At 39.3% G+C, this 229,686-nt stretch overlaps 8 protein-coding genes and 1 long non-coding RNA gene across 16 annotated transcripts; 4 read left to right on the top strand and 5 right to left on the bottom strand.

The window, feature by feature from the left end:
* Positions 1-3,424: 3,424 nt before the first annotated feature.
* On the bottom strand, positions 3,425-25,234 carry tmtopsb (teleost multiple tissue opsin b). Of its 2 annotated transcripts, XR_009240129.1 has the most exons (5): positions 24,666-25,234; positions 17,430-17,758; positions 14,109-14,336; positions 7,828-9,114; positions 3,425-4,735 (listed from the first exon to the last, which is right to left on the bottom strand). XR_009240129.1 is itself a non-coding variant. In XM_058628041.1 (4 exons), exons 1-4 carry the CDS (start codon positions 25,063-25,065, stop codon positions 8,824-8,826), a joined length of 1,248 nt encoding a protein of 415 aa, XP_058484024.1. In that variant the 5' UTR covers positions 25,066-25,234; the 3' UTR covers positions 6,725-8,823. The 2 variants fall into 2 exon arrangements, 1 of the variants encoding a protein (XP_058484024.1); XM_058628041.1 differs by lacking the exon at positions 3,425-4,735 and having other exon boundaries at positions 6,725-9,114.
* A 9,788-nt stretch (positions 25,235-35,022) lies between these two features.
* tnk2a (tyrosine kinase, non-receptor, 2a) lies at positions 35,023-64,333 on the bottom strand. Of its 5 annotated transcripts, XM_058639164.1 has the most exons (25): positions 64,273-64,333; positions 62,947-63,045; positions 60,433-60,532; positions 59,526-59,823; positions 58,324-58,486; positions 58,152-58,222; positions 57,808-58,026; positions 56,224-56,373; positions 56,052-56,147; positions 55,189-55,370; positions 54,983-55,109; positions 53,091-53,237; positions 52,361-52,455; positions 50,994-51,188; positions 50,011-50,102; positions 49,150-49,194; positions 48,822-49,066; positions 47,964-48,167; positions 46,419-47,044; positions 45,206-45,353; positions 44,819-44,914; positions 44,410-44,537; positions 40,169-40,286; positions 38,794-38,878; positions 37,227-38,230 (listed from the first exon to the last, which is right to left on the bottom strand). In XM_058639164.1, exons 4-23 carry the CDS (start codon positions 59,646-59,648, stop codon positions 40,223-40,225), a joined length of 3,216 nt encoding a protein of 1,071 aa, XP_058495147.1. In that variant the 5' UTR covers positions 59,649-59,823; positions 60,433-60,532; positions 62,947-63,045; positions 64,273-64,333; the 3' UTR covers positions 37,227-38,230; positions 38,794-38,878; positions 40,169-40,222. The 5 variants fall into 5 exon arrangements, with proteins under 5 accessions (XP_058495155.1, XP_058495147.1, XP_058495164.1 ...); XM_058639172.1 differs by lacking the exons at positions 37,227-38,230; positions 38,794-38,878 and adding an exon at positions 35,023-36,540; XM_058639181.1 differs by lacking the exon at positions 60,433-60,532.
* Positions 64,334-66,695: 2,362 nt separating this feature from the next.
* tfr1b (transferrin receptor 1b) lies at positions 66,696-79,923 on the bottom strand. Its single transcript, XM_058625653.1, has 19 exons — positions 79,873-79,923; positions 78,811-78,870; positions 75,205-75,427; positions 74,403-74,610; positions 73,291-73,428; positions 72,982-73,066; positions 71,676-71,798; positions 71,493-71,588; positions 70,876-71,015; positions 70,597-70,766; positions 70,382-70,501; positions 69,901-69,986; positions 69,569-69,632; positions 69,329-69,396; positions 69,133-69,200; positions 68,775-68,865; positions 68,302-68,529; positions 68,073-68,222; positions 66,696-67,993 (listed from the first exon to the last, which is right to left on the bottom strand). Exons 1-19 carry the CDS (start codon positions 79,921-79,923, stop codon positions 67,781-67,783), a joined length of 2,382 nt encoding a protein of 793 aa, XP_058481636.1. The 3' UTR covers positions 66,696-67,780.
* Positions 79,924-80,791: 868 nt separating this feature from the next.
* Positions 80,792-116,581, top strand: sh3kbp1 (SH3-domain kinase binding protein 1). 2 transcript variants are annotated; one of them, XM_058631984.1, is made up of 19 exons: positions 80,794-81,043; positions 88,212-88,369; positions 96,061-96,178; positions 97,018-97,124; positions 98,196-98,340; positions 98,765-98,847; positions 99,022-99,111; positions 106,532-106,601; positions 107,759-107,853; positions 108,018-108,113; positions 108,233-108,284; positions 108,377-108,448; positions 110,554-110,692; positions 110,795-110,865; positions 110,989-111,095; positions 113,060-113,197; positions 113,620-113,831; positions 113,919-113,982; positions 114,377-116,581. In XM_058631984.1, exons 1-19 carry the CDS (start codon positions 81,040-81,042, stop codon positions 114,413-114,415), a joined length of 1,860 nt encoding a protein of 619 aa, XP_058487967.1. In that variant the 5' UTR covers positions 80,794-81,039; the 3' UTR covers positions 114,416-116,581. The 2 variants fall into 2 exon arrangements, with proteins under 2 accessions (XP_058487975.1, XP_058487967.1); XM_058631992.1 differs by lacking the exon at positions 108,377-108,448 and having other exon boundaries at positions 80,792-81,043.
* Positions 116,582-117,733: 1,152 nt separating this feature from the next.
* Positions 117,734-139,956, top strand: map3k15 (mitogen-activated protein kinase kinase kinase 15). 2 transcript variants are annotated; one of them, XM_058642683.1, is made up of 30 exons: positions 117,734-118,601; positions 119,766-119,905; positions 120,645-120,668; positions 121,522-121,599; positions 123,057-123,250; positions 123,591-123,759; positions 123,842-123,948; positions 124,190-124,360; positions 124,530-124,642; positions 124,735-124,894; positions 125,564-125,714; positions 125,811-125,918; positions 126,551-126,600; positions 126,855-126,950; positions 127,084-127,171; positions 127,412-127,545; positions 127,648-127,775; positions 127,969-128,099; positions 128,465-128,570; positions 130,063-130,220; positions 131,210-131,393; positions 131,477-131,654; positions 133,356-133,530; positions 134,080-134,265; positions 134,665-134,770; positions 135,230-135,476; positions 136,562-136,674; positions 136,754-136,860; positions 137,767-137,843; positions 138,724-139,956. In XM_058642683.1, exons 1-30 carry the CDS (start codon positions 118,289-118,291, stop codon positions 138,815-138,817), a joined length of 4,086 nt encoding a protein of 1,361 aa, XP_058498666.1. In that variant the 5' UTR covers positions 117,734-118,288; the 3' UTR covers positions 138,818-139,956. The 2 variants fall into 2 exon arrangements, with proteins under 2 accessions (XP_058498666.1, XP_058498677.1); XM_058642694.1 differs by lacking the exon at positions 121,522-121,599.
* Positions 139,957-143,203: 3,247 nt separating this feature from the next.
* LOC131459879 (uncharacterized) lies at positions 143,204-146,001 on the bottom strand. The gene is made up of 3 exons (XR_009240295.1): positions 145,731-146,001; positions 145,508-145,585; positions 143,204-143,328 (listed from the first exon to the last, which is right to left on the bottom strand). It is a non-coding gene; the product is annotated as an uncharacterized LOC131459879 (long non-coding RNA).
* Positions 146,002-151,460: 5,459 nt separating this feature from the next.
* ccl20b (chemokine (C-C motif) ligand 20b) lies at positions 151,461-153,889 on the top strand. Its single transcript, XM_058630009.1, has 4 exons — positions 151,461-151,626; positions 152,324-152,426; positions 153,393-153,467; positions 153,589-153,889. Exons 1-4 carry the CDS (start codon positions 151,530-151,532, stop codon positions 153,638-153,640), a joined length of 327 nt encoding a protein of 108 aa, XP_058485992.1. The 5' UTR covers positions 151,461-151,529; the 3' UTR covers positions 153,641-153,889.
* A 343-nt stretch (positions 153,890-154,232) lies between these two features.
* LOC131456936 (uncharacterized) lies at positions 154,233-165,678 on the bottom strand. Its single transcript, XM_058625636.1, has 6 exons — positions 163,145-165,678; positions 162,152-162,269; positions 160,536-160,763; positions 155,509-158,039; positions 154,715-154,832; positions 154,233-154,638 (listed from the first exon to the last, which is right to left on the bottom strand). The coding sequence occupies exons 1-6, from the start codon at positions 165,669-165,671 to the stop codon at positions 154,395-154,397; spliced, it is 5,766 nt and encodes a 1,921-aa protein (XP_058481619.1). The 5' UTR covers positions 165,672-165,678; the 3' UTR covers positions 154,233-154,394.
* Positions 165,679-171,380: 5,702 nt separating this feature from the next.
* On the top strand, positions 171,381-229,679 carry cnksr2a (connector enhancer of kinase suppressor of Ras 2a). Its single transcript, XM_058629998.1, has 24 exons — positions 171,381-171,882; positions 185,904-186,067; positions 188,055-188,257; positions 195,100-195,187; positions 197,039-197,080; positions 200,198-200,317; positions 201,251-201,310; positions 201,615-201,683; positions 202,917-203,063; positions 205,181-205,293; positions 205,447-205,601; positions 207,938-208,027; positions 208,818-209,032; positions 212,366-212,417; positions 214,972-215,147; positions 216,643-216,716; positions 216,801-216,872; positions 217,539-217,606; positions 217,767-217,864; positions 219,015-219,233; positions 219,985-220,126; positions 220,404-220,628; positions 221,410-221,597; positions 225,542-229,679. Exons 1-24 carry the CDS (start codon positions 171,819-171,821, stop codon positions 225,740-225,742), a joined length of 3,045 nt encoding a protein of 1,014 aa, XP_058485981.1. The 5' UTR covers positions 171,381-171,818; the 3' UTR covers positions 225,743-229,679.
* The last annotated feature ends 7 nt before the right edge of the window (positions 229,680-229,686 follow it).

Genomic DNA, 229,686 nt, shown 5'->3' with positions numbered 1-229,686 from the left:
AAATCACTCAAAACAATCAAACTATATAGTATGTCATCCAAAGTCACCCAAAAAAGTTTTACTATAGTATGTCGTCCAAAATCACCCTAAAAAGTTTTACTATAGTATGTTGTCCAAAATCAGTTAAAAAAGTCATACTATAGTACGTCGTCCAAAATCACCCAAAAAAGTTTTACTATAGTATGTCGTCCAAAATCACCCTAAAAAGTTTTACTATAGTATGTTGTCCAAAATTAGCTAAAAAAGTCATACTATAGTACGTAGTCCAAAATCACCCAAAAAAGTTTTACTATAGTATGTCGTCCAAAATCACCCTAAAAAGTTTTACTATAGTATGTTGTCCAAAAGCAGTTAAAAAAGTCATACTATAGTATGTCGTCCAATATAACGTAAAAAAGTCATACTATAGTATGTCGTCCAATATAACGTAAAAAAGTCATACTATAGTATGTCGTCCAAATAACGGAAACATGTCGTACTATATTATGTCGTCCAAAATCGGTCAAAAGAGTCATACTATAGTATGTCGTCCTAAATCAATCAAAAAAGTCATACTATAGTATGTCGTCCTAAATCAATCAAAAAAGTCATACTATAGTATGTCTTCCAAAATCACTCAAAAAATTCAAACTATAGTATGTCGTCCTAAATCAATCAAAAAAGTCATACTATAGTATGTCGTCCAAAATCAGTCAAAAAAGTCATACTATAGTATGTCATCCTAAATCAATCAAAAAAGTCATACTATAGTATGTCGTCCAAAATCAATCAAAATAATCATACTATAGTATGTTGTCCAAAATCAATCAAAAAAGTCATACTATAGTATGTCGTCCAAAATCAATCAAAACAATCATACTATAGTATGTCGTCCAAAAGTCATTGTATAGAAAGGCTGCACTCCATGATGAGGTCTTGGTATCCCTAGTATACCTCCGCAGACATGTTGTGTAGTGTCTCACTTCAATATCAGGAGGCGGTACAAGTATGGACGCAGGGAAGAGGACACATTACTACCAGAGAAGAAGAGAACACTGCTTCAGCTACCTCAACACGTCTGGTTTGAGCGGCTCACAGCTGAGAGTCTGGGGTGTCAGCCGGTTCGAGGGTCGCCAGGTTGACTATCCTTGGCGACTACTTCTTCGCCAAGGATAGTCATCCGAGGAGCACGGTTAAATAAAACACCTCACATTTCATTTTCCACATTTACAACTCAGTTATGAAGCATTCCATAAATTACGCGTGAAGGGCTGTGGAGAGAGGAGCAGCTGTTTTTGCTGCATATGTGACAAGTCCACTCTAATGAAAAATGTTTCGGGGTTTGCTCTGAAGGACATGAGCGTCCCTCTGAAACATGTCGGTGTTTGTCTCCTCCTGTGAGCGATGCCACACTTTGACTTGTTTGGCCATGAAGTTGTGTCACCTGTGTCTGTGTGTGTGTGTGGGCAGCAGCAGCTTTTTAAAACAGCAACAGATGGTTCCTCCTCCTCTTCCTCTCTGCTGTGTCCCTTTACATTTAGCTGAGGAAAAAAACAAGAGAGAGAGAAGATAAATGGACTGAGACTGTGCTCGTCCTTGTGAGGGTCAATAAAACATCAGGATCTGTTTGATACACTGATTTGAACTAGGTAACGACACAATATTCTGAGATAACTTTGGTTTCTTTAAGTATGAAAGAGGATTAAGGTCACACAAAAAAATGAAAAGCCAAAAGAGTCAGAATTCTTAGTCTTTTTCTTTCAGAATTCTGAGTAAAAGACTCAGACTCAGGATTCTAACTTAATTCACAATTCAGGGGGAAATAATTTTGAATTCTAAATTAAGTTTAAATCCTGAGTCTTTCTCAGAATTGTTAGATGCAAGTCTCAGAATTAAGGGGAAAATAATTTTGAATTCTAATTTAAATCTAAGAATTTAGGGGAAAATCATTTTTAATTCTAACTTAAATGTATTTAACGTGACCTCAGACAGACGGACATTTTTGATTATCAGGTGAGATGACCTATGATGGAACCACTGGAGTCAGTGATGAGTTAAGCTGAAAGAATTTATTGTAGACAGCTCAGATCCTGACATCTGAACACACTTCCGGTGTCATCATGTATTAGCTGTTGTGTTGGAGGACGAGAAGACAGATTCATCCTCGTCTTGTACAAGTGATGGCTCTAAACAAAAGTATGTAAACATCGGAAGACACCCATGACTGTTGAAAGAGCCAGATCAGAACCAAAATCTGCCCAATTGCCCTCTGATTTTGGGAGAATTGACTCATTTCTAATGCATTGTAATCATTTTCGGCCCTCTCACATTATGTCACTGTAGTGTCCTCATGTGTGCGTCTCTCTGCCAACACATGGACACATACATATTCATGCACACACTCATTTACCTTTTTGTCTCCTCTGGATCTCTGCGTCCAGCTCCCACAGGAAATGTCAAAGGCCACGTTTAGTGATTCAAATATTAATCACATCAAACATGTGTACACAGACGTGATGGTTGTTTACTCTTCTGCCGTCCATCCGTCCATCATGTGACACCTTTGTCCCCTACACACTCAGGATCCTTGGCCTCTCAGAGTCTTCCCTTTCTCTTTGTCCTTGTCCTCTCAGTCCCCTTCTTGCTCATTAACCGGCGCGGCTTGGATTCACAGAAATATAACGCGGTAACAAAGGACTCGACACACGCCGCTTCCAGGAAAGAGAAAAGAAAAACACACACATACATACAGACAACATTCTACTATAAATATTTATTGACCCCTGTGGTTGTGTAATTCATGCATTTTCTATGAGCTGCACATGTTCTTTCTTCTTCTTCCACGCTCTTTCAGTTAACGTGTACATTTGTCTCACTGACGTCACCACTGTCCCACTACGGTGGCCTGCAATTCCAAACTGGAATTCTAATTGTAGTTCCAAAATCTACTTATAATTCTAAATTCTACTCAAAATCGACTTCTAATTCCAAATTCTGCTCAAACTCTACTTATTGTTTCAAAATCTACTTATATTTCCAAAATCTACTTCTAATTCCAAAATCTATTTATTATTCCAAAATCTACTTCTAATTCCAAAATCTATTTATAATTCAAACATTTACTTCTAATTTCAAAATGTACTTATAGTTCCAAAATCTATTTATAATTCAAACATTTACTTATAATTCCAAAATCTACTCTAAATCGACTTATAGTTCCAAAATCTATTTATAATTCCAAAATCTACATAATTCCAAAATCTATTTATAATTGAAACACTTACTTATAATTCCAAAATCTACTTATAGTCCCAAAATCTACTCAAAATCAACTTATAGTTTCAAAATAATTCCAAAATCTATTTATAATTCCAAAATTTTCTTATAGTTCCAAAATCTACTCAAAATCGACTTATAGTTTCAAAATCTACTTATTGTTCCAAATGCCACTGATTGGTCAGAGGGTGTCACACCGACGTCACCACTGTCCCACTACGGTGGCCTGGAAGTGCAAACCAGTATTAAAACATGTGAAAACACTTTGACAAATCTTGAGACACATTTACAAAAGATGAGATTCGACTCAGAATCTCATCTCAGATTGAGAGTCATTTCCCCTGGAGCACAGGAATCTTACTCACGTGCAGACCACAACAAAACACTTGAAGCTGAGTGTCTCACTGAGTACTTGACAAACACTTCTCACATATTCTGGCGGACGTCTTCTTTGTTTTGTTCTCATGCTTCAGGCCGTTCCTTGCGTTGAAAAGTCCCCATCTGCTGTTCAGCAGAATAATCCCTGGGATTACAGCGCGGCTGTCAGACAGGAAGTGTGGCACCTCGTGAACTTCTTTTGAAAAACGACGATGAGTTGCTCTCACGTTTGTGAAAGTAGGAGCTTAACCAGTAGAGATGAGATCTCCTCCACACATGCAAGAAAACAATATGATAGATATGACAGTTTTTAAATGAGGAAAAGTCCTTCACACTGACAGTGAATAAATAAAACCGCAGTAATCTGGCAACCGCAGGCTTTGTCCTGAGAGAAATGGAGAGCAAATGAGAGCAACTGGAACTGTTACTGAAAGTTAAAAAGTAAAAGAAAAAAGTCAGGCAAACAATTCTGAGGGTAATCTAACAAACAAAATAAAGAAAAGTGACGATAATTCAGTGATGTTTAAAAAAGTAATAGTGTGGATGTATAGTAGCCTCGTTTTCTGAATAAAACTCTTTTTCTCCGAATTCTGAGATTGAAGGTAGAATTTACAATTATTTTGCCCTGATTTATGAGATTTAAGTCAGAATCCCGAGTCTTTCTCAGAATTCATCGGACACAAGTATCAAAGTAAATAAAAACAAATAATGCTGTAGATCAGTTAAAAAGACTTAAAAAACCCTGAAAACATGCGTTAATCTCCAAAATTCTCCAAATCTTTTTAAATCCACTGATTCTAATGATTCAGTTACAGGCAAAACAACTGTTTTACAGGTCACTAGCTGCATTAGAATCCTTGGTCTTTTTCTCAGAATTCTTAACATGGTCGATGGGCGTAAAGTTAAATAAAGCACACGCAGACAAACATCATAGATTGTCAGTTTCTTTGTTCCTTTGTGCTTTAAAGGTTTTGTTCCACCATCCACAAACACTTGAAGGTCCTCATCGTTGAGAGGGAAACACTCGAACACACGTGTGTTTCATCACAGTCATCGTGCTCGGTGTCCGTCCTTGCGTCGTGTGAAGGACATGTAAGTGGCTCTGCCATTGGAAAAGGAAACAAAGCTTAGTAAAAATTAGAGTTGTTTTAATTTAGTTTCACTGTATTAGTTTCGCTATTACAAACACTCAGTGTTAAAAATGACACTTTCTTTTTCCCATAGGAAAAAAAATCATAATTTTTAGCTCACAGCAAGCACATGAGCTGCTGGTCGACTGCTGCTTCGTTTGGCACATTTGTATCACTTAGTTTCCTCCAAACGAAGGATTTTGAACGCCAAAGTCACATGAGTTATAAACAGGTTATCTTGTTTTGAAAAGCCATAAAAAAAGCTAATTTGGAGCAGCGTTTTTTTATTTTAATTTAAAGTGTAGATGTACTGTTCTGACACTGTTTTCAACACAAGCGTACTTATTTATTGTGCATTATTCTATAGTGTACTGTAGCTATTGTAAAGGTATACTGTGTATCGCCATTTTACTTTTATTTAGACGCAGGTTTCATATGTCTGATGATTGTAAGTGACAAACCTAATCAAAATAGCTTTTTAGACTTAAATCTTTAAGCACAAGTCTCAGACACAGTTTATGTATAATCATCTAAATAAACAAAATAAATTCTCTTTATTTCTATTATTAGGAGTATTATTGTATTTCTTATACATGAAATGTTTTTAATGAAGAAATGACTCTGAAGTATTTTAAATTTAAAATCTTAAGATGGACGGTGGATTTTAAAAGGAACACAGGAATGAAAACTACTCTTTTTTAAACCTTTTATATGATATTCTTCTCAGCTTTTCTTCACATAATTAAATCTGCTTTAATCTCCTCTGATCCCCAAATCTTTTTTTTTATCATTTATTTATTTGTATTTTTAAAACATCAAAAACCCCAAAAGCAAACCTCCTCAACTTGTTAACAAAACAAAAGTTTGGCCCACATCAGTGATCTGTGTGGAAACAAATCGATATTTTCTTTTCTTTTGTTTTGTTCTTGTTTTTTTTAACTTATAATAAGGAAGATCATCACCGATGATGCCAATTCACACTGTGGACAAACGTTCCTGGCTCAATGAAGACTAACGTGGTATAAAGACATTCTCCTCAGATGCAGAGCAACATTTAAAATTCACTCAAATATTCGGAGAATCCGCCCTATGCCACTCAATATCAATGGATATTATTCAAGGTGAAGTTTGTCTGTGCACAAAGTTTCGAAAAACCCTTGAGCGTTTGTGAACGGTGTTTGAGAAGAGAGAAAATGCTGCATAATTTAAATGTTTGAAGAGTTAAAATGGACTAAAGAAACAGGTGAATTATGCACAAAAGGCCTTTAGAATAACTCACAGCTGAAGCCTCGAAGATAATGTTTCAAATACATCACACTTGAAAAACCTTAAGAGTTCTCAAATGAGCCAAACGTTAATTAAAAACCCACTGTGAATTATTCATGAGTTCATCCACACTTGTGACTTTAACTAAAGGGGGGGGAAAGAGAAAGAGTGAGTGAACTCCAGTTTCTGAACAAAGACACACGAGAACGAGTTTAGAATTCTGCGAAAGTTTTGTATCGTATCCGACGAAGGCAGCGAGGAGACAAAAAGTGGTCAAAAGCGTGGCATCACTACAAACTACACAACCTACAGTGTGTTCATTGTAAACTAGAAAATTCTCTATTTAGACAAAGTGGTATTTTTGTGGCATCAACCATGGACAGAGGGTGACTCACAAGCCCCTCCCCCTCCCAACACCTGCTTCTAACTGTCCAAAACCGGTGAGAAACAGAAAAAACATGTTTTAAAGTTGTCATATTTCAATATTTCATGACACAGATTCAATTTTGGTTTGTGAGCGTCAGGAGGCTTTCAGGAGCTCCAACATTTAAAATTTGTGAAAAACGCGTGGGAATTGACGGAGAAATTACATTAGGGTCATTTTGGGGAGGGGTGTTTACAGAAAGCTTTTTAAGAATGAAAAGAAAAAAACATCAAACAAGAAAAGTCATTTGAAAGATTCTGAGACATCCAGATTTACTTGTGACATGATTTAATTGATGTTACATAAGCAATAAACAAAATGACACCAGGAGACGACAAAACACGACGACTAAAAGGCAGAAGAAACACTGAGACAATTCAAAAACAGTCTACACTTCTCCCTCATGACGCGGTGAAATATCCCTTTAATGGCTCTCCTAACAGAGGGTGTAGTTAATAAGAACTCTAAATCATATTACCATAAACAGAACTTTAATACGCAACATGTGAAAGCCTCCAATATCAGGCATGAAAACAGACAAAAGTGTTGACCCACTTTTTCAACGGAGTTAACACTAAAAAGTAATAATCCTGCCGACAAAACAAAACTACACACAAAACACACTCACTGACCTGTTTCCACGGAAAAATAAACACACAAGAGCCCAGAAAACACTTTCTCTTCAATCCAATTGAATCACATTTTTGTAATTGAATTCCTGGGGCAGAGCTAATTCTAATTTCACATCTCCTTCTCCATGCAGCTTTTTGTCTAATAAAGTGCAATCGTGCTTATTCTCTGCATTCTGTAGCTAAACGTGCTAATGCTAACGCTTGCAGTCGTCCCCGAACACTGACAAATCCAAAATGGAGGAAAATGTCTCTTCTCTACCGGGGGGGGGGGGGGGTTGATACCGAAAGTGTTTCTGAAAAGTGACGTTCACCAGTGTCCCCACTATAGCATGTGTCTCTGTATTTTGCTGAATTGGACAGGATTTTTGTTATAAAACTCTCAAACACTTTGGCATCGGAATTTTTTTTTCCTATTATGTTTGTTGAATGAGTTACGTTTTCAGCCTCGTTTTCGAGTCATTAATGGTGGACACACCAAAAACAAAGTGGACAATTGCAACACCGAAGCGTCTGAAGTGGTGTGTACACAATTTAGTATTTCTGTTATTTACCGTGAGCACTGTTCGGACAGGATTAGTTTCACATGGGTAGGTGGAGTAATGCCATTTTAGTGTCATCGCTGTCACCTCCTGTCGTCATGTGTGTACAACATGAACAATCGTACAAATATTAACTGACGAGCCATACAGCTGAGGGCTACGACACAGCGAGGTGCTTACAGTTTGTAACTACAGGCACTTACCTAAATCAATCACAAGTCACACGTCTCTGAGAAGCTGCTTCCGACCGGCTTTTGGTTTCAGAATCGCGTTCGTCACACTGCATGACCGAAAACACCTGAGGTTTGCCAAAGACTCTTCACACGCCTCCGTGCTTGAAAATCTGCGGAAAACTACTTGTAAAACAGGATACGATGGAATATTTACACACGTATGTATGACGGAGTATTAGGGCCAAACTGAAGAGAAAAACAATGTAAGAATATTACAACTTTGTTCACATAAGATTACAACTTTATTCTTGCAAGATTACGACTTTATTCTCATAATATTACGTTATTTTAGAAAGATTACGGCTTTATTCTCGTAATATTACGACTTCACTCCTAAAAGAAAGTAAAAAATGTCTTTAGTTTGGCTCTAATACTCAGTAGTATGCATGGGATTAGGATTATCTTGGGTCATTGTTCTGGACCTTTTTACCCGAGGTAAAAGTCGCTGTAATCTTTGCTGACAGCGTCCGGTGATGAGTCCTCACATGGCACATTCGGACATAACTAAAATCACAGAGAAGATGTGGCGATAATTACTTTACCCACCCCTCCATGTATAACTAATCCTGTCCAAATAGGGCTATAGATGTTAAAGTAATAAAAAAATCTGAGGACCCTGATGTTAGATGAGTTACGCGAGACTATCTAATTGAGAATGTAGCTTTCAACCCTGCTGTTCTTCAGTCTGAATAATACAAGCACATTCTAATGGCAGAAGCCTGTAATGTGAACAGTACAGCATGTTTTTGGCATGTTTCATCTTCATGTTCTCCCTCAGCTGTGTCTCAAGGACGTCACTTAAATAGGATTAAACCAGCGTCTTCTGTGCGTCCCTCTTTGCCGGCCATGTTCCCGGGACAAAACCCCCCACGTCTTGTATTCCAAGACTCCCACTGAGCTCCACTTTCAGCTCGTCGTCTCCTCCTCTAAACGTTCAGCTCCCGTTTGTTGTCGACTCTCCTGCTCTCATTCCCTGTAGTGAGCCACCAGGATCAGTTTAGGTCTGGAGCAGTGAGCGGCGGGGGAGTTGGAGGTGGCGGCGGCGGCGGCGCAGTCTCGGTACGCCGGAGTTGTGCGATCTGCGCTGTGGGCAGAGTTTGGCAGAGACAGGGCAGAGGACTGAGCCTGGGCCGACGCGTGGTTTCCCTTTTCCCAGCGGACAGTGCGGAGCGTCCTGGTCGCCCGGGAGAACGTTTTAACACTGGAGCCTCGTTCAGGGACGGAGCAGCTGAGGAACGCTCGGAAACACCTGTAGAACTACACACACACACACACACAGTGATGGTTGTCATAGAGAATTTGGAACTATAAGTCGATTTTGGAATTATACGTAGAATTTGGAACCATAATTGGGATTTTTAAGTCTTTTTAACAGATCTAAAGTTCAGCATTGCCACATTTCAGTATCAGCTCAGTTCAATTGGAACCTCTCCAGAGCAAATACTAAAAAAAAGACCTGTTCAGTGAAAAAGCTCCAGTTCATAAATCTCCTCACACACACACACACACACACACAGAGACATGGAAAAAACATCAGATAACGTTCATTTCGGAGTGCGGCGAGCAGCGAGCAGCCCTGGATAAACGTAGTGTACTTAGTATACTCTCCACTTCCACACGTATACTTTAAGTCTACTACATTTCCCCAGGGCGCTGCAGATCAAACACACGGACACCCTTCACGGCGCCCGACGACTCCGCGGGAAGGACTCATTACATCATCACAGCGCAGAGTAGCTCTCTCCTCAAAGCTTTGTCTCCATCGGTTAAACCGAGAAGGAAAAAGTGACGTGATTTGACAAATGAGTGCGAGACACGTTTGCTCAGCTGCCTCGCAATTTATCATAAATGAGCCAATTAATTTGTTACCCCCGAGGAAATTTCAGCAGCCTTTTTTTTTTTTTTTAAATGAGCCCACCCCCTTTTCACATGTTAATCCCAGTGTAATAATCTACTGTAGGACTGTGTTTGCAGCAAGCAGCTGAAAACCCACAGAGGGAACGAGAAAAGGTGGAAAGTGTGAAGGACAAACGGGAGACATCTGAGGGGACAGAGGGTGGAAAATAAACACAAGTCATGAGGGATTAGATTCAAATCAGACACAGATTGCATGTTAAGACTGAGGAGAGACACAATCCTCACCTGCCACTTCATCGCTCTGTGTGTCTGTACAGCAAACATGAATATGACAGCGATGTGATGCTTTGTACAATAATACGAGCATATATAATGCATTTTCTAAAACAAATGTTGGGAGGGTGAAATAAAAGCTTTCAGGTTAAGTTAGGTACCGTGTAGATGAAGATTTAATTTCACGTCTCACATCCGACGAGAAGCTCAAACAATAAATAATAAAAAAGGAGCAGAGGTATCAGGGGTGACGTGGTTCAGGCCCGCGTTCGAGACCAGAATGAATAACTTGTTATAATTACAGCAGCTGGTGAATAAAATACAGACAAATATAAAAGAAAAATATTCAAAGAGATAAATAAAATGATTCATGCTGCTTTTTTTTTTTTTTTTTTACTTTCTTTCAAAAAATCTCAGTACATGTGGCACTAATACTCTTCCATAGAGAACAACAATAATAGTTACCACTTTTCCAACATGTTTTTGACAGAAACACACGGTGGAAAATGACATGTTTTTGACAGAAACACACGGTGGAAAATGAGAAAAAAGCCAAAAATCCTCTGCTGCTAAAATTAATGAACGGATTAATCGATTATGAACATAACCGATGAGTGTCAGAAACTCCTTGGAACGCACCAAGCGCGACATCAATGTGCTGCCACTGTGATTACACGTCACAATCAAAGCTAAAGTCAGTTTTTCTCATTTGATTTCGGCTGAAATGCTTGATGTCCACATTAACACTCACACCACAACGTCTTCTGTCGTTTCCCATTAGCAGAACTGGGGGTTTGAAACCCATTGAACTTTGCGGTAGGAGGAGGCAAAAAAAAAAAAAAGAAAAGCACAGACACCTGTTGTTGAATCTGTGCAGCGCTTGAAGTCTTCAACTCGCCTCAACACGCTGGTGCCATAGTTATGGGCTGGGAGGAACTGAAGACTGAAAGCGCCACACAGTGTGGGTGGGGCTCTGCAGAGTTTCTGTCCACGGCCCTGGGAAAAAAAAAAACTAATTTGGCAGTTTTATCATCAGTCGCACAGTTGCTCTACGGGAGCAGAGACACTAACACACAGATAAATATACAGAACGAAAAGGAGATAAAAGACGGAGTAAACGTGTGAGAAAAAAGAAAGGTCAGAGCCACTGTGTGTTCGATACCTGTTTGCGACGTCATATGCTAATCACAATCAAAGCTACGTTAACCTTTTAAAAAGATTAAAAAGGGAACTCCTGCTTCCTCCTGCTTCCTCCTGGTGCCCTTCTCGCTTTCATCTTTGTGTCCTTTAGTGTTTACTTCCCTGACTCTTCTGTAACTTCCTCCCCTGCTTCACTTCTCCTCGTAAAAAACTAAGAGGCTGTTTTTATTTGTGTAATGGCATGGACACATTAAAGAAGCTAAAAAAGTCATAATAAAATAGAATAGTGTGATTTTTGTATTGATTCTTTGAAACACTTGTGGACAACCTATGGGAAATATCCTTGGGTGTACTTTTTGACTCTTTCCTCGTTCCTCTCCTCTTACTAATAATAGTTTTTATTGTTCATTTATGTATTATTGCTATTTTTTACTTTATGGGTCAATTGCCCTGGTCCCATGACAACCATTAAATTATCTGCAGTAATAATTGTTCAAAATAGACCCATACCTAGGAAAAAATTATCTAATTTTTGAGTTGCATAGACTTTCCTTCCAAATTGTCCTTGAAATAGTTGTCAAGAACACCCTAGACTTCTTCTTTAATCTCAGAAGTCTGATTTATTTATTTTTTTATCAGAATTCATGCCATGAATGACTTTTTGTTTACATCTACACCCCCACGCCAACACGAGAATGGTTTGGCCACTGACACAATGTTTGAGTTCTTTTAGTGTGCTCGAGTGAACTGTCAAAATGTCCGGTCTGCACACTTCCAAAGCGCAGAGGATACGAGAGAAGAGAAGAGGTGAAGATGATGGTGGACCAAGTGCAGCGGGGGGATGAAGCGCCGCGCAGTAACGCCAATCTACAGCGAGGTAAAAAACAACGCAGAGAAAAAGATGGATGGGGTAAAAAAAAATTGATAGGGACTGGATAATATATAGCAGCTTATTATATAGCATGATTTTCTCCTATGAAGTAATGAAAAAGTGCAGTAAATTCCACAGATGGGGTGAAAAAATTATGAGGCGAAAGAAGGAAATGTTCAACTTCAATACATTTTACACACTGTACCTTTAACTCCAACCTCTCCATTTGGCTTTAAAGGTCCAGTGACTTCAGTTGTTTTAACACCAGGTGCCTCCGTTTGGAAAGTTTAGAGCCAATTAAGTGAAAAGGAGCGGTGTTCACACACAGCGACGACGTCCTTGTCAAACTGAAGATGCTCGACTCAAAGCTCTCGTTTACGTTTATCTCATTTAACAGTTGCACATAAGATAAATCTAATTAACGTCTCCGTATTTCAAAAATAACGAGACATCGCTCGCGCGTTCGTCCTCGTCCAATTGTGCAGCTGCCACAACATGAGTGTGTGCACATTCTTTTAAGATTGAAATCGACTGAAGTTCTGCATTATAAGACTAATCTACTGAGCGACTTATCTATGTTTAAAAGTGCGTGGAAGTTCGTGTCCCTGAATGACAGTGACGTTCATTAGACGTTCACGGGAGGTGGAGGCTGTCACACAGTTAAGGCTCCGACACTGCGATAATAATAACGTTGCGTGTATGTGTGTGTGTGTGTGTTTGATGTCTGAAGGTGTTAATGAGGAAGCAGCAGATAAAGACAGGCAATCTCCTACCGAGTGAAGTTTACATAACTATAGTCAAAAAGGGCCTGGGTGTGTGATTATGAATTTTAATAAGGCAGCACATAGGATTTGTTGTTGTTCGATATGATCATAAATTATGCAGGAAAACACATGTAAAATCAAAAAACTTTACAGGACTAAAGACCAGTTAAACCAGCAGGCATTGTATATTTTATATTGTTCTATTATTGCCTTACAAACACTGACATTTATTGAGATGGCAAATATGAGCTCAAAAGGTTGTTTTTGTATTACTCGTATAAGGAGTAAATATGTGTCTGTAAAAACGGTCAAACTATGGAACAATCTGGACGACAAAGTGAAGACGTGTGACGACATTTACAGTTTCAAGAGAAAAATGTGTGAGTGATTGATGACGAAAGTTGTTGAAAATGGAGAAAAAAGGGCGGGGAAAGTTAAATTAATGTCATATAGATGAAATAAATCTATTTGTTTCTTATCAAAAAAAGTGAATGCAGCATGTTGTAGAAAACCATAAAAGCATTTTTTAACATCCCATGCTTACTTATGAATAAATAGGGCTGCAACAATGAATCTATACTAAATTCATTAATCATCAACTATTTTGATAAGCAATTAATCAGTTTGAGTATAAAAAAAGCTTCTTAAATGTGAATATTTTCTGGTTTCGTTGCTCCATAAAACAAAGAAATCTTTAAAACAGAATCATTTTTGGTTTGTGGATAAAATAAGTTAATTTAAAGATTACAAGTAACCTTCTCTGAGATTTTAGGACAAAACAACAATTTTACTCGATAATAAAAAAAAGAATTGCTAGTTGCAGCCCTACTTATAAATATAATATAGAGTGTATATTAGGACTGTGTATTGACAAGAATATAATGTAAAGTAAAAGACAGCAATAATACAGAAATTAACAATAAAAAATATTATTAGTGAGAGGGGAAAGAGTCAAAAAGTACACTCAAGAATATTTCCCCAAGTGTTTCAAAGAATCAATAGATCACACACCATTATATTATATTATATTATATCCTGAGTGTCCCCCATGACCCTCATGTGGAGGATAAAGTGGTAGAAGACAAATATTATATTAAAGAAATTATATTGCAATAAGATTTTTAAAAAAGAAAAAAAGGGCTGTGGCCGCATGTCTCATAATAATGAGCACTTGACATGAGGAATATGGAAGACACTTGGTTAAATTTATTTTTAAAACACACAGCTGCTGCTTTGCCCGAACGTGTTAGAGTGAGAAAAAGAAAAGCGGTAGGCGACACATGAACGCTCGCTCAGAAAGGCAGAGAATCTGCGACAGAGGACGTGCGAAGAGCCGATCATCTCACCTGTTTGTTCATGAATATGTAAATAAACGGGTTGATGACGGTGGAGAATTTGGCCAGCAGCGACGGCGTGATGCTCGCCTCGGGGGTCAAGAGGTGATGGGAGCCGAAGGTGGAGAGCAGCGCGGCGATGCCGTACGGCAGCCAGCAGAGCAGGTAGCACACCACCATGGTGACGACCATCACCAGCACCCGTTGCTCCCGGTGACGTGCCACCATAGAACTCCGCACCTGAGACAGAGAAACATGAGTGGACACACGGCCCTGATTTATTCATCTATAACAGTCAAATTACTTCACACACATCTGTTTAAGTGCATCAGCTGCACTCCCCTCTCTGTATATCTCATTGTAGCAGCATTTAGATGTTGAGTGACCTGGTGGTACCCCCCCTGCTGCACACAGGAAATGATTTGCTTTATGTCAAGAGGGCAAAAGTTCGGCTAGTAAGTGAGACGGCTGAAAACAGATTGAGATTATGACTGAAAACACAAATAAGTGTCCAAGTAAAGACAGCCCCTCTTCTTGTCCCCTAATGCCCCTGTATACATACAAACACTCCCTCAGTCAGGTCTGATAGTTTTGCTTGACAGAGCCCGTTATCAGGTAAAGGACACAGCACACAAATGACGTTAACGTCGTTTCTGTTTCCAAAGACCAAACAGGAACAATTTTATTTATAAAGCACTTGTGTAAACCACACTGTGGACCAAAGTGCAACAATAAGAGGCTTAAAGAAACACATAAAAGCCAATAAAAGAAGCATTTATAAACAATAATACATAAGAAAAATAAGCTAAAACACATATAAGAAACAACCCACTCTGGGTTAAAAGCCAACGAAAACAGAGAAAGCTCGGTCTCCTCTAAGCTCCAGCTTTGATTTTGGGACAAGTAAGAGGAGCTAATCTGCAGATTTTAGGGACCGTGACCGAGGCTGGAGCAGATCACAAAGACAGGGAGGGGTGAGATTATGAAGGCATTTAAAAGGTAAATAAAAGAATTTTGAAAAAAATCAATTTGATATGATACAGGAATCCAGCACAGGGAAGACAACAGCAGAATAACAACAAAATAAATCACAAAAAAGTTACACACTGTAGCTTTAACCGACACATAAGAGAAATAACGTACACCCGAGAACCACTGGTGGATATTTCCAGGGTTAGAGCTGCTGTTTATGGGTTTGTATGTTGTTCATATACGGTCAACAACACAACGTGGTTTATTTGCAGTGTAAAACAAAAGGGAGATATAAGCCTAAATATCTGTGAGAAACTGGAGAACCATGCAAGTGGATACAGTAACTAATGCACATTAAACTGTAGATTAATTACAACCAAAATAAAAAACAAATAACACTGCCTTTGCACACGCTGTGTGTCTGTATAGATCACAGCACAGCGTGTGCAAAGATTTAATCACAAAAACTGTGGGATTCTATGTGTGCAGATATGTGTGCATGTGTGTGTGTATGAGGAAGAATGCATGCCTGATAAACAAGGGATTATCCTCCCCTCAGGTAACTTTACACCTGTGCTGCTGAGAGACAACAGTACACACAAAGCCTGCAGAGAGAAGCGAAAAAGAAAATTTTACTCTCTACCCGATTTAAATGTCAACCCTTAAGAGTTCCTTTAAAAAAACTGAATAATTTGTTCCTTGCGGCAGAAAATGTCCCCTTCCCAAAAACTGCTGTAAAAATATTGCTGGTCAGTGTAAACATACTGGCCTTAATGGGTTAAAAAATATATATAAAATATAATTACTATTTGATATGTATATTTCAGGCTGAAGTAGTTTTAAAAGATTGCTAGGAACAAATGAGTAAGTTAGTGTGTAGCTTAGCCATTTTAGGCTAATCTAAGGAAGTGAGGCGAAAATTTAAATCCTCTGGCAAATTTGAGCTATATATATTCAGCAACAATAAAAAACGGAATGGCAAGAAATGGCCCGGGGAACTCATAAAGGTTCATCACATTTCCTTGTCTTTGGTGGAATTTGCAATTAAGTACAATTTTATCCTGACAAACATATTCACTCACTGTTAGATTATCTCAGCAAAAGCCGATGAAAACTACAGGAGGAGTTGCCAGTTCATTTACCGAGTTGATTATCTACAATTCTTGCAAAAGTCGCTTGCTCTAATGAGCTGAATTTTACATTTATTAGTTTTGATAATTAGGACGATAACAGCCTGAACTGAATCACCACCAGTCATGGATTGTGTGAGTTGCTAGACTGCAGTGTAAACAGCCTCCAGTAAAAACATGAAGTACTTGCCAACGCAAAACAAATACATGCAAAATAAGGCAAGGCAAGTTTATTTGTATAGCGCCATTCTTACACAAGGCAATTCATAGTGCTTTACAGAAGGAAGTAAATAAATTGGAAATTAAAAAAAAGAAAAAATATTTAAAACATTAAAAACCTTTTTTTAAATCAAAAAAAATTTAATCTGTTCTGTGTTTGCCATTCTGTTTCCACAAGAAGTTAAGTATCATACAACTCCATGTGTCCTCACACAAAGATCTAATATCGAGTCTATCAAAATATTTTTTATTTCAGTACTGTCATACTTACTGTACCGGCATTAGATTCAAATTCTGCCTCCTAAATTCCACACATAGGACCTTTAAGCTCATCACATGCCAGACGTGGCTTCAGACACTTAAAAGGAATAATCCCACTGTGAGCAGTCAGCGGCCATATAAAGAGGACGCAAGACAGGTGACAAAAATTGAAGTTGGCAGCTGTAACGGGCTGCGGCGTTGTGATTTCAAACCTGATTGCAGACTGCTGAGATCAGCTGACGCATTTCACAGCTTCCAAACTCAACCGTGTGAAACGGCACCAACTGATATTCCTCCCTTCAGATTGAACATTCACAATGGCCAAAGGCATTCCAGACAACTCTGATCACAGATTAGGGTGCTTTGTTGCTGGAGTCAATCACAATCAGTCACTCAGGAACACGTTTTCCTTCTGGTGTCACATCTCAAATCTACCTTGACAGACTAAAACTGGCTTATAAATACACATATACACATACATATATATAATATATTCGGGCAATGAAGGAGTGGCTCCATAAGAAAGAAACGTACCTGTCTATACATATACACCATATATACATATACATATATACATATACATATATATATATATATATATATATATATATATATATATATATATATATATATATATATATACGTATACGTATATGTATATATATGTATACACACACACACACATATACATATATACATATATGTATGTATGTATGTATGTATGTATATGTATACATTTGCAGAAACGTACCTGTCTGATGGCAAGCAGAAGTTTGCCATAGGAGTAGAGGATGACGCAGAATGGCAGGACCAGGCAGAAGACGAACAGACAGATGATGTAGGAGATGTTGTTGGGGGTCTGGGTCCTCCAGTCGACCGAGCAGGTGGTGCCGGGGCCCTCTGGTCCGTATTTGCTCCAGCCCAGCAGAGGGGGCATAGTCCAGAACACAGAGTAAAGCCAGGAGAAGCAGATGCCTCTCAGCACGGGACGGTAGTCCCTGCCGTCGGCCATGACGGGGGACATCATGGTGCTGTAGCGCTCGTAGGAGAGAACAGCCAGGGATATCAGCGAGACGATGCCTGAGGAAGACCGAGAACAAAACAGGTAGTCAGTGGTTTAACAAGGTAAAATAAAAGTCGATGTGAAGGGGTCTCAACACCGGGAAAACCAAATTCAAAAAACAGTGCCTCTAAATATGCCTTTGGTTTAAAAAACCAAAACACTATTCATCACATTTTGCCAGAAAAGCTGCAGTTTGTTATCAGCTAATGAGTTTGCAGAAGTTTCTGAAGACATTTTATTATGCACAAGTTTTCTTTTTTAATTAAGTTTTGTTGATGGACCTTGTTTTGCTTATGTATCAACCTCATTTAAACCTTAAATTAATGGTGTCCTTGTTTATTATTACACTTTCTTCATTTTTGTAAACATCTCAAGTGCCTTAATTAATCATCTGGTTGTTTTCATTAATTTTGGTTAGGTTACACAGAGTGAGCACGGTTCCCTTGAGCTGATGGTGACGTCAAAAAAAGAAAATTAAACGATCAATACAATTAATTTCTATTGATTAATAATATGATTTAAGCGACAAATCAACGCAGTCTTGCACGTGACGACTTACTGCGTGCTAATTATTATAGCTGATGACATAACCAAACTGTGATGCAACCTGAGCACTGAGATAATCACGGTGTCACAAGTGGTCACGCAGCTCGTCGTCAAAAACCAAACACACACACTGCTGCAGCTGCACAATCTCCTTGTCTGGTTAAATGCTAATTGATGAACACGTGCTACTCGAGTACTTTTTTCATAGTCTTTTGTCAAACATCAGAGCTAATCAGCACACACGTGCTTGAATGTTGGTCTAGAGCCACTTTGCCATCACCGCACAGAGTCAAATGAGATAATCAGGCTTTGATAATTACGGCACTTGGATCAACAATTACAGGCACCTGTGCTGTGTTTACTGTGGACAGCTCGCAGGGGTCATGACCTGTGAGCTCAGCCAAGAGTTTTGAGAATAATGTAAATACTTGCTCATGTTAAATAAGCACAAGATATGATTAGCACTTGGTACTGAAATAAGTGAGGTTCTCAAATGGCTGGAACTTGGAACGTGAGCTTGGAGCAGCGTCACGATGCATTCAAGAAACCTCGTAAATGTCATCACTTCCGCAAACAGACATGTAGTCCACTAACTAGTTTGTGTATTTCGGTCACATTTCGTATTCACAAATAAATGCAGGTACATCTGTGTACTTGACTCATTTCAAATCACACGTTCTTATAAATTAAATAGCAGCATTCTGCACAAAATAAATAGACTGAAAAGGTGTAGCTTATTTTGCCAACCCTTTGAAGTAATGTTACCTGTCAGTGTGGGATTTATAAAACAAAACCCTATACCTAATACTCCATCTTTATATGTATGTATGTATGTATGTATCTATCAATAGTCAGGATTTTAAATGTTTTTTTGAGTTCAAATAGTGATGTAGATCATTTTAATTCCTCCGTGCCACCAAATGCTTGATGCCACTGCCACCTTGTAATAAAAGATACGTAGAGAAGAGGAGACACTTCCAGTGATACTTTCGCATGACGAGCCGATGCTCCTGTAGTTGGTACCACTCCGGAAAATCCTAGCCTGGTCGCAATACGAGGTACCAAGTCGTCAAATTAGCTGCGAGACACTCGCGAAAATCTGTGACAGTGTCTGCTCTGAACCTGGTGAAGAATCAGGAAGCGAAGCAGTTTTTTTCCCCACCAGAAGATTGATTCTTCTCTCCGTAGGGATGTGGAAAAGCTTTAAGGTGAAATAAATGACCCAGTCTCTCAGGCCTGATTCAGCACAGGGGTTAATCATCCATCCACTTTTCCTCATTTATTTTCCTTGTCTCCATCACGCTCACTCTTCATTACCCCTTGTTAGCGCCGACACTTCTTCGCCTCCTTCTCGTGTCAAAATGTCTGTTTGCAAAAAAATTGCTCTAAAAACCTGCTCTAAATCAGACCACTTCCGTCACACAAGCAGATGAGTTTTTATGCGTGTAATCCTGTTACAAACAGCTCTCCAGAGTAACCTGATTTCTTCCAAGACACATCAATAAAAAAGAAAAAAAATCTGATTTGTGTAATGAGATAAGGGGATTAGCCAAACCAGATTTTCTGCAGTGGGATTTCAGCTGGTAAAAGATCATATCTTGATCTGTGCGTCTATGCATAAACCCGGTTTGAAACTGTTTTAGTTTTGTTTATTTTAATCAATTATAATTAGAAGTGATCTGGTAAAACAAAATGTCCCTGCAGGTATTTATTATATTCATTATCTGCTAATTATCTCCGTTAAGAAGGTTGTTATTTTTGACCACGAATGTCTGCCTGTAAATGAGCAGCATAACTCTTAAAGTAAAGAAAAAGGCTTTGGATTCAATTTCTTGTGACCCACTTTTTAGGACAGGAAACTGTCGTAACCCAAAGAGCATTATTTGTGCATAATCTAGGAACTAATTTACAGCGTCATCTGTAAAAACAAACAGAATTTTGAATAAACAACTCATTTCCAAAATGGGGTTTTTTTTATGTATGTTGTTTAAATCATATACACATAAATCTTAAGAAGGTTTGGTAAAACGTCTGCTAATTTGTTTGGGGGACCCAAAAAATGTGTGGTCTCTGGGTCCCAATCCAGTCTTTGGAAATCACTGATGTAGATTATGATCCAAGGAAGAAATTACTCAATATTAGTGGTGCTCCCAATATGTACAGTATTAAAGAGGAACTAAACCCCTGTTCTGAAGCTGAGCTCGCAAGGACTCTTTCTGTGATAGTACAATGTGGCGTCAACACGGAATCTTTTATTCTGAAAAGTAAACCGGATGTTTGATTTTCCTACTTCCTCTCCCGCTCGTGCTGAATTCCGCTGAATTTATGCAGCTCTGCTGCGATATCCGCCAGAAATACGAGTGCTGCGTATCCACTCCGAGGACCCCCCCCCCCCCCCACTGCTGTGTCTCTGGGGTGTGGCTAGAGGACAGTTAGTGACGACAACATGGGAAAGTGACGACAACATGGGAAGAGCCAGCTAATACGAAAATGTATTCATTTTTAACACAAAATACATAATTCAAATACTTTACACAAAATTACCAAGAGTTGGACCTGGATCAGTGAATAATATTACTATATAACCATATACACTAGTTTTAACCTGAAAAAAGTGGTTAAGGGGTTTAGTTACTCTATAAAGGAGTGAATTAACTCTTTGTGCTTCCCCTTGTTACTCCATGATTACTCAATTGAATGATTGTCACAAAAAAATGCATTTTTGCTTTACTGAAAACAAGGGAGTAGGACAAGAGCAGAGAGACAAACACAGAGAGTGAAACACAAAAAAAGGAAAGACCAAAGGACGGGGTAAACAGGTGTAAGTGTTATTTCAGCCGGAGTTAACTTGTGGTTTGATTACAAGCTTCCTGAGTGCCGCTGACTGCGCTGTGCCTCCGCTCTGATGTTGTCTTGGTAATCGCAGCGGGGCGGATGATGTCTTGTTAGTGCATTATCACACAGAGCTGGTTTCACCTGCGCTTAGTCTCAGCTCTGTTTCAGGGACTTGTTGTATGTGTGTGTATTTCTGCTTCTGATACTTTTAATCGGCATATTTTAGACACAGTTTTACACAGATAATGTGGATCGAAGTGGTTCGAGGCCATTAGAATCCCAGACTGTCTGACATTCATTCTGATACTTGAATTCTGCACTTCAATTCGGCTACTGAGCCAATACCAAAAATAACTTATGCCAGGTGTATGGTAGATGGAAGGGACTGCAGGAATGAGTCCCCCCCCCCATCTGGGACTAAGGAGATGAGAGGAGCTTTGAGAGAGAGGAAGAATCCAGAGGGATTAAGGAACAAGGATGAAGATGAAGGAGAGCTACGAACTGTGATAAAGAGAGTAGAGGGCGCCTGGGTGGAGAACTTTGAAATGCGTCTGGGAGCTTTGGGAGACTGCGATGAAGACGGGCTGAGACTGCCATCATCTAGGGCTGCAACTAACAATTGTTCTCATAGTCGATAAACCTGTCAATTATTTTCTGGATTAATTGAGTACTTGTTTGGTCAGGAAATGTCGATTGGTGTTTCCCAAACCTCAAAACGCTTATGTTCTTAAATGTCTTATCAGTTTAATCATTTCTTTTGTTATATGGAGCAAAAGACAACAGAGAATAATCACATTTAAGAAGCTGAAAACATTATTACCGACTAATTGATTATCAAAATAGTTGACGACAAGAATTATTATAAGAAGCAAAGTACATCAACAGTATAAAATAGTGTAAAACAGCAGTGCAGGAGTAAAGAATTATGATTCCTCTAAAATAAGCCACAGTTTACGTGACTAAAATTATTTTGTGTTGCATATATCACTATTTTAAGAGACGTTCCAAACGAATTATGCCAAATTCCTGATATTTTGCAAATTCTAGCTCAATTTGTACTGAATATTACTCTACAAACAGTAAACATGCCAGTGGCTGAAAACCACAGCTGCCGCTTTGGAGCTGCAGAGAAGAGTTCAATTCAAGCTCAGGCTTTATTTATACTATTTGAGTTCAAACGCATCCTTGTATGCATCAAAGCCTACAACAATAAAACCATCATCCACAAAGCTGACACTTTCTTCCATTCCTTTCCTTTCCTCACTTCACAACTTGTGAAGAAACATTTCTGCTGCCACGTATATAAGCTTTCCATCACATCACATCACATCACAATGCAGTGTGAAATAACTTGAACCTAAAGGTTATTTATAGCCATTGTCAAATGTGTCCATGTTCTTTCTCCCACTATGTGATCAATTCTGGCCAAAGTGCCATCAGTCACTTGTGACCCACATCAATCTCTGATGCTTAAGTGTTCACCTCTCCGCTCTGTTGGGTTTCACAGAGCCAATGACGGTGCCCAGTTTTCTGCACTTAAGTTTCTCTATTGTGTCACATACAATCTCGCAATTATCTGTTATCACTTTGCTCCTTCTAAAAGGTGATTCTGAGCTACACAAAAGTTTTATGTTCTATGGCGAGGGATAAAGTTCAGATTAGAAATATAATGTGCACGTTTTATTACACAGAGAAATGTGAGGTGGGGTTATGGAGCATTTGGGTGTGAATCCCTCAGGGTCCAGATGGAAAGTGAGATTTTAGGAACATCAATGTCTGACTTTACTGCACTGAAAATCCACTGATTTCTGTCTCTGTGGAGCAGATATTGAAGGAACACCAGCGTATATGTGAAGTACGTTCACATAAAACTAAATTTAAAAAAGGCAGCTCCATGTTTTGCTCTTTTGTGGCCAAAACAGAAGTTGTCCTGCATTAACCAACAGATGCGCGAGTTTTCTTGTTCACCGTTTGTCTCGTCTTCTCCCTTCAGTAATTCTTGATGCAGCACCGTTTCAGGCAGGGAGGGGAATAAGAGTCCCCAATCGTACCGATTGTAGCGGAATATTGGGTGTGAAAACAAGTGAAATGTCTATCTTTTGTTGCTTTATCAAAGATAAGATGGGGAACATTTAATAAAGAGATGTATAGCGAGTAAATATAAGTGATAATAAATACAAAACTGCTTAGTAATTGACCCTGTGTTTCTGTTGAAACGTACAAGTTACGACAGCACAGTCATAAATACTGTGTCAACAAAGAGGGTCAAATACACTGTTATCAGTGGTTACAGCTCAACGAGATGTAATTAAGAAGAAGTGTCTGTCTTTATATTTTATTATACTCATGAGTGCTGGTGATAACACTTGTGTGTTCATGGCTAGTGTTTGCTTTCCCCTGGAATACAACGTTAACTTTTGTGGTTTGTCATAACCATAAACAAAGGCTAACAGTCAGAAAAAACTTTACTTGGGTTGGGTTCGGTATAATCCCTCGAGTTTGAAATAGGGCTGAACGATTTTGAATAAATATGACATGCAATATCAATGTAATTTCATGGTTTCTGAGCAGAGAGATGAAACTAAATTAAGCCCACAGTGAACGGAGTGACTGACCTGACACGGAAAGATCAGAGGTCTGAACCCTGTACTGAACTTAAGTTTTAAAAACCTCTCTGAATCAACAGTCACAATCTTTTGCCCAAAATGTTGCATCTGGGACTAAATCTAATTCTGACACATCACGTTCCATCCTTGAAGGAAACTCAGTTTGATTGATCAGCACTTCACCAATTTGAAACTTAATAGGATTTTAGTTGAAATTAACCACAAGAATTAATTGAGTTAATACGTTTTTAATCCTGTTAGGGCTCGAGTGTGTTTTGCTGCAGACGAGCGGTGAATGCAAAATATTGCCTCCCGGATAAAAACTGCTGCAGAAGGATAATAAATAATAATAATTGTACATTTTCACACTGACCCTACTAACACACAATGGTCAAAGAACGTTCCCCTTGGGTTCTCCTGAGGTTAGTTACAACCAGAGAACATTGAGGGAACTAAAAACTGAAACGTTCTCCTGTGGTTGCAGCATGGTTTCCACACAACGTTCCCGTTTAGTTGTATACTTTTGTTTTTACAACTAAAAGAGAACGTTCTCAGAACGTTGTCTAGAGGATTGTATGTTTGTATTTCAACCAGCTTCATTAAATTTTAGATACCATTATAAAAAAGGTTTGCAGTTGCTAGATTCATCTTTATGTTCAAATTTAAGGTTACAACCACAGACGAATATATGGTGAAATAAAGGTTGTGACAAACTAACGTTCAGGAACGTTCTGTTCTGGGAACCAAATGTGCAACTGAAAAATAAACATTCCACTTCAACCACAGGACACCCGAGATGGGAACCGTCAATATGATGGAAACAACAGATCTTTTTCCTCTTGTCAAAAGGTGGAAAAGTCACAACAAACCAAAGATAGGAACTGAAAGATTTAAATTTAGATTAAATGAGAAAAACAAGAAAGAAACACGTGCTTACCCAGTAATGCGTTAACAAATCCGTACCAAACACACCCGGCGCGTCCAATCAGCCACCGACCCTGCGTACTGGCTGCGAAGCTGAACGGGGTTCCGAGCACGCTGACCAGCAGGTCACTCGCGGAGATACTGACCAGCAGCAGGTTTATGGGCGTGCGCAGCGCCCGGTACCGGCAGAACAGCGCGAGAACCAAGAAGTTACTGAGGCACCCGACGGTGCCGATGAAGCCGAGGCACACCGCGACGACCAGGTGCCCCGTCGGGCTCAAGGACGCAGGAGGAGGGAAAGTGCCACCGTGACCGGACACCTTGTCGTACGCGTCCGTCGCCGCCGCCACCCCCACCGCTCCATCCCCGGGACATACTTCACAGCTAATAAGGCTCGCGTTGGAAACGATCATTCCGGGCTGTGTCGCGAGGTTTGGACCAGCCCGAACCTTTCACCGCGGGACGGAACCATCCGGTCTCCAGAGGTTTTTCCCTCTTTTACGCGCTCTCGTGGAGAAACGAGAGCGCACGGTGGTGTGGGGGGAACTCCTCTGCAGCTCCGTGTGTGCGTCTCTCTGTGTGACCGTGCCAACTTTGACTGAGCAGGACAGAAGGAATTTGTAGACGCGACCAAGAGATAGATAGTTGGGAGAGGGAGTGAGATCACATGTGGGTCCGCCCCTTTCCGCCGCACGCTCCTTGTACGAGAAGGTGCGATTTTTGTTGTCGATTGTGCAACAAAAACGCACCAGAGCAACTGTCTGTCTCTGTGTGTGTGTGTGTGTGTGTGCTACCTCTTTAGGACCTTTTCTGGAATAAACACTGACCTTGTCAGCACCAGTAGTCCTCGTGGAGACCAAAACCTGGTCCTAATGAGGTAGAGAAGCTAATTTTTAAACGGTTGATGACGAAGACTTGAAGTGAGGTTAGGTTAAGCATTTGCTTTTTAAAAAAAAATAAAGTAAAAAAAAATGACAGCATGAAAACTGAGAATTGAGAAATCCAAGCGAAAGTCAGAAATCTGAGGTTTAAAAATTTGAATTCAAGACGTTTTATTGATTTTAGTCAATGTAGTGTCCTAAGAGTAGCTGCTCACACCTGTGTCAATTAAAATTACACATTGTGAGGGCATTTTTGGCAAGTCCTCACAACGTTTTAAAGGTTTTACATAGGGATAGGTTTAAGTTAAGGAAAGAAAACATTATTCCGGATGTTTAGGTAAAGTGGCAGGAGTCATGTGGAGGATAAAGCGGTGGAAAATGGATGGATGTGAACTGTGGTCATGGTTGAAGACAGGGTTTGGCTACAGTAGCGTGAGGATGACACCCTGTCAAAAAGACTGCCAATTAATTCCATGCACCAACTGATAACATGATGTTCAGCAAGGAACTGAACAGAAGGAACTGATTTTAGCCACTTAATTAAAAGGCTCACCTGAGCAAATCTACACATGTCTGAGATATCTTAAGGATAATGTTTGTCACTTTATTTCACCATTTGACGTCCCCTTTTTCAGACTGGGTGTGAGAGTCCAGGCTAGTTCACGGGAAAAACTGGCAGGGTTGGGGGCATGTCCATCGAAATCAGTGCCGATAATGTCCCTTAAACTGGTTCTAGGTAATGAGGATTACGGCGTACAGCTGTCCAAATTAATGGAAGTCAATGCAGTGTCCTTAATAGAATAGCAAACCTACCAGCGCGTAAGCACACTAGAGGGTATAATAGGGCTGTAATGATTAATGGATTAACCTATCAATTAGTTTGAGTGATTTTTCAGCTTCTTAAATGTGAGTAAAAGAAGAAATCAATGTGGACAAAAATATGGCATAATTACTTCATAATTTTGGAAAAAACTGATTGATGAAGAAAACAACTGACAGGCGCACTGGTTAATCGTGTTGTTAGGAGATGTCTCACAGGTGCTCGTCCAGAGCAAAAATCTTCATGATGGATGCAGCGGCTACTACTACGACAACTGACCACACATTTAATTAAAGGACATACCTGACTGACTGCTCGTGTCGGCAGTGGAGGAGAGAGAATCCATAACCTGCCGCAACACCAGATCAGGAGTTGACAGCTTGAAGGACAAAGACTTATTTCTCCTGAGCTCACTCTCTTTGTCAATTGTCATTTCAAAACAAATAGATATAGATATGTAGGCCCGCAGCATTCCCCCAGTTCCAGGGTGAGTCATTGGGATATTGGGTCACAGGTTGATGTCAGGGGTGATTAATTGCCAAAAGGACAGGTATCAATATTGTTTGCCAGGTTCCAGTTTGTTCTTTTTCCCTTTCCCCCCCGTGCGAGTCCCTGTGTCCCTCGCTGCAGCTGCTTTTTCTTTTTACCTGGGGTACACATTTACCTCTCCACCACTGACAAATACCACTTTAACCATTTAGAAGAGAACGGGAAAGTCAATACTCTCCTATAATCACAGTTCCATAACGATGCATTTAAACCCTCTTATGACCATCATGATATTCAGGCCGCCTGGATTTAGTCAGATTTTTTGGCTGTAGAATTGACTCTACTACGACGAAGGAAAACACGTTTGACATGTTAAGTTAGACCTCAAGGGGAACACACACCAAAAAAAGAAAATTACTGTTATTTCTTTTCATCTGCTGCCTAAATAAATAGTGGATGCAGTCCCTAAATAAGGATTCTCTCAACTCCACTATTTTTTATGGCATCTATAAGTCTAAGAGAAAGTGTCCGCTGGTTGTCGCTTGATTTAAAACATCAATAAATATTTTTTAAGATCTCAGCTGTTAGTTTCATGTCTTCTTCAATACAGCACGACGTCCATTTTTCAAAATTGTGGTCTCATTCAGAGTCAAATAGGCTATGGTTCCATTACCAGGGTGAAATGACTTGTATCTAATTTTTTTTTCCATTAATGTGACTCAGGGTTGTTTTCACACTAATCTGTCAGTCAATCCCGATTTTCAAAACAGACTAGTGTGAATTCAGCGTGTGAATCACCAATTAAGAAATCATTAAGATGTGTGTTTAAAACAAAGGACTAATTTCTGGTGGGAGCAGTCGTATTCAAACTATAGACCATTACATACTTGCTATGCATGCGACGCATGTCTGCATTTAATTCACTCTTCCTTTGATTCCAAACTTAACCACGCCAACACATGTGCTCGCACACCTCCAGTGAGAGATGAATTATTAATCGACCAAAATGAGTTGCTTTAATGAAATTTCGCTTCATAAAACATTTAGACGTGTTCATGAAAACGTCTCACCTGCACTTTTGTTGCCCAGGGAATTAATACTGTCGTTGTGCACCCAAGTGGGTTAGGTATTTAAAGCACACTAGTAATCAAAGCTTTTCGTTTGTTGTGGCGTCACTTAAATACGACAGAAAGATGGAGTTTGATCCAAAAAATAAAAGGCTTAAGAGCTTCCAGATTTTTACTCCTAAAACTTATTATAATTGACCGGAACACAGTGTGACTTTGACATCGACTTTTTGTGAGTTTTATTTCTCTTTCAATCCCAACTTCCTCTGCTGTTGTGGGAATGAGCCATGTATCTCAGATCCTGTAAAAAAAAAAAAATGGGTGAAGAGGCCACTTTTAACTCACCCATGGATTTGGACGGGTGACTGAATTAATAATTTGTCATACTATAAAACAGTGTATGACCGTTAAATTACATTTTTATTCTCCTCACTATATATATATATATATACATACACACACACACACAAAGGTTTGGGCACCCCACTAAGATTGTATGATAATTTGCCCTAACTTTATAAGAGAAGATCACAGCAACAAGATTTAATTTTCTAAAGAGATGTAGACATTTGAGTGTTTTCCAGACCAAAATTCTTAGAGTAGCATTACATAGTTTTATTATGATAAATGTATCATTCATCATCAATCATCATCAATCATGAAAAAGGCTGTTTAACAGAGGTAATTGCTGGCTGTGCGTGTCCTAGGTTCTTTTTTAGAGTGTGGCACATTGGGGGCATCTAAACAACTCTCCACTGACCTAAAAACTAAGATAATTCAGTATCATGAATTAGGAGAAGGGTACAAGAAATTATCAAGAAGGTTTGGACTGTCTGTCTCCACAGTTAGAAATGTAGTGCAGAAATGGAAGGCCACAAGGAAAACCAGGAAAAGCTAATTGGAAGGGTGATGAGCAAAAAGCCTTTACTTTGCATTTGTCACAAGAAGAGTCGCATGAGGTATGCAAAAGCAAATATGGACAAGCCAGAAGCATTTTGGAAAAAAATACTGCTGTCAGATGAGACTAGAGTTATTTGGTCAGAACATGAGGAGCTATGCATAGTGAAAAAACCACACTGAATTCCATGTGAAATTTGGTGGAGGGTCTAGCACATGAATTCCTCTGAGTATCAGCAGATTCTTGACAAGAATGTTCAGGAATCAGTCCCAAACTTGAAGCTACGCTGGGGTTGGATTTTTCAGCAGGACAATGATCCTAAGCACTGTTCAAAATCCACCAAGGAATTCATGCAGAAGCACAAGTACAATCTTCTGGAATGGCCATCCCAGTCCCCAGACCTTAACATCATTGAAAATGTATGGATTGATTTGAAGCATGCTGTCTACGCACAGAAGCCAAGAAACCTGACTGAACTGGAGGCGTTTTGTATGGAAGAATGGGCCAAAAATACCACCTGCCAGACTTCAGGGACTTGTCTGTGGCTATAGGAGGCGTCTACAGGCTGTTCTTGCAGCAAAAGGAGGCTCTATTAAATATTAATGGAATGATTTCTTTGGGATGCCCAAATTTATGCAAATGCCTATTTTTGTTTAAATGCACATAAAAATGTTTCTGTAGGACCAATAAAAATTATTTCACGACTGAGATGTTTCTGTTTCCATTAGGGATAACATATGTTGAATATGATATGAAGTTGCTGCTTCAAAAGCACAGCAACTGATAAACTGATGCAGTGATTTTTCTAAGGGGTGCCCAAATTTTGCATACCACTGTAAATATACGTATACGTATACGTATGTGTATATATATATATATATATATATATATATATATATATATATATATATATATATATATATATATATATATATACACACACACACACACACACACACACACACTCACATACAAACATACTGTTATGTATACATATCACATCAATTTCTCTCCTGGAAATTTTAGTGGGCCGAAGCAAAAACAAACAAATAAAAATCTACTCACTTTTTTATTGCTTACAGATGATTGTACATGATTTGCGCACGCGAGATAAATAAATTCAGGCAGATGGAAATAAGACGTGCCGACAGCCAGATCTCAGGAGACTCACTCCTGGCATTTCTAGGTCAAGAGCGGGTATGAAAAGGTGAGGAAGGATTCATTAGACCCGATCTCCTGCATCGAACATTACCTGAACACGGAGGAGATAACACATCAAAAGGACTTCGGCTGCCTGAAGGTCATGATGTGAATTCAAAAACATCCCAATAAAAATGGGCTATTTTTTTGCTCAGATTACAGCACATGTATTTTTGAACTAAATGAACGGTATTGGTTCACTGTCCATTCAATAACTGTCAGATTTTTTTAATTAAGAATAAGTATTAAGTATATTGACTGGAGTGTAAACACGCGAGAGGTCAACAAGTGGGACAAAAAAAAGGGGTTATCCGACTGGACTGACCGTATCGGGTACTAGAGCGGTCAATTAAATCAATTAAAATTAAGTCATGATCTCAGCCACCTAAACAAAGGGGGCATCGATGATTTAAGCCAGAGTCACGTTGCAGCTAATCAAGACACCGACATCCGCAGATAAAAAATAACACAACACAACTCCGAAAGTACCTATGTGCATATATGTTGCATTCCTGGCAAGAAACAAGAAAGCTGTTTATAAGCCGTGTTATGTACCTTAAAAAACAGTTTAACGTCAAAGCGTCAGAAACCACAACGTTACTCGGAGGCGGTATTAAGGATTTAAGTATTCTAATTAATGCATTATCACAGCCTGCAGCCTGCTGACAGTAAGAAGTAACTTTAAATGAAGTTAAAGAGATGGGACGAGGACGTAGTAACTAGACTGAGATGGGGGAGTGGGGGGGGGGGGGGGGGGGGGGCTTTTGTAGATCGGCTGTCGGGGGAAAACACCCAGATAGTGTTTTTGTTTTTCACCTCACAATTAAATCAGTTTGGCCATTCTTTAAGGTTTAATGCAACTGGTCTATGTGCAAGAATATTGAGTAACGGAAACTTTTCTTTTCATATGGATGGAAGCGTTATACCTTTCTGTGTACATCCTGGTGAAAATTTGTACTATTATTATTTGAAGACCTAAAACGATGTTACAAAGTGCCACAAAGGTGCTGCTCTGTGTAGAAAATGAACCGACACAACAAATCTCAGAGGATAAAAAAACGAAATAGTTAACTGTGTGTGGTATAAATTAAGATGTAATTTCTGCTTTTTATCAGAAATCCAGCATCTGGTATTTGCAGTTAAACACAATAGCCACTAGATGTCAGTCATTTTCTGTGACTTGTCTTACTTTTAGTTTTAATATTCCCTTGTGACTGAAAGTTAATGTTAATGTTGAAATTGTAGCAATCGTGGCATAACACTTACGGTCACAGACTGTGTAGTCTAACAATGGCAGAGCTGTCTGTGTTTGGTAAACTCTGCAAGACATGGTTAGATGTAGCTCATAACGGATATTTACAGATAGCTAGGACCAACGACTGTAGGTTCCGAGGAAAAGTCGGAATAATAACTAAAATACAGCAACAACAGACCACAAACCATGAGTTTAACTGAACATTTACGGTTGTCATACACAGATAACAAATAACAATAACACAATAAAACTATTTTTTTTTTAATTTTTGTAAGATCTTCCTGGAGTGCCTGGATTATATTCTGAGATTTTACGGTGTATAGTTGGGCCTTTTTAGGGTTCAGTGTTTGGTTGTCTTTAATTCATTTACATTAACCAGCAATCCCACTACAGCAACACAACCCTCCCTTTATTTCACCAATTTGGCATACAGTGTACCTCAATACAAACTGGAAATACACAGATCAATGTGTCTCACTAGCTGTGAGTAATCAGTCCAATTGTGATTTATTTTACTGCTTTTTGCAGTAAAAATAAAGAACATTTTGTCCTACCACAGTCAAGATGCATCAATCTCTGGTCCTTGTCTTAGATGTGTAGCTTCTGAGTGGCTCGCCATCTTCGTTGATGATCAACTATTGACTCACTGAAACCTTGCCTGTTGTAAAATACAAACCAGTGTTTTCAAAGGTCAAATATATAAACAGTAGATGAAACAAGGATTACATCGTGAATATCAAGCATTTTGTTTTAAGAAACTTTATAAATCTCCCATGTCACGAAAACCTATATCCAGACACTTATTTTTTTGCTCTACCCATTTTATGGAGTTGATAATTAGCATATTCATAATTTTTCTTCACAATTAAAAACGTGTATTGCTGTGAATACACATAATGTGGATGAGAGACGCAAACCATACTTGCTGTTAAATAAATGTTTAAGTTAAGCACTTTTATTACTGTACGGATACATTTGATCAGATGGAGAGGAACAAAGTCTTGGCCAAAAATAAATCCCCTCAGCATTACATGTCTGTTGGCTGCACTGATGTTTAGATACATTGGTTGACCTCTATTTATTATACTGACTTAATACAACAATTAATAGAACAATAACAGAATTTGGGAAAGGTGAAACTTCTTCATCAGTGTGTACACACCTTTGCCTCTATATGAGCCATAGTTTGTAGAGATAAACACTTTTTATTGAACTATTATTGATTGTGCTCCATTAACTTTTGCCCTGCTGGTGGTTAATTGAGGTTATATTTCGGCATAATTTACGTAATAAATGAATTGTGCAAAGTAAACAAAACTCTACTGTGGTTTGCCTGTGCGGCTAATCGAGATAGGACACAGGCTAACACCGGCTAGCACCATACATCTGTTAAGTGCGACCTTTTAACACGCCGGTTTCATAAATACCCTCAGCGTCATACCACATAAATAATTAACAGCCAATCGCTGGTCAATTTACGGCGTTCAAAACAAAAACTCTAGTGTGGTTTGACAAATCGGTGTCTTGTAAGTAACTGAACAAGATGGCGGACCGGCTAACGTCCGTTAGCAACAGCTACCACAACATGCCAGAAGTGACTTCAGGTTCTCCCCCGACACTCACCCGATGCTTGTTTGGAGTAAACATGGATAAAATCCAGAAAGGAACACACGAGGCATCCAAAATAGTCCAAAACTTCCGAAAATAAAAACGCATAAACTCCTCAAATTCCCCCATTATGTCCATGTTCAATTAACTTCGTTGTCTAGCAGCCGCACACCTGCAGCTGCTTCTTAAAGGAGCCATACAGTAAAACAAAAACAATGCTAATAAAACTAGTGTTATATGAAAGTTTTCCATACTGATATTTCATTTGTTGACATACCTACGGTTAAAAAACGAATGTGTTAGTTTTAACCACTGATGACCATGAGCGTGTCACATGATCAGGGACATGCTACCAGCCAGAATAGTTGGAGCAAGTGGAGAATCCAGAGAACAGCAGCGACTTTGTTAACATCTGTGGGGCGTTCTTTATTCAGTTGCTTACAGTGTATGGTTTCTTTGACCTCTGGGGGTATCAAAAACACAGTCTTAGTGTCTTTAAAGTCCTTTTGGGAATGAAACAAGTCTTAAAATGTACAATAGGCAGGATTGTTTTCACCTTCACTATTCATAAATTCAAAATACATTTCCAGCACAATGGAAATCAAGTGATCTGAGGGAGCACGAGACATTTTTGCACCTCCTCTGGGCGCTCTGTCCCGCTGCATAGGATGACCAATCACAGGGAAGTCGCTTAGATATAGATAGATAGATAGATAGATAGATAGATAGATAGATAGATATGCAGTTTAATGGGGACATATGCATCACAAAAAAACTAAAAAAATTGATCCGTCAAAAGGTGTCAACAGGAAGTTGCAGTCTACCTTGTAAAACTGTATTCAAAAGCAAGATATTAATGGTGTTTTGCGTGTGTGTTTGCTCCATAAAAGTTTGAATCCCGATCTTGTCTGTCTGAGCACATTTGCTAATTGGGCTGAACAGTAACAGCAGGAACTTCTGTCTATTTAAAGCAGTTTGTGACGCGTCAGTATCTACAGCTGAGGTGTCCATTCATGAGGTGAACGCTGCTTCTTTTATTTTATTTTTGTCCCCTGAAAATTACGAGAAAATGTTCATTAAAATGAGACAAATGGATAATATGCAGCGTTTTACCTCATAATTAATACACAAGTAAGAATGATGATAAGGTCAGAAGGCGCATGTGGACTTATTCATCTATATTTCTTTAATGTATGCGACGTGTATGGTTAAGGGAATTAACGGCTGACAGCAGGAGCAACGAATATATCTAACACGCAACAAGACAACACGCAATTAAAATCAGTGTTCAGTGCTGTGCTGCAGATGCTGTCATTTCAACCATCTGCTACGCCGGAGTCTTCACGTCTGCGAAATCACCTCAAGGCAAAATGTCAGCTGCGGCCAAAAGACGGGATTAACAAACCTCCTGCCTCCAGGAGACAAGGTTGCTTTGATCCATCAAAGGACAAGGATGGAGAATGCACTTTTCCCCCTCCGTTTGCATATAATTTCCATTTCTGTAGACTTTAAGAATCGCCCGCCTCACAGTTATGGCAATAAGTCATTCATAAGGTTGTTGGAATTCCGGGAAAATCTACTTTCATCACAGAGACTCAACATTTTAAAATGTAATCATAAATATTTACTGACCAATGCCTTAAATTGGATAATTGCACTTGAAGATCTCAGTAAACACATACACCACACCTCTTGACTGACGTTAAACCACAAAAGTGCATGTTTTTTTACAGCTTTCGAGAATTAAGTCAAGAAAAAAGTCATGATATTACAATTTAATGGCAAAAATTGGCTGCTTAATGCGGTTTTATTTATTTTTTTCTTTCTTTCAAATTACACTACATATGGCCCTAATACTCCGTACATCTAGGACGTACGTATTTCCTTCACTAATAGAAACATTAAAATGTTTGCAGGGTCTCCTCATCCTTGCAGCATGACTTTTAATTAAAGTACAAATAAAAGAAAAAGAAAAAAAAGACCAAAGACATTTTTCATTACAGAGATCAAAAAAAGAAAAGCTTCAGGTTCCATCTGGATGATCTTCTTGCCGTCAGACCAATGAAGTCATGATTGAACAGGAGAGCAAAGAAAGGACGCCACATTAATATCCTTCCATGAAAGTTTATTTTTATTTTTGATGAACTCTCAGATGAAACAGGCGACACATGAATGAACGAGATGGAAGGACATGAAAGAGAAAGTCTTGTTTATTCTCTCTCTCTGTCCGTTGGTCCTTCCTTCCGTTCTGTCGAGAGACTCACTGCAGGGCCACGGGGTGACTGGCTGAGTTTGAAAAGCATCAAATATCCATTTATCCACATCATTACACACATCTGCCATCACACACACACACACACTGCAGCCTGGTATATGTGAAAGATAAGCAGAAACATTTTATGCATTTCTTTATTTTGCAATATCAGATTTCATGAAATACTCATGTTAACACAAAACGAAGCTTTACAATTTTTTATTTTTAAACCAACATCAGTCCTCATCATACATATCAAATATTATCAAATTTTAAATTTTTAAGACTTTGTCACGGAACATCAAAAAGAGTGTTTTGAATGGGTTTCAATGAGGACATTTTTGGGTGTAAGGTGTGTTAGTGTGAGTATTTTAGTTAACGTTGTTTACGATTGCCTAAATAATTAAAGCATTTTTTTTTTAACAATATGCGTGAAAAAAGGATAAAAACATATTCTAGAAATTAAAACACAAAAACACAAAAAATGGTGTCTCCGTGACGTGTTTAAGAGTTAAAAGATGAGTAATTTACGTTTTTGGTGACTTCATTTTGGTCCCCCTAAGTCCCCATGATGTGACTGTAAACAGATTTAGGTCCCCACAACATAAGGACTACCAGGCACACACACACACACACAGGTTTGTGCAGCTATTCTTGTTAGGACACCGATGTTGACTTTCATTCATTTCGCTAACAATCAATCCCACTTCCCCAGAGGTGGGGTTCTGCCTCATTAGGACCAGGTTTTGGTTCTTCATGAGGACGACAAACTGGTCAGTGTTTACACCAGAAGAAAAAGAAAACACACACTGTTCTGTCTCCACTCTCCAGTGTCCAGCATGACCTCATGACCTCTGGCGGATGGCATGATGCAGCGTTGGCATGTGATCACAGAAGAGTGTGACTCTGTTGCTCAGGGGGAAAAGTGCTGTCACTTTCAATAAAGACGAGCGCTTATTAATAATAAAGCCAGGTATTTAGGGTGTAACCTTGAAACGTCTTTAATGAATCCAAGATATGTGGACTTTTAGTTACTTACTAACGCAAATCCTTCTCCTTTCATCAGCCTGACCATATGGATCATAAATGATTGAAAATAATGGCAATATTCATGGAAAATATATATATTTTTTTATCTGATTTAAAGTTTCTTCTGCCCAAAGTTGTAGAAATAAAATATATGTATAAATAAATAAAAAAGAATCTTACTTGAATCTGAGACTGAGATACACGTCATCCTGGATTTAATTGGTGAATATCGTTGGCACATTTTTCTTTCCTTGTCCGTTCTCCAAACCTTCACTCTTTGTCTTGTCAAGTGACAAATCACCGTGGCTATGCATTTGTTTGTTGTACGAGTTCAGGGGGGGGGGCTCCGATGCCAAAACATTAGTTCCACCTGCCACATGTTCTGACCTGGAAAAAAACACCCAGGAGCGAGCGATGAGAAATGAATGAGGTGAAGGATATTCAGCTGCAACATGAAAGCACCAGTAAATGTTGCAAAATGATCACAAATTTTACCTTTAAATATTTAAATATTTATTTAAACTACAGTCAAATTACTTCACACAGTGTCTGCGTTTCTCAGTGTGGCCGTGTTTAGATCTTGTGTCGCCCGGTGACATTGATTTTTGTGGAATCAACCTTTAAAGGTGACATTGAATGCTTGTATCGCACATATATGTTAGTTATTGAGGTCTACTTACATAAATGTACTTGTTTTATGGTTAAAAACCTCCTAATCGGTGCAAACGAGCCGATCAAAATATCTCCTCACTGACGCTCTCGTCAGCCGCGCTGTTTCAGAACCAAAATCACACCCCCAGAACAAGAGCTTTCCCACTGTCCTGTGATTGGCCAGGTACCTGGAAGTGACGTAATTGTTGGGCCAGCTCTCAGATACACAGCTCCCCCTCTGGCACAGTGGATGCTCTGCATCTCAGCAGCTACAACAAGAGTAGTTCTTCTTCTTCTGCGGTTGAATGTACGCAACCGGATGTGCCCGGACTAGTGCCCGCACCAGGAGGCGCTACGGTGGTGAGAGGAGTGGTGAGGATTTCTGATGACAACATCAACCTACAGAAGTGCCGATCCGCTTCGCAGAGCCCAGGAAAACAATAAAACCCTATTTTCTCAGCAGTGGCTGAACTGTTTGTTCTGAAACGTTAGGGTTTCATAAACGAGGTGATGACGCAGATACACACACAAACGCAGCGTTAATTGGAGCTTCCGGTCTTTGAGGCCTTTAAGAAAAACTGCTAGTCATATGAAAGTGAAAACAACACACAGGGTTAGACGACAACCATAACAATGTTTTTATGAAAGAAAATTGTCTGTGTAGGTTGGAAATTGTGGGCAGGAGAAGAGTTCGTGTAGAGATTTGTGATTATTTTCATGCCACTCTAGCGGCGCAATACACTCAAAAAAAAGTACAAAACTTAAACTGCGATTGTTTAAAAACTAGGTATTAAAACTTTGATTTAGTTGAGAAAAGTATCAAGTCTTGTGACCCGTTTAAAGTTTCCACCACGTCTCTATGTTAAAGTATGACGACACTGTGAGGCTCCAAAGTGAGCTGGGTTGTGATCTTTTTTCTGACCGTTTCCCATTCATGTGTATGTGGAAATTCTTTGCAGTTTTTTGCAATTTTTGTCGCCATGGTTACTGGAAACGCTTATGAAAGTCAAAGCACACCATTCTCGATCAAACCGCACGTTTTGATATGGTATGTGTGGGGTTTTTAGGCACCAAAGAGTTATGTACTGCAGCTTTAACACACACACAGTGAAGGCTCATGGGAAGAACTGGGGCTTAAAATCATGACGAGCAGAGACTTAAGAGAGATTTCCCACTTGCCCTGACTTCATTTTACTACAGCAGGTTCATGGAGGTCAGCGTCTCGTCCCTGTTGACCTGTCAGTGCAGTGATTGAGCTGAGGGTGAATTATTCTGTCAGTCATAGCCACTCATGAGGATCTTTGTGTGAATAAGTAACGAGACAGGAGTGTCAGAGAAATCCTTAACGGGAGGGGGGATTAAGGAAAAAGTAGGAGTCCTCCCCGAGGACACAGAACAGGGACATGGTTTCACTCTCATCTTCTACCTGAAGGAAAAGAAACAGGCAGATGTTTCACTCTGGTGCGCACAAGAAAGTATCTCGTGCGCACCAGAAACGTTTAATTTTTTTTTTTTTTCGATGTCCCTTTAGGGACATAGTAATAATGGCACACTAGATGAGAAAAAAATTTCAAAGTGGCACTCCATGTCACAAAGGTTGCCAACCCCTGCTCTATACTATAGACTATACTACTCTATATTATACTGTACTATACTATTCTACACTACTCTATACTATACTACTCTATACTGCACTACAGACTATACTACACTATACTATAGACTATACTACTCTATATTATACTGTACTATACTATTCTACACTACTCTATACTATACTACACTATACTATAGACTATACTACTCTATATTATACTGTACTATACTATTCTACACTACTCTATACTATACTACTCTATACTATACTATACTATACTGCACTACAGACTATACTATACTATAGACTATACTACTCTATCGCCGTATGTCAGCGGAGACCCTCCTGTAGAGGATAAAGTGGTAGAAGATGGATGGATAGATTATACGTACTACAGCTTTAAAGCAGCAGTGAGTCAGTGAAGCGTGTGTTTGTCTCACAGTGATGTGACTCCGAGTCCTCCAGGTTCTCGTGGGACTGCGAGTTTGAAAGGTGACAGAAACACCAGGTGAGTGACTTTTGGATGAGGAGGTGTTTTTTTTTTTCTTCACCCTGAAGAGAAACGTTGATGTGTTTGTGTTTGTGTGAACGAGTGCATTCATGAGAAGCCTTTTACTTCTCACACCTTTTCTTTTTTTCCTCCATTTATCTCTCCACAGGGGGAAACACATTTTCCTCTCACTTTGACCCAATCGATTATGACCCAGGCCAAGGATGAGTCACTCAAAACTCTCTCACTCTCCTTTTCTCCGTCTCTCCTTTGGCTTAAAACATTGGCATCATGATCATCCGTCCATTCTCAGATGAATCCAGACAGGTCAAGTTGTTTTAAATCTCCATCGGCGTGAAGAAGAATAATAAGAATAATCAATAATCCAAATTAAAGTAAGAAGGGTGTAGCTGCTTCTGAGCATCTCATACGATGTGTGAACACGTTTGCACAAACTTATTTCTACTACAAAAGTCAAACATCTGCACCTGCTGAAGTCGACAGAATCTTAAGAATACATTTGTCTCCTTTCTCCTGCTGTTCTGCCTAGAAACTGACGATTGTGCCACTCGATGTCGCCCCCCCACACCAAACCCCATAGAGAAAATCATTGGTTTTAACGTCACAGGAGCTGTTGATCCATCGTTTGCTGTTTGTGATGACTTCAAATGTGTGACTTTGTGATTTCGGCGTATGAAATCTTTAACTCTGCATTAACCTCAGTGACGCAAACCTGACCACACGAGGCAGCAGTGAACCAGCAGCTCCTGTGACGCCATGACTTAAAAACACTCATTTTCTCTATGGGGTTTGGTGTGGGAGAGTGAGCAAGTGGACAAACTGCATTATCCGCCGCCGGAAACCACGAGACAAAGGGATAAACGTGCTCTTTAAATAACTTAAGCTACACATATAACCGGAGAAAAGCTGGTTTAAATCCACTTTAAATCAGCTAATTTAATAAGGATGATTTGTGTGAAGACACCTGTCGTAAATCATTTCATAGAAAGTGGCCGACAGAGAGAAACTCAAATCTAATGATGGCATTTTCTGGATCATTTGACTCCGCGTTCGTCTCTTTGTCCAAATAAAAGTGATATCATTCATTTTCTTAATGGACTAATGAGATTACACACGTGTGATCGTGTATGTTTTGCATCTAACTCACTTAATTTCACTCAAAAATGTCAGTTTTTACACTAATTCGTCGGACATTGTTGCCAGACTGTTTGGCAGCAACAACAACAACAATAAACACACAAAACAAACATAATTACATGGTTCCAGGTTAAGCGTCAGTGAAGCTCGTCATTTCAGTTTCTCTCGCTGACTCACTGGACTGAACCAAAGAGCAGGTTACCCTCAACAGAAGGACATGGACGTCCGCTCAGACGTCTTCATGTGGGGACAGACACAAAAGAGACATGTGACACTACTAATCCTTGACCTCAGACGTCACTTTCACTCTCTATCTCTACATTTGTCTCACGAGCTGAACACATTTTCTCACTAGTCACTTATTTTCATCAAATAGTGGCACTACTCTCAACCCGAAGAGTCACTACAAGTGACTCACTAGGGGCACCAAAATCCTAACTAGTAAGGATTTTGACAGACTAGTGGTCTTCTAGTCCAAATTAGTAAAGGTTTAACATCTTCCTAGTTGACAAGCAAGCTATGAAATCTTTAGTTAACCTGTTAACCGACAGCTAGTGCAAACCAAGAAACAGATATGTGAATTTTGTACCGCTTTTCTGACATAAAAACTGGTCCTAATGAGGCAGAACATTAATTTCTGAGGAACTGGTTAAGTTTAGGCCCTTAACTTTAGGGCTATGACTTAAATTTTGTTTAGGGTTACGAATCAGTTTTTTGGGGGGTTTTTTAGGCTGTCCAAATGAACGGAAGTCAATGCAATGTTCTCAGAAAAATAGCCACACAAACCTGTTTGTGTGTGTGTGTGTGCGTGTCAGTGAAGGTGTCAGAGTGCTTAGTGCTGTAACAGTGAAGTGCAGCGTGAGCATCCAGGAGGAAACATGTCTGCTGAATCACTTAACACCGTGTGTGTGTGTGTGTGTGTGTACTTAAATCTTTGTGAGGACATAAAAAAATATATAAAAAATCTCATTGTCCACAGGAAGAGAGGACATTTTTGCCTCATCTACACATCCTGTGACATCTTAAAATGTCTATTTATGGGTTAAGACCTGGTTTTAAGAGTTAATTTTAGGTTTTAATGTTAGTGATGGCTAAGGTAAGAATAAGGGGTTTAGGGCAGGATTAGAAAATTACAAACTCAGTTGGGTCTAAACTAATATTTATTCTCTTATATGTCAACAACAAAATGTTGAGTATGAAGAAGAACAACAATGCCTCTGTTTTGTAATTATTATTTTTTAAATTTTGACTTTATTTGACTGTTTTATCTTCAAACACTCCGCTTCCAACAAGTTGCATTTCTCTTGGAATGTTGAAAACAAACAAACATAAACATCACAATCTGTTATTCTGTGCAAATGATCAATTTTGCATAAGAGATGATTTTAACATTTGTTCAAAAAACATTTATGACATAAATAAACAGAGACTCAAATATCTTTATATATAAAAAAAACAGATTTTAAAACAGGACACGTTTAGAAGCTATCCAGAAGATTATTAGTGCCACATGTGAAAAGATTCTCTAAAAGAAAACAGCATGAATTCTGAGATTAAAGAATTCTAAGATTAAAGAAAAAGTCAGAATTCTGAGATTAAAGTAAAATACAGAATTCTGAGATTAACATAAAAGTCAAAACTCTAAGATCAAAGTAACAATCTAAATTCTGAGAATAGAGTCAAAGTTAGAATTCTGAGATTAAAGTAAAAGTCATAATTCTGAGATTAAATTAAAGGTCAGTATTTTGAGAGTCAAAATTATCAAATAAAAAAATTCTGAGATGAAAGTAAAAGTCAGAATTCTGAGATGAAAGTAAAAGTAAAAATTCTGAGATTAAAGAATCTTCTTTACATGTGGCACTAATAATCTTCCATAAAAAGCTGCTCTAACTATACAATATAATTAAATTAATGTCGCGTAAAAGAGAAGAAAAAGAGATCTGCGGCTTCATAAAAGCCAAAATAGCTGCAACACATGGACATTTTCTTTTCTTCTTTCTTTTAGCTGCTGATTATTTTCCAGAGTCTTTAGATGAAGTTGCTGATTTTTGAAAACGGCAGCGAGAAGCTCACAAACATAGCAGGAGTCAACTTATCTGAGCTAACGACGCTTCGCGCGTGACTATATGATTAACGGCAGCAATTTACATGGCGGGAGATGATTTAACAGCAGTCACATACTGTAATATCTAATAAATACCCTGTATTTATGAGGAGACGCTCAATGTCTTATTTATGACAAGATCTTTTTTTGTGACGAGGATCACAACGTCCATTAAAAGACACAAATGATAACCTTAAAAATACTATTTGGATTCATCGCTAGAGCTGACTATTGGACTTCAATGCTTTTGTGACCGTCAGGGTTTCCACACCTTGGTTGACACCATATTCAAGGATTTTCAAGAACTATCCAGGACCAGTTCCCTCAAATTCAAGGACTGAATGTGCTTACACAGATTAAGATGAGGAGGGCAAGTTGTAAGAGCTTGTCTTCATCCATGGCGTCCACTTTTATTGATTACGCTCTGCATGTGGACAACTTCTCATCCTTGGGATCTTGGTTAAAGTCAGTATTTGTAATTTTCTTTGGTTCCAGGAATTTTCTAATTTGGAAACTTTCCAACGCAGTTAACAGATATTTAGGAGAAATTAAAATTTAACTTTGGGAACTTAAATGTAGTTATGGACTATCTCAGACCGATTACCTCAAATTCAAGGACTTTCCAGGACCAATTCCATAAAATATATTCATATAAGATATGAACAGAATCGTGGACAAAGGGCAGCCCTGGCAGAGTCCAACCCTTACCGGGAACAGGTCTGGGTTGGGAACTGCTGGCCATGCGAACCAGACTCCAGGAACCAGTACCCCCCATTTAGTAAATTTGGTATCAGGGAAACGTATCGTTAAGGAATCTGTATTGAAAGTCAAGATATCGATAACGTATCGTTATCGTTATCGTATCGTGTCTTAATCAATACCCAGCACTAGCTTTACAATTAGCTAAATCCTCTTCTGACCAGCAGTTTGCAAATGTATCCGCGTGTCGACTCACTCGGTAAAGTGCGATATACAATACAGCGTCTTATCTGTACATTTTCATTGTTCGCTGTCCCTGATTTTATGTTTCGTCATTGCTAGCGCAAAAGGCATGGACATTTACAGTGTTTTTTTACGTAAACATAAATTAGCATTATCTGCTAAGATTTAGCAGTAAGCAGTTAGCCATTAGCAGACAAAAAAACACCCCCAAAATCCTCACAACATATGTCAGATAATTGTTACGAAAAACATAAATAGCGACATTTCAAGTAAATATTTGGACTTGTTCAACAAGCTGCACTGTTAGCATGCATGTGTATGTGTATGTGTGTGTGGCGCAGGTAGTAGCAGGTTATTCACAGTACGATGTTTTTTTTTTTGTGAGGCACAATTTCTCCGTTTAGGGGGAAAAAAAGCATCACTATTATGCGATTTGTCTTTGAAGTGATGAGTTGTTCCAGTAGTTTAGCTTTAAGTGCGTTGATTTGTTCGTCAATTTGCTCTTCAGTGTGTGTCCATGAGGGAGACATCATTTCCTGAGATACAGAGACAAATGCAATGTATGGTTATTAGCAAATCTGTGATAAAACCGCTATATAATAGCTAATAGTGAAAAAGGGAAATTTGGAATCTTAATTACACAAACAAAATAATAAATATAAATAAAATAATTACTTATATAAAATAAAACGGAGCGGTCCTTAACTCGAACCCTGAGGCACACCACATTTAATTTGGTGACATAAGACAAACACAATGTATGGTTATTAGCAAATCTGGGATATACTAAATGCTAAATAGGTGAAATTACGATTTTTTTTTATCCAGAATTTCAGCTAATAGTGAAAGTGAAAGAGGAAAAGTTTTGAATATCGTACAACTGCTACTCAATTGCACAAATGTCTAAAGAAGAAATAAACTACAGAGAAACTTAAAAACATTAACATCAAAACAACAAGAATTATATTAGAACAGCAGTGATAAATGAAGCCATGTCTACCACTAACGTAACCCTAAGGTGCGTTAAAAAACAAGGTAAGAGTGGTCCTAAACTGGAACCCTGAGACACAACGTGATTAATTTGGTTAATACATCATTATCATTGTCATAATAATTCATAATAATGTGAAATTATGTATTTTGGTGGTGATAAGGATTCAGATTTTGGTTGGGGGAGTATATATTGACACTCAGCCATGACAGTGGTTTCACCAGTGTTTCCCAAATTCTCCCAAAACTTTATTCTATTTTCCACTTGTTCCATTGCCCATCCTCGGTCATGCAGTGAATAATCTTTATGAATCTTTTCTGCACCTGTTCTGATGGGGTCCGTATGTATCCAGCATGACGGTGCTGGACTGTTCCAGGTTCCAGTGGCAGCGCTGCAGCAGCTCCTCACACTCGATTCTGGACCTCAGCCCCAAACGGAACAACTGCTCCACCTACAGTCCACATGCAGAAAGTCAGGTGTCAGGTCTGTGTTTTTACTCTTCTATAAAACACTGTAAACACACACACACAGTGTTTAAATTTTTTGATGTAATTACCACAAAATTCAATTCTTGTCAGCTTGTGTGTCAAATAATTTCAATGAAAGCTCATTTTAATTGGAATTTCCATTGAATGGATAAAAATGAATGAAATGAATAATGAACAAAAATAAAAATGATGATAAATAAGAGGATAAACATCTTGATGTGGACAGAATATTAGATTAATGTACCTTCAAATGGTTTATGGCCTGAGGAATCTTCCAGGTGTGAGTCTGCAGAGCATGTTTACACTCCTCTAGTGTGACGCCATGTACTGCTCCTTGTACCTGTATTTAGAAAATTGACAACAATTCAAACAAGTAGAAAATAAACAAACTAAAAGCACATTTATAAAAGGAAAAACAGCTCCAGATAAGCTCAATAAAAGCCCTTTTTGGTAAACAGTGATCATCAAACAGCTGAAAATATATCCAAGTTTTCTCCTTCTTTAAGTTTCACTTAATTGAATATAAAAAAGACCCAAAATAACGTAAAAGTTTAGCTTGGACTCTCATGTACACACTGTGATAACATTAGTTAATTATTTATTTATCTAAATGTAAGTCGGTCAGTGTTACCTGTGTGATGCTGTGCTCCTGTTGCATGCTGGGAACTGTTGCAGTTCGCCCGTTGTTGTTGTTGTAAGAGGAATTTGGTTTGGCGCCCCCTGGCTGCTGCTGCTGCTGCATTATGGGTTTGACCGCTGCCATGTTGGCCGCTCCGTATCTGATCAGAGAAAAGTCACAGATACAAAATAAATATAAAACTTACTGTCAAGTTATAATATATTTAAATGTGAGTAAATGTTTAAAAACATTAATTTTACAACTGTTATTGGCCAGTGGCATCTTGGTTAAAATCAACTCAATCATTATGATAAAGCTAAGCTAGCATGAGAATATTTTTGTGTAGTTCGATCCCAGATGGCCAATCAATCATACCAGATATAAAAAAAAAAAGTCAGTTGCTGCTTAAATACATGAATGAATGTAAAAAATGTAAAAAAGGAATCAAAACCTACCTTTTTAGAAAAGCTAATTTTTTTTTAAGTTATAAATCTTAAAAGTTTAAAATGGTTTCACAAACAACTGTGATTGGTTAGTGGTTAGTGGCCAATCTTCATGATAAAACCAAGCTAGCATGAGATTAGATCTTTTTGTGTAGCATGCAGCATTTTAAAAACTGGCCAAATAATTTAAAAAGTCACTTTTGCTGCTTAATTACATAAATGAATGAATGAATGAATGAATGAATGAATGAACGAACAAGAAATCAAGAGAAAGAGATAATGACAGTTAAGGTGTCAAAACAAAAGTGGTCCTGGAGTTGAACCTTGAGTTACACCATATTTAATTTTGTGAAATATACAGTTTAAAAACATAATTAATCTATGAACTACTGTTTATAGTGACATGACAGGATGATAATACTAAATAAATAAATATTTCACATATTATCAACACATCAGCATTGTATGTTGTAAGATTTTGTTTTATTGAAGTGCTAAGTTTGTTCGCAAAAGATAAAAAAAGAGCCACATTTAACTATATAACTAAGATATTATATACAAATCTAAACATCTTAAATGGGTTAGAGTTAAATTTAGGACAATATTCGCATTAAAATCTTTAAAAACAATGTTTCCAATTATTTATTATTCCATTATGTTAACATGTATTTTATGAGCTAATCCATAAACAATATTAATATTTCATTATTAAAGACAGAAATCATAAAAAAAATGGGATTGTCTGTGAAATAGTGTGGAAAATGTGAGGAATAGTAACTTACCGCTCCAGAAACGCTGGTCTCTCCGGCAGAGGGGCGGGGGGAGAGCTCTGGGAGCTGTCAATTAACGTCGTCATGCCACGCCCCTCACGAAAGGAGAGCGGCTCGAGTAAGGAGCCGGAGCAGTAGGAGGAGCCTGGCGGTGCAAGGCGTGAAGGCGGAGAAGAAGAGGTCAGGAGGGGGCCCAGCAGTCCTGATGCCCGGCGTGGTGAGACAGAGAGGGGAGGGGGTGGGAGGACCACAGGTGAGGAGGAGGGGGGTGGTACCACCAGTGGGAGGGGAGAGGAAGAGCGGGAGCCCGGCTGAGAGAAGGCGTGGTCCCTCGGTGGAATCTGAGGGGGCGTGTTCTCCTCGTCGCCCAGGGAGATGGAGCTGGAGCGAGCGTGCGGCTGGCTGGCACGGGCGGAGAGGTTGTGTTTGGAGGGGCGCAGCGGGGGGGCGGGGCTACGAGGGGGCAGCACCGGCCGCTCCTGGAAGAAGGAGTTAGATGTGGAGGTGGACGACGGGGAGGGGGAGGGGGGAGGTAGGTAGATCTGTCTGTGGGGGCTCACAGGGGCCAGAGCTATAGGCAGCGGGGAGGAGGGCAGCGAGCGGCCGGTCGCCATGGGAACCTGCAGTTTCACCATCACCTACATCATCGCACAGAGAGAGATAGAGACGGGGACTTTAACTCGGAGTGAAAACTGACACTAAAATCACTCGAAAACAACTTTTAATTTTAAATGTCTACATAGATAACACTAACCGGCCACTTCATTAGGTACACCTGTTCAAACGATTTCAAATGTTCAAATCAGTCACAGAGCGACATTTAGGCAACTAGACGTGATCAAGACGACCTGGTGATTATTCCATAGTGTATTTTATAATAAAATAAACACATATCTTTCACTTTTTTAAAGTACGAGATATAAAGGATTATATTAAACCAGTATGCAAATACAAAAACCTTCCATTTTTAAGCTGTGACTGTTGCAGAGTAACATGATGTTTCAAGGTGATTTGTGGCCTTTTTTGCTCATTATTTGGAATAAAATAGAAAGAATAGGAGAGAGAAAAAAGTGTTGTTACAAAAGCCTGACATTTTTCTTTTAGGAGAAGTACATGCACTGCAATAACAGGATTACTGTTTGTAAAACATCAGGCATTTTATTAGGCACACCTCTTCAACTGGACATTAATGCAAGTATCTCATCAGCCAATCACATGACGGCAACTCCAACACATATAGGCAAAAAGACGTAGTTGAGAAGACCCGTTGAAGTTCAAAAGGTTATTTAAGTGACTTTTGCCCTGATATATGGCAAAATATCTAGTAAGCAGCAAATATGCTGCAAATATGCTGCAAAATGTGTGTGTATGTGTAAAAATGCCTTGTTGATGCCAGAAATTGAAGGAGACTGACCAGACTGGTTCGAAGTGATAGAAAGTCAACGGTAACTTCAAACGGTGAAAAATATGGGCTACAGCAGTGGACGATGACATCAGGTGTGTGTCTGGTGTACCTAATAAAGTGGCTGTTGAGTGTACGTGTCTCTCTCTCTCTACCTCTCTCTGCAGTTCTTGGAAGAGGTCGGCCGACTGCGACTCGTTCCTGCCCGTGAGAGGAACCCCCGGCGCGGCTGCAGTCTCCTCGCTCAGCCCCCTGTTGATGGACTTCACCTCCTGGTCCTCTGACTGGTCGTCGAGCTCCACGGCAACCTCGTCGTAAGCCGGCTGAGGGAGGGGCCAGTCCAAGATGGAGGGCGTGTCCTGAGGAGTAGACAGTAGGTATGACAAAAGAGACGAGAGAGATTTACCACGTTTCAAGTGTCTATAACTGGGAGTAACTAAGTACAGATGTGAGGGAGCTGTCCTTCACTTGAGTTTAGGGCTGTTTTTATGATTAAAACAAGCTTTTTTGATTTTTGTTTAGCTTCTTAAATATGAATATATGTTCTTAACTAGTTTCTTTGCTCCGGATAACAAAGAATATAAGAGAATCATTTTGGTTTGTGGACAAAACAGAACATTTCGAGGTTTTTGGGAAACACTGATCGCCATTTTCTTACATTTTTTGGAAATGACTCATCGAATATTCAAAATAAAAAATCAAGATTAAAAGATTTTTCTCTGTAACACCTGAAAAGTCAGTGTTCTCATTCAGGTTTGTTCACAAAATCCAAGAAAAAGATGCCAATTGTGATATGTTTGTAAATGGAGGGGGAACTAGGGTGGCCTCACATCCCAGAAAAGGATGTTGGTCAGTTTTTGTGTTATTTTGTCGTTCTAAAACACAAAATGGACGTTCTAGACAAGGCCCTTGTCTTCAGTACATATAAAATGCTTATTCTAAAGTTACAATAAACCCTTAAATATTACGCACAGAACCTTTAAAAGACCTGAAATGTGAGTAAACATATGCACCTTCAGTGTGTCCTCATCCGGCTGCTGCGTCTCGGTTAGTGGCGACGGCGTGGTCGAGCTGAAGCTGTCGTCGGTGAAGTCGATGAGCGACACCTCACTCCTGGCTGAGCGCACGCCGGGCCCCTCCCACGGGCGGAGCTTAAGACCTAGGGACACTCCCAGCCTCTTCAGGCCCGAGGAGGAGGAGGCGGCGGTGGCGTCCTCGACGTCGTCGTAATCGTCCATCACAGAGTCGTAGAACGGTTCTGTGGAGTCGGAAAAATCACATCACTGTGTGTTTACGCGACAGATTCTCTGTGTTCTGTGAGAAATGGTGTAAAGAACTCACTCTTCAGCAGCACGGCAGGCTGAGGTGGACGAGGTGGAGGTTGCTCTGATGGAGAAAGTTGTTCATGTTACTAACATTTTCAATTCATATAATTTTTTTTACATTTTTATAACCCCAGGCAAGCGTACTTTGCAATGGTTTCTGAAAAGCTGAAAAGTTGCACGTCAAAAACAACGTGTGGGTATTATGGTAATTTCACTCGCGTCTTTGTCACCAGAGAAGAGAGAGTTGCCTGTACATACAGTGGTTTCAATTTTTTGGGCAGTTTTTGGACATTGAGACAAAAACTCAAACAAAAGTTCTTTTGAATATGTTTTACACTGTCTATATTTCAAATTTAACCCACAAAAATCTAGCGTTGGTGTACAACTACAGTGTTTTTTCTGGGAGTTGGGACAAACTCACAAACAAAGTATCTACCGTTGTTTCTAGTCGTTTTAGACCGTTTACGAACGTCTGAAGCTGTTAACACATTTGCGCTCATGAGTCGTTTCAAAGACATAATTCTCCAATTGTGTTCTCCCAAAAAGAAGAAAAAAACAGCCCAAACATGACTCAGCTAAAATGCTTTTGCTGACGATTTACAATTTACATTTTTACAATCTGTGCAGAGTGAAGCATGCAATATATAGTATGAGTTTTGGGGTGTATCGGATTTTACATTTTTATCTGTCCGATCGGACTGATACCGATTCCCCTAGTTTTTTCTCAATAAAAAGTTTTGTTTTTCTTCCATTTTATTTTAACATGCATTGAAAGTTATTCTGGAAAAAATACTTTTATGGTTAAAATAAGCAAAATAAAAAAGTTAGGTGTTAAAAGGTTAAATAAAATTTGTATTAAATGTGTAGATGAGCTTACTCTTGGCACGGTTGGGGAGTTTGGTCGGTCTCGCGTTGCCGGCCTCCATCCCGAGGACGTCGGGTGGATCCATGGGGTTCCCCAAATACAGACTAAAGAGGAGAGGAACAGTTAATCTCAGTGAAAAAAGGGCTGCAATCAACCATTAGTCAATTACTAAATCAACTGCCAACTATTTTGACAATCGATTAATCGTTTTGAGTACATTTACATTCAAGTTCTTCCTCAAGTGTGAATATTTTCTAGTTTCTTTGCTCCATAAAAGAAAGAAAACATCTTTTTAAATTTTTTTTTCTAATTTCCAGATAAAGTTGGGAGTTTGGGAAACACTGATGAACATCTTCTGACATAAACTAGCTCAATAATCAAGAAAATAATCAACAGATTATCCAATTATGAAAATAATCATTAGTTGCAGCCTTATATTCAGTTACATTATTAATTTAAATTTAACTACTGTAACAGACACTTGTGAAATTCTCACTCAGGCTCATTGTCACTGAGCTCAGGTTCAGAGGGAAAGGAGCACTACTGCCACCAAGTGGAGAGTAACAATACAACCGTCTTTAGCAACACACTTTTTGAGAAAAATAAAGAAACTCTAAATGTGATCATTTCTTCCTACATCCTCAGAAAATGATATCCACATCCGTCTTTCACTTTTTGAGTTAAGCTGCACACAAAAAAGGGCAACAGGATTTAGTAAAAAACAAACAGTTGTTTTGTTGCCTTGTTATGTTAAAAAGATCAGAATATCAGATAATGCTGACCTGCCCTGTAGCAAATTATCACTTATTGTATTTTCTCTAACACAAGAGAATTAAAAATACTAACACATCATAAATCTGAGTTTGCTTAGGGGCAAAAAGCTGTTTTGGCCCCTGGCATTCGTGGCTCAGGCCCTAATTAACCCTTGAATAAAAAGTTAATCTGTTAATCATATCATGTTAAATGAATGTACGTGTTGTGGACTCTGTATTAACCTGTCTATGCGATCTGCAAACCCCCAGCTCCGGTGAGGATCCGTGTCCCCGTGTCCCGTGTGGATGAAGGAGTGTTTAAGCGGTCGGCTGATGTCCTGGGCGGACAGGCCGGCGACCGCCGTCACCACGTGACGGGGAAACTGACCGACACGCAGCGTCCGCCTGTTCTGACCTCGCCACCAGTAATGCTCGGCCCTGAAAAAACACAAACACACACAAACTTCATATTCTCTCATACTTTTCTAACAATAAATGTATTTTTCCTGAGTGAAACTAACGGTCACATGAGTAACCGACTACGAGGAAATCATGTGACGGATCATTTACCCACGATATTTCTTTCACGAGGCGGTAATTACAGGAATTTTTCCACAATGTGAATAATCCAGTGTCCACAACGGATGCTTTTGTTGTCCAATAAGAGCGACTTTAACGATTTAACTCATTCATCTTTTTTTCTGGAGAAAGTAAAAAGTCGACCAATGTGTGTGTGTGTGTGGTGTTTTCTGTCTTTAGAAATGCACAAAATTGCTTACATTTGTTTAAATGCTTTTAGTTGTTGCGTGTAAATGGAATCTGTGACAGTTGAGGTTGTTTTTTTATGTATTTTATACAATTTACCTGTATGAAGTGCTATATACACATTAAGATTGACTGATTGATTGATAAACCTTTTTTGTTTGGTTTTGTTTCTGTGAAGCTCTTATTCATTCATTCATTCATTCATTCAAAAATGTTGTATAAACTGTGGTGGGCCAAGCCTTTATGGGGCCCTAACACTTTAAATTCCATCAATTATAGTTGTGTCACTCTTTTTTTTAACCTAAGAGATTCAAAAGTGGCCTTTTAATAATTTGTACTTTCATCTTTTAAAGTGTGGTGATAGTGAACATCATTGAAATGAAAAACAACAAGTCAACCGGTTAAATGAGTCAAAAAGTTTTAGATGTTTTTAAGATTCTAAGAAAACCAAAAATGTGTTAACACATCACATAAATGAATCAGTTTAGTTAGGATTTGCTCTTGGGCTCCCCTTACAGTTGGTAACTTGTATTGTTTATGTTATGCAGTATGTCGCGGTGATGCGTGCGATTTGTCGATGTGCTCACGTCGCAGCATTTCAAACAATAAAATTCAAACAAAATAACATTGAACATGTTTTTCATCTGTGTTGTAAAAGCAGAATTTTGTAAATTTTGGAAACCCTGACTTTCATTGCGCCAAGGCAGGCGATGGCAGAGCTGCTCTGGCATTGACAAGGCTGTCGTTCACGCCGTTGTATGACCATGAAAATGATGAAATTCTTTGTCATTTCCTAATCCTACTGTACAGCTTGTATGCTTTAGTTGTAGTTGTCTCACACCGACCTTCCCTCGATGATGGTGATGACGTCGTTCATCTTAATGGGCAGCTTGTCGTCCTCCTCAAAGTCCTGCAGCGCTCTCATGTCCGTGGGCACCGTCTGCAGAGAAAGAAATGAGCACAGAGTGAGCAGCGGAGCCACGTGGTTGCCACGGGTTACGCTACTACGTGTGCATGTGGTTCGTTAAAGCTGTGATTGTAGGTTTTGGTGTAGGTATTTAGGGGCTGCGTTTTTTTCGACCATGAGTGAGATTGTTGTATTGTTGAGTAAATAATTTCAGTTTGTAACAGCAGAAAAATGTGGTTGGCTGTCAAATCAATGCCAACAGCAGATATTATGGGCTATTTCTTACAATTTGAAGCATGGTATAATGTGTTTCAGGGTGGCCGGGTGTTAAATTTCTTTTAATTTATTCAATATTTCTAATATTTCGGGTGCATCACTTCATTTACTTAATTTATTTTCCTTTTTATGTAATAATTAATAAATGATGGTGTTCAATTTGTCGTTTAAAGGCTCTTCAAGGGGTTGGATATCTGAAATTCTAATATTGACATTTGTCCGCGGTTCTGTAACAAATGTAAGACAAAAAAGACAAACATTTTCTGTCAAACTACTATTTTTAAAGTCACAGTTCACTGCAGTGTTCCCATGGACGTATTCTCTGGGAGTTTCACGACTCGCACGTCTTTATCTAGCTTTAGTTTAGGCTATAACTCGTGTTGTTGTTGTACCTCGAGGAGGAAGTCTCTGAGGGCGATGAAGGTCGGCCTGTCGTCGGGTTTGGGGCTCCAGCACTGCAGCATGACGTTGTAGACGTCCTGAGGACAGTCCTCTGGTTTGCACAACCTCTCAGCCTCCACGTCAACCTTGTGGAGGATCTGGAAGGAGGAAACGAAAAACATAATGTAGTAGCCAGTTGTCGCAAAAACAACAACGTGTGTATCTGTCACTTTACTCATTTGTTTTTATAATGTATAATACATAACAGTCAGTCAGTCAGTCATCATCTACCGCTTTATCCTCCACCAGAGGGTCGCGGGGGGTGCTGTGCCAATCTCAGCTACATCGGGCGATAGGCGGGGTACAACCTGGACAGTTCGCCAGTCCATCGCAGGGCCACACACAGATAGAGACAAACAACCATTCACTCTCACACTCACTCCTATGGTCAATTTAGAGTGTTCAATTTACCTATCCCCACATTGCATGTTTTTGGACTGTGGGAGGAAGCCGGAGAACCCGGAGAGAACCCACGCACACACGGGGAGAACATGCAAACTCCATGCATAATACATAACATAATTTACAAAAATGAGACTGAGAAAAAGCACTTTGAACTTGGTTTAGTTATTTGATTACATTAAGGATTTATTCCAGTCTTTTTAAATTTCTCTCCAAAAGTCGTGTTTCTCTCTGATGTTTCCAAAACTGCTGGAAAACAGAGAAACCCCTTAAAGTTGTATTTCAAGAATGGTTGATGATACCGATGAAATGTTTGCAAGCGTCAGGAGGCTTTCAGGAGCTCCCACATTTAAATTTGTGGAATTGACCGAGAAATTACAGTTTTAAAATCACCCTCATCTTCATTTTTAAAAAGAGTTTTAACATGGGAGTGAATGGGAGGTTTGACCAGAACTCTCTGCAATTTTAGGTGATTTTAAGAAAAACTGCAAGTCATGTGAACATGAAAACAACACACAGGGTTAGAGAACAACCATAGCAATGTTTTTATGTAAAAATTGTCTGTGTAGGTTGGAAATTGTTGGTGGGAAAAGAGACCTGTACCACTCTAACGCCGCGATACACACAAAAAGTACAACACTGAAACTGCGATTGTGTAAAAACAGTAATAGGTATGTTACGTGCGGCTGCGTGCAGCTCCTCTCTTTCCTCTCCCTCTCTACCTCTCCCTCCCCTCTCTTTCCTCTCCACTCACCTGTGTTTCATTTCAGTGATCACGATCCCTGCGCTTTGAGTGGAGAGGGAGAAAGCGTCATCATGGGGAGGGAAGTTGAAAAGGAGGAGGAAAGAGGAAGGAGAGAGAGAAAGAGGCAGAATGCGCAGCCAACAGCTGGGGAACCTTCCCTTTTCCATCCTCCCCCTATAGATGATTGAGATCAGCTGTAACCTAAGTTTTATTTCGTTGGAGGTTACCGGCAGTCCTGTTTTCGGGCTTTCGATTTCAAAATATCTGTTTTCTTTTAGGGATGCGCTGGGTCCTACGGCCCATTGCTGGGTTGGCCCCGTCGCTACCTGCTTTTTATTATTTTTGCCGGGACCTCCTTCGTTCCTATTTTTGTCTCAAATGACAACATTTGTTCAAATAAAGCCAACATTATTTGGTGAGATACTGTTGTGGCGTCCCTTATGTTCGGTCTCCTGCGAGCCATGCTTCTTCCTTAAAAGGAGGCCGTAACAAGGTATCAAAACTTAAATTAAGGTGAGAAAAGTCTCACGTCTTGTGAACTGTTTAAAGTTTCAATCAAGTCTCTACGTTAAAGTATGACGACACTGTAAGGCTCCAAAGTGGGATGTGTGTGTGTGGGGGGGGGTGGGGTTCTCAAAACTGTGGGACAAACAAAAATTTGCTGTAAGAAAAAAAAGGAATTCATCGGCAGATTACCTGGCTGCCGTTGAGGCCCAGCCACGGCTCCTGTCCATGTGTGAACATCTCCCACAGTGTGACCCCGAACATCCAGGTATCAGACGCGTGGGAGAATGTGCGGGACTTCAGAGACTCTGGAGCGCACCTGAGACGGAGGAGGGAGGCAGGGTTTTCAAAGAATAACAATACAATCTGTGGAGACAGTTATGCTCTCTAACACTCACCAAGGGAAGGGGATTTTGTGACCCTCCTCCATGATGTACAGGTCAGTGTGCACCGGCAGCGCCCTCATCAGGCCAAAGTCTCCGATCTTGACCGTGTCGTTGGTGGAGAGCAGGACGTTGCGAGCGGCCAAGTCTCTGTGGAGGAACCGCTTCTGCTCCAGGTAAGCCATGCCACACGCCACCTACAAGATTATTAAATAATGATTTAATATAATTATTAATTATAATTATTATAATTATTATTATTGTTCCGTTTGGTTTTCTTTTCATCATTTTTAACTATTTAACGCACTTATTTTGATTCACTTGTAATTGGAGAATATCAATCATTTTGTGACAATGAATTAACAGAACAAAAGAAAATAAAAGTTTATGTCTTAAATGATCATAATAGTGATAAAATATATGAACATTTACATTAAAACAACTCATTACTTTCCTTTTTCCGATTGATCATTTAGTTTATACATAATTAGTTAAAGTTTAAGAAAATGACGTCTTAAAATGAAATAAAACGCATAGATAAAGATCATGAATGAAGGAAATTATCATAATTCCAAAAGAATGAGATTCTTTGACTTTCTCTTACGTAAAAGCAGGATTTTCAGAATAAACGCACATTGTTGTGGCTCTCGTTGTGCGTCTTTTTCACTTACTTATACAGAATATTGTATCATTTTTCATGACACACAAGGGAAAAACAAAGTCAAAGTGAATGAAATCATCACAGCTGTTGCTCAAACGGGGGGCACGGAACCAAAGATGTGATGAAATTAGAGAAAAGAGGAACTTTGGGGGGAGTTTCACTTCAACTTTCCTCCTTTTTTTAACTCTTTTTTTCTTCTCATGTGGCGTTCACTGACCTGTACGGCGTAGTTACAGAGAGACGAGATGAGGATGTGGCCCTGGCGCTTTCTGAGACGATCCAACAGCGAGCCCAGAGGAGCCAACTCTGCTACCTAAACACACACAGACGTCAGTGTGTGTTCATCTGTACACGTTTAAAGAGAAGAACTTCTAAGAAGGTAATTTTACCATCTTCATCGGCTGCGTGAGGACGACGCCGTACAGCCGGATGAGGTTCTGGTGATTCAGCGAGTGCATGGCATTCACCTCTCGGATGAAATCATCCAGACCCTCCGAGTCCAACACGCCTGCTTTTAGACACTTCACTGCCACCGACAACTAGAGACACGAAGAAGAGGCAGAGTTAGATTAAAAACCAACAGAATAAAGTGTTGTTAATTCACTTGTGTTTAAGGTCCTGTGTGTAAGAATCGATGACACCTAGTGGTGAGACTGCAGAGTGTAATAGAGGAGAAAAAACATCTTTGTTTCTCACGGACAGTGCCGGCCCTGAGTAATTCGGTGCCCTAGGCAAGATTTTAGCTAGCGCCCCCTTGCATCGCAACTTTAACAAACATAAACTGTGACACATAAAACCAAAGGCTTACAACCACCCTATTACAAAGGGGATGGACAACTAAAAGCATTTTAACTGACATACAAGCAGGAAAGACACCTGTAAATTAACACCTGAACAGGCCTAATGTTAAGTTTCCAAACGTCCCTGATGAATTTAAGGTGGAGTAACATTAACACACGTCAGCTATTTATTGATTATTAAACAATGTTGCTATCGTCCAAAGTAAGCTAGCAAGCTAACACTCTGCTCCAACAACGGTAACTACGATGCATTAAACTATTAATTTCATGAACTTCCTCACATTGACATTACTGTACCTCTATCTTTTTAGTTTTTTGGACATAATTCCAATACAGTGTCATTAATCTTTTTCTTCGTCTCTGGGTCACTGTCCGGTCAGATTCAGGCAGCTGGCCTCTTGACCCCGCCCCCCTCACAGAGGGCAGGTACAGAGCAACGGCTCGTTGCACCAAGAAAAAAGGCTTCTGCATTATTTAATAGTCTTTGCTATGACTTTATGATGCTGTGGGCTTATATTATATTTCGATATAATAGTAATAATGGCACAAAAAAAAGTAGTATTTATAATAAAAAATAAAAAAATAAAAATTTTTCCTCCGTTTTCGGCGCCCCCTGTGGACGACGGAGCCCCTAGCATTTGCCTATACTGCCTATGCCCAGGGCCGGCTCTGCTCACGGAGCCGCACAAACGCAAATCATACCGATATCACAGTTTCAGTCAAAAATAATCACAAATATTTATGCACAATCGTAAAGGTAGCTAATAGACAGGCCACGCCCACTAACAGCCCAACAATAAAAAGTAGTAAATTCAACTGAGTGAGTGAAGTGGTGACCCCTATATAATCATTATACTTGTAAATATACCAAAGTGTTTTTTTGCATGAACGGATGTAAGAAAGCATTGATACACTAAAATATTACGAAAGCTCTTAACTAGTTCAAACTGGTGCATTTTTTTATGTCGCTTGGACGAGTTCACTCTTACTTAGGGTGCAAATTGTCCGTCCAGGAACTATGCCAATATTGCATTAATCTGCTCAGAAATGACAGCAAAGCCACAGATATCATAATAATCTGAAGGACAACAATAGGCTCCTCGCTCAAATTTGTGCCAGGAACCGTTTCGGGCCCCCTGCCATTCATGGCTCGGGCCCTAATTATGGTCTCACCACTCTGCCGTTAGGACCGGTCCACTCTCCTCTCCGCACCACTCCGAACGTTCCGTCCCCAAGCCGCTCAAACAGCTGCAGCTCCGCCTCTCTGATCAGGCAAGTGAGGGACGCTGCCGATTCGCTGCTGGCCGCCGCCTGGCCAGATGATGCCGCCACCGCTGCCGTCTGTGGGAGGGACTGCTGTGGGTCAGCGTCGGAGCGTTTCACCGGAAACACCTGCGGGATGTAGGGAAACTTATGGGAATCCCAAATTGTTCTACTTCCTGTCGAAAAAACAGGCTACTTCCAGGATTTTAATGAGCATATTTTCAATCTGTGTATTTTCAATTAGTGTTTTTCACCTTGCTCATCCAGGACTTGCGTTTATAGAGTGCTCTCCTCTTCTTGACCGCCTCCCACAGTCTCCTCTGGCCTGAAACAAACACAAAACTCTTGTTTGTCGCTCACATTCTCAGCCTCTGATTTATTTTTCTGTATACATTTGCATTTTTCTGGGGGGACACAGACACAGACCTGGTCGCCCCATGCCGATTTTCTCCAAGTCCTCATTCTTGACATAGTCGAAGTGAGAGAGTCTTGTGACGTTGAGCTCGTCGCGGATTCTCAGGAAGTACTGCTGCAGCTGAACGTCCGTCAGCAGCTCCAGCAGCCACTCTGTCCCCTCCTCACACTGCATCTACACACACAAGTGTCCAGTACGGGACATTAATGGACACTGTTAATGGACATGCTCTCACTGTATGTGCAGGGGAAGAGTGTCAAACGGAAGAGCGACTGTCTGCTACAACCAAAGAGAGATAAACATCAGGACAATAGTAAAATCTCTATAAAAAGCAACTTCACTCATTAAATAAACAATTTTTAAATGATGAATAAGTCACATTTTTTATTAATTAACGACTATTATAACTCAAAAATGTCAGTAAATGTTGAAAAAATATTGAGTTTTAATGATTTCTTTGTTTTATGGAGCAAAGAAAACTTTTAAGTAGCTGAAAAATCACGTATTAATCACTTGACCCAGCAACTGTTTCAGCCCAAATCGTTTTATTGATAAATTGGTCAATCTCACGTCTATAATCTGATGTTTGCATGATAGAATGTTTTATTATTCCAACACAAACAGTTCTATGATCTTCTCTGCCTGACAAGATGACACAAATATTAGAAACAATTCAAGAATTTTAGTATAGAAATGAATAGTTTTGATTTGCATGTCATGTGGTAACGGTCCATGTATTGTTTAATCACACAGTAAATATTGGACTGAAGTGAAAGTTCAATCAAAATTGAAGCAAATCGCAAATTTGTCACTAAAATAGCAATTAGATATTTTACCCAAATCTTATATAATCAGCCCAAAATTTCACAATTTAATGTCTACTATGTATGCAATTGTTTTTCTAAAAAACATTGTTATATCGTGCAAACTAAAGAAATAATAAATTAAATTGGAGGCATATCAATATTGCAGCAGTCTGCAGCCTTTAAATAAACCACATCAGTATTATTGTAATGAATTATTTTTACTGTTGAAAACTATTGGATCATTTTTCAGAAATGATTATATTTTTTCTAAAAAAGGTAGAAATTTTAGGTTTGTTTAAAGAATAACGTGATTTAAAAAATGAGGCGTGAACCACTGGACTAAAAGAAATAATAATAATTTAAATTGAATCACTCATACAACACTGCATCACACACTCACACGTTACCATTTGCCTCCCGACACTGTCCCTGATACTCCTGTCTCTCTCGTCTTCGTCTTGCTCCTCCTCCTCCGCCTCCTCCTCTCCTCTGCCAAAGGGGAGTCGCTGGTACATGTAGCTCTCACCCATTCTCTTCTCTCTCTCTCTCTCTCTCTTCCTCTGTCTCTGTCACCCCTTTTTCTTTCCGGCTTCCTTTCTTTTTTCCTCCTCCGTTAGCTGTGAATGCTGTGTTTAACACCTCCAGGTCCTCATCCAGGTCCAGGTCCAGGTCCAGGTCCAGATCTCATCTCCTCTACGTCTCCAGCTGAATCAGTGCACACAAACACAGTCACACACCAGGAGAATCTCTCTCTCTCTCTTCTTCTCCTCTCTCTATTAAAAGCATCTATGAACTCTCTCCGTCCTCCCTCCCACTGCCTCTTCTCCTCTTCCCTGCTGACTCATCGGATTTCTCCACACCTCCCCCTCTCCTTCTCCTCCTCCATCCTTTATCTCCTCTCCTCTCTCTTGTTCTCTTCGTTCTGCGGCTCCCTCCTGCCTCAGTGGCCCGAGCGCACCGCTGTCGTCGTCGTCTGACTGACTGACGCTAAATAATTCAGCAGCAGAGGACGAGGCATAAGAGCAGAGAGGAGGAGGAGGAGGAGAGAGGGGGAGAGAGAGAAATACATGGACAGATGGATGAAATGATGGATGGATGGTCTGTTTGAAATAACGGATATAAAAAGGGGAGTGATTTCCCAGCATGCACTTGATTCATGCAGATGTTAGTGGAGCTTGGTATCAACATAAACATTTGGGATGGATGGATGATGGATGGTATATAGTAATCATTCCATCACTTTAAAGTCCAGAGTCTAAGAATTAGTGACATTCAGTGGTGAGACTGCAGAATGCACCAAAAAAGAAGGACCACCTTCCTCTCATTCCTCCCTTTCCCCAAGTGTTTTGGGCAACTACGGTGGCCTTTGCAGGCCAAAAAGGACGTCGTTCTTCTTCGTCAGCGTAGTAATTGCCTGTTTAAAAATACAAAACAACCGCTCTGTGACATAAAATATGTGTAAAATACTTCTAAGGCTATAGAAACTTAACAACTTTTAATTTTACAACAAAATTATGGGCAGTATAATTAATGTCCTCCAATATATGTGACATAGTAGGCCTTTAAACTGTTTATAAAGCAAGTAAAATGAAACATTGACAGGCTCCTACGTCTCAAATATGATTTTCAAGAAAATTCAATATTTTTATGTTTTGGGGCTACTTTACAGCCAAAATATACAATTTATGTTGTGTTTATTTTCAAATACGTGACATAGTGGGCATGTAAACTGTTTATAAAGCAAGTATAATGAAACATTGACTGGTTCCTGCTTCTCTCAGATCAAGAAAACAGATGGCACAAGATGCTGGCCTCTCTAAATCAAGACCCTTGACTAAAATACGCATAAAATACTTCTTCCAAGGCCACGGAAACATATAAGTTTTTTTGGTTCCTGCATCTCAAATATGATGTGCTGCTTCTCTCAGATCTCTCAGTTTTGGGGCTACTTGTATACGTGTAAAATCAAAAATATCATATCTCTATTTATCGCTTCTGAACGGTATTTAGTATGTGTTTGTGCGATCAGACACCACGAGACTACGTTTCATCCAGATCTCATCAAGATTACTGATTTGGTGGCAACTGAAGTTGTAAAACATGCACAGAAAAACACCTTGGCTAGTTTTGAATCTGTAATTTGTCCAAATGTTAAAAATGTTCCATGTAGTGCAATTTCAGTCGCAAATTTTCTTAAGTCATGTGAACATTCAGCCTGTCCTCTGACCTCAGCAAAGACTAAAGACTAACTGGTGCATGAATTTCAACGCCTACATGTGAACTATAACATACATGTAGAGATTTTGTACGCGTGTGTATGTGTGTACATGTGTGGCACACATGAGATAAAATAAAATCCAAAACAAATCAGAGCTTTCATCTCTGCATTGAGCTGCATCGAGGCCGACGTTCTAAAAATAGAGTAAAAGTAAATTTAGCTCACACTCATTTACTGGCATGAGACGTGAAGTGGTGAGAGGGTGAGAGAGAGACAGAGAGAGAGAGCTGCTTCATTCTTCTCTCATCTCGGCATCAAATACCAGTGAGACTCACTCACTCACTGATGTTCTCGTGTGTGATGCGATCCAGTATCTAATCTGCTTTGGGTTTTTTTTTATTTAACGACAGCTGCTTTAACCACTGGATAATTACAGACGTTCTTCAGTGAACGTCTGTAATCGTGTCATTTTGAGCCAATGCAGAACAGAAAATGGAGCTTTTACATGCAAGAGGCTGGAATGAAACATGTTTAAAATTCAAATGTACACTTTATTTAACTGGATCAATGAGAAACGTTTTTTCAGAGTTTTTTCCTGTGGAAAGTGTTAAGTGTGAATTTACGGTAGTCAGTCATCTACCTGTTACTAGGTAGCGCACAGTTATGACGTAATGTTTTATGTGCCGAGTGTGGGAAGCGTGTGTGGCTTGTTGTCATCTGAAGCTGTGGAGAGCTATAATAACAGTTGACTGAACAAACTGAAAGAGAACAATTGTCGGTGATTTACAGAAAGGTGGGATTATTTGCCTAAAGATCTAAGGGGGGGTCATCCTGCTCTGGATTAGATGGTTCCAGACTGAGTTAACGCGTGCTAAACCACTTGTGTTTTGTTTGCATTGAATTGTTTTAATGTTGTGGGTTTTTTTTATTATAATTTTTTCTCCAAAATTAGTTTGTATTCTTTCATATTTGTACACATTTGTAAGTACACATACTTTGCTATCCAAAAATGTTGATTGACCCTTTTCGAAAGCAGGAACCGGACAAAGTTTATTCATTTATTCAAAGATGAGCTAATTATTAAGCTTTTTTTAGGTCACTTAAACGTCTAATCGTTGACCATTACAGCCCCTAAGTTACAATATTATCACAGAAATGATGCGCCAAAAACTCATTTTGAAAGTTATCTGTTTGGTCCAATTAACTCATTAGAAATTGATAAGTCATTTAAGTTATTTTAAAACTATTTTGTTTAAACATTCTGTTGGAAAATGTTTATTTTTTTGGTTTTGTTTAAAGTTCTCAGCCTCTTATGTTAAATTGTCTGGTTCCTTTGCTCCTGTTTGACAGTAAAGTGAATATCTTTGGTTTGTGGACACTAAATGACTAATCAGTTAATCAAGAAAAGACTCGGCAGATAATTAAAATCAGGAAAATCATCTTTGGTCACAGCCTTAACTGAGTGATGATAGTTTGCTTTCTCTAAAAAGTGGTTGTAAATATACATAGTTTGCACTCCACTACTGAACAGATTAGTGTAAGACTCTTGTACTACTGACAGGACGGTATTTAGTTTATATGACGGCTTTTATGTGTTTGAGCGCTCTCACCGTGTTTTCAGGTGGGGCAGCGATTAAAGCTGCAGTCAGGAGTGACTGAGGTCACCTGGAGGTCACCTACAGAAGGCCATGGATGGACCGACACCTTGTCTAAACACAAACACACACAGAGAGATGTCAGTGACAAACATACAACAAAATTCAAGAATCAAAAACAACAACACAGACTCAGCTGAGCCAAAGAAAAGTGACCAACACAGTCAAACATGGCAACCCAGAGAAACCACAACCCATAGTATGTCCTTAATCAGATTAAAAAAAAAACCACACATCCTATACCAAAGCGGTTTGATAGGGAATGTTGTGCTTAGGTGTTTGGAAGGGGGAGGAGATTGTGCTAAGTTTTAAAGGTTGATTCCCTAAAAATACTACTTTTTCTCAATACTTAAAGTTTTAAACTTTCAATCCACTCAAATCGGAAGCAGAATGTTCTAGTTAAGGGCTGCACTGGTTATTAGATTAACCAATAACTCATCAATTAACGATTGAATTGCCAACTGAATTAATCTGTTTGAGTTCTCTGATTTTTCAGCTTCTTAAATGGTGATATTTTTGTATGCTCCACTTAACATTAAGACATTTGAAGACTTCAACATTTCAAGGTTTGGGAAAACACTGTTTGACATTTATTTCACATGTTATGGACTAAACTACTCATTGACTAATTGACAAAATAATTAGTAGATTGATTTCTACGAAAAATAGTGTTTTTTTAACATCTTTCTAAACAATAGAATAGTAAGAATGATCTTGGCACGAAACAACGTCATCCTTTCAAGGTTTGGGATTGATAATTTTTCAACATTTTATGACAACTAATCGATCAACAAAGAAAATAATCAACAGATTAATTGATTATGGAAATATAACAAGGTGCACCAGTATTTGTAATTAACTGATCAATAACATGAATACATTACTTGTGAAACATGTGGAACAAGTAAAAGCTTGTATATAAATACATATTTACTTTTTACTGTTAATATGTGGTATATTAATGGGCAATTACATTCAAAATGAGGACAAACAGATGGACAGAGACAAAGCAGAGGGACACAAATGGACGCAGGGAAAAGACAGAACATCAACTAAAAGTCTTAATGAATTGAAGAGATTGATGAAGCAGCTGCTTCACACTGTTAATCTGATTAGCTTCAGTCACCTGTGCTTCCGTCTGTGAACGGCTTTCATTTTTTTTTTAAATGAGAGACTTTATTTCATTTAGTTTTACATATTAATTAATTTAATTTGGGTTATTTTAGTAAAGAACATGCAAACGCGGAGGCTCCAGACAGAAAAAAAGCCCAGTGTACAGACCTGTGAAGACGGGCTGAGTGTAGCGGTGAACGTGTCTCCTCCTCCTCCTCCTCTCCTCCTCCTCCTCTGCTCAGTCCTCGGTGTCAGCGGCAACGGAGCAGCTATCCTTCCGCTGTAATTGCCAAAATTCACCGTAAACGTTGTCCTCGTCTCGTTTTCTTCTTGAAAAATCTTTCTTCCGTTGACTCAAGATAAGCTCCTTCCTAAGTTCAGTCAGTGAGACCGCCGAAGGATGTAGCAGCAGCGTCACTGTCCGACGTAAAAACCGTACGTAGGCAGGAAACCCCGAGAGTTAACAAAATAAAAGCACTTCCTTTTCGGGGAGTTGCACTTCAAAATCAAAGCATACATTTACACTCATGTTCGACTAACATTGTAAAAAGAAATTGCTTGTGCGCACGCACACACGCACGCACGCGCGCACACATGTATATATTTGTGCCACTGTGTAGCACAAAAAAGATAAAATCAGAAGAGGATCTGAAAAGCAAACTAAGATAAAAAGAAAATGGTACTTAAAACAGATATTAGATCAGACAATACATAAATAATAACATGTAACATAATTTGAAAATATGGAAGATATTCTCAAGAAAACTGGCTGAGAAAAAGAGATTTGTGAACATTTTAGAAGACTCAAACGCTTGTTTTAAAGCAGTTTGTTCACTAAAACAAAAAAATAAATAAAAAGGACTGAGACACATACATGCTGGATGCTAAATCAGATGCTTTATTCAAAAACACAAATACTACAGTGTCATGTTCTGGTTTTTTTTTAAACACAGTGAAATCCACTCCCTCATATTCTTAATTTTCACCTCAGAATTCATATTTGCTCTTTTTTTATTTAAATGCATGAAAGTAAGTAAAACAGGAACAAACAGTTTGAAACATTAGAATACAGATGGCTGGACATAAGTGACATATAATATAAAGCAGATTTTAAATGTAGTTTTTGAAGCAAATCCTATTTTATTTTGCAATAAATGTCATATTTGACCTTTTTAACATCCGTTTGTTAGTATATTTGATATCGTTATTTTTGCTTCCGAGGCCTGACAATAAATCTGTGAGCAAATGTTTATGAGAAGAAAAATAGTGAAATACAGCAGCTGGATATAAAATAATTTATAACATTGGGGAAACTCTAAATTAACAGGTTTGAAACTAGTGTAACAAGTCAGTAAAGAAATACAATGTCAGTTAGGTTGTACGGAAGAGTTTTTCTTTCAAAAAAACATTTACTAATACTCGTCTGTTCGGTGGAATATTTGTGGTAATTCTTGAGTCACGAACACGAGGAAACACAAACAAGGTTTGAGAAATCGACTAAACAGCTTTGTCTCTAAAATATATAATATAATCAGTAATATGTCAGTCAGTCATCATCTACCGCTTTATCCTCCACCAGAGGGTCGCAGGGGGTGCTGTGCCAATCTCAGCTACATCGGGCGATAGGCGGGGTACACCATGGACAGTTCGCCAGTCCATCGCAGGGCCACACCAGTGATATGTCGTGGGTATATTATTCTTCAGTGTGTTTGTGAAACATAAATCTAAAGCTCCGTTTGTGGTAAAACCATGACAGGAGAGATTTAATATAAAAACGCAGTGTGGTGATTTTAATCTGTAATCTCAGAATTCATGCCATTTTTTTTTTTTTTTACTTTCTTTCTTCTGTAACTACGACCTTACACACAAAATAAAAAGACAAAAAAAAAAAAACTAATAAACAGTACAAAACTCTAGGAAACACTGTTCCCGAACAAATTGTTCCACCTTTGGAGTGAAATATGAGAGTCACTGCTCCCGATAAATACACACAAGTACACTGTAAAACACACATACACACTGGTAGACAAAAACTACCATCACTGCTCGTCATTATGGAAGACCCTGCTTCCGATAATGGGTTTTTAAATTATGGAAGGCACTGCTCCCGATCACGTTACTAAGAGCTCCAAACGTTTAACCAACTAATCAGCTTTTACTGAAAAGTCGTTTTTTTTGCAAAGTTTCCTTTAATTTAGCCAAAGTTTCCAAAAAAAACAGCTTCAGCTAAAAAAAAAAAAAAAATAGAAAAACTTACTTTTAAAGCTTTTAAATAACAACAATCAGAATTGTATCAGTAGTGTAGACTAGGACTGCACAATGTACGGAAAATGTATCGTAATTAGTAGTGATATTCATGGAAAATAATTATCTCGGACTTTAATCTCACAATTCCGACATTAATCTCACCATTCTGACTTTTACCAGAACTCTGACTTTTCTAAGAATTCTGCGAAAAAATTCAGAATGTAGTTCAAATTTTTTTTTCTTCCTCTTTTAAAGCTTTTAAATAACCAGATTAAATGACAACAATCATAATTGTAACAGTAGTGTAATTTGTCTGAATTTAATTAAATGTTTTATTGTTTAAATTCATATTAAACTAGTTATTTTCTTATCGTTTACTGTAAACTGACCCATTAATCGAGAAAATTATCGACTTATTAGTAGTTGCAGCCTTAATGTCCCATGTTTTCCGAATATCGTGCCGCCCTCGTGCAAACTCTTCCTGCACTCGAAGAAAAAACTAATAAACTTGAGGCGTCGTTCGTGTTCATTGTTGTTATAGCAGATGCTGCCGTAGAATGCGACAGTATAACCGTCATAATTATGGAAGGCACTGCTCCCGATAATGTCGTATAAAAAAGACAAGCGCTAACATTTATAGTGGGCACTGCCACTGATAAATAAATAAATAGTATTCATATAAATAATGGTTTCTCAGTGATTCTATGGTCTCAGCAGTCAATAATATCTTTTCCTCGTAGCCAGACTTAAAGATGCCTGGTACCGGATTTGTTTTGTTTTTTTTCCTCGCAAAGAAATGTTCTTGTTTGCATTGAAATTATGCATTATTTTCCCCTCTCAATTCATTAATGGAAATTTTCAATATCCAATTTTTTTTAATAAGAAGATATAAAGTTTCTAAAAAAATAAAGAGTATAAGGGTCACATACAAAAAGTGAAAGTAAAAGAAATTAAACAGCATGAATTCTGAGATTAATTTCTGAGATTAAAGTCAGATTTCTTGGAAAAAAGTCAAAACGCCGAAATTAAAGTCAGAATTCTGAGATGAAAGAAAAAAGTCTGACTTTAATCTCAGAATTCATGCTGTTGTATTCATTTTTATCTCTCACATTTTTATTTTAGATGTGGCACTCATACTCTTAGGTACATTATGTGTTTAAATTCAATTCTGGCTTGAAAATGAGTTACGTTGGCAGATGCAACTGTCGATAACTGAACGTCTAAGTACGTATACGTACAAGTCAAATTTTTAACACTGAAAAACAAAAGTGAAAATCAGATGTTGTAAATTTGAAGAGTTGAATTCAGAGGGAAAAAGAAATTCAAATTTTAGTCTTGATTTTACCACACTCTTCCCTGTACTCGATCTGAATTGTTTTGGTTGTTTTGTTTTTTTTGCCACGCTCACGCATTGTCTCCGCCCTCCATCTCAGATCTTGTCATGGATGTCCCAGATGTCACCCACCATGGCGTACGAACAGCCCTGCAGGATCCACGTGGCCAGAGCCAGCTGGACGCGGAGCTGGTCCATGTCGGTGATCTTGGCGACGGACGCCAGCGTGTGGGAGCCGCGGCCAAGCAGGATGTGACGGAAGGGAGTCTGAGTGGGAGACACGTAGGGTGAGAGGAGGAAGTGCTCCACCTGGAAAAAAAAAAGGAAGAAGAAAATTGAGTTTATTATGTTAAATATGCACGTGACAGCACATCGGACATCATCTGACCGTCATGAGCTTGTCGTTGATGAGTCGACAGGATTTGGGGTTTTCCAAGTCGCTGTTGGCGATGCTTCTGCCGATGCTTTCTGCAGCGCGGTAAAAAGAGCCTCGTGCTTGGATCAACCAGGAGAGATCCAGGTCCTTTAGCTGACCAGACTGCAAGAGAACAACAGTAATTCAAAATATTTAGACAAAAATCTGTTTCTAGACCATAAATAATCCTTCAAAGACTGACCCGTTGCAGCTGTTTGATGTGGTTGTAGATCAGCTTCACTGCCTTGTCGATCTCGTCCCCGTAGCGGCTCACGTCCAGACTGAGCAGGTGGTCGTGGACGAGCTGCGCCGCCATCACACCGGCGAACTGTGCCGCTGCCGCCGTCATCTCGCTGGTGTGGTGGTTGGTCTGGTAGTTGAGGTGATCCATGTTGTCCAGGTTGGTGTCGTAGTACGTGTAGGACTCGGTCTTTGGACACAAAGGAATTAATTAATAAATAAAAATTAACAGGACGAGTCTGGACAAAAAAAGATTTTGGTACGGATTCCAATTATGATAATTTTTTTTAATTTTTTTTTAATTTCACCTGATCCAGAGCAGGTCAGAGTACAATCTTATTACGACCATATTTTGATCAGTTGTGTATAAATTCAAATGTGAATATATTATTATTCTGGGTAATAATCAATAGATGTGTACACTGTTTGACTCACATTAGGGGATGTGAAGTGGAAAGACAGAGAGGGAATTCCAGAGAAGGCTATGAAGGGATAAGCAGGGTCATTCATCGACATGGGCTTCATTCTGTTAAAACAATAACGAAAAATAATTATTGTCCAAAAGCTAAAAATGTCTTTAGATCAACGAAATACTGTTAGTTCAGGTAGTTTTTTTGTTTATAAACAGCAATTTTTTTCACAATTTTTTTTTGGAGCCTTAAAAGCATAAATATACACGCACAGCAGATAATATCCAGCTACAGATTTAAGTTTAAGGCAGTTTAAGTATTTCTTGAAACACTTAAATCCTCACAAAACAAACTGACTTTAACAAACTTGGTGTCAAACGTACACGTTGGCCTCCCAGTTGCTTTGTCCCACCATGTCGTACACGGTTCCAGAACCGAGTGGACTCTTCACCTGTGTGGAGAGAAAAGCAGAAAACCATCAGAAATGGTTTGTTGTGACTTGGTTTCCAGATCAGGTTGCAGTGGTCGTGTGTGTGTGTGTGTGTGTGTGTGTGTGTGTGTGTGCGTGCGTCTCGTTACCTCTTTCATAGTGGACTCAATGAGGCTGTGGAGCAGAGGACTCGCTGAGGCCATGAAGTTGCCTCGACCTGGTAAAAACCATATATGTGTATGTGTATATATATATATATATATATATATATATATATATATATATATATATATATATATATATATATATATACATACACACACTTGATTAAACAACCAAAGTTAATACGGGGATATTCAGTTAACTGGCAAACACAGTGCTGTACAAACCCATAACCAGTCCATCCAGGCTTATGTAGGTGAAAACACTTTTGCCAATGGAGGACATATAACCCTGAAAAAACACAAACACAAATTATTTAAAGACTATTTCTACTGCAGTAGAAACAGTAATTCACGATAAGTACTAAAATTAACGATAGCAACTACTAAAAACATTTTTTTAAACCTCAAACTGACGTAAATTGTTTAGACAGGAAGTAGCCTCAAATAAATTGGGTTTTCCGGTACATATCGTGGAGTGACACCTGGCATTAACATCATTCCACATGTGGACAGCACGAGGCATTACAGTGTGTTTTCACCAGTCTTGTAGTTCTTACCTCCAACCACTCAGTGGCGCCGACATTTCCATACTCTCCCCCGCTCCAACTGGCGAACACGATGCTTCTCTTTGGCCTGAATTGATCTAAGAAGGCAACAAGTAAAAATCATGATAACGACGCTAGGATCGGTTAAAATATAGTGTACATTTTTAAGGGTGAAAACAAAACAGAAAAGTGTGCGTGAAGGGTGTGATAAGGACAGGTGAATGACGAGGACAGGTCAATGTGGAAGACAGGGAAATGACGAAGACAGTGGAATGGGTATTAAATGTCAAATGTCACAGAGTGAGTGACATTTGTGACCTTTGACCCATTTTGACTGATACAGTATATGTTTATTTTATCAGCACTTTCATTTGTAAAGTTTGGCCAAATTTTTTGCCAAGTTTTGCAAAATAGTGGTACTTTTACTTGAGTAGAATACTTCAGTACTCAGTACTGCCTTACATAAACAAAACAAAGTGTTGCATTTTCTTACCTTTCTTCACCATCTCACTGAAGGCCTTCGCAAGCTCCAGCAGTACAGACGTTCCAACGTTGGCTCTGGTGTAACCTTTACCCCAGGCGTCTCTCTGAGCTCCGAGGACAATGTAGCGATCTGTCGTTACAACAAACAACGACATCAACAACTTTAAGAATAAAGAAACATAATCACGCTGTGGATGATTACTGTAAAAAAATGCTTAGCTCTACCAGGATCGGTGAATCCTTTGACGACACCGAACACGTTGCGCAGTTGTGTGTTCACCAGTGCGTTGTTCACCTCGACAGTGACGTTCTCACTGCCTCCCAGTCTGTAGGAGAGCGAGCGGAAGCCACCGCTGAATCCGCTGCTGGCGTCGGGTTCAGGGCCGCCGATTTGCCTGGAGAGGTACGAGAACAGCCAGAGTGGAAAAACTGTAATTTTCACTTCCAATACCACATTCACTGGTTTCATTGAGTGTGTGAGTGTTTGTGTGAAGTTGGCCTTACTGTAGAAGAGTGTTGGCCATGTTGGATGTGATTGTCTGGGCTGGGATTGTAGGAAGGCCAGAAGACTGTGTAGGAGGAAACTGGGTGTGGTTGAAGGAGGGGAATCCGGGGGTGTACGGGTCACCTGAACCCAGATGGACCTGATGGAGACATGAAAAATTGAGGCCACGCCCAGAAGTTAACAGCACGAAGCGTAAACGGATCTTTTTCTTTGCCGCTTTTTAAAAAAGTTTCAGGAAATATATCCGTCCACACGACGCACAACGCTGTAGTACATATGCCAGGACTGTAAGTGGGGCTGTAATGTTACACTGAAGACTGAGAAGAAGACGTTTTTTCCACATTACAGATATAATAACAGAAACAGAGACAGAATGACCAGAGCCGGAGGAAAGTTTCGTGACGTTTCCGTGTGAATATTTGCCGACTTTCTGTCACAAACCTAAGTACTTCACAGTATCATGCATCACAGCGGCATGTCGGCTGGCAGCGGTGCCAGCAGCAGTAGTGCCAGTCGGTGCCAGTCATATCATGTCATGTTTTATTGTATCATAGCACATAAAACACACGTCCTGCTATAAGGACGTGTGTGTTTGTGTTGTGTTTGTTAAACGTACGTGTCCAAACAGAGCGGTGTTTCCTTCATAGTTGTAATCTTGACTGTCTGGATAGATCAGAACAGCGGAGGCACCTTTCGCCGCAGCGTTCGCCACCTGACGAAACAAGAATCATAGACATCATTAAAACAGCCAGGTTTAAATTCCTCGAGAAACTGAAGTGATCACGTACTGTTACTGTACCTGCTCTGAGAACGTGATCTTTCCCTTCCGGAGCAGCAGGACACTGTCCTTCAGCTCGACGTCCTTCTTCTGCACTGCGTCCAGATCCTGACCGCGGCCGTAGTTGCCGTACACCAACTTCCCCTGCGGTGCACAGGTGGAAACAGTTTTGTTAACTGAAATAAAAATAAAACAAACTGAAACTGAACTAACTAAATCTTTGTACATTTATTTCATACATAATACTTTTGGGTTCATATAAAGTGTATTTTATTTTTTAACAATATAAAAGGAGTTGTGGCACGGATATGTGCCATGTGAACACCAACGGTTAAAATGGCATCTTTTGTTGGGTTTTTTAATGACACAGAATACTTATTATGACCTTTTTGAATCTTCAGAGAAAAACTATTAAAAAACACTAAAAGTAATAAAAACTACAGTAAAACTGAGCATTTACAAAAAACTACTGGAAAAAAAAGAAACACAAACCTGCTGTAAAAACATTACAACTAACGAAATAAAAATTTATTTCATAAAATTAATGAAAAATCCAACTAACTACTAAACTACTATAACGTGCTCTAGTTATGAACAAAATTTAAATTTTAATGTAACCCTTAGTGCTCATGCAGCACAGATCTGTGCCACAGGTGCAGTGGGAATAATACACAACTCCTTACATGGACATCCTTTTTCCTCTTCTTATTAGTTAGGACTCATTTTATATCAACATTTTAGTAGTTGATATAAAGTAGTGATAATTTTAAAATAGACTTTTATTTTTGTTCAGAAAAACTGACCTATTTCCAAATCTCACAAATTCAATCCGATTTTAAACATTTTAAGTACTTTCTTTTTTATTTTTTTTTTTAAATCAGATTATGTATAGGTTGTGCTGAAAAAATAGATATAAGATATATACTCTATATTGCACATCCTTATATCCTCTGTACTGTATATACTGTACGTTTAACCCCTTACAGGGCACTCACTGAAACAGTTGGAAATTTGGAGGATTGGATTATTGGGAGGATATAGATGATTTTTTTTTTTCATGTAGAACAGTGTTCCCCAATCCTGTCCTGCATGTTTTAGATGTTTCCCTAGCTGCCAACACACCTGACTGATTTCATCACCTCACCATATTTAGTTTCTGAGATATAACCGAGCCGTATAACCACACTTTTTTTTGCCTTTCGGGACTGCTTTGGATGTCTGGTAGAAGTTACCAAATATAGTTATTTGGTAAAGGTTTAAACATGGAGAAAAAAGAAAAAAACAGCCTAAATGCTTTGTGATTTAAGGGTTAAAGAAAGTGACGCACCTGAACTCTTCCAGTGGCACTGTAGGCCAAATATCCCGCGGGCTTGAAGTCATTGGACCCAAAAATGACACAGTTCGGGCGATTGCTGCCACAAAATGACACAAGTTTGTGACAATATTTGTATTTATCCAACTGTTGTGTCCAAAAAGTCAAAATTATTCCACAATATTCCATCATGATGTCACAACTAATGATATTTGTGAGGATGTTTAGCGCCCCCAATAGGCCAACAAGGACCAAGACATTAAATTTAAAAATGTTCTCCGTGAATTATAACATGAGCCTAATAATAAATAATCAGAATATTACCTGTCTGGCTTCTGCAGCTGAACATAGTGAAAGTCAGTCCATGGATCCATGTCCAGGTTCATGAATTCATCGTGGACGCGGATCGCCAGACTCTCATCCTCCACGCTTCCTGTTGAACGTCTGGGCAAATCAAAGTCCCTGAAGAAAAACAAGCAAAATCTCATTATTTTACTGTACAGTTTAATCGGTTTTGAGCCAAAAAAAAAAAAAGAAGCACTTTTTATGATGGACGAGGAGCAAAATATGTTCTCTTTAAATTTGTGTTTGGTCATAAATCGAGATAAATGGGTCAAACTGACTCAGTGCAGATATTTTATAATTGAAGTCCTTTAAAATGACTAAACTGTTATGCTTGAAAAAGTTTATGATAATAATATCATGATAGTCTCATTCAGTCTACAGCAGATGGAAAATATGGGTATATTCAAGGCATTTTACTCAAACTTTACTTTTTAATAAAATCAGAATTCTGAGATTAAAGTGAGAATTCTGAGATTGAAATCTGAATAAAGAGCTCCTTAAAAAGGGTAATTTAACCCAAGATGCCAAGAAGAGTGAGAGAGAAGAGGATGTTAGTGAAGACTGAGAAAACCAATGGCAAAAAATATGACTGCAGTAGCTATGTTTGACCAGAGAGAGGCAGTAGATACACCCATTTTCTTTAAATCACAACATTCAGTATATCATTTCAATACTTTTCTCCCCCTTACTGTGAAGATTTGCACCTCGATTAACAAATAACATGTTTTAAAACATATTTTACATTTTAAATGTGAATATTTTCTGGTTTCTTTGCTCCATTTAACAAAATAATACTATTGTTTTACTTAGATGGGAGTGCTTCTTATGTTTTGTGTGAATATCTTTTACTATATAACAATAGTTGACTGTGTTTCTAAGGATATGGAGCAGTGACCTTCCTGATGACAGTGGGCATAACATAATATTAGGGCAGATGCAGAGCAAGAGGAGGAGACTAACCAGATTAACTGACCAGTGGCTCTTTGCCTCAGCTTCATACATTAAGAAATTATGCCTTAAATAATCACATTACTGTTCCCTTCCTCTGACTCCACTGTGTTCTCTCTTCAAAAAAAAAATCAGATCTTTACCGGAGTGTCTTGTCAAAAGTCTGGCTGGTGAGTCTCTGTGCGAGTTTCTTGATGATTTCCGACCACTGCAGTGGTAAATCTGTAGGTGGCGCAAATTTAGGCGCGGTTGTTTTTGGCGGTTGATTTTCTGTCTGAGCTTCGACAGCCTCATTCAATTCTGGTTTCACCGGCTCCAGTTTACGGTGGCTGACGTAACCAACCAGGTATCCTTTAAAAAAAAAAAAAAAAAAAAACACAGAGCAGAGGAGGCAACAAAACTGGATTAAAACAGAATCTGACGATAACATCAGCGAGGGTAATTTGTTTTTAGCTGCCATTGAAGCTCGATTACGACATTCAAGCACAAGCGGGTACTGAAATAATTAAGTTATATGATATAAAATGTTAGATTAAGATCTCAAGATCTAAATTTACAGTTTTAACCTTAAAAAAGACGTAATATGTTAGATTAAGATGTTAAGATGTAAATGTACAGCTTTAAAATTAACTCAATTATGTACAGTGTTAGATTAAGATCTAAATGTACAGTTTTTACCTTAAAAAAAAAACATAAAATGTTAGATTAAGATGTTAAGATTTAAATGTAGTTATAAACCTCAAAAAAAATGTATGTAAAATGCTAAATTCAGATCTGAAGATGGTAAATTTACAGTTGTAACATTAAAAAATAATGTAAAATGCTAGATTCAGATCTAAAGATGGTAAATTTACAGTTTTTACCTTGTACTTTCGCACTTAAACTAAAAATTGTGTTTGACTGGGCAGTGAAAAGTGAAACACATAACAAAAATGTGACTAGTACCAATGACAAACACCAGCAGTGTCCCCAGCACCAGGTAGCACAGATTACGACGGCTATGGCGCAGAGGTTCTGGCCCGAGACTCGTCAGTGAGCTGCCCGGCTGGGCCTCCACCTCCGGGACGTCGCCCGTGGCGTCGTCTTCATCGGACAGTTTCACCTCCACGTGTCTCACTCTGTCCGCCGCCGGCTGCAGCGAGAACCTGCTGTAGCGCTCGCTGTTTATCTAGAGACAGAGAGAGGGAAAACATGGGTTGTTGTAAAGGGCTATAGAAAAAAAACTTTCTTCCTGTCCATAGTTTTTGACAAAACAATCAGCCATTCAGCCATTCACTTTCACACCTACAGTCAATTTAGAGCATCCAATTCACCTATTTAAAGAACCCACATTTAAGAAATCCCCATCTTATAATAGGCCCAAAAATATCAAGAAATCTCTCATATCTGTCAAAACCCATTCAATTTTAATCGTTTATGCAGGATTACAGATTAAATATATTTATTTAAAACTATGTAGCATTGCCTATAGTGTGCATCTTATCTTGAAGGGATTAATAATCAACAAATGCTGATTCATCACAATGACACACTCATCCTTTTACCAGAGAAAAACATAATGAAGGCTTAAGACATTAATAATACATTTTATTTTGAGACACAGCAGTAAAACATACATGAGGGCTATAACAATAATCAATTAATCCATTTAAGGCTTATCTTAATGATTAAAAACAAGTTTTCAGATTTTTCATCAAAACTTAATAATTGGACAAAACAAGATGTTTGTTCATTCATCATTTTCTTACATTTCATGAACCAAACTACTAACGATGCACGTACCTATACACACATACACAATTCAGAGAGCAGTTTAACACTAAAGATTGAAAAGAAAACAGATTTTCTCAACAAATCTGTTCAGTTATTTGACTTTTTATCTTTTTGGACACTGTGGATGGAAATCGTCTGAAAAACATTCAAAAAGACATTTAAATCTGCATTCAGTGACATTTAAACCCCTTTTAATCGCATTTGTAACTGGTTTGACCACCTCATCAACACAAAATAAACACAGCCTCCTTCTCACCTCCCGTCAATAAGACTTAACTTTGGGTTTTATCCATAAACATGTCAGATGCAGACGACTCTGACGCCGTCACAGAGCTTAAGGGGGTGGGGGGGATGTCTGTCTGCCCCAACTGTTCTAAACTGACGTTTATCGTAAAACCGTGTCCTCAGCTGCATCTTAGCCATTGAAAGACAGAGCAGGAAATGCCCATTCACTCCTCACTGCTCCTTTCTTTTAAAAAAAGATAACATATCTGATTGTAATCCACATCAAGAAGTAATTGTGGCCACTTTTTTGTGGAATGTTTCCGATTAAACTGCTCCATGAGTGAATTTGAACTCACGTTTCAACTGTCACCCAGTTTTGAGTTAAAAGTCGACAAATAACATGAGATTCCAGTATAGAAATAATAGACATGTATAGTTTATAGTATGTGTAAATCACTTGGTGTCAGGGTTCAACTAAATAATGATTAACACTAAGAAATGTCGATTAATGTGATTGAAATGCTTCATCTACTGTCTAACAAACGGATATTTTAACAATTTAAATTTAAATTTTGATGTACAAAACCTAAAATAAGATTGAATGAACCCATTTGACGATGTTTTATTGATTATCTTTGGTCGTATTAACGTCTGATATTATCTTTTTATTGTTGCAAATCAATCGATCAGTTTGGGCCCATAAAATGTCAGAAAACGTGGGAAAAAAAACTCAGAAAATATGAATTATTCCGTTTAAATGATTTATTTTGTAATATGGAGCAAAATAAACCCTGAAAATATTCACATTTACTGCAAAAAGAAGCTGAAAAATCAGAAAAACCACTTAGTAATGATAATTAGCTGTAGCCCTATTTTATGTTGTTTGTATACCTATAAATCCACCTTAAATGTGCTATAAAAATAATCTTCTTAATCTTCACTTAAGAACAAATATATATACATACAGATGGTATTATTTTCATTTTATTTAACATGCACATAACCAATTCTTAAAATGCATTTATGGACTCTAAATACAACATATCTGACATATACATTAAAATTACACTCTAATTAAAAGGTTGAAAGTAATTTTAAGTGCATTCATTCATTTGCGTGTGTGTGGTTTAAATTACATAACTGCATAAACACAGGGGAGTGGTGGAAGAGCCTACGTGACACAGCAATCACGCCATGACTCAACATTAACCCTTTTTAATATAAAACCCACAACATTACAATATTTTCTCACAATATTCACATCTTTGAGCCACATATTCCACTATTTCTTGATTTTTTGAGGAGATAATTTCATGTGTTTTTCGATAATATAATTCCTACAAACTCTCACACACATAAGAGGCAGGAAAGAAAGAGGAAAGTCCACAAAAATGAGTAAATGTGAGTAAATTAGTGAATAAAAACTAAAATAGAGGACTTTTTAGAAGAGCGTTAAAACGCGGTGTTTGTGGTTTAAAAGGCTCGCGTGCTGCGTCACTACAGTTTGCAGCGTATGTGTAAATGTGTGAGGGGAAAATTCAGCTCGAATTTAAAACAGAAACAACCCGGGTTTGGATTAAAAACGTGTAAATTAGTGAACGAATAAGTGTGTTGTAGTTTGTACCTTTTCCTCTGTGCAGGTTTCAGCTCCGCTCGGCTGCTGTTGCTACTGCTGCTTATGATGCTCTGTTTCCTTATATGGTCTCTTCCGCCTTCCGTCACTCGACATGGTCACGTGGTCATATGCCACACCCATCTGCAGGGGTGAACTTAGGCAGTGGGGGGGGGGTTTATCCACCAACCAAAGGGGACCATCCAACATTTCTGCATTTCTGCATTAAAATGTCTAAATACTACAGTGTTTTTTTTGTTTTTGTTTTTTTTAAAGTACCCACAGAGTCTAGATAAAACAGTGGCCAGCGTCTCCAATAGTTCGGCCTGTTATCATTTCCCTTCAAATCCTCAGAATGTGTGAGAGAAGTGCCATCTGTTGGTCATACATTGTAATTCAATGAATGGGTCAACTGGAAGTCAGCTGGGAGTCGGCTGGAATGGTAACTTTCGAATGGCTGCCACTGTAATAAAAATAAATCTTATCTCTGTCAAAACGAATTGAAACGGAATTTAGCATATGCATGCAGGATATATATACTTTACCGTCAAGATAAATATAATCTAGATCTAATCCAGATTACAGATTTGGCGGCAATTTAAATTTAAAATGGAAAATCCCATTGATTAAATGGAAATGTGTATATTATCTCAGTGACATCTTAACACAACAGGATGGATTTTGCTTATGCTTATGTAAGATATAAAAAGATATATGCAGGTAAAGTTCTATAAAGAATGGATTAAAAGGTGTGTATTTCAATAACCCTATAAGAAATGGAACATGAGATGGGATTAGATGTATTATTATTGATCTCCTACAGGGGAGATTCTAATTTAGACACAGAAAGTGAGGTTTAAAGAAACATTTGTCAATATTTTTTGCATTATCCTGCGACCAGACAGATACACAGAGACATGGCTTTCTTTGGCAGAGGTTACAAAGGTTCCCTTCACCTTGTGCCCGGACAGTTGGCCTCTGATGCCTTCGGTGTTCGCACCCTGAGAAGCAGAAATGTGCACGAAAACAACCTGAAAAAATTCATGGCAGTACAGAAACTCTACATACTGTCATCAGCAGCCAGAGGAGCCACAGAAGCCTTAGCAAGAGGTTGCTCCTCCTAAAGTACAGGACCAAGAGGTTGGGGGACTCGTTTGTCCCCCGGGCCATCAAAATGTACAACTCCTCATTGGGGGGAAGGAGGGCAAACAAAACAAACAGTATGAACTAAACAAACAACTGTCCATAATCACAACTCACAGAAATGTGCAATAACCACAACAAATATTCATAAAAACATGTGCAATAAAACCTTGGGCAATATGGGGTAACTGTAGTTGTGTATGTATACATGTATATGTGTGTATGTATGTATGTATGTATGTATGTGTATATATGTGTGTATATATATATATATACATATATAGCATAGTTCATTTTTATCTTATATTTTATTTTACTTTTTTATTCTCTATTTTATTTTATTTTTTTATTCTATATTTTATTTTACTTTTTTATTCTATATGTTATTCTATATTTTATGGTGTTTGGTACCTGGGATGTTTCTCTTTCCAGTCTCCTGTAAAGTGTGACTCTAATTTTAACAGTGCCATGGAAGCTTTTAATTTCCGTTTGTCTGAAATAGAAAGATAGTGTTGTTTCAGCGATCATAAGCAGCTGTAACTGCACCATGTCTTCCCTCTGAAGTCAAGTTAACTTGGTCAAATAACTCAAATTCAGTCTCTGGACTGTGAGTGAATTCCCTGCAGCTCTGCAGAAGCTACAAACGTAAGTGAGAGGGTGAATGGAGGTGCCGGGCAATAGTGTTTGCACAAATGAGACGTCCCACTGTGTGTATGCACTGTATGTGTGTGTGTGTATAAAATCCCACATGTACAGTAGGTGGCGGAATTTAATTGGGACTGCAGCACATCATCATCGTCATCATGTCATAGCAACACTGTCCCAGATGGTGTCACCTCAGCACTTTGTGTTAAATTTACTCTGCTCTGCTCAGGAGAGGAACGAGCTCCATCGCTGGACGAGGAAATCATTATTGAGTTCCCCTGAAAGCAAACACTGCACACAAGAGGTTTATGGATGAAACAAGACAAGGAATTGTTGTGTTTTCTTTATGTTGTAGTGTTTTCTTCTTAATGTTCTTCTTAGTGTTTTCTTCTTAATATTGTAGTGTTTTGTGTAACGTTGTTGTGTCATCTTGATCAATGCTGTCTTCATTTCTGTTTTCTTGTTGCAGTCATTTTAAGTGTGTTAACACCTACTCGATAATAAAACCCATTTGTGTGTTTGAGGAAGAGGAAGTCTGTGGTTTATATATATACATAACTTTATCATCAGATTGCCTATAGGTTGCACTGAAAAAAATGATAGAAGACATACGTGTGTGAAAACAGAGTGAAAACATACATCATTTCCTAAAAGGATATGCAAAATACACATTTTTAAATAAATATAAGGATGAAGAACAGCAGTTTAATCCAGGACAGTGAGGGATGTGTTCTTGTGTTGACCTGCGAACATTAAGAACTTTGTATAACACACTATACATGTGTAAATATTTGGGATTAAGTAGTCTATAACTTGAGTTGTGTGTAATAGTAATGGGTAGGAACACATAAGTACAACACACATCAACACAATCAATCAATCAATCAATTAATTAATTAATAGGTCCTTGCACCACTGTAAATATATTATTATTATTATTATTATAATAATAATAATAATTATAGAACATGTTATTTTTAGCTTTGCTTTGTCAGTAACTGTGCGTCACAGTCACGTTACTTTAAGCCTTTCTTAAACGTGTGTGTGTGTGTGTGCGATAAAGAGCGTGCGCAAAATTTATTTGGTACGGGATTCACGCAGTGCACCTGAAGGCAGCACACAGAGAGAGAGAGAGGGAGTCTGCTCTCCATCGCTGTTGGTCACTCTCTCTCTCTCGCTCTGCCTCCTCTGTTTGTGTCACTGGAGACAAAAAGAGGAAGGAATATGGTTTCATCTGACGCTCCTCCCGTTTCAGCGCTGCTGCCGCTGCTGTAGCGGATCTGTGAGTACAACTGGAACCACCACCACCACCACCACCGTTCCCCGTGAACACCCACCCACCCACTGCAGGACACGAGCCCACAGCACACCGGGACACATAAATGGGTGAGACGCTTTTCCTTCCCTTCTCATGTTCTACTCTATTTTCCAAAAATAGCCGCCCGCCCGGCGCCTTACTGGCGCGCATCTGGGATGAGCAGGAATGGACGCGGGCTCCAGATGCGCGCTGTCTCTGCTTCAGCTGCGGCTTCTGTCTCTCCTACTTCCCTTCCCTCCTCGTCTCCTCTCCTCTTCTTCTTCTTCACCTCCCCTGACGCCCCTTCTTCTCTTCACACCTTCATTAGCGTTTTTGGAAGTATAGCCGCGACAGGCTCGTACTGTACGTCGCGTGCGTACGCCGTTTTCGCATGTTTTTTCCGTCAAGCAGCGCGTGGGCGTGCGCCGTGTCGATTTCAGGAATAGTATCGGTTCTCATTGATGAGTTGCAGATGTTGACACGTTCACATTCAGTCCTGTAGTCCTCATGGAGACCAAAAACCTAGATTTTTTTGGCAGAACCTCATTTCTGAGGAAGTGGTTAAGTTTTGCGCTAAAATTTGACTTAGGGTTAGGGTTAGACATGAACCGGTTATGGTTATTGTTATGAATAACGCTTTGTTGAGGCCGTCCTAATGAATGGAAGTGAATGCAGGGTCCTTAAAAGGACAGCTGTGTGAAGGGGGAGGGAGTTACTTCCTTTTTCTTTTTGTCCTCACCCATCAACGTCACACTCCTGTGCAAAAAGACACTTTATATATAAATTGTTTATTAATCGGCTGGATTGGATTTATAGTCCAAGTAAGCGAATACATGTGACACGTACAAGGAATTTGGACTGCATTCTTGCACCATGTGATGCACACCAACTTGTCCTCCAACTGAAACGTACATATAGGTCGTTTTCTGAAAACGTGACTGTGGGTAATTTTTTTCAAACCCCTGAATGTGGCGTAAAGGTACGTTTTTTCCCAGTATTTTCCAACTGGAATATGCACAGAAGTTACTGAAGTTACCCCTAAAGACAGGGTTAGGTAGTAAAAATTAAAAAAGTGGTATAGTTAGGAATCGAACCATTGTCGACCACGCTCCGGCGCAGTGCTCTTGCCACTGAGCCGACTGCCGGTGCCAACATCAGCAAAGCCATTAGATACCGCGTCTAAGGCGGAAGTGGTTGCCGTTATGTATACAACCACTAGGTGCGCTGATTTTGAAAACGTAAACATAGGTCGTAAATTCCTGCATACGACCTATATGTGCGTTTCATTGTGCCCACACAGAACGACAGAAGAAGGAGAAAAGTAAGATCATTAAATTAGAGGTCCAGTGTGAAAGGGTAGGGGGTTACTCATACCGTGTTGCACAAAACGTGGAGAGCTGCTTCGCGTACTTAAGCACAGGTCGGCGTGAGAACTGCGATGTGATGTAATTTGGAGAAAATCTCAACGCTGATTGGCCATCGTCGCTGTGTGCCGATCACGTCTATCGCACTCCGAATAACGCGTCTGTGCATTGACTTTGGATGTAAAGTTGTGTCCGATGAACACAGCATAATTTGCCATTCTCGTAGGATCTAGCTCGAGCCATAGACTTCTTCACTGACTGACCATTTGCCACTCTCTCTCCTTTCTGTAAGCAACTTGTAAAGCTCCAAAATTATTTTTGTCCACCCAATTACATGACGTCGTCAGAAGAATCTCAATTCATTACTGATTTGCCATCGTGCGCATTACGTCATTGTGTTGCCAAAGCTGAAACATTTTCAGTGTGTTGTGTTGTGTGATTGGCATTGGACGTCCACATTGAACTATGAATACGGACTTCAAAGTGTGATTGGGAGTGCGTTGTACCTCTTAATGCCGAACGCTATTTGTCGCACCGCCCTGCACCAATCACGTCTATCGCGCCACGGAATCGTTTTGTACATTGTTGTGATGTCATGATGGGGGCGCTGGCCACTAGTCGCCGTATTTTAAACCGAAGTAACGTAGCATGTCTGAAGAGAAGAATCAGTAAACTGTCGTCTTGTGGTGGTTTCACAACAACCATACGGAGCCGGACACAAGGTGAAGAATTTCACCGTTAACTTCGGGAGCAATACTTTCACCTGATGAGCTCACGGAGCTCCCGAACTTAACGGTTTATTCTCTGGTTTTTCGTAATGTGGCCGCTGGCGAGTATGTGACATCATTCGGAGAATCTCAACACTGATTGGCCATTGCGTTGTCGTGTCAGCCCGATTCTTCTCAAAGGTTTAGCTAGAGCGATTTTGTCAGTCGTGTCTATCGCGCCTGACTTTGTATGTTGTTGCGTGACAAATTCGGGTTCTACGTACGCTCAATCGAGCTCACGTTTCTTTCCACTAGCAGCAGTTTCTCGAAACCTTGAGTAACCTGAACTCACCTCCTCTTTAAAGGCGACATAGAATGCTTGTATCACACATATATGTTAGTTATCTACTTACATATATTGACTTGTTTTCATGATTAAAAACCTCCTAATCGCTGCAAACGAGCCGATCAAAATATCTCCTCACTGACGCTCTCGTCAGCCGCGCTGTTTCAGACCAAACAGTTGCTGTGATTGGCCAGCCAACGAGAGCTTTCCTACTGTCCTGTGATTGGCCAGGTACCTGGAAGTGACGTAATAGATAGGCCAGCTCTCAGATACACAGCTCCCCCTCTGGCACGGTGGATGCTCTGCATCTCAGCAGCTACAACGAGACTAGTTCTTCTTCTTCTTCTGCGGTTGAATGTACGCAACCGGATGTGCCCGCACCGGGAGGCGCTACGGTGGTGAGAGGAGTGGTGAGGATTTCTGATGACAACATCAAATTAAGGAAGTGTCGATCCGCTTCGCAGAGCCCAGGAAAACAATACAACACTATTTTCTCAGCAGTGGCTGAACTGTTTGTTCTGAAACTTTAGGGTTTCATAAACGAGGTAATGACGCAGATACACACACAAACGCAGCGTTAATTGGAGCTTCCGGTCTATGTCACCTTCAAACGTTTTGAGCAATATTCCACGGTTGAAACTTGCTCAATGGTTTTCTTTATCGTATATTTTGACCAGAAGACCAGCGTGCACCACGACCTGTACAGGAAAGTGTTGTTTGTAGTACGCGGTACGTACAGTCCGTACGTAGACTCAAACTTCATGCGTGCTCGTTGTTGTCCTTACATGCAAACGTCGCAATGGAAATGCGTGGATGATGAAATTTAAATTACGCGGACCCTAGTGGACCTCTGTGCACTGTATGCAAATGTGGAAAAAAGTATGACCCAGTCCCTAAGTATTACTGACATCTACGTGTATGTCTATCCAAGTACTTTCACGAGGCCTTCACATACCATTCTTCTTTGTTTATGCAGTAAACTTAAGCTTCAAAACACACATATGTGTAGTTCAATTTCTGCTCATAAACCCTCCGAAATGTAAGACGCTTGAACTTTAAATAAGTACCACACAGGTCAAACTGACTCTGGAAGGCGGGGCTTCGAAGGTCTTATGCTGACGAACCTTGTGAGTCACCTGGAATTCCTGTTATGTCTATTTATAAGCATGTTCCTTTAAAAGAAAATGAGGACATGAAGACAAAACACAACTATCTTCCTCTAATTTGAAAAAAGAGACGCAACTGTGACCTTCGGTCTCTTTTAGAACAGAAAAACAAAGACGGACGACTTTGCAGAAACAGCAGCCACATGTGAAAAGAGTCCGCTTCTTTGTCGTTATTAGTCTTGACAGTGAGGGATACAAACGAGGCCAGAAAGGCTGTCCCTTCTCTCTCCACCTACATGGAAAATCCAAAGATGAATGCACAAAAAAAAAAAATCTCATCTGGAGGTTTGTCAAAAGGCGCTCTGTAAAACAGCAGTGCCACGAGTTAAGAAGCAAAATCAATCCAATTCGAGGCAGCGGCGGTGGTGGCGGAGTGAATTAAAAACCTTTCAGTCACAGAGTGTCTGTGTACACACGGAGAGAGAGAATGGATGGGATTTTTTCCTTTTAATGTGGGAGAATTTGCTGAAGTCTGCGAATCTGCTCCACAGTTGTGAGTGTGGGCGACTCTCGACTCTCCGTGGGCTCCGGTCCAACGCCAGTGTTTCACAGACAGAGACGCGCAGCTGCTCCTGACATCATCGTCAGCAGATCTGAAACATACGCGCAGCTTAATGACAGGTTAGCTGGAAACCAGCGTGGTGTTGCTTCCCCTTATCTGAACTGAGTGCAGCTGTTGTGTTCGACACTGTCCTCGTCTCACTTCCTGTATGGTTGCGCGGGCGTTCTGCTTGACCACTTGAGGGGATGTTTTGTTTTGTCTGTGGGCTTTCTAACATTTTTTTGTCTCTTGTCCATTCAAGCAGAGTTTTTTTTCCCAAGAGACACTGGGAAAGGCCCTCAGGCAATGGGGGACATGATGTGGATGCACAAAACTGAAAGTGACGCCTTACAATATTAGTCTTTCACGCATTAAAACTGGAGTAGGTGTCATGTTATGGCCTTGATATCCAGGCATTGTACCGCACCAGAGTCCATAGAGAAAATCAGTGTTTTAAACTCAATTTGAAACACAAGCTGCTAGTTTACTGCTGCCTTGTTTGGTAGGTTTGTGTGACTTTACCAAATCCAAATTAAATATTTAAATGCCGAAGTCACAAAATGACACATTTGAATCTAAGGTTAGCGGCAGCAGTGGATCAAAAAACGTTTTGTTATTTCTGTGTGCAGTGATGTAAAAATCGCTGATTTTCTCTCTGGAATTTGGTGTGCTGTTTACGAAATGACCCAAAGATCAGTTTCAGGCGCGAAAAAAGGTTGTTTAACAGCGAGAACATGAGGTTAATGTATTTTTTAACATATCATGGACCTCAAAACCCCCCTAAACTACCCACTTTAGTGTAGTAAAAGTACATTTCCAAGTAGAGATACACCAGCTGTTGTCATTATGAATTTATATCCACTGTTTCATGTGTCCCAGGACCCGTTTCCTTGCTGTCTGCGCACCAGACCGCCGTCACGCAGCTTTTAACTTTCAACTCGTCTTCTTTTGCACTTAACCCTTAGTGCTCATGCGGCACGGATCAGTGCAGCAGGTGCACTCTTGGTAAATTGCAGGTGTGTGTTTATAGATGACATCTTTAGAAAATGAGTAGCGATGGCTCATCAGATTCATCAGATTGCCTATAGGATGCGCTGGAAAAACAGGATCTAAGACACTCCAGTAATGGAAAGAAAGCTGCCCTAAATGCTCTGCTTTCGAAGGGTTAACAAAAACGCAGCTTCACGCAGAGCCATCGTCGTCATCTTCTCCACCGGTGCATGTGTTAGTGACCGACACGGGTGGGCGTGTGAAAGTGTGTGCGTGCCGCGCTGTGATGCCACTCACATGTACAGTACAGAATCGTCCTGTGCCGCGGTTTTTGCCCCGAGCTATCACTTCACTGGACTCACTTCTCCCCCAGCTTCCCACAGAAGCCACTGCTTCCACTCTCACAGTTTCCTGCCACTTTCCTCACAAGCATCACAGCTGGGAGCAATAAAAGGAGACTGAACGTGTCGCGTGTGCCACGTCAGTGCCTCGTCTGCGGCCGATCGCTCTCTCGCTCGCGTTATCTCAAGCCCAGAATCACATCCTCCTCCTCCCCATCTGAGCCAAACGTTGCGTTGTCTCCTCCTGCATACATCCCCCCTATCCCTTTCTCCCACAATGCACCTGTGAACTCGCAGCAGCTCCCTGACCTTCGTATGAGTTTTGGTCTTAATTAATTAAATACATTTTATGCTGCAGTATATACACACACACTATGCGTGCGTGTGGTGGTGGAGGGGTGGTTTTGCCTTAGGATGCTTGCGTATCTGAGTCATATCTACCCCCTTTGTGCTCATGTTACCATGGTTACCAACCCCCCACAACCCCCTTATTAGCTGCCCACACGGATTAAACTAGCCGTGATGTGCGTGCGTGTGCATAGGGTTAGGGTTAACAAAACTATACCATTACTCAGCGTGTTTTACTTAAGTACCTGCAGCTCCAGGAGTGGCCACTAATACACGTTTATGTGTGTGGTAATGTATATTAGAGTCAAGGGGGACATTTATTCCCTGACTAACAGCCTAAATTTAGCGTCAAAAGAGAAATCTTTTGGCCCAAATAAAATGAATCTGGAGCTGCAAAACTTATTTGACCCACAAAATGAAGATAATGTCACGTATAAAGTTTTATTTAAGGATAAAAGAGCTGCATTTACACTGAAGAATTACAGGTCTCCACATGTGTATGTTTTCATGTACACATGACTTCACTACGTGTTGCTAATGGTATGCACAAGTTACACTCCTTTTAAATTATTATTCAATATTAAAAACACTTTAATTTATCGCCTTGAGGTCAGGAAGGAGTCTCCGTGGGCTGGCTTACGTCCATGATGTCTTACAAATATGTTTGCCATTTTGTCTTGCGATCAGACTGCTGGAGACTGAAGTCTGTGAACCGAGTTTTCAGTCAGAAAAACTTTGTTGTATATTAAAAGGTCAGGCAGGAGTCTCCGTGGATTTGTGTCATATGCAGACGATATTGTAATCTGTAGTATGATTAGGGGACAGGTGGAGAACCTGGAGAGGTGAACGTATGAAGGTTAGTTGGAACGAGACAGAATAGCTGTGTGTTTGAGGCTGTTGGTGCGGTGAAGGTGCAAGAAGAAGAAGATTTAACTCTGTTATCTATAATTTTTTTGATAGAAAACATGAAAATAAGCATATTTTTGTCCCTGCATTTGGTCACAGACCCCCCTGGCTTAGCCTGAGTCAGTGAGAGCAAACACTGTAAACCAACCTCAAACTGTCAGAAATTAAACAAATCCTAGTCTCACAGTCACAGACCGGTGAATATTATCCAATTTTATTGTTGCATTGATGGAATTAGGGCAGTGGAAGTGTGCATTTCGCCCAGATTCACTGTGTGAGCTTTTTTGTCGTCAGTGCAGGTATTTTCCACCTCCCCCACAAGGATTTTTTCCAGCCTTTATTTTTGCATTTTTGAGAACAGGCCATTTTTTTGTCTGTGTGCGTGTGAATCCAGGCTTTTTTTTCAAGGAAATGAAACACTCAGCAGAATCTGCTTGACGCGGTGTTTGCAGGTCAGGAGTAAACGGTGTTCGTGTTTCTTTTGACCCAGTTTGTGAAACACATTAACCCTCTGTGTCTTCTGTGTCTTCTGTGTCGCGTTTGCACAGTGGAGGCCGTGGTGGAGTTCGACTATGAGGCTCAGCAGGACGATGAGTTGAGCCTGACGGTGGGTGACGTCATCGTGAACATACGGCGGGACGATGGAGGATGGTGGGAGGGGGAGCTGGGAGGACGCAGGGGGCTGTTCCCGGATAACTTTGTCAGGGTGAGTAATCACAGTCGACCACCCCCCCCCCCCCAAACCCCCCAGTTCCCTCCACACACACATTTTCCCTCTCTTGCACACTTCATAAAACCACAAGCAGCACACTAATCATGCAGCTCCCAGTGGGGCCCTATGCCTCAGTTTCTTTTGGTGTTTCTGCAATTTATATTGTCAGTTTTTTTTTTCTTTTTTAAAGTGTGGCTATATGAGGTATTAATATATTTTCAACCCCCGACTTTGCCTGCTTTGCCTCTTTTTCTTGACATTAGACAGGCTTTTTAAACGGGTCACTCCCTGCACCAAATCCCATGGAGAAAATCTATGATTTTACATTTGGGCAAAAACAGGATTTGTTCATCCACTGCTGCCTCCATCGGTAACTTTAAATGTGTTATGTGATCTATCCTTTTCTTTTTATTTACTTAAGTGTCACAACTTTACCAAATATAGGGCCAGAGCAGCTGCTCCTGGTCTTCTGTGAGCTAAAAATGCTGATTTTCTCAATGGACTTTGGTGCAGGGAGAAAGAAGAGGTAACAGACGTCAGTTGCTGGGTGGAAAAGGCCATCTAATGATGACATAGATGGACAGACAACGTGGAAATAGACCTGGAGTCCTTAATTTTAAGGATTATATGGTCACCAGAAGATCCCTGAGCTCTCGGAGGCTAATTCACTGTCAGATATGAGTTTTTGAAGTTGTGCTGTTGTTGGTTTCTGGTTGGCTTTTCATTTCGGTCATGGTCAGTGAGATGAAGCCACACAGAAGTCTGCCTGGACTTTTTTCTGCTTATTTTATATCATAAAAGGAGCAGAACTCATACAAATGATTCACGGATTGATCTTCACCCGTGTGTTTAAAGGCCTCTACACTTTGGAGTTGGGAAAACGTTTCAGAATAAAGCAACCTGAAATGGTGCAACGCTAAGAGGATTCTTTTTTAGTAGATGTGTGTATGTTTTGATCGTGGTGAGAAGAGGGAAGCATCACAAGGAGGAAGTAGAGGAGTGTTAAAGACCAGAGTTCAGTTTCACACAAGTCCATCTGTTGTCAGGTGGTTGGTTGTTCACAGCTCCTATTCACTGACACAGACAGTGAGTGTGTGTGTGTGTGTGTGTGTGCAGTAATACCAGACTGGTCTGGTCACAAGAATCTAGTTATGGGAATCACTGACCCTGAGCTCACTGAATGTGTGTGTGTGTGTGTGTGTGTGTGTGGGAGGTGAGGACAAGTTAAATCTGCCACAGGAAGTGATGGTATGTGAGCTACCCTCCCCTCTTCACTGTTGTTTGAGGTCAACAAGTTAACGTCAGTCAAAGAAAAATGCTTTGATTCTGCCCCTTATTTATAACTCATTAACCATTACACATGTGGTAGAAGACTGGAAACTGGAAATCTAAAAAGCGACACTCGTCATAGAGGAAGTGCTCAGATGGCCACAGGCGTTTATGCCATCTTACAAAATTGTGAAATGCAATCAGTATTTCATGTACTTGTTGTCCAAAATAAAGCACTTCAGTGACGACCTTTGGTGTGGATAAACTTAAATGTGAGCGTAATGTCAACATGTACACATTGTGACTGGGCATATACCCAAACATCTAAAAAAAAAGAAGCTGCAGCATCTCCATGTGGAATGCAGTAGTATGGCTGATATCGGTTTGAGAAATTGTATTAAACAAGCATGCGTCTGCTATGTTAACATCACATTTGAACAATAAAACCGCATGTGCGCAAAGAGCCTGACAGCATGGCGGGACATGGCCACGAGCACAGATTGTCGCATGATGCGATGTCAGATGTTTGTCAAGAAATATTTAAACTTTCTAGGATCTGTTACGTTCCTTCAGTAAAAAGCAGTGCCACTGTATGTCGATTTTTTGTTGCCTTCTATTAAGATGATGAAACCCCCTTGTTATTAGCATACATTGCTAAATGTAGTATCCTGGCACTTTTGCAAGTTTTTTCAGTTTGTATCACGGGTTTTTAGTTCACGAGTGTGAACTACTTTTCTCCTTTTGGAACCAGGGAAAGAGATCTCCAAACCGGAAAAGCGTTACACGATTTGACGTCCACGCGTTGCGTCTGCTCTACTACTGGTGGTGTCTATGTTATACAATGTAATGTCCCAAAATCCGAACTATCCCTTTAACATGTGAAATAAATTAGGGATTGAGTCGATACTTCGGTCCGGTACTGGTCAAAATCACTCGATATCAGCTATCGGAAAAGAGAAAAATCCACAATCTGATACAGTCCAAACCAAATCAGCAGCAGCATTTCAGCTGAGCCATTCTAGATTAAATGATTGTTGGAAAATTCCATCACAACCTCAAAGTGCCTTTATCAAACACTTTATTTTATTTTGGAAAACCCTATGAAAGATGACTACAAACTAGCAAATCCCCACATTTCTGCAGCTCAAACAGTGAAACTTTCAAACACAACAATGCCATACAATAATGTTGTCATTTTACAGCTCGCTTCAGTTAAATCCTGAAAGTCCCTTCAGGCCCAGTGTCCATACAGAGGTGGAGGATATCCTGTTTATGAGAACCGCCGCTGTAGTCATCTGACCTCTGTGAATTAGACAAGCAGGAATTGCAAATCAGCTCCACATGCTCTGATCTGCTCCGGGAGTCAAGGCCCACATTATTCTCTGTGGTGTCGTCGAGCAGCTGATTTCGCTGATAGTTGTTTTGATAAGTCAGTTTTAGCCAAAAACCCATGTTGAAGTTGACATTTTTGTTTTTAAAAATGAATATGAGTGAAGATTTCTTAGCCATTGTTTCTGCTTTACAAGAAAAGAGGTTGTACGGCGTCATCTACTTCAAGACAGACTAAGACTGTACAATAACTAAAATAGGATTTAAACATGTTCATAATAATCACATTAATCTCATAACAAAAAATGAGATGAGGTGATTATGAAGGTGGATTTGAAGTGCGAAAACGTAGCACATAACAAGTGTTGTAACTAACATTTATTTGTCCTCAAATGTCTTGCCTTGTCTTGTCCAAACCAATGATATTCATTGTATTGTCATAGAGGAGCAAATAAACCTGTTTTTAGATTATTAACTGATTAATTGTTGTTGTACTTCTCTGGACACTGGAAAATAGCGACCAAAGTTTACAACCATTTTATTTCTAGATTACATGTTAACAGATATTATCTGATGTTTTCTTTTGTCAAATAAGGTTTAAAAAACTTAAAAATGTTAAACCCAGCGACAGCAAAGTGATGCACTGACTGGGCCAGGGCTAGCTGGTTAGCATGCTAACTTTCTATTCCCACAGAGAGAAGCGAAACTATTTTGGTTTTGCAGAACAATACTTACACTTCAACACAAATCATATACATAATGTGTTAGTGGTAACGGAACATTATTTTGTTTAAAAACAACATTATCAGAATTACTCTGAAAGCATGACAATGATGGACCTAGCTAGAGAATCACTTTTTGAAAGGGCGGAGATGTGCTAGCTGTATCATGGCTAGCTGTATCATGCAAAAAAAACAACTTGATAAATGTCCACAATTGTTAGGGACATATGTTTTTTAATTTTCTTGTAACAAAAATTACACTTAAAATATGTAAGAAAGTCAAATTGAAACACTAGACACTTGCTGGCTGGGCTGGCTAGCATGCTAAGTTTTTATCACCGTTTAAATACTTAAAATACATAGAAGTAAAACAAACTGTTGGTGGGTAAACACATTACTACAGATATGTACACATATATGTGTGTTAACACACATCATTTTGTGTTCTCTTCAACAAAATAATCACAAGTATGCCAGAACATGACATGGCTAGCTGGATAGTATGCTAAAAAACATAATATCCACAATGGTAATGGACATATTTTTTAGTTTTATTCAATCAAATACTTAAAAAAATAAACTTTAAATATGTAAGTCAAATGGAGACTCCGCTTGGGACTTAATTGTTGTCAGAGATTGGCTGGCTGGGCTGTGGCTAGCTGGTAGCATGCTAAGTTTCTATCAACATTGCATTGGCATTGCTTTAAACGGCCAGAGACAGCTCTTGGTTTGGAGAAAGTAATTACTGTATAAGGTGCCTAATGTTATGTTATGACAGCAAATGCTTGCACCTGAGCTCCTTTAAAGGTACAGGACGTAAGAATTAGTGACATTAGACAGTGAAAACGTTAAAAACATGGTGGTGCAAGATGGCTGTCTCCGTAAAGCAAGGCCCTTGCCTAATGTTAGTTTTAGACTTATTCTGAGGTAGAATATTCCATTTTGACTGTTAAATATAACTTACTATACTTACCTTTAAATGTATTGTTAAGTCTTTAAAATGACAGAACTAGGGATCTCTGGGTAGTTTTAGTGATTTGTTGGACGTCTTAAACAATGTGGGCCCCTGGGTGTACGTTGGACATCTGACATCTGGTGTAAAAGTCAGTTTGACGAGTGAATAAAAGTTGCACAATAACGACGTTGTTTAAGAAACAAGGGGGGAAAATATATAGTTGCATCACATTTCATGTCTGTCTTTTTTTATATATCAGCTTTGTCAGTTTCCTTCTGTTTTCTCTCTCTCTCTCTCTCTCTCTCTCTCTCTATGTGTCTGAGTTGCAGGTTTTTTTTTAGCCTGTTACTGAGACTAATGTGTCCTCACACAGTGGACGTTCGCTGCTCAGAGCGCATTGTTCCACATTATCTGCAACTGCGAGAAGGAGAAAAGGTCAAAGGGTCGCGGTTAGACGGGAGCCGCATAACGCAATGTTTAACATTAAAGCAGCGTCCAGTGTAAACTGCATTCTTGCTGTCAGGATTGTGGACAAGTCAGGCGGACAAACACACACACACACACACAATGTTGTGTACATAATGCAGGTGCTTCCTGTTCTGATATGATGAATCACGTTTGTCTTCCTCCCCCTCGTCTCAGCTGGGTTTCCTTTAACTCGACGTTACCCCCATATCCCCACAGGAGGAATTGCAGTAGAGCGCGAAGAATCCAGTCCAAGTTGTAACAAAGGCCTCCAAGAATACTGCAGTTTTTTTTTTTTCTTCCTTCATCTGCTAAACCACACTGTTCATCATTAGTTTCTGGTTCCAAAAGCAAATCTTAATCTCTTACTAATCATTTACACAGTGGATAACAGATGTTTTTACATTTGATTGGAAGTTTATGTTGCGTTGATTTTCATGGAGCAGGTTTTAAAGGCTCTGTGTGTGTGACTGCTGCAGAATCAATGCCTGTTTTCCCTGGGTTTTACATTTACATTGATGCTGCATTAGCCCACTTTAGCCAACTGTGAGCGCCAGATGTCAGTGGCGTGACGTCAGCGGGCGACGGGGAAGGTGCATTGGTGAACTCACACAGAAGAGCCCGGTCTATAACTCTCTATCTGTCCTTGTTAAAGCGGGAGGAGGACGCATCGTCAGGTCCCATAAGATGAGCATTGACTGCAGCAGTGTTCTACATGTTTTTGGACTGTGAGAGGGAACCGGAGAACCCGGACACACATGGAGGAAAACATGCAAACTCCATGCTGAAAGGCCCTTGTTCCATCTGGGTCACAAACCCAGGTCTTGGTGCTAACCACTACACCAACCAAATCAACCATCGGACATAGAAAGAACCCATAGAGGATGGTTAGCACTCTTGCCTTTGCAAGCAAGAAAACCTGGGTTTGTGACCCAGATGGAACAAGGGCCTTTTCTGCATGGAGTTTGCATTTTCTCCCCCATTTTTAAACATTGTGAGGAGATTTTGACAAGTCTTCACAACTTCAAAAAGTGGTTTTAAGGTTTTACATAAGTTAAGGGAAAGTCCTGATGTTTGGATAAGGTGGCAGGAGCCACACGGTTGGTGTAGTGGTTAGTACTTTTGCCTTTGCAGCAAAGAACACGGGTTCGTGACCCAGATGGAACAAGGGCCTTCTCAATGGAGTTTGCATGTTGTCCCCCGTCTGTGTGTGCGTGGGTTTTCTCCAGGTTCTCCAGTTTCCTCCCACACTCCAAAAACATGTAGATTTGGGGATTAGGATGGTTGTCTATGTGTCCCTGTTGTGGACTGGCGGCCTGTCCAGAGTGTGTATCCTGCCTCTTCCCCTATGTCAGCTGGGATTGGCACCAGTTCCATGATCCATGTTAGATTTTAATTGGCTCTGAAGGAGTGGGGATTGTGAATCTCTGCTGTGTTTAGTGGCAGCAGGCTGTTTTATTAAGAACACTTCCTCCATCATTATGTCCGGCTCTAAAATGCCTCTCTGGCCTTAAATGAGCTTCAGTTGTTGATATTTTTGGATTTCTAGAGTCTCATTAAGGCTTTTTACACCAAACACAACCACAGTGTGTGTGTGTGTGTGTGTGTGTGAATGGTTTGGACTCGGTGAGTCAGTGGACCCACAGGCCCGTCTGCCTCACTGCGCTGCGCTCGCCACAGGCCGTGAGCTCGTGAAACAAAGTCATGATGAATGTGGAGAAGAGATGTGAATGTCTTGTGTGTGTGTGTGTAAAGGAGGATTTCTGTGTTTGTCCTCCGTCCATCTGCCTGCGCGTTGTCGCAGTGTTTGTTCATCTGTCTCTGTCTCTGTTTCTCTGTCCCCGCTTCTCCTGATCAGTGTCTCGTGCTCGTCTTGTGATTCTTAATAAAATGCTGTTGTTTACGAGCCACTGCTGGACGTCTGCAGGTAAACACTGGCGTTTAAAGGTGCAGTGTGTAACATTTAGGAGGCAGACACTGAATAACCTACACATACTTGTGTTTGTACACGTGTATTATCACTTTAAATTAAGATATTTGATTAGTCTTTGTAGCTGTAGCAGCCTGAAAAGATGTGGGGTTTTTTAAGTGGATACATAAATAACCTTATGTTTCTTAAACTGTTTGGTAAATGGAAGTATTAATAGTAACTTCATTAAAATTAATTATTAATAAACTAACTAATAGTAGTAGCACTTCACATTCTCACCATTAGGTGTCACAAATTCTTACACAGCAGCATCTGCAGCACTGCAGAAACAAACACACATGTTTTTACATAACCAAGGTCATCATATCATAACAATAAATCTTAAGGTTTACGGGTTAAACGTCACTAATTTAATCAATTTATCTCTTGATAATTTGCTCCATGAATCGATTACTTGTCAAAATGTAAGAAGATGTTAATCAGTGTTTATGGAGCAAAGAGTAGTGACAATATTTGCTTTTTCAGTCATTAAAGAAAAATAACCTCAAAACTAATTAGTCAAGTACCAAAATAGTTTTTTTTAGTGATTATTTTTTAATTGTTGCATTCTTAATCGGGGTGGAACGGGACATGAAAGTCATTATATTTTCAGTACCAAGGAGCAGACGTCTTAGATAAATACAAATTAGTAAAATATTCAATAAGTTCTGCCACATTTTGGATCAGAATCATATATTCAGTTACACCATTTGTATTCTATAAGTTTAACATTTTTTTGGGACTTTTCATACTTATTTTCTGAAGTTATTTACAAGACGTAATGTACAATATATTTTTGAGACTTCTCATAGAGAGGACTGTAAAATCTGTACAAAGGGTTTATCCAGCTTCCTCTAAACTGACCATAGATGTGAATGAACATGCATTCATTAAATTGTTGTGTGTTTCTCTCTCTACTTTTCTTTTCTTTCCTTGTCTCTGAGTGTTTTTTCATCTTCCTCTCTCTGTGTTACAGGAGATAAAGAAAGAAGTGAAGAGGGACGGAGGACAAGCAGGCATGATCAAATCTGACCTCTCCAATGGCAGGGCCAGTCCTGTGTCGTCTGACCCCAGTGTTCGGCCGGGAAGGAAAGGTACTGAACACACACACACACACACACACACTGTCCGTTCATGCTCTGTTGTTGTTAGACAGCTTTAAATCGTCAACGCTCCAACAATGATCCTATTAACGTCAGGAAGGATTTGGGTCAAACGTTCGTGTCAACATGCGACTGCAAACATGTGAACGTACACTACACACACACACACGGAGGTGAGATGAGGTCAAAGAGGCACAATGTGATTTACTAGTGACTGTTTACATCAGAGACATGCAGAACGAGCACAAGGAGATGCAAAATAACCAAATAATTACAAAGAGGAGCGGAATTATTACAAAAAGTAAAATACAAATGACTGCAAAGACACCAAATGCCTGTGAAAAGTCAATAAGGTCTTCAAGGAGACACAGAAGAAATATAGATGCACAAAAACATGTTTAAATCAAATAGATCCTCCCCGTTAAATGATGTCTGTATTACTGTAGCTGCACTCTGTTTTCACTCAGTCCACTCACTCTTTAAATATAAGACGAGACAGTGCGACCCCTTGTGGACAAAGGAAGAAACTGCAGAGTCAACTGTGGAGGCCTCAGCTGCTGTGAGTCAGGTGTAATGAGAAGGCTAATGGGTGTAAGACAAACAGCGGGGAGGCCAGTGTGAGACAGTCTGTGTCAGTGCTGGTCTCACTGCTGTCTAATGGAAAGGTCAAAGGTCAGCGCATTCAGCCATGAGGGCTTTTAATAAGTCAGGGAGACACCTGCTCGCTCAGTGTTAAGAAGTCATGGATTATGGGTCAGGGTGAGAGCTAATGTTGTCATGTGAATGAATATGGTTTTGTGTGTGTGCGTGCGCGTGTGTGTGTGTCACAGGAGAGCAGATCCGTAAACGACGGTGTAAAGCTGCATTCAGCTACGTGCCGCAGCATGAGGACGAACTGGAGCTGAAAATTGGAGACATTATTGACATCATAGCAGAGGTAAGACTCATGCTGTGTTTTCATTTGGGACAAAACTAACAATTATCTTAATTTTTTTTGGTCCAGACAAAGCTTGTTTTTAATTATTAAGAAATTACATTATATAATGCTAAACAATTATCAAAATAGTTGAAGATTAATTTAACAATCGATTAATCATTGCAAAATACAAAAATCAAATTTTTTTAACTGCTTTTTTTATTGGATCTTGCTATATGCTTTGTCCAGTAGAGGGCACTGGTTAATTTATATCTTTGTGACTGTGTGTGAATCTGTTACATTTATATATTTATATTTACATACATACATATATATGTATGTATATATATATATATATGTATATATATATATATATATATATATATATATATATATATATATATATATATATATATATATATATATATAAACACACACATATGTGTATATACATATATATGTACATATACATACATTTTTTTAATTTTCATAGATGAAACACACATATATATATACACATATATATATATATATATATATATATATTTATATATATATATATATACTTATATATGTACAAATACATCAATTTTTTAATTTTCATAGATGAAACATTTATAATTTATATTTATATTTTTATTTACACCGATTTTTATTCACTGATTTTTTACACTTTAATTTACACTGATTTCTATTTACACCGTTTTTTTACACCTTTATTTTGGCAGACTTTTATTCACACTGACTTTTATTTATACAATTTTTTTTATTGTTATTTACACTCTGGGCATTGAGAAGCATGCCCGATAATCGATCCAGGGATTTTGAAAACTAATGTTTTCCTAAAAAGTGTCAAAGCGTTTTTGAAATGTCTCTATATTGTTGGGTCTTATTTTTGCACCACACAGCTCTATACCGTCAAATGACCATGGACTACTGGTTTTTATAACCTTGTATTCTGCTTCTGTTTAGTAGAAACCAGTTATTTCAGATATCAAAATTTTTCTGCACCAGTGTCAACATAAACAAAAGAGTCGCTGTGTAGTTGCTGTGTCATCATGTCCACGTGTGTGTGTGTGTGTGTGTGTCCAGGTAGAGGAGGGCTGGTGGGAGGGCGTCCTTCATGGCAAGACTGGAATGTTTCCCTCCAATTTCACCAAAGAGATCCAGAAAGAGTCGGACGCGACCTCTGCAGACATGCCAACCTCACAGGAGGATCTTCGCAGCGGTCGCATGAGTAAGTCACCCATGTATAATTATACATATACATGTAGAGTTTATGCCCTTTTAAAACCCTTTTGCATGCATACTTCTCACCATAATTATACATACACACCTGATTCAAATAGTCAGCTCATCACAAAGCTCTCTAAAAAGCCTGGAAATTACCCATTTATTTGAATCCGGTGTGTGGAAACATCTAAAACATGCAGGGCAGTGAGAAACCCTGTTTTAGGGAGTAACACAAGATTAAAACTGCCTGGTTTCACAACATTTTTTGTACATACAGTATGTGAAATAGTTGAAAGTTCACTTCTGTAGATATTGTTAAAACAAAGCAAAACACATACATAAAATGCCAATTCACATCGGTTATAAAACCTGTTTTTCACCAATGGGAATGTGTTAAATTGTTAGGATGTGTGTGTCTCTCTGTGTAGGTAAAGACAGTCCAGGCAGTGAAAGTGACGGAGGAGACAGTCAACGCTCAGAAACTGGGTCAGCAGAAATCCAGCCCAAGAAGGTACAGTAATAAGTCTTCCGGCTCATTATCCTCATATGTATGTCCCATCACGTTCAGACAGCCAATGACATTACAAACAGAGAGGATTAATGTAACACATTAATTTTGTTGGTTTTCTTACAGTGACTATTATTATACTGAGTGAGTTCATGTGTGAAACTTTCTCTCCTCCAGGTTCGAGGGTTTGGCTTTGGAGACATTTTCAAAGACCAGCCCATCAAGCTGAGACCGCGCTCAATTGAAATAGACTCAGAGGTGGACAAGGTGAGTCATGCACACACAAACACACATTTTATAGCTTAGTGAGGACACATCGTAGACATAATGCTTTGCTAGTGCCTAACCCTAACCCTTAACTCTGAAAAAGCCCTTTAAAGCCCTTTAAACCATGCCCACAAGGTCAACAAGTACACACACATTTTAGTCTTTTTGTAGGATATGTATTGACTTTCTCAGTACACAAATGGGGAACCAATTTCTTAGTAAGGACCATTTGAATGCTATTATTTTAATTATTAGACATATTAGTGACGACATTGCTAGTGCTAACTGGTTTTAGCCTCAATAACTAGCTCATGCAACTCCTCACCTTTTAAAGACGACAGAAGTTTGAATATAGAAATGTCTTCCTTAGTTATTCTTGACAATTGTCTATTTGTTTGTTAAAATTCAAATGACTGTCAAGGAAAACACCCAAGGTTTCCAACAGTTGAGCTGTTTCATTTAAATGAAGAAAATATAGAAATGTCTTGGTAACCGGTTTCCCACAAACAAAAATGTCTGTTTAATTCCAGGCCAGAGAGCAAACCACACATCAACGGACAAACACATCAACAATAATTCTTGAGAAATCAGCATTCTTAAAGCTTTAGCATCTTTAGCTTTGTAATTAAAAAAAAACAACATGTTTCCCTCCATAACACTGTGATAATGTGTTTTTGTTGGACATGCTAACTCCACCAAAACAGTGATAACTTTATCTAAGAGTCCTCGTAAATCCATCTTAGTTGTGTGTGTGTGTGTGTGTGTGTGTGTGTGAGACGCTAATGTTAGCTTCTTCATCATTTTGATTGTGTCCTTGCAAAAAAAATATCTTTTCTTATCCAAGGTTGGGTCATGTTGTTCACTGAATGTTCCAGAAACTGAGTCCACTTTTGTTCAAGGACGCCGTGATACCCATTAGTATGGTTAGCCTTGAACATGGCCTGATAGGCACATGGTACACAAACGAGAACCACCTGGTTGTCTTCAAATATATTATTTTCTTTTATTTTTGTGTAAGATAATTCTTTGTTTTTATGTCTCGATTATCAAACAAGGCTGAAACCTAATGCTAACTTTAACCTTAGCCCAAAAACCGAAGGCTAATTATCCCATAAATTTACTTGAAATGTCCTCATAACAAGTTTTTTCACATACACCTGGAGACGTTAATGCCCCTAACCCTAATCTTAACCATCATAACTAAATGCCTAACCCTAACCCTGAACCAAACCCTAACAGTATAGGTCTCAAACTTGTGGCCCCCCAAATTAATTTCATGTGGCCCAAGTCAATTTTGCATCATCGATAAGTTTACATTGTGCACTATTTATTGTTCCAAATCAAAGCAAACAGTTTTATTTTGATATTATATGAAATATTGTGAATATTATTATGTTGATATTTATTCCTCAAAAAGTTTAACTTATTTCACAGACCAAACTAGACACTCGGTGGCCCCCAGGGTCATTTGAGTTTGAGTTTTTACAAACCTAACCCTAAAATCAGGTTTTGGGGCCCAGAGAAAACGTCCCTACAATGTCAAAATTTCCCCTCAGAGATAGGTTTGTAGGTTTTTTTGGACCTCACAGAGATACATATACACAAGTACACAAGTACACACACACGGCTCTTTTCCATTATTATTCACTATTGTGATTATTTTCATAATGAGTAATGAGGGAAGGAAGTTCCACCCTTGGCTCCTCCTCTTCCTCTGTTTCAGTTTCACAGCACAGGAAGTGGTTTTAAAGTGGACACACACACATGCCCACACACACACACACACACACACACCCACACCCACACCCACACCCTGCAGGGACTGGGAGAGCAAAGCAGAAGTGAGAGCTCTGCAGGGCAGACAGACAGACAGAGAGAGAGAGAGAGAGAGAGAGAGAGAGAGGAGGAAAAAGAGAGAGAGAGAGAGGAGGGGAGGTTATGCAGTTTTTCACTGACATTTTCATAGTCACACACACACACATGCGCACACTGTCTCCAGCTGCCGACCCTGATGTAGCTGCCGCGCTCCGCGTGTCTGTCTGACTTTAACTGAAACCAGAGCAGAGGAAGGTAGGGTCAACTTTTCTCTTCCCTCCTGATCTCCTAGCTGCTCCTGTTTTCTTTCATTCATTCATTCATTCATTCATTCATTCAGATTTTTGTTGTTTTCTTCATCTGATAAATTCGTCCTTTCTTTATTTCTTTCTCTCGTCCTGCCGTGTTTGCTTATCTGTGGCATTTTTTTTACCGCTTAGTGAAAGCTGCCTCACATGACACAAAGTCGTGTTATGAGTGTTTGGCTAGAAGGTGGCATAAGAGGTCAGATTTATGTATTATTTTTTCAAGTTTTCTTAAATTACATAGAAAATAGAGACAAGTATCTATGGAGAAACAATACAATACAATACTGATTTAAAGGGTTAGTTTTTTCATCAGTGACGTGAAATATTTCAGAGTGTGTGTGTGTGTAGATAGGGATGTTTTTTGCAATGATAAAAACCAAGGAAAATGTAAGTTCATTTTTTGTAAAAGAGTTCTCTGGCAATTTGACGCATGTTTTTTTGGGAAATATAAAGAGTTGGATCTCTTTGGAGTCTCTTTCAAAGCATTGTTAAAAAGGTAAATACCACAAGGTTTAAAAAAAAAAAAAGGCTTGAAAGAGACAAAACTACTAAAGACTAAGTAAATAAAATGTGGGATTCAGCCTTTAAACATCTTCCCTGGTCGTCAAACTCGGCTGCAGTTCCTGCAGATGTACCAGAGCATTTGTTCTGAAGGATGTTTTTGAGCCTGTCCTGCTGAGTGCAAGGCTGTGATGTTGTTTTATGGCGAGACGAGTTTCTCTGCTCCCTAATGAGGCTCTGGAGGAGGTGACAGTCTCCGCCTGGGACGGGGGGGGGGGTTTGGTGGTGGTGGGGTGGCACGGTGGTGCTGAGTCATGGGAAGCCACGTCCACTTTTAAGTAAACTGAAAGGTCGGCTACCGGCACATGGGTGGAGTCCCAGTGTCTTGCTGCTTCACAGATGCAGTGATTGAATGCTGTTGTAGGGTAACTTATTATTCCGGAAGCTGTTTCTGCAGGCTGACAATGATACATTGGGTTATGTGCTGATATTCAACGTTTTTCTCCCGAATTTTAAGTTTCTGTGCCAGTGAGAGCCGAGGCCAGAGACACACGCCATATTTTTGAACATAGTATCTCAAGAACGCCTTGAGGGAGTCCTCTCAAATTTGGCACAAATATTCACTTGGATTTGAAGATGACGCTGGAAATTATTACAATTATATCCAACTTCTTCTATTCTCAAGTTTTAAGATTCTGTACTGGCGACAGGTTTTGCCGAAGGCATTGCCGAATTCTTGTAGATGCGATATCTCAAGAGCTTCTTATCGGCATACCTTCAAATTTGGCACAAACATTGACTTGGACTTGAGGATGAGTCTGACAATGATGCTTTGGGTTATTGTGCTGATATTCAACATTTTCCAAAAGAAGGATAAGTGTTTCCTCCAGGATTTTAAGTTTCTGTGCCAGTGAGAGCAGAGGCCAGAGATAGAGACACTCCCCATAATTGTGAACACAGGATCTCAAGAACGTCTTGAGGGATTCCACTCAAGTTTGGCACAAACCTTTATTTGGACCATGGCAGGGAATTTGGCTTGTAACTCAAGGGTCACCAGTTCAAATACTGACAGGTCAAGGGCTGAGGTGCAAGGTACCCAACCCCCACTGCTCCTAGTTCTAAGAAGCTTCCTAGTAGAGGATGGCTGAATGCAGACGATGAATTTGCAAAATATTTGAATACAATTTTAAAAAGGATGAGGCTGACAATGATAATTTTGGACATTGTGCTGTTATTGAACAGCCCACAAAAGCCTCTGTGCTGGTGGCAGCCATGGTCGGATTCTCATGAACTTGATACCTCAAGAACATCTTTGAGGGGAACCCCTTCAAATTTGGCACAAACAAAGCATTGCCCAATTCTTGTAAATGGGATATCTCAAGAACTTTTAATGAGAATACCTTCAAATTTGGCACAAACACTCAATTGGACTTGAGGATCAATCTGATGATACTTTGGGTTTGTGCTGATATTTAACACTTTTTGTTCGAACAAAAAGAGAAAGTGTTCAGTGTTTCCTCTGAAAGTTGTTCCTGCAGGCTAACAGTGATACTTAGGGTTATTATGCTGACATTCAAGGGCGTCTGTGCTGACACAAGTGTTCAGTGTTTCCTGGAGATATTTAAACCTCTCTGCTGATGACAGCCATGGCTGAAGACATGTACAGTTCTTTTGAACATGATATCCCAAATTTGACTAAAAAGCATCAGCCCATTCTCATAAACACAATATCTCAAGAACGTCTAAGAGGGAATCCCTTCAAATTGGACACAAGCATTCACTTATACTTGAGGATGAGGCTTAATATGATAACTTGGTTTAGTACAATGATATTCAACATCTTTCCTGCCAAGAAGGATAAGAGTTCAGGTTTTCCTCCAGTTTTTTTTTTAGGATTCTGTGCTTGCATAAGTTTTGGCCAATTCTTGTAGATGCAATATCTAAAGAACATCATCAGGGAATCCCCTCAAATAAGATTACGCCATTCTGATCTCCCTACAACAACAAGTTAGATCAAAACAAGTGTTCATAAACTTAACACAAGGACTTCATCAACTTTCTTCAAACACTACTCAACTACCAGTATTGTAACTTACAACATTATGCACCAAGAAGCATGTACTTTCTAAAGAAACTCTTTAGTTTGTGATGATTATTGATTGGTAAAAGGTGGATAGTATTTAGATTTATCTCTTCAAAGTTGTGCGACACAATTGTGCGACACACCTCATGTGTTTTGCTGAATTTTTCTGGACTTAAAACCTCTGATGTTTGGAAGCTCTGCATAACACTGTTGTAGTATTTTTTTGGAATTCCTGGAAATTATATTGGTATCTGTAGAAACTCAAGGTTTGGGGTATTGAATTAACCCAAATGGGAACTGAAGATAAATCTCTTCACAAACACTCATGTATTACATGATTCTGGAAAATTGTGAAGAGTGAAACTGCACTGGTCTGCAAAGGCGTACATCCCCTGTGCACTAAATCCTCCTGGTCACTACAGTGAGTCAGAGTCACTCGGATGTGATACCAACTGAGTTTACAATAAAAAACCTATTTATCATGCAGGATGTGACTTGGGATCTTGGACCATCTGACTGGCTGATTTCCAAAGTATCTACTTAATTACATTTATTGTGTAACAGTACTATCAAACATGTTTTCAGTCAGTATATTCATTAGCGCAATGTGAATTCTCTTCTACAGTATTAATCATTATTCTAAGAGGTAAAAAAGGACTTATCTACACAGACTTCAGCTAATATGATGGACATTTTAGGGTTATATTTTTGTCATTGGCATTGGTTTACAAAATATGCTTTTATATGCTGATGATCATTCGGTTTAACTCATCGTTAGTAGCCGTTTAATGATGAAAATGCAGAGATCAGCACAGATAAGGGAAGTGATAGAAGACTGGTTGGATTCAAAGCTGTGACTTTATGGTCTAATGGTGCACAAAAAGAGCAGATTCTTCAAAGAAAATGCTGTATATTCTGCACATCACAAAGGAAATCATTCAGCCTGAGATGGTTGTGAAATGACATCTGTGCCTTCAGGGAAGTCCCTACTTTTTTATCTAACATTGGGCTCAAAGAAATCTATATTTGTGTGGTGTGTAGTTTGCTAATAAGAAGATAACTGTCCCTTATCCTTGAGTTTCCTGTTTCAGTGCGGTGATGTGGCAGTAGACGTGCAGTAGGAGCTTTGGGGTTGGGTGAGGTTTCTCCGTCCTTGCAGAGATACATTATGGAATCTGTGAAATCTCCTAAAAGTAGCTGTGTCACTACTGGACACTGTGAAGTCTTTATTTGCCAGCCTGAACGACGCTGAGCAGCATGTGATCCTCTCTGTGATGTTGCAACGATGTCTCAGTGCTTGTGGCACCACATGGGTCTCATTAGGGCGGGAGAGGAGAGGAGGGGAAGGGTGTAGAGCGAGGAGAGAAGCTGGTGGCGGGAGGTGATGTTGCAGAACAGAGCTGTGTGTGTGTTCAGGACAGACCGGGCCCTGTGAATAAGTGTGTGCGTGAGTGTGTGTGTTTTCCTGTAAATGAGCCACCCCGGTTCCACAAACACTGTCGAGGGATCCACTCCAGCCACAAAACAACGGCTCCTTTAACATCCTATATATGTGTATATATGTGTATGTGTGTGTGTATATATATATATATATATATATATATATATATATATATATATATGTATATGTGTCTATATATGTATATGTGTGTGTGTATATATATATATATATATATATATATATATATATATATATATATATATATATATATATATGTGTGTGTGTGTGTGTGTATGTATGTATGTATGTATGTATGTGTATATATATATATATATATATATATATATATATATATATATATATATATTTATATATATGTGTATATATGTATGTATACAGTATATGCCGCATCAGCACACACACACACTTCACCACTATACATCACCTTGTGTTGTAATTGTGCTAAATCCAGAATCATCCGTTCTAATTAGCTGGTTACTTTGGTGCTAAGGGACTCTGCTGTTCACTGGAGAGAATAAAGTGAAAACATCATTCAGTTGTTGTTTGTTAAATGACCATTTTTTTGTTTTTGAATTATAATTTTACCAATCAAAAGACTATTTATTTGCAATGCTATCAGCGTTAGCCTACTCCAGGGACAGTTAACCATTTTAGTCGTGACTAAAGTCTGATTTGAAAGAGGATTTTTTTTGCAATGCTAGCAGCCTTAGCTTACTTCAGGGATAGTCCACCATTTAAGTTGTGATAAAATTATGATTTGAAAAGAGTTCTTTGTTCAATTTGATCAGCTTCCGCCCAAAATATGTCAGCTAGTTTGGTTTATATTTGCAATACTAGCAACTTTACTGAGTGAATGTGTCACTGACAGTCCCTCACACTTATACGACGACTGCAACATCAAACCAGTCTCACTGTGCAGAGACACTGCAGAACATCAAGATGAGGATATGTCTCAAACAGAATCGGTGGTTACAGTCGCATTATGTGAGGTTGTGGTTTTGTTTGTCAGGTTGTTTGGTTTATATTTGCAATACTAGCAACTTTACTGAGTGAATGTGTCACTGACAGTCCCTCACACTTATACGACGACTGCAACATCAAACCAGGTTGCGTCACTGTGCGGAAACACTGCAGAACATCAAGAGGATATGTCTCAGACAGAATCAGTGGTTTACAGTCGCTATATCTGAGGCTGTGGTTCTGTTTGAATAAGTGTCTCAAAGACTGTCTCTTTTCCTGTTTGTTGTTCAGAACAACGAGGGCAAAACAGCAAGTGTTGCTCCTGAGACCATGAAGACTGAACCTGACAGCAAAACTAAAGGTCAGAACTTAACATTACAGCACACTTTTCAAACTTTATTACACACCTAAATAGGAAATAACAACAATGTATTGGACATTTACTGCGTTTTATCATAGCATACCATACTATTAAGATTATTTCCTGCCATTCTGGTTGAACACTTCCTCTCATTCTAACATTCTTTTTTTGTTTTATGTTGTAATAGAGTTATTACAAAGGAACTGCTTTGAAACTGTTCCCTCATGGTGCATTCAGGTGCTTATGGAAACATCCGACATCCAAGATTTTGGGGGTTGGATGTGAAATTAAACAGAAAACCAAGAAAACATCAATATTGTTTTGAAGAATAATGTGAATTTTATTTGTAGTTTAATATAATGGTGAATATAACCAATTTATTAGATGTACATTTGTGTGAGAAAAACATCTGCAATCTGCAACAAGATAGTTACTAATTTAAGCAGCTGTTCTTCTATAACAGGGGTCTGCAACCTGTGATTCTAGAGCCCACTATGTTTATTTTTAGTTCATTTTCACATCTACTAAAATATGCGTCACATCCTTTGGCTCTACATTGTGGCAGCAGGTTTTCTCAAACGTGAACTACATAAAATCCCCCAAAACTTAATTTTATTTATTGCAAAGTGAGTTACATTTTACTTTATTAATTCTTACAAATAGATCTACATAGTTCTGTTTTTTATTTCAAAGTTGCCAGTGTTTTTTCATCACTTCCTTTGTTAACAGGTAAAAAACAGTAATGAAATGTCAACAGTTTTCCTTTTGTAGTTCTTTAATTTCATAAATGCAACAAACTATATTATGTTTATGTGTAGTATACCAATATGTAAAACATTATACATGACTTTATCACAATTTTATCCAGATTCAATTTATTTGGGTGGAGAGGGGATCAAAATGGTTGCAGACCCTCTGTTCTATAACTATTCAAGCGTTCGCCACTTCCTTTTACTGTCATAATTTCTAAGACTCTCACAAGACAGCTGTTTTCACTGTAAACTCTAGTGTTTTCACACTGTTTTCAGAAAACGCAGCATTTTAACTCACAAACCATTGTTTACCTAAAATTCTGAGCTTAAAATTCACATTTTACATGTTCATGTACCTTTTTTCATCATTAAAAACTGCTTTCTTTAAATTTGATTGTCTCTCAGGACGCGAGCAGTGCAAAGTCCTCTTCCCATACGAAGCACAAAATGAGGACGAGCTGTCGATCAAAGAGGGTGAAATCATTAACATCATCACAAAGGTGCTTTGTTTGTTTAACTTGGCCTCTTTTTTTTTAAGTGGGCGTGTCCTAACCTTCCCTACAGGTTTGCATCATGTGGTTATTTGGATTTGCTTGGCAGGATAGAACAAATTTGAATTTGTATTCAGGCACTTAGTACTTAATGCGTTTTAATCTGTTTCCAGGAGTGTGCGGATGCAGGCTGGTGGATGGGGGAGATTGGAGGACGACAAGGCGTCTTCCCAGACAACTTTGTGAAGCTGCTAGAAGTGGAGAAGGAGGTAATCCCGTCATCCTTAGTGACGCATGAGAGAACTGTTTGCTCATCGTGATTTTTGAAGGAACGGAGAGTGTGAGACGTGTGAGATGTGTGAGTTTTTATTTTTTTGTGTGATTCCAGAGACCAAAGAAACCGCCTCCTCCCAGCGCGCCTTCAGCCAAACACGTCACAGGTAACTCCTGAATTTTTCTTCTTCGTCCTTCTTCTGCTCTTTTTGTATTTAAATGTCCCAAGAGAGAAAATGAGAAAAACTCTGACCTTTAGAGAAAAAGTCGGAGCTCAAGAAGGTTCCTCCTGAGCGTCCTGAACATCTGCCGCTGAGAGACCAGGATCGAGGTACAGCCAAAACCACTTGGGTCTCTTACATCTTCTTACTGATCCGTTAAACTGGCAAATGGACAAGTCACTAACTGAGATGTCTTCGTTTTGGTTACATTTTTTGCTAACTTTCTGTCTGTTGCCGCCTATTTATGCTGCGTTCCATTTTCATCGGAAGCTCCATTAGAAAGTTCAGTTCAGTTCCAGTTAACATGTTGGAACCGCGATGAACGTATCTCGCCATCTTAGAATTCTAACTTGTGTGCATGAGGTTGCTCAAATTTGAGTTCAGGAGGGAGTTTCGATATTAAGGAACGCCCCATAAACTCGGAAATTCCGAGTTCCGACCACAAATGGAACGCACCATAACATTCCCCCTCTGTAGGGGACTTACTTCACCGACAAATAGCCTAACCGGGGGCCTCAAACTCAAATGATCTTGGGGCCACAAACCATTGAGTCTACAAGTGAAGAAAAGTCCAACTCTTTTAGTCATGATGGCTATTTCACAGAATTTCAAAATAAAAGTGTCTGTGTTGACATGAAACCATGTATAGTTCACAATTAAAATGTTACGATGAAAAGAAATAACTTGACATTCATGAAATTGATTCAAGGCCTCTGGGCTCACCCCAACGTGGAGAGGACCGCCTCTTTGTGGAACTCTGGCTCCTGATTGGATAATCTAGTTTGTCTACCATTTCCTCAGAAATATATCGGCTAGTTTTATTTTTTTGCAGTGCTACTAGCATAAGCCTACTCTGGAGACAACCGTTTCAGCCAGTCCACCATTTTAGTCGTGACTAAAATACGATTGAGACTAAATTACTGATTTTTGTTTTTGAATTATAATTTTACTATTCAAAAGAGGTCTTTGTTCAATTTGATCAGTTTATGCCAAAATATGTCAGCTATATCAGTTTTGTTTTTTAATTTTAATTTTTTTTGTAACACTAGCAGTGGTAGCCTCCTCCAGGGACAACAGTTTGGGCCAGTCCACTATTGTAGTCGTGACTGAAATACAATTGATTTTAAATGACTGATTGATCCTCTAGTGCCACCATCAGGTCAAAATGTCAGTTTGTTTAATGCTTAAAGTTTTCAGTAATATTCTCTTGAGCGAAATTGGCGAATGTTAACATGCTAAGCGTTAAGCTCAGATTGACTCTCAAAACCCCTACTGTAATATTAAGCCTTATGTCTAATTAACAGACAGATTGTTTTTCTTCTTCTTTTGTGTGCGTGCTTCTTCTATTATTTCCTAGCCGAGGCTAACTTCAGTCTAACTGAACGTAGGATGTGTAAGTCAGAGTAAACTTGAACTGTGTTAAACCAGATTCTAAGTCTTTAAATATGATGAACCTGGGTGAGGCTGATTTTTACAGTCGCTTTGAGTCAGAGGTGATGTTGAAACAAGTTCACTTTGCTGAATATATTTCCTCTCTTTTGTAACTTTGATTGAAGAAGTCTGATTCAAACAGGAAACAGTGGGCACTGCAGGCATCTGTCAGACGCTGGCACCGTTACAACTGCTCATGCAAAACCAAAAACCTTTGATTCTCTACTTGTTAATTGTGAAAAATACAAAAGGAGTTGCTTCATATTTTTAGCATTTTATATTTTTGTGTTATTTTCCAGTGGATATGCAGCATTTAAGATGGAAGGGGAATAAAGAGGAAGAATAAGAATAAGGAACCTTTCATGGAGAGACTGATTCAATAAAAATAGAGCTAGGAAAAAGTGTGTGTAAAAAGTGTTAAAATCATATTTAAAGTCACAAAAATCAACACCTGTTCTCAAAGTGTCAATGGTTATTAATTTTTTAAAGATACGCAATAAAAAAAATACATTTTCATTTCTTTTTGAGGTTAATGGTTTTAGTGTGTCCAGAGAAACTAAAATCAAAAAATCAAAGATTTTATCCTCTTCCTGTTCTCACAACCTTTGGCAACTGTCTTCTTCGCCTTGTGTTTGTCATTTAACATCCTAACATCATCCTGTTTATGAAATTTTAGCTGCTGCTAATTTCTACATCACTGAACTGTTTGTGTTGCACTGTGTTTTTTTTTATGTTGTTTATTGTGTATTTATTGTTATTTCACGTGAATGTGTGGACTGTTTAGGTGAAGAAGTGAAGGTTGGCGACATCCCCAAGCCCTCCCTCCCAGCTCACCTTCCCAAGAAACCCCTTCCCCCAAAGACAAGCTCCTCCTCTTCCTCCTCCCAACCCCCGCGACGTCCTGAGAGACCCCCCTCTCTATCGTCAGTACACACACACACACACACAGACACACACAGAAAACAACCATCGGTACACACCAGAGCGTGTAGAGTTTAACGTTGTCGTATGGTTTACCTGCTCAGGTGTGAAAGCCCCAAGTCTGAGGGCAAAGGTTCGACACCAGACTCTGCCCCTGACAGGTCACAAGACACTGGTGAGTGTGATTGACGGACAGGAGCATTGACCAATGAGATGAGGGCGTGGTGCCTCCTTGGTGTTTGTGTGTGAATTGTGAACCCGCTGAGATGTTGTCATGGTGATGTGTGCATTTCTGTAGATATGGACCTGGACGCCGTGGTGTTGTCGACGGAGAAACTGAGTCATCCGACGGCGTCACGTCCACGAGTCACAGACCGACGGCCTCGTTCACAGATCATCACACCTGTGAGTCAAAAATTTAAAAAAACAGCAACTTAAAGCTGCAGTGTGTAACTTTTGGGGATTTTTGGTTGTTGTTAGAGTGCCTGAGATATCAATGAATGAGTTCTAGGGAGTTTTGAGAAAAAACCCACAAATCCTATATCATAACGTGCGATTTGATCGGGAGTGGTGTGCTATGACTTTTATAAGCTCGTCGAGTAACCACGGCAGGGGTCGCGTTAACCGAATATTTTCCGTCATTGACCGTTTATTTAAAACGGTGACGGAAAAATCTGAGAGCCATCCGTCATTTTGACAGATTGCAATTCACACCCCTAAAAACTATGTTGATAAAAGAGGTGAAAAAAGAGGGATAGATGCAGATGAAGGACAAACTCAGCCCTTGGCCTCAGCGGAGCGAGGAAGCGGCAGTAAGGAGGTTAGGCGAGTTCAGTGGGAGCGGGAGTTCTCCTGGCTGAGGAGGGCGGATAGAAAAATGTTGTGCGACAAAATAAAGATTTCCATCGGAGCATCTGAGCATAATTTCTGACCTGGACACCGTACTCAATGCATCTCGCTATCCTTGTAGTGCTGACAGTGTGTTAAAGAGCTATGGACAGGAGGCTTTGGAGCGCGTCTGTGACCGGTGCAGCTGATCCACTGGTGCAGAAGGAGCGCATGTTGCGGGATTTCCTACCACGCGCAACTATGCGCAAGCAGGCACGCGATTTAAGTCCATGTGGACCAGGAGGAAGGTGTGAGACTGTGTGTTTAGGCCACAGGTTAACTGTTCATATTCCACTGCAATATGAACAATGCAATTGAATATGTCATTATTATCATTTAAAGTGACCGGTAAAAAATTATTATGATGGGATTTTTATGACCCTGTCAGTCAAAATGACAGACAACGAAAAAGTCTAGCGCAACCTCTGAACCACGGTAACAAAAATCTCAAAGAATTTCCACATACACATGAATAGGAAACGGTCGAAAAAATCTCAACCCACACCGCTTTGGAGCCTCACAGTGACATCATAGTTTAACGTAGAGACAACTAAATCAAAGTTTTCATATCGATTATGATTTTTAAATACTTGCAGTTTAAGATTTTTTCTTCATCATCCTCCTTCCTTATGTAGGACCCGTCTAAAAAATAAAAACCATGACTTTAACATTCCATAAATTATCCCAGCTGATATGTTTATCATCAAAATAGACAATGCGAGTCTGTGCATGTGCAACATATGACATATGACTTGTGTGTTTTCTTAAAATCACCTAAAAGTGCAAAGAGTTCTGCTCAAACCTCCCATTGACTCCCATGTTAAAACTTTTTTTTTTTAAATGAAGAAGAGGGTGATTTTTTCTGTCAATTCACACCCGTTTTTCACAAATTTAAATGTGGGAGCTCCTGAAAGCCTCCTGACCAAACATCACAAACCAAACATTTCATCTGTATCATCAAACGTTCTTGAAATACGACAACTTTAAAACACGTTGCTTTCTCTGTTTTTCACCTGTTTTTGACTGTTAGAAAACAGGTGTTTGTGAGGGGGAGGGGGGAAACAGGGAGGGAGAGGAGCTTGTGCAACCAAAGTTACGCACTACAGCTTTAAATTTAAAGCAGTTGGTTCTCATGCTATTCTATTGTCGTCTGTGACATGAAGTGATCACATAATAAATGTTGGATGAGTCGAAAACTAGTCAAAATCACTGGATTGGATATGTAAAGAAAAAAATGTTTAAATCTGACACAATTTGTGAACCAAAAGCAGGCAACACGGTGTACAGAGAGTCGTTCACAAGGTGGTAAAAGCATCAGCACAAAACCATTATCAAGGCTGTGATAATGGACACTGGTAAATATTACAGGAACTAGCAGAGGTAAATTGAAACAAATTAGGGGTAAAACTGTGTGTATATATGTGTATATATATATATGTATGTATTTTTTAATGTAATCTTTGTCTGTCTTCCTCCTATAGTCCTCTATGTCCAGCATTGACCAGGAACCACCTGTGGTGGAGGAGAGGAAGGAGAAGGAGAGCATGAAGGACGAGCCGGAGGTCGTTTCCACCAGATCTTTGGATGTTTCACTGAGGAAGGGAATTCCCACCGTCTCTGTACGTCCACCACCTTCACTTTTGTCCTACTGCATTATCTATTTTTGCCCAACAGAGGGCACCAGAGTACTTGTTGGGCAAATATTACTAACAGTCACAGTCACACATAATCAGTATTGTAAGAGTTCAGAGATAAATGTAGCTTTTTCTTGATACGTATGACAAAAACTTAAATTTCAGTTTTATTGGATGCTGTTATAGAGGTGTACGTGTTTTGCATTTGTATGATTATTTAAGGATATTCCGTTCACTGTGACTCACATTTTTGACACTAAGAAGTTAGTTTTGAGGAGTTTGTCTCACTTTTTTAGTTATGATTTCAATCATAACATTACTTTAAAGTATTTAAATACACAAAACTCCACCAGAACTACCAGAAAAATCACTAATGTGCTATTTATTTTCTTGGTTTTGCTTTATAGGCACATGACAATAAAGCACCACTGCCTGCAAAACCCTCTGTCCTGACCCCGCCGCACTCCGCCCATCGTCCCACCTCCCCGTCTTCCTTCTCGGGTCTGAGCCCCTCCCCCGAGCTCAGGCACTCGCCTCTGACCCCACCCACAGTGGAGGAACTCAGGAACCAGCTGAGAGACCTGAGTACCTCCGTAGAACTTCTCAAGAGCCAGCACAGGTGAACAGGGTCGGCATGAATTGTCTATGTTTCAACGTATAATATACTCATGATTCTAATGTGTATTTTTATGTGTTTGTGTTTCAGGCAGGAGATGAAGCAGCTGTCCAGTGCACTGGACGAAGAGAAGAGGATTCGTCTTAGTTTACAGGTCAGACTTGGACAAACACAATTCTGACTTCAATCTCAGAATTCTGACTTCAATGTCCAAATTCTGACTTCTTTCTCAGAATTACGACTTTCTGATTTTAATCTCAGTATTCTGACATTCTGACTTTAATCTCAGAATTCCGACTTCTTTCTCAGAATTCCAACTTTCTGCCTTTAATCTCAGAATTCTAAATTTCCTTTAATTTCAGAATTCTGAATTTCTGACTTAGAGCTCAGAATTCTGAATTTCTGACTTAGAGCTCAGAATTCTGAATTTCTGACTTTGAGCTCAGAATTTTGACTTTAATCTCAGATCAACTCTTCCATAGAAAAAGCAGCAGATTCCAGAGAAATAGTAAAATAGTTTTTCTTATTTGTGTTTTTTTCTATAACAGATGGAAGTGGAGCACATAAAGAAGAACCTGTTGAAATAAAGACTCAACCACCTTCATATTTGTTTACCACGTCGTTGTGATGACACAAAGAGTTTCACTCTTTGGCCGATTGAGACTCTTTTGTCAAAGACTTAAGTTTGTGCCAAATGATCGTCACGCTCACCATCAGCACCACGGAATCAGCCACCTTCCCTCCTCTGACGCCGCCTTATCCTGTGTTTACAACTTTTATTTTCCTTTTAAAACGAGGCTTCTCTGTTCAGTTCACTGCTAACTTGTCGGAGCTTGCTGTGTCTCCGGTAATGACAGACCACGCGTGGCTTGTTACTGTGTGTTTGCGCGCAACAGTTGTGGGACGATGAGGTGGAGCTGCAGTTGCCATGGCGACCTCACTGGTACTAAAAAAGCAATTTGGGGAACTCCAACTCTGTAGCCCGGTTGGTTCAGAAAACCTCTGTGCTGTGTGTCCACTCTGTGGCCTTTGCCTCTCAAGTGTGTGTGTGTGTGTGTGTGTGTGTGTGTGTGTGTGTGTGTGTGTGTGTGTGTGTGTGTGTGTGTGTGTGTGTGTGTGTGTGTTTTCCATCCATGTGGGGACCCTGGTGGAAGACCTGCTTTGTGAGGTCGGTTCTTTGTTGCAAGGTCATTTTACTTCAAAAAGCTGGATTTAAGGTGTGGATTCAGGCTTTACGATCAACGCTCAAACTCTGAGACACATCATTAGCATTGGGATAAGATTTCATAGACTCACTGCTACTATGATGCTTCTCTTGTACACTGCAGGCAGGTGATTTTGAAGCATTAGCAACTGATTCACTTATTTTCTTAAGGCCCTGGTATACTTCCACGCATTGTTCTCTTCTTCTTTGGTGGGAATGTGTCCTATTCCTTGCATCCAGACTTGTACCGCCACCCAATGGTGAAGTGGGATACTACAGGACCCTGACGCGCGAGGGTCCTGTAGTATACCAGGGTCCGTGATATGCAACGCGCACTGTAGTGCACATGCTGAGGTATACCACGGGCTTTACAGTGGACATCATGTATGTGTCGCTTTAACACTTGATGGTGGGCGGGCCTGACACTTCAGAAGTTAGCAGAGCAGTGTCTGGCATGGCCTACTGAGTAGCATGTGATGCTAATCTTGCTAATGCAATGTCCACCATTATTGGGTGCACTTTGTCCAACATAAAAACATAAGCATTTGGGCTGCGTAGTGTTTGAGTGATACAAATACAGTAAGCATAATTTGATTGGTTAATAGCGCCTGTGCGGAAACATTTTGTTTGACTGACGCTCGCATGAAGTGCAAGCTAAGTGGACCCACAATGCATTTCGACAACTCGCGACACAGTGCGTGTTACAAGCACATCAATAATTATTAAAACTAAACTGAAGTGACGAGTAGTGATACTGTGGGTTCTACTTGAATGAACATTTTTGACATTTTCAGGAATATCACACAGTATTTGGAAGTCAAAGAAGAAGATTATACCACTCTAATGTCTGTATACTAACAAGCACAACTCGGGGGACAAGGGTAAACAAATGATCTATATTTTCCTCACAAATGATGTTTTGCAGTAAAGATAGGTTCCATACATTCATTTTCATATTCCCTTGTAAATTGTAAGTCCAGTATAAAACAACAATAGCAGCTTTTATACTTGCGTCACTACATAAACATGCCTATCTACAATATGTCTTCAAGTCAACAAAAAACATTGGACCAAAAACATTATTTTTGCTTTTGCACTTTTTGTATTGCGCCTCATAGAAACATCTGTGCGCCGTACACCTGATATTTTTCTGGCACTCTCAGCAGCGGGTTAAATTTTTTTAATTAATTAAATTAAAAAGGGTTGAAGTGAGAGGTCCTCACAGGTAGAGGAAGATGAAACTGTGTGTGTGCACGTGTGCTGACATGTATGTGCATCCGTTCGCCTCCCTTTTGTACACGTATGTGCACAGAGTCCATGGCAACCCGTCACTGTGGCCTTCCTGCTTGACTCCAAATCTTTCTTTCTTTAATTTCTCTCTCTTTCTTTCTTTGTCTCTTTCTTTCTGTCTGTCGTATGACAACGAGAAAACTGCGACAACTGAGGCTACAAGTTGTTTTCTTGACTTGGTCCTGTCTCGCCAAGATAGTGATAAAATATATATATACTTTTATAATTCAGTGTAATAAAGATGCAATTATGTACTGTATGTGTTCACATTTTATTCTGATGTTCACATTGTCTCCTGGTTTAACATTTTTTAAAGTACATTCAGATATGAGCGTTAACACTTACACATACACATAAAGTGCTGCATGTGACAGAAACTCAGAAAGGTCACTTTAGATCAGACTTAACAAAGAGAGATGTGAAAGTGCTGATTAAGGCTCAGTGGTCACTTAAACAAAAGATGGCAGTGTCTGTAAACCAATGCCCGGGGCAGGGCCGGCTCTTGGCATAGGCGATATAGGCGGTCGCCTAGAGCGCCATCTGCAGCAAAAAAAAAAATTTAAACAATGAAGAGCAATCTCGCCTAGGGCACAAAATTAGGTAGAGCCGGCCCTGGCCCGGGGATATACTGTAAAAGCCTTATAAGGCTAAAAAAGCCCAAAATTTAAAGCTGTTATCCGGGGTGAACGAGGAGTTATGGTGATTTAAGTGACTTTAAACATTGTCATGTTTGTTGGTCTGAGTGTCTAAATCTATTGGGATTTTCTCTTACAACCATCTCTAGAGTTACTGGAGCAGTGGTCAGCGGCTGGTGACCAGAACTGGCCCACCGGAATCAATATCTGGCCCAGTAGATTTAATAAAAAATCATACTTTAAAAAAATTATTTTCTTTATTTTTACAAAGTCATGCAGAATTCTGTGCTTTTTCATTCTGGAAAAAAACCTTAAATTAAACATTTTGTACAAGAATGAATAGAAGAAATTCAATTGTTCAGGAGAAAATTGGACCTTTAGGCCAAATTTATGCAAAAAAAGAAAGGGGGAAAATATCAAGTGAGTGGTCGTTCCTGGTTTGACATAATGGAAAGACAAATAAACAGCAACAACTTTTGATAACTTAGGTATGAAAAATATCATCTTTGAACTCTTGAAGGTGGACAACAGCAGTATAGGACACTTTCCCTGCCCATAAGGACGTTTAAATCTACTTACTTTCTGACAATTTTCTGACATTTACCACAACAATAATCAATGTCATTCAATTTAAAATGATTATTTATAATTAATTATTTTTGACTTAAACTTAAATTAAATAATTTTGACTTTTCTGCCCACTTCACCCAGCCTTATATATATATATATATGTAATGTCCTGTCTGAAATGTAGAGTTTGTACGAGGAAAACAACATAAATGACTTAAATCAGGAAAATTAACAGTAACAATAGTAATAGCGTGGAATATGAATATATAGGTCACTCATCGTGTCTCCGCTGTGCTGAAGGTCTATTTGCTGTTCAGAGTAACTGAGAATAACTTGGCTGCTGCGTCCTGTCCCCGTGCGTAAAGGACACAGTTTTATATTTAGACCTCCAGAATCACAGAGGCAACATTTCAGGACTGTGGTCAGAAGAACCTGGCTGTATCTTCAGATTCTAACCTCAAAGCAGGCTGAAGATCCGCAATCAAAGAGATTAAAAACACCAGTGGATGCCTTTTATTCTCTCCTCTCTTCCCTCTCTCTCCACCTCTCCCTCTGTCGGGGATCTAGTCGGATCCAGTCTGGGTGAAAGCGGGCTTCCTGGTGCGAGATAATCGGTTGGTTAATGAGGCGAGGATGTGGAGGCACAAACTCAGGCGCGCTCCTCAGGTGCGCAAAGAGTGAGAAGGCAGAATAAAAGAGTGCACGGGAGGTGGAACCTCACTGAAGAAGGAAGTGCACAGTCTTCCGCAGGTTTTGAGGCCATGGAGACCGGCCAAAGCGCGCAGGTCACGGACATGGGAGCGGAGCACTCCGGCGGCGTGAGCGCGGTTCTGGAGCGGGAGCGAGACAGGGGCGACGTGTCCAGCCCGAGTCCCCCGTTCAAGCAGCGATCCCTGCGGGTCGTGTACGTACTGAACGACGGGCTGAAGTCGGTGATGGCGAGCAGTCCCGAGTCCGGAGCGCTGCAGTGTCTGCAGAGAGCCTGCGACTCCGAGAGCGCGCTGCTCACCACCGTCACCTTCGGAAGACTGGACTTTGGGGAGACGTCAGTGCTGGACAGTTTCTACGACGCAGGTGCGGTGAGGTGATCCATCTTTAAAGTTCACTTAACTAAGTCCAGTTCTCCTCTGGCTGATCCTTCAGAGACACCACGTGTTACTTGACAATAAACACATCCATCATACTTTCACTCTTACTGAAAGTACCTTAAATGTATTTTACTTGAGCAAAATTACAAGTATGTTACCAGAAAGTAACTTTGGTAGAAGTTGAAGTCACTTAGTTAAGTAAAAGTCTTAAAAGTGTATGACATTTACTCTACTTAGGTATTAAAAGTCATTTTCTGATATAAAATGTACTTATGTAGAAGTAAAGGTATTTAAAATTGTCTTTTCACTGGAAGGTTGTGGGTTCAATTCCTTGCTCTGCTCGTCTATATGTGCCCAAAATATCTGTTGACATGATATCCAATATCTGTTGATTACTCATAGAAAGTCAGAGAGTGTTACCCTGTGTGTGTGTATATGTACAGTATATATATATATATATATATATATATATATATATATATATATATATATATATATATATATACATATATATATATATATATATATATATATATACATATATATGTATATATATATACATATGTTTACAGTTTTGCCCATTAGCAGAGATAAAGATGAGTAAACAGACTGAATCACTTACTCATAAACGTGCGTCAAAGGGAAGTGAAAACGCTGTCGAAACTTTGGAAGAAAAAAACGTGTTTGCAACACTTGCAACATTTACCCAGGAATTATTTGACTTAAAAACAGGATATTATAATATTATAGATTTTTTTTTTCTTTTTCACATATTTTATACTTTTTATACTATATACAGGACAAAGTCAGTAATATTTCACTTCTAAATACCCTGGATTTCAGATAGTATTCATGTTTGCTCAAAGGGAACAAAATACAAAACAGAAAAGAGTGAAATATAAACAAAATAAATGTAAAGTTTTTAATACATTTTTCTTAAAAGAAAGAAAAACAAAAAAGAAAATATTTACCAATGAAATTAGATTTTCTTCAAATTAATATATTCCTTTTTATTTTATTCATCTTCTAAGTTCCTTTTTTGCATACTTCCTACTTTTTTTTATCACATTCCCCTTTATGTGTACACATACTAACACTTAATGTAAAATTTTTGCTCTTTTAGAACTGTTATTATTGTTCTTCCTTGCAGACATCGCAGTGGTGGATATGAGTGACGTGTTCCGGCAGCCGTCCTTGTTTTACCACCTGGGTGTGAGGGAGAGTTTTGACATGGCTAATAATGTCATCCTGTACCACGACACTGATCCTGACACTGCACAGTCCTTGAAGGTACACACACACACACACATGCACACACACACACACACACACATTCCCTAGTCCAGGGGTCTGCAACCTGTGGCTCCACAGCCGCATGTGGCTCTTCAGCCCCTCTGCAAGTAGCTCCCTGTAGCTTAGCCTTTTATTTTATTTTAAGTCCTAATCGTCAAAAGAGCTTTTCGGGCCGGACGAAATATCCTCATTAGGTCAAAATGTCCCAAATAAGGACCCTTGGACCAACTATAACCTAACATACAAGTAGGATTTGCTCTTGGGCTCCCCCAGCAGTTTGTAAACGGTACTGTTTGTCACTACTTTGACCGGGGAGGTCGTTCACCCTGTTGAAATAATCTCAGAGACATTATTTGAAGGTTAAAAGTCTCAATCGTCCTAAAAGCTCATTGAGCCGGACAAAAAGTCCTCATAATGTCAAAATGTCCTCACAAAGACAGTTGTCCCCATGGCCTACTCCAGACGCGCATACACAACACAACTCCTATTTTGTGGCCTTAGTATTCACGTGAATCATATCTTCGCACCTCCCTAAAGCAAAGTCGTCCCCGGAGTTATTTACAGACTGAAGTGTGAGAGACTGAGCAGCACATTTAGTCCAGCACTGAGCTGCAAGTGAGGAAACAGCTGTTTCATGTAGTTGTGACAGTATAATTTAAGAGTACACACACACACGCACACGATCTGCTGTCCAAATCCACACTAACACGCTTGTTTTTCTCGTCTCTCTTTACAGGACATGGTGGCGCAGAAGAACACGGCAAGTTTCTATGTGTGTGTTGTCATGTGATTTATGTGAACACACTGACTTGAGCTATAAGTGGAACAATATATGTGACACATGCTGGTTTTTGTCCTCTAACTCACACCAAAACATGAAGGCGGCACACAAAGGACAGCATATATTGTATACAGTGAATAAAGAAAATAGTTGAAAATCATGAAAAATTACACCCAAATTAATTAAGTTCATATAAAGTAAAGTTCATAAAACTTTGAACATAAAATGTTGGTTTGAATTGTTAATACGCAAATAATTTTAGTTAATTTGAGCTTAAGTTATCAAGATAAGTGACACTATCTTTGTATAACTTGCTAACTTTAGTTTGAATTGGTAAGTTGAATTACTTTATTTTTTACTTTCTTATTCAAACTTAAGCTTTCAAGTTATATGAAATTATATTCACGTCACATGGTAACTTTAGTTAAAATTGATTGCAAAAAATGTTTTCATTCAGACTGAAGACAGCAAGAAGTTATCTCTGTATAACTTGCTAACTTTAGCTTGTATCACACTCAAAATACCTTCATTCAAACAAATTGTTTTCAAGTTCCATTGTCTTAGATTACATGGTTGGTAATTTAAGTATACATTCAAATTAAGTCAAATTAATTTAGTTATTTCAAACTAAAGTCAGCAAGTTCCTATTAAGTTGAAAAGTTAGCATGCTACATGAACATCCCTTCATGTAACTATAGCCTTAGGTTGAATTGGTGAGACTCAAATTAATTTAGCTCATTCAAAAGAAAATTAGCAAATTATATGAAATTGTCCATATGTATTTTGCCAACAATTTTGTTTTTACTGTTTCTCAATTGTGTGTGTGGAGTAGACCACTCGTCCGCCTATGTTAGGTTTTCCTTGGGTTCAGTTGCCTCCAGAATACAGAGGCTCTGGATTGCGCAATAAAGTAGGTACCGTGCTGCACCAAAGCATGCTGGGAGTTTTCTGTGAAAGACTAATAATAACAACAACAGCAGCCAGCTGATGCCCTAGTGGGATTGATGTGTGAATAACATAATAAGACCCCTAATTATTTTCTACTCAGAAACCCAAAGGAGTCCAAAGACTTGAGTCATGACACTCTTCAGCTAATGCTTCGATAATGATATGTTCAAACGTATATATTTAGATAAGCCCATGAAATAAATAGTGGCCAGTCCACATATCCTTCATTTATAATAAGCATTGGTCATGTTCACGTTAGCTGATACTGTAATGTTGTATTAACAGAAACATTAAACCACATTTGCTCCCTGATCGTCTTATCAGTGCATAAACCAAACTACCAATCTGTGTCACTTTACACTAGCACGTTAGCTTAATGTGGACTTTATGTTTGTTTTGTATGTATTTATGTGTAACATTTAGAAAGATTTTTTGGATTATTATCCATGTTATTATAGTATAATTATGTTGTTTTAATTTGATATTTGATATTACTGAAATAAAGTGTACTTTGAGCACAACAATGCTTTAACAATGTCTGCCATTTTGTGCCACCATGTAGCATCCTGTCAAACTAGCCAACAACCTTAAAGTTTACAAATATCAGGGGTGCAAAAAAGAATGTTCTGATACATTTTCCAGTACAACAAGAAACAGAAAACTTTGAAGAACACGTATTCTTCTTTTGTTGATCATGCTTGTATATAGTATGAGGCGAGTATATATGATGGAGTTGGGCCTAGCTAAACTGCTGCTAGTGTTGGTTTTGCTAACTGGACTTTTAACATACTTACACATACATATACATTTCCAGTTGTTGTTGCTGCTGTTGTTGTAGTTGTTGTTTGCCTACTGCCTAAGAGTTATTGTTATATTGCCAGCCGACGACTTAGCATTTCAGCTTAGCCACTTCACTTTGTGTTTTCGTGTGGATGCTTTTGAGAACTTTATATACCTTGTGTATTAGGGCCAAATATTGAGAACATCTTTTGAAAGAAAAAAATAAAACAGCATCACTTCTGAAAATAAAGTCAGAATGATGCGACAAATTTAGAACTAATATTTAATATTTTTATTGCAGTTTTTTTTTGTAGTTGTGTTAACATATTGACCTGTAAAGGGTTAAAATCTAAAAATGTAATTAACATTTGATATGTATATTTCAGGCTGAAATAGTTGTTGTGTATTTATAGCAGTTATAACAGGAAGGTGACATTTTATGCCTGTAGGAACAAATTAGTCAGGCTATTAAAGGAACTCATAAAGGTTAATATTTTGCTATATTGTAATTCACATATGTGGGAATGCATGTTTATTCTTTATTATCTTTGTATTTACTGTCTTTGCTGCTGTGACTAATACAGGACTATTCCTTTTCAAACTGAACAAACTAAACTTTCAAACCCTCTCTCCCTCCAGGCATCCAGTGGTAACTACTACTTCATCCCCTACATAGTGACTCCCAACCATGAGTACATGTGCTGCGAGAGTGACGCCCAGCGCAGAGCCAGCGAGTACATGCAGCCCAGCTGGGACAACCTGCTGGGGCCACTGTGCGTTCCCCTGAACGACCGCTTCACCAGCCTGCTCAAGGACATCCACGTCACGTCCTGGTAGGAGATCAACAAGACAACAAAAAATGATTTTCACTTAGAGAAATTACCCCAACAAATGTAGTGTGTACTAATATACTGAACAGTCATGTGGCTATTATAGATCATGTTTTGTGTTAGTGTAGCAAACATTTGCAAAATATAGAAAAGTATAGAAAGTAACAAAATAAAAGATAAATAAAAATATGTTTAAAAATGACTACAAAATCCTAAACTAACTGAGAAAGACAATCACACGCAGACTGACCGCACATGTCCTGAACTATGAAAACAAGAGATGTAAACAATGTACCCCAACAGGCAGATGGATAGAAACTGTTTCCATTCTCTGGTTTTGTAGCGCTTCCTTTAAGGACACCCTGCTGAACGACATCAGGAAGGCCCGGGAGAAATATCAAGGGGAGGAACTGGCGAAAGAGCTTTCCCGCATCAAACTCCGCATCGACAACACGGAGGTCCTCACTCAGGACATCGTCATGAACCTGCTGTTTTCCTACAGAGACATACAGGTACAAACACAGTGTAAGAGGTCATTGTGTGTACATTTTTTTTAAAAACAATAATATATAATGAAACATATGTGACCACCAGGATTATGACGCGATGGTGAAGCTGGTGCAAACCCTGGAAATGTTGCCGACCTGTGACCTGGCAACGCAACCCATGATCCAGTTCCACTACGCCTTTGCTCTCAATAGGTAAACAGGAAAAAAGGAATTAAGAGATGCTCGACACACAAAAACACCCAGTAATGATCTAAATTAAGACCATGTTTTGACATATATAACATCATAGTTTCTGTGAGAATTGCAGGCTGTAAGCTTAGATAGAATATTAGATGCATTACGGCATAGACCCAAATAATAATAACACCTTTGCTCTGCTAATTCACTTTAGTCAATAATAATTCACCACTTGTATACCTGTACATGAGTGCAGGAGAAACAGTCCCGGTGACAGGGAGCAGGCGCTCAGAGTGATGCTACAGGTGCTACAGTCGTGTGAGCATCCGGCACCGGACATGTTCTGCCTCTGTGGACGCATTTACAAGGACATCTTTCTGGACTCGGATTGCAAGGACACTAAAAACAGAGACAACGCTATACAATGGTACACACACATGAAAAAATGCAAAGTGCAACGTTTCAAGAGTTTTTATGCATAATAACCCCCTCAAAAATGACTGCAATAACACGGAAAAATAAACAATAGACGTTTCGGGCCCTCATTATTTCTCTGTGTATTTATGTATTATGTGCTGTTCTTCCCCCGTCTTCAGGTACAGGAAGGGTTTTGAGCTGCAGCCCACTCTCTACTCTGGTATTAACCTGGCTGTCCTGCTCATAGTTGCTGGTCAACAGTTTGAGAGCTCAATTGAACTGAGGAAAATAGGTGCGAGGATCCTGAACATGAATATCAAAACTTCAAATCTTAACAAAACTGAAACTAACGTTTACTTTTTTTTGTACTTTTAATGATCTCAGGTGTCAGGTTAAACAGTCTGCTGGGCCGCAAAGGTTCCCTGGAAAAAATGAACAACTACTGGGACGTGGGGCAGTTCTTCACCGTTAGCATGCTCGCGAGCGACATCCCCAAAGCGACGCAGGCTGCCGAGAAGCTCTTCAAACTGAAGCCGCCTCTCTGGTGAACACATGAACATTATTTACCCTTTTTTTAACTGACAGTATTACCAGTATTAAATATTTTTTCACCCAGAGAATAAGGTTTCTCACGACACAAAATAGTTGTCACCTCACGTTACACATGCTCAGGTGCTAGCTGTGTTACACACGCTAATACGCTAACCTCTTGACTCGCGCTTTCATTATTTATTGCTCATTTGCATTAACTACCCACTAAATTACTTCTTTTTCTGCTTTTCAAGCTCACTCGGGGTCAAGGTGATAATAGTTTTTCATTAGTTTTAGTTTTTATATCATTTTGACTTTTTGTTTTTAAAATTAGTTAGTTTTAGAAGTTTTTAGAACAGGTTAGTTAGATTTTATTAGTTACCTTTCAAAATTGCTGGCGGAGAAAAAATAAATATTACACTTCATATGAATCCAAAAGGATTACCTATGATATAAATTTACAAAGACAAAAACTAAGCACATTTTCATTACAATTTTAGTTATAATAACCTGTTTTCTGATAAATTGTTGGGTTGTTGAAGGAATCTCATCTTTTCTCTTTCAGTCTTATTTATTTGTTTTACATTATTAAATGGTTTAGTTGGGAATGTGGCTAGCATCTAATTTAGGCGTATCATTTATTTGTTGTTGATATTTTTGTTGTATTGTTTTTGATTTCCAGGTATTTGAAGTCGGTGGTGCAGAACCTGCAGCTGATCCAGAGGTTCAAGAAGCAGACGGTGGAACATTCTCCTCATCGGGAGAGACTTGACTTCTGGATGGACATTATCGTGGAGGCCACGCAGAGAACCACCAATCGACTGCGCTTTCCAGTACAGAAAACACATCGATGCTAAATTTAACACACACCATCACCGTAAGATGCAGTATTCTGTGATTCATTTTGAATTTTGTCTTTTTATTATTAGGTGTTGATTCTGGAACCGACCAAGCTTTACCAGCCTTCATATGTGTCCATCAACAACGAGGCAGAAGAGAAGAATGTTTCCATTTGGCATGTTTCTCCTCCCGAAACAGTGAGTATGTCACCGTCTTCAAAGTGGAATTTAGCTGCCACTAAGTGAGTTTTCCATTCACCACCTTTTTATATAATTTTCCAATAAAGCAAATGTTATAAAAACTGAATTTGTGAAGAAATGTAACAATTGCAAAGTGAAATTGACTGATCTGTTAAGTTTGCATATTGATAAAAACAACCTGTGAGGACAGGTGAATGATGAGGACAGGTGATGACAGGTAAATGTTGAGGACAGGTGAATGACAGGGACAGAGGAATGGCGAGGACAGGTGAATGATGAGGACAGGTGAGGACAGATGAATGATGAGGACAAGTGAGGACAGGTGAATGATGAAATGATAATAATTATTTTAACCTATGAGAACAGGTGATGACAGGTAAATGTTGAAGACAGGTAAATGTTGAAGACAGGTGAATGACAGGGACAGATGAATGATGAGGACAGGTGAGGACAGATGAATGATGAGGACAGGTGAGGACAGGTGAATGATGAAATGATAATAATTATAAAAGACAGAGTTTCAATGAGTCCACATGCTTTGATTCTGGTTGACTATGTGACCTTTTCTGAGCAAATGTGTTTGTTGTTTAAATCAATAAGGTTTATTTGTATTATTATTTATTTTACAGAAAGGAATCCATGAGTGGAACTTCACTGCAATGTCAATAAAAGGCATTAGGTATGGATAAAATGTGAATTATTTCCAGAGCCTTCTTGACTATTGGTCAAATAAAACAAAATTAGATTGTCTTTTAATTATAACAAGTTAATATCTATTTGTTTATTCTGAATTTTGGGCTGAGAAGTAATGTTTGACATTTAAAATAAATTTTGGTGAGGTATTTTATAATGATTCAAATGTGGCCATAGCCAATATAATCTAATACAATGGAAAGGTATGCCTACAATGATGTATTTCCACTTTTCCTGCAGTATCAGCAAGTTTGACGAGCGCTGCTGTTTCCTCTACGTCCACGACAACTCTGACGACTTCCAGATTTACTTCTCCACTGAGGAGCAGTGTGGTCGGTGAGGACAAACACCTGTAAATGTGTCTGTGTAGGTGTGTGTGTGTCTGTGTGTTTGTCCGTGCCTGTGTTTGTAGGCGATGAATAGGAGGTGATTATGATTATTATTTTGAATATGTTCTGACTGTGTGCAGATTTTGCTCCATGGTGAAAGAGATGATATCTGATGGTACAGGAAACTCTGTGGAGCTGGAAGGGGAAGGAGATGGCGATACGCTGGAGGTGTGTTGGTGTATATTCGAGTAGATTTAACACTAAATATGTCACGACAGCAAAGAGATAAAAATACATTGTAAAGAAGTGGGCAAAAATACCAAATCAGGATAATAAATGTCCAAATGCTGCCAAAAAGTCCAAATAAATCAAAGGTTATGGTTGATGATTGTGACAAAATGTCTATGTTCATAACTCTTACTGATGAATTCTATGTGTATGTGTGTGTTGATCTTTGGGTGATGACAGTATGAGTATGACACCAATGAGACAGAAGACAGGGTGGTGTTGGGACGAGGAACCTATGGAGTGGTGTACGCAGGGAGAGACCTCAGCAATCAGGTCCGAATCGCCATCAAAGAGATTCCTGAGAGAGACAGCAGGTACACAAACCCATAACTATTCTTTAATTAGTTCTTTAGATGGGTTGTTAGATGTATAAGAAAGGAGAATCTCTTTCACTGCCGTGTCTTTTTGTGGACCAGATACTCGCAGCCTCTTCATGAAGAGATCGCTCTTCACAAGTACCTGAAGCACAGGAACATCGTTCAGTACCTGGGCTCCGTTTCCGAGAACGGATACATCAAGATCTTCATGGAGCAAGTGCCTGGAGGTGTGTTTGTGCAACACAGACTCAGATTAGAACTCAAAACACCACAGTGAGGCTGTGAAAAACAGTCAGTTTGTTTTGTCCATGTTAGAGATGGATGCTTGTGACCTCTCGGTTACTGGGCGGTGTCTCTAACGGCTTGGTCGTTTTCCCATTTCATGATAGGTTTTGGACACTCCTTCTCTCCTTTCTCCAGGAAGCCTGTCAGCGCTGCTGCGGTCTAAGTGGGGTCCGCTGAAGGAGGCCACGATCATCTTCTACACCCGACAGATCCTGGAGGGGCTGCGGTACCTGCACGAGAACCAGATCGTCCACAGAGACATCAAGGTACCTTAACAACAGACCAAAGACAGGTGTCTCAAATCAGTTTAATAAGGTTCGGTACACACAGGCAACCAAAAATGGCAAACGATATTGGTACTGGGTGAAATTGGATTTAAAATGTATTATCGAATATTGGCAAACAGTCCAAGATCTCCTGATTTTGTCACCAAGTAAAAGAATGGAGGGTCCAAAAGCAACTAAAACAAATGGGAAAAAAGTCCAATAACATGCATCCCTGGCCAGCATATAAAGTTGTTATATATAAAACAAGACATCATAAAAATAATATTTACAATTTGATGCTAATCTAAATGTATCGTTGCCTACATGACTGTATATACAGCACTGTCCTTCACTGTGTCCATCAGGGTGACAACGTCTTGGTTAACACCTACAGTGGTGTCCTGAAGATCTCGGACTTTGGTACCTCCAAGCGTTTGGCAGGGGTCAACCCCTGTACGGAAACATTCACTGGTAACTCTAATTCCCTCTGTGCATTACATTGCTTATATGTTTTTGTACACACAAGCATTTTTATTTGTGAGTAAAATGTGACCAAAAAACCCCCCCAAAAATTACATAACAAATGGACAGAATTTGGAGAAATCTACTCGTCTTTGAGTTTACACACAGGAACACAATAGTTTTCTTAAAAGAGACAATTGTTATAAAGAGATCAATTGTTATATTTCCAGTTAGTAAGAAGATTTAATTTAAAGGTTGCAAGAAGATGGTGGAACAACACAATACAAAATGATACGATAAGAGAAAAAGGGTATGGAGCAATTTTAGACATCGCTCCAAATATTACAGTACAGAAAAGTAATTAAAATAGAATAGGAAAACATTATAAAATGGAAATAATACAAAATTCATAACATTTTTCACCTTCTACAACTAACAAACTAAACTGCCAGAGTGTCAGGCACCACATTAAGCTTCAACACCTCAGTTAAATGCTCCAATAATGACTCAGTTAGAACAAAGTCGGACAAAGTGCCGTCATTTGTTTGTAATCTGTCTTAAACGGAGTCATAGAAACGCTGCAGAATCTCAGGTTAAGAAATGATGACCCTCAAAATGTCAAGAGCCACTATCAGCCTCTATGGAAACACTCATATACACACACACACACACACACACAAGTGTGTATGATTATGTGTGTGTGTATGACACGAACATTCATTGGCCATCTGGCATCTCCAGCTGCCAGTGAGCTGTGTAATTAGATTAGCTAATCAAGCAAAGGCAGAAGGGTGTTTACCTTTCATTAGTAGGTGTGTTTGTGTGTGTGTGTGTGTGTGAGTGTGTGCGTGTGTGTGTGTGTGTGTGTGTGTGTGTGTGTGTGTTCACAGTCTTTTTATAGCGCTCTCTCTCTCTCTGTGTCTGTCTCTCTTTTTACATCTGTATTTAGAGCTGAGGAAAAATGCCAAATCTGCTTAGACAAACGGGCGACAGACAAAATACATTATATTCTTCTTATTATTATTATTTTTATGATATATGATTCTGACTAAAACTAAATGTTCAGTTGTTTTGAGTTTAATGTTGAATTTTTGCAGCAGAAATACAATTTACAATGCGTGTATGGAGCCGTATTACCCAGATATCATCTGTTCTTTTATTTGTATACGTTTGCATAATTTTTACGAAATGTTTTAGAAATGAATTGTTTTGTTCCCTGCTTCAATTTGTAATCTGTGTATTGAGCTCTATAGTTTTTGATTTTATGTAAACTGCAAAATTAGGGTCTGTTTTCAAAAGAACATTGGATACAGACTATTTACAGTGTCTGTTTTTTTTGGGAATAAGTGTTCAAATCATATTCTGACAGTAATAAAAGTAAGTAAAAAAAGTCAGTTTTCTATAATTCTTTGTTTCAGTCCGTGACCGAAAACAAAAACTGGTGACATGTAAAAATCTGTTTTTCATGGCTTATTTATCTGTGCCTCTGGCTGTTCTGTAGGTACACTTCAGTACATGGCACCAGAGATCATCGACAAGGGCCCTCGAGGGTACGGGGCCCCCGCTGACATCTGGTCTCTCGGATGCACCATCATAGAAATGGCCACTGGGAAACCACCCTTTCACGAGCTGGGGGAACCGCAGGCAGCCATGTTTAAGGTCAGTATTCACTGGGTTTAAAAGGTTTTGTCTCAACTAACTCAACTCATCAACAATTATATAAATGATAGATAATAAAAGAAAAATGACGGAGGAAGTGCAGCCAAAATTCCCAGTTCCATCCAGTTTTGGGGGTGCGGCTTTTTCACGGAAGGACTGCCCCCAAATGTATGGGTTTGATTTTGTCCATTAACCATGAATAAAAATGTAGTTGATGTAGTTTTCCGCTGTACAGGGTGGGTCCAAGCAATCCAAGTTATATTTTACGGAATAGTCACTAGGGGGCGATACCACTGCCTGTACAAAGAACTCCCATTTGAATTGAAGTCTGAAAGAAAATGACACTTCCCACTTGATTTATAACATCAGCAATTATTTTCCTGAAAAGTTGATGGACTCTATCATTAGTTCCAGGTCCTCTACAACAGAACATGTTAATTTTGTAAATTATGCTCCAACTTAGAGGAAAAAGACAATAAATCGCAGCACAAATATGAGTGTGATCGACAGCTGTTATCATTCTGCTTTGCAGGTGATGTTTGTGACTTTCCGGGAGTTTATTTTGAAACAGGAAGTCCACATGATATAGATTATACAAAATCATAATTATCAAAATACTTTATTAATCTTATTCCTTTGGAGGTAAAATAACACTCAACAGGAATAGAAAAATAAGGTATAAGATTATGAAAAACAGATAAAATATATACAATTTAGTGGAAAAAAAGCCGATTAAATTCTATCACAAATTAATATACATGCTTAATAAATTAAATTAAATTAAAGTGTGAATGTAATGTATGTACAGACAAAACGATGAAATAGAACTCCATTAAGAAAACAGTTAAAAGTGTTTCAGTTCAACTATTTGATCACAGGAATTACATCTAGGCTTTCCAAACCTACGAACCCCTGCTTTAATCTTATTTAAAGGCATTAAATTTAAGTATTTCATACAATTTCACATTTTCTGCATCTCTGTGTTTCAGGTTGGTATGTTTAAGATCCACCCCGAGATCCCAGAGTCTTTGTCGCTGGAGGCCAAGTCGTTCATCCTGTGTTGCTTTGAGCCTGACCCTCACAAGAGAGCCAATGCGTCAGATCTTCTCAAGGACACGTTTGTCAGGCACAACACAAAGGGCAAGAAGAGCAAGATCGCATTCAAACCCTTAGGTAATAAAAGAAACACACACTTACATTCTACGCCCCTGTTTTTTTCTTCTATACAAAAGTGTATTTGTGTTGTTTGTGTGCAGACTACATCCAAAACGTTTCCCTGCCGGTGCAGTTGCAGTGCGAGGCCACCGGGAGCAGCAGCAGCGATCACGGCTCTGTGAGCCCAGACTGCGACTCCAAACACGATGTTTTCTTTAACAAGAAGAAAAGCTCCGGCTCCGAGAACTTGCTCAAACCCCCCAACTCCAACTACCTGAGGTGTGTTACACTGTATATTATATGTGTATTTAAGTATGGTCACTTATTGGGAGTGTGGTGTTCCTACCACAAAAATTCGCAGACAAAGCGACCCTTTACAGAAAGAAACGCCCGACTTCTGTGTTTGTCCTACATTTGGTCAACACGGGGAGTGGCACAGGAATTAATGTGCAAAACAATGTTTTTAAATTAGTTATCGGACAAGAAAGACGAGCTACACATTGTCTTTTACACAATTAAAATTTTCCCCTTCACCCCTAACTCTGCCAAATCAAATATTGCTGTGGCGACCCCTAGAGAGAGAGAAGCAGAAAGAAAAAAAATAATATTGTGTATTTGTGAGTCAACGGTTAATGTGTTTGCAGTTGTGGAGAGACGCTCTGGAGACAAATCTCCAGACGAATGGAAATTCCTGGGTGTGTTTAAACTATCATGTAGCCTGGTATTTAATTATACTAATTAGCGAGCACATACAGTCCTCACAATGACAGGTTGCGCCAAACGCTCTGAACAAAAATTGTGGACCGTTCTCACAAGCACATACAGCACATACTGCTTTGGACCTGGTAATTAGAGTGCCTGCTCAGCAATACAAAGCAATAGAGTACTCCAGTAGTACTCGTCCCATAGTTTTGAGAAAAAACCCACACATCCTATATCAAAATGTGCAGTTTGATCGGGAATGGTGTGCTAGGCCTCATTGTTTTGATACCTATTACAGTTTATAAACAATTTCACTTTAGGTTTTGTACTTTTTTTGTATGTTTTCAGATCTCAGAATTTTGTTTTCATTTTTATATGACTAAAAGCACAGCTCATTCTGGTCAAACCTTCCATTGACTCCCATCTTAAAACTCAGCTTTGGAGTTTAAAAATAAATAAATAAATAAGACAAAGGTGATTTTAAAACTGTAATTTCTCAGTCAAGTCACACCACTTTTTCACAAATTTAAATGTGGGAGCTCCTAAAGCCTCCTGATGCTCACCAACCAAAAATGTAATCCGAATCATCAACTGTTCTTCAAATACAACTTTAAAACTCATTGCTTTCTCTGTTTGTCACCGGTTTTGGACAGTTAGAAGTTAGAAACAGGTGTTTGGAAGGGGGTGGGGGGATCAGGGAGGGGGAGGAGCTTATGTAACCAGTGTTTGAAGGTTCAATCCACCCAAATGTTACTCCGCTGATTCTCCATTAGTAGTATCTAGTTTTTTATTATTATGTTCCTCTCGCAGTGTTAAAATTATGTCTCATTGCTGAGAAAATACCTGCGGCTTGTGTAGAAAGATGTGAATGAATGTGAATGTGTGTGTACTTGTGTGTTAGTTTGGTTAGCAGGTGGCCTCATTGGGTTCACAGTTTGCTCCACTGCCTTTTAAGACACCGACTTAATGAGGTCTGATCATTTTATGACATTCAGCTGGGGGCTGAGCACACACACACACAAGCACACACACTTGTGGTGTGTGTGTGTGCGCTTGTGTGTGTGTGTGTGTGTACATACGTGCACGATTTAGCGCTGACTCATGCTGCCGCTGCACTTTCCTGGGCACACAGTGTCGCCAGGCGAGCCTTGAATTTGCAAATAAACTGAAGGGCGCATCACACTGTTGTAAATCATTTCTCCTGTTTTATATGACCGTGAGCTCACCCTGTGTGTGTGGGTGTGTGTGTGTGTGTGTGTGTGTGTGTGTGTGTGACAGTGTGCCAGATGAGGGCTCAGTGTCTGAGGACCGCAGTGCCCCGCCCTCTTCCGAGGACAGGGACAGTGGACTGTTCATGCTGAAGAAGGACAGCGAGAGACGTGCCATTCTGTACAAGGTCCTCAACGATGACCAGGAGAAGGTCATCTCCAACCTCAAGGAGAACCACATTCAGGTGTGTGTGTTCTTGTATTTGTGGTTTTGTGAGGACCAAAAAAAAAAACAAAAAGTGAGTACCCCTTTGAGGTGTGGCAGAACTCAAGGACCAGCCAAACTGTCCTTTTTGGCCCTCTCAAAGAGGTACAGTAGGTACACAGTACACGTACCTGCACTACCACCTTTTTGGGGTTCGGTGACAGGACCCCACAGAGTGAGGACCTTCTGGACATTTTGGCCATTCCTCATGTTTTAACAGATCATTTAAGCCATAACTTTTACACAGTGTACAAGACAGTAGATACAAAAAGTAGTAGTAGTAGGAAAAAAAACTATTTTGTCATTTAGGTTTCCATTGACCCCACATGACCCCTGAGGTGACTTTCATGCATTAAGTCTTAATAAGTGAAGCCTGAAGAAACCTTTATCGCACTTTTGGTTGGTCATGAGTACAAATATGTACGGTGGCCTGGAATTGCAAACCGCTATTACAAACAAGTTGACTGGTCAAATAATAATACTGTGAATTATAAATGAGTGTGTATTTTGTGTGTATTTGTACACACAGGGCAGTGAGGAGCTCCTGCTGTCCCTCGACCACATCAAGCAGATCATCTGCATCCTCCGAGACTTCATTCATTCTCCAGAGAGACGCGTCATGGCCGCCACCATCTCCAAGCTTAAGCTGGACCTGGACTTCGACTCCACCTCCATCAACCAGATCCAGCTGGTGCTGTTCGGCTTCCAGGACTCGGTCAGTGCACATATTCAGGCTTATGTTCTGTTATACAACAACTTTGACTTGATTAATAATGTTAAATTACAAAACAGGTGATAAAGAAACCTTTTTGAAAAGAATCACATGAACTTATAAAGCAATATGTTGATATAAAAATATAATTTTTTAGCAATGTGCTATTAATTTAGAATGAGAGACACTTTTAAAACACCAAATAATATATATTGGTGTGATAAAGGATTGCTGTGTGGCATTTTGTGACATCTAGTGGTGAGGTTGTATATTACTATTATTGTACTATTATTATTAAACCATATTGACCAAAATTATATATTCAACTCTGGTGTGTGTGTGTGTGTGTGTGTGTGTGTGTGTGTGTGTGTGTGTGTGTGTGTGTGTGTGTGTGACCCTTAGGTGAATAAAGTCTTAAGGAATCATCACATTAAACCTCACTGGATGTTTGCAATGGACAACATCATCCGCAGAGCTGTGCAGGCAGCGATCACCATCCTCATACCAGGTGTGTGCTGAACTCCTGTCGCCATCTAGTGGAAACACGAGCATTTTACAGCATATAATTTATATCGCAATAAAATAAATATATCAGTTTTTTATTTTTTTATAGTTTCATAGAAATAGTTATTTATTTATTTTTGTTTATAGTTATAGTTTATAGTTTATAGTTTATAGTTATAGAAATATTTTATTTTTTTATAGTTTTTTATTTTTTATAGTTATAGAAATAGTTTTTTTCATAGTTTTTATAGTTATAGAAATATTTTTTTTTATTTTTTATAGTTATAAAAATTGTTTTTTTAACAGTTTTTATAGTTATAGAAATTGTTTTTTGTTTTTTATAGTTATAAAACCGAATTTTTGTATATTATTTAAATGGCGTTGAATATAGAACAATACATAAATATATTGTATAATAAATAGTTAATTGTAACCACTGTTAGCCGATCTTCAAACTCCACAGAGCTAAAGACTCACTTCGGCCCGGCATCAGAGTGTGAGGGCGTGGAGAAAGAAGACGAGGTGGACGAAGAGGAGGCGGAGTTTGTTCCGGTTTTAGCTTCTCAGGCGGAGGAACTGGGCTTGACCACTGAACCGGCCCATTCTGTAGCCACCATCTGCACGCCAAACCCCACCCACTCCGTCGAGCACCAGCGCTCGAATCAGCAACTGGGGGCTCAGCTGGGGCGACTCAAACACGAGACGAACAGGTACAGAAAACACATTTGGAATAAAACTTGTGTAAACGTGTATGCCTTCGTGTCAGAGGTGTGATGTACATCAGTGTTTCTCTAGGGCCTCCAAGTTTATTAGTATCTTTAGGTTTGTAGGTATGTATGAAGTGTATTAAATTAAGACATATAATGACCATGATGATTCATCAGAGATTAAGGAATGACTTCAATACAATACCTTTCTTACATAATGAATATGAAGCCAAACAGACATGGACCATGGATGGAAAAACAATTGTGGGACTTCTCTTTTTCCTTTTCTTTTCTTTCCTTTCCTTTTCAGTGGATTAAGCTGGGGTAAAATTTCATCACACATACACACACACTTTCCCACAGACAGTTACACACAGAGAAAACAGCCTGAGGCTGTCTGACAACGTATGAAGAGAAAACACGACGATGATGATGAAATTCTGACTGGAGCTGCAGGATACGCGCACACACACACGCACACACACACACACACACACACACACACACACCCAAAGTGGAAAAACATGCATGTCACAACTGTATTTGCTCCAGGGCTGCACAGTATCGATGGTTGTCTCTAAAACCCACCATGAAGCAAAAACCTTTCCAGTTTTAACCCACTCATTTAATCAAAATTGAATGTTATTAATCTGTGAAAATGTGTGTTTTTTATTATGAGCCTTTTTTTTTTTTTAAAACACTGTGCAATATTACTAGCTGATATAATCAGCATTTACAGTAAAATAGGCTATGGAAAAGCAGAGAACAGAGTCTTCAACAGCTGGAGTTAGTTTATTCAAAAGGTCTGATTTCGAAGGTATTAATTGTCTTAATTTACCAAAAAAAATATGATAATTTAAATTCATCATATTTCAGAAAATTAACTATAACAGAGAGTTAGTCAAATAATTGGTCTTGATGTACCAAATATTTTTTTGTTTTATAAGAAAAAGTTTCTTTCATCGTAAATTTCTTCACTAAAATATTTTTTTTTTCTCTCTCATCTGACTTTTAGGACAAAAAATATTCCAAATTTTTGCCAATATGCACAGTATTTAAACTATTATAACAGTCGCTGTTGTCCGTAGACTGCTGGAGGAGCTGCTGCAGAAGGAGAAGGAGTACCAGCAGGTCCTGAAGACTACGCTGCAGCAGAGGACGCACGACCTGGAGCTTATCAGAGTCAGACACAGGCCTCCAGGTAATAAGAAACTCACTCATCGAGCCACTGATCGATCAAAGTCTTTTCTACGTGTCTAAATCTTGTTTTGGTCTCTCAGACATCGCACCTCCATCCATTTTCCACATCCCAGCGGACCACGAGCCAGACAAGCAGCTCGTGGACTGGCTGAAGGAGCAGGGAGCCGACGCAGATACCGTAGACAAGGTTCAGTATCAGCTTTGATGCTAAGCTTAAAGATTCTGAAAATCTGAAGAAAAAAAGTCTGAAAACAGGATTTTTTTTAAGGCTTGTCTAAAAATATGGCTCAATGGCGCACGTGTCAAACACTGTAATGATTTAAAAACTGTCAGTGCACCTTATGAACAGTTTCCCCCTCTTCATTTGTCAGAAACTTGTCAGCTCCTTAGTCCTGAAAATAGTTTTACCTCGATGTTGAAACACACAGAAAAGGTCTGACACTCAAATCCCTAAAGATGAGGAAATGAAGTAAAGAAGAATGGAGAGAGGAGCAGACTCTGTGACGCTGTGCAGCTGCAGCACCACTGATGAGAGAAAGAGGGAGACAGAGAGCAGGTGTTGTTAAACTGCGATTAAAATTGTGAAAATGTCGCTTCTCTACATGTGATTTTACGTTTATATTCTGTACAAATACTGACGTTGGTGGTCGCCGGTTAAGTGAGTGTTCCTGACTGTGGGTCAGAGTGCAATTGTAGGAGTCTGAGATTAAAGTCAGAATTATGATGGGAAAAATTGGAGTTCTGAGATTAAAGTTACATTTTTGAGGGAAAAAAGTACAAATTCTGAGATTTAAGTCAGAATTCCAAGGAAAAAAATTGGAATTGTGAGATTAAAGTCAGAATTCTGAGAGTAAAGTCAAAATTATGAGGGAAAAAGTCAGAATTTTGAGGTTAAAGTCAGAATTATAAAGAAAAAAGCATCATGCAGATAATATTGTGCATTTTAATCATTCTAAACATTCGTGAAGGTGGTCCTCATTATCCTGTGGGAGGACAAAGTCAGAAGAGAAAGTTTTATCACTTATCTTGGACTTTAATCTCTGTGTGATCGTTAACTAGCAACCCTTAATCATTGATCCTTTTTCTCTCCTAGTTTGTGCTGGAAGAATACTCACTGACCGACCTCCTCAGTGACATCACCAAAGACGACCTCCGCTGCCTCCGTATACGGTTTGTACGCCTACACGTTTTTTTATTCTTAAACCTGTACAGGCCACATTTACAGGTTGTATTTCTGCTTAAAATCTGTAGATTTTTCTGTTTGTGAAAAGTGTCAGAAAGAAGAAGTTGAGGAAAGCAGAAATCAGTCAAAACAGAGATCAGGAGGCTTGAACGTCAGTTTATGGGGTCAGAGGTGACGGCCAATCACCTTCTCTTCTTGTTGAAGAGTTCCATTAATGTGTTTTTTAAATAATATATCAAAAATATAACAATAACAAGTTCTGAAATCATTAAAACTGAACTCAACATTTGCTGACATTTTACTGACAGATTATGAAAATAGTCTTTAGTTGTCAGTTGATGTTTATGTGGTGGGCGGAGCTAAGGTCACTGTTTTGTCTAGCAATTCTGCCTACTACAGCATTAAATGGTCTCATGGATTTTGAAGTCGCAGCTCTAATTGGTTTCAGGGCTGTTCTCACTGCAAACTCAGCATGTACCTGTCCCTTTTTTTTATTTTAGCGCTGGCAGATTTTTATGCAAAGCTTGCAAAGAAAAAGAAAGAAAGTGAAAAGTTTGTAAAGCTTCAGGGTTGTCAGGGAAACTTAAAATGTTAAATCGGCAAATTTGATGACAGATGTTGGAGAGGAAGCATCAGGCAAATTCTTCCGGCGCAGGATTCCCCCCAGGACTTTCCACGCTGAAATAATATCACCTTTTTTTATCTCATCATTACAATTTTATTTGTATCTGTTTCCTTTTTTTTAATTCACAATTGTAATACTACTAATAGCCACCAGGGGGACACGACATAAGATGTTGTCAAAGAGAAAATAGGCTGAAATAGAAAATTGATTCTTAGAGACGATAAAGCACCTTCTGACCTCAGGGGCGGAGTCCTGTGTCGCATCTGGCGAGCCGTCCAGCGGCACCGAGAGCGGGAGAGGCTGACGAACGATGGACGCTCAGGAGACGACGCGTGACAGGGACACATGGACACAGACACACACACACACACACACACACTGCCAGTCTCTCTCACACTCGCTGCCTTCTCATCTTCGTACCTCTGTTACGTTGTTTACACGGGACTCGCTGGAGTCTTTTGCACGTCTGTGCGTCTCACACACAAGAGTCCAACCTGACCAGACCAAAGCCCTTTAGTGCCGGCACTACTTCACATATCTGTGTGTATTTATCGTGAGACAATTGCAACTAAACAAACACAGTTCACTAAATTCTCTCTTTTGTGAATGAAATGTCAGAAAATACCGTTAGAAAATGTTAAAAAACTACATTACTACTACATTATGGCCTTATTTTCGTACAGCAGTGATCCCCAAACGCTGGGTCGGGACCCACACATGGGTTGCAGGAGAGTTTCTTTGGGTCCCCAAACAAATTATCCCAACTTTTTAAGTGTGAGCTTTAAATAACATGCAAAAAATGAAGTTTTGATTCATTTATCCATTCAAAATTATAAATGAGTTGCTATATTACGCACAAATACACAAAAAATATATAATAATTGGGCTTGGTGTAACCAATATTTGTGTTTTAGAAGAAAAAGTTAAATTTTTCTCATCTGACTTCCAGAACATTAAGAATCATATTTTTTGCCAATATATACAGTATTTAAACTCTCTCCTTTCTTTTGACTAGTACATTTGACTAGTATTTGTGTTCATATTAGTACAGTACATCAATGCAGAAGTAGTTTTAAAAAGATTCTGTCAATGGAAATGGACAGATATTGCAGATAATATTTACCTAAAGCCAAAATCTTCATGATATTCAACTCGATTCACGTGCCAATCTTGTTTTTTGGGGGACTAAAGACACATTTCACAGCCTCATTGAGTCACAAAATGTTCCAAAACTGTGCTCACTCATGTCTGTCTCCTCACTCAGAAAAAACACACACAACCACTGCCTTTATACTTTGTCTGCACGTTATTTATTATACATGTTTTTCGCTCTTATCGTCTTCTCTGTGTGTTCTTGTGTTTTTTTTTTTATTACAACTACTGTCTGTATGTATGTCTGTAGGTACTGTTTGTCTGTGTGTTTCCTGGTTGTTTTCAAACTGCGATGAACCTGGAAATAAAGGAACCTGTTGTCACCCGTCTGAAGAGTTTACGTTGGCAGCATTTCACCACTTTTACCATCGGTGACGCTCATTTCCATTTTCTTTCCACTTGGGTCATTTTCCGAAAGAATATTTCCATATGCTCACCTAAATGTGGGCTTTTTGCCGCTTCGCGTCACTTGCAAATTTCTTTTGACCTTTTGTTTGTTTATCCACTTGGAAATTTGTTGAACTTTTAGGACCTTTAGGACGTCATATTCCCAGCTCTCTCTCTCTCTCTTCGTTGTCTTGTGTTTGAAGATTGCTTTTTTTTTTACAGTTTTACCAACTACTGTCAATGAAAAGTAACGTAAAATCAGTCTGAAAAGACGCTAGATATCACTAGAACACATCTTGTCTTTAGAGATTTCACACACAAATCGTAAAATAAAGAGAGGAGAACACACAGTCGCTGAGTGCCCGACTCTGCCCGCAGTAAAAACAGTCAGACGGATCGCACTCATGCGGCATAATTGTGCATTTCCTTCTCGTAAAGTATTTAGGTTTATGACAAAGTCGGTAGAGTTATCGCTAGTCGCACAAAACTTAAACGTAAACTAACAGACATTATTTCTCTTTCTTTCCTCTGGCTCGGTTGATTCTGTGTCTATTTCTGTTATTATATCTAAATGTTACAGCGCCACTTACAGTCCTGGCATATGTACTACAGCGTTTTTGAGTCGTTTCAGGGGGTTCCGTGTGGACGGAGATATTTCCTGAAACGATGCCGTCTTTACGGGGATCGTTTTGTGCCGTTTAAGTCTGGAATGTGGCCTGAAAATCAAGAGACGGAGACTCTTGAAACTGTCAGTTTATCTCGTATAAATGTCTCTCTCCTCCTGTTGTTTTGTTTGTCAGATTATCTATAATCCACTGAGTGTCTGAGCTTGTTCTACATTAACAACTCAAGACCTAAAAAGGCGTTTGCCTGCCTGAAACCTGTTTTTGCCCCGCCTGTTTACATCATCAACTACCTCCTGTCACTTCCTTCAGCCCCGCTGCACATTCCATTCATTACCTAAATTGTCAGTTGCAGGGTTATAATAAAGTTTGAGTGTTCATTTTTTTTTTGTAATATGTATATTTGCCTGGTGCAAAATTCAAAAGGTCATAATGTACATATTGTTTACATTTAAAACCAAATTATCACTGGCTATTTTTAATGTGCTGTCCCCATGTGTAAAGGAAAACTCTTAAATTCTTCAAAACTTCAGACTGACTGTTAGCTAAAGCCATAGCTAACATGCTAATGTGATAACCCGAGGCATTGTAAAGTATGTGTTTAAGGTCTGGAATGAATAATAATGCTTCATGTCAGTATGCTAAATAAAGCTAATGCTGTCATGCTAACGTTCAGCTAGGAGACACATTTTAGTGGTAATTTGCTAAGACATGCTGCCATGCTAACAATGCCAATGATAGCAAACTGTCCCAAAGTACCAAAGTACAGGACTACAAATTCAAAAGCTGAGGTTGGATGAAGTTAGTGTGGCAGGTAAAAAATATAGCCAACAGACTTAAAGACACACATGAACATACAAAAACAAGAACAAGTCAGCCACCTTCATCTGAGTACTAACAAGTGTCATTGACTTCACAAAGTAGATGAAAGAGATTTTCTTTTAAGCTAAAAACACGTATGCCAGTGCTGTGTTTACTTCTAAAACCAAATCGTCAGTGATTATTTTAATGTGCTGTCCCTGTGAACCCTTACATTCTTCAAAACTTTAGACTGACTGTTAGCTACAACTATAGCTACAGTGATGCTTCAAAGGGCCACAGAAGACCTCGGGCGACGAAGACGGCATCTACATACGATATCGCACTGATGGTAGCCTGTTCAACTTACGTCGCCTACAGGCTCATACCAAGACCCTAGAGCAACTCATCCGAGAGCTACTCTTTGCTGACGATGCCGCCCTTGTAGCCCACAAGGAGTCTGTCATGCAGGGAGTAACATCCTGCTTTGCAGAGGCAGCCGAACTCTTCGGTCTCGAAGTCAGCTTAAAGAAGACAGAGGTTCTCTACCAGCTCGCCCCCCAGGAAGAGTACCGCCCACCCTACATCACGATTGGTGATACAGAACTGAAGGCAGTCCAGCAGTTCACTTACCTGGGAAGCACCATCTCCTCTGATGCAAAAATTGACAAGGATGTTGATAACAGACTGGCAAAGGCAAATAGTGCTTTTGGTAGACTCTACAGCCGGGTCTGGAGCAACAAGCATCTGAAGAAAGGCACTAAAGTCAGCGTCTACAGAGCCGCGCTACTGACTACCCTCCTGTACGGTTCGGAGACATGGGTCACATACAGACACATTTTAGTGGTAACAATGCTAATGATGGCAAATAATTGTCCCTAAAGCCTCTAAAGTACAGGACCACAAATTCAAAAGCTCGTTTTTCTTTGAAGAAGCACCGACCTGAAATCTTTTTCATCTGTAAATAAGTTGAACAGGTTTACTACGTGCCTCCTGTGTGCTGAAATATATGTGTACATCTGTTCATCAGTTTTAATCAAAAGGCCTCACCCAGAAACTTTCTTGTTTTTTCAATGAAAGGAAAAGAATTAAGTGACATCACACACATCGTTACCAACCAGACAAGTTTGTTTTCTTGACAAGAGAAACCACTCAAAGTAAAAATAAATCCAGATCTGTGTCCAGATCACCACAACTGAAACAAAAAAATGTCCTTCACTTTTTGAGTTATGGTCCTCAGATATGAACAAAGAGACAAATACGTCAAGAAAAACCTTCTTGGCCGGGAAACAAGGAACATGTCAGAGCTTTATTTGTTTTGCTGATTTTGCAGAAGAGCATTTTGATTATAGGGAGACACACTGGAATTTTTTTTTTTTTGAGGAAGTATTTGTCTGCAATACTTTATTTTTGGTGAAAACCGTCCATTCAAAACTTACCCTCCTAGTCTGGTTACTAAGTGACAGAAAAACAGTCAAAGTCAAAAACTTCCTGTCAGAAAAGACTAATTCCCCAGGAATATAGCTGAAAACACATTTATTCATAATAATGATATTAATGATAATAATAATATTAAAAATAATATTATTAATAATAATAATAATAATAATAATAATAACAATAATACCAGTAATAAAACAGAAATAGTGAAGACAAAGTTTTAAAATCAGGTGCCTGTAATTTCATTGTGTGCACAGATACGACACGTTTACAGATAACATTTTCTGTAATAACAAAGATAAGGCTACAGTTTAGTATTGGAACAAGTTGAACGACAAAATCTTTTGGATGGATGCTTTTTCTTCAGTTTGAGAACAGTGCGGTCACATTTTTGTATTCTTCTTGTGCGGGCGTCCTGCCTGGCATCTGGCTCCCTGTTGGGATTTTCTTTCACGGTCGTATGACAAGGACAAAACAGAACATGCGAGTCTGCATTACTTCACAGTGACAAGATGACTGAACAATATTCAGTTTCCTAGATACGCTTGTACATGTACATGTTGTTGTGTGGGTGAGTAGAATGTTTTTAATTCATCTCCTTATTTTTGAACGAGAACACCAAAGGTGGGACTAAGTTGAATAAACCAGTCAAAGTTCATTGAAAGGTCCGTTCCGCTGTCTTCCGCTTTTCTGGGTTGCGGGGCAGCAGCCTTAGCAGGGTGGCATACCCTGGCATACACTCCTCTGGGGTGTATGCCAAAGTATTCCCAGGCCAGCTGAGAGATGTCATACTTGTGCGTACTTGTGTGTACTTGCGTACTCCCATCACATCATAAAACTTCATCAGCCTCAGTCCAAGTGCTGTTCCAATTCTCAAGTAAGCGAACAGTGAGGACGGTTCTCAAACCCGGAAGTGTTCTCGCTCCGCCCATTTTCACCAAGTATGCATCGGAGGTGACTTAAGCGTACTTTGGAAAGCCATGTATCCCAGAATACATTTCAGCGGAGCATAGCAGCAGATAATAGAAATATAAATCTGAAATAAATATTTTTCTGTGTCCCGGAACCCAGTTTTAACATCATTTGAGGCGAGAAATGAGTCATTTAGAATGTGGTTTATGTATTAAGATATGACGTATTTATAGTTTGGCAGCGACGTTTGTCGGAGGTGATCAGCTCCGCCTCTGCGGACGCTCGGCACTCACTGTGCCCGGCACAGAGCAGCGTTATCTCGGCCTGTCCTGATGAAATGATCCGCTGGCTCAGACGTCGCTGTCATTAGATGCTCGGTGTGATCCATAGATTTGTTGTTGACGTGTTATTTTGTTTTTAATGGAAACGTTTTGACCTGACAGTTTGGAAGTTTGTATATTATTAATGTGTTTTTTTATTTTAACTTTGAATTTTAGATTTATATTAAAGTCGCACGGTCATTGTATCTATATTTAAATATAATATGTAAATATTAGATATGTAGAGTAGTATATATTTGTACACGTTATATACATATATATATGTACTACTCTACAATGCTGTAATATCTATTTTCCACATTGTATTATTTGCATTGTATATTTTAATAGAAATAAATTAATAAATGAAGTTAAATATTTAAAAAGTGAAAATAATAACAATATATGCATTTATTAAAAGTATTTCATATGTTCATTTATCAACACTGTAGGTGGCGGTAATGAGGCTGCAGCACTTGGCGCCAGCCACCATTCAAACAGCAGAACAATACATACATACTTGCATACTTGAGTATTGAGAAACAGCCTTGTACTTGTGTACTCCCGTACTTCTCAAGTATATACTTCCCAAGTAAGCAAGTACATACTTGCTTACTTGAGTATTGAGGAACGGCCAAGGTCTCTACTACTTGCCATTTTGTGTTACTTCCTGCTTTTTCTTGTCCTCATTTGTTGCCTGAACCTAGAAACTGCATGTGCTGCTGGATGGGGCGTGGCTCCCTCGTTCCCACCAATTACCTTCCACACACCTGGATTCCATCTTCAAATCAAAGACTCAGCAGTATATAAGGACCAGGACCAGTTCCACCACCTGTGAGTCTTGCTGTCACCTCTTTTAGTCAAGCGATCACTGTTCTCAGGATGTTATGGAAATGTTTGGTGATAACCTTCTTAAGTTGTTGTTTGACGTCACTGCCAGAACATGTTGATCTAATGTTCTCAAGAAAGTTCTCAGCCCAAGGTTTTTCTTGGAGAACATTCTCTAAAAATACATTTCTGGGTGAAATCCTTCTTAAAATGTTGAAGTGAAGTTTTTTTTTTAAATTCCCAGATTGTTCTTGTTTAACGATCTAAAAATATTTGATGCTAACCTTCCTAAATTGTTTTTTGACATCACTGCTAAAACATTTTTGCCTTAATGTTCTCTTGAACGTTCTTAGCATGAAGTTCCTAGAAGGTTTTTGGGTAACATTGTATCAAAAACCTTCTTAAAATGTTTTGAGTCAACATTGCAAGAACATTTTGGCCCAATGTTCTAAAGAAATGTTATTTATAAGTCTCTTGAGTATTGAATTCTTTGAAACCTCTGGGACTAATTCAGAATTAACCCTTAAATCATATATAGCTGTGTGCATGTGAGTGTCCATGTTTACCACATAACTACAGGAAGATTTTGCATCTTGGGGAGGGTTGGGTCCACGCACAGTTGACGGCCTTTCCACTTAAGTAAACTTGAAGAAAAAGCACAAAAGAAACAAGTCAGATCAGCACATCAGCTGTTTGGAGAAAACTATTTTGGATCTTCATGTGAAAGAAAGCAGTAAAAACTGGAGGTGATGATGGAAAATCATAAACTGGAAAGTGAGGTCATCTTACACTGCAGTGATGTTGCAACCTTCTTTCATGTCCTGCTTCAGGCACCGCACCGTCCCTTCTTTCCCGAAGATGAATTTCACCGCAAGGAATCTGGTGTAGGCCGTGCAGCAACCGCCGCGCCCTGCAAAGAACACAAAAACATGTGCACACACAGGCAGGAGAGTCACCCGGTATTCAGCCTCACATACCTGAGATAACTTCCTCAAGGTTGCTAGCTCGTCATTGTGTGCGTATCAGGTTGCCACACAACCTCAGTCATTCACCACTCCATGTAAACTCTTCCATGGGAACAGGACACAAAATGACCATAAAGTGGACCTTTTTAATAATAAATTGCATGAGTCTCATAGATATAGCACTAACATCTGAGATAAGTCAACACAAAACTTTACAAGTCCAGTTTGTAAGAATTAATGACGTCTAATGGTGAGATTGTAAGGACTACGCAGCTCTCCCTTCTCTTTCCCAAGTACATTCGAGAAACTACGGTGGCCTTTGCATACCAGAAAGGCCATTGTTCTTCGTTTGTGTGATAAGTGTTAATGCTTCTAAATGCAAAACACACACTCTGGCTGGTTTGTCCATTTGGGCTGCCATAGAAACATGCCAGCGCAAGATGGTGGCCTCCATAAAGCAAGGCCTTTGCCTCGCGGATAACGCATTTTCTTATCTTTGCTTACGTTAAGGCCCTGCTATACTTCTATGCAGACCTAACACGTGTGGACAGCGCATGTGCAAACTGAATTTCTGCCCCACCAGTAGGTGGAGTATTAAGCCCCGCTTACCATGCAGAAAAACATTTCAACAACAGAAGACGTAGTCGCCAAGGACAGGCATCCGAACCTCGACGTGGCGATCCACGAATGGGCTGACACCCCGACTCCCCTGCCCGACCGACCTTTTGGATGTGAGCTGCACGAACAAGACGTGTCCGAGGGAGCTGTAGCATCGTTCTATTCTTCTTCGGTAGGAATGCATCCTATTGCCTGCGTCCAGACTTGTACCGCCACCCACTGGTGAAGTGGGATACTACAGGACCCTGACGCCGCGAATATACCAGGGCGTCCAGGATATGCGACACACACGGAAGTATACCCCAGGCTTTAGCTTACCTTAGCTTAGCTTAACTTACCCTTAATGTAGCTAAATTTAGCTTATCAGGCTCAACCACAAGGTTACAATAACAAACCATTTAGTTTTAAGGTGATTTTAAAGCTCACACAAACGTAAACATACTTTCTGCCTGTTTTTAAATCTCTCTGTTGAAACATGGTACGAGATGTTGCTTATTTTATTTGTGTCTTATAAGTGTTTGAATAGAACAGGAGACGACTGAGAGGAGCCTCATTTCTCCAGAGACGATCGTCCTCTAGCTGAACAAGGACAAACGTGTGTGTGTGTGTGAAGTTAGGGCTGAGCATTGTGTTGTGGATACTCCTAAGATTCACTTCCAGGAATATAATTCTCAGAGGGGCGGCCCGCGGTACTTTTACGGATACACGTGTAAAGTATTTGGTTACCTTTTTTTTAAAAAAAACAAAACAAACCACAGACGCTTCCTGCAGCTTTATTATTCAGTGTTTGAGGTGGAGGTGGTTAAATTTCAATTTTTGAATTCCCAGTGAGCAATTTAAACTGACATTGTCTGAAGTTTGGTTGTTATCTAATCTTATTTGCGGATTAATCATTTCATACACTTCCTGCTGGACAGAAATTGGGCCTGACCTTGATTCTGTTTCAGAACAGCCTCAGCACCTGGTGGGATTTACTCAGTAACCTGACAAACAGCAGCAGAAGTGGCGAAGATAAAGATTTATTATAATATATATTATATAATATATTGATATTATTCATTTATTTATTTCTTGTAAACTTTCTCATAAACAGGATATGATGGAATTTACACACATATTTAGTGCTGGTCTATTTGCTAATGTACTGTGGAGTATTAGTGCAAAACTGAAAATCATTTAAAAAAAAACTTTCAAGAATAAAGTCGAAATGTGAAAAAAGTCTGAATTTTAGGAGAATAAAGTCATAATTTTACGAGAATAAAGTCATAATTTTCAGGAATAAAGTCGTAATATTAAAAAGTCATAATTTTATGTGAAAAAAGTCCACATTTTACGAGAATAAAGTCATTATTTCACGAGAATAAAGTCGTAATATTAAAAAGTCATAATTTTTCAAGAAAAAAGTCATAATTTTTACGAGAATAAAGTTGTTAATATTATGACAATAAAATCGTAATATAATGCTATTAGAAATGTTCAGGTGATTTTACACAAAAAATCTGCTAAGTTTTACACATTGGATTTTAAGTAAAAACAATAAATCTAAATAAATTCATAAAAAAAAGTGAAGTTTATTTTTTTTACAGTTCATTTAAAAACATCAGGGGTTGAAGCTAAAGTGATTTTGCAGAATTGGACCAAAAACAAAGGAAAAACAATGATCTAAACCATCAGCCTTACATTACAGGCGTGAATGAGGTTAAAAACAAGGTTGAAATCTATTTTTATATCACAGCCTTGAGGAGCTAAAAATAGCCCCAGAAAAAAGTGGGACTGTCCAATGTGTGTGAAGGTTTTTCCTTTTTTTTTACAATGTCGAGCTATTTCCTCGTCAAAGAGTCAACAGTCAAGACACAATGGTCAGGGAGGAGATTGCATCATTGTGTGTGTGTGTGGGTTTGTCTGCGTGTGTGTGTGTGTGTGTGTGAAACATGATAAACACGCGTGTAAAAAGCAGCTTTGTCCATTAATGAGTCAGTTTTTAAACTAATCTTGTTTTAAAGCTTTACTTCAGTTACAGTGACGTCAAAACAGGCGAGGAAGTTTACACAGTGGGTGTGATGTTACTCTTGTGTCACATTACAAAGGTGCGTTTAATTTAATAATTAAAAATAATTGACAATTCGGCAGAAATTGAAGATAATACAGTCTCAGTTTCTGATGATGCAACATTTAAACTAATCCTGACTCATGTCACAATAAATTATGATGAGAAGTAGCTTGAGCTACAGATGTGAGGTCACATCACACATGTACATTATTAAACAAAAACCAGGCTCCATTTACCCTTAAAATATCACTTAATGTTCTCATTGTAACAATAGGTTTTGGTCAAAGTCTATGACATTGATGATATATACTGTACTTCACCCTGTAAAACAACTATAAAGTGATTCATTCGGACCAAATACTTGAAATTTTGTCAGAAATTTAAGATAATACTGCAAAAAATGCCTTTTGAAAATTTGTTTTTTTAAAAAAAACAAGAAAATATAACCAATTTTAGGTGAAAATTACTTGTTTCCAGCTAAATGATCTGCCAGTGCAGGAAGAAAATGGCACAAGAAAAAACATTGAAATACCTTGAAACAAGTCAAATTATCTTAAGTATCTTCAGCCTTAATAAGTAAATACTGTAAGTCCAAAAAATGGTGCGATTAGATAAATACACTATGAATTCAAGTCAATTACACTAATAAATATTTTCGTTTTTTAGTTTGTAGTTTCTGATGCAACATTTAAACAAATCTTGACTTATGTCAGGTTAGTTTCTACAATTAAATATGATATGAGTAGTGGTTTGAGTTACACATGTGAGGTCACATTACACAACTCACAGGCTCCATTTACCCTTGAAATACCACTTAATAGTCCCATTGTAACAAAAGGTGGAATATTTCTTTTCAAATGGTTAAAATCTAATCCAGGAAGCCAATGTACACATAAAAAAAATACTGTAATTCAACCTGTAAAGATATACTACTGTATGTGAATCTTAAAATTAAAACCACACATTTGGACTGTTGACATTAAAGGCCCAAATTATTTAAATTTGGCAAGAATTGAAGAATTTTTCTTTATTTGTTTTTTTAAAAAAATATAAAATCCTTTTAAAAATATATATTTGTAATGTTTTACCACTGAGCCACCAATAAATCTACTTGTCCCTGAGCAGGACACTTAAAGGTAAATAAGGACATCATCTCGTCACTATCAGGTTCATCAGGTATTGCACAAGTATGTGTCACATACTTGTCATACCAGTCTACACATGTGAGGTCACATTACCTTTTTCATGGTTTCATACAATATTTATTGACCAGTGTTCAAGATTTCATGTCTCGGTACTGAATTTCTTACTTTATTACCATTTTCAGAGTTTGAGCCATCCAGTTGTTGACAAATCACTATAATACTCAGTTTTAAAAAAAGGTGAATGAATTAACTGATGAATTACGGCATGAAAAAAGGAGGTGCGGCTTCTTTTATGACGTAATCTGGCCGACTGACCTTGACCAAGAGGCAGTCGGCCAGATTACGTCATAAAAGTAGTCGGCAAACCATCAAAGGCATTTACGTCCACAATAGAAAGTATGACATAGCTATTGCAGCAAACTTAATGTCAGACATGTGTGGACATGAATGAGGCGTTTGAATGTGTGTGTCCTCATATTTGATCTCAAAATAAAAATTGCCGCTGGTGAGGAAACCGAGAGACTTTTCCACCAAACAAAGGCACTAATTTATATTTCCTCTTTATTGCTGAGGTGTCTTTATCTTGAATATGTGCTACTTATCTCTTCTCATATCTTACTTTCGATTGTGCAGGAGGGTTTTAAGTGGCAATCAGCCCACTTTTCACCACAAACGCACTAAATCACAGTGAGTCAGTCACTTGTCACCAAATGATTTGTCTTTTGAGTGTTCCCGTGTAATTTGTTCAGTTTTTTTAATGAAATACTGGCCGTTATTGAATAACTTGTCGAGAGTAAGTGGGGGTGTTGTCCTCTGACTCAAATAGTCATTTTCACTCAAATTAATAATTAATCGGAAATTTACGTCTAAAATTGGAAGTGGGAGGGGCTAACAAAAATGGAAAAAAATAAGCTTTTATTAAGTGATTTTTCAACATGTTTCACGTACATGAATGAAAGATGGTACGCATGTCTATCATGTAAGGACGGTACAAAAAGTCCAAAGTCCAAAAAGTGCGATCATCATCAAACTTAAAAAAAAAAACCTTACCTTTGCTCGCCATGTTTCCACAAAGACCTATTTTTTTCTGGCGTGCTTGGGAAAAGGAAGGGGTGAACACATGAGTCATCATTTCTCACCACTAGATGTCACTAATTCTTAGGCACTGGACAAAAATGTTAAAAATGTGTTCAAAAATTCAACAATCTCATCAATGAGTGTCACTAAATCTTACATAGTGGACCTTTAAATGAGTCTTTTGTTTTTGTTTTTTTAATTACACACTTTTAAATTTATGGCCCGGAGTAAAAGTCTTGATATTAGTGAATAAACATGTAATAAATGGTTACTTTTGAGAGGATTTTTCACATTATATTCACATTGTTATATCATACTTACAAATATATTTATATATTTAAATATAATGCAGAGAAATACTTTCCCTTAGGGGATTAATAAAGTATATAAAAACAAAACAAATGGTAGAATCAAGGTGTGGCTTGATGTCAGGTTTCCAATTCTCAATATGCGAAACTCAGATTTGCCTGATACAGGTAGGAAATATTTTTTTGCATATCCACCCGTCTGAGCATTAAAGTTGCTCCGATGCCAGCTGTTCCCTTCTCTGTTTCCTGGCTCGGTGCCAGTCACACACACACACACACACACACACACACAGGTGTACACAACCCTGCAGAATAACAGGGGAAACCCCAGGCGAGTCCTACTTAAGAGCGCCACTCACCGCTGTGTCTGTCACACTCTCAACTCTTCACTCCACAACTCTAAGACAACTCGACAACGAGTCAACATGACAAGCAACAGCAGCAACAGCAACATGCGTGTCATGGCAGCCCTGTGCACCATCGTCATCCTCAGCACCTTCATCCGCAGCACACAGTCCACAGGTGAGTGGTTCCCAAAGACTGGGTTGGGGACCCAGATGGGTCACAGATTTTTTTTTTGGGGGTTCCCAAATTACCAGAGCTGAGATTATTTTTCACTTTTTCCCCAAATTTTGTTCTTGTCTAGTGACGGTACGATACCACGCCTGAGCGATTTTGAATCAATATCTAATTGCGCTTATTCTTGACTTTTTGACAAAATCTCGAGTAATTGTTCAGCCCTATACGATGCCACTTTTTGTGTCCAATATCACATATCAGATATTGATATCGATATCTGACCCAGTGATTCTCCCAAACAAATTTGGGAGAATTTTCCCCATATTTTGCGAATATTTTTGATAATCACATTTTCCTGTCTGATATCACAAACTTGAGTATTTACTAATACCGATATCAGTCTGATACACACTGCTGAGCTGTTAACTATGTATACATAGTGAATATACCATATATAGGATGTTTGGATAGTATCAGATTCAATTTTTTGTACGTCAGGATATCTATCTAACTATTGTCATGATTTATATCTTTAAAATGTGGGTGCTCAGATAGAAAATCTGGCAAAACACTGCGTTAATTTGCAGATAAGGTTTCTATCTGCAGGTTTTAAGACTTGTGATTTGTAGTTTTCATGCCAGAAAATTTGAATTTTATCATCAACAAAAATGCATTTGTCTTTTTACTTATCTTTCCTCAGGAAATTGCTGCTTGATGTACACCAAGCGCCCCTTGTCGTGCAGACGGTTGCTGGATTACACCGTCCAGACCATAAACACGTCGTGCGACATCAACGCCATCATGTAAGTAAAGAGTCGAAAATTGAAAACAGAGCCACAGGGAACAAGAGGGGAAATGGGTTGAATGGTGAATTAAACCAAGCAGGTGTTTGATATTTAGTAAGCAAAAAGATCAATGTAGCGCAGAGCTTGGAAATGATAGGAACAATGATTGTCAATGAGCGTCAATTAATAAAAATATGCCAACCATTAAAAAATGTTCCCATGTAAGACTCTAACTGGTTAATGACTTATTAAACCTACTGTAGTTGTTGACCAGTTAATAATTGCAAAGTGTATCCCGAGGGAAGTTAATTAAAAACAGGCGATTACATGACTTATCAACTGTGACCGTGTAATATGATGCAACGCCAGCTAAATTAACGTATGAAGCTTTTTTTTTTTTTACAGTGTATGATTAGGTTTGGTTTATGAAAGAAAATAGAAAAGAAAAGGAGATAAAAACAAATTATGTGTAAAGACTGACATCAGTGTCTTTGTCACCAGAGAGGAGACAGTTGGATGAATAGTTTCCAATTTTAGAGACTCAAATGTTAGTGTTAATATCTGTTTGTACTGTTCAAATTTGAAATTTAACACAAAATGTTTTGTTTTTCTTCATTTTAAATTGTCAAAACACTATTTTAACATGCAGCAATTTGTAAATAACCGCCAGATATTGAAGGTTATTCTGGAAAAATGGGCAAAAGCACTTACTCACAGGACATTCTCTGGTCCTTTTATCCAAGCAAAAAAGTCCAGGTGTTAAAGGGTTAAATCATTCAGAGCAGACTGTGAATGAATGAAGTTGTTGTTGAGAAAACTGGCTCCAGGTGAAAGTATGTGTGTGTGTGTGTGTGTGTCAACTATGCAGCACATGTCCTTATCTGTGTTTTCCCTGTGGTTAAAGAGTGAGTGTGTGAGTGTGTAAATATGTGCCGCAGTGAAACATTACCTCATGTGTAACTTTCATGCTTTCATTTCCCACAGCTTCCACCGTCCGGGGAGGTTTGTGTGCGCTGACCCTTCAAAGAGATGGACTCAGAGAGCAATGAAGTGTGTGGAGTGAGTACAAACATTTTTCCATTTCATTGTATTATTGTAATAGTAACTATTCTGTTACTATTCATTTTGTCCTCAACAACCTCCTGACATTTTTAATTTATTTTGTTTTTTTTCCGTGCAGTGACATGAAGAAAAGAATAGCTCAGATCACCAAGGAGAAAATACTACAATAAACTGAGCTGAATATATAACTTTATTCTACTCATTCCAGCACCAAAAGAAATAAATAATCTAATCCTAGATATTTTATATAATACTGTATGTGTATGATTTTTGTGTTACGCATTTTAGTGTTCTGTTTCATAAACAGGGAAGTGTAGTGGCTAAAGCTACGATGCATTGTTTTTATTTAAATTTCTTCTTTTAATTTTTTTTCTTTTACATTTTATTGTAACTTACATATGAATTTATTAAAAAAACAACAACAGATGTTCACTAACACGATTGTATGTGCATGTTTATTTCTTACCACGAATGCAACCCTTTAACACGTGCCATTTAAAAGAAGTGACACAACATGAGATTGATATAGAACATAAATTCAACAAAAAAAAATTAAAGAAGTAATTGAATAAACTTTTATTGGAAAATGGGAAAAATGTAAATGTTAAAATCCATGGAAATGGAAAAACTAAATATATATATATTGTAATTTTTTTTTTTTTTACAAATTATTAATAATTAATAAATTAATTAATTAATTAATTTATACAAACTTATTGGTAAAAATGAATACATCTCCACCTGTTACTGGTTAAAATGACATGGATTCATTGACATAACATCAGAAAAGTCAAAAAACAAAGTGCATCAAGAACGTAAAACAGCACCATCTTATCCAAAAAAAAAAACAGTCCAAACGATTCAAACTGGTGTCCAGTGAAGGTTTGAGCTTGTAAAAACGTAGAGGACAGTATTTCATATTAATTAATGTCTGTCCCCCATATTGTTGAGGAGATTGTCTTCTCCATCATCGTCCTCCCCGGTCCTCAGAGCCTGTCTCAGTTTCTCCCAGAAGAGCTTGGTGTGCTCCTCTGCTCGAGGCCAGCTCAGATAGGTCTGCTTCTTCAGCAGCTTCCTCATGCGGTAGTAAGGAGACAGCTGAGAGGTGGGGACCTCCTCCAGGAAGACCAGGATCAGCACATCCTTCTGCTCGTCAAACAGACGGAAGCTATGGACGGATGAGAGGTCACCAAAGAATACACGTGGACATGATTTGAAAAGCTCAGAGATGACGCTCTCTTTACCTGGCCACCTGGATCTCCCTGGAGCACCACTCACTCTCCAGGTATCTGCGGCTGATCACACAGATGGTTTTCCTGCTTCTATAAATAGCGTCTGTGATGTTTTCAATGATAGGTTTACCTGAGGGGAAAAAAGATTAGCCAGGCTGTAGTTTGGTGCATGGACAAAGAGCGCCCTCTACTGTTGTGTTTCAAAAGTAAAACGCTGACTGTGTGACTGATAAACGGTATATATAGAACTGTTCCTTAAAATCAGAGGTGGAACTACTACTGAACTATTCTACTCTAAGTAAAAGTACCACTACTTTGATAAGATTTTACTCAAGTACAAGTAAAAGTACTGGTCTAAAAAGTATTCTCAAGTTAAAGTAAAAAAAAGTAGCTTGTTTAAAATCTTACTTAATTACTTTTTTAACAAGGTTCTTTCTTGTGTCGTGCAAAAAGGACAAGGGAACACAAATCTCACATGAATTGTTTTGCATAAAGGCCAAACTTTTACAAACTAAAGTGCTGACAAAATAAAACATGTACAGTAAACACACTTTATCAGTCAAATGGATCAACGGTCACAAATGTCACTCACTCAGGAACCTTAATTAACGCCAATTCACCTGTCCTCATCATTCATTCTCCTGTCCTCCTCATTCATTCAACTGTCCTCATCATCATTCACCTGTCCTCATCATCATTCACCTGTCCTCATCATCATCCACCTGTCCTCATCATTCATTCACCTGTCCTCATCGTGTTTCCGGTGTGAAAATGACGTAGTGCAGTTGCAGGTGCAACTTTCTTACCCGGTTCAAAGTCTCGATGGTGCAGACACAATCTCCAGCCCTGTTCTCCCTCCAGTTTGGGCAGCAGCTCTTTGATGACCCAGGGTTCATCATGGGTGTTGTAGGAGATGAAGGCGTCATACTGACTCGGACCTTGTTTGTTCTTATGCTGTGAGTCAAAGAGCAAAGCCAAGAAGAGGTAGTAGGCATAGACCAGGTGCCACCTCAGGAAATGGTAGGTGAAGGACACCACCATAATCGAGAGGATCGCACACGCGGTGGAGATAAAGAGGATGAATTCAATGTCCACCGAGCAGGACGAGACATTGAGGTCCAACAGTTTCATACCTTTAAGATGTGCAGGATAGCTGCACTCAAAGTTGTAGGCGTCAAAAACTTGGGTTTGGTTGTTGTCTTTCGCCCAGTGAAGGAACCAGGCGTTGTTACAGTCACAGGTGAAGCTGTTCCACTGAAAATCCGCATAAACTAGAGCAGGTACGGACTTTATTATCTCCTCACTGATGACTGAGTAGTTGTTCTGTCTTGCCTGCAAAAACTCAAGCTTGGTAAGGTTGGCGTGAATGAGAAAATCCAGAGACGGAAGACTCGTTCTCGAGATGTAAAGACTTTTAAGGTCCTGAATCGGTGAAAACAAATCTGGGTGGAGACACTTGAGGTTGTTTGTGTCAATGTTGAGCTGCTGCAGCCGAGGCGTGTACGTGAACATGTCTTTGTGCAAGGACAAAAGTCTGATGTTCTTGATGTTGAAAACTAACAGGTTTCTCAAACCTTGGAGAAAGTTACGCGGCAGGTGAGTTCTCAGCCTGCAGCGCTGAGATGGAAGAGCGAGCGTCTCCAAGCGGGACAGCTGAGAAAACGGTGCTTGAGTCAAAGCCGAGCTATTTTCATAGTTGATGTGATTGTGCCTCAAATTCAATCTCTTCAAATTGACAAGATCGTTGAAGCAACCTTCGTTTATTTCACTTCCTGTAATGTGGTTGTTCTGCAAGAGCAAATCGGTAAGGTTGGTCAAACCGATGAAAGATCCGTTTTCAAGTGTGTCTATTTTGTTTCCGTGTAGTAACAAGTTCCGGAGGGACCGTAAGCCGCGAAATTCGCCACGTTTAAATGTCGTGAGTTTGTTTCCATTCAAAAACAGCTGTCTGAGATTTGGCAAGTGCTCTGTGAAGGCACCGTGTAACTTGGACATGTGGTTGTTCCCTAACTTCAAAACTTGCAGTTGTACTAAGTCCCTGAAAACGCATTTTGTTAGCACCGATACTGAGTTGCCATCAAGGTTGAGCCATTCAAGCGTTGTCTGATTGGCAAAGTCATCACATACTAGTTTGCTAATACGGTTCGAGCTGAGATCCAACTTGACCAGGCTTGGCAGATCCCTTGTGGCGCCAGGTACAGATGAAAGCTTGTTGTGACCTAAACCCAAGATCTTTAGACTCCACAGAGATTTGAAGGCGTCGTCACAAACACAGTGTATCTTATTCTCTGTCAAGTCTAACTCGGTGACGTTGTAGCACAGCTTGAACAATGTTGAAGTGACGGATTTCAGTTTGTTCCGGCGGAGCTGCAGCGTGGACATCGTCGGGACGGCGCATGAGAGGTGGATCCGCGCTTTGCGATCATCTTTCATAGAATTCATCGACAGAGACGTGAGTGAGGCGTTTACGGTCTCGAGCAATGTTTTCACGTCGGCAAAGGACATTTGAAGCCCGCTGATATCAAGAGTGGAAACTCCGCGGAGGTAACTTCGGTTTTGCACGTTCCATATCAGTGGATGCATTGAGGAAAAGCCACTGATATTAAACCAGGTGAGATTTGGAAAAATATCAGCAGTGATTTGTAAATCTGCCATCGGATTCCGGGACAAGTCGAGGGATTTGAGTTCCAGTGATCTGTTTGTCAGTTTCCACGAGTGAAAAGAGGTTAATCCATTGTCTTGAAGGAATAGTTTGTGTAGATGTGGCAGGTGATGTAACACGCAGTGGACTTTTCCGATGGGATGCAGTTTGTTGTCGGAAATGTCCAGGAATTTTAAGCTTTTTGTCGACCTGAAGGAGGTCCATGCCACAGCTTTGATGTGATTACTGACTATCCTGAGCTCTGCAAGGTTGCTCAGACCGTCAAAAACATCCTCCCCGAGCTCAACAAGTTTATTATTACTCAGTATTAGCGTTTTGAGGGAAGTCAGTTTGACAAATGCACCCTTTTCTATCAGTGAAATCTCATTAAAATTGAGGTCCAACTGTGTCAGAACGGGTAGATTAACGAAATCTGAGACTTGAATTTTTGGAATCCTGTTTGAAGACAAGTTGAAGCCTCTCACGGCTGGGGGAATGTCTCGAGGAACAGCCCTGAGTTTCATTTTGACACAAATGGCAACGTCGCAACTCATCAGGCAAGTTTTTAATGCAAATCCTGTCACGGGAGAAAACAAACGACAGATACTGAGCAGGCAGTAAATCAAGATAAGACAAGATTTTCCTCCTCCTTTTGTTTCACTCTCTTTCACTGTAGGACCCATTTTGTTGTTCTTCCTTCATCCAGTTGTTGAATAGAGGAAGAAAAAAGTGCTGAAAATTCAACAAAACGGAAAACAAAGGGCCATAAGGACAATGTACATCAATGATCTGGTTAAAGTCACTATTTATTTTTAACTTTCACGTATACAAAAAGGTACTTACTTTGGTGCAAGGAAGAGAAAATCAAGCTCTGATTGAATTTAAACTTTCAATCTTGCTATATTGTTGTTCATAAAGACGGGAAACGACGCAGTCCATCTGCAGTCCAGAGGACACGATGAGTGTCCTGCTGTTTCTGCTGCCTGTCGTGTCCTTTCTCTTTTAAGGGGAAGTTGTCATATCTAGAAAGTTGTGTTAAGTTATGTTTAGTTTTGCCTTCTATTTTTTGTCTTGTGACTTCCTGTTTTATTTTGACATCTCTCTTTCCTCTTGTTTTAGCTAACTTGCCCTTCCCCTGTAGTTTTCCCCCCAGTCTGATTATCTTCCCCGCCCTGATTGTTTCCACCTGTTCCCCATTACTTTGAGTTCACATATAGCCTGTGCTTCCCTCTGCCCTGTGCCAGTTCGTCTTGTCTGTCATGCCAGAGAACCCACGCCAATCCATGCCACGTCAATTGTTTGTAAGGTTTTTGCTTTTCTTAGTTGCTACTTTGTTTTGTCCCTTTTTGAGCCATCAGAGTTTTTTCCTCGTGAAGAGTGATTTTGATTTGGCACCTTGCCCAGACCTTTTGTCTCCTCCCAGTGAGTGATTATAATTTGTTACTTTTGCCTTTTTCTTATCTAGTGATTCCTCGATAGAGTGATTTTCTGTTGATACTTTTCCTCCTTTTGAGAGTGATTTTTATTTGTTACTTTGTCCAATAAATTGGAATATTTTTGGAAGTTGTCTCTGAGTCGTGCTATTGGGTTCAAGTCCTTGTTCGGTTGTGACAGAAGTTGTAGGATGGGTGCGTTGGTTTTCACTGTTTACGCTTTGTTGTTTTTGTTACAAGATTTGTCTTCTATTCTACTTCTGTTTTCATACGTCTGAATTGACTATGCATCTTTTTCTGTTATTTATACTTATTTACATACATCAATACACTTTGTGGAGGAGAAACAAAGTAGGCCACTGGTCATTAAAATCCCTTTCTGTTTCACAAGGAGTTGAGTTTTTTGCTCACTTCCTTCAAAAACCTGAGCGACTAGAGTGCAATTTTATGTAAAGGGCCTTTAACCGTTTACTGCCTTTCTTGTAGACACTGATTAGCATCCAGTTGCCAATCCAATCCACCTTTTATTTATAAAGCATTTTAAAAACAACAGCTAAAGAAAAGTGCTGTACTTTAGAGATAAATAAAACAAATATAATATAAAATGAACGTGTGTACCAAGTTTCGTTAATCGACCCCAGATGACCTGATAGTAGTTTTTGGGGTAAGTTTTTAGTCCCTCCCACCTATAATTTTTGATGCAAATTCCCCAAACCACATGTAAATATTCACCAGGTCTGTGTGTGGTCTCAAAAATCCATGAGTAACGGGCACCTTTACACCTTGTGTGCTCGGAACCTAAAAATAAGACCTAATAGACCTAAAGACAAACAATAAAACAATAAAATACTGTAGAAAGTATAAAAACGACACAAATAATACGGGTCGTACCATAAAAACAATAAAACAGATAAAACCAACGTCTCACAGAGTCAAATATATCGAGTAAACCACTTTTAATATTCGTAGTAGCACAGTGACATTAAAATATATTTGTGTATTATTTATGTGAAGCAATTTGAATACATTATTGATTGAATGTTTGAAACATAAAGACAAAAAAAACTGCCAATATCTTTAACCAGCAATTTGTCAAACCCTTTGGTGAATTTGAAAATTAAATGTTTCTATATTTACAACATATACATCAAGTGTTGACAATCTGAGACAAATGACATGATTTTTATTTACTTGTTGCTCAAATTTGTTTGTTGTTTTTAGCTTTTTCACCACTGCTATCACAATATTTTGGCAATATTGTGATAGCATCCACCGTATGATATAGAATTGCTACACTCATCTGTGTAGCGTTAGCTTTTTTCTCACTGTACAGAGCTGCTAATAACGGTAATAGGTTTATGTTCACAGTTGTGTTTGCTTTCATCACTCGCCTGGGGCTAATGCTAAAGCTAACCTAACAACCAACCACGAGCTAACATCAGTGCAACAGCTTGAATCAAGTGACTCATCCGTTTTCACAATTTACAGGCTATTCCCACTTCCTCATTCACTAACACTAACTCTAACTCAATAACCCTGACCTTTGCTCTGTACAACCTTGAGCAGAGTGCAAAAGGCATTACTGGACAGTGGATTGCGAGTTCTCACTTCCCTCCACTATTGTTTGATAATGTTCCACAAGGCTTTTACTGTCGCAGTATCATGACATTGAGCAACACCATAGCATCCCTATGTTAAAATGTCATGTAAGAAAAGTTAAAGTCCACAGTGAAAATATTTCTGTTTTTTTTTTTAATACCGTCTCTCCAATACGTTGAGGTCGAATTTGTCCTCATCTTTGGTCTCCAGAGCTTTCCCCAGTTTCTCCCAGAAGAGCTCGGTGTGCTCTGCGGCTCGAGGCCAGCTCAGGTAGGTCTGCTTCTTCAGCAGCTTCCTCATATTGTAGTATGGAGACAGTTCCGAGGTGGGGATCTCCTCCAGGAAGACCAGGATCAGCACGTCCTTCTGCTCGTGGAACAGGCGGAAGCTAGCAGCAAGATACAAAGATGGAGGAGAACTTGAGGATGGGACTTTCAAGTGTATTTGCCTTGGTTTTCAGGATTATAATCTAACAATATTCATTCTACAATATCCTTCATGATTTAAGTCTTTTACAAGACTAAAGTCATGAAAGCTATTTAGCTAGCTAGGGTGCTACTAGTAATTCATTATTTGTAATAGTAGACATATTGAAAAAGTTTATCTTATCTTCATTCCTTAGCAATATTCACAAGCTTGCATTGCCAACTAGCAACTGCCACAAAAGTGTGTTTTCTCAACTCTTACTAACTCAACAATTTTAGTAACAAGCAACATAATGTTGACATTTAAACATGAATTCATAATGTTCTTGTCTGATTTAGACGCTGAAACAGTGGAATTTTTCTTTGTGTAGTTAGAAATAATTTTGAGGAATTTTAATGTAATTTTTTTGGTTCTCAAACTGTGGTACAAGCTTCCTCTGGTGGTACTACATTTGTGTCAATATTTTCTATACACAAACAAACACTTAATGAATTGCGCAAACAAAAATGCAAAATTGCAAATAAAATATTGATTTAATCATTCAAAAATATTGTATTTTATTTGTTTGGAAATGCATTTCTTGTTTGCAATGATCGGAATTTAGTTTGCTCCGATTTTTTTTTCGTTTGCGATTCTGATCATGGGCGGGGCCTTAGGAAGCTGCCCGGTTATTGGCTACGGAGTAAAGTGAGGGAGCGCAAACGCAAAAGAGCAATGATTTCAATCTTTGCAAATAAAATATTTTTTGAATGATTAAATCAATATTTTATTTGCAATCTGCGTATTTTGATTTTGTGGTTCATTTTTGTTTGCTCAATTCATAAAGTGTTATTTGAAAATATTGACACAAATCTTTCTGACTGTATTAGATCATTCGATCTAAATTTGTTTGTAGCATTATTTTTTTTGTGAATACGTAAACTCACCCTTCCTTCCAAGAATTTAAATATAAATATAGAAATCTTTTCCTCAGACTCCTACGGTTTCTGTGGAAGTTTCCCCTTTATTGCATTTCCCCACACATCCACCAGATGTCCTCAGACTTTCCCTCCTTCCCTTTTTAAATCAGCCCCTCCCACCTGCTTAAACCAGACTGACGTGAGCTAACCAGGAAGTCCAAGTTCATGTTCCTTGTGGACCATTTTGTTTTTTTGCTTCAATCCAAAATTCATGTTTTGTGAGTGTTTTATTTTGACCTGCTGCTCCAATAGACCATCGTTTATTTGATATTGCTGGTGAGTGTTTACCAAGCTGTTTATGCTTTAGGTTTTGGTGAGCACACATATCTGTATAAATAATGACGATATGCCTTATTGTACCACACATACAGGTTTTGGTCTGATGTGTTACCTGGCCAGCTGGATCTCCTTGGAGCACCACTCACTCTTCAGGTACCTGCGACTGATCACACAGATGGTTTTCCTGCTTCCATAAATGGCGTCTGCGATGTTTTCTATGATGGGTTTACCTGAGGATAAGAACAGTGAAATGTTATAAAAAGCAAAGCAGTCGCCTCATGAGGTCCCTTTTTAATTGTCTGCCAGAGAACGTGACACCTCCTGGGATAGAAATTAAAGTATAAAAATGAGAATCGTAGCGCATCAAAGCATAGGTGAGATTGCAAACGGACAGATTCGGAAGAATTTTTTTTTGCCACTTTTCTCTTTTCTACCATTGCATTTACACTCATTATATATGTACACTCATTAGGTACATATAATGACTGATGAAGTGGCATCTGGTAGGTCTTTTGCAGTCCTTGGTTATTTGAGTTAAGGCTCGCAATGATTCTTGGATTGTTTAATAGTTTTGGCAATTTTGGCTATTTTGGTAATGAATTTCCATGGGTTTTTGCGGGTTCTCTGAATTTTCAGCCTCTCAAATGTTAATGTTTTCTGTTTCGTTTGCTCCATATATGACAAACAAAATCATTCAAAATGGATTAAATCTGTTTGTGGACAAAATAAGACATTTTCAGGTTTGGGGAAACACTGATGGACTTTTCTCAACATTTTCTGACATTTTTTAGAACAAACAAGTGCTTTTTAATTTATCAGTGGAGTTGCTGTTGCCTCTCTCTAATTTCAAACCAGTCTGTCTGGGCTAATTTTTTGTAAACTCTAGAGACGGTTGTGTGTCAGACACACAGCTCTTCTGCCAACAACCATGCCACGCTCGGTTTGATCTCCAGCAGGTCGTCTTTACCACTTCTACATCTCTAAATTACAGTGAGTCACAGCCATGTGATTTCATAATTAGATATTTGGGCTAAGAAGCAGTTAAATAGGTGTACTTGATAGATTACATATAGCCAGGAGTTGCAGGTGTAAAGCCCTTCCTTACCCGGTTCAAAGTCTCGATGGTGCAGACAGAATCTCCAGCCCTGTTCTCCCTCCAGTTTGGGCAGCAGCTCTCTGACGACCCAGGGTTCGTCGTGGTTGTTGTAGGAGATGAAGGCGTCATACTGACTGCGCACTTGCTTATTTTTGTGCCTTTGGTCAAAGATCTTAGACAAGAAGAGGTAGTACATGTAGACGAGGTGGTCCCTCAGGAAGTGATAGACGAAGGACACCATCATAAAGAGGAGGATTGTACACGTGCTGGAGACAAAGAGGATGAATTCGGTGTCCACTGAGCATTGCTGGATGTCCAGGTCAAAAAGTTTCATGCCTCTGAGGTGCACGGGGTAGTTGCACTTAAAGTTATAAGCGTCAAAAACTTGTGTTTTGTTGGTGTCTTTCGCCCACTCGATGAACCAGGCGTTATCACAGTCGCAGGTGAAGCTGTTCCCCTGGAAATCCACATAAACAAGAGCCGGAAGGGACTTCATTATTTCCTCGCTGATAACTGAATATTGATTCTTCCTCGCCTGCAGGAACTCCAGCTGGGTGAGTTTGGCCTCTGTGAGATAAAACAGTGAACCGAGGCTCGTTCTGGAAATATAGAGTGTTTTCAGCTTCTGAATCGGGACAAACAAATCTGGAGAGAGATCGTTGAGATCGTTGGAGCTGATGTCGAGCTCTTGCAGCTGTGGCGTGTAAATGAATGTGTCTTTATCTAGAGATAGGAGTTGAATATTCCTCGCGTTGAAGATGGACAGATTTGTCAGACCTTGCAGGAAGTTGCGAGGCAGTTGCGACTTTCCGTGGCTGTGTTGTGAAGGAATGGCTAACATTTCCAGACGGGACAGTTGAGAAAATGGCGCGTGAGGCAAAGCGGAGCTAGAGTTATAATTAATGTGATTTTCTCTCAAATCCAGTCGTCTTAAATTTGTCATGTCGTTGAAACAACCTTTGTTTATCTCCCTTTCTTTGATATTATTGCTCTGTAAAAGCAAGTCGGTGAGATTGGTCAGACCCAGAAAACATCCATTTTCGAATGTCTTTAGTTTGTTATGGTGCAGAGACAAGTTCTGGAGCGACCGCAGGCCGCTGAATTCACCGCGTTTGAACGACGTGAGTTCATTTCCATGTAAAAGCAGCTGTCTGAGATCTGGCAAGTGATTTCTGAAAGCACCGTTTAAACGGGTCATGTGGTTGCTCTGCAACTTTAAAATTTTAAGTCGTACTAAATCCTTAAAAACGCATTCTTTTAGAGCTGATATTGAATTATCGTACAGTTTGAGCCGTTGCATCCTCGTCTGATTGACAAAATCTTCACATTCAAGTCTGGAAATGTTATTCGAGCTGAGATCCAACTCTACGAGACTTAGATCCCTGATGGCAGCGGGAACGGATAAAAGCCTGTTGCTGCTGAGGCTCAAGATTCTCAAGTTGTGCGTCGATCCGAAAGCGTTGTCACCAATGATTTGGATCTTATTCTCTGCTAAATCTAACTCGGCTATATTAATGCACAACTTGATCAAGTCCGCGGTGACAGATCTGAGTTTGTTGCGGCGCAGCTGCAGTGTGGACATTGTCGGGACGGTGCAGGACACGTTGATCAGCGCTCTGAGATCGTATTTCATAGCGTTCATCCTCAGAGAGGTGAGCGAAGCGTTCACCGTGCCGAATAATAATTTCATGTCGGCAAAAGCCATTAGAAGCCCACTGATATCGAGAGTAGAGACTTGACTAAAGAAGGTCTCGGCGTGCACGTCCCATATCATCCACTGCTTTCTCGGAGCGCCGCCGATATTAAACCAGGTGAGATTTGGAAAAATGTCCGCGGTGATCTGAAAAACGGCAATCGAATTCTGCGACAAGTCGAGGGATTCGAGCTCCAGCGATCTGTTGCTCAGCTCCCACGAGTGAAAACTGGTTAAATCGTTATTTTTAACGTACAACACGCGCAGATGTGGCAGGTTCTGTAATATTGAATGAACTTCCACGACGTCTCGCAGTTTGTTGTAAGAAATGTCCAAAAAAGTCAAGCTTTTCATCGACGTAAATGCGGAGGAAGCCACGGCGTTGATGCGATTACTGGCAATCCTGAGCTCAGTGAGATTGTTCAGACCATCGAAGAGATCCTCCCCGAGTTTCGAAAGTTTATTGTTGTTGAGGTTTAACTTCTCTAGGAAAGTCAGATTGGCAAAGGCACCCTTTTGGATCAGCACAATTTTGTTTTGTTTGAGATCCAACAGTGTGAGGAGTGTAAGGTTTCTGAAATCTGAGAACTGGACGTTTGAAAGTTGATTTGAACTGAAGTCTAAACCTTCCACTGTTGGTGGAATATCTTGAGGAATCGTCTTGAGTTTCATGTTGACACATATGGCGACGTTGTAACTGATTTTGCAGGTCTTCATCGCGTATCCTGTAACGGCATGAGGCAAAGAGTTGATACTCAGCAGGCAGCAGAAAACACTGATGAGTCTCCAACCTTTTTCTCCTCCTGTGTTTGTTGTTCCATCCTTTTCCAGTCCAGGACTCATTTTGTTAATGTCCAAGCAGTCAGGAAATACCACAGAAAGAGCTGATTATAGTTCCACGGAGTGAAATTATCTCTACGATGAAGCGCTCATGAGAGTCTTCATGCTGTGGCTCTGTCTCTGTCTTCTCTTTTTGTTTTTTTAAATTTCATAGAGAGGAAGTGAAATTTAATAACAGGACGCGGTTTGTTAAAAGACAGCATTTTACTCAAGTCTCTGACCGTCCAGTGAGATAAACCGTGCAGTAACTGTATGATTAAGTATACAATAATAATAATTACTATCTTTTGGTTTTTCTGTGTCGTGATTTCACATCATCATCATTGTCATCATCATCATGTTCTTTAAGTTCGAACCATTTTCTTGTGGTCTCACTTTGTCTCGTCTTAAAACGGGAAGTTGTTGATTTGTCCATTTCCTTTTCAAAGTGCATTAAAGTGTTATGAAACACCATCATGAAGAACCAACGCTTCCCTCTGCTGCATTCACAGAAAAAGCCAGAAAAAGAGTTCTCAACTTGCGGCTTGTGGGCCACAAGCCGACTTTCGGCTTGTGGGCCACAAGCAAGTTGTCTTTGAACTGGAAGTTTGTAGGTTCAATTCACAGCTCTGCTCGCCTACATGTCTTTGTCTTTTTCATGTAAATTATACTATATTTTATCTCTCTAATCTCTCTTATCCATCTAATCTCATTTATCTATCTAATATATATATTTTATCTATCTAATGATGATTTTATTCATTCAATTTAGCTAACCCCTCTAATCTATCTCATCTCTCTAAACCCCCTAATCTATTTTTTTGTATCTGTCTAATCTGTCTAATCTCTCTAATCTATGGAAGCCCATTTCCGCCACCTGATGAAAAAAATTATGAGATACCAAATCAAAATTATGAGATAGCTAAGTCATAATTATGAGATAAAAAGTCAAAATTATGAGATAGCTAAGTCATAATTATGAAATAAAAAGTCGAAATTGTGGTGTGTCCACAGACTGTGTGGAAAAATTACTTAGGTGAGAATCCAGGCTAGCAACATTAGCTTCTTTATTAACAGGCTGCAGGTAAAAACACACGGCCAACAACAGACTCAGCTTCTTCTACACTTCCCTCAAGAGAGAGCCCCGTGTGGTCTGTAAGCGCCCCCTATAGGCATGAACAGGTTACAGCACCCTGTGAACATCAGTGGCAACACAATACAAAAGTACCTCACTGTACTTTTAAACACCACAAGTTGCTTCTTGCTTAAAATCCTTTCAAGGGTGCGCTTGCTTAGTAGAATCCCATGTGAATCCGCAAGCAAATTAAGGATTTCATTTAAATAATATAATATAAATAAAAAAAACCCAGACAGAAATAGAATAAAGTAGATTGAAGTAAATAGTTACATATGGACAGCTGTAATTAAAACACTAAACAAGCTTATACTGTATATGTATGTATGTACATATTCTAATGTATATAATGATGTGATTAATACAACCAAATGTATTATTATTAGAAAAAAATATTGCTAACATTCATATTTAATATTCAGTCTATATCCTATCACCTCAGCTGTGTTGACAAGGAAGAGGAATACATGTATTTAAATGTCTGTGATTCCCAGTCTCTGGTTAGAAGTAGTTTACAGCAAAACAGAATCAGAAACTTCACTTTCACCAGCAGAGGTCTCAGTTGTGAAAGGAATCTCTTATATCACAGCCTCTATACTGTGTGTGAGCATATGTATATATGTGTGTGTGTGTGTGTGTGTGTATATATATATATATATATAAATACATATATGTGTGTATATATATATATATACATATATGTGTATATAAATGTGTGTGTGTGTGTGTGTGTATATATGTGTGTGTACATCCACCTACAGAGGAGATGATGCAGCAGTGAATCAAATCAAGAGAAAAACAGATCTGATTTGATCTCCCGTACATTTTAGTCTCTTATTTCCTTACAGCTGATTCAGTATATTCTCCTCTCTCACACTCCAGCACTAGCAAAACACAATAAATACTTGATGATTTGATTAAAATGAACAATGTTCTAATCATACTTTTCATTATGTAAAAAAAATGTATTAGTGAGCCTCATTCACTGATGTAAGAATTACAGCCGGTAATAAAGGTGATAATAATAATAAACCAGAGGGGCATATATTACGCCATGTTAGTGTAATAATGAGTCTTAGTTATGAAGTTAATTATAATGCAGTGATGGTGACGTGAAAAAGTGGAGGATTAATGTGTTTTCTGAGGCTAAATTACAAAAACCTTGCTTTTTTAATTGCCCATTTTTTAAATTCTTCTTCCTAAATATATCTGGAAAAACACAAAGTTGAATTGTATATGAGAAAATATGTCATTGATATTTCAACGAAATTATATTTAAATACTTTATTTCACCAAATATCAATTATTCACTCACCGTATGCGACTCTAATGTACTCACATGTAGTGGTAAAAAGCACTCCAGTGAACACATCAGCAATTAGTGAACGCATCGCAGTAGTGCACTTGAGTCTGAGATCCTGTTCAAATACACTTTAGTTCACATGTTTTAATAAGTGAACACTTCATATCAAAACATGTTGTCTTTGACTGATGTGAAGATTGTTTTTGTGGTGTTTGTTTAACGTTAGCATGTCCTAGTCTCTTATTAGGATACTTAAAGCAAAAAGGAATGTTAAAAAAAGCCAAAACACTTCAAAGTGCACCACACACTCCATTAAAAGTGTTCGACGGTTAAACAAAGAGCTATATAGATTACTTCATAGTTAGCCACTTAGATGGCTAGCTGGATAGTTAGCCAGATCATCAGACAATAGATAGCTTGATAGATGGCTTCAGTTAAGTGAAACCATATACTCCATTACAAGCGTGGGACTGTGTAACAAAGAGAACCGGTTAGCTCACTACCTAGTTAGCTAGAAGCTAGCTTCATAGTTAGCCAGATAGACAGCTAGCTAGCTATATAGTAAGCTCGATAGTCAACTATATGGCTTAAGTTAAGTAAAACCAAAGAGAACAGGTTAGCTCGCTACCTAGTTAGCTTGATAGTTAAATTGTTAGCTAGCTAGCTAGTAAGCTAAATAGGTAGCCAGATCCCGTTGTTCCCAAAAATGGGAAATTCTTCCAGATGGTAACAGGACTTAAGAATATACAAAACAATAAACACAAAAATATTCAGTATTGTTTTGTTCACTTATAGGGAGCTCAAAGTATTACAATCACAATGTACGTTTGATGCAATCAACATTCAAAATATAAAAAATGTAATTTAAATGAATTATGTAAAACTCATTTATATGATCAAGAACAAAAGAGAGGCTGTTACTGTGAACTGTGAATGAAAAGCGACTATAATCATTCATCGTTTTGAGTAATTGATAAGTGAACAAATGGTTTTTAGCTTTAATTAATTGTGTATTAAGATTTTGCTGTGACCACTCGGATAATTGAGATGGAGTAAAATGTACAACATTCTCTCTCACATTGTTTGAAATACATTCCATATGTAGCCCACTGTGCTTCAGCTCATTTTAAATATAAAATGAAATAATGCAGATTACTCTGAAGCACCTTAAGTCCCAGCTGTAATTTGTGCAGGTTCTGATCACGACGTTGTCTCTTGATAATTGATGAGGAAACGTGTTACATCTTGGAGAGAATGCTTGACTTGCTCTGCATCAAAGAGAGTGTTTTGCTTCGATTTTCTGTCATGATCCGCACGACTGGAGCTCTTCAGTCCGTCGACATTTGCCACTTTTTCTTCCCTGCGCACACCTGCTGATGTTGTCTGTCTTTTCAGAGCCTGATCGTTAGTTTCTGGCCTCCTGTTTATTCATATTGGCGAGACCTCACCACGTATAAACATCTGCCCAAGAAACATGTTTTTTGACATTTTGGACTAGGGCTATTCATTTGTGTTCATTTTGCGGGTCCAGTGTGTAAGAATTAGTGACATCTAATGGTGAGACTGCAGATTACAACAAATATGATGGCCTTTATAGACCAAAACGGATGTCGTCAACAAATAAAACTTAAGTTTCAAAACACAAAACGCATTGCTCTGGTTAGTTTGTCAGTTTGTGTTGCCGTAGAAACAAAGCCCTTGCCCTTTATACAGTACATATGATGAAAGCTTAATCTATGTCTGTGAAAACCAAATAATTTTAAATTTAAGATGACGGTAGCAGATTGAAATTCTGCCACTGAACCCTTTTAACAGGTAAAAGCAGTTAAAGCAGTAATTTTTCATGTCAAACAGTTTTCTTTTTTGTAGTTCTTAAATTTCATAAATGCAACAAAATATAATTCGCTTGAAATTGAAGTTATAGTTATAGTTTTGCGGCTCCAGATTAAATTTACTTAGGAGACAAAAATTAATCTAAACTGTTCATGAAAATAAAAATAAACATAGTGGATTTTTTTTTTTCGAAGCTGCAGTGGAAAATTGGTTATAAATTGATGCTTCTTCTTTGAGCCTAACATATGCAAGTAGTTATTTTATGTTTGACATTTACTTCCCAAACCCGTTTGTCTCCATGACAACAGCAACATTGAGGCAAAAACTCCACAAAATATGTTTTATACTGTTCAAATTGCACAAGCAAAATCTGGTGTTCTTTTTGTTTTTCCTTCATTTTAAATTGTTAAATGATATTGAAAGTTTTTCTTAGTCACAGGACATTTTTGGTCCTTTTATGGTTAAAATAAGTTAAAGCCCACATAGACCGGAAGCTCCAATTAACGCTGCGTTTGTGTGTGTATCTGCGTCATTACCTTGTTTATGAAACCCTACAGTTTCAGAACAAACAGTTTAGCCACTGCTGAGAAAATAGGGTTTTATTGTTTTCCTGGGCTCTGCGAAGCGGATTGGCACTTCCTTAATCTGATGTCTTCATCAGAAATCCTCACCACTCCTCTCACCACTGTAGCGCCTCCTGGTGCGGGCACTAGTCCGGGCACATCCGGTTGCGTAGCTGGCCTACCAATTATGTCACTTCCAGGTACCTGGCCAATCACAGGACAGTGGGAAAGCTCTCGTTGGCTGGCCAATCACAACACAGTCCATATTCTGGGGGTGTGGTTTTGGTCTGAAACAGCGCGGCTGATGAGAGCGTCAGTGAGGAGATATTTTGATCGGCTCGTTTGCAGCAATTAGGAGGTTTTTAACCGTGAAAACAAGTTAATATATGTAAGTAGACCTCCATAACTAACATATATGTGTGATACAAGCATTCGATGTCACCTTTAAGGTTATGATACTGGGCCAGATACTGATGCTGGCAGGCCAATTTCTGGCCCACGGGCCACCTATTGCTAACCACTGCTGTATTGTGGAGCAGGTGTGTGAGTGTGTGTTCCCTCACACATATCAGAAAGTGTTGGTGCCACATGTTTTCATGTCCCCAGAAGTTGAATTCCATTCATAATTCAAAATTTCTAAAAAACCTTTTGAAGTTTCGAGAACAACAACAACAACAGTAGCATCCATTCATCACAGTGACAGTCACACATGTATCTGTTTCACATCATCCTTTCATATTTGCCTGATTTCTATCTCCTCCACACACACACACACACACACACTGTCACTGTGCACTGTGCGTGGAGCCACCCACAGAGCGCGTGCACGGTTTAATCAAATCCAGATAGAGAGGGAGAGAGAGAGAGAGAGAGAGAGATGCAGTCCGGTGTGACTTATCTACAGTGTCCTACACTCACTGCTGCTGTCGGTAACGGACACGGCTGCGCACACACCTACACACACTCCTCACACACGCGCTCTCTCTCTCTCACACACACATACACTCCTCTACAGGAAGGAAGGAGGGAGAGAGAGAGAGAGAGAGAGGCGACACATGTCAGAGCGGATCGAGCTGGGGAATGTACCGGATTCCGTTGCTGTCCCGCACTGAGCGCTACGCTGCGCTGCGTTAACGCCACGCGTCACAGGACTGAGCCTGGCGCGGCACCAGAACCGGACCGGGATAGTGTCATAAGATAAAAAAAAAAAAAAAAAATCCCCAAAAAAAATCACCTGGCTGCAGAGGGAGGAGGAGGAGGGAGGGAGGGAGGAGGTGTGAGTGTGTGTGTGTGTTCGCCGCTTGCGCGCAACGGAGAGTCGGCGCAAAGTTTCCTCGATGGCGCTGGTGATGGAGCCGGTGAGCAAATGGAGCACGAGCCAGGTGGTGGACTGGATGAAAGGTATGGACGCACGCGCGCACACACATGCACACACACACCTGAGTGAACGTGACATTAATGAGGAGACAGAGGTTGAGATGGTGGAGATGCTGCGTAGGCGCGCGCGCGTGTGTGTGTGTGGGCTCGCATCATCATCATCGTCCAAGCACCTGATGATCAGTGGGTGATGATGTAATGTGTGAGTGACAAAAGAAACAGCAGCCAAACTTCACTGCTGTTCAGTGCAGGGCCATACAGAGAAGTGGGGTTTGTGGTGGTGGTGGGGGCCACGAGGGGTTGGGGGCGTGGTTTGGTAGACGTTTCTTTTTTCAAACAAATGCCAGAAAATGTTCAAAAAGTGTAAATGATGATGATGTTTTTGTCCACAAACCAAACATGATTCAGTTTGCTTTTTTTGTTCTCTAGAGCAAAGAAACAAGAAAATATTCACATTTAAGAAGCTGAAAAAAATCAGAGAACTTAGAAATGGTTGTTGATTAATTTAGTAATCGATTAATAATTGTTGCAGGCCTATAATCGCGTTGGGGTTTCATAATCTTATCGGGAAAATATGATGTCACAGTCGTACCTTTTGTCTTGTGTTTGCATTTGCTGTTGTTTGCTTAATGATAACTTTTCTTTCCTATCCTGTCTCGCTTTCTGTGATTGTATGTATGCATTGTAACGTACATTTAATGTACTTAAAATGTCACAGCAAAACAAGATAACATATACATTTATGTATAGATATTTTATTTTTTTTTTACGATGTGCCATGAAGGCATTAAAAGTGGATCTAAGACCAAACTATACCCTCAGTGTCCTCTGCTGGACAACACAGTTACTACTAATGCTGTGTATTTTGAACTATATGTACTGTGTATATATACTGTGTATATTTATATGCGCCATACTTTACTCTATTTCCCTTTAAATGGGACCATGATTTACCACAGAAGAAGACCCTAAAAACTAGCAAGGAAAATCTTCATTGACATTATAAATCAGCTGCGAAGTAGTAGAAATATAATTTCCTTCATTGACGTCCAATCAAACACAGTAGTGATGGGAACAACAATTGTTTTCACTAAAAAGAGTCGTTCACCAAATTTCTTCAGTTCATCCTGACTCACTGAGTCACTGAACTGAGCGATTCACTCCCCCCTGTTTAAATAAGAGATTTTTAGAAAAGTCCTTGATAAATGTCAGAGTTTAACACGCACTTTCTGGAATGTCAGGTCTTTTATAAGTGATTTAAAGTTTGGCATTGAAGATTTTTCAAACCAAAAAACAACAACAACAAAAAGAAGAAAAAACCCGATTGTGATAGTTAAAGAAGAGAAAAATACATGGGATAGAAGAATAGTATAAATAAGCATTTTTCTGTTGCATAGTTTTCGCAGCTTTAGCTTGGTATTTATTGTTTATTAGCTTGTTACAGTTTGTTTTTGTTTTGCTTTGTGTCCCTAACATGATCGTATACTAATATCTCCAGACTTTCCCTTGTGAAAACACATGCCAAATAGACCTGTCGCACAGGAAAGAGCAGCACATTCAGGAGATTTATCATCTGGACTCATTTAGTTTGAATTAACAGCCCTAGTTTCTGCTGCCACGTCGATACTGCGACTTCCATTTAACAATTAATATACTCTATGTCCAGTTGGCAGAAATGGCAGCTTTGTGAAGGTCACCAAGGAGCGTCTGTCCACACACACACACACAGAGGCTGTAATTCTTGCCTTTGTTAGCGGTGCATAATAAAGGTGCTAAAACACCTAAAACTTTGGGCGTTGTCTTAAAAAACTTTCATTCTCCCCAAAGCTAAACAGCGTTTGTAAAAAAGAAAAGAAAAGGTCTTTATTTCTTGGGAAATGGAGGCAGTGGTCACAGCTTGGATTTACAGCAGCCGATAAAAAGACTCACATTTTAGCTTAAAAAGTAAAAATGTAAAAACTAACCCTTTATGTGTCAAAGATTCAGCGAGTATTGAGGCTCATTCGAATTTTGATGGAAACACTTTGGCACACTGAGTTCTCACATCAGCTGTCACTCGCTCCTCACACACGTCAGGGTCTGTAATTCTGTTTTTTTCCTCTTTATTACGGTCATCTGTCGTCGCTTTCACACTTGGCTGTTGATGTGACCTTTTAAAGTCTTTCCCTTTTTTTGGACCCGACTTGTCCACAAAGACTTGTCCTCAGAGACTGTCCCCAGTTTTATTCCTGCTTGACATGAGTGTCTACAGTATAATGATACATTTTATTTGCCATATTTTTATGTCATATTAAAGATATAGCATATTGTTTTGGGGTTATTTTTGTGAATCATATGGAAAAAGACCCAAAATGAGGTATGAGGTTAAGAATCGTGCAAATGGTGGACCGCAAAATTCAAAATGGCCGACTTCCTGTTGCGTTGAGACCGTGGTTTTGTTCGGGCTGTTTTAAGTTCCCACCAAGTTTTGTGAAATTTCACGTTGTGTATTTACCTGGCTGCACAAGTTTCTATTCATAGAGAAAAACCTGAAGAATCTGCCGTTTTGTCGATTTTGTCAGTGCCATAGTTGAAGTTTTGCACAATTGGAAGATCCTGATGGACAGACGATCTTATGTGTCCATCACACTGGTGTCCACTCGTATATGCTGTGCTTTATTATTATGTATTTCCTTCTAAATCTACTCAAGAAGAGCTGAAACGAGTGATTGAGTCCAGTAACTCCTCATGAACTCCATTTTCACGTAGACTTCCATTTAAACAGACCAGTGTTGTCGCCCCCTGGTGGCTGTTCAGTATATTCTTACTCAGCCGGCACGTCCACCTGTTATACAAAGTTGTTTTTTAAATGTTGACTTTTTAGGTTACGCAGTGGTTAAGTGGTTAGCATTGTTGCCTCACTGCAAGAAGGTCACAGTTCGAAACCCGGTTCGACTGAGGGCCTTTTTGTGTGGAGTTTCGATGTTCGAGGGTTTTTCGGCTGCCTTTTGCCCTTTTGTGTGGTGCTGAGATTGCTGCTCTCTGTGACCTTCATGTGAATGACAATGAATGAATCAATGAATGAGTGAAATTTGACTGTTTGACCTTTTGACAGCGCCCCTCAGAGTCGGTGATAAACGAGTGCCAAGATGCATCATCGCTCTACTGTATGATTCGTCCTCTCGTCCATCAAACAGCCACATGTTAAATTCAGATAATGTAAAATAATGTGAGCATTCATTTATATTCACCACGTCAACGATTCTGTGTGCTTTGATAAACGATGACAAATAGTTGTTTACATGGATTTGTGGGTCATTTACTCAGACCCCAAATGCTGGATTGGTTATTTGTTGGTCATGTGCATATGCCATGTGTTTATATGTGCTTTTGTGTGTGTGTGTGTGTAGTGTGTGGGTGGATGGTGAGTTGTGCATCTCAGACCGTCTGTGCCGAACAGCTGACAGACACACACACATGCCCGCTCTGAACAGAAGGCATCGCCCGGGCCCTCGGACAATTGCACGCACGCACACAGACAGACACAGACTCATGGCGTGCCTGAGTGTGGTATTGGGTTCACTCTGGGTCTCAGGGGTGTGTCAGTGGCGACAGAGAGGGAAACATGATATACTGTATTTTGATACTGTGTGTGTGTGTGTGTGTATCATAACATATACAGATGACATACACCGCAGATGTGCAGGGGCCACAAGGTCTGACCATTGTTGACATGGCGACCGTGTCAGACTGGCACGACTGAGGCTCCAACAATAAGGGAGTGGCTTCACTTCAATAGTAACATGAGACGTTACTGTACATGGGAGTGGTGGGAATTCTTCTGTTCACACTGGTAACACAGGCAAAATGTTATCATATACTGTATATATCAATATGTATATCATATATGTGTATGTATATATGTATACAGTGTATATATATATATATTTTTTATATATAGATATAGATATTACGGTAAATGTAATGATAATGTTTGGTATTTCACCACTACTATAATTGAAAAACAAACAGTCACAGATAGTGTATTGACATTATTAATATACTCCAACCCCCAACCAGGGGTTTTCAAATTCGTGGCCCCCCAATCTTTCTGAGTTCTTTCTGTGTGTTTTTTGATTTACAGACACATTTTTTTCCTGCATAAGTAGGTTTTCATTGCCTGTCCCTTTAAGGAGACGGAGTTGAGTGATGAATTATGGGACATTGAGTATGCGAAAGCTGTCGCTTAAGTGTTAGCTGTGTGCCTCAGGTTAGTTGTCCATTTAAATCAAAGTGAAATGCCTGGTTATTGTTAGCACTTATTAGCTTAGCTGCTGGAGTAGCATAGTTTGGTGCTACATCAGCTTAGCTTAGCTTTTTTAGCTGTTTTTGACACTTGAAAAGTAAAAATATAAAATTATGACAGGCTATCTCATAAATAATGACTTATGACTATCTCATAATTATGACTTACTCATGACTATCTCTTAATTATGACCCTAACCCTAACCCTTACTATATCACAACTATGACTTTCTTTTGAACAACTATCTCAAAATTATGACTTACTATTTCATAATTTTGATTTAAGATCTCATAATTATGAGTTAATGACTCATAATTATAACTTATTTCTTACTTTTCCAATGGCACAAACAGGCTTCCATAGATGTCATTCAGTGCTTTCTTTCATCAGTGAATGTAATCAGGGCAAACAATGGAGGCACTTCCTGTAATCCACTTGAGTTTCACATGAACATACAGTAAACACACTTTTATTCACACATTCATTCATTCATTCATTCATTCAATAGAAATAATAACAATGTGTCACATTTGTTTTTTAAAAATATAATGTCATCAATTATGTTGACTAATTGCAGCGGCCTTACTTACAGGAGAGTCGTGCCTCTCTGTGTGTGTCAGGACATTTATATGTTGTAGCTGTCATTTTTATTTTATTTCTTTTTTTTCTAAAACCATCTATTCATGCCATATTGAGCTATGAACTACCTGCACACTCAAGGAGTTTGGTAGAGTCTTCCCTAATGGAGACAGATCTATGCAATTTTCCTGGTGACATTTATTTCAGCAGCTTGGAACACGCACGTCACCCCGAAACAGACAATGCCAACATTTGGAGCTGTAGCGTAACAATACTGTGTCTTTGTGTCGACTATCCATCATTGTCTGACACCCAACGTTTTTGCTTTTTAAGCATGATGAAGCCATCTGCTGCATATTTTAAAGCCTTGTGTAAAAGAAGTAGAGACAGTCCTCCTTTCACCCCTCCATTTACAAACAACGATGGTGGCCTTTGCGTGCCAGAAAGTACACGCTTCTTAGTTCTTTTTTTTGCTAAACCCAATGGATAAATGGTATAAACTGTTGGCTCACTGTTAATAAATTAATGAAACATTACTGTAAATGGGTATCAATTAATGGTTGAAACTAATGTAAAAGTAATTAAAAAAGTATTAGCTTTTAGCTAAAAGGTAATCAATAGTTTATTTTAAGCTAAAAACATTAAGTATTCGATTAATCAAACTGAATTTATCAACTATTTTGAGTTTTTTTTAAAGAATTAAAACACGTTTTCTGTTTTTTTTTCAACATCTATAATGTTAATATTTTGACGAGTTTAAGATTATAGATATTACTGCCAATAAACCATCCTTAATTTGACCAATTATTGCTTTAAAACCCATTTTACAGATTAATTTTTATCTCTTGATTTATAACTTAATTTAGTGCATATTATCATAGAAATTAGCCCACGTTTTCTCCCAGATTATGTTTTTCTTGTTTCATTTTGATGCAAACATTACATTACATTACATTACATTACATGTCATTTAGCAGACGCTTAGCAAACATTAGCACTAGTTCACAAGAGGACGTTTGATGAAACATAACCACATTCATAAACAGGACATGGTTTCCTTATTTCCATGTCATTTCAGAAAAAATATGTCCCTCCTCATTTGTAATTGAGAATTTAGCAAATTAGTTGTGTGGGAACATGATTTTCAGGAGATGATTGAACTGGAAGAGAGGGGAAAATAAAAAACAATAGAGAGGGTAGTATTTTCGTCCCAGACCACAAAAGTCAGGGCTCAAACTGGCAACCTTCTGCCTTCTCCTCATAAAACACACGTCTAATTGCTGTCAGGCCTCCAACATCCGGCATTAACAAATCCCAGGGACACGGCGAAAGCTCGCCTGACTTTTTATTGTCACCGCGGCTTCAGATTGTTTGGAACAGATGACACATAACGCGACGGAGAGGGCCAGATCTTTTATAGGACGCTCTAAACATCTCAGAAGTCGCCACAGAATTTATTAGATTTGTGTGTTTGTGAGTGAGTGAGTGAGAGTGAGTGTTTGTGGGAGTTTGGATTGCCCGCTGTTATGAAAAGTGTGCCTCTGTGGGAGTAAAATGCATGAGTCAGCAATGAATCACAGCTTTTTTTCTGAACCAGTCGAACACATGAACCCTCTCACATGTTCACATCAACTGTAAAGCTATACAGTCATATTCTGTTTTAATGGCAAAAATGTGCATTTTCACGTATTTATCGGCTGAATTAACGAATGAATTGGACATGTGGGGTACAACAACTAGAAATAATAACTAACATTAACAGTCAAAAAACCAAAACACAAATTGAGTTACTGTAACACCTCAGCAAGTGTTGGGAATGTTTGAATACAAGTCTTTGCTTTACCCAGTGGATGAAATGGCACAAAACTAATTCATACAATAATGAAAATATTACTGTAAAGTCGTATCAATAAATGGTTGAAACTAATCCTAAGAATTTCGCCCAAAAGAATTGTCAAAACTAATACATTTGTGACGAACATAAAACTACATAAAATAAATCAATATATTGTTCAAACTATTAGATGAAGGTAAGGATTGATACATGGTTGAAACAAATCAAAAGTAATCAATAAACTATTTGATTTAAGTCATTAATTAATGTGCCTACCAAGAAGGAACTGTAACCCTTACTAACCCTATGCTAAGTAGGGATCGTTAACAGTTTAAACTTTTAACTTTTTAATTATTTGAAAGTGTCACTGTAGATAAATGTAGTTGGCCTAATTGTAAAACGGTTGAAACTTACATAAAAGTAATTGGTAAATCCAAAAAAAAAGGTCAAAACTAGTAAATTGGTGTCCAATGAATGCCTGAAACAACATAAAAGAAGTAAATCAGAGGGTTAACGTGCATAAAAAGTCTTGCCAGAACCCATTTAATTCCCCGAAATGTGGTGGGACGATGTTATAGCCCAAGACGAACAAAGAAGTCCGTCAGAACCATGGCCTCAACGCAACAGGAAGTCTGCCATTTTGAATTTTTGCGTTTCATTTTGGTGATTTGTGCCCCACGTAAAATGAGCAAATCTACCATTCGCCACAAAACAGGAAGTTCCCTATAACTTATGCCATACAGTGACCAATCGGCACTAAACTTCATACATGACCCAACAGGAGGTTGGACATTTTGAATTTAGCCGCCAATTGGCCACCACCCAGGAATCCACCATTGTTTGGTGCTGGGTGTTAGCACCACCAGCCAATCCTTTGATGAACGGAGTAGTCGAGGGGTAACATAGGCCTTTAGGAGAAATAGGTGGGAGAAGAACCATGAAACACTTTGTAGGCTAGCATCAGTGATTTGAATTTGATGCGGGTGGCCATGTGTAGGGTAGTCAGTCAAGCTCAATGAACAGAGGGGTGACATTTGCCATTTAAGGCTGATTGAAGACCAGGCGCGCCACCGCGTTGTGGACCATCTGTAGTGGTTTCACAGTACAGGTCGGGAGGCCTGTTAGCAGGGTGTTGCAGTAGTCAAGGCAGGAGACGACCAAAGCCTGTAATAGTACCCTGAGTTAGGTGCAGTCTGATTGACATACCCTGGTATATACAGTAGATACACAGTACAGTATTTCTGGATTTTACCACCAGAAGAAGCTCACGTACCACTGGTGGTACATGCACTACAGTTTGAGAACCATGGTAATAGAGGATGATGTCATTGTCATGTCTGATTTTATTATTTTTTTTATCAGGGCTTTTAAGGTGAAGAAGGCTGGAAACCACTGACTGCAGTCGTTGACTAAATCTTTTATGTCCGCCATCATTCTACTGTGTGTGTGTGTTTGTGTGTGTGTCGCTCATGTCACTTGTGATTTGACTCCTCAGTCTTCAGGCCTTTCAGAGCATTAACGCTCTCCCTCTCTCTCTCTGTCTGTCTCTCTCTGTCTCAGTGATAAGCGACGCTGATAATCAGTGAACTTTAGCAGCTCAGTGCACGTCTCTCTCTCTCTCTCTCTCCCTCCCTCCCTCGTCCTCCTCCTCTGCTTCCCTCTGCAGTAGTAACACTTCACCGTGTGAGAGCCAACATTGTTTTAATCAGCTTCATCCGTCTATTAGAAAAAACTCTGCTGCTATTATTATTGTTATGATGAGAAGCCGCTTGTAAAAGTGTCTCGAGCTGAAAATAACACGAGCACATTTTTGGCCACGTTTAGCTTCAAACAACGTTTGAAAATGTCTAACTTTTTCCACATTTACACCAATAGTTGTTAACATTATGTATTAAATAGATTAATATTAAATGTTACACTTAATGTTAAATATTTAATCTTATGTCTAAATGTCTAAGATCTATCTGTCATGGGTCAGTAACCATAATAACCTGATATGAAGTGGCGGGTAGGGATGTCCCGATACAACTTTTTCACTTCCGATACGATACTGATATTGCAGCCTTGAGTATTGGCCAATACCAATATTGATCCGATACGATATCAGCACGAATCATGCATACTTTAATAACTTATTTTGTAGTGTGGAATGTTAGAATAGGCTTGATCAAGTGATATTACTTAAACAGATAACAACAGTCAGCAACAGTAGGTATGAGGAAAAACTGACCCATTTATTATTAACCAATGGGTTACATCAATTTTAACCTTCAACATAAGAATATTGGATTTTTTTCCATGTTAATTTCATACAGTCTCTGGATAATTTCAAAGTACCAAGTGCTTATGGGGGTGTTTTCAGAGCACCCGTGTTTCACAGGTAACAGTGTGTCTTCAGAGAACACCCCCCTTGTTTTCACTATTTTGGATTAGCCCAACCCACCCAGGGTGAGTGACTCGTCCCACAGGTAACACGGAGCCCGGGGACCGGCCCCGCAGACGTACTTAGCTCCGTGTGTGGAGCTTCAGGGCACATTTAAAACACACAAAGCTCTTGGCATGAATGGTTTTTGGGGTGTAATTGACAAACGGAGGCTTTTGAAAGTCGACAGGTGGCGCTGGTTTATGAAATAATGTTGTTTTAGCAGCTCGCCTCAGGATGAGCTAGCATGGCTAATGGCTAACTCGCGCTCGCTGTGTGGCTTCGTAGCCTCTGATTTCAGAGGTGAAAGAAAAATGTTTAACTTCTGAAGTAGCAGTAGCACACACACACACGCTGTTGTTGTGATCACGTGGGCTCTACATGCATCCAACACGCAGAGCCCACGTGATCACAGCAGGTGCTGCTGGATAGAAGTGCTGGAGCAGAATGGACTGTTGTATCGGAGCGCTTATATCGGAGATTTTAGAGGCTCTCCGATATAATCCGATATGCGTTTTTTGGCTGATATCGGACCGATATCGGATATCAATATCGGATCGGGACATCCCTAGTATACAGTGAAACATGATATATAAATGGGATTCTTATTGGATTTTACATCTATATCCCATATCCGACCCACTGATTTTGAACAATATCGTATTGAGTCATACATACTAACAAATTTGCAGAAATTTCCTAACCTTTTAGTTGAGCTTTGTATGTATATTTGGGAAAAAAAAAAAAAATCTTCCGAACATCACATGAAAAGTGCCAAACTGTGCCAAATTGGAGAACGCCACGTCATGTCCACAAGTTGTTACGTGACTTCCTTGAGTGTTTAAGCTCCTACTGCATATTTTTAAAGGTGATATTTACTTTAAAATGCAATATTTTTTGTAGGCGAGGGGGAAAAATCCTTTATTTATGCGAGGTTCCATCTGCATTTACTCTCACACGTGTTATCTTAATTTTGATACCAAGATAATTCACACTCTATTTAGTTTGGGCGTGTCATTTTCGAGCAGGGACCCTGCAAAACGAGGGTTAAATGTCATTATTTTTCTGGTTTCTTTGCTTCATAGAACAAAGAAATCATGAAAACTGAATAGTTTTGTGTTTGTGGACAAAACAAGACATTTGACAAACATCATCCAGGTTTCCAGGTTTGGACATCAACACTGATCAACATTTTCTTCATCATCTTATGGACAAAACAAGATTAATCTATGATGAAAATAAGCCCTGAACTCAACATGTGGCATTTTTCTTTGGAAATGTGCCTCAGTTAGAACCCTCAGACGGTGGGAGGGCGGCTCCCCCAAGAATCTGACAAATGCAGTTTGCTCGTCGCTGACGGGAGACGGAATGTGTGCAAGTGAAATCGTTTGCATGCAATTTAGCAGCTGGCTTATGAAGTTTTTTGATTTTCTCCTCCTTCTCTTTCTGTGCTCGTTTCATATCCTGCTATCCTGATAGTGGGGTTATGATAGATGAGTGTATTATAAAGCAGGGACTGTGAGCAGGGGAAATCAATGCTCATTCCTCAGTGCTGTGTGTGTGTGTGTTGTGAGGTGTGGGTTTGCCACTTGGCTGTTTGTTAAGAGGTTAGAAGCTGGATACATTCATTGTTTTGGGAGCCAGGGGCTGCAGCTCAGCTGCTCTGTCTTGATCTACTTTTCCTTTGACTCAGCAAACCCCGCTGATGCCAGACAAACACACACAACAATCGTCCCACGCATGCTCGCAAAAACACAGACGTTACACAATCAAACAGAGTGTAAAGTCGTACCTGGTTCTGCGTCCATTACCTCCTTTGTTCCAGAGTTTTGTTTTGGGTCGTTTTGGCTTGACAACAGTGCTCGCCTGAGACCACTTTGTTTCTACAACTACAATAAAACCCCCTCTTTTATATGCGGGAGGTTTAGGTCCCGGGTGCACAGAAGCCGCCGCTGTGGGTCAGGAGGACGCACGAGTGCTTGTTTTTCCAGGAAAAGAAGCAGGAACTGCAAAGGGTTGATGAAAAGCGAGTTTCTACGGCTAATTAAAGCCGCACTATGTGAGACGAGTATCCTGTCAAACTGCTGAACAAGCAGTGTTCATTTTGACAGTTCTAGTCTTACAACAAAAAAAAATTTAGTTTTAAAAATGTGACTAACTTTAGTCATATTTTAGTTCTCTGAGACTAAATATAGTCACATTTTAGTCATCTGAGACTAAATATAGTCATATTTTAGTCATCTGAGACTACATATAGTCACATTTCAGTCATCTGAGACTAAAGATAGTCATATTTTAGTCCTCTGAGGATAAATATAGTCACATTTAAGTCCTCTGAGACTAAAAAAACATATTTTAGTCATCTGAGACTTAATATAGTCACATTCTAGTCATCTGAGACTAAACATAGTCATATTTTAGTCGTCTGAGACTAAATATAGACATATTTTTGTCATCTGATACTAAATATAGACATATTTTTGTCATCTGAGACTAAATATAGTCATATTTTAGTGGATGGAGCAAACCGAGTAGAGTCGAGTCATGCTAGAAGTGTATAATGACCAAAGAAAAGCGCCATAACACTCTAATTCAGACTTTTCATAATGTACAAAAAACAATGGATGTCTGAATTATGTTCTTTAGATTATCCCTATTTGGAAGTGGCCAGAAAATGAAAAATCAATAGTCCGTGCTTCACACTTCACAGTCGTAACTAACCAAGTTACCTGCTCGTTTAGTAGATTTTTGGGGGATTGCGAATGATATCATCATTTATCACCGTGACAGAGGCAAGTTTCTGTAGATTCTTTTTCTTTCTCTTCTCTAAACTCTCATCATTTGTTCCCGTTCATTTAGAAGCGAGAACTATAAATGCCCTAAAATACCTTTGGGTGTCTCAGAATGTATGCTCCTGTTGGGTTCGGAAGTGTGTGAAATGAGCCGAAATGGCTGTGGAACGTGACGCGGCAGCTGTCGTATTATCTCAGACGAAGTGGAACCAGCGGCACAAAGAGGTTGTCTTACAATCTTTAGAAATGTGTTGTACAGTGCAATACAGGCAGATTGTGGAGAAGTGAGAGTGTGGGTGAAAATGAATCTTCTGGAAACCTGTAATTTTTTGTTATTGACCTGCAGGCGAATGGTCTGAGTGACTCTGTGGTGATTGAGAGTCACCTCCACGTCCACAGGACGGTAATTTCCATCATCCTCATTTGTTCTCTCATGAAAACAAACGTGATTATAATCTGATTACAAGCACCATCGACACTTCAGTGTGGTCACAGCACAAAAGCATCCCACAATAATCCCTTATGGCAAGGAGGAATTGGGAGAGCGAGGTGAGAGAACATAAAGATTCGTCATTGTACGTGCTGCAGTCGTACATTCAATTGTACATTGATTTTTACACATCAATAGAGATTGTTGGAGACAAAAATATCAGAAATAGCAGCTGATTTGATTAATGTAAAAGGAAAAATAAACATAATTGAGGCATATTTATTTACAATTGAATAAAATTTTATTATAAAATGATATTTATTATATATGACAAAAACGTAAATATAGATATATAAAATTTAAATTGTAATGTAATGTAAGATATAAATAAAAGTCTCTAAAATAAAACATAGATAATAATTCAACAGGCCCAGGAAAAATCACAGGTGTAAATATTTAAATGAAAGTTGGCCGTTAATTTGATGATTAACACCTGTTTTTCCTGACCAAACACAAGTCAAAATAGCTGCTGGTTTTGTTTCCTGCACGTGAGTAAAAAGTGTTTGAATAAGAATATCAAGCCGCGTTCATTGTATCTCTTTATTTTACAAGAGAAGGAAATTTCTGTTTGAAAACTACGTCAGAGTTTTTGTCGTGATGCTGTGTCCAACACTAATATTCCTCTTCAGTATGCTAGTGCTAGCATAATCATTTCAACTGTTTTACTAGAATATCTTGCTAACGTCTGCTAAGTCCCCCCCTTAGTTTCCGTTATAAAAACACAAGATTATAGTATGGGGTGCAGCTGAATGTTTGAAGTTTACTATATTTACCTACACTTAAGTTAGCTCAATGAAACATGTTCAACATGTTCCTCTGTTGTGCGTTGAATGTTAGCATGCTTTAGTTGTTTTTTCCCCTCCATTTATCGCCCTGTCTATGTTCTTTTTTGATTGTTTGAAACACTGTATGTGGAACACTAGCATGCTAATTTCAACTCTTCTGAGTTGTAGTTATTAGCTCATTAGTTTGCTAGTTTTTTTTCCAGGTAAAAAAATTTAAGATTTAAAGGCCGGTATAATATGCCATGTTTGTATTTTACTATATTTACTAGGAGTGGGTCAAAATATCGATAAGGTGATATATTACCGTCCGTCCTCATGCAATATGATAATCGATACGCCAGGGCAAATATCAATGTATTAATTCATAAATTAAGGCGTATTACGTAAACAGTCCCTGCCAGTTTCACTCGCCGGGTGTCGCTACTTCATGTCTCCTCATGGTGGTGCTGCTCAAGTGAATGAGGGGAACTTGGGTGGAAATGACACAGTTTACAGTGGGATAACGGTGGAGAAAGCTACTTTATTCACTTTGTTCTCTATGTTGTGAATAATAGAGAAATACTGCACTTTTAATGTTAGTGTTTTGTTTTCTTCAGGTAGACAGATATTGCGATCTGTCGTTATATGATTGTCTTGCAATATGTTGATTATCACAGAATCGTTGTATCGTGATATTGTTGGTATCGTGGACCATGTATTGTATCACGAGGAACCCTGCCATTCACGCCCCTAATGTTTACACTAGCGTTAGTTCAATACAACTTGTTTTTCCTCTCCTCTGTTTGTCAGTTTGTCGCCTTAATCTCATTTCTGTTATTGCGACATGAGTAACCTTGATAATGTGTGTGTTCACTGCAGGTCTGGACGACTGCTTGCAGCAGTATGTGTGTGTGTTTGAGCGTGGAGGTGTGTGTGGGGAGAGGCTGCTGAGGATCAGCCACGCCGAGCTGGAGGAGCTGGGCGTCTCTCGCATCGGACACCAGGAGCTCATTCTGGAGGCTGTGGACTTGCTCTGTGCTCTGGTGAGTGTTTGTGTTTGTGTTGTTTTGCTGCAGAGCTGCAGTCTCATTAACCTTTTTTCTTTTTTTAATGTGTCTGCTTGAGTGCTGCGAGTGTAATAGATTGCAGGTGGTGGTGGTGGTGGTGGTGTCCAAATAATGTGAAAAATACTCCCAAAGTTTTATAGTTCGTCACATTAAATACCTTTCAAACCACCGAATAAGAAGAAGAGGAGGAAGAAGCATAAATCATAGATATTTGCAAAAGTAAACTTGTGCTGGAAAAGTGCTGGAAATAATTCACCTATTCATTTTAAAGTTGTAGTCGACAGGATTTTTTCGACAAAGTAGATTGTTGAGTCTCATTCCAAAGGTTGTTTATGGTCCAGTGGATAACATTTATATGATAACCATAAGTATTTCAAATAGTAAGTCCTTTATATTAGGGCTGCAACGATTATTCATTTTCAGACTTTTCAGCTTCTTAAGAGTGAATACTTTCTGGTTTCTTTGCCCCATAGAACGAAGAAATCATTAAAACTGAAACATTTTCAGTTTATAGACAAAACATGACATTGGAGAACATCATCATTTCTAGGTTTGATATAAATAACTGACAGTTTAATTGATAATGAACAAAAACACACACATGACCTGAGGCAATCTGTACTGCTCTAAAACACTCATTTAATTCAGTTTTGTTCAAACTAAAATAAATTTAAAAATAAAATGCTCGTAACATATTGTGTTTTTGTTTTTATCTTAACTTTTTTAATTCAGTTTATGAAGCTCTACGAGTCCTCAAACTGCTCCTCTGGGGACAATGATGTTGATGTTTTGTCAAATTTAATTGAGTTGATTATTCATACTTTTCCATATGGGTAAAACATTCCGTGCTTGATAAGGAAATTACGAGCTTTATTAAACATTGTGATAAAGTAAATAATCTCACCCTGTATGCTATTTTTCATTTTTTTTTTTAATAAAAATGCAAATTAGGCTAAATGAGGTCTTCATATACAAATGAATACTTGATATTGAGCACAATGACAAAGTTATAGAAAGTAGGTTCATCATTTACAAAACTGCCCTCCAGAGACGTGAGATGATTTTTCCTTCGCAACAAAAAAGCACAATTAATTGGTTGAAAAATATCAGTTAATTTATATCAGGCAAAAGGTAGTTTAAGGAGTCTCACTGTGAGACATTTATATACATTTATTTGCATTTATTTATAGTCAGAAAATACGTTTAAAGTTGGGCTACAAAAAATATTTGTAGGCCAATTTTTTGGGGCAAATTTAATATTTTTCCCCCACATATGATAAAATACACCTTTTTTTTATTTCTTTAAAAATGTACATTGACATTTTATCTTGTTTTTAGCACAATAGGGGCTTTCTTTGAAAAAAATTCTGACTTTAATCTCTGACTTCAATCTCTGAATATTCTGACTTTAATCTCAGTATTCTGACATTAATCTCAGAATTCGTGCACAATAGGGGCGTGTCACAATTTCACAGACAATGTACCTTGTACAGTCTTGTGTGACAAATAAACAAATCTTGAATCTTGAAATGACTTGACTCAAATGATCATTTATTGAAATCCACTCTTAGAAGTGCACATTTTAAATAAAAATACTTCATGATCCAAATATCAAATACATGAAACAGGTCATCAAAAATATAAACTTTGTCAAACAGCTTTTGGATAGAACAAAAATGGGAAAAAAAAAAGTATATAAATAAGTAATAATGGGCCAAAGAAAATGGAATCAGACTTGAGGCAAAAGAACCCAAATCTGCCAAATGAATCCCAACCACAGCTTTCTCATGAATATCAGAGTGTAAAAGTTACAATATTTATTTTCCTGAAATGTCCTAAAGTACCTTCATGATGTTGTGGCAGACTTTTTATTATAAAATCAATAACATGCACCAGACGTCTTCAAAAAACCCTGAATAATAGTTTCTCATTTGTATCTGTTTCTTTGTGTGTGTGTGCTCAGAACTCGGGTCTGGAGACGGAGAGCGTCCGGACTCTGGCTCACAAACTCGGCGCCTCTGCCAAAAACCTGCAGAACTTCATTTCCGGCCGCCGCCGAAGCAGCCAATCAGAGAGCAGGTCCTCACGGCGGTTACCCAACGACCTGCTGACCTCTGTGGTCGACCTCATCACCGCGGCCAAGAGCCTGCTCGCCTGGCTGGACAGGTAGTGTGTCCAATCTCTGTCAGATTTATATCCACGTAGAGATTAAAACAAAACTACGGAAGAGTATTAGGGCCACATTTTGACTTTTATCTCAGAATTATGATTTTTTCCCCCCCAAAATTCTGACTTTAATCTCAGAATTCTGACTTTCTTTAATCTCAGAATTCTGACTTTAATATTAGAATTCTGCCTTTGCTGGGTTTTTTTTGGTTTTTTTTACTTTCTTTTTACATGTGGCACTGATACTCTTCCATAGGAACAATCAACCAATTACTTACTATTTATTTTTGTCAATGGAGTAAATTTGTTGCATCAGATTGTTGTGATTTAACGGTGAAAAACCAACAACACTTTCAACTGTAATACAGTCTGTACTGTAGGGTATAAACAAGCTCTGTGGTTGTTTACTGACACCAAACTGCCCTAAAGCACAAAAATGAAAAGAAATTAATCCTGCAAAAAGATCCTGCGAGACTAAGAGTGAGACCGAGAAATACACAAACAAGAAAACTTTACAAATAAAAGAAAAAGGTTGATTGAATTTGTTGATTTGATAAAAGTAGTAAATAATAAGTTTTCATAACGCACGTTGTGTATTTTGTGCCGCTTACCAGATAAACACAAGAAATAAACAAATTCAAATAACTGTAATTTGCTGTAATAATCTGGATTAAGTGGAGTCATAAATGTCCCCTGTGATGATGGATTCTTTGATCCAGCAGTTGTAAGACGTGAGCTACTCCACTCTGTTTCCCCAATGTTTACTATTGAAGCTGAAAGCTGCAGGACATAAACACTCCTGCTCTCTCCTGCAGACGCTTGGTTGCTGACAATTTCAGAGAAATATGTTTGTTTGGTTTTTTTCAAAGGGGATAATGTCATGAGCTTTTTCACACCGTGTTTCATTCCTGTCACTCTCTCTCTCTCTGTCTTTCTCTATGTCACTTCATTTATTCATGACTCGACACAATCTCCTGCTCTCGACGGGCGGATCAGATACAGAAACTAAAGGTCTCTGGCATCGGTTCGTCAAATGCCAGGCACCCACATCTGTCCTCGAGCCTTTTACACACACACACACACATGCTCACTCGCGCACGTTTAAACGGATAGAGACATGTCAGCAACCTCAGAGGAACTCCCACGCACTTGCATCTACGCACACATTTATGCAAATGAACATGGTGATGCAACTGTAAATGGCAAAGCGACATTGAAGGAGGGAGAGACTGAACATATCTGCCACTCCATGTTCTCTCTGCATTCTTGTTTTCCAGGTTTTCGGTTTTTTAAATCTTGAATGTCATGTACCTTAAAGCGCTGTACACACCATCACCGCGACGGTTGGCTGACGGCCCAATTGCGTCTAGGGGTGCAACGGATCAAAAAACTCACGGATCGGATCGTTCCGCGGATCAGACTCACGGATCGGATCGTTCCGCGGATCAGACTCACGGATCGGATCATTTTTCGGATCAGCAAAAAAAGTCTGGCACAATCTTTTTGCTGACGTGTGTGCGCGACGGCGCACTGTCGTAACGTGGCTCAAGCACTTTCAGCATGTGTTTAAAGCCCTCGTTTTGCACCAGCGACTATGGCCTCATGTCTGCACCTATAAACACACTGATAGCGTTTGTGATGGCTTTAGCCCGGTCTGATTGTGCAACAAGGGGCTTCAAGGGGCTAAATGCCGCGGTGATAAGCGGTTGTTGAGCAGCCTTCGTTTTCACTCCTGTCAGTGAAACACCGGGGTGATGTCGCTTCAAATGCGTGGCCATGCTTGATGTGTTTTCACTGTCATGTGGCTTTCTTGTGCCACAGTGCCGACACACCGTCACGGTTTTATCCACTAACCTCTTTCCTTCATCATTATATTTGACAGGGAAGCCAAAATGCTCCGATACAGGGGATTTAAATGACGCGGGGCGTTCAAGCTCCTCCGTTGACCACGCTGTGTGTGCGCACAACTTTTTTTTTTTCATAAATCAATCCACGGATCACGTGTGTGCCGAACCAAAGATATTGATCCGAACGGATCACGGATCAATGATGATCCGTTGCACCACTAATTGCGACCCTGCCTCAGTCGCAGCAAACCACCAGGGAGATGTGTCCCGGACTTTGAATGGGACTTGTGAACTCATGCTTACGCCTTTTAAAACGTTTTGAACATGACACACTTGGCGTTCGAACCCCTCCTTACCACTCAAAAGCACAGGTGTACCACGTGCCCTGGTATACTTACCCGCACAGCGCATGTGGACCCAACGTGCAACGCGTAGGCCCAGATTTTGGTGTTGGGTGCTTGTGGACAGTAAATGCACAAACTGAACTTCTGCCTCAGTATAAGCCTCCCTCACTAAGCAGAATAACCATTTCGACAACAGAAGAAGTAGTTGCCAAGGATAGTCATCCGAGCCTCAACCTGGCGACCCACGAATAGGCTGACACCCCGGACCCCCCTGCACGGCAGGCCTTTGAGGCCTCTGAGGGAGCTGTAGCATCGTTATCTCCTTCTTCTTCTTTGGTACCGCCACAGGAGACTTGTACTGCCACCCGATGGTGAAGTGGGATACTACAGGACCCTGATGCAAATACAATTTGTCTTCAAATGATTTCCATTCATTAAAACGCTGTTGCTAGGGAAGATCTCCTTGAGGTCTCCTTGAGTAATAGAATCAACGGAAAGGTCGTTAATAATGGCAGAAGACAAACTGTCCATTGGGACACTCTGTTCCTAATGCCCGTCTAGAATGCACACTAGAGGACAATTGGCCAGATTTCAGTCCTGATCTGGTCCCTCCGACAATCGTGGGTGTCGTCCGATTTGAGGCCAATGTGTTTAGAATTGTTACTTGTAGAAGATGAGTAGATTCAGTCTTCTCAGCCATGACTTCATCCACAGTTGTTTTGAACGTTTCTCTACACAAAACATTGCACACACAACAGCTGAATTAACTGTCACCTTAAATCACGCGAGTTTCTGTGAGATCCCAAATCCCTGGAGTCTCCTCCCTGAAATAGTTTGATTAAAAGTCTGTGGTCCTGGTCTGGTCTGGACTGGATCGTCTAGTCCGTGCTTTCTCAAGATTAGAACACATCTGTGGTCTCCCATGTTTTTAAAATCCTTGTGTGGAGCTGATTGTAAACGTGATCCCAGCATGGCTTTATTTCAAACGAGAAGGTCACCGAACAGTTGATTTAATCAGCTGGGTAATGACAAATGATTGAATTAAATAAGCTGAACATGAATACGTCGAAATAAGAGCTGCACAGTGGGAGACGTGCTGATTCCATTATAGACTCTAACGCTTTCCATGCCCGTCGGACCAGAATATGCATTGTATTGTACTGATAAATGAAAGATAATTCTCTCTTTAACAGATTTACAACAAAGGAAAATGAGCACAGAGCGTATTTAAACTTTCATCTCCTGCTCATACCACACTGATTCTGTTTCCCCCCGTGAGAATATACTTTTCTCCTTTTCTCTGTGGTGGTGGTGGTGATGATGAAAAGTCCATTCATCTCACATTTGACAGCACTTGCCCATGAATTAATAGCATGTGGTGGATATGATTATGTGGTATGTACTGAATTGATAGAACCCAGAGAGGAGTCCCTCAAAATGTAAGTGGTGATATTTTGGTATGCAGGATTTAATAGTGTCAGTTGTGTGCGTCACTGCTCGTCAGGCCCTTCTTTTGTCTTGTTTAAGTCATGAACTCATTTTGTTGAAATTTTCTTTTTATATCGCATGATGTGGAGGAGTTGGACGGGTACATTCAAATCTCAGTCTACTTTTTACAGCAGGATTTTAGTCGGTAGAAAACTCAATTAAAAACATTCACATCCCACCCATCTCCTATGTCTTCCGGTGTCCCCCAAGGCTATGTTCTAGGACTTCCTCTCTTTATCGTCTACCTCTTCCCTCTCGGGCAATATTTTCCCGTAAAATTCAATATACAGTTCCACTGCTACGTGGATGACACCCAGCTCTACCACCCATGCCCCTCTCTGACTGTCTGCAGGAAACCAGATACTGGTTCTCCATCAACTTCCGTAAACTTAACAGTGGTAAAACTGATCTTCCCCTTATTGGCACCACAAATCTCCACTCTCTCAAAAATCAGCTACTTCTCCATCCTCCGTTGACAATTCTTCGGTTTTCCCCTCCCCCCAGTTCAGTCTGGGTGTCAGCACCCTATCAGACCTATTTAGCTAGATCAGACTTTAGGCTACTGTACTAGATGACACTAAACTATGTTGTATTGTACTAGACCAAACTAATGTACGATAATTGACTGTACTGTGCTGTGCTTTACTATACTAAACCCAGGACAACATTATTAGAGAATTACAGAATGTTTTGCTATATTGGAAACCAAACCTTCAGACTTGAGGAAGAATTAAACGATTTGCATGTATATGTATATATGTATATGTGTATATATATATATATATATATATATATATATATATATATATACATGTATATATATATATACATATATTTAAAAATAATTATCTTTTGTCTGTCAGACTTTGTGTTGCTTTCTGTGTTGGTAAAGTCACATCCCAGTCTTTGAGCTGGTTCTTCTTTCGTAACCGAAGTGTTTTTCTGAGCATTGTTTAAGGGTTTTGTGGCCAAATGGTGAGAAAACAGTCTGTGTCGCCTCAGGTCCTGCATATATATAGCACTCAGCCTCAATACTGATGACCCAAATCACACACACACACACATAAATCACACACTGGAGGCTGTTGCCAAATTCTAAACTGGATCTTCCCTGCACTGGAGCAGCGGAGTAATGGTGCATACGTGTATGTTTATGCATCGCTTTTGTTTTTCTTACCCTAATGTACGTTAAGTCGTTAAGCTTGAAATTGTGCAGCAATAATGACTTTACTGCACGGATTTATCAGTACTGCTTTAATTTGCATTGGTTTCAATGCAGCTTTGTGCCTATTTGTCCAGTCATTAGCGACGCATTAGCTGCCGTGTATTCCTTACTGCGAACACGCTAATTCACACCTGAAGAGTCTATTATGTACGCCCAGGGTCCCATTTATACACATTATGATTTTCTCCTTAAGCAGGGAAACGGACACCACATCTGCAGTGGAAACTGTGCCTAGTAAATACAAAAAAGAAATGGTCCAATAAACCTCCTCGTGCAGTTTATTTTTGGTTTTAAAAAGAACATCCAGGTCTAAACACGGTGTTGTTTGTTTGTTTTGGTTCAGTAAAACCTGAATTTAGACCCAAGTTGTGAGTGCAAAGTGTATAAATTGGTGCAGTCACAACAACAAGGTGGCCTATTTACCTCTTCCACTAATGCGGCTTCATTCATCCGTCTGCTGGAGCTGTGTCCTCTCCTGTCCGTGAGTGTCCACTTAGATAAGGGACATAACGATGGTAGGGTTTTCTCGAGGGTCCCTGCTGAACATAGCCTACTAAGGTTTTTAGATTTTCACAGCAGTAGTTTTATTTCTCTTATTTTGCAGCATTAATGTTCATTCTGGATATTTACAGTAGTGATTCCCAATCACTGGTTTGGGAATATTTATATTTTTCGATAAGTTGTAATTCATTTACCAAACATCTCTTGTAAATTGATGCACAAATTTGATTTATTTTATAATTTGGGTCACGATAGCTTGTACAGTATGTAGGGGTGGGTCAAAATTTGGTGATACACCGCCGTCCTTCCTTCTGTGATACGATAACCGACACAGAATTGCAAATTTAAAAAATTTACTTACTTACTAAAAAGTACAAGTACACAAAAGTCTTTATATTCTTGCTAACACCACAGCTCTGACCACTGATGATTAAATAACAGGTTTTTCCACATGATACATTTGTGGTTTGACCACACTGTAAACAAAAACAACGCAAACCATGCTTGTTTCATTAATCACTTTGATTAATTGCCGTAATTAATGAGGTTGAATGCACTGTGAGGCTCATGTGCAGCAGGCCTTTCATTGTAGTTTCTAATTATAAATGAAACATGTATAGACCAGGACAATTAACGGACCCAGGATCACAACTAATGGTAATTTTAATTATTCACAAATCTGCAGATGATTTTGTGATTAATTAGTTTATAGCACATTGGGGGGAAAAACATGACTCTGTGTCCCCAAATTCAAGGTGACGCTCCAAATAACAAATATAATGGGTTTTCAAAGTTTGAAAATTTGAAATGTTATGAACCACAAGCTTGTGAATGATCAGTACTAATTATATTTCTGACAATTACCCCATTGATTAAGTAGCTAATCATGGCTGTTTTTACATTGATTTACTGACCATTATCACAATAAAAGTTACATTACAAGATACATTGTCAATATTTGAAATATTGTAGCGACAAAAAAATGCATAAAAAGCTTATAAAGTAACACTTAACATTTATTATTGTGAGACAAATCCATGTTATACTTGAGAAAACGGCTAATATTTGGTTTTTGCTTCACTTGAATTTAATAATTGATGAGCTGCGGGGGTCAATTATACGCAGTGGTCTGATTTACCGCACATGAACATTTGAAGTCAGAAGATATTTTGAGAACAAATTTCAGTTTAACAAAGGAAAAACAAGACAAAATGTACAAATAACTCATTTTAAAAGCATTGTCATACAATCACAGTGTGTGAATATTACATAATACTGATTCACAAACATATTCACATAATGTCAGGTTGTGTGTCTGTTGTGCGTCTGCCTCTCTCCTCTCCTCTCTCTGTCTAACAATGCTCCTGTCCGTCTCCTTATTATGTAATGCAGCAGAAAAACTGTGAGACTCACTGCTGTGTTATCTTCCCCTCCCAGGTCTCCGTTTGCTGCAGTGGCAGACTACTCCGTAACCCGGAATAATGTCATTCAGCTCTGCCTGGAGCTCACCACCATTGTACAGCAGGTGTGTTTGTGTGTGTGTGTGTTCTGATGGTTGACAGCTCTTATTCTCCTCCAGTTCAAGTGGGAAGCAGTGCCTCGGTTTGTGTGTGTGCCTGTATTTACGTCTTTGTGAGGAAATTTTTGAGCCTTTTTCAAGGTTAAGACCTGGTTTTAGCGTTAGGGTTGGAATTGGGTTTGTGCTAGGGTTAAGATAAGGGTAAGGGTTAGGCACTTAGTTGTGATGGTTAAGGATAAGGTAAAGGGAATAGAGAATGCATTATTTCTACGTCAGGTCCTCACTAAGATATAAAAACATGTTAGTGTGTAGTGTGTAGGGTTGTAAAATGCTAGGAATTTGGAAACTTTCCATGGGAATTAACGGGAATTTATGGAAAACTGGAAATTTTCAAATTTGAAGGTTGGGAATAAATATAGAAAAAAAATATATATACAGTATATATTGTAGCATAATCTTTGGCTTAAAGATTTAGATTTGATGTAAATACAGTTATAGATATGATATACTCCTCCTCCATCACATGACATCACTGATGATTTATACTACTAAAGCTTCTTTTCTGATCCCACAACTCAGATACACAGATATATTTCCAAAATTCCCAAACTGAAATTTCCATGGAAAGTTTCTGGAAAATTACTGGAAATTTTCCCAGGGACCCTGTTTGCTACCCTATGTGTGTGTGTTCATGGTTTTTTTAGCATTAGGGATAGATTTGGGATTTGGAATTGGGTTCAGGTTTAGGCCGTGGTTCTCAATCTGTGGTACGCGAGCCTCTACTGGTGGTACTTGGATAAAAGTACACACAGATACTTCATGTTTTATCTTGGAATACCTCAGTAAATGCAGTGTAAAAAAGTGCATGAGAGTCAAACTTCACCTCGATAAATGCACTTTTAAAGTTTTACAATGAAACTGAGGAAACTACAATTTCATACAGCCGTGGTTCTCAAACTGTGGTACGCGAGCTTCCCTTGGTGGTACGGAGTGGAGCTGAGGAATTTTGACCTTTTTGAGTGTGTAGAAAATTAAACAAATGGCAAAAATGTAATAATAATTAGAGTCACCTTATCTCTCCCACCATCTTAATTTAATTTCACTACTCCAGTGTGTGAAGTATATGTGAAGCAGAGGAGTATGATGAGAGAGCAAATTATCTTATTAGGAATAAATCTGCCTCTGCCTTTTCACACCACTGTATTTTAACGTTTTAATGATAAGGGTGTTACTTCAAGTGCGCAATATTCTCTCAGGTAGTACTTGATATAAAAAGTTGGAGAGCCACTCAGATAAGGGTTCTGTAGGGCTGGGCGATATGGCCTTAAAGTTAGGATTTTAATCTATTTTTGAAAGTCACGCAAACTTTTCAGCAAACTTCTCCCCTGCCTTCAAACATTGTCCCGACTTCCAGGAACCGAAGGGAAGCGACCGCAGAAGAAGTTAAAGAGAAAAACAATTTTCATTTAAAATGAATCCTCTACAGATGTGAATAAATCAATAACATTGATTTATCGCCCCAGTCTTAGGGTTAGGTGTTTAGCTGTGATGGTTAAGGGACTTGGGAATACATTATGTCTCCGAGTATTCTCACTTGCTTAGACTGCTGTATAAGAAGGTGTGAGAGTATGTGGTGTGTGAGACATGAAGCAGCCTCAGACTCCTCTCGCTGCATCCTTGAATAAGATTTCGCTATTTACATCCTCTTGACAGGCTGATGTGAGTATAAATAAAAAGATAGAAAGTGTTTGTTTGAGTGGGTGTGTTCCTATCTGTGTGGAGTGTGAAGGTAGTGTGTGTGTGTGTGTGAGACAGGATGTTCTGCTCGCGCTACATTAAATTCTTCTTGTCCCTCAGGACTGTACGGTGTTTGAGACTGAGAACAAAATCCTTCATGTGGTGAGTCCTGCTTCCTCAACCAGATGTTGCTTATTTTTTGCTCTGTGTTGATGGGCATCATCCTTTCTTCCCGCATCTCACAGAAACACACAGAAACTCCAGCTCTAGCTGTTGCCTTTTTTTTTATAAATATCACTGGTGCTTGAAGTTGCATTTTAATAGGATCATTTATTGTCTACAGCCAGGAGGGCGATTAGCATAGCTTAGTATAAAGACTGGAAGCGGGGGGAAACGGAAAAAGGAAAATGAAGTAGGGAAAAAAGGGAAGAGAAGATGTTAATAATGCAACATTGCAGATGGTAACTGTTGTAAAACATGAAGTACAACAATAACAGTGTTACAAACATTGGAAGTGCTGGATGGACGAGTAAATAATGTTGTGAAGTTACTGTGTACAAGCACACAACACGTGACCTTATAGTAAGTACATGAATAAAGGTTGTCTGCTATTAGTCATCAAGTAAAGTATTTCAAAAATAGTGTGAATATAATTATGTTTTTGGGTTATTTTACTAGAATAGTTAAATTTTTTGTCACAATGTTGTGAAGAAACTGTGTACAAGTACACAACAAGTTTTTTTTGTCACAATCAAAATGGTGATATAACTAATATTAAGGCAGATTGAGTCAAAAAGAACAGTTACATTTCAAAATATATGTATAGAGTACATGCAGTCAATATGATTGTATATGTACAAGTAACTTTGCAGATTCAAATCATCAATACAAAATGCACACACCTCTAAATGTAATTATGTCTAATATATAATATATAATGTATCATTTTTATTTGCACAGGAACATCTTTGTAGCATTAACCAGTGCCATGCTATGTTGCTTTACCTGTCCACTTATGAGCCTTTAAACTGCATTAATGCCTACAACTCAACAATAAAATACAGCAAACTGTAAAAAAAAATTAAAAATAAAATAAAACATTAGGAAAGGCAATTTACAATAAAAGTGCCATAAAACGACAAACACCACATCAATCACAATAAAGATTTGCCTTGTTCCTTTGTTGCAGTTTGAGTCTCAAATGAATCATTTTGAGAATGATTTAAATGGTTTATTAATTCAATCAGTATTTACAGTATTTACAGTCTCACAACTGGCTGCAAATATGGATAATTAAAAACTTATGAAGTGACATTAAGTGATTTTGAATGCTGGACATTTAGCAGAGCACACTGTCAAGCTAGCTGTTCTCTTCGTCAAAGCTAAAGTTCAGTGACTCCACAACCGTAAATCCACAAACTTTTGTGTTTGCGTTTGCGATTGTTTATAGATTAAACCATTTTCATAACATTTATTACAGTTGCTGAGCATTTAGAGCTGTTTTTATGGACAGAGCAGTGCTAGTTGTTTCCCTCCATTTCTAGTTTTTATGCTAGCCTAGGCTAACTTTCAAAGATGGCTTCCACTCACATCAATAGTAAAATCCCTCTTCTATTGTAATAAATTTACCGTAAATTGCACTTCAATCTTATTTGTGTCCCACTGAGTCAGTCCTACTGTTAGCTGTGGACAAGTTGTTACGCTCTTTATCTTTGCAAAACGCCGTGTTTTTGAGTGGTGTATAGCTAGCTTGAGATACGTCATTTGCGTCCATTGTTCATTTTGGCGTCTCAACTGTAAAAAAAATCAAATCAAAGGTGATGTCACTCATGGTTTTCTACTTCCCACTAGAATGAACCATAATACCCTAAATTGCCCAAACTAGCAATTTAGCCCCCGCAAATTGATGTTATTAGCATTGATAGCCATTGATAACGTGTAACGAGAGGGATGTCTTGTTTTGTCCATAAACCCAAAAATAATTCAGTTTTAATTATTTATTTGTCCAATGGAGCAAAAAAAACAGAAAATATTTACATACAAGAAGCTGTATGTGAATACTGTAAATAATTACTTTTAAGAAGCTGAACCCCCCTCCCCCACAAAACTCAAAAAGCTAATAATTGATGATCAATAAAGTTGATGATTAATTTGCCCTTCAATAAACTTCAGTTGACCAGGCTAACAGTAATTACAGTTTAAATTATATCATACGGTTCTCAAACTGTGGTATGCGAGCTTCCAATAATACTGTTCTACTTTACGATAATGGTCTCATGTCGAGAGCTCAATATTTTCTCAGGTGGTAGTATGAAAAGATTGAGAACCACTTACATAAATGATTGATAGCGGTGCAAATAGTTTTGGTCTAATTTGTCCAGTTTTTTTTTTTCAATATTCGCCTCCTGAGATTTTAATTTCCATCCCAACGTCATTAAAGTCGATGGAAATGAAATGACATTTTATCACAGAAATACCCCACCCCCCGCGTGCTGGAGTACCGACGCTTAATTGACCTTTTTCACAGCTACAGACATTTTTGGACTCGAGAAACACAGGTGTTGCTAATAACATCACTAATTACCGCAATGGCTGGCAGTAATTGCTGGAAGGGAGCCATCGAATCAGTTATTAGTTCCACCTGTGCCTCCACTGCAACGACAAGCGAACGTGTCAACGGTAAAATGACCTTTGAATCTGAGTGACAAAGCACGTTAATGAATATCACACTCCTGGATTCCCTGTCAAAATAAAAGTCCTGTTTGAATCTGTTTTTCTATAATGTGTTAGTTGCGTCTATTACAGAATAATATAAATAAATAGGGCTGTCATCCCGTTTATTTTGACAAAGCTATATTCATTTAAGTTTTTTTACAGAACTTGAATTAGAGGCACAATCACTGATAACAGTCGCCTCATAATAAGTAAAATGATCTGCATGACGAGTTGCTTCACAAGTACAGCGACGACCCTTGTTCTCGTTTGTTAATTTGAACGAACTGACCTTTTTAAAATGCTACAGTCGACATCAGTAATACACGGCAGCCATTTTGGTATGTTTCAGCAGGAAGAAAACAGGCTACTAATGTTGATATATTAATAGATATATATAGTATATAAGTGGACCTTAGCGGTCACGAATATGATTTTTTTACACCTGTGATTTTCCCGCTGACCTGTCAAAATGGCTGCTAACTTTGTTGCCGTCTTTTTGTTACTGTTTTCATGGTTGTGTTTTAATGAAAGTATCTTTGTATTGTCACTTTGTCCTCTCTGCAGTGTAAGACTCTGTCGGAGGTGTGCGAGCACATTGTGTGCGTGTCGTCGGACCCACTGGTTTCACAGTCGGCCCACCTCGAGTTGGTTCACCTCACCAACATCAAAACCTCTGAAGGCCTGGTAATGACTCTGTCTGCACTTTTTGCTATTGTGAATAATTTTTAATTAGTACCTGCTTAGCGACAAAAGTCACAAAAAGCTGCGATATAATTTCCACATACACACGAATGTGTGACGGTCAGAAAAAAAGATCACAACCCATCCCACTTTGGAGCCTCACAGTGTTGTCATACTTTAACGTAGAGGTGTGGTTGAAACTTTAAATGGGTCACAAGACTTGAGACTTTTGTCACCTAAATCCATGTTTTGATATTACGTTATCAAACTACACAATTTTTATTTACATAAAAAACGTTGCTATGGTTGTTGTCTAACCCTGTGTGTTGTTTTCATTCTCATTACTTGCAGTTTTTCTTAAAATCTGGTCAAACCTCCCATTGATCCCATGTTAAAACTCAGCTCTGGAGTTTTTTTTTTTTTAAATGAAGACGAGGGTGATTTTAAAACTATCGTTTCTCAGTCAATTCACACCTGTTTTTCACAAATTTAAATGTGGGAGCCCCTGAAAGCCTCCCGATGCACACGATCCAAATTTAATCTGTAGCTTCAACCGTTCTTGAAATACAACAACTTTAAAACAGGCTGCTTTCTCTGTTTTTCTCCGTTTTTTGACAGTTGGAAACAGGTCAGGGTGAGAAATTTATTCACAATCACAATATATGATTTTGCAAATACTCTACTTTGAAATTTTGTGATAATATCGTATTGTGACGTTTTTGGTGTCAGTTTAAGGACAAACTGTACACAAACGCAGAACTCTGTCTCCCTCTTTCTCTACATTATATATTATATATATTACATATTTTGAGACACACCTAGAAAGTCTCAGTGGCTTGTTCTCAGACACTATTTTCTATACTATTTATAATGTGTGAAGAGCAGAAACTCTTTAATTAATTGCTTTTACTCTGGTCTTTTCTTTTTGTCCGTCAGGGAATGTACATCAAGTCGACCTACGACGGCCTACATGTGATCACAGGGACGACTGAAGGGGTGAGAGTCTCACTTTCTCCTTTTTTTTTAATGCATTTACCTGCTAAATATACAGCCAAAGCACTTAGCTCTGCTGAGTGTGGGACATAAATAAACTGACCAGACAAAGAACGTTGCCGGAAATATCTGCAAAACTGACGTCTAGTAGATCCATAAGAGCATATCAGGTTCTGTAGAGAGGCGTTCCCTTTGTCATATTACAGCTTGTTTGAGTACAGTTTGTTGTGAGACGTCTCCACTCTTGTATGCAGGGATCAATAAGATCAGATCAATACACGGTTGACTTCTTTCTCTGTCTCTGTAGTCTCCAGCTGACCGATGTAAGAAAATCCATGCGGGAGATGAAGTCATTCAAGTCAATCATCAGACTGTGGTGAGTTTTTTGTGTAAAGTATATTTTTATACAATGTTTGTTCTTTTTTCAGCTTTGTTTTTGCTCTAAATTTTATTTAGCAGTAATTTTTACGTGGTCAAAACAAATGTTTTAACCACTATTCAAGTGTTTATTCATAGACTTGGTGTTGTTTTTGTGTCGAAATAGGGAAAAAGTCATATTAATAGGACAGTAGAGAACCTTTACATTTGTTTTTCTCAATACTTTTATCATAATAACTAAATTTAAGTCATAAAACATCAGAATATTAGTATTTTAAAGACATTTTTGATTTAAATTTGAATGATTTAGATATGTTTTTTTGTATTTTTATACATATAAAGTAAGCCCTTGGTGTGAAATACACTTATCATGTTTTCTTTAAAATTTAAGGCTGCCATTGTCAAAATTAAGCATAGTAATAATCAAAAAGACATATTTTATATTTAAATTTGAATAATTTAGGTAATTGTTTTGTATTTTTATACATATAAAGTTAGCTCTTGGTGTGAAATACAACACTTGTTTTCCTTCAAATTTAAGGCTGCCATTGTCAAAATTAAGCATAGTAATAGTCAAAAACACTACAAAATATTTGATTTATTGTTCTGCCTTTGCTTAAACTTGAATGTTTTTGGTTGTGGAGTTGGCCCTTGTGTGTTGAATCCTTGTTTAAACACAGTATGTCTTGCAGATTGTGTTTATTGCCCTGACTTTACGAGGTGAAAATGTTTTGCAGCTTGTGATTCAGTTTTCGTATAATCAGATCCTCCCACTCTCTCTCTCCCTCCCTGCACCTCCTCTTGCATCGTGATCAGATCTCGGCTCAGTGGAGAGTTTCTCGCTCCTAATGAGGGGAAAAGTGATCTTCCCACGATGGTGCAGAGAGAGAAACTCACAGGAGCTGTTTTTGTTCTTGTTTACAGTTTGTTTTTGCTCGCAAACCACCTACAAACACGGAGCGCTGGCACAGCACTGTGCAAATAGTGGCTAAAAATGAAGAGTATATGATAAGGAGCGTTTTGTTTTCCCAAAAAAAAACGAGGGGAGGTTACATCACATGAAAGCTCTATAGATAGACTTCACCACCTCCACACCCACTTGTTTCTTTTATTTTTGCACAGAAAGGCTCAACGAGCGAGATCCAATCACGATGTGGAGGAATTTCAACACTGATCTCCGTCGTTTTGTTGTCCATAATCCACACGATATTTGTCTCCTGCCGTCCTGCAGGTGGGCTGGCAGTTACGCAACCTGGTCGGCTCGCTGAGGGCCGATAAAGGCGTCGTGTCGCTGACCCTGAAGAAGCGTCCGCAGAGCACGCTCAGCTCCGCCCCGGCGCTGCTGAAGAACATGCGCTGGAAACCCCTAGCTCTGCAGGTGGGAAGCGACTCTCTTACCTTTTATAGACTTTATTAAAGCGCCACTCTGGCCCACATAAATCCCCCCGCGGCCGTCGCTTCTCTCTCTCTCCTCTTCTTTCTTCCGCCGTCTCCACTGCAACCAAAGTGTGTAATTAGGTCAGGGAGCTGTGGCTCGGCGTGGTTTTGTTTGCCAGCTGAAACCCACTGAAATGAATGGGAGAGGGAACAGCGATGACAACCTCCTCCCACGTTTCCCCTCGTGCTCCTGCCGAATTATGAATTGTGCGTCCCTCATTAACACTGATCATCTACACAAACGGGGGCAAACGCAGAGGAAAACAGTTTTTCGACACATACAAACCGCAGATTCATCAGCAGGACCGGGCTGTTGTGACGAGAGTAATCGATGTGATCTGCTGTTGCTGCTGCCGCCACCACAAACACGAGCAGTCAGATGGTTCAGACAGCTTGTTAACTGTTAATCCTCCGATTATACGAACCACTTAATTGTCAGTATTTCCAGGAATGAAAAGTGCTTGAAAAACCCCCCACACACAATTGGATTTATCAAAAATGTAAAAAGAAATCAGGATTATTTGGTTTAAATATACAAGTTAAGCTACTTTTACCCACCTTCAAGAGCAGAAACTAGTGATTGAGTTCATTTAACTTAACCGTCTCTTCTGAACCTAAACCCGCCCAATGCCTGATAAAAAAAACATGCCTACGAACTGGGCTGAGAGCTGAGCGAGGGCTCAAGTGGTGGAGGAAGAAAGCGTTCAGTCGGTCGGGACTGAACGTTCACTTTTTGTACAATTTTGGCAATTTCGCACCAATGGGTTTTGAATGAACTTGTCCTAGAGCTTTAGTGCCACAACTGGATCTATCGGAAATGTAAATAGACACCAGGATGATGAACACATTTGGTTTAAATATATATAAGTTAAACTGCTTTTCCCCCACCTCCGAGAGCAGAGACGGAAACTGCAGTATTTCTCTTGGGTTTCTTGTTTTGTGAAAGGAAAAAAAATGCAACACTGTCTCTGTGAGTCGAGTCTAATGATGCTAATAAAACTAATGAGGCTATTTCATAGGAAGCAAGGTCGAAAATGACTCTGATAATTATGAAAATGGTTCCTGATTCATCATTTAGTCTTTTTTCATAGATAGAGTGTGTGTTTATATTTCTAAGTGTCGGTTGACGGGATTAGTTATGTATTAGGTTTGATAGTCTTACTTAATTATTTTTTTCTTTTAATTTTTATCTGGACCAAAACCAAGTGATGTGCAGGAGCTTAGCATCGGAGGAAAACATGACTCAGCAAAATTTTTGAACTGAACACATCTGTGTGCGAGTAGTAGCATTTTTGGTGTTTTTCAAGTAATGATGTAATAGAAAATAATGACACTTAGTTATAGACTGAAATGATTGGACAATAATTGGGTGCATGCTTTGTAAGCGAAGGCTCTTTTTGTGATGTATTCTTGTGTCGCATTTAAACTGTTATATCTCTTACATTTCTTATCCGTTCACTGCCAAAATCAGAACTTCACACACTGGCTTAATACTGCTTGCCAAATTTGAAGCCTGTCAAGTGAACTGCGGGACAGTTGTGCCATGAACAATCACACAGACATTCTTTGCATTTACAGATCGGTTTGTGGGTTTGTAAACTAATTGTAAACCTTGTTTTTGCTGCAAATGTTTTTTTACTTTGAAAATTGGCTAAATATCAATTTGTTTTTCTTTAGTATTTATTGAAAAACATTTATAAAGGGTCCATTGTGTAAGAATAACTGACATTAAATGACCGGACTGCAACTGAGTTCTCCTCTTGAGGGGAACTACGGTGGCGTCCACATACTAGAAAGGATGATTTTCACTTTTGTTTGCATTGTAAAAGGCTACGAAAGCCAAATATCCATTTTAAAGTTATTATACACATATACAAAGACACTATTGGATAGTATATTGAATTTCTGCCAATAAACCCCCACTAAATATCACACACTGGACCTTTAAATGTCAATACATTGGTAATAAATGCTACCAGGGGAACTTGAATTGAAATTATGAGAAAGTCCAAATACTAGAAATCAAGACAATATTTGACATCTCTTTGCTCTCTACAGCCGACCAGAAGTCCGAGCAGCAGTTCGGCGACACCCTCAGGCACACCCACCAAAAGCTCCGCCCTCCAGGACCTGTACATCCCCCCTCCTCCTGCCGAACCATACACCCCCAGGTACCGTATCTGTGCGTCAATGTAAAGAGAAACAGACAAACAAACAAGCAAACAAGCTGCAGGTGGAACAGGTGACAGCAGAGATAAGCTCTGACTTTCATGTAAATCTTGTTTTTTTTTTCTCTGGTAAATCTGCCTCTGCTGTTGCCATAGAGACGAGACGGGAGCCTTGTCTGTGAGCGAGGCACCTCGTAACCATGGCGGCGTCAGCCTCTCTAAGCGCTCTGAGTCACCAAACTCCTTCCTGGACCAGGAGTCTCGCCGGCGAGAGGAGGAGGAGCCTGTGTACTGCACCACGCCCACATATGGTACGTCCTGGTTCTGAGTCGTTCTGCCGCAGTAAAGACGTGATGATGATGATGATGATGATGAGTGTGGGAATCAAAGTGTCAGCGCTGCCGGAAAGTGATGAAGGACTTTTACATCATAAATAAAAACTCAAGGACACCACCAAGGGTGACTGGACACTCCAACTTCACCTTGTACCGGGTAAATCGAAATAAATCAGCAACCACGCTGGTAAATTACGTCCACTATGTTTCATAAACGAAACGTAAACTTCCTGTTGCAAAACAAACTCCTGCTTTGGAACCTTGAGGTTTGCAATTTTAACCAGTGCCAAGTTTTCCCTGTCTCAACTGCAGTCGGACAACAGAAGCTGTCAATCACTCATGTAATGCTGTGTTTTATTGTCCTTCAAAAAGGAACAAGATTACACAAAATTGACATCACGTTCAATGGAAGACGAGCTGAAACTAGTGATTGAGTACATTAAAGGGGAACTAAACTGTCTCTTCTGAACCTAAATCTGCCCAATGCCTGATAAAGAAAAATGCCAAGAAGTGGGCTGAGAGATGAGTGAGGCAGAGTGATGTGAGGGCAACAAGCGTATATAACCACCCACAATCGTGCAGCAAACGCCAGGTAACAAGCGATTGTGTTGCAGTTTATTCTGTTGTGTTTTAGTTAATGGCGTTGTGTTTTCTGCTTTTGGGGGTGTTTTTTATGCTAATGACGTTGTGTTTGAGTTAATGTAGTTGTGTTTTTTTGGTTTTGGGGGTGTTTTTTATGCTAATGCTGTTATGTTTTAGTTACTGTAGTTATGTTTTAGTTACTGTAGTTGTGTTTTAGTTACTGTAGTTGTGTTTTAGTTAATGTAGTTGTGTTTTAGTTACTGTAGTTGTGTTTTAGGTAATGTAGTTATGTTTTAGTTACTGTAGTTGTGTTTTAGTTAATTTAGTTGTGTTTTCTGCTTTTGGGGGTGTTTTTATGCTAATGCAATTGTGTTTGAGTTAATGTAGTTATGTTATAGTTACTGTAGTTGTGTTTTAGTTAGTGTAGTTATGTTGTAGTTACTGTAGTTGTGTTTGAGTTAATGTAGTTGTGTTTTAGTTAATGTAGATGTGCTTTAGTTAATGTAGTTGTGTTTTTTTGGTTTTGGGGGTGTTTTTTATGCTAATGCTGTTTTGTTTTAGTTAATGTTGTTGTTTCAATTAACGTAGTTGTGTTTTAGTTAATGCTGTTGTGTTTTAGTTAATGTTGTTGTGTTTTCCTATTTGTGTTGGTGATTTGCACTTCAGGGCCACCGTAGGAAATAGAAGATGCCCAATGGTTATTTTGAGTGACTGCTCTGATCTTTGAAAACAGCAGGCAGTTAAAACACTACCCAAATATGGATTATTGTACGAATCTACACCAAAGTTTACCTTTCTACTTAGATGATGGTTAGTGGTTTTTTTTAAAGTTAGATGATTTGCATTATGTCTTGAGAAATTCATGGGGAATAAATCCTGTATCCTCTTTTATCTCTTAATTAGATCCACTTAATCCCATAAACTCCACACTCCCACCAAGTGTTTTTGCATAATCCTGCAACCAAGCAAACAAACAGACAGACAGACAGGCAAACAGCACTGACAACATAATCTCATTGGTGGAGTAAAAACTCCTAAATATCCCACAAAATGAGACCTGTATCGTCCTGAAAATGAAAATACTTAAACAACAGAAAACAATAAGACAATGAAAACATTTAAAAACTCTGGAAGAAAACATGCAGTCTGGAATAAAAGCGACTCAGTCGAGCACATTAATCTGCCAAGGCCAAACAGTCTGAGACAGTTTTATGCTTATGAAAGTACACAGTCATGAATATCAGCTCACTTTAAAACCAAGAAGGTTTGTGCTTCTTTTCCATGAAAGAAAAATAATGAAACGTTGCAATGTGTGAAAGACACTGGGGAAGAAAATATTTTTGGATTCTCTGCATTTATTCTGCAAGTGAAGCAAAGGATTAAGTGTTTTCCCCAGACTCCAGCTCCTCAACCTTCTACCAAGGCGGCTTTTTGTTGTAATGAGTGTTGTGGTCTTGTTTTGTTGTTGCTGTTTTTTGAGAAAAATCCTGTTAACAAACAAACCAATGAACAGACACGGATGAAAACATAAATGTGATATGAGCAAATGAACTGCTCGTGTGTAAAATGAGAACCTGTTGCGTGTGGAATATGAAACAGATTTCTTTTTTACGTCGTGTTCGAGATTCATCGGCTTCAGGTTCTGTGTCTCTGACGATTTCATACATTTACATTAATTTACATATTAAATTTCGAGTCGTGTGTGTGTGTGTGTGTGTGTGTGTGTGTAGGCAGGCTGAGGCCCATCTCTATGCCTGTGGAGTGCAACTGGGTGGGCGACTATGAAGACCCAGCCAAGCTTAACAGAGAAAGTCGCAGAGGTGAGTGTTTGTGTGTGGGTGTGCGTGTGTGTGTGTGTGTGTGTGTGTGTGTGTGTGTTAAACGTCCCCATCTCTCTGCATTACGACCACATCAATGTGTGAGGACATCAGTTTCGCCTCCATCTCTCTCTCTCTCTATTTTCTCTAACGCTCTCCCTGTGACGCCAATCACAGAGAAATTAAATAAGTGGGGACTTGTGAGTGAAGAAAGGTGGACTAATGAATGAAACGAAAGACAAGAAATGAACAGATGTGATGGGAAGAGAGGCAGGTGGAGGTAGAGGAGGAAATGAGATAGGAGAGAGAGAAACAAACGACAACAAGAAAAAAATAAGATAAAGAAATAACTATTCCCACTGACCTCCACCTGAATCACTCACACAGTTGCCATGGCAACGCTGACAGCAGCTCCTCTCGGTGTCTCACTCTCCTCTGGCCGCTGCCTAGCAACCAGGGGACGACAGGAGGGTTGAGAGAGAGAGAGAGAGAGTTAGAGAAACCTGGGTTTTCTCCTTGTCTCTGGAAAGAAGTTCATTTAAAAAAGATGGATTTTAGTGATTTTCTAAGATCATAATAAATCATTCGCTACGATATCTGATACGTACTGAATTTTAGGTGACAGCACAAGTTATCGGCTATGATGCACATTCATTTACCTCATAAGCTAGCAACGTCATTACCTACATCATCAACTGTGACACAAGTTAGCACCAGTGGTAAAGAGATTTTTTGATCAGGTTTATTGAAGTTGAGTTTGATATATTTGCGATTTCTTTAACTTTTGTCACAGAAGCGACGCTCATGCATTACGTGCCAATGCCCGCTGGTGACGAGAGGAACCCATCGGACGACTACTCCTCCCACACGGCTCGTCCAGGTAAACGATCCAACGATACGGCCAAGCGTGCCAAGAGGCGGAGCCACCACAGTCAAAGCCCCTCCCACTACGTCCAGCAGAACAACCAGAGGGAGTCTCCGCCCAGAGACCCGGCCTCCATCTATCATGTAATTCAACTTTTTCTTTGTCCTTTAAAGGTCACTATGCAGCACTTATTACAATAACATTTCAGACTCACCGTTAACAATCATCAGCTCTTTTTTGTTTACTCTTGTGGTTCTACACAGAAACACAGCTATTATTACTTATTTTTAGTCATTCTCCATTTATTTATTAAAGCAGAAGTCCTCTTCCGAGGTTGATTTTCCACTAATCTAATCACTATGACTCTGAAGCTCCTAAATTAGATTAAAAATCCCACATAGTTCTGCTTTAAGGATCACTTCAGTGATCCTCTTTATCAGGGAGATAACCAGTTAAATTATCTCGTCATCACAGGGGAAACAAGCCTTGTTATCTCGGTATAACGCCTTGATTTGCCTTGTTATCGTGAGAAATCTGGCCACGATAACTCATTCATTTATCTTATCACGAGACAAGAGGCTGTTGTTCCGTGATATTTCACCGTCGTGATCACTGAGGTCTGCTGAAAGATCTCTTCTTGCAATGCTTAGGTCGAGATAAACTTGCCTGTTTTTAAATCTCAACTAAAAACCCACTTCTTCTCCTTGGCGTTCCCTGACCATGTTTAAGAGCTGGCAGTTTTATACATATATGTATTTACATATATATATATATATATATATATATATATATAATACAGTATATGTGTGTATATATATGTGTGTATATATATATATATATATATATATATATATATAGATATATATGTATATATATAAGTATAGCAAAAACATCATCAACTGTGACACAAGTTAGCAACGTCATTAGCTACATCAACTGTGACACAAGTTAGCAACGTTTATTTTTATTGTTTATTGACTTTGTTTCTCTGTTTTATTGGTTTTACATTACGTTTTTAATTGTTTTGTTGTTTATGTTTACTTTTAGTTTAGATTGTTTCATATCCTGTTTGTTTCATGTACATAGTTGTGCAATGTACAGCACTTTGGTTTAAATGTGCTATAGCAATACATTTGGATTGGTTTGGATAACAGGATGATTTTTCTGTTATTCTCGAGATAACAGAAATCTGTATGAGTAGAAATGACATTGAAAACTTCCTGTAGATCAAAATTAAAAGGAAAAAGCCCCCTGACGTCTCCTCGGTCTCCTCCTCGGAGCAAAACCCTTTTCTAATTTGTTTCCAGACTGAATATTACAGTCGGGACCACCGAGACGTCATGTTTGAGCTTTTTTAGTCCCGATGAAATGTCGCTGCCGTGACGTGCGATGTGAGCCAGTGTCGACTTGTTATTACCCTCCTGTCACTTCCATGACACGTGTCCGCCCGGCCTGTCCGTCTGAGCTCGCCGCTCTGCGCTCCGCACCGTCACTGTGGCCGACAGTGACCTTATACATCTTGACAGCATCTCTTTGCAAATGAAACATGTTTGCATGCCTGTGTGTGTGTGTGTGTGTGCGTGTGTGTGTGTGTGTGTGTGCGTGTGCGTGTGCGTGTGCGTGTGCGTGTGTGCGTGTGCGCGTGTGTTTGCCTTGCTGCGATGGCAGATGGCGTGTCAGCGGGTGTGGGCGGGCCCAAATCATCGGTCATGCTGAGCGTGGGGCTGTGATTGGCCCCGGTCCAGGCCTCCGACATGTGTAAATGTAGTGCCATCAAAGCATGTCTTCTGCCCCCCCCCCCGCGTGACCTGTCGATGGAGGTCAAGTCTTAAAAAGACGGGATGCTGTCAAAACGAGGGAGGAGAGGGAGAAACGTGAGGTGAAGACAGAAGTGTCAAATCTGAAGCCGCAGACATGAAACGCTTTCCATAATCACGTTCATGATGTCTGTGGTGATTAAAGCTGCAGTAGGCGATCTCTCTCTCTCTGCCAGATACTAACACATTTTTATTGTGTTTATTATGTCCAACTGTCAGGACTGCGTTGCTTTTTTTTAATCACTTGTTCAGATTCATCCTAGACGCTAAAAGCACAGTGAGAAGTGTCAGTTGTATGTAGTCATGCTGGTATAATGTCAACATCATCGTCAGCAGATCTTTTTCTCGGTCTATTTCTTGCTCAGAAGTGTGTGCGTCACGTGTGGAAAAAACAGGCATGACGCCAAAAACTCAAATGTACAAGTGTCTCACGCATGTCTCACGTGTGCAGAGTGAGCACATCGATGGAACGCAATAGATATACATTCGCACTGAAAGGCTACTATGGAATTATTGATCAATAACTTCAGAAAGGTATTAGCTACCGCAGCTTTAACGCTGTTAAAAATAACAGTTGACATTCAGTTATAAGGTCTTGGCCTCACTGTATTTAAAATGCCTTTATTATTAACATTTATTAAAAATGTCCAAAATTTCCTGGAAACTTCTATAATCTATATTTTATAAATTAACAATTCTGAATCTATGAATTACTAAAATACCATTCTGTTTTTGATCCTTCTTATGTTATCCATGTGTGTAATTTTACTGCTAAAAACTAAAAATGATGCTTAATTGGATGAGAGAAAATGAGAAAATAATTCATTGGAGTTTGTTTGTGTTTGTTTATCACCCTCACTGCAGCTGAAAAACACGTCTTTGACAAAATATGCAACTTTATGGTAAATGAAACTGATCAACAAGCTGATCTACTTAGAAAACAACAATCTATTAATGTCCCTTAAAGTCTTTGTCATTATAGTTAACACTAAGTTGCATACACAGCTCAATTTAAGCAAATTACGACGAAAGTTTCCAGGAAACCATTTACCATACTGTAGCCGTAAACTTCTCCCGCATGATGCTTCCAAACCTGCCTTTGAATCTTATGTTTTTAAGTTTTCTTTCATATCAAAGTGAAGCAGTGATGAGTGAGGAGACATCCACGGGTGCACCAGAGTCGGGATCGGCTAATAAAAAATTGGGCATATTTTTAATGTCGCTGAAGTGTAAATAAATAAAGAAAACGTCAGGTTTTGACTCGATGGCACCGCACTGTAGAGAGAAGTCATTTGCCCTTAAATCTCGGAGGCTTTAGGACTTTTATTTCCGTCACCTTTCCTCCATCACCTGGATGTGGCTGTGTGCCACTAACGCCCCCTCTCCCTCTGTCCTCCTGTCCCTCTGGTCTATGTTTAGAGGTGTGAGTAGAGACGCCACAGTCGTCCAACGAGGTCGATGTTTCCGTCTACTGATACGCGGGAGGAGGAGATAATGAGAGACAGAGTTTGTGCCTTTCGCTCCCTCACCCGAGATCTGTCATCTTTTATATCCCAGGATTCTTTGCAGCAAAAGCAAATGCCACTGATTCATCCTGACAGCCTGCTCTCTCTCTCCATTTTCCTCCTTCTCTCTTCTCTCCATCCTCTCTTTTTTTAGACATACCAGCAGTCGTCCTCTCTGCAGTCCAAGACCAGAAAGAAGAATAAAGGTAAGCTGGGAAAAAATTTGCCACATGTTCGGTTCAGCGGTAGCTAGAAATGTTGGCCTCCACGGCCTGTTGCTCACCAGCTGTGGTCACTCACATTTTCACTCTCTTGGCGAAGAACAACTACAGGACACTGTGTGAAAGCAGCAGAACAGCAGCTGCTGCCTCCTGAAAAACAAAACTGCAATTATAACTAGAAAATTCTGCAGCAGAAACTTCGATGGTGCCTGCTTCTTGGTGCCAGTGTTGCAGGACTTCAGTTGGTTAAGGAGTAATCAGTGGAGTAATATTTGGGTGAAATAAAACTTTACTTAAAGTAGCATTTTTGTGGAATTCCCCTTCCAAACACCTGTTTCTAACTGTCCAAAGAGAAAGCAAGTGTGTTTTAAAGTTGTTGTGTTTCAAGAACAGTTAATGATCAAGATAAAAAATTAGATTTGTGAGCGTCAGGAGGCTTTCAGTATCTCCCACGTTTAAATTTGTGAAAAATGGGTGTCAATTGACTGAGAAATTACAGTTTTAAAATCACAGGCGAAATGCTTAGAAACGTCTTAGCACACCATTCCCGATTAAACCGCAGGTTTTGATATCGGACATTTTCTAAAAGTACTCCTTACTACTGGAGTACTCAATTGATTTGCATTGCTAAACAGGCCCGCTAATTACAAATAATTTAACCATATTTGTGACAAAGTTGATGATTTCCAGATGAATTTCCATTAACTAATTGACCCAAATACACTAACATCTATTATTCCTTCACTAAATAAATCTTTTGACAAACCCCATTGCTTTGAAATTGCCAGTGTTTTCCTTTGTCAGTACAGATTTGCATTTTTGATCGCATTTGTGTGATCTGTAAATGACTCGTATCAGTGCACAGCAATGCATTATAAAGACTTTTACCAACTAGTGCAACACCCATTCAATATGTTTTTTTTTTTTTGTTTTTGTTTTTTTTTATCGATATCTCTTGCATTTCTCATCCAAACTGCGTCAAAGTCACCTCTGCACACACACTGGTGTCCTGACTACGGCACCTGCCAAGTTTGAATCAGATGTTTAACACACAGACAGACGTTCCTTGCATTTATAGATAGATATTAATCTTATTAGCCCTTGATCTTTCAAAAAGTCTGGATATGTATTGAGAATTTATCATCAGTATTAGGGGGAAAATAATGAATATAATCATTATTAGTCAATGTGTTAAATGACTCACAAAGCCGTGACAAGTGCTCATCATAATTTTCTGTCCAATTTCAGAAGCTGGAACCAGCAGATAGTTTGTACTTTTGTTAACATAAATAAAGTACACAGTACAGAGAAGCACTCGGCCTTTTATTCTTTTTAATTTCACCTGGTGAAAAATGCAAATTTAAAGCTTCCCCCCTCCGTACCAATCTGCAGTTTATCCCGCCGCCGCGATTATTTATCCGCCTCGTCTCAGGAAAAAAATCATCTTGTTGTCTTGGACAAAACATCTCTCCTCCCCCCCCTTCCCCCCGTGTTGTGCAGAGAAGCCAAATTATCATCACACATCATGCTCATTTCACCGATAGTGTCTGGTGAATGCCATGACTTGGCATTTCCAGGGCCTTATTACTGAGACGAAACACATTTCTGTGTTGTCCCATTTTTTAAAACCCTAATAATGACCTACTTCTTAACTTATTCCCCTTCTCCTCTCCATGTTTTTTTCCCTTTTCCAACCTAATTTCTTTGCCTCTTCACCGAAAACATGTTGGATGTGATTAGTTTCTTCTTCCAGTGGCCTTTCGCTCGTTTCACCATCTGCTCGTCGTGAGAAACGCTGAAAGCTTTAGCTCCATCTGCACACAGCTCGTTTGTTTACCGCGGGCAAACCAAAGTTTTTACAGCGGCATCAAAGATTCATCGACTCTTTAAACACTTTCTCAAACAGGTAATGAAATATTACCTGTTTGCCCCCCCCACCCCGAAGCCATAAGCTCAAATTGGTGATAGTATCAGTTTATAGTCTGGGCGGGAGCTGCTGCACAAACATTTGAGTTATCACCGTTTGTGGTGCACTATCTGCAGAGACTCTTTTGCATGTTTGAGCTGTAACGTTGTGTCTTACACTGTGGAAGGAGGTTATTTTTCTTTACTCTACGCTGCACTTTCCACAGCCAGAGAAGTAAGTGGAATATTGAATTTCCTCTCCTCCTCTCGTTCAAGTCGCCAGATTTTTTTTTTTCCTTTTTTTCTGATACAGCACAAATAAAGTTTCTCTGTGGTCCTCAACTGGGAGCCAAGTATTCTCAGTAATCTCTAATGAGCAAGGAGGAAGAAAAAAAAATATGATGCAGGGCTTTTGTGCCCAGAGGAAAAATCTCATTCTTACCTTGCTCTTGCTGCAGTGCAGCGGAGTTCTGTCACACAACTCTCGCCCAAGATTTACTGGAACATTAGGGGTGTTTTTATTTACACCCACCACGACAGAAGGGCTTAAATTGAGCTGTTACGAGTGGCTCTAATGCTCTGCTCTCCTCTCTGTGTTTTTCTGATTTATAACCTCCGCTCTGTGTCGTTGCAGGGCGAGGTCTGGCCTCGCTGAGTCGGAGGCGTGTGTCCTGCAAGGCGCTCGGCAGGGGAGACTGCGAGGGCTGGCTGTGGAGGAAGAGGGACGCGAAGGGTTACTTTTCGCAGAAGTGGAAGAAGTACTGGTTTGTCCTGAAGGACAACTGCCTGTACTGGTACATCAACGAGGAGGTGAGTCTGAAGGTCTCGTTTCGCGGGCCGTTACTGTGCACCTTTGGTGGTCAGATCAACAGTGGATGGCTTGAAGTATGTCATTTACACTTTAGAATCAAGTGTCATGGCCACACGCAACATCAAGTGACGCGTCAAAAGATGACAATGTCACTTCAAGGCTTTACAGTAGAAGTTACCAAGAGTATTTATTGAGGAATTATAAAGTTTAGGGGAGGCTGTGGTCAGAGCAATTCAGAGCGATTCCCCTAAGATGCTGAAATTCAAATTGAATCCCTCAGGGCTGAACTACTGAACTACTGAAACAACTCCTAAAAGCTAATGTCAATGCTTTCCATCATGTTACCTTTAAAAAAAGTCCAAGGCCTTTTCTCAATATACTTCTCTGTGCTTATATACTCATGTACTTGCAAAATGGCATCAGCCTCGGTCCAAGTACTGTTCCAATGCACATGTATGCGAGCAGCGAGTACAGTTCTCATACCCGGAAGTGTTCTCGCTTCGCCCCTTTTTACCAAGTATACATCGGGTGGTGATTTGAGCGTACTTGGGGAAGGCCATGTATCATACATAAGTACCCAAGTACACCCTTGCATACTTGGGTATTGAGAAACGGCCCAAGTTTCCCCTTGGCAACAACTAAGCGAACGTTAAAGTTAAGCAGCTGGCCTACATTTTAGCGGAACACCTCGTGTTAGCAGTTTGTCCAGTGTCATATCTTGGGGTATTTTTTAAACCATATCTGGATGAGTAGATGGGGCTGTGGGGAAAAAGCAAGGTGGTTGACAAGAGCATTTGAAAACATATAAACCTAAATCTTAACTTCAAGTTTGCAGACAAAATTCTGTTTGGGGACTCATAAAAAATCTCCCATGACCCGTCTGTGGGTCCCAAGCCAGTGTTTGACACTAAATGGGACCATAGTTTTATTGAAGATCTGAAACTCCTCATGAAAGTGTTATCACTGAGAGTCGACCCCCCAGTGGCCAGTTAAGATAATACACATTTCTGGTACTTCCGCACTGGCTTCACTTTCCAGACCTATAGAAAAGTAGTGGGGCGTTATTATTCCTTTTCTTGTTTATTTATGCCAGAAATTAAAGAACACATTACAAAAGGCTTCGTTTCTTGTTCCAGGAAAAACGCAAAAAGATGTTTTATGCTCTTTTATTAGATTTTAATTGGCAAAATTGTCTTCTTATTTTTGCCTTAAAAGCCAATCCTTCTGCTGATGGCCAATTTAAGTTGTTGCTTTCTGAGGATCTGAAAATCATGTTTTTGTGGAAAAGCTGAGACCTTGTTTGAATTTGGACCCTGACAGAAAATAGGGAGGTCGTGAGTACAAAGATGTCACGAGGAAAAAACAGCCACAATTACCCCTTATTTATATGCTAATCAGAATCAACATCTTTCACCCTTAATTTCCCTGTAGCTTTTTTATTTATTTTTTTGGCTTTTCCATTAATTTCCCCTCATTACTGTTTCGTCCGTCCAGGACGAGAAGGCGGAGGGATTTGTCAGTCTGCCAGAGTTCAAGATCGACCGGGCCAATGAATGCCGCAAGAAGTAGTAAGTACCAGAAAAAAACCTCATGTATGAATGTTTTCCCAGCAGCAAAAATAAAAAAAATAACCCCCCCATGTTTTTCTCTAGTGCTTTCAAAGCGTGTCACCCCAAGGTCAAGAGTTTCTACTTTGCAGCAGATGGAGTGGACGACATGAACAGGTGAAGCTTGTTTTTTTTTTTTGCTATACAAGGACGGTGAGAGATAAAAACTCCCAGCTGTGTGACACATTTTTGTTTACCATTTTCCCAGAGCAGCCGCAAAAATAAATATGATTCGATAGTAAAACAGGAGGCCAGTTTGTGTAACTATACTATATATGTATATATATGTACATATATATATATACATATATATGTATATAATCACATTTAAGAAGCAGAAACAATCATGAAAAAAGCTTCAAACTGATTAATCGATTATCAAAATAGTTGACGATTACTTTAGTAATCGAGTAGTTGAGAAAAACTTCACAAATCTGGTTTATAACACTTGTGTTGTATCATAGTGTATATTTTAGTGTGGTCATTTTTAGTTATTTTCAAGCCCTAGTAGAATAATACATCGGACTTCTACTCAAATACTGTTGACTTAATTAATTAATTGTACTTTTCTAATATGAAGTGTACAATATATGGTCATTTAAAAAAAAAAAAAAAAAGTCAATTGATTGAATTAAATAATCATAATTTCAATAAATTAATGCATTTTGCCTCAGTAGACTGTCAATATAATGCAGTTTCAGTCAGAATATCTCAATTGTATCTATTTATTTATTAGTTTTCATTAGAGTAATTTCACAAATGTAAATATCTGAACTCCCTTAGATGGCTGAGTCGACTCAACATGGCCGCCGTGGGCTACGCTGAACGCGAGAGGATGCGCCAGGAGCAGGGTGAGGCATATATTCTATGCTATATATACTACTGTACATATGTACTCTCACTGTATCCGTGCTGTCATTACTGCAGTGCATTTACTTTGTGCCTCCTTATTATTTTAGGATACGTGAATGATGTGGTCGTGTATGTATGTGTTGTTTTTTTTTCTCCCAGATTACTGGAGTGAGAGCGAACATGAGGATGACACCACCTCCAGCCCCAAACAGGACAGCCCCCCACCTCCATACGATACCTACCCACGGCCTCCATCGGTGAGTCACACACTCACACACACACGTTTACATACACTGTTTTTCTACATCAGTGACTTCTATTTCTTGTTATTTTTACATAATAAAAATAGAATAGAAATGTTTTAAGGTATTTTATAATTATATTACCTTAAATGTGCTTTTTAATCTTTTTTTTTATTATTGTTATTATTGGATGTCTCCTATTAGCGTGGAGCTCCCCTGTTAGTGAACTTGTAACGACCAAGGTTATTATTAATAGTTCAGGATTTTGCATTTAATTTTCATTAAGTTCAGTTTTAATTTGTTTTCAGAGCGGTTTTGCTAGTTTTTATTAGGGCCCGAGCACGAATGCTAGTGCTTGATACCAGTGCGTTGTTCAAGGGCTCTATGGCACCCCCCTAAGGTGAAAAAACAGCCAAAATTTAGTTCCACCATATTTCCCAAACTCGTTGGGAAGATGTTACTGCCCAAAATGAACAAAAAAGGTCTATCACAGCCAACGATGATTTAAATTCCAATCTCACAGTCCCATTTTATGTAGTGTCCTGTTGCTCCTCCAGGACACAAAATGTGGCGAGAAGTCTGTACAATCGAATTAAACATTAGATATCCCTCTTGTTTAACAAAGAAATAAAAAAAATAAACTTTGGACACTAGAACAAACACTGGACTCTTGCAACAACAGGTGTTCAGATAACCTAAACAGACATAGTGACAGATAACCTAAAAAGTGATGGTACTCAAAATAGTACAATTAAGAAGTTCTGGATGTGTGTACTGGACAGCACTGGACCCTTTCAAGCACTGATGCTCGCATAAAGCACGTACTGTACTCAGACAGAAGAAATCTAGCTCAATTTCTTCGTCATGGTCCATTTTATCAGCTAAAATTATTGCCAATTAAGTCCACGGGGAGTGGTAAGGGCGACATTTGCTGTAATTGATGCTAAAATTGGCCCCAGAACTGGCTGTTCTACATTTAGTGTCTTTTCTTAGGGGGCATTTTCTCAATTTAGGAGGAAGTGAAACAATAACAGTCATTACAGCAGGACTCGAGGTCATTGTAGAACCTACTTTGGTGTTTTGTCTTTTCCTCAAACACACACTCGTCCACTCCTTTAAGACCAATTACAGGTCATCAGTTGATCACGTGCCCACTGTTTGTCAGATGAGTGCCTACTTGGAAGGACGGACCACTCGGCTGTCTTCCACGGAGACGTCTCGCTCTCGCTCTTCCCAGGAGGACTTCCTGTGCGGGGAGCCACCCGCAGCGTCCGCTGAGCCGCAGTACCACCCAGGTCCTCTCGGGGGAGGCACCACACACAGTGGGAGGAAACCAGGGGGCAGCAGCAGCAGCGACGTGCAGTACAGATGTGATGCTATAGAGGTGCGTCACAAGGTTTCCGTTAATTAAAAGTAGTTTTTAATCCGGTAAATACATTTTTTACAATGGTGATAAGACAATTATGTAAGCATTGCTTTGTCTGATGAAATGTAGCAAAACCATCTCAGGTTTTTATTCTGGTGCTTCCAGTTACCAACTGTGTGAATTTACATATTTGCTAAATATTGAGTTTCACCCAATACATTTATATTTAACATTTACATTTAGAACTATTTTTTACACTTTTTTTTAACATTCACTGAAGCTAAATGTGGCAAAATGTTGATGAATGTGTGTCCAACTAGTCTTATGGTCATTTTTGCTCCTTTACCTGTGTTAGTTTTATCTCAGAGTAGTTCTTTTGCTAACTGTTTTGCATATACTTTTTCCCAATGTCATTTTAGCTCAATCCCTAGCTGTAGCACATAGTTTGTCCTCGGGTCATTCTAGCACCATTGCCAGCTGTTAGCATGCAGTTAGTCCTATAGTCATATTAACTCTCTTGCTAACTGTTAGCATGTAGTTAGTCCCAGCATCATTTTAGCTCCATTGCTAGCTGCTAGCATGTAGTGTGTCCTAGGGTTGTTTTAGCCTTGCTTGCTTGCTATTGTTATTCCAACAATGGTGGTGTGTAATGAATATTTCAGTTATTATTTTGTTATTGCTATTATTATGATAAACATTATTATAATTGATTGTAGTTGTAGTAGCAGTCGTACTAGAAGTAGTAAGTAAACCATATTGTTTCCTGCAGTACCGTTCCAGTCCTGCTGGGGGCAGCAGTGAGACAGGGTCCCCAGGCCGCTCTTCGTCCTCTCAGAGACGTTCTTGGCAGGACCTGATTGAGACGCCGCTGACTGAGGCCGGACTGCACTATTTACAAACTGGACCGTTAGGTAATGTCCTGTTTGACCCAGAAGCTTCATGAATATAAGCTGGTGTTTATCGGGATTTTTAATATTCCAAGATATATATATATATATATATATATATTTTTTTTTTTTTTACATAGAGGGCTTCATGTGGTTGTTACTGATAGATATTGGTAGATTTCTTGGTTTTAATTGTCATTACTCATTGGCATAATATATCTGTTCATGTAATGTTAATTTTCTTCTGTAGTCATAGAAAATAAACAATATATTGAATAATATAATGTCTCCATTGTTCCAGAGGACGCAGTCTTTGTTGAACCTGGTCCCGGCGGTGGGAGTATGATGGCCGGAGCCGTGTACACTCTCCCCGCACAAAGGAATGTCCCGTTGCCTATGGCGATGCAGAGGCTGATTCCTATGGCAACCCAGGGAGGGAAACCCCGCAGCTTCACGCTGCCAAGAGACAGCAACCTCCACACACTCCTCACACCCCCTGCAAAAGAGGAGCACCAAACACGCAACGGTGAGTTCACTCAGAATCACGGAGGAAAAAAAACTTGAGCACGTACAAGAGCAGAAAGCGCGCACACACACACAAACACACACACAGATAATTCCTTTGTTGTGTTACGTATGTGTGTGGGTGTGTGGGATGTCAGGTGAAAGCAGTGAGTGTCTCTCCCTGAGTGACAGCCTCTTGAGATGGAGAAAAAAAAGGAGAAGGATATTTTAAGGTGAAGACGTTGACGTCAGTACATGTTCCAGATATGAAAAACGCTCTCAGGCAAGCACACGCATTTACATTTAAATCGTCATCACAATCAAGTAGACTGACACACACATACTCACCCACTCCAGTCATACACTGAGCTAATGAGGCTAATGAGACAAGGGGGCACTGGTTGCCACGGTGAGCCGAGGCAGCGCACAGGAAGTGACCGGCTGGAATTATAAACATGATGAATTCATGCCATCGGGTGATTAAGTCTAAGTCGAAGCAGAAAAAAGTTTATAAATAGATTAAAAAAAATGTGTGTCAAGTCAGCCAAGCGCAACATAATTAAATAAATAAATAAAGTGAGGATAGAGGAGAGGAGAGAGGACATCCCTGGGGCAGGAAAAACAGAACAAGATTTTACCATCATTAGCTGTTTTCTGTGTGTCTAAAATCATTATCCTCAGTGTTGGCATGTGTGCTGCTGTCCTCATGTGGTCACTCTGCGATATAACAAAGAATTACCCTTAGAATTCACACTTACTGTATGTGAATGAATGTATGAATGACGCGTCTGACCGTGTTGAAGGCGGCAGTGAAGGAGCGTCCCTCGGCGACCTGTTCCGCGCCTGCGAGCAGGGCGGCGTGTGCCCCTTGGGCCGCGCGTCGGAGGCCAAAGGTCAGACGGAGTTCAGGCAGTCGTTCCTCCGACGGGCCGCCGACCCTCAACTCAACGACCGCCTGCACCGTCTCCGCATTCTGACCTCCACCCTAAAGGTTGGTTCACTCACACACTCTTAAGCCTGACGTGTTTACACTCATATCAAGGCTCGATATTTATCGCGATGTTGTGGTCGTAATATCGCTCTGAATAGATCGGAACGTCCACCCCATGGTTGACCAGAGTGCTTTACCGATTTAAAGGCACAGCAACATAAAAGATGTTAAACACAAAATCCATAAAAATAGTGACATTATACAATAGTAAAATGGTAACAACTAGATAGAAGTGTCCGGGTTGGTTATTTTTATCCTAAAGTGAAGGCCAAAGAGAAAAGTAGGGTCTTGATGGCCTGATCGCCCGTGGAAAACAATGTTTTTGAAATACTCTGTAAAGAGCTGGAAACTGACGGTAAGGGTTAGGTCGTCTCACAATTTTGTATTACTTGCGTTCCTGCACGATTTCTTCAACCGACAGTGTACTAACAGCTAACAGTTGGACACACATGATGTCAGAACTTTTACTAATTAGTCTGAATTTCTCACCCACCTTGTCTGCTATAATGGTAATTATCGTGATGATAGAGCAGAAAAGAGCACAAAGGACGATGGGTACACGGAAGATGGACTCATGGTCTCTGTCATTCTCACAAAAAACAGTATTAAGACACTTTATACCTAATATAGACATGACATGCCACAGGTATATAAATATGCACACAAAAACATACAACAGACACTCAAACGTAACAAAAAAGGCTCTCAAAGACTGGGTCAGGACCCACACGTGGGTCGCAGGAGATTTTTTCGGGTCCCTAAACAAAATTTGCAGAATTTCCCCAAACTATGAGAAGCGATTGTGTTATTAATATTGTTTAAACATTTAACGACAGACATGTGGTCATCATGGGTGTTACAGATTTCAAATTGCAGTACACGTTTACACGTTTCTAGGCCAACGTCTTCAATGGCGCGAGAGTACATCATCCATTTCCTACAAGGTTTTATACATTTTTCTTGTTCAACCCTGAGAAACGAGAAAGTGAAAGTCGATTTCATTCACCAATCCTCGCCTATTGGGCTTTTGTTGGAGGGTTGACTTGCAACCATTTGCGAGTTGTGGCTTTTTAATTATCCGTCTTTGTGTCCAAACACAAATACCTTGAATGTAACATTTTGTCTGTGCAAAGCGAAACGACCTGGGGCATCTCTTTTATGACTCAAACACTGTAGGCTGAGAGAGCACAGGTTTACCTTTACCTTCATGGTACAGCACAGCATGTACTAACACTGCAGCACTGTATCCGCCTTAAAGCTGCTTGCTTGAAAAAAAAGTCCATTGTTGAGTTTATTAAAATACTAACATTTTCTCTAGATGACTCTCCATTTTCTCTGAGTTTTACAGACGTTGGCGTCCATGTTGTCACGTCACTGAGGCCTTAGCTGAAACTTTTACATCTCTAAAATTCTCTGCCAACGTTGACAGCTCTTTAATTTCTATTGATTGTCTGACTGTCTGCTCGACTCTGTCCTTTGGTGCATAATTATCACCCTCTCTCTTTTACAGAATATTCTGTAATAATTGAACAATAATGCCAAAAACCTCCTGCCTACTGTACCTTTATTTCCTTTAAAATGGGCCCCTAAAAGTCACTCATTTGCAACACTCAAGTACAAATGCAGCCGATACTAATGTCTGACACTGAACCTTTCACATATTCCTGAGTGTGTCGTGTCATATATATACTCGTGTTCATGAACCTTCACGCCTTCATTTCACTGTGTACGAGGGCTCACCTTGAATGACGCATCCTCACTTTATGGAGCTTGGTGTGAGTCACTGTTCATAATCTGAACATCATGTACTGTATGCACACACACGCGCAGATGCTGGAGAATGTCTCTGTTTTGTTTGTCGTAGTGGTGTCATCTGTCTTTGGTCTGTCTCCTTGGTTTTTGTTGTTGTGAGTCGTTTTTCTATGGAGCTTTGTCACGCAGCCATCTGTGGCTTTGTGCTGTACGAGCTGTGTGGTTACAGTATGTTCTCAGGCTGTGGCTGTCGTTTCTCTCTCGTCGCTCTCTGGAGTTTGTATCTGTTGTCGCCTTCTCCTCTTCCTCTGTGGACGTGGACGGGGAAGGTTTCTGTCGAGGGCGCAGGGCGCGAGGTGGTAGTCGGTGTGTTCTTTGTCGTCTCTCTTTCTGGAACGATCTGTGGCTTTGGTTTCCTCGTCTCTGTTGGTACAAGTTTGGTGGAGGAGCTTCAGTGTTTGTTCCTTGTCTGGCGTTTCTTACACCGAGGAATACACCGAGTTTCAATGAAATTTTTGATTAAATCACATCGTGAGGCCATACTGCAGACAACAAAGTCACCCATGTCATAGAACCTTCTTTTAACACTTAGACAACCCTTCAAGAAAGTTACATTAACACACCTAGATTATCAAAATGTGTTCATAAAAATGAAGGTATAAAAATTGTATATATTTTTAAAATTATTATTATTATTATTTTTATGGTTTTAAACCAGCATCAGTCCTTGCCATACATAAATTGTCAAGTTTTCGTCATGATGCGCATATGTACATTTGTTCATATGCGTTATTAATTTCATAAAATACTCGTGTTAACACACCTAGAACACCAAAATGAAGCGATAAAAATTGTATAAATTATTTTTTATCAGATATTATACATTATCATCATCATCAAACATTAATTCATTTAAAAAAAGTTTTAACCCTTAAATTGCCATTATTGTCATTAAAAATACTTCATACTTCATCAGAAACGGATGATTACACAGGTCATACAAGACATCTACTTTATGCTTGATTTGATGTAATTATTTTACATGTAATCACTATAATATGATAGGATTAGGGTTTTAACAATATGCATGGAAAAAGGATAAAATATTCTAGAAATTTAAAGCCAAAAACATAAAAATATGTCTGGGTGACTTGTTTAAAGGTTCATTGCTTTTTTTTTTTTTTTTTACAGAAAATATGGCTTTATTTATGCAAACAGGTGATTTATCTCCACTGGTTGCTGTGGAAACAAGAAACCCACCTGCGTATTCTTTTTCATGCATCAAATCTGAACAAAAACAATGGGCTGCAGTTGAAAATAACAAGTGGAGAAGTGTCTCCAAATCTGCAGTTTCTCCGTCGCAGACAATTGATCCAATAACTATGTTGTTGACAAATATGTGACATTGACACAAGGAATTAAATATTAATCTGCTTTAAGAAATAGATTAATACATTATTGACAATATTATAACACGTTTTAACCGGAAATGCTGAGTGTGACAATAATTAGCTGACTTTATTATATATAAAATAATATATACCATTGTTTCAGATGTGAAATCAACATTTCATTCTCTTGTAGTCAAGATAAAATCTAATCACATGGTAATGATTTAAAAAAAGACGTATTAAAGCCATAAACCAGAACAAATTGAGACATTAGGAGTGCATTTACAAGAGCTAAAACAGTATCCCAGATTATACAGTGTTTTATTGCAGCATTTCGGCATCTACAAATGATAATAAACATTTAGATATGCCAGTTGAATTCAGGTCAATTTAATGCAAAATCTTATGATTTGATTAGGAAGAAATAATTTCATTTAAGTTGTAAATTGTAAAATTAAAGTTTGTCAGTTTTGGTGAAAGTGTACTTTACCTTTAGTATTAAAACACTCACAGATGAATTATTCACTTATGTTTGCCGTTAACTTGAGAAAAATTGAACAAATAATCAAGATTTTTGTGTCTGTGACTCTCTGATGTAAAATCTCACTAAACTCGGTGTATCGCCCTCACCGTGTGTGTCTTGTGCTTTTCTTGTGTCTCTGTTAGTAGTTAAGAAAACAAATTAATCAATTAATTAACATAAAAAGTGACAACACCCCCTCCCCCTGCCAAACCTCCCCCCTCCCCCTGCCAACCCTCCCCGCCTCCTCCTGCCCCTCCTGTGTTTCTGCATCCCCATAGGACAGGGAGGGGGAGCTAGCGCTGATTGACAGGCTGTTGGCCAATCCCCAGCTGTCGTCGGCTGAGTTCCAGGAGTGGAAGCAAGCCTATCAGGAGCTGTTCTCGCAGGAGCCTCAGAACTCCGCCGCCGAGTCCGAGCCGGGCCCGCCACTGACCCCCTCGCTCTCTCACACGCACTCCTACATCGAGACCCATGTCTGACACGTAAAACACAGAGAGACACCCATTGCCATGGTTTACGGTCAGCCGAGGTCTTTCTTGCGTCAGTGACTGAATGTGAGGACGAGTTGATTCTTATACTGATGACTTTCAGCGGGCCGAGACGTTCGAGTGCAATACGGCGGCTTTCTATGTGTGGACGCCTCGGGTCACGAGCTGACAAGAGGGCAGTTCACAACGACTCTTAAGCATTAAGTGTTTGCTTTTTACACTCTTTACCTTACTCTACATGGATTAAAGGGATTGAAAGAAGAGTTGAACCTGACGTGTCTCCGCGAGCTGCCATTTTCACCCCCCGGTTTGTCGTGCCATGTTTCTACAGACTGCACAGTGTCTTGTCGCGTCCTCTCCAGCCTTATACTTGATGTATATATGATGATATTTTCTGTACAGTGAGTGTTACTGCAGATTAGCATTGTTTTGTTTTTGTTTTAGAGACATTTATTTATGATGGTATTGGTTGAAATATGTATTACTGCTGGGCTGGACCTGGAGCATGCACACTCAACAAGGACCCATTTAACCTTTCTCCAGTGTTCCCTTAAACCTTCCCTTATTTCAGTGTTGGCCGGCTAATGTATGTACCAATGTGTTTTATCTTGTCCAATGTAGCCTGGCTAAAGCATCTCAATCTCATATGAGTCTGGAAAGGGTGTTGTCAATCCGTGTATCATTTGTTCATTCATTGAAGTTACTAGACCCGAAAGTTGCGAGTTAAGTAAAGTTAGAAAGCTATTCACAAATTCAAACTTCCGCGATCAATAACATTCAAATGCAATATTCTTGAAACACATGCAAGACCTATTTTGAATCATAGCAACGTTGACAACAAGCTACAACATCCAAAAGAGCTAGAGAAACTACATTTATCTCTACGTGCAGTCATCAGAGACCAGGGACCGCCGACAAAGTGCAACACCCAAGAAATTATATTTAAAAAATATATATTAAATAACTTCACCATGACACAGTGTAGTGTCGTCAAACTTTATTTTAATTTTACTGCATAAAAGCATAAAAATGTAAGATTTTTGTTGATTTGCTCCTCCCCTGTCACAGGTCCCGTCCGGGTTACACAACCTTCAGGGTCACATAACTTGCGTTAGATGTAAAAATCAAAACTGGGCGAAACGGGAAACACTCATTATCCACCATTTTTCATTTTATCTCCCACTTTCAGGAGTCATCACCAATCACAAGTTACATAAAATGGAAGCAACAGCTGAATCGAAAGACAGCTGCTCTTTTTGACGGCAGCCATGTATACAACAGCTGCTAGACGTCGTTTCTTGGTCGTCATCGTCATGTTAGGGCCACCTCTAGTGTGCCAGGAGTTTGCAAGTGGTTCCCTTTTTTTTTTTAGGAGATTCTGAAGTTGGCCAAAAACGGTGTTCCTTGCCAGATGCATCCGCAAGAGCAAAATTAAATATTTGGCAGACTCAGCTGGGTTCACGCAGGCGACTGTATGTGAGCACAAAAACCACAAATTATCATGACATTTCCACTCAAAGCACCAAAATAGAGACAGGTTACTCACAGCTAAATTTTAAAACACTCTGAATGGTGTGGATTATGTGGGGGATTGTGTATCCCGACGCATGAGTAAAGACGCTCCATGTGTACAATATTGCAAGATTTTTAGGTAATAAGGTTGGAAAACTATCTGAAATAACTTTGCTTTAGGAAAACCGAACACTGGAGTAAGGTTAAAGGAACAATCCACCCTAAGAACATTTAACACTGTTGATTAACAACTGCCAATATTGCATTTAGGAGCCCATGGTGTGGTACAGAATGATACCTGATGGAGGCTTTGAATGATTCATGTGTTGCCAAACTGCTTTGTGGAACCATTGCTTTGCTTTGCAAGTGCCGTGTGTGTGGCAGGAAATCCCGTCAAAAAGCACAGTTCACAGTTCATTATCTCAATTGTGCCTGCATTGTGATCTGTTCTTACCATGCAAATGAGTTAAATTGGCAGTTGGGAAGCTTGTCAGTAAACAAAAGCACACGCCAGGTCAAGCGGAGTGGGATTTACATTATATTTAAATCGCAGTTTTTCGATCGGTTTTTTTAAATCACAAACTGTGAAGAGAGAGTGACTGGCAAGGGTTCGCTACCACTGTTGGCTCAAGCTCAAAGGATGAGGTGAAGTTACTTTGTGTGTCAAAATAGGCTTGGTTCACCTGCTGCTGATCACAGAACCAGCCAGAGCAGCTCTGTTTGTCATCCGAACACAGTCCGCAGGTTAATGAGAGCTCTAAGTGAGACCTGGAGCTCCATTCAGGGTCAGAATTGTCGGGTGATTCACATCATGCCCCATGATACTGCTGCCATGATGAAGCAATTCTCCATTATTCTGCCATCAACTCCTTTTTTTAACCAGTGCAACAGTGACAGGGACTGTTTCTCAATACCCAAGTATGCAAGGATGTACTTGCATACGACTGCAGTACATACCCGCCAAGTACGGGAGTACACAAGTACGATCATTGCAATTGGAACAGTAGCATTTTAACTTGTTCTGCTGTTTGAATTGCAGGTGGCGCCAATCGCTTAAGCTTCATTACCGCCACCGAGTGCTGATAACAAACCACATTTTTGAATTCCAAATGACTAATTTCTCGCCTCAAAGGATCTTAAAACTGCATTCCAGGACACAGAAAAAAATTTTATTTCAGGTTTTTGTGTGTTCTCTCTGCTGGTAAGGTTCCAGCAAAATGCATTCTGGGATACAGGACTTTCCCCAAGTACGCTGAAGTCACCACCCGATGCATACGTGATAAAACTGGCGAACGCAAGTACAGAGAAGTATATGCATATTGAGAAACGGCCAAGTTTTAGCTAACTTCCTTCGAAGGAACGCCTCTTTGTGGAGTTTTGGATCCTGATTGGACAAAATGTTTTGCCAATATTAGGAAAGTTTCCCAGACCACTCCAGTAATAGCTAGTTGGAATATAGAGTGAAATCTATATTTCACTCTATATATACTCTATATATATATAAAAATCATATTTTTTAATTACAAGAAATCCATTTATTGAATGCACGTTAAGGGGAAAACTGCTTATTTTCAGCTCATTATGGTAGAGTTATGGTATTCTTACCATCCAATAACCTAAAAATAGCAGAGTACTTAGCTGACAGAGCATAAAACCGGTCTCCAAAATATGTACCCGCCTAAATATAGCCATGTTTCTGTTGCTGTTGTCTTTTTCTTCTGTGTACTGGCGTCTTCTGTCATTTGGATTGGCAACTGCAGCACACACACAGATTGCTATTGCATTATCTGGGTGTATTAGTCCAACTTTGGTACAATTTCAGTCAGACTTAACAGGTTTACGTGTATTTTTAAAGTCTAGTTTTAATTGGACTAAGAATAATTTAATGTAAATGTGCTGATTTGGACTTCCTGTTGTGATCAAATCCAAACCTCAATCTCAATTTTAAAAAATTGCTTTTAGCTGAGATTCACACAAGACAACACCTAGAAAAGAGAAGCTAGGTCCCTGCACTTTGCCTCAGGCTCCATTTCGGTTTAGTTTTTCTCCCACTTTCATCTTCTGTGGCTTTAATGGGCAACGTCATCCTAACCACAACACCTGAGCCTCCTGTCACCATGGCAACCAAAACTATAAGAGAGGTGGTCAAGCTGATCTGGTCATCATGGAAAAGCCACCTGGAAAAAATAGATACTTTCATGAAGAGGGTTTTCATGGATTATATACTGACGATAACAGTGTACAGGTTTTCATGGGTGGACTTTTCCTGTCCTGCATGCAACATAGATAATATAACGACATGTTTCCATAGGAACTGCAATACAGATCTAATAAAAACATATATCAGTTTGTTTATTTGTATGCTGCTGCACAAGACGCTGCACATAACTATTAAAAAGCAATCATGAACAGACAAAATAAGC

The sequence above is a fragment of the Solea solea genome, chromosome 1 (genome assembly GCF_958295425.1).
Source record: "Solea solea chromosome 1, fSolSol10.1, whole genome shotgun sequence".
NCBI lineage: Eukaryota > Metazoa > Chordata > Actinopteri > Pleuronectiformes > Soleidae > Solea > Solea solea.
The sequence above is the reverse complement of the archived record's forward strand: the minus strand, read 5'-3'. Positions and strand labels throughout refer to the sequence as shown.

Coding starts and splice junctions, on each gene's coding strand:
- sh3kbp1 (XM_058631984.1), top strand. Junction 98,341..98,764: donor TCTTCGCAGCGGTCGCATGA/GTAAGTCACCCA, acceptor CTCTCTGTGTAG/GTAAAGACAGTCCAGGCAGT. Junction 113,832..113,918: donor CTTCTCAAGAGCCAGCACAG/GTGAACAGGGTC, acceptor TTTGTGTTTCAG/GCAGGAGATGAAGCAGCTGT.
- LOC131456936 (XM_058625636.1), bottom strand. CDS start 165,671: ATGAGTCCTGGACTGGAAAAGGATGGAACAACAAACACAGGAGGAGAA. Junction 162,270..163,144: donor CCATCGAGACTTTGAACCGG/GTAAGGAAGGGC, acceptor TCTTATCCTCAG/GTAAACCCATCATAGAAAAC. Junction 160,764..162,151: donor AAGGAGATCCAGCTGGCCAG/GTAACACATCAG, acceptor TCTTGCTGCTAG/CTTCCGCCTGTTCCACGAGC.
- ccl20b (XM_058630009.1), top strand. CDS start 151,530: ATGACAAGCAACAGCAGCAACAGCAACATGCGTGTCATGGCAGCCCTG. Junction 151,627..152,323: donor CCGCAGCACACAGTCCACAG/GTGAGTGGTTCC, acceptor ATCTTTCCTCAG/GAAATTGCTGCTTGATGTAC. Junction 153,468..153,588: donor AGAGCAATGAAGTGTGTGGA/GTGAGTACAAAC, acceptor TTTTCCGTGCAG/TGACATGAAGAAAAGAATAG.
- cnksr2a (XM_058629998.1), top strand. CDS start 171,819: ATGGCGCTGGTGATGGAGCCGGTGAGCAAATGGAGCACGAGCCAGGTG. Junction 203,064..205,180: donor GGAAACCCCTAGCTCTGCAG/GTGGGAAGCGAC, acceptor TGCTCTCTACAG/CCGACCAGAAGTCCGAGCAG. Junction 220,127..220,403: donor TTTACAAACTGGACCGTTAG/GTAATGTCCTGT, acceptor CCATTGTTCCAG/AGGACGCAGTCTTTGTTGAA.
- map3k15 (XM_058642683.1), top strand. CDS start 118,289: ATGGAGACCGGCCAAAGCGCGCAGGTCACGGACATGGGAGCGGAGCAC. Junction 125,919..126,550: donor ATGTTTCTCCTCCCGAAACA/GTGAGTATGTCA, acceptor TTTATTTTACAG/AAAGGAATCCATGAGTGGAA. Junction 136,861..137,766: donor ACGCAGATACCGTAGACAAG/GTTCAGTATCAG, acceptor TTTCTCTCCTAG/TTTGTGCTGGAAGAATACTC.
- tfr1b (XM_058625653.1), bottom strand. CDS start 79,923: ATGATTTCCTCGTCCAGCGATGGAGCTCGTTCCTCTCCTGAGCAGAGC. Junction 75,428..78,810: donor ACAAGGTGAAGGGAACCTTT/GTAACCTCTGCC, acceptor CTCTGTCTCTAG/ATAAACAGCGAGCGCTACAG. Junction 67,994..68,072: donor TCAACGACAAGCTCATGACG/GTCAGATGATGT, acceptor TTTTTTTTCCAG/GTGGAGCACTTCCTCCTCTC.
- tnk2a (XM_058639172.1), bottom strand. CDS start 59,648: ATGGGTGAGAGCTACATGTACCAGCGACTCCCCTTTGGCAGAGGAGAG. Junction 58,223..58,323: donor AATCGGCATGGGGCGACCAG/GTCTGTGTCTGT, acceptor TGTTTGTTTCAG/GCCAGAGGAGACTGTGGGAG. Junction 53,238..54,982: donor TGGGCCTCAACGGCAGCCAG/GTAATCTGCCGA, acceptor TCCTCCTTCCAG/ATCCTCCACAAGGTTGACGT.
- tmtopsb (XM_058628041.1), bottom strand. CDS start 25,065: ATGATCGTTTCCAACGCGAGCCTTATTAGCTGTGAAGTATGTCCCGGG. Junction 14,337..17,429: donor TTCTGCTTGCCATCAGACAG/GTACGTTTCTGC, acceptor TCTCTGTCTCAG/GTGCGGAGTTCTATGGTGGC. Junction 9,115..14,108: donor ACATATTCATGAACAAACAG/GTGAGATGATCG, acceptor GTGTGTGTGTAG/TTCTACAGGTGTTTCCGAGC.